At 41.4% G+C, this 233,482-nt stretch overlaps 3 protein-coding genes across 7 annotated transcripts; all 3 read right to left on the minus strand.

The window, feature by feature from the left end:
* Positions 1 to 1,986: 1,986 nt before the first annotated feature.
* pde4ba (phosphodiesterase 4B, cAMP-specific a) lies at positions 1,987 to 162,687 on the minus strand. 5 transcript variants are annotated; one of them, XM_046390532.1, is made up of 16 exons: positions 162,270 to 162,687; positions 144,726 to 144,820; positions 132,757 to 132,995; positions 58,007 to 58,201; positions 56,999 to 57,035; positions 56,812 to 56,882; positions 54,494 to 54,546; positions 22,574 to 22,686; positions 11,638 to 11,731; positions 8,108 to 8,391; positions 7,850 to 8,014; positions 7,083 to 7,182; positions 6,783 to 6,937; positions 6,560 to 6,682; positions 5,865 to 6,047; positions 1,987 to 5,754 (listed from the first exon to the last, which is right to left on the minus strand). In XM_046390532.1, the coding sequence occupies exons 2-16, from the start codon at positions 144,765 to 144,767 to the stop codon at positions 5,320 to 5,322; spliced, it is 2,289 nt and encodes a 762-aa protein (XP_046246488.1). In that variant the 5' UTR covers positions 144,768 to 144,820; positions 162,270 to 162,687; the 3' UTR covers positions 1,987 to 5,319. The 5 variants fall into 5 exon arrangements, with proteins under 5 accessions (XP_046246488.1, XP_046246489.1, XP_046246490.1 ...); XM_046390533.1 differs by lacking the exons at positions 132,757 to 132,995; positions 144,726 to 144,820; positions 162,270 to 162,687 and adding an exon at positions 121,866 to 122,882; XM_046390534.1 differs by lacking the exons at positions 132,757 to 132,995; positions 144,726 to 144,820; positions 162,270 to 162,687 and adding an exon at positions 73,094 to 73,816.
* A 17,312-nt stretch (positions 162,688 to 179,999) lies between these two features.
* On the minus strand, positions 180,000 to 188,569 carry LOC124060799 (sentrin-specific protease 5-like). Its single transcript, XM_046392116.1, has 10 exons — positions 188,415 to 188,569; positions 185,789 to 187,596; positions 185,141 to 185,246; positions 184,282 to 184,429; positions 184,071 to 184,118; positions 183,768 to 183,845; positions 183,149 to 183,286; positions 182,273 to 182,356; positions 181,771 to 181,821; positions 180,000 to 181,508 (listed from the first exon to the last, which is right to left on the minus strand). Exons 2-10 carry the CDS (start codon positions 187,302 to 187,304, stop codon positions 181,398 to 181,400), a joined length of 2,280 nt encoding a protein of 759 aa, XP_046248072.1. The 5' UTR covers positions 187,305 to 187,596; positions 188,415 to 188,569; the 3' UTR covers positions 180,000 to 181,397.
* A 102-nt stretch (positions 188,570 to 188,671) lies between these two features.
* Positions 188,672 to 229,025, minus strand: anos1b (anosmin 1b). Its single transcript, XM_046392117.1, has 15 exons — positions 228,648 to 229,025; positions 218,440 to 218,487; positions 206,488 to 206,550; positions 205,629 to 205,836; positions 204,653 to 204,837; positions 202,533 to 202,662; positions 199,741 to 199,834; positions 198,990 to 199,218; positions 195,758 to 195,896; positions 194,109 to 194,348; positions 192,821 to 192,915; positions 191,736 to 191,898; positions 190,705 to 190,937; positions 190,121 to 190,264; positions 188,672 to 189,971 (listed from the first exon to the last, which is right to left on the minus strand). The coding sequence occupies exons 1-14, from the start codon at positions 228,822 to 228,824 to the stop codon at positions 190,124 to 190,126; spliced, it is 2,145 nt and encodes a 714-aa protein (XP_046248073.1). The 5' UTR covers positions 228,825 to 229,025; the 3' UTR covers positions 188,672 to 189,971; positions 190,121 to 190,123.
* Positions 229,026 to 233,482: the final 4,457 nt, after the last annotated feature.

Below are 233,482 nucleotides of genomic sequence, written 5' to 3' on the forward strand. Positions count from 1 at the left end.
GGGTCACAATGAAATTAGTTATGAAGGGTCACGCATGGAAATTACACAAGCCTCTTACCCATGTCGTTAACTTTTTCAGCTCGGGTTTGAATAATTTCTTCCCAGTCAGAAGGTTAAAAATAGCCAGCAATGTTTTCAGAGAGGGTTCCTAATATGAAATATGTTTGTAATATTCTAAAATACAGATTTGTTCCTGTCTAAATACTTGCATCCAGATTTGAAAATAAAGCTCGGAACTCTAAGACTGTGACGGTTGTGATCACTTAGCCAAATTAGCCTCATTACATTTTTAAAGACGGAAGTTGTTCCAATAAAAACAATAAAAATGCAATTACTACTCGCACAATGTTGTGTTCCATGGGATGTTTCCTAAAGTATATTAGAGCCTATTAAACCTCCAGTCATTTGTGGAAAATGACTGGCTAACAGAACATTCCTGGAAACATTGCTTTGAGCATTTTTGCCTTATCATCCTGCCAGTGTGTAGGGTCCAACATGTTGAATAAACCATCTTAATAATGTAGCAGTAAAAAAAAAAATCTGCATCCTTTCCACAGCTTATGTTAGTGGGGACGTGTTATTAAAGAACAGGAGTTGTATTGATGGTTTAAACCAGAGAAAATGTTTGGAAATTCTTAATCAAGATTTGACGTAGCATCAAAATACACATAAGGACAATCAGACTGGCATGCAGATGGTTGGGGTTTTGGAGAACTCTTGAACAATTCACTGATTGTTATAGATTATTTTCCACTGATACATAATCGTTGACCAGATATGTCGGGAAGAGGTCTTGCTGGGAATATTTAGTGTTTCTGTGTGTGTACATGTCAACACATGCAGAAACGAGCACTGCGTTTATGTGCTTTTTCTGTGTGTGAGGACCGTCCTGTCAGGTTGTGTGTGGGCCGTGGTGCCGAGTCTGTGTCACACTGTGTTCCCGTCTCAGCACATTAGAGCTCAGCTTTTGTGATGATGCTGCAAAGGCAGAGACATCTAAAAGAATCAAGAGTAATATGACATATATATATATATTATTAAACACTATAATTTTAATTCTTCTTCTTCTCCTTCTCAGTTCACTTTACAGCACTATCTGGAGATTCAGGATTTAAGGTTGTTCTCACAGGACATGCCAGGGTCCGCTGACCCCTTTAGTGGCTTTGTTATATTTTTTAAAGAGATTGTGGTGCACTAACTGTGGGAAACAGAACCACAATGAACTAAAAATATATTTTCAGACTCTGAGTATTCCAGTAAAATCTCCTGTAAAGTATTCCTGTCAAACACAACACCACAAATGTATATCTCTATCTTCTGACAGCACTCTCCTGCTCATTAGAAAGCTGGGAGACACATCTTCATAGTCTTGAAATGTTAGTAAGCTATTTGATGAGACAACTGATGTTTGTGTATTATGTTATTGTAAATCAAATATGTTCAGATTTTGGGTTTTTGCTGGACACGGCTAGCAAGTGGAAGACGTCATCTTGGACCCTGGGAACTTGTGATGATTCAGTAATGCGAGTAGTCCAAGCCTTACGTCTGTGTATTTATTGTATACCTCTTGTTTCCTTTTTTTTGATAAAACTGATGTAAAAACCTTTTAAAGGGAGTCTTCCTCTTTTGCATCCCCAATGTTGCAGTCTGATATCTTCTTGATTTTGACATTTGCATGTTTATTTATAAATTGCTTTCACAGCTCTTTGGTAAGGTTAGGTGTTAGCAGCAGCGGCAACCTCAAGGGCCTCTGGCAGGGATTTTTAACCTACTGTTGATACCATTTTACGTATTAGAAGCTCTTTTTTTTCAGCACAAGACCCAGGTGCTTAGTACAGTTAGCATTGGGACACAGGCTAATGAAACATGACAAACATGTGGGAACCCACCAGAAGCGTGACCCAATTTGTTGTTCACACCCAGAGTCAAGAAAACTAGGCCATGGGGGGGGGGGGGGGGGGGGACAGCAGAAACCATCTGAAGAAATATATTCATGCTTTGCTTTTAATCACTTAATAGAAAAAGTATTTCAGATTCATCTTTGAACACAATATACAATATAGCCTAATACCATACATTGTGTGAAACATTTAATAACCCACCTTCAACAACTGGTGGACTTGAACATATTATTGACAATTAAAAAAAAAAAAAAAAAAATCATCTCTCATGCAGATAGTGCTAAATCTGGCTAACCATTTGGACACAACTAGGACCAAAAAAAGCTTGAACATAGATAAACAATGTTAATACTGACAAATTTGAATTTCAAAACTGCTAACAAGTTTGGTCAGACAGTTCACACATTAGCACAATCAGTTACATAAGATCATGTTTTGTTGTTAACTCAGAACGATTCACGTCAGTGCGGGGCGCATTGTAGCATGCTACCAACACTGTCCCCGTGTTATCTACTTTTACATGAAGTGCGTTAAGTGTAAAAGGAGACAATCGCTTTGTGTTTTTCAGTCGAACCAGTATCTGGCCTCATATATCAGCAATCTGCATTCAAATGCTGGGTGGAGAAGCTTAGGTTGTGACAAGCTGCTGAGAGAAAATAAACTATCTGTGTACTTTGATACCGAGCATTGACTAAGCTTCTGTGTTCCTTAGCTTGTTTTGTATCCTATATCCAAGCCAATGCAGTTTAACATGTCCTCTATGTCGCCTCTGGGTTACCAAATTGTTGCTGTCAAATGAAAATCTTGCAACTTCAAAATTGTTTTTCATCAAAAAAATCTAAAAAAACAAAAAAAGGAGGATATTTAAAGTCCTCTAAAATTTGGGCTATTATTTTAAGAAATGTAACCTAACTAAGCTGAAATTAAACAGACTTAACATTTCAATAATATCATGACCTTAATTAAGATTTAAAAGTGATTCCAAAGTGAGCACATTTTTGGTTTAATATTTATGCATAATAAGCTGAAAAGTTTTTCATTTTCTTGTCGGTGATTTTACATTAAGAGACAATTTTCTGTAAAAAGAACAACAGAATTACAAGGTTCTCATGTGACAACAACAATGTGTCTCTTTAGCTGCTTCTCTGCTGGGCACTCAAAACATTGTGCGAATATATACTTAGATATATTTATATATATATATAAAAACAATATATAATACATATATAAAAAGACTCTAATCCAGAGTCTTCTACACATTGGACACCACCACTTCCAGGTAATGCAAGTGCATATAAATTAAAATAGATTTTACACTGAACCAGTATTTCTTATTTACAAGCTAAAAGTATAGAATAAATACACACTGTTATAAACAGCAAAAAGGACCAACTTGAGCTCCTAGCAACAAACAGTAGAGACAAAGGTATGGAGTGATGGGGGTAAGGCCTGATGACAAAGTCACGTCATCCAAATGTACACACACACACACACACATACAAAACCTTTCATACGTATATACGGCACACAGACAATTGCCACTTAAGCCTACTGGAGTGGAAGTATATGAAGTACCTTTTGAGTGTATCAGTAAACCAATATAAAAGTGGAGATTTTTGATTACAGATACAACGAGAACATCCATTAAAATTAGTCGTGGAAGCCACAGGAGCAGAAATGTGAAGTCTGCAAACCATTTTCAAAGCGGGTTTTCTCAATGCATTAATGAAGGGAAAAAAGAGGTATTTTTTTATTTGTTTTAAACATACAGCATCTAATTATTCCTCTTTTTTCAAAAGGTTACAGTCTGCAGTGCTGAATGCCGCAGTTCCATCTGTGCCAAATCCTAATAACCCAACTGTCCTGGAAACCTGATACAGTGGAGGGAGAGGGGGTGGGGTGGGGGGGGTCAGTCTGACGTCAATGAGCAGACGCTGCACTTGAGGGATTTTTATCGTGAGGAAGAAATAGCCGGCCTGATTGTTTTGGGGTCGTGTCTGTGGAGCCCAGAGGGGTTTGTAAACCATCTGAATAGTGGCACTGATGAGGGTATGAGAGCGCCTTTCAGACAGGCAGCTGTAAGAGCACCTTTAATCATCTGGTCTGGGCCTGATTGCAGAGAGGAAGGGGTGCATTACATCAGACGGGTCTGGGGTCAGTACCCGTTCCAATTTACAGGATTATGAAGACTGCAGCATATCTGTGGGCTAAATAGCTTCACTGATCTTGTGCATTTTGTCATGGGCAGACTTAGTTTCTGATTTTATCACAGATCTAAACACTGTTTTTATGAGTGTTCTTGGACCTGCTTGCATTTCTGCTGACATTATCTGGTAATTATCACACCAACACAACAACAACTGGATGCGAAAATGAAGACAAAATCATATAAATAAAATATCCCAATACTTTTACTGGAGATTTTGCAGGAATACTTGGCCGTATGGTTGCATTTTGCATTAAAAAGTCAAGTTTTGGTGTGAAAATGTAGGAAGCCCTAAATGGTCTGCAGACCGTAACAAAGAAAAAGAGAAAGAGATGGAGAATGAAAAGAAGTGTTGTTTTTCAGTGTGACTGTGACATTCACTGACTGACCGAGAAAGCAACAAACACATCTAACATGTAACATTAACCATCAGTGAATAGAAACGTCTGAATTGCACGCGTAAAGAAAAACATTGTGCTCGGATTGAGAAAAACAGACATGACAAAGTGTGCATGAGAAGCGGGTGTTAATGTTTCCCTATGTAGATGAGTTTGTCCAAGAGTTGTTTGTTGACATTTGTTTGGATTTCTCTATTGCCCAATACATGGAAGACTGTTCTCTTTTTAACATACAAAAAAGATTTTGCTCTCAGATAAGAAAAAAAAAACATTTCACAGACATACTAGAGTGTTCAATAAATAAAAAACTATTATAAAGACAATAGTAAAAAAGGCACACAAAAGTCCTTTGACAAATGGTACAGGAAAAAAGTAAACACTTTCTCTTGCTATACAAATGTGTCTCCATCAGTAGATCTTACTCTATACTATGCTACTTCTAGATCATATCATATCTGTAAAAAAAAGTCTTAAGGTACAAAACTTCTCTCAGTAGTGTCAATGTCCATTTAATGCCAGTCCAGAAAAGAAAAGATAACATTTCCCAAACTGGCCGAAATCCTTCAAGATCCGCTCCGTCTCCCTCGACTGTCAAGACTAAAATGTTCGCAGTAATTATTTCCTGAGAACTCTGAAGCCGCTTCACTGAAACTGTCCGTCCGTGTCTGGCTTCAAACACCCAAGTGCAAGACCCTGTGCGGGACGAAACTAAGCCCTTGCTTCTGTGGGCTTATCAAAAAGCACAGCTGCAAGAGGATCTCCCCTCTTTTCCAAAAAAATTTCAAATCACCATGTGAGCCTGATGATGGAAGCCCTATGTGTCTGTGGGTGACGCCTCGTGTGTCACAATCTCTATTGCCGTCGTGGGCTCCATCATGCTGCCCTCTTCCTGCTCCTGAACGTCCAAATAGTCCAGGGGAGGAGAACGGGAATCGCCTAGACTATCCTCCTCTTCTTCTAATTCTTCCTCTTCTTCCTCCTCTTCACCATCTTTCTCTATTCCATCCAAGTCCTCTTCCTCCAAGGTCAGCTCAAACTGAAATTTCTCCCCGCCTCCCTGCCCCCCAGTGCCTCCACTGTGTCCATGTGTGCCCTGGTCATAGAAGGGCGGGGAGGGACTCTGGGGGATCATGCTCTGGTACCAGTTCCTGTTGTCCTCTAACGTGTCCAGAATGTCCTGGGCGTCAGGGTGGACCAGATCGGCCCAGGTCTCCCACAAAGGGTGCACAATGTAGTCAATAAAACCCACCTGGAAAGGAGCACGGAGACAAATTAGTTTTAGTTAGTTTTGTTGCACATATAGGAATTTATCCATCAGTGTTTGTACATAACACAGTTTGTATGTCCTTGTAAGCATACCTGGCTCTTTTCCACTGATGCTGTGTGTTTGTCACACATAGGGCTGATCTCCATCCCCCTCTCCCTCTCTCTGTCTCCCTGATGGAAGAACTCCTCCATTATCCGATCAGTCCACTGACGATACAGCTCCAGGGACTTAGTGGGGTTGCTCAGGTCAGCACAGTGCACCATGTTACGCAGCACCTATAAATCATACAGCAATTTAGTAAATGCCTGTATCCTGTGTATCCATATCATCGTTTCGAGTTTTTGTTAAATCTCTGCAAACTAATGTGTGTTTATTTTGAATTTACAGTAATTTTCAATTATACAAAACATACGGTCCAGTTCCCTTAAAACAATACAACCATGTGTAGTGGATTCCTATACAACAATTAGATTTAGGATAAATTAAATTTCAGGATCACTCTATAATGTGTTGTGTTATGAAAGGACAGTCACAGCAGTCTAATGAAGGAGCAAAGACCATTAGCGGGAAAGTGTGAGGAGCACTTAAAGATAAAAAGAAGATGGATGGAGTGAGAAAAGGAGTGACAGTAGGAGCAGGGGTCAGCTATGTAGGAGGCCGGTTAATGATCACTGGCTGAGCAACCTCTGGCAACACTGGCTATTGATTAGAGCTATTAAAAGCAGGTAAAAGAGGAGGAGGTCTTACAGTATGTCCAATCACAAATTCAGTCCAGTCTAGAACTTACTTGTATCCTGTCGGTGTAATTGTCCAGCAGCAGCACTCCAGAGCTTGTCACCTTCTTAGTCTCCACCATGGTCTTCAGATCAGCCAGCAGACTCATGTGTTTGGACATGTCAGTGGCCAAAACCTTAATAAAAGAAAAAAAGAACACCTTCATCAGCATCAGGATCAAGGCGACAGGATCTGATTTAAATCAAGATAACCTCAGAAGAAACAGGATCGTTTACCATGTCAATGACCATCTTTCGCAGGGACTGTCGCTGCTTCTTTGTGAGGTTCTGGAAGATGTCACAGTTGTCCTCCTGCAGTAGCTTGAATCCCACAGCCAAGTGATGGTTCTCTAGCACAGACTCATCATTGTACATCAGCGCCAGCTCAGAATCTGGGAAGGCATTCAAAAGAGATTTTAATGATTCGGTCTTCTATTTGGTTATTTAAAGCACCAATTTATATGTTTTTAAAGAAAGTAACACAATTATCTTAATACTATTTTTCTTAGTGCAGGGTTGAGTGCTGGTTTGACTTACTGGTATTGATTAGGAATTGGTTTGACACTCCAGGATGGTCTACATCATGGATAGCTGCCGCAAAGATGGCTGCTAGGATCTCGAGATCTGTGAAGACCGCCTGAAAGAAAGAGAGGGAGGCAAAAAAGGTCTTTAAACCATTTTCGAGGATAAAAATAGCATCAGCATAGCATCTGCCAGCTAACTATGGTTTCCAGAGCATACTGTGAGGGATAACAGACACAGGGTTGTACATGACAACTTCCCTGTCTGGACTTGCAGCTAACAACTGAAGAAGAAATGGGCAAGAAATGGGCTTGTTTCGATAACCAAAGAGTAAATAATGATCTAAAGACCAGGGTGTTCTGACCTGACTGCGCAGTGTTTCGCCAGCTACTCCAACTTATGGAGAGCTGTGAGAAAATGCATGCAGTAAAAAATCTAACAAATGACACATGCAGGGACTGGTGTTACAGGAAAGGAGGGAAGTTCTCAGAGTAAAATGGTGCAAGCAGAGAGGGGGGAAAAGATGATTAAATGGAAGGATGTTTAGCTCTTCAAAGCTGGTGTGGTGATCCAGGAAAGTGGCACATGCGGTGATGTCAGAGCTCATTTCTCTAATTTAGTTTTCCCTTGTTTCTGTAGCAGGACGCTGGTGCCCGAATGAGGGGAAATTTTTCAACCTCCAATGCTGATGCATGGCAATTACATAATTTAACAGGACCCTGTTCTGAGGTACTAAAAAATACACTAGAGACTCCAATATTTCACTTCAGATTATAACTTACATCCAGGGCTGGAGTGGATAGGAGGATATGTGTGGATTGGGCCACATCGGCGGCATGCAGGCTGTTATGGTACGCCACATCTGAATGGTAGTGATCTTCCAATGTCATCATGTAGGCTACAAACGTATCCGCAGGAATTTTAAATGTCTTTAACAGGTCTCGCTCCTAGAAAGACAAAATCACATTATAATCAGGAATATGTGTGGATGATCTTAGTAGTCATCAGACAGCAATAATGTAAGTGAAGATGGATCGTACCTGGAAGATGGCGTACATGATGCACGTAAGAGGCCGGTTGTGGGAGTACTCCGAAACAGAGAAAATGTTCAGGCCCCACTTGTTAAGGTCCTCCAGCTCCTTGGACAGCAGCTCCTCCTTATCGGTCTTGACGCCGAAACGCGAGATGCTGCTGCTGGAGAGCGAGGGCCCGTGGGAGACCTTCTTGACCCCGCTGATCTGTGTCATCAGCTGCTGCTTCTGCTGCTTCTTCTTCTCTCGAGTCTTGGACGTCGGCGATGGGATCTCCACCTCATTCTGTTTGTCTGAGGAAGGGGAAAACAAGAAAAGGTATTTAGAGATGTGTGGATATTGTGAGGAAGCGGGTGTCAAAATTTTTCATTTGCCCTCATATGGCACAACTTTTGGGTTTTAATCTACTTCTCAATAAACAGTTCAATGCATATGCTGCTCTTGGACACAGGTGCACTATAGAAACACCTGCGGCTGGTTAGTTCCTGAGGTATTTACCGTTTTGCTTATTCATTCATCATCTGCCCCCCATTCGTTTGTTCATTCATGCTCCCTGTCCTCCACCTGCAGTCTCTGAGCTCCTACTGTTCATTCGTCTCTGTCCCTGTGCCTCCCTCGCAGCATTATTTCTCAGCAGGTGGCTCACATCTCATCTCCCGTTCTTTTCACTCTCATAGGTCAGCCCATTGACTGAGTGCTGAGGCCTCTGCACAGTTAAGGCAGCTCCATGAATTCGGCCATTCAGCAAGCTGCCGCATCTTTCACAGCTTTATCAAATCCCTTAGTACAGGGTGGAACTTTTTACGTTTGGTTTATTTTAGAATTCAGTCTATTCAAGATTTGGTCTGTCCGCAAATGAAATGAGCACAATACACTGAAAAATTGCCAGGGTTTCTCATTTTATCCAAAAATAAAAACACAGAAAACCAGCCAGGTTTCTCGTAATAACCAAGCGGGCCGTCGTGTTTTCTGCAGTCACAGAAGAATTGAATGAAATCCTGCGGGGACTGGCTGTCGGCATGTATGTGCGCTGTGCACTCATCTATCAAGCCTCGACTCAGCTCATCGCTGGCCTATCAGCCTTCCCCTGTGGAGGGTTATTCAATTACCAGCTGTAATTCAAATAATCACTTTCACTCTCATGCTCTCCCTCTCTCTCTCTTGCACTGTTTCCTGTGCTTTTCTCTCCGTCTCTCGCTCTCTCTTCAGTCCTCCAGTGGTAATTGAGAATGGGCAATTAAGCTCTCTCAGACATGTGCTGTGTGAGAAACAAGGGGAAGAGCAATATACTGCCCTCTAATTTATTACCAGCCATCAATTTCACCACGGCTGTGTGGTGTTTGTGTGTGTCTGATCAGATTGCGAGACAGACAAGTTTGTAGAGTTATTCTTATCATCCGATTCTACATAAGTAATTGGCAATATACAATAAACTGCATTCATTCTGCTCCACGCTTGTCATGGTACAATAAACTGCCCATGAGGGCTTTTAGTACAGTTATCATGATCCTGGTTTCCATGTTCCAGCAGATTAAGTTTCTCTGTCGCAGTTTGAATTGTGTGAGCCCGTCAACTGCATGGTCTTTCCCATTTGTTTTTTCCTCCCTCTGTTTTCATTCTCCTCTCCTTTGCGTTTAGCTTGTCTTGTCTCTTCCTTTTTTTCATTTTAGACGCCCAGAAAATTTGAGCAGATGAAGCGAAAATCTCAAGCATCTCCCTTCCCACTCCTCTGTCACCTCCCACGTTTATTTCGATTTCTTTGGATCCTTTTTTATCCTCCTCCATAATCTCTCCTGTGAGAGACACAGATGCAGGCGGGAAGATGAGAGTGGCTTTTTTGGGGACATTTTTTCTCCCCTCAGTATATTCCCTAAGCTAGGTGTGTTCTGCTGTCAGCCTATCAAAGGGAATTATGGCAGAATTATGCTGCGAGGAGGACAGCTGTGGCAGGGGGAAGGCACACGTGAATAGACAGCATGCAGTCGGCCAACAATCCTTAATGGAGAGTCACATAACCTGGTCAGAATTTGCCTTTGATGATAAACTCTGTGATCTTTACTCATCTAGGGAATTACCCAGGCCCGTGAGCACTGTTTAACCAGTCAACAGCAGCAGAACCATTTAAAATCCAGATTTTTGAATTTGGATTTGCACTGCATCTAAGAAAACCTCTGCAGAACCAAGCATATGGCAGGAAAAGCCTGAATGGATGTTTTTACAAAAATAAAATAAAAAAGCAGAAATAAGTGGATTGCTGATGTGATACTAATCTTAATGGATGGAAGGATTAAACAGTCCTACTGGTCAGCTGAGGCTAAACCAGGGCAGCTGTGCTGCTTCAGCAATTCTTTTTCTCTCTCATCATTAATGTTTACCAGTTTGTTGTGTCTTTCTAACGGCAGCAGGGTAATCCTGATTTCTGTATCGCAGCGATAGTCATCTCTGTCTGGATTCTCGGGGAGCGACAGGGTGAAGAAGAGGTGGAGGGACAACAAGGTGTCCCTGCTGACAAAGATGCATGAAGATGGTGATTAGTCACTCAATCTGCCGAGCTCATCCCACTGCCAGCAAAGGGGGTTCCTCTGAACCTCTGCGTTCTCCTTCACTGCAGTAATCTCCCTCCCTCTCTCGTTTGTTTCCTCTCTGTCTCTCCTCATCCCTCCTCCCTCACTCTATGATCGGTTGGTACTCCGGATCAGGACGCCAATCAATCGGAAGCACGATGTCTATAAATAGTCTTAACAACCTCTGCGTGCATTCTGTCTGACTTCTGTTACCTTTTGTGTTTGTCAATCTATATTAACTTCAACTCATTCGCTGAGCTTGCGTGTCTGTCCTCTAGCTGTCGTCACGTTCATGTGGAAATTTCCTTTTTACAAAAAGCCAACTTTCATCCATTTTTGAAAAAAAGATTGTCTCTTGTTTCTTGTGCTGGTTGAGGTTATTTTTTGTGTGTGTGGTTTAGTCGTATGGTTTCATACTAAAGTCATGAAACATGTACATGTGGGTGAAAAGAAATAGCAGTAGTTCAATAAATCGTTATCCATTCTGAGATTTCCAATTCGCAACCCACACTGACAGAATCCAGTAACAATCGACTTACTCTGATTCTATATAACAAGCTCCCTTGTCAGTCAAAAACCTAAAAATCTTTTTTCCTCTTAATACTTGGAGGAATGTATATTTTTTGAATTCAGTTTTAATGGCCATTTTGATTACGATGCCATGAACGTCGAGGCAAAGCTTAATGGTGCAGTGTTTTATGGTACGCCCCCACAGAAAAGCCTGCCAGAGCAACTAGCACAGCTTAACATCATGTACAAGCCCAAACCTCCGCAAAAACACTGCATAAAACAGACAAGTGGCGATCGGTGCGAGGCACTAAATGTTTGTGGATATTTGTCTGGATTTTTGGTTACAATACAGGCAATAATTAAAGTCGTCGTTGTTGTGATTTAAGGTGGATGATAAAGAAAGAGTGAAATTGCTTAAATTTGTTAGGGTGATTTTCAGTGCATGTACACAAGACTTTCATTTACCGAGGAAGGTGTTGGAGATGAATTCGGAAACCTGATTCCCAGACCGACTCATCTCAGATAGGTGCGTCAACTCCCGATTCAACATTCTCTTGAACTGAAAGAGAGAGAGAGAGAGAGAGAGAAAATGTCGTCAGTTTCCACTGAAGGAAAACCTGAGAGAAATTACGGTACAAGATTCCATGGAAAACACAGCAGTACCCAGTTTTGTTTTACCAGCCCAGGAATATTATTCAATTACAGTGTAAAATCAGTGGGGGGACTCATCTTATTTTCCCCTCCATTTTCCCTGCAATTAATTAGGGCGCGGATCATTATTTTTATTACCAGTGGGGAGGCCATCACCTTTTAATGCCCGTCAATTCACCCCCTGCAAACAGTTCACAGTTTTATTACACTGAATAACATTTTTAGGGGCCTATTTAGTTGTTTTACTTGCATCAGTGTGCAAGAATTCCAATGATGTCAGTTGGGAGGTCTGCACGCTGCTCCCTACATTCGTCTCCGTTCCCACATTTTGGTGGTTTTTCATGTACTTTTCGTATTATCTACAGCTTTAATGAAATAGTTGATGAAGACAGACGCACTTGACTTGAGTGCACAGTACACGGAGACCCAGGCACTGCAGTAGCAGATGTTTATGACAGACTCATGCATGCGCATACACACACATACACACTAACACATATACAAACAGACACACAGCTCTGCAGAGGGCTCAAGATGGAGCCTCAGCCACAGAACACCATTCTGTCACCCCCCCCCCAACACACACATACACACAAACACACACACACACACACACACACACACACACACACACACCATGATACAAATATCTTTTGGTGCAATTAGGATAGCACAGTACCCTGAAAAACAGCCGCACAAAAATAATAGATAATATCAAAATGCTGAATTTTTTTAGAATTGTCCTCTGATGCAACAGTAGCACCGCACAGAGACATACAACAAAATGAGTGCCTTATTCCAACAAGCTACGTAGATAAACGCCACACACCTTAATGTAACCCCAAGACACAGACAGCAGGTAATTGGCTTCAGGCATTTTGGACCCCGTTTTTTCGTTCCTACACAAAGCCAGAACTGTAATCCAATCGAAAAAATATAGAGGCAGACAAACAGGATTCCTTCAGCGCCAAAAAGGACATAAAAATCCTCCCTTCTCTCCTCTAGTGTTTCTCTTCCCAGCAGCTAAGAGAGCAGCTTGATGATGGCTCACTCTCCCTCTCAGCAGCAGAAAAGTGCCAGCTCTGAGCCTCCATGCCTGGGGATGGGTGGATGGATGGATAGAGGAGAAAGTAGGTGCTGTAGCCAGGCTATCTGAGGAGGAGATCCAGCAGGCTCGGTGGATCGGCTGGAGCAGCAGCAGCTGGAGCCGTGTGCTGGGGACTCTGAGCGCACTGATGAATAATGGAGAAGAAGAGAGGAGGAGGAGGAGGAGGAGGAGGGGGAAAAACAGCGATGGAGATAGGCAGGAGGAGGAGAAGGAGGAGGAGGGAGGGCAGTGATGTTCATCTGACTAGAGGGGGGGTTCCTCCACTGGATTTGTCTTGCTTCACTGCTCTCACTGCTGTAGTGCTCACTCTCCCTCCTACCCTGCCTCTCTCTCTCCCTCTCTCTCTCTGTTTTCTCCCTCCCTCTTCTGTCTCTTTTCCCCCTTCTGTAGTCTGCCAGCCCCAGCAACACGCTCTATTCAGAACACATGATTTGACAGAAAGTGGGGAGAAGGGGGGGGCCCTAATTACAGCTTGGCATTGGTGTATACATGAGGTTCAGAAGTGATTGATTTATGATATCCAGACTTGAATTCCAGACTTTTCCTCTCTTCTTTTTATCCAACTGTGCAACTGCTGCAGATAAACCCTTTAATTCCCAGCCTTCTGTAACTCAGATAGTCTTTTTTTTTTTATAATGAAGTCAGCCATTGTGAAGGAATGTCATTGAGCCGTACAACGATGCCTCCCCTCTACAGTAAAACAATAAGGGTGGAATAAGGCGATGTGGTTCATTATGAGGAATGTGAATGTACAGCGACTGTAATTTTTATTGCCATTATCTCTATTATCATCCGCTCCTCTCCCTCTCCCCCTTTTGAGTCTCCTCTTGTCTCCTGACATCCCCGAGTGCGGCAGCCATTGTGGAGAACTCACAAGCCTGTTCATTATCCGCACCACAATTCCAATATTAGATGCTGTCAGCGTGTCTGTGAAAGGCTATTTTTAGCAACTGAGAGACAACATGAGAGTGGGGGAGATGGTCAGAGAGGCGAAAAAAAAAGGAGATATGGGAGATAATTGCATCCTTCCCCAATTTAGGTGACAACAGCCCACAGTTTTCTACATACAGTGTGTACGCCAATTACCAGAACACCCCAACGCCATGGCAACAGCATCAGTCGGCCAGTGCGAGGCCGTTTTGAAAGGAGGAAAGGAGAGGAGAGGAGAGGAGAGGAGGAGAGAAGAGGAGAGGCTTCCCCCTTTCCTTCCCAGGCAGACATGTGGCGTAGCTGCTGAGCTGTCACGAGGACACACCACACACATCGCCTGCGCTTGCATCCACCAATGCACAGACTGAAAATCGCTTGCCCTCCTTCCCCTCCGTCTCTCCCTCACTCTCCGCCACTTACATGTCAATTTCTCTCCAGACTGCCACTTGCCAACACAGTCATCAATCTCTCTGTCTGTCGGACTCGCTGGCAGAATCAATGGGCTGTCCTTGGAGAAGGTGTTGATAACGCTGCAGTGTACAAGGCGAGGGCCACCTGACTGGAATACACCGTTACATCAGTACCAGTGGCCAGTTTCAAGGGGCGCTTGTGATTTTGTCAGTATAGTCACAAATTGTATTTGTGGAACCCTGGAGGATGGACGCCTTCGCTAATGAGAAAATATCTCATAGTTCTTGTCACTTTAGAGTCAATCCATGGGAAACTGTACACAGACATTCCCAGAGAACCTCTCAGTCAGATCTGTGTGTGTGTGAGAGAGTTTGGAAGGATGAGGGGGAGATCAAAGCTTCCCCGAGAGGATTCCAGATTATTCTCTCACTGAGGGAAAGAACCAGAAGCTGGGAGGTGGGATGCAAAAGAGAAATAAATAAAAAAAGAGAGAGGAGGCAGCTCTTTATATAATAGCTTACTGCATAATATATAAAGAAACCAGAAATAACAGCGGGGGATGTCTCTCCGCAATGTGTTGAAGAGCTGTGCTTCCCCAGAGGCTGAAAGAAATGCCTCAGTGTGCACACACACACACACACACACACGCACAACTGCAGTTATCTGCAGTTAAGCACAGTTGATGCTGACATGTCACACGCATGTTTTATTACACACTCATCACCGTACGTTTCTGTATGAGTGTGCTATTGCGAGTGTATGTCGATTTCATTGTTCATTCTGGGGCAGAAGGGAAGCCTCTTTGCCTCCTACTGGCACCATGACACTATAGGGAGATTAGCGTCTCAGAGATCTGTGGGCATCTCGTTCTCACACACCCACATAACTGTACATCCTTATTCTCATCATTTTATCCATTCGCTTCATCGCATCCTCGAGCGTTTCTCCTATTTTCCCTTTCTCTGTGACACATTTTTAATCTCCTGTGGTAGATTATTTTTTCTTAGGTAAGGCGTGAAATTCTTTGCTTTAAATCATGAGCTATTTTCACCTGCGGTGGTTCATGAAGTTGTGCCTTTGGGCCACTAGTGGGTGCACTATGCTCAGTTTGCAGTCGGCTGAGTGCCTTGGAGGGCGCTGACCCATTAGACCTGCAGTGACTGAAACTTAGAGCTAACGCTGCTTAAATCTTTTTCTATCAAAACATAAAAACATGCAAACAAATATTAGTAAGTCTTTTAACCAGTCTCAATATACACTGATGATGGTGCTAAAGTTTTGAAAAACAAAGAAGTAAAGCTACACTTTTAAAAATCAAAAATTATTATTTTTCTATTTAACAACTCTTAACAGTTTCCATTAATATAATTCCTATAAAACCGTTTCTGATCTGTTGCATTCAGATCAGTTTATCATATTTACTGAATGCAACATCACTGATTGTGACTTATGCAAACATTTTTCTTCAGCAGCAAACCTAATGTTGGTGGGCTGAATGCCCCTGCAAAACGTGAAAAAAACCTCACTCATTCAACACCTAAATGCAGACTCCTCCAAGAAACACATCACACTTCATACACATCAGGCACAGACTGAGCAGCAAACCAGCACTGGTTGTAGTTTATTCCCTCCTCGCTTAAGCAAAAATATGACGCAGGTGGTATCATCGGCGTTATGGCAAAGACTCGCACTGACATAAATCTGTGAGGATCGGGGAACGCACCTACGTCTGAACTGTGCGTATGTGGGGTGAAGTTACAGACGACTCAACTGAGAGACGGTCTGACAACCTCTCACTTCCTCTGACTCACTCACTCATGCTAATGGGTGTTTGTATGAGAAGGAGAGTATTCATGTGTCTCTGAACCTCACAGCACGCTGTAAAATGTATTGAAAAATAACGGTCAGCTTTGAGAACAGGAGGCAAAAAAACGGAGGGAGAGATAAAAGTAAGTGAGCGGTTTCTCAGCTGAGTGATTCATTCTCATCACCCCTGGCTATTCAAGGCCTCAGCACACTCAGATATGGTGTGCAGCACCATTTTTGGCTGGAGGAGAACGGTTCACACAGTTAGCACAGTTGTGCAGACTGTTAACAGGCTCTGGTTGCTTCAGAAACAGAAAGCGGTCCCATGTGTTATACCACAGAGGCAGTATTACACCAAGACATGATGTTGAAAGCACAATAAGCAAGATGCGTTCAAAACACCAAAACCTGCTTTACAAACCCAACACACAAATTACTTCTCCAATGATACAGAAAGCAGAATTTACCATGTCAACAAAAGTAATGGCATGTATCCCCCTAACATTTGGGAAAAATTCCCAAAAAGATTTACTTCACTATGTGTATCTCAGTTGGACAAACTGAGCACTGAGCAGCATCTAACCACATTGCCACTACCTCTCTCTTTCTCCCCAGATGACCTGGGTGTTTATAAAAAGAAAAAAATATACACTTCAGGTTTCAGTACTATGCACAAAAACACCACTTATCACCTGCCTGGCTCTCAGATGACTTAAATGCACAGTCATTTTACTCATGAACTCAACTCCTTCCCCCTTTTAAACCACGTTAGACTTAACCAAAGAAACAAACATGTGCTCGTTTTGGTACTTTTTGCTCTATTTTTCAAGCAGTAGCTACACAGCTAAACTAAGTGCACACTACTATATATCTACATACGTCTATAGATCCACTCAGTAACTCAGGAGGAAATCATTTTAACACTGTTCCAAAGGGAACAAATCAGCACTGCTAACTTTCTTTTTCGTCACCATACAGCCACAATCCTGTGAATTTGTGTTTTCAACACATTTAAATTCAGCATCATATGAAAAAATGCCCAGCGGTTCTCAAAAGTGAAATGCATGCTCCACTGCATTGAAATATATATAGATATATAAGAAAATGAGCCAAATAAAGCAAATGTACATCTACGGTAGCTAAACATCACACGCTTTGAAAGAGAAGAAAGTCCCATAGGACACATTCAGCATCCACACCAGTGAAATATGTTTAAAGCCGAAGATAAAGAAGGACTAAAGAGATCAACTGAAACTTTGTTTGAGCAATATAACTACGGTATGCCGAAATCACACTATGTTAGGCAAGCCACAAAAGTTAAGCCCTCATGAGAGTCCTACAGTCCATGTAGAGCAAAGCTTTTTACAAACTCTTCATATCTAACTCCAAAAAAACTTACCTTTCTCCAACCATTTAGCTTCCCTAGTTTCTTCTCTTTCTTGTCAAAGCAGCAGGCTCCCATGTTGCTGTGTGTAATGTGCACAGCAGAGCGGGGCTGCCGTCCGTTAAAGTGTCTGTCTCAGTCTGACTACAGTAAAAGGAACAAGCCTTGGCTGTGTGACGCTGGAAAACACCACAGCTCTAGTGACTCACTTTGGGCTGCGAGGTCTGACTAGGCTTTACCTCACACCCTGTGCATGTGGAGCAATGACTGAGTGTGTGTACGCCACAGAGAGTCCTCTGCCTTGTACACACTCCCTCATGGGGGTAGTCCCGCCTCTAGCGTCTTGCCGTTCACTACTCCTGCAGCCGGCGGTCACAGCTCTGAGGTTTACACTGTCAATATTGGGCTGATCATTCTGATGACTAAAACGCTTCCTGTTTTCATGGACGCAGTGGATTTCCTTGAGCTTCAAATACAACGAAAGGCAGCCATGCGTAGTTGCTGGTTATTTTTTCCCCTCCTCTGGCAGATTCAGAGTCTTTGAGTTTACAAAGAAGAGGTTTCCACCACAGTGCCCTGGTAGAATAGTATTGTTGGCACAAGATTCACATAGCTGCTGTTTTGGTGAATGGAAGAACACAGCACTCTGGAATGCAGTTCAGTTTGACTTCTTCTACAGTGCAGGAGGGCAAACTGTATTTCCTGTAATGTCGCTGTAGCCTCACAGGTGCATAATCTCTAACACTGGTCCCTGCAAATCAACAAGTTTCAATTTCAACTAATACTTGTTTTCATCATAGATTCATGGATTCACAGATTCTACAGATTGACTGATTGATTAATCGCTTTGACCGTAAAATGATAAACAGAAAAATGTACATCAGGGTTCAAGCAAGGTGGGGGAAACAACTGAAATAAAATCAGTGCGTGTCTTTTTTCTCTTTTTTTTGATTATCAATTAATTGTGAGTCATTTTTCAAGCAAATATTTGATGGTTCCTGGTTCAACAACTTGTTCCACTACTGATTAATCTGTAAACTATTGAATTCTGAATCTAATTGATTATCTAGTGTATAAAGTCAAAACAGTGAACGTTTTGTCAATGAAAACACAAAGACATTCATTAAGAAATTTTATAAACCAGCAAAGCAAAAATTCTTCCCATACAAGAAACTAGCCTTATGCTGGTATCAGTTATGTTTGTCATTTTCACTTGATAAATGGCTTAAACAGTTAATAGATCACCAAAATGTTTCTGTCAACTGACAAAATCGACTTCTTGACTTTTCTGCCCCAGTTCTGAGTAACAGAAGCTCCACAGCCTGTGACACAGAAGCCTTTTCCAACTCATGACGGGCCCTGACTCGTCTACGTGAGCCACACACAACGGGGAGGACAGCCTCAGCAGCAGCAGCCCCCTGCACTTCACCTTGATACAACAGTAGCCTCTCACATTTCACATCCCACATACTCGTGTTTCATACTCACACACAGCTTGAATAACAGTTTTTCCATCCTAAATACAGCAGGCAGCCACGGGTCGCATTAGCTGACTGACATGTTCTTGATAATGAAACCAGGTTGAGTGTAATGACCCATATGACAAAGAGGCTGCAGTTGTGTAATCCTTTAGTTTACTGTAAAAAGGCTACAAGGTAAGACAGCCGGGATATGAGTGGGATTAAGCTTTTGTTAATATAGACACACAGCCACATCACACTCAAACACTCGTAGACACCATCAGCTCATGCACGCAAGATTCACTTGTCTGATGGAGGATTCATCATCTGCATCTTATCCACAGATGGTTTTGTGTCAGGACACGTTCATCCATCCGGCAAAGTCACTTCAATGAGACGTTGCGCCACCTGCCGTGCTCCAATGTAGATCAACCACATCCAGTACTCTTTAATTTCTCTTCCTCTTCTCTCTCCTTTTCTGTCTGTGATATTCTGCTAACTACAAGAAAAACATACAACCTCCTTCCAACAGTTATCTATCACGGGCAATTAAACATGAGACTGTGGCATTAAAATGTGCTCTATCTGTCACTCTGCTTAGTCAAACCCCAGCCAGCTTCTTATTTCACTGCGTTGTGTTACAGTCTGATTGTCTTGGCAGCTGAAGGTGTAAGTCTGATACAGTGTTTTCTGGAAAAAAGTAGGCCATAGCTGTCACTTCATTATTCCGTAGTTGGGATTTTTAGGAATTTCTCAAGTAAGGCAGGCTTTTGAAATCACTCATCACCTGCAGTTAACTTTTAGCTCAGTTGTATCGATTTTTCCATGATTGCAAAAGTGTTAAGATTATTGTGTGCAAGACAAGACTAATTCAGACAAGGGCTGATATAAAGCAGCAGCTTTACCACATTTATGAGAAAAGTAAAACGTTTTGTGAGTTTTTATTGCAAGGGAAAATCCTATTCTCTGTTGTAATGAAGACACTGCGTCTGCTCTCTGTCTCTCCTGTGTGATTCTGCCGACCTGTAGCCTTTATAACCATCATTAAATGTCCGTTTGTTTAAATGGTTGATAATATTTATTCTGTGATTCAGTCACTTTAATGTAACTTAACTGAAACCAGTCCAGCTGACTGTTCGCGTTGGATATGTGTCCAGATGACGACAGCAATTGGATAAATAAACATGACCATTAACAATCCAAATGGGCATGATGGGATGTCTATTGTCGTCTGGAGAGAGCGCGGGGGATCAGGAAGGAGACAGGAAGAGAGAGTCACTCTGCCCAGGGGTCTGTATGATCCCTCTCTCTCTCTCTCTCTCTCTCCCTCACACACACACACACACACACACACATAAATGTTCTCTCTCTTCCTCTTCAGTTTATTGTGTTTGACCCACTGCAGGATCCCTGGCATCCTGTTGTCCAGTTTTATGAGAAATAACAAGCTTATCCTCTTGGCTCACTTGACAAACTGCTTTCAGCCTCTCTTACGCACAGCTGCTTCTCAGCCTATGCAGATGGTTTTCTCCACCACATGTGCAAAACATGCAAACAAGTGTTAGTTTTGAGTCAACAAAACAGCTGAATTCTGTCACTTCCTATAAGCTGTCACCCACTACAGCTGTGTCAGGCGTAATTTCAGTTCTGTTAAGTCAGTAGGAAGGATGACATTCATTACTGCTACACTATTTACTGTCATTTGTTGCATCATAAGAACTGGGCACCAAAAATGGTGCCCAGTAATGTGAAATAAAATCGCTTGAATTCACTTTTTTGTGTGTTTGCTCAACTCACATGTTCCCCCTCAGCCTACTGACTCATTTACAGAGATGGGGAGCAAGACAGCATGCTGACACAGTGTCCCGCTCTGTTACTACTGTGTATCCTTAGCTACTGCCCATGGATGTAGCTACTCCAGTGGCATACTGTGGTACTGCAATAAAAATGTCGTCCTGTGTGCCAAAAAACATTTTCATCATAGGCTGCCATCATAAACAGAAATCCATCAAACTGCTGATAGAAAAAACTGCAAGCAATTTAAATCATTTCTCTTTGTATGACGACTTCTTAAACCAAATACTCCCAGAGCTGGGAAATGACACTTTAATCTGCATCTCAGTGTAACCAGAGCTGAGAGGATCCAAGCAGGTGGGCAATTGTGAGTCAATAACAGGAAGAGACAGAAGCTTTTGGTTCATGAGCTGGATGACCAACTTTCATAACACATCCGTAATTTAGCACTGGTCACTTCATTGTGTAACACTGCTAAAGACTCACCACTTAAACAACAGTCCCCACATCATCGCTTCCCTTTCTAAAGGCAGTAATAACAGCCATTCTGATGATAAAAGCTATGCTGTCTGTCGCAAGAAACAGACGAGGCACCTTCAGCTAAATTAATTCTTGGATATAAACTTTGGGAGTGAGAATCAAAAATGACGCTCAATAAATCAATGGATCTACAAAATATACATCAAGTATTGCTTGGTACCTCTTTGTGTCATGTTCTGACAAGTTCATGGTTCTTGTATAACGAAGCAGGAACTGAACCTCGATGCACACTACACACGATCAACAAGAAAATGACCTGTTAACGGTAAGAAGCAGTTCGACAGAACAGACAGAAAGAGGGCAACAAAAACCACAAGAGAAACCAAACCAATTCCTTTTGGTAGTTTCACAACATCCAAATCTGATTTGGTGACACCATTACAATACCACCATCAGGAAGTTTAGCCCCAAAATATACTCTAGTCTTGACAGAAACGGATGTATTTTTCTGTAACAAAAGGACAAACCTATCAAAAGCAATGACTGAAGTCATTTAAATAAGGCTGAATTAGATAGTAACATACTAAACATGAATCAAAGTCAGTGATTCTTAGATCGACATTAGGAGTCACACTGAAGACAGAACAACCAATCATCTGGTAAGTAATAAGCAGTAAACCTTAAGGTTAAATCTTGCTGTGTATCATTGCTCGGCCACTGAGTAATACAGTTATGAGTTTACTTAAATAAGAACCAGGAACTGAACCACATAGTCAATGACGCAGAAGAAACAGAGTAACCAGTGGATGGTGAAATGTTATTTGACAGGAAAGATGAAAAATGATACCAAAAGCAAAGCTTCCTGCAGTCAGACACGAGAGATTAGTCAGACAGAGAGAAAAGAAATTTAGCAGAAATTAAGACAGCTTTCAGCTGGCTTAGGTAGAAATCAGCGATGACAATCATCCAGTCATATTCACACAAGTGTGCAGGCGGCCTTCATAAGCTGACAGCACACATGTTAACACTGCTACCTCTACCAAACAACCTCCTCCTCACTGCACAGGTGCACACTTCTAATGCGCTGACTGAGCTACGGTCATGCTAGTTCACGTATGTTGACATCTCTCTACAGGGTCTCTGGGTTCTGTACATTGTCATCCATGTTGTATGATGAAAGATTATTGCTGCTGCAGAGCGAGAACTTTTTTTGTTTGAACTTGTGTGACAAATGGAATAATGGCCCAAAAAAGGTTAGTCTGACTGAAATAAAAGAAAGGCAATACGAGCCTCGTGTCGCTGACCTTTTTGTCAATTAATAAAGCAACAGCAGGAAAAAAACCAACAACTAGAAAACAAAGATGCAGCCTCTCCTACCTTGTTGGAGGCCATGTCGCTGACAGAGCGGTAGGTCTGGATGGTCTCCAGCTGGTCCAAACACCAGTCCAACTCCTCCATCGTCTCCATGGCCAGCTTCTGGTACGCCTCATCTGTCAACAAGCAGCCAGCACACAGAGACACACAGTCAGAGCAGACGGTGCACATGGAGCCCGATTGCTGCCCAGACACTCCCAGGCAACATCCACCCACAGGTCCTGCTTGGGGCGCCTGCTGGTGCTGGTCCTGCTGAGGATGGGGAATGGCTACAGCTGGCCCCGGGCTGCAGCGCTCCTTCATCATGGGGAGGTGTAGCTGTGGCGAGCTGGTGGGGCTCGTGGCTGTCAGTAGAGCGGCGGTAAGCTGACTGTAGGACACAAGCTTGCTCCGTCACATGCTCAGCCTTCCTCTTTGTGCAAATGTACGCGTGTAAAACACCACCACCACCAATTCGACCCCCCGATCCGCAGGCCTCGGCTCTTTTACATAAAGTCAACCCCCTAAAGCAGGAAACCAGATACCCCCACCCATCCCCTCACCATCGCCACACACACTCATTACCCAACCTCACAGGAAGCAAACAGGCACCACCAAATCTACACTTGAATAAAAGCATGAGATTTGTTATGGCAAACTTTTGTCTTAATTTTCTGCTTTCAATGACATGCATACATACACAAATACACACAGAAGTAATCGCATCATATTGACTATGAACAGACAACACCACTCGACAGACAGTGACTCTTGGTAATGGGCCAGTCTGTCCCTGGTCAGACAACATGTGATGAGGATCCAGGATGCTTTAATGAGTCCACATGGAGTCTGACCCTTTGTTATTTTGCTGCTGCTAACATGATAACAGCAACTGCAAAGACGTGTGGTTACTAAGCTGCAGTACGTATGCAGTACACAACCACAGACACACATGTAGCACAGAGACAAAATTACTGGAACTGTTGTGGTTAATTAATTTTACCAGAACTGAACAATATTTACGTGATATTTAGCAACAGCCGGTGTGTGTGTGTGTGTGTGTGTGTGTGTTATTGCGTGATTGGGCTTTAGACTGTTTTTTTTGTCCATTCTTTCTAAGACATTCAGAAACTTTAATTCATTGATGCTGCAGGTGCATAATCACACGCTTAGACTGCAAGTATTGCAGTTATTGAATTTGAGCTATAATTACTGATTATTATCAGTAGATGACAGCAATCTCAGTCATTTTCAATACTGAAAAAAAGTGATGTTTTTAGGTGCTGTCATTCCATCCAGCAGTCCAAAACCTAAGACGTTCAATTTACTATCACACACGACGGAGAAAAGCAGAAAATCTTATATTTCGCGCTGTCTGGCATCTTTGCTGGGGAAAAAAAAAAACTGATTATGAGTTGCCAATTAATCTTCTGTCAGTCAACTAATGGATTAATAGTTTCATCATTTCTATATTAAACACTAATTTAAAGCATTTCTAACAATAACAAACTTTATTTATAGAGCACTTATCAAAACAGCTTGCTTCACAGAAAGAAAACGAATGATAACAAACATTAAGGGCCGAAATAACAATTACATTATTGTTTAGTTAAAATCAGGATATGCTTTCTGATAAATTAATTACATAAATAAATAAAATGTGTGTTTAGAAGAGACTTAAAAGAAGACAGTGATTCAACTTCGGGCAGTTCGAGAGCCTGGGGGCCCTGATGGCAAGAGGCTCTGTCCACTGGTGCACTAAAAGTAAACAATGAAATGCAATTAAAAACAAATAACCTATAACGACTTCATGAAATTAAAGGACTGTGAGAAGGATGGGAAAAAATCAGAGTTGAGAAAAGCTGAAAATAAAAGAAAAAAGTAGGTAAATTTAAATGGAGACCAGAGTAAAGAAACATTCAGTCAGTCAGGATGATTAGCCACACTTTTAGCTTCCACACGTCCAAACCTCTCTTGTGCGATTATCAGTTTACACGAGGAAGTTTTCCTTTAAAATTCAAATTCTTATTTACACTAGTGAAGCGCCTGCGACGGGTTATGCAGAAAAAACAGTTGACTGTGTTACAACAGCTGCTGAACTAAGAGTTAATATTCCAGCCCTGTTCCTGTGGTTTAACTGCGTTTTTCAGACAACTACAACTGCACGTCAAAGGCTGGAGTGAGGCCTTGTTGGCAAGCAGAGAGGGGTGTGTGATGAGGTGGCTGCTGGGGCTGGACTGACACACACACACACACACACACGTCTGTTGCCCCTGAGTGTATACTCGGGGTCTCCTAGCTGCGGAGCACAACATGGCAGCAGGGTGTGCACTGCGGCGACCTTAGCGCGGCCACGTAGAATGCGCTCCCTGCTCTGATCTGCTCGCCATCAAAGACATGAGCCTGTTTGCTCTACCAAACATGAGAGGCACCTGGCGCTCTGCCCACAGCCTCCCCTCGGCCAGATGAGGGGAGTGTGTGTGTGTGTGTCTCTCTGTGTGTGTGCGTTTTTAGTTTAACTCCACAAGCGTCTGATGTCAAACCGGCTTTCACTCGTTCGACACACTTCTGAGGGGGTTTGTGTTTTTCAAGAGCACAGGAAGGTCCTTTTAAGTAACAGTTTTCTCATTTGAATTTTGAAACTCTGAGGAATCTTTGCATGTAAACCATTAAAATTCTTCAGAGAGTCGACGCGGTTTCACAAAACATAATACCGCAGCACTCAAACATATATAAGAACATTTAAAATCAATATATATCCCACCATGAAATGCGGTAAAGCGCCTCAAAAGGCAACATGGATGCAATCAATTCTGTCATGCATTTGATAAAAAAAACAGGAAATCCATTCAACATGTTTGTTACACATCAAGGATACACGTTATGCTTTTTACTGAGTGACAGTTAATGTAAATATAACTTTGTCTTGTTTACAAGAAAAGTCCTCAGGGTGCCTTCTCAAAAATTCAAATGCTATATTTTTATAAAACTGGACTGGGAGTTGTGCAAATTCTGATGTGTGATGTAGTGAGGCTGCATCAGGGTAAAAGTAAATTACAACATTGATTTCTTGAGCTTGACCACATTCATAACTTTGACTGAAAAAAATGGGTGAATGGGTAAAACATCTGGTTCAGCAAATCAGATCCTAAAATTCACCAAATTTCTTGTGAGTCCACACATACTAAATCCACATCCGGTCTGGACAGGGCCAGATGAGGTGCTTCCTCTGCAGCCAATCTCCTCCTGGCTCCAGCTCGATACGTAATGTTCAGCCGTGAGGGTGGTGTCAATCTTCTCATTTAACTTTTGGCAAGTAATTCTTAGCTTCAGAGTTTTACTCTGATCCCTGACCTGCTGACAAGCAAAACCAATACCAGTCTTTACACCAGTGCTGGGCCCAGTTTACCACCAGGCAAATAAAAAACAATGATTATGTGATTATCACAGAGGCCCTGGTTATTTCTTAACACTATTATGATAGTTTCAGCAATCATCATATCTGATGTCAATGCTTTAAATACTTCACTTCAAAGGAAAAGAGGATATAAATGACCATAGTTTAGAACAACCCTGTTCTTAATTCTCCAGCTAAAAAACACACACGGGTCAACTGAAATCAATGCAAGACATCAATTTCTTTTTAGTTTTGTTTTGAGGCATTTTCAATTGTAACTTGACACGGAAACCTTTGCTTGTCTATTTATTTATTTCACTGAGCAAAAGGTGGCAGGATAACGTGGTCAGTTTGATGCCAGAACATGTCGTAGAGATGCCTGTAAAGGGTGTTTTTAAAAAAGTGGACTTCTCTAAACCACAAGGAGGGATTTCTGCCTTCATTCTTCATGTTTTTAGTCTAACCTATGGTTAACTTTTTACAAAAACCAAGTAAATCATTATTTTTCAAAACTAACAGCTTTGTATTCCAGGGACACATTGCTTTCAGTTGTGTTTCTTTATGGCTTACAACACAATTTTTCTCAGTTATGAACTGATTATTTCCCACAAAGACACGCTTTTGTAGTCTCAGTTGCTCTAAGAGCAGAAGCATGCATGTTAGCTGCATAACAGAAATTACTTTAGTTACAGCAGTCTACACAGTGTACTCTCATGACCTCAGATGGACCAAGAGAAACAGCATTCAAAAGCCAAATGTCTGCTCTCTCTCACACAGACACACACTAACACCACGATGTAAGAGGGGATTTCCACCGCCTCCACCCCGACACAAGGACCTTTCTGATCAACGCTCAGACCCACAGTGTCTGTCCCACAGGGGAGGACAGGAAAACACACACATATGCATGTACAATCCAGCCAGACACTCATGCGCACACAGTGTACTACACATATACATCAACTGAAACGTCTCATTAAGGCACTCACACACAAGCATACAAACATGTACTTTCCAGCTAAGGGAGGCAGGGAGGGTTGGGACATGAGGTCAGCTCGCCCTGACTCTATCTACATTCAATATTCGGCTCAGTTCAGCTAAAGTTAAACAGATAAACACTTTGACGACACAAACTCATCACCTGAAACCCTTCAGTCATACGATATATAATACAACTAAATACAGGAGTGGCAGTGGACAGAAACACAGGATGTGTGAAAATGTATATGTGTAATTAAATCCAAAACAAGAACAGAAAATATGACCTTTAAAAGGATTTGAATGTGGTGCTTATTATGTGGAAAGGCTTCTTTGGTGTAGTTCCTTACAAATCCTACATTCTTCATACTGTCCCTATACTTGTTTTATTGCAAAGAATCATTTTTTCTGTTTTATTTAATATATTTTCCCCAATATCCTAAATGTTTTTAGATTCCCTGATTTTAACCATGTTTCTAAATGTCTCTCACTCTTTACTTTCCAGCTCTCTCAAAAAATCTGCTGCCTTTTTGACCCAGGAGTTTATGGGAGACGACTTCTTCTTCTTCTTCTTCTTCTTTGCAGCAGCAGGTGCACACACACCCAAAGTCTAGTACGTACACAACAAATGGCATATGTTGCTATCAGATTATTTGAGGACAAGTGTGCCCAGGGGACATCAGACCAGAGGGGTTGAGGCTGTGTGTGTGTGTGTGTGTGTGTGTGTGTGTGTGTGAGAGAGAGAGAGTGTGTGAGACAGCTGCATCTGTCATGATCTCGTGGGGACAGAGTCGGTTTCCTGCCTGCGATGCAATACAAGATGCAGCAGAGCTGGAGGGCCGCAGCTCGTTATCAACAGCTAAAATCTATATGGACGTTGTCAAGGTTAAATCATCAGCAGAGATTACCTACAGGCAGTGACACGCACAGACACACTCAAAAACACGCAGAATAAGACGGGTCAGCGGGGGACAGTCTCTGCTTTTAATTTACTGCCCCAGCAGTTATCATATAAACGTCTCGGTTTTGAAGGGTGAGGTGCCACATTTCCAGTGAACTGGCGTAAACAGACCACACACGAAGAAAAACCAAACTCTGACGTAGGCCGATTGGCAGCAGGTTCCTGAATGAGAGAGACACACATGGAGAAGTGTGTGTGTGTGTGTGTGTGTGTGGGTGGGGGGGGGAGCCCATTCTTAACAAAATGACATCCCTTGCTTTACAAGAAACAGAACGAGCTGATCTGAAGTCCTCAGCTCGGTTACACAACATTTCCTCTCAAAGGCTGGTGATAGTAAAGTGAATCAGTGCGCTGTTGCTGCGCTGCTCTTACATTTCTTCGAAGCTGAATTATGACTTCTTATATGCCACATTACAAAATCAATCACGGACAAGTATTGTGAAAAGAGGGGAGAAGGGTGGTGGTGGAGTTTGTGCTTATAGGAGCATGTTAGGCGGCACTGAAACATTTCTGTAAGCCCGGTTCTCAGAAGTGACAAAATTACATCATGGGTCTGCTTTTCGCAAAGACTTCATTTATCTGGTGTACCTGGAATACAAGGAATGATTCAGTAGATGGTATCATGAGTTTTGTTGCCGTGTGGTTGTGAATTATAAACAGAAGGGAGAGAAATAATGACTGGACATTCTGTTCTGCAATGGAGGATTTGTACATGCTTCACCACTTATGAATTTGCAGCTAACATTCAATGGAGCCTTTATGGGTGAATTTACTGCTCTGGGATGTAGTATCGGTAAAACGTACTGGTGCCTTTTCATGTGGTAACCCTCCAGAAGCAGCACTGTGGACGCATTTTGGGACGCTGACTCACACATCAGACTTCTGATGTGTTTTAATGTGGCAATAAAGGCTAAAGCAGAACCGATCCTGCTACACGTTCTCATACTTGTGTCTGTTGTGTACAAGTTTGTATATTTGCTGTCTGTCCCTAATGCAAATACAAAGATGGGAAACAAAGCTTTCATGTAGACTTGGAAAATTCTGCAGAGAGTAATTAAACTGAGTCGGCTTTTTTATTAGCCGAGTTTAAGATGTGAGTGTAGGTCTGACAAAAAAACTCATTTATTTACCCTCTTATCTCTCTAGCTGGACAACAATTTAACATCTTAGTTTAATGTTAAGTAAATGTAAAAAAAAACAAAACCTCAACACATTAAATCAGAAAATGCGTTGAATCAACTTTGTGATGAGAAAAATGGCTTCCTTACGGGCATTCAGCAGGAAATGTTTGCAAGGGTGTTTGCAGGTGAGCTTGTGGTCTTGATGTTGTTCAACTTGTTGCTTCTGGTGTCGCAACAGGGGGCACATAGAAAACTGCAACCCGACTTGGTAGAATAACAATCCAGCAGATTCACGTTTTTGCGAATTGCAGCCTGGCTTGCGGCTCTTCTGCTTGTATTTATACCGTAATAAAGTCAGTTCTGACCACAAAACTTCTAACAAAAAGTGCTTTGACTGGGTCACATGTAACAACCATGTGTGTTTATGTGTCTCTTAGACCCCCTCCAAGGTTATTGCTTTCTTCTTTTTCCCAACTCTCCTTGGACACAGTGTTCCCTGTCCTCCCCACAACATTCACATGTACACATTCCTGTCTGTTCCACTATAGAACTCAGTGGGAAAGCAACCGGAAAGCTATAAATCTGAGTAGCACGGAACAACTCCCAGAGGGTGGACAGTGATACCAGATCCCTTGCGGAATCCTTGGAATAACAGCTAAAAAGACTTCGCCACATTAATCAAACTTTCTAAATCCAGGTGGAGCGAGAAAACGGAAAACGTTCTCAGGTTGTGAGAGTTTTACTTGGATGTGACTCTCGAGTCCCACTCGAACAGGAAAGGTTAGGTGATGTATGGGTCTGTGTGCTCATCTGTGATTTTAATCTTGCCTGGAGTGTGAGATCCAGCACTAATTTCCGACTCAAATAGCTGTTGTGCTTAGGTGTACTTATTGGACTTAATTAAATTAAGTCCCATCAAGACAGACACTCAATATACTATCTTTGAGTTTTTGTGCACAAAGTAGGGTCGTTGGTTTTCTGCGTGGAGAATCCCTGTCACAGTTTGCTAAAGCCCAAGCACTGGAAATGCAGAACCAATGAATTACTGGCTTATTTGCCTGAAAAATCTGACTTCAATCATTATTTGATAAATAACTGCAGATTCATTCTGTGTTCATTGGCACAAAGATGCATTTCAGGCTACACAGACCAACTTCTGTGACAGCCATAAAAAACTTATTTAGTTAATATTTTAGCTATTAATTGACTCCCAAATGAGCTTCACTCTTAACTCAGAGCTGCAACTACGACTTGTTTATCATGTCTGAAATGCCCTAACCGGAGAAAAGCCATATCCTATGTTTCTCTACAAAGTGATGCCTTGCACATCACACTTGTGGGTACTCCTTTCACAGATACACATGTGCACTGCATTCGCACACACGCTGGGAGATACGTGGTGATTTACGAGCGTGGGAGGTGAATGTGAGGAACATAACGTGAGGAGTGAGCTGAGCTCAGAGACAGACTGACATCACAGGGCCTGAAAGTTCACGGAGACACGAGGCCTCAGTCTTGCATGCAGTTTGATTGTTGTGCTCTGGCGTAAAAATCTTAAATGTTTTGTTTCCATATCTCTCTCATGCTCTGATAAAACATACAGACGTCAGTGAGGCTGCTCGTCTGTCCTATCAGCAGCCCCGCTCGGAGGAGCTCTGAGCAAAGCACCGTTCTGTCCTTGAGCTGCACTCGCTCCCGTCCGTCTGTTTTGGCTCCTGCTCTCACAAACTCTCTCATATTCTTCCCCCCTCCTCTCACCACAGTGTCTCGCTCTTCTTATTCTCAGCTTCTATACCCTCAAACGTGTACACACACAAACACATACAGACAAACAAACACAAACACACAGCAACAGAGCAGGCTTTGTCTGCATTACCTGAGGTGAACTCCCACATTGGGAGCAGCAGCACTGACTGGGATGAATGGGCCTCATTGTCACACTGAATGGCATTTGCCCCTCAGGTTGATTAGCATGGATCAGAGGAGCTATGAACCCACTTAGCCAAACTTCTGTCGCTGTTGATGCCGCTTTTTTTTCTTTAGATTTCAAAGTATAGAGTTATGAATACAGAGGTTTACTTTTGACGTGGGGGTGGATCTGACGTCAGGAGTGAAGACAGATTTAGAAAAACTTTTAGACAGAATGGGCCAGCATGCAGCTGGAGGAGAGAGAGCTAAGGGGTAATTAGGGAGAATAAATGGGATATGATTCTGTGGTAAATATTGTAATGTGCACCTTGAGAAGGTTAACTTACCAAAAAAAGTATGCTGGGTTTAACAATGCATGAATTAGTGGATTATTAAATGGAATATTTGGGCTTTCCCATGAGACACAGTCCTTTACTGGCATGTCATACACACGTCACAAAATGGGTCAAAGCTTGGACACACACAAGACATCAAGTGTTAATGTGATAGAAATTTAAGTAGAGTATAAAACTGGTCTTTCTCAAACTTGATTTGTTGTTATAAAGGACACAAATCAGGCCACCTCAGTTTCTGCAGGTGTGATCAGTTGCTATATTTTGCAAGTTCAAAACATTCAAAGTGCAACAGCTTCTATGAACTTTCTAAACCAGATCAGATCACTTTTCTCAGTTTTATTTCCAATAACGAGGAAGTAAACAACCTCAGCGGGCTGCAACTAGACAGGCTCAGTTTATGTGTCACACTTCTCTCGTTTCTGGGCTTTGATATCTGAATAAGGCAAGAAATCATTTTGGTCTCAACACTTTTCCAGCTGTTGTTGAACTGTTGTCAAGAAAAACATGACGGTCTCATTAACATTATCTTGACCGTATTTAGTGTGCAGGCCTTGAAATGGAGCCAAGCCAGACTGGTCCAAGTCGGGACGGAGCAGATTTGATGAGTGGAGCGAGGAAGGCACCAGAAGGGTTCTATGACGAAGAGGTTTGCGTGCAACGAAGGATCAGTGTCTCCAGTAACATATGAAGACCAGCTGAGAGAAACCTCAAATGACCTCGCATGCCTCCTTATGATGGGTAAGCATGGTGTGTCAGTGCATCTGAGTGTGTGTGTGTGTGTGTATGCATCCCAGACCACATAACACAATCAAATTGAGCCAATAAAGACTATTGGCACTGGTGAGCATGCACAACAAGATTGATTGCGTTTGTCCATATTGGCTAAATGAAACTTCCTGATTGAATCAAGATTAAATACAAGTTCCCCCCAAGTAACAACTAAATAGGCATGTGGCATTCATGGTTCAACAGCAGTTTCAGAAAAAAGAAATAAAAATATCTGGATTCCACTGCTGCCAAAAAAAAAAAAATCAGCAACGTTACCACAGACTAATGATAACCAAACCATGCTTTGGCTGTTTCGCTTATTTGTTGATAATAATCAGGAGGATTTTTATTCAAGTGGGTGTATTTTAGTGCTGAAATGATTTTTAAAAGGTGGCTTTCTGTCCTGTTCCACAAAGAGGGCGGTGATGGTGGTGTTTTTTTGGCGGCGGGGCGATGGAGGGGGACCAAATGCTTCCCAAACACCCAAACAAAAGAGCCGGTCTGTGAAGCATAGAGCGCTTCACTCCATCTGCGCTGAGCTGAACAGGCCTGCTGGCAAGGGAATACTTCAGGGGAAGGGCAGCCGTCTACTTTATGACTGTGCTGACGTCAATGGCATAATTCAAATACTTGCAGAGTGCACGCTTCCAGCTTTCTAAACCTGCTCTCTCTCTCTGTGGCAGGCTGCAGCTAAAACCCGACGTGGAACTGGACTGCAGTAAAACTAAATAACAAAACAACAACTGGAGTGGAGTCAAGTCAGACTGAAAAAGCACAAAACCACATAGTGTTCATTTACTAAGAGAGTGACAGATTGACGAATCTTTGAAAATCCCTTGTATGCTCACTCACACAGTGACATATTAATATGGTGCTGACTTATGAAATGTTAACTAATTTGAGGAAAAAGAAGCCTCATTAGCAAGAAGTGTGTGCGTATTTATAGTTTTTATAAGTGAAAAAGGAAGAAGAAAACCAAACTGAAATCAATTAAAGCCCTTTCTATGAAGTGCTATTCTATTTTACTGAAAAAGGGAAGTGGCACAGATTCGCTGCTTCAGATAAACACACTCAAACACATATAATAACATCTAACACAAGTAAAGTATTTACAGCTGATCCACTGATTAATCTGTAAGTCAACTGGAAAGTAATTCAACACCAACGTCTATGACAACTGATTAACCTTCAGTTTCTTAAGCAAGCTTTCAAAGACAAATATTTGCTTTTTTTTTGCTCCTTCATGTCACAGTAAAATTAATACAAATAAGAGTTTTGGGCTGCTGGTTGGAAAAAAATGATCTGAAGTTGTGACCCTGGGCTTTAAGATTTTTTTTCTGAGCATTTCTCACTTTCCAACTCTTTGTAGGACCAAGTTTAAGCAGAGAAACTGAGCGAATTTCCTTTTGTGAGTGAAGGCAAATTTCTGAAACGATTTAACAAGCAAGCACAAAAGTGAAATAATACAAAATAAGAAAATAGCAGTAAGAACTTTATGGCTACTTTGACCTTTGGCCCTGCTAAGTGGGCCTCTTGAAGACTGTTGACTCAGACTGTTTGTTGTAGATGTGTAAGGATTGTTTCCCACAGTTTGAATGACATCATGACTTACATTGTGGGATAAGTGAGGATGACATAATTGGACGGAGCCCCGGATGACTGAAGACAGACCTGACAAACAGTCCAAACTTTGGTTTGCTCTCACAAGAGTGAGAAAACTTGAGCAGGACCGAAAAAAAGTTTAGAAGTCAAAACATTTTTTGTGCAAGGTAGCTATTGCATTTGTAAGAAACCAAAATCACAAACACACTAGTGAGATCCTAATACATCTACAGTTGGTGCAAAACCAAAGCAGTTTTTGCCTAACATGAAAGTCAACTTGATGGCTTGCAAAGCAGGTATGAACAAAGGCAGGAAGATGAATTTAATCAACAATGGCTCTATGATCTTTTTTTTTTTTTGCTTGTTTTTGATAAAAGTCATGACCTGACTTGACTTTTATAGTTGTAGAAAACCAATCTCACCGAGAGGATATGGAGATACTGTTTGTTATGGTTTTTGTACAAGCTGAAAAATGCAACAGACCTGCCATTTCAGGGCCAAGACAAATTGGAAAAAGGCCGATGACACATTATCTCATTTCAAGTGAGTTCTGTTGACATAACACAAGTCTTTATCAGATGTTGAAATGAGGATTCGTGTTTCACTAAATGCCTTAGGAGAGAGCTGACAAAGAACCAAATCAGCAAGCAGAATCAAATTTGATGTGAAATAACCCAAATCATTGCAGTGACTCAACCAACTCATGCATCGTGCCTCTACATGTACAAACATATATAAAAACTCACACACACACACACACACACACGCGAGGTCTTTTCCCGAAACTCAGCTCTGGATCTCCCTTGGCCGGGAGCTGCGGGAGTCTGAGCCAATAGGGTATGGAGAGCTTTGAGTAGGGTAAATACTTGGCACTGCAGCTTCTTTCTGACACTGGAGACTTGTGAAGCAGGGGCCAGACCTGTCACTTCTGTCCCAACACTAGGATTACATTTAATTAAACCGTGAACCACAACAGAAGCTTATGTCTGACTTAAAAAAAAAAATCTTTGGCGATCCAGGGACACAAATACGTTACTTGTGATGGTCACTTTCTGGCAGTGCGTTCCTTCTTGCTGTCAGTAAATCACATGCTTGTGCCAGCTATCCTGAAACCCTCAAAATGTCAGTCAGTCGGCGTGGAAACAGCCAACCCTCTTTAAAACTAGACAGTAGACAGTCACTGGAGAGTTTGAGAGCAGAGGGCCCTGGTGAAATGTGATCCACTGCTGGACAAGTCAATCAGCTGACATCTTTCTAGACCTTATTTGAGATGACACGGCCGTTGACACACACACATGAACGCACACATGCAGTGTGTGCATATGCAAGCTTCAAAGGGAAAATGCTGGGTTATTACAAGTTGGTTCCAACATGGTACCCACCAAAGTAATTTGTAAGACCTAAGGACTGGCTGGAACTGCAGGGGGCCATCGGACCGTCGCCTCTAGAGGTACAAACTGGTATTATGAAACAGGATGGGCCTAGCTAGTTAACGTGCTAACTTCAGAAGATATCCCCGTAGCAAAATATATAAATGCCTTTGAAATAATGTCAACACTTTTATTTGTTCTCACTTTGTTGATAATATTACTGCACTTTTTGAACTTTGTTAAAAATATCTCATATGTTGCACCTTTAAAGTCTTATTTTGGTTATTGCATTTACTTTCTCTGCAACCTTCTGTGATATAATACTAAATAAATGCTGCCAACTGAGGTTTCAGCGAACAACTTAAATAACTCACACATTCTCAAACTTTGATCACATGCGTTCAGCATTTGAGAGCAAAGTACCCTATTCAACTATCACAGTAAATGAAGCAACGCGAGTAAAGCCCAGCACTGCTAATAAGAGCACGACAGAGAGAGAGGTCCAAAGGACAAAGACAGTCCAGGAGTGGTGTTGACATACAAGCGTGTCTTTCCATCACAATGTGGTAATGAGCTAAGCTCTTATGCAACAAATTTCCAGTGTACCAATTGGCTTACACATCCCTCCATACCTTTCTCTCCCTCTCCTCCCCCACTCTCCCATTCTGAGGGTCGGAGCAGCCGCCAACTCATCAATCACCAACTACAAAGAAAAGACAAAGAACCAAATTCCTGGAAAGGAACCAATGATAGAAGAGTGCATCGTTTTTAAGGCCCTTGCGTAACCCTCTCAGGTGAATGCCAGGCCATGTCAGGTCAGAATGAAAGAAAACTCATGAAGGGAGAATCTACATTTAATGTGTGTAGACAGACACTTTTTTGTGAGGTGTCCACTTTCCACCAAACAAATAAACCTCTGTTAAGATACCAGACCCAATCATCTTCGGATTTGTCTCCCACTTTCCTTCTTTATCTCACTTCTCTGCCCCCAGTACGGACAATGACAAAGGTTTGATACACTATATAATGTAGTTATTATATTGCCATGGCAAGTACACTATGCAGATAAAAATATTGGGATGAGGCTGTTTTTCAGCGATTGGCCTTGGCCCCTTACTTCCAGTGAAGGGAAATCTTCAGCATACCAAGACATTTTGGACAACAGTTTGGTGAAGGACCTTTTCTATTCCAGCATGACTGTGTCCCAGTGCACAAAGCAAAGCTCCATAAAGACATGGTTTTATGAGTTTGGTGTGGAAGAATGTGACTGGCCCACACAGAGCCCCAACCTCAACCCCATCAAACACCTTTGGGATGAACTGGAACGGAGATTGTGAGCCAGGCCTTTTGGTCCAACATCAGTGTCTGACCTCAAAAATGCTCTGCTGCATGAATGGGCAAAAATTCCCAGAGAAACCCTCCAAGATCTTGTGGAAAGTCTTCTCAGATGAGTGGAAGCTGTTATAGCTGCGAAGCTGTCTGTGTGTTTAGAATGGGATGTCATTACAGTCCTTGTTGGTGTAATGGTCAGGTGTCCCAATATTTTTGACCATATAGTGCATACTGTCATGAACTGACATGTCAGGCAAATGGAAATTTTGTTCAGTTGTTGCTAAGTGACAGTGCTATAAGAAAAGTTAGTGGTTGACCGAAGTCATAAAGGTTTCATCTGTTTGGAACATCTGAGCTGACTTTGAAGGCATCCAATAATGTGGAGACAGTAAGATGACACCACACATTTTACTGTCTCTGTTACTCTGTGCCTAAAATCCATTAATGCAGGCTCTCGAACATCCTGGGAGTATCTTATTATCAATATCCTGGTTTTCAATCAGACCCAAAAACATCTTTAATTAATTTTGTTGTCAGCGCACCTCTAGTGGACATCACAGATATTCTGGTACAGCACAGACCACCTGATCAACTAGTAAATGGCTTCATCTTAGCCTCAATTAAAAAAGTTTGAAAGCACTTTTCTGTGTCTTCGTGCACATGGAGACAAAAAAGACACAGACAGGGGCATGAAATTAAGAGCACATGGGAACGAGTCAAACTGAGTCGGGAACTGTGACCACAACCCCGGTCAACTCACTTGTTCTTCACACGGAAAACAGAAAGCCGAATTTTCACTACAGCCTGGTCTCCACAACAAGCAAAAACAAACTTTTTTTAATCTCCACTGACAGACTGGTGATATGGCCAAGTTGTGAGTAAGGGGACTGATACTGCAGCCAGCTTACACCGCTGCGCATTCACAGGCAAACGTTTACTGTAATGTGTATGATACAGAAGCCGCGGATAGAAAATATTATTGCTGACGTCACCTTGTCTCCAAGAGTCGGATCACATAAACAACAGTTAGATCTGAGCAGAGCGGCGGAGCAGGCGGTTTGGAGGAGGGCCGTGATATTCCTCACCTCCGCTCTGAGAGCAAACACACAGCTACCCACATCTGTCACGACGTGTACACACACACACACACACACACACACACACTGATGGCAGGCTCTCACTTACATACAGTGTATACACAGAGAGACTCACAACTTCACCTGATGATTCAAGGTGACAACTGGTCAAACAAGGATTCAGTAAACACACACACACACACACACACACACACACACACACACAGGTGGACGTGATCACACTGTGCAACATGCACGTTGTCAGTGTCATATACAAATCACATTTCAAACAGTCATAGCAGAGAGAAAGAAAGAGGACAACGTGATGTTTTTGTGTCTAATACTGGTTTGTGGTTCCTGCTATTCTTCTGAACATTGGACATGTTTTTCTAGGGTATTTTTCTGTACGTGACACATAGTGGGGATGATGATGATGATGATGATAATGTCCAGACAGGCAGTGCAGTTGATGCTTTATGATGGATTGAAATCATGGGAAAGTACTCGAATCTCTTGCTATCTCTTCGTCTTTCTCAGGCACTTGTCACACACCACTGCATATACACATTACTGGTAAAGATATCAGTGGAAAACAAGTCGTTCAAAGCAAATGGCAAAACGGGTCAACGCACCACGAAATGACCCACGCGTTTCTCAAACCCTTAAAATGATTAATATAACTGTTTTCTGATCAGGGACTGCTGTAGTTAAGATCTGTTTAGGCTTAGGTACATAAAGTATTTGATTTAGGTCAGGGAAACATCATGTACTGGGTTAAAAGACTTCTTGGACAGGGACAGGAAATGACTGTGGTCACAGTAAAAAGAAACCAGCATTGATTATTGGTAAGAAACAGGACACCAACAGCAGTCCCTCGTGTCAAAGGACCCAGTCTTCTTTCTTTTCTGGCATTAAAACAACACCATGCTTGAGTAGTTATGCCTTTAATTCTAAAAAAATAAAACTGACTGCTACATAAAGTCCTTGTCAAGTAAACACAGTTTGATATAGGCACAAATGAGTATCGTTACAATCTGGTTTCTACCTGCTCATATAAGGACAGTAAGGAGAAAGTTGTCTGACTATCCTGACAAAAAGTTATTCCAGAGTTATCTACTGCAGATTTATGGAGGGAGTCATGACATTAAGCTTTCATTATAATTAATGTATATCTTGAGTTATTAAAAAATCTAACGATGCTCGTCAGTGGGCAGAACTGCCTGGGCGTGTACCACATCCCAGTTTTACCTGACACTGTCATGCATTTATCTCAAGGTCAAGTGCTGAGAGAAATTAAATGAGGTTCAGTTTTATTAACTCACATTTACAGTAATATAACCAATATAACCAGCCTTTAATAAGATCTGATCTCATCATGTTTGTGCTCTTTTCTTAGACTAAGTATGGCATAAAACCATAGACTTTTACACCAATTAATTCATAAATAAAACAACAGCAGCAGTATCTTATCTGAGCTACAGCATGGAAGATAGGCAACACAGATTATTGTCTGGGTTTCCTGAAATTGTTGGCTGTTCTGTGTTCAGTGGGAAAAATGTGCAGAAAAGTCTGGGAACCAGATTGATATATAAATGCATGTAGCCTATACTGGATTCTTTTGGAGCCAAGAGCGATCCATTTTTCAGTTCTGCAAGTGTGAAAGGAGACAGAAAATGTTCTGTTCACTGTGCACTACGCAAAGTGAAGCCCAAACTGGTCCAGTCCCATTAGTCCTGCTCTTTGTAGTCAGTGCACAGAGGAGTTAACCGAGGACACTGCTATGAGTGCATCATTCATTATCCTGAATCAAAAGTCTGTAAGGGGGACCTACAAAAGACAAAGTGTCCATCTGAGTATAAACACACATTACAGCATGAGTGTGAGAATGAGAGATGAGCACTCAATGGAGGGCTGAAGAGGATAATACATGACCCGGGGTCAAGCACCACTGAAACAGCGGGTTCCTCATAAAGAGATTGACACTGTCCCCTTCCTAAATGAGACACACTGTTGACCATGTTGAAACGGACAAAAAGTGACACTTAGATTTTAATGAAATGATAACAAACCAAACACTTGGATATAGTTTGGATGAGGAGCAACTAAATGTGAAGATGGAGCCTCATTTAGAAAACTGACTTTTTGATCTGAAGCAGGACTTCAGCAGAAAACCACGTATAAATAGTTATTTATAATATGTTGCTCTGAGGTGGAAATGATATCATCTCTAAGGAAAATCAGGACTTGATGTAAATGATTTTGTAATTGGAATTATCAGTTACAGGTGTGAGCAGACCCAGGCAGACCTACAGCCTTATTTCTGGACAAGCTACATCAATTAATCTTTTCATATTGAATTCCTAAGCAAGACGATTTCCTTTCTCGTTCTTAATATCAGTCACAGGTTTATCTCCCTGCTGCATCTCATTCACTGCAGCGATGACACACTCCCAAACTGTGTGTTCTGCTTTGTTCGTCAATCCAGTATTTAGTCCACAGAGTAATATGTGCTGCCTGGCTTTAATCTCCTCCGTCAACACAGTGATCTTGTCTTCCAAAAAGTTTGATTTTCTCTTTTTGGTCCACTCCTGACTAAACCTGACATTATATAAGGTTAAATCACAAGGCAGGTGCTTGAGATTTATAGTTCACAGGTTTCGCCACAACATTGAGAAGTGACACACCAAAAATATGTGATAACATCTCGCCCATAAATTAAAGGGTTGGTTCGCCCAAAATACAAAAAACCTTTCTACTCACTCTCTTGTACCGATATCAAACCATATAAATAGTTTTGGTTCAGTCTGTTCAGGTTTTTTTTGATAAATCCATCAAAGATCATGAGTATTTCATTTGTGATGCTTTAACAGCAACCTTTCTTGACAGAACCAGTACACAGAGGACACTGTCAACAATTTCCTGAGAAACTACTTCTTCAGAAGAAACAATTTCCAGTGAAAACTGGTTTTCCAGAAGAATACCAATTATTCTCAGAGACTGAGCTCAGATTCTAAATACATAGACATTAATATAGAGTTGCATATTATATACCCTTTGCAGCTAGAACATCCTCCACTCTTCTGGGAAGGCTTTCCACAAGAAGAGGTCAGACACTGATGTTGGACCAAAAGGTCTGTGTGGGCCAGTCAAGTTCTTCCACACCAAACTCATCCAAAGTCTTTATGGAGCTTTGCTTTGTGCACTGGGGCACAGTCATGCTGGAACAGAAAAGGGCCTTCAACAAACAGAGTTGGAAGCATAGCATTGTCCAAAATGTCTTCGTATGCTGAAGCATTAAGATTTCCCTTCACTGGAAGTAGATGGCTGAGATTAGAGTAGATGTCCAACCTCTGAAAAACAACCATGTACGAATACTGTTGTCTGTATAGTGTACCTGCATGGCTAGATATCTGGAAGAACTTTTTTGTCTTTGTGATTTGGGCGAACTGGCGTTTAGGGCGTGTATTGTTTTTCTTTTTACTTTTGCAGTAGTTTTGCTTGTATCCCTCCAATGAACACCCCCAATTTACATTCCCCGAGGTGAACAATATTAACATGAGCACAACAACATGGGTTGCCAATTGCAGAAAATGTTAAGGTCACACATAAACAATAAACACTCACGCTAACATAAACACTACCAATCAGGGAGGGAGAAACGAACAAACACAAAACTTTGTTACGTCAGGTCAGTCGCCTCATTATGTCACCATTTTACACCAAAACACGCACAGAGAAGACCATAAACAGGACAGAGACGGACAACAGAGCAGCTTTGAGGTGCTCTGTCAGATGAGAAAAGCATTAGATTGGATCTCCAGACAGCCACTGTGTGTGTGTGTGTGTATATATATATATATATATATATATATATATACACACACACACACAGCTTGACATTAAGAACTGGTTCATGGGTACAATATACACATTCCAGTGTAGAGCAAATACTGGACGTCTATCTTTTTCTCAGAAAGAGAGACTGAATGTAAACAGTCTTATCTGCAGTCGCCAAGAACAGACTCTTCTCTCGACACTGATTTGTCTGTCGATACACTGCACAAAGGCAGTTTCTACGTGACGAGCAGAACACCTTGCATAACCCCACCCATGACACACCACTTAGTGCTTCGGCTGTTTAAACTGGGACTCTCAAGTGTTTACACAGGTACGAAAAAAAGTCACTCGGTCAACATCATGCACATTTTGTACTGTACTGTATGTACTGATTTGTACTATGTCCATGACTGACACTGAGTCACGAGAGAAACCTCATTGCCCAAGTAAACAACTTTCCCCATTCCGTTGTTCTGCATAATTATGCCTCATCTGAGTGTTTATAATCTCATCTGTCGTGTCTATTGCAGTCTTAGTACTGATGTTATGTCTGAGTAAGCCGAATGCATTGGACCATCTACACCTTAAAAAATGTTTCTTTAACTCTTCTCCACTAAATTTGACTATATGAAAAGCCAACAGGTAGTTTTACTACCTCACCGAAACACTGGACAATAATTTCATTGCAAAAAGGAAGTAAAACCAATACTACATCACTGGATTTCCCCTTAAACCTAATATTAAGTTAAAAACAATCCACCAAGACAGCTGTTAAAGGGAGAGATCCCTGAACCAAAAAAAACCACCTTAATTTGATCAATTTAAGGAAGTAAGAATTTAATTTCAAGTAATTTCTTTGCAACAAACTGTCCACTGAAACCTTCAGTTAACAAGACTGAGAGTCTGCAGCCACGCCAGCCGCTCTGTGAGACTGTGTTTGGATCTTATTAAAGAACAGATTTATTTATATTTTTATTAGATTTTATTTCATTTTCTTTAATCTATTATTATTCAATCAGCATGAGAACATGAGAGACAGTTAAACAAAGACCACAAATGCTATAAAGAATCTATGGTGGCTGAGATAGCTCAATCTGGACCAGAGTGATGGACTCTTCCATTCCTTCAGTCATGTAAGCAGCTGCCAAAAATGGCTTACAAGCAAATCGGCGTTGGAGTCAACACAGGGGGCACGTGTTGACTCCATCATTACAGCCCTGGTATCAAGCTGCGTTCAAGTGAGGCAAGTCAGGCTGTTTGTGCTCGCTTGGGACATGCACATTATAACAGTTATTAAACACACACTCATCGTTATGTGGACAAACGATGATTAGGAGTATATTTTGATAATTAGCTCATCTTCTGTCAGGACAAAAGCCAAAAGGCCAAGAGCTGGGTGAGGTACAGTTGGTTGTATCGCACACTGACATCGTCAGTCAGAAAAGCAGATCTCTCTCAAGAATGGTTGTGTAGAACCAGGTTGAAGACTAATCTGTGAAAACAGTCAGCAAGCTCACAGATGAGTTGTGAATGGAGTAATGACAGTGTTTTCATCCTGGGGTTTGTGACGCAGGTCAGACCCCGTCTGCTCTTTGTCTCCCTGTCATGCCAAAGGAACTCATTTGTCCCCGGAGAAAGATGGATGAACTGTTGTAGCGAAAGAGCCAGTGGGGGATTGTCTAAACACCTGGGAGTGTGTGTGTGTGTGTGTGTGTGTGAGGAAGTTGTCCTTGTCCCAGTGGCCTGTTTCCTCATTAGTGTCACAATCCTGCACTGTGGACTTCCTTCCAATTCACAGAAAAGAGTGAGTGTGACTGACACACACACACACACACACAGACACTTCATCTGTACACATTCAGATAATGCTAACACCCTTGTTTTACCTCACAAGTTCTGTTATGTCACAGACACAAACGTGCATCCAGAATGCACCTGTTGAGCCAAGTTTGACGCATTTACGGACACAAATCTGTCCTCCGGTAGATGAAGTCCTCATCCTGCCTCTCAGTCAAAAGAGGGCGTGTAAGTGCTGGGGCTTATTGTTGAAGAGCATCTCATATAAACCTGCCATTGTCCTGCACTACTAATATGAATCACAATAATTTATTGTACTGTATTGTGTTAAACTCACAGGTGTTTCTATTACTTTGGCCACCCGATTGATATGAAGGATGGCAGGCTAAGCAACAGAAACACTTCTCTGTGCACAGTTCAGTTCAACAGCACCACTAACCACCAAGCCGCCACACAACTGAATCAGCTCCTGTTGTATTGTAACAGATCCTCTTCAAACAGAAACTTGAAATGAGAAAGAAAATACCATCTCATTTACCTGTTTCTCTATTTGATGGGGAGGGATTGTCTTAAAATGAGTGGGGAAGCACTGATCGTTTTTCATTTGGCTGAAGGGAGGGTATGCTCTTTTTGAAGATTTTATTTTAGTCCAATTGTAAGACTAATATTTCATTTCAATTTTGAGGTTTAAGTTAGTGAACACCGTCTTAAATTCTTTATGCTTTTTGCCTTTAAGTTATTGATAATGAAACAAGTTGTACCAACTCAACACTGTCATATTATTTTGACATATTGGAGGGGTGCTGCAGGTATTTCTAAGTGAGGGGCAGAGTTAAAAAAAAAAACATTAACTTAGAAGTGTTTGGCTTCTTCATTAATGCAGTAATTTTTGTACAATCCCTTAAACTGGTTAAAAGAAAATCATCCAAATGAGATTAATCTGGAGTATTAAAACATACCCAAAAATAACTTCATTATTTTGAGTATTTATTTCTCTATTGTTAGTGAAGGAATAGCAGCAGCTGTAAACAGAATACGACCCTTGTTTTACATAAGCCAGCCTGAACTTCACAGGCTGTTGCCATCAGTCATTCAGCTATTGTCAGTGAGCAGCTGCTACCTGCATAATGATACAGATGAGACTCCAGTGCCAGGAACACGTCTAAAAAGTGCAAATGTCCGGTCATCTTAGTTGTCAATAAACAGATACCAGCACCTGTAATCCATGTTGTACATGTGAAAGGCCCATCGGCTGTGCAGTTGCGCACACAAACACATGCAAACACACACAAGTGTTGATTCTAGGTTATGATAGGGGCCCTTTTGTCCCATGTATTTCCATCAGGAAGTGCAACAAAAAAACACCGAGCTGCCACATAAGAAAAACAGAACCACTATTGGATGTCTCTTTATCTCTTTCTATCCAATAACAACACACACACACACACAGAATCAAATACACATGCTGCCTGCATAGGCCTCTGCCATCAGGACCTTTCACACAGCCAGTCAGGCATGGACCAACAAAACATGCTGCCTGGCGTGCGTGCGCACACACACACACACACACATCCATCTGCACTCTGCTTGTTTACCTTGCAAAGAGCAGTTGCAGTAAATTGGGGAATGGGGGGGGGGATTATTCTACAGATATCATAGCCTTTCCTGTCAGCTGCCTAAACAGTTCCCGTCACAGAAACCCAAACCTTCTCAGCATCACATAAGTTCTTTCTCTAAGGTTTCACCCCCTTACCCTGCCCAGTGACAGGACACTCTGCCCTGATACCTAAAGCAGTTTGAGTAGGGTTTAGTGTTAAAAGCCTCCAGCGATTTTTGGATTTATTTAATAGAATTCAGTCCAATTTTGGCCTCAGACATTACTGCATGACGCAGGACGAGGTTGCAGGACTCCTGTATAACGTCACATGTAGGGGGTAACCAGAATGCTCTGGGAGCCCCACTGAGGTCGTTAAAGAAGCCAGGAGCGGGAAGTCGTTAGGAGGGCAGGTAACACAAGACACTCCGGGACAGAAATACTGAGACCTATTAGCTACCAACAAAAGTGGGGGGATATGTTTCTCAATACCTGGACACATGGAGAGAGCAGAAAAGAAAGGGAAAGTGGAGTGAAGGGGGTTACGGAGGTAACACTTTGCTTGAACAGGAACAGAGTCAGGGTTGGAGGGAGAAGGAGGGAGTCACTGCCATGGAAACTGCTCATGTTGGCATTTTGTGGACGTGCACGGCAGAGTGTGAGGCGAGAGACAGAATGATAGGTTGCCAGATACGGTATCTGTGACATTTAGACATGCTAGCCCTGCCATAATATCCCTCACTGAACGAATGCCATATCAAGGCCACAAGGCTGGCAATGGTCCAGCATTACCTCACCCACCAAAGATGGTTTGTTTCCCCAAAGGCAGCGCAGCTGTTGTCTCTGACGCGCAAGCACAGTTTAAATGAAAGCATTAGTTCATTTTTACAAACCCTGTCTGACCAAATTCATTTCCTTAACAGATTTTAAGATGGCAGCTCCAGTTTTCAAATGAAAAATTTTAGTTCCTGTGTGTGCACGCATACACCCTTGAGTTAGTAAGGTGAAGTGGTCACCCCCGCGGATATTCGACTCTATTTGGAGTCGATGGACTGCGTCAGTGAGAAGCTCCAGACAGGTGCACCGCTGTGGAGGAGCTATTGCTACTGAAGCGTTTGGCTTCAGCTGGGAGAGTCACATGACAACCTATTATGAGATCCTGGTAAATAAATGCCTGCGTGCGTGCGTGCGTGCATGCGTGCGTGTGTGTGTATGTGAGTGCAGTAGTGTTGCCCATAGCTACATAAAAAAGTGTTTGAGGAGGCGTGTAAATTTCCTTCAGCATACAGTCATGATCACCACATGATCCCTACAGGAGGAATCATGTATGTTTTTACAAATAACAGAATGCGCTGACTGATGACACGTAGGATCTTGAGGGAGACTGTCTGAACTTCTGGCTCAACATGGAGGTCAAAGCGCCTCTTTTCATCCACCATCCCTACTGCAAATCTATTATTTCAGTTGGAATTATTTTGTATATGTTATATCAGACCAATCAGTCAGGCAGACCAAAGGAAATTTGACTGTGTACAAGGTAACAGAAGTCTACTATGGTTTGTTTTACAATAAACTATTAGCAATTTCTCTAGGGCTAATTAGCCTACAAATATTAACAGTGTTTCCCCAAAAGCATGCAGATCAAAATTCACACTTTGTGACACCATTTTTATTCTTTTTCAGAAAGTAACTGGACTAAATTGCCTTCAAAATTCTTTAGATTTAATTGAGCCTTGCAACTGGCAAGTATGTACCTTTAGTAGGACAAAACATCCACCCATTCATTTTCTATACCACTTGATCTGTCAGGGTCGTGGGGGGGGGCTGGAGCCTATCCCAGCTGACTGCGGGCGAGAGGCAGGGTTCACCCTGGACTGGTCGCCAGTCACTCGCAACTGACACACAGACAGAAGCTGAGTAGCCATTTAACCTAATGTGCATGTTTTTGGTATTGTAGGAGGAAGCCGGAGTACCCAGACAAAACCCATGCAGGCACAGGGAGAACATGCAAACTTCACAGACCAGGATTCGAACCTGGAACCCTCCTGCTGTGCTAACCACTGCACCATCGCGCTGCCCAAGACAAAACATATGCACTATAAAATAGTCGGGTTTTTCTCGGGGCATTCTTCCTTTCAACCCGTTAGCTAAAAAAAAACCCTGCTTTTTTTAAAACAACATTCAGAATTTCACCTTCTGATCAGCATCAGTCTCATGCAATAAGGATGGGACTAAACACTAGAGTGGAGGTTTAAGAGAAATAGTGTGGATTTATGGCTAAGATTAGCAATAAATTCAACTGGATTATTTATGTGGTGTTTCATTTTGCAGGCTCCCCATATTAGTGATTATCTTTTGCAGCCCTATTTACCGTAATTTGCCCTCGTTTCAGTCTGGTTAGCTGGATATTTACATGAATGTCAGTTATATTATACTAAAATTGACACCTGAATGAGCCACATCATAAACACCAATGGCAGGTGTATGTGGTACTGTGAGAAACCCTTTTTTTTTCTTTTAGATCTTCCAGCTCCCCGTCCTGTTTCTCCTGCATCATATCTAAAGCTTGTCCTTCCTCTCTTCCCAAGAAAACCCTTATCTCTCCTGCCCTCTCACCTCATCACTCCTCCTCTCCTCCTTTTATCCCTCCCCCTGTTCTGTCTCACTTATTCTCCTCTCTGTGACCTCTTCAGTGCATTCCTGCCTTTAATGGGCCACTGGATGGTGCAGAGAGTGCAGGGTTGTCTACGGTCTGCATTAAATAACATTTGTAAAGAGACTGATCAGGTGCTCTTCATTCAGTGCCCTTTGCTCTGCACTCTGAAACCCTGTTTTCCTAACTGCAACCCAGAATAACTTGATGTTATGCAACTGAGAGTGAGCAATGGAGGACGACACATTCTTATACCTTAGAAGTTAAGTTAGCAGTTGTTAAAAGATTAATCAGATTATCATAAAAAAAAAATCAAGCCATTTGTGTTTTATTTTATGATCACCAAAGTCAGGGCTCACAAGATTATTTGAGGATCCTCTTGGATAAAAGATGCACAATCTGAATAACAACCAATGTAATCAACCCACCCCTGACTGACTCCAGAGAAAGTCTCATGAGGACAGATTTCAGTCCTGAGTATTTGAGCTAAATGCTAACATCACAATTCATCCTGGAGAACATGAATATCTCTACCAAATCTCATGGCAACCCATCAAAAGTTCACTCAAAAACCATACACACCTGGCGGTGCTGTAGGAAGAATCAGGGGGTCCCTAAAGACAGACCAAATTTAGCATCAGCACCGTCTTTATCCACTGTTCTACTAAGACTTAGCTAGTTCAGTAAGAATTTCCTGTCCCCTACTGTCCTACAAGCCTTGTGCCAATATGGGTACTGTACCTATACAGCAAATGTATGTGCAGTGTTTTTTTACCCTATTGCATAACAGTTTCACACTGTCAAAATACCTTTCACCTACACAGTTAACTCATTGTTCAGTGTTGACCAAACACCAGCTCCCACCTTTGAAATAATAGAGCTTCTTTTAAGGAAAATGTCAGGGGGGGCCTGCCCGCCCCACACGAAAACAACCTTCACAATGGAAAGGCACAGTGGGATTTAAAAAGCCGACACGTTGACACCTTTCCACACCACCAAGCAGCCAGACACAGACGTGCACACACATTGCGTATGGGAATAAGGTCGGGAGAGTTCAAGAGCCCTTTGCCTTGCACATATCCTGTATGACAGCATTTCATCACAGAGGCCGACTTGACCAGGAAGTCAGGTCATAGTTTTGTGAGGTTCTCACTGCTAAATGCTGCAGAAATGGGGCAGAATTTTTCCTGGCTCTGCTATGACACCACGACACACAACAGCTGTGGAAATTCTTTGGTAGATGTGCGAGCAGACCCCACTAACCTGTTTGTGACTGTGACGTGATAACAGCTCTGTGAAAACAATGAGCCTCCTTTACAGGTTTCATTATCGCGCTCAATAACGGGAGTGTTGAAAGGCACTGAAATCTGAGGACCAAATGGTAACAAAGTCTGGAACATGGACTCTGCCGCATGTCTGAAAACTGTGATTTGCAATTACAGGTGATATGATATAAGAAAATTCACTTTATTCAATTCCTTACTGTCTAATTATTTGATCCTTTTTACTCACTGACAGCATGCATCATGTTTGTAAATTTTATCTGATTGAAATTATCAGTACCATCTCCTCATTTTTGTCCCGTGAGAAAACAGTGGAATATTTCTCCCATGCAGTACGCAATAACTGCTGGGGCAGTCGTGGATCAGCGGTTAGGGTGTCGGACCCGTAACCGGTGGATCGCTGGTTCGATTCCCCGTCCCGGTGTCCATGGCTGAGGTACCCTTGAGCAAGGTACCTAACCCCCACTGCTCCCCGGGCGCTGCACGCGGTCGCCCACTGCCCCGGGTTTGCTGTGTGTGTGTGCACGTCACTTGGGTGGGTTAAATGCAGAGAACAAATTTCGTTGGAGTGAGTTCCCTCCAATGACAAGATATGTCACTTTCCTTTCCTTTCCTTTCCTTTGCAATAAAGTATTATGTGGTGAGAGAAACACTGGTCACAGATGAATACTAACAAGAATAAGTTTTGACATACAGTCTGGACAACATTACAGTATGTGCTTTGCGCTTTAATGTTGTGACAGTAAAATATTAGAACACAATGTGCTGGCAAACATATAATTAAGAGCACACACAGCTCTGTGGACATTTCCACTCACTGCTGAATGAGGTTATGGGTGGGGCCTGAAACACTGATAGACTTGGTCCAGGTCATACAAACAACACATACAAGACGGAAAAACAATGGTGCCCTGCAGGAATGAAGAACAAACACGTTTTAAGAAGGCACTCATTACGTTCAACTTCTGGCTTATCTTTAACATCACAGATGTTGGTTTAAATAGTACTTTTCCCCAGTATGTGAACTAAATATTATACAAACATCATATTCGCCTCACAGACGACCTTATTTCTTGGGGGGGATATGGGGTATCTAAAATCCTGTCGTACAAAAAGCCTGTTTGCAATTCCTGTTTCCACATGATACAAACGTTTCCTATTTGAGCTCTGGTTTGAAAATTAAAAGTGAATGTCACACAGTCACATACACTGGAGCTTGCTGTGCTTTGCCACATCTGCCAAACGGATCACTCAGCCTCAATCAACCAACTTTATTTGTCTCCAGCGGGCAATAGGCTGTGCAGCTGTGCAACACAAAAAAAAACACAAGATAAAAACTCAAAGCACATGAACACAGTGCACTTAATACACAATTACAGTGTGTGTGATTTAGGGACAATATTGGACTATATTGGACATCTGAAACTAAGAATCATGTTTGCATTACGTTAGAAGGAGTCTATCATATCTACAGAGGAAGTCTGCCATGTTGCATTGACACGTTTCTACTGTAGGCCAGAACGGACAAACCAAACACCAGTTGTGGAAAAGGACTTAACTGTTTTAGGCAGTCACCCAAGAAGAGGCTGAGACGAGGAGCGTTCAGTCGGTTGAGATCTGCAGCACAGGTCAAATGAATGTAATGTAATGTATTTAAAAGGTTAAAAGGTTTAGGTGCAGGTTTATGAAGCAAACTTTTTTAGGCATTTCTGCCTTTACTGGTTAGCGGGAGTTGAGGAGTTTGACATGCAACAGAGATCCCCAGCTAAATCAAACCAGGGACGCTGTGCTTCTGTGGTGTGCATGTTCACCAGCACGCTTCCAGGACGTCCCAATGGAGCCAACTTTGACCTCTGAGAGGTCAGAGGTCAAAGCCGACTGCTGAGAGATTTCTTTTCGCGCCTGTGGAGTTGTTGTCGTTCATTTCACTCAGAGGAGGTGCACCTGTCTTGTTTCTCATGACATAAACTTTAATTTTATTTGTTTCATGAATTTGTTTCATGAATGACATTCATGAAACAAATATGACATTGTCTTTAGATTACTCTTCTGTCTGTATACAGAACTAGAAGAAGTAAGTGTGTGCACTGAGGGGGAGTGAAACAGGTCCACCTGTGTGCATTGCTGAGCGACTGTGCAGCACTGAAGGTATTTACGTATCATATCATTGTGTCAGCATGTGCATGTTTGTGCAGTGTGTCGGCACAGACAATAGGCCTTTGTCTCTCTGCATCCTATTTTTCTCTCGAGGGCTGACGCTGACACACACACACACACACACACACACGCACAAACACACCTCATCGACACACAGTTCCTCCTGGCTTCCGTCAAGTTACAACAGTTTAGAGACAGCAAAACAGGAACAATCTGATCTTCTCTTCCTGCCTCAAGCTTCCTGCCCTCCCCCTCCTCCTCCTCCTCCTCCTCCTCCTCCTCCTCCTCCTCCTCCCCCTCCTCCGGTGACGATAAAGACATCAAGACAGAGAAAGACAAACAGATGAACAAAGAAGAAAAATAAGGACTAAAGGGAATGAATATGAAGAAGAAATGGGAAGGTGGCGGAGGAAGAGACAGAGGCAGATATTGCTGTGGATGAGTGTGTGTGTGTGTGTGTGTGTGTGTGCGCATTGCTGACGTGAATAGGAGGTGGTCTACAGTGAGGATGTGGCCTGAGGTTTATGGGAAAACAGTTCTGATTCTGTGGTGGGCAGGTGTAGACTACATACCCAAAGCAAAAGCATTTCATGAGAAGCATTTACCAGTAAAATCCTCCATCATCTTATTACTGAGAGTTCACCATGTAAGTTTAAATGTTTAAAGGAAGCTTTGATTATAACATTATAATCCACAAATTCAGAATTGAAGACCTATATATAATGTAATTTTATATGCTTTACATACATTTATAAATACATTTAAACTGGGGTTAGAACTAACAGTTACTTTTGTCATCAATTATTTTGGTGATTAATTTGTTTAATTTGTTTGCCCAACAAGATGTCTTCTAATTGTTTGATTTGTCCAATGAATACTGGAAAACCCAAAAAAAAGTCTTGATTTATTATCAATTTATTTATTAGAAATAATAAAATAGCTTATTTACTCAAGGTGTAACCAATTAATGAAAGGTTTTAATCAAAAATAACTGCTGATTAATTTCTCATCCGTTGACTAAACATTAGTTTAGTTTAGCATGTCCAGATTAGACAAATTGCCATCTGAAATTATAGACAAATGTAAGGCCTTTGGTTTAAAAAAGAAACATTATGGCAATAAAACTTTAGAATTCAACAGCAACAATGAAATAGAAAAGAAAAAGTTTAAATTGAAAACTACAGACAACAAACTAAAAAATTCTGAGGCTTTGTAAAAGAACATTAACACAGTGCAAACAACTTCTCAGCACTTGGTAACTCTTTTTGCTGCTTTTTGTAGTTATGTATACACTGTTGTGTTGTGTTTTAATAAAGGAAAATGTTATCCAAATGCAACGTCCCTTCATGTGTTTATAAATGTTTGTAGCTGTGGCAGACAGCTCTCTTTAGCCGTGTCCTGTCCTGCTCTGAAGGCCAATATGATGAATGTAGGCAACATATTTTTTGCACATAGTGAGGAGGAGTCTGTTTACTTGCAGAGCCCATGCAAGTGATGACGAATGGCAAAAAAAAAAAAAAAAAAAAAAAAAATTACATTGATCTAATGCACAATTTAGCGACAATCTTGTCTGTGTTACACAAAGGTCATAATGCGAATTATGGAGCTGCTTTACCAGAGACATACACTCACATTTTCCCAAACCCTGTAATACACACTCACACATACACACACTCACACACACACACACACACTCACACACAAACCCAGAGCACCTGATGAGCTGCGGTTCAGAAGAAGGAAGTGAAAACTCAGTCCATCTGCTTTGACAGGAAGTCAACAGAAGCCACATACAGGCATGCTGACGTCAATCAGAGCCACAGGAACACCTCCCCATGGCACACACACTCACACACTGTCACACACACACACTCATATTACTCACAATGATGCATATATGCCACGACAAACACTCATTCGAATCATACACCTTAACAATCAACGGCTGCAAAATTTCAAATACCATCACATGCTGCAAACTGCCTTACACACACGTCAGTGACTTAATAGATGTTTATACGCATCATACACACACTCACAGAGTATAAACATAGACTATCATGTTGTTGCTCCTTTTTCAAAAACATGAACTCATGCTTTTCAGTAATAACACCAACAAACCGAAAAATGTCTAAAACAAGAATTTGGCAGCAAAGATTGCGAGGGACACACGTAGTATTTTGGCTTGATAAAATGTGCTGGGAGCCGACTGAGGCTTCATTTTCACAAGCTCTACTTTAATGTCATACCTGACCCCAGTCGGTTTCATGTAAAACATGTTGGTTATTTGATGGTTAACAACACTCACTGTTCTCAGTTTCATTTTTGCTCATCTTGGTCTCTTCATACACAACAACACATGTCACTGCTTCCAGTGTTCTGCCTGGGAACATCTGCCTACAGATGTCAGCTAAAGGTCTGAAAATGTCTTGTTTTATCAAGAAAAAGAAACATAAAGAGGAAAAAAAAAAAAAAAAAACTTTCTCTCTAGGTGAAGCATCACTTTACTTTAACAGAAAACAATCCATCAGTTCCAATGCAACTTAATCATTCATCTGGAGTCTGATATACACTCTCTTTTAGCCCTGCTTTTGGTCTCCACCAGAGGGAAATATCAGGCTCTTTAGCTGCTAAATGCTCCACTGTGTGCACCACTTGGTTGTGAACTGTGTCGTGTTGCCACTTGGTATTGATCAGGTCCTGCAGTGAGACTGGACCACAACAGCAAAGTTCGAGCAGGACAGCTAAACAATGAGCTTAAATGTGCTGTAAAGATCTGTGAAGTCAAAGGGAACCCACAGACTCAGGTGTTCATTGCCAGTATACACATTCAGAACGATGTCTCTCACATTGTCACATTGTTTTCACTTTGTATTTTGATGCATTGTTTTGATGCACCTCCATGTCCCTCCTGCTAACATGGAAGGGGTTCTGGAGCAGTCAATGCGCCCCACCGGCACACACATCTGAAGACTCTTATTGTAATAATGCACTCGCAAGCACATTAGCATAACCTAACCTAAACCTAAACTAGAGTCTAACCTTACGAAACCTTCTGCAGTCCTTGGGCAGGTCCTCACAACACAGGAGCGCCCCTACAATCTTTTAAAATGGAACTGATTGTGTGTTTGTTGTAAGGTTGAGTGTGTGAGCAAACGGGGCTGAGCCGGTGAGCAGACACAGAATCCAGTATCACACCAAGAAATATCCACAACCAATACACATGTATAGTGCTCATGAAGTGCTCGTATACACATAGACACTGCCTCTTACCAGCATAGATGTGTACATGCACACACACACACACACACACACACACACACACACACACACACACACACACACGCACACACCAGCTGCTTAAAAGCAAACGTGATGAAAGAAGAAAAGGGAGGTTTGTTGTTATCTCTGAGTGAGCTGCTTAAATAGACCACACTGTGTGCGGGTCTGCATGCAGTATTTGTCTGAAATACCAGCCATATTGTGTTTGAACAACGCTAATGAGCTCGATGACAAAACAGTCTGGACTACAACGTTCGAGCTGGAGACGGATGGCGAAAAAAAAGTGAAAGCCGTCACGTACACAAGCTCATGACTGAAGGACGAGGCGAAGTGGAGAGGCTGGGAGGGAAGAAGGGAGGAGGAGAGAAGGTCCTGGCCAGATAGAAAGCAGATAAGCAAAAAAAATCTCATCTTCTTCATGCAGCTTTACACAAGTCAGACACATAGCAGGACATTCCTGTGAGCCTCTTACCTGGGAGACAAACTCTGGTGATGGGAGGCTGAGTTGTTGCTGCAGGAGACCTCCTGAAAGAACAAAAAAAACATCTCACATGTACACTGTGATGTACATAAGCTTTGTCTTTAAAGGGCTGATTCACCAAATAATGATATGAATAAATAATGAACATTTCCTCACGGCTAGCAGCTATTAGCATAGCCTAAAATTTGGAAACAGCAAGCGTGGCTAGCCGCTAAGCTACGCTAACCAGCTGCTGGCCAAAACAGACAGACCTGGAAAATCTTCTCATGTAATTCTATGCAAGAAAGTGAATAAGTTTAAATGAAAGAAAATAAATTTCTATTCATGAAGTATGGCTGATTTCCTTGTGTAAAATGGACCTTGAATGGGATTACTTCACTCAGAGAAAAGATGTGTCAGTACAGAGCCATCAGAGGCCTTTTATTAGTTTTGTTTTTAGGTTTCTATTTGTATGTGTTTTCAATTAAATGGAGTTTCATGAGCAGACGTTACATATCCAATCCTCCTGTCAGTCACTACTGCAGGTGGTGGGTTATAAATTCACTGATCCTCATTTGATCCTCATACTCACATTTAGTTACATGTGAATACTTTTCTTTAAATATACGTTCACTTTCATGTCACCTAATGTGTGTGTGTGTGTGTGTTTTAGTCTATGCTCATGTGTGGGTGTCAGAGCCCAATGTAGGCCAAACAGGCTTCAGGTATTCAATGCAGCAAACTGAGTGTTAACACAGCCTGTGGAAGAGCAGAGAGTTCCTAACATCTTTAGAAACTGATATACACACTCACACACACACAAACATGCACACACTCACACACAGCGCTCTAAATTTGTGTTTCCAGTTTATTTGCTTCCACAAGGAAGGTGTGATGCTGCTGCAGCTTTAAAGGCCGATGCTGCATTCATCAGCACGGAGATATAAAGATTAGTTGATTTACTGATCGATGGAAGATTAATCAGCAACTAATCTGACAATCAGATCTTCATTATTTTTCGTTTCCTGTTTTTCTGAAACCATTTGAAGATGTGACCTTTGGGCTTTAGGAAGCTGAAACAGACTTTTACTTTATGTAAACCTAACAATTAACAGCCTAACTGAGAAAATATTAAGCAGATTCACTGCCAGTAATCATCACAGTTGCAGCCTGCACTACTTCTTTGTACTGGAAACAGCACTGAAAATAGACTTTAAAAAATGTAAATGCAAGCGAGTAAGTAAAAGAAAACTTTCTCTAAAGCTAGCACATCAACCAGATTGTGTGCATCTTTGAGCTGAAAATGGTCTGAAGCCACATAATATACTGACCACTGAATACAAATACTTTGATCACACATGGACCTTTTCCTCCAGGCTGCTAATGCTGCACTCCAGGAGTAACATTTGGGTGTAGTAGTCTTTCCAGATACAGTATGTGAAGAGCAAAACCTGTACTAATATTAATTTTCTTCTGTAAGGTGTGTTTGTATCACAAAAAGCTGTTTCATTTATTTCCAGATAGGATACGCTGAAAAACACTGCAGAGTGAATGCTGTGGGGACAACGAATGCGAATGCCAACTAAGGAGTGTGTGTGAGTAGCTGTGAGTGTGTTTTCGTGTTTGTGCCTCCCCACAACAGAAAAATGAATTATGGAGCATTGTAACTGAGTGACACATAGAAACTATTTTTTAATTTCTAAAGAAATAAAAAAAAAAGCACCGGTGTTACAAACCCAGTTTTATTTCACTGTAATATTAAACTGAATGCATGTGTTGTGTGTGCTTCCTGGTCTACTTAAGCTGCTGAACTGTGAATGTTGGAAACAGCTGCGGTGTCGTGCGTCACACCTAAGCCTGTTTAAAGCTCAACACAGCCATCTTGTGGTAAGAGCACGGAACTGCAGACTGAGTGCGCAGGCTGATGGGATTCATTTTGCCTTTAGCCTTTTTTGTGTTTCAAAGCTGCAAAGGGGCTAAAACAACTGGGGAGTCTGATGTATTTTCGCTGCCACAAGATTTACTGCCTGATGTTTATGCTGTTTAAAAGTCATTCAAAAGTGCATTTTGCACTCTGCCTCAAGGGAATCTAAAAAGCGAATCCCAAGAGTGTATAAGCTGACTTCAACTAGATTTATAACATTCTCCTGAGGTTCCCTTCCCGGCTTATAATAACATATAAAGCTCATGTTTTATTATCAAGCACGTCCTTTGAAATGTAGTCTGCAAACAGTATTTTCCTAATGTTGTCAGAGTTAAATCGGGTCACTGAAGTAAGAAAGAAAAAAAGCCATGTAAAATTGCTCATCTTGATTGACACACACACTTACTTGCTAGAGGCACACTGGACATTGGTCAGGACAGTGAAATTATTCCTCACACTTCGAAGGCTTGCCAGAACCTAGAAAGGCACCATATTTAGATCAATAATCCAGTTTCTGCTTGGTGCAAATCTACGATTGTTAATGTCAATCTTTAAAGAATTAGATTTTGGGTTACAGAAAGTAACATATTTACCTGAGCAAAAGGCGTTACGATCAAGTCATCACCATGTCTGGAAACACAGAAGCAAAAAGAGAGGTTATCGAATGCCGTACGCACCAAATATCAAGTTCTGCTGTTGCATAAAGCTTATATGCTGAGTGCTTTATGTCAGATGTTAAGCAAGAACAATAAGCAATGACCCCCATGACCCAGCCAGTCTCATTACTATAATTAACTGAAAGAGACAGAGTCACAGAGGGAGGACGGGAGGATGGTCCTGAGTCCAAAACATAAGTCCTCTGTTCCAGGGTGTAACCTTGTAAGGCACTTAGCTCTAAATCCAACCTATTTTTGTAAGCTGAGACAGGGCAAAATTCTAAATTACTCTTCTGTGGGTTTCAAATCATTGTCATGTCATGTATCTCTGGAGTCGTGTAGTGGACTCCTTAAACCCGCCGCCCTGCAATAGATGACCCCAACGTCAGATGTTCCACTGAAGGGGCAGAGCAGCAGAGTCTCGACCGAGTCTGCTGTATATCCAGTGAGGTGGTTTAAGGGTAAAATAAAACAGCACGGGAACAGTAGCTGCAGTCAGCGAGTAATTAAAAGACAATCATCCACCATCATAAGTTTAAATCTTAGCACGGGGGTGATAATTCAGTATTAGTACAGTATAATAGTACAGTATATTGCAGGCAGATCAAACAGAAAACAAACAGACTTGAACATATTTGCTCGACTGATTTCAGTGTCTAGAGATACTGTATATAAACGATGTGAGTGTCTGTGAAGGTTCTCAGTTATTCAGGTCATGGTTACCCACGTCGAGTTGGGTGAAGGCAACTGTACTCGGTCATAGATCTTTGAAGAGATTTCATCCAACAGGCGTCTTCAGCTCTGCAGAAGTCCAGTTGCCTTTACTCAACTCTGTGTGGATTTTGTGTGAATGTGCACCTGGTCGTAGCCTTCTACTGTATATCTCTCTGTCTGACTCTGACATTGTGTGTGCGCTGTGCATATTTGCATGTGTTTTCTATTTACAGTTCAGAGGCGATGGAGGAGTTTCGTGACATGGACTTGGGAGACAGATCATAGTCGCTGTCAGAGCGGTAGAGGAAGGACTCTCGCCTCTGGTTGTGACCGGGGAAGTTAGTGTGGAGGACCAGACCAGAGCCTGGAGAGGCCTGGGGGTCCAGGGGGCTGCAGCTGGCAGACGGGCCATTCTCCACATCGAAACTGAGAACAGATAAACACACAGTTGTTAAGATGTTAGTTTTTCATTTCATCAGGAGGAGGAGTGCACGAGTATGAAGAAAAACATTTTCACCGAAGAACAGGAAAGAAGACTGGAGCTGGTTTTAACATTCAAGACATCCTTCTGTAGGTTTTCTGGTAGCATTGGACTTAAACGTAGTTTAACACATTGTGTGGACTCTCAGCTGCTGAACTAGAGGATATACCCTAATATGGAAATAAGTATTAAACTTGGACATTAAACAGTAAGAGCTTTTGGGTTTACTTCAATTTCATCAAAAGGTTTTTGCCATTAAACACTCACTTAAACAACAGATCATGAACACAACAACTGTTTCCAACTCTGTTTTTCTTTTTACTCAGTAGACTGCATGACTGAATTTTAATGACTGACTGACAAAACGTAGTCACACACACACACACACACACGATTGTGTACAGTAGCAGCACACATCTGTGAATGGACTTGACATGACCGGGGAAAAGAGGGCAGCGTGACATGCGAGGGTGCACAGTCTTCATTCATTGATGGAAATGAAGGAGACTCAGGCTCACGCATTCGTGAGGAGCAGAAAGCGAAGGAGTGGGGGAGGGAGGAGGAGGATCTCATTAGGGCATCATCAAAGAGGAGGAAAAGGAGGAGGAGGAGGAGGAGGAGCTGTGGTGCATCATGCCAGAGAGCCCATTTCAAACAAACATGGGACATGTATGTTTACATGCATTTTCCACTGTAGTTTGGATTTTTGCAAGTCACTCTCTTCTATTACTGTGTTGTGCTTCGTTGGCCATCACTTTCTCTTTGTGTACAGTACACACACACACCAGCAGGCAGGGTGCTAGTTACAGTACAAACTTAAAAGTCCGTCTCCGCTTAAAATTTGTTTTGCTTAACAGCTCTTCATTTTGATGTTTGACCTTCACTGTGCAGAATGACGCATGTGCAGAGTTTATCTTCAAATTCATCTGATTCTGAACAGGATTTAGTGGCATCACAAGTAGTTCAAAAGCCACTCGTAGGCATCTTACACAAGTGTGATGTGAAAACTTGAAACCTCCAGCACTCCATGCATGTCATACTCAAAAAAAAAAGATGAGATAATTTTGGATTTGGGGATGGATGTACTTCTGCATTAAAGGCTTTTCAAATAAACTGAAAGTATTATTTCACAGTATTTTTGTATAAACATGTCCGGAGAAGCTGTTCTTTAAACAAAGACAAACAATAATTACTGAAAACTATTTTTCCAGCTCAATATCCAGTGTCTCTGGAAAGGTCACAAATATTTTTTGAGCGTTTAGTTGTATTGTGTACTTTTCTTGGATCACTGCTTCTTCCCAGTTCCTGCTTTGTTCATCGTAATGAAATGTGAAACAGAAAACCCAATCAGTTGAACTATGCAAGGAAGTTTTCCAAAGGAAAGACCTATGAGACAATGTCTAGAAGTAAAATCTCTCATGACCCTCAAACTCTGAAATTCCATTGCGGTGAAGAGTACTGAAACAGGCTTTGACTGTGATGAAAATCTACTGAATTACTGCTTTACGTACTATACATAATATACTTCATTGCACATGGGTGGTATGCTTCAGTTCAGGCCTCTGCGTCAACTCATTAAGGTCAGCCACTGAAGCCTTTGAAGGACATATGAGGCTGGAGGGGTGGGGGTTTTTATGTTTTTTTACCCAAGAGAAAGTGAGAAAGTTGAGTAAAATAGTGTTGTCACATAAATGATGGGAATCTGGGTCTTAACAAAAACATGTATGACATCAGAAGCAAAGGCTCAATCTGCAACACAAACAAAAACAGACAGGATGATGCAGCGTAAGTAAACTTTAGACGTATGACATTTACACTCAAAGTTATTCGCTGAAAACCAGAGGCTTCTCCCCAAGAGAGTTGTTACCTCATGAGTAACATCTTCTGTGTCGAAAATTAAATGATCAGACTGATCAACCAGCTCAAACTGGTGTAACTGCGTAATAATCCACGACTTGCGTTCTACAGAGTGAAAAGCCTATAAAACGATGTGTCGAGTAAAACACAACTTCAACTCTAGTGGTATTTTTTGTGTTTTAGGCCCACATTTTAGGGTGTCATGTTAAATAGGATATGATAAGGAATCCACAGAAAACAGCGTACGGAGGCTTTCCTCATGGGTCAGCAATGAAACAAAGCAAAAAAAGGGGGGAGCTGTCAAAAACAGAAGTATGAGAATGTGTAACATGCTAAACTGCACAGATACAGGCAGTCAGAGGCATGAAGAACACACAAAAGGCTTAGATCTGCCGCTCTGGATTGTAATGCAGTCCAGGCTTGGTGCTCTTACTGCCTAATGAAGAGAGATTCAGTAGCTCCTCTCCTTTCGTCTGCGTTGTGACGCAGCACTACAATTAATATGAATCATTTTTTATGCTAAGCTTCCTGTTCAATTTTCCGTTTATAAACGTGTGGCAGTGATGGACTGAAATGCGCTCGTCAAAGGTATGCGCCTTAAACATGCTTACACATGCATGCCTGCACTATGAACCGTGCATTAAACGCTCGACTGCTCTGCCCTCGGGTCAATCTACTGCTTTGTGTGTCGCGATCACGTGTAGAGACGGCTAATTCTGGAGCCACGGCAGGCGAGTCCAGTCATCCACGAGGCACACATCTCACAACCGTCCGATCTTTTTCCTCCTGACCTCCATGAAACATAGAACGTTTTACATTAACTCTGAACACTGAAACACAGTTACAAGGAAATTCAAAAGGATAACATTGTCAGAGCCAGGAAATGCCTCCAAGACCCATTAAGACTGCAAAGACCCAACAGCCGAGACTCCCCTCAGGACTTCAGGTTATTTGTTTCTGTGAGCAGCCAAGAGACCGTTGACATGGATGAGATAAATGACATCGAATGACGTTCATAAGTCACATTCAAAATCACAAGCACATGGCCAGTAGTGGATGGTGGACTCAGAGCCTTTAAGATAAGATAAGATGAGATAAGGTGAGATAAGATGAGATAAGATAATCCTTTATTAGTCCCATAACGGGGAAATTGCAGTATTACATCAGCAAACAGGGTTTACTTAAGTAAAAGTAGTAATACTGCTTAAACCTGACTCAAGCAAAAGTCCAGAAGTATTATCAACAAAATGCGCTTAAAGTTTCAAAAGTTAAAGTACTCAGAAAAGAGAAAAAAATATATATTAATATGTATGAAATTAATAAAATATTGTTATTGATGCATTGGAAGTACATTTGAAGTACTTTACTTGCAGTTGGATGACTTAATCTACAAGTAAACCATTAAAATATTTGATAAACTCATCATAACATCTGTAAAGTAACCCCAGCTGTCAAACAGAAGAAGATGCAGCAGAAAGCTGGAACGCTGAAGTCAAAGCACCACGTGTTGTTCAACTACAAGACAAACTCATCAGCTCCGAGTGAGTGAGTCACATCCTCATGAGACGGTCTTTATGGTCACGTGAGGCGGTTGCAGGCTGGGTGCAGGTGTTGTTGATGGTGCTTCATGATGTGACGAGAAGCCGAATGAGATTAAAATAAAGAAAAAAAAAAAGAAGAAGTGAATTGTTCAGCCGCCCCCCCACTCCGAACACAGCGGGCTGATGACTCTCGTGTTATGTAAGCACACACACAACAGATTCAGGCCAAGACTGTATCGACATCTTTTCTATCACAGCAGCCCAAAAGTTGCAGTATTTTTTGTAGTTTGATGTACTTTGTGCGTTGATTTATTGGATAAAGGTGTTTAAAAGCTTGGTATGATGAAACTGATGATTTAAATCATGACCCAATGAACTAAAAATAACAGACAAAGGTGAATCAAATTTTCAAAACATTTTTTTTTTGCTGGATAAATGGCAAAAACATGAACAAAACTGACTCTGCTCTCACTAACAAATATTAACGTATGCTATAGCAGTCATATCTGGGTACCTCAAAGATAATGTAATAAAGCATCTTGATTAACAACACGTCAAATGCTTTTCACTGTTTATTCCTCATATAAGAACATGAAGTGATCAAAATTAGTTCTAATACTGCAAACTTCTAATGCAGACACTACACTAGTGACGGATCCATCAGTCGACACTCAGGCCACAGAGCAGCATCTCTACACTGCACTGATGTACACTTCAAACACCTACAGTTGAGGACTTCCATGCTAAAACGACATTTCACTGCACACAGTCTTATGACTCCCTTGTGACTGCCGCCTGTGTTTGTGTCTGCTTCGGTCCCCAGGTGGTCATTAGACCATGGAGAATAGCTAAACGTGTTTCGCTATTTGATCTTGGAAGTTCATTCATAAGCTTTGGAAACGGTTCATGGAACAAAATACGTCAAAAAACGTCAAAGGTCCAAGAGCTTTTCTGAACTCTCATCACTGTGTTACATATGTTAAGCTACGGCTGCAAGTTAAACCAAAAGAAAAGGAAAGAAAAGAAAAGAAAAACAGGCTTAAAGCGAAAAACAAGTGCATTTATCTTATGGCTGTGTTTTTACCCCTGTCTATTTGACAGGACAAAGAAGGGATATCCAAGAATTTAGCCTTCGAAAACCAGCACAAAGACAGACCTTGGGAACAAAGAGCCTTTTCTGTTAAGTGGGATGTCCTGGTGCTGTAGTGGAATTAGTGCATTTGTCTGGGAAATGATTCTCACTCATACCACACTCCCTCCCCTCTTTGAAGTTCATGTGCAGAACATCAGAACTCCATAATAATAACTATATATATAATAACTGTCAAAATGTAAAATTCATGCCAAAAACACATCTAGTGCTCAGAGACACAATGAGAAGGCAGGACGGTTTATTCGAACTGCTCAAAGACCGAAACAACCAGAGGTCAAATGCTTTTTCGCAATTATAAGCTACCTACGCAGAAGGAAAATAATAAGTCAAACTAGCGTGAGTTTAAGGAATCTGACAGGGGGTTGAAAAGGATCAAAGTGTCACCAGTTTTCATGACGCACAGTCGTGTTTATATTTGTCATCTGCAACCCTGTAAAGAACTGACGCCGATTCCTGGGAATTCCTAGGGCACATTTTCCAACTAATCATGATCATTATGATGTTTTATCGACCGAGACAGTTCTGACTGGGATGTTATGTTTCACTAAAGCAATCAGGAAGTGCTCCCTCTGACCCTAAAATGATTTGCTGTGATGACACGACATTCCTTTCCCATGATCCGCTGCCATCTGTCTGACTGATGAGCACACTGACTGAGTGACAGACTTGTCCAAAGGATGACAGACTGAGAAATTCTGTCAATGTTTACTTTATTGGATTAGCTCCCGCAGTAGCAGTTACTGGTCATGTGAAATGAGAAAAAAAAAAAACACCCACTGACAGACTGATGGCAGAGGCTGTTATCCCTCAGAAGGTTATGATCTAAACATTCACGCAGGTGCTCACACACTGATGCCGCAGCATTGGGAGCAACAGGTGTTTCAGTGTCCTGCTCAAGGACACTTTGAGATGCAGACCGGAGGAGACGGGTATCGAGCCTCCAACCTTCCGATAAGTGGACGACCTTCCCTACTTGCCGCCCTCGGCTGTGTATATTCAGTTACACTCTACCTGGGGAACATCTGCATTTGTTCTTTTTCAATAAGTGTTCGCACTTTTTGACTTTCCAGTAATGTTTGAGAAGTTCTTCTTATCTACAGAAGACATGTCCATCCATGTCTGTCCAGGCTGATGTAATAGACGTAGTGATTGGCTCAAGTCATACCAGCTCACATTTACATGTTTACAGTATGAAATTAGGACTCAGGTCCCGGGAGCAACAAGCAGAATATAAAAACATGAAATGAAGAGTTGAATAAAAAAAATATATATATATATATATATATATATATATATATAAGCTAGGTAAAAATAAAATATATAAGCTAAATGCAAATACAATATAAAAAATAAATAAATAAATAAAGAAGCCAGTTCTAGCATGTGCAGCATAAATACGCATGTGCAAATGTGTGCTAGTATGAGGTAGTCCAGGAAGTAGTCCGTAACCAGGAAGTAGTCCGTTGATGGAGCGCTTTGTCACATAGTGCACCAACAGTCACGGTCAGTATCACCAAAACCAATGAGCTTGTGTTGGACCACAGTGCTTCACAACTAGAGAGTCTAAAATGAGGAAACCGATCAGCACAGGAGATCTGTACAGCCAGCACAGTTTCAAGGTGGACACCCAAGATCAATGCCACCAAGTCAAGATCTGATCACATGTGAAATAGGGTCACAATCTGTCCTGAGGCTCCTGACTTGTGGTGCTGAATAATGAACAGAGATCCTCAAGCGGACGTTTGTGCTATCGGGTTCAAAAGAATCGGATGGACAACCTGTAAACTCAATCCCTCCGGCCGAGTTGTAGCGAGAGCAAGTCTAGCAGCCTGATTTTGGACTAATTGACTGAGGTCACACTGAGTACATGTGAGGTCATTTTAAAGCTTTATTGTTTTTCCCTGATAACACTTTAAGAATTTCCCAGGGAGGAGAAAAAAAATCTATTTTTGTGCTAATGATAGGGAAAACAGTAAAACATACAAGGCTGTTATCTGGTATGTTAAGAGGAAATTCCTCGGAATTCCTTTATCATTCAGCCATCGCTCTAAAATATTATTTTTATGCTTTTGAGTAAAAAAAAAAAATTGCACATTTTCAAACATTGTTTCCAGGAAACTTCCAAGGAAGTTAATAATAATCATAGTAACTGCTTTTTTGATCTATTAAACATTAGGGGGTTTGTTCTCTGACATAGACTAACTGCAGTCTTGCATCTTTTCTTTTCTTTTTTTTATAAAGAGTAACAAAAAGTAGAGACTAAGCTGGAAACATTCAGTAACAGAAAGTGAAGATTCCAAAGGAAGTTGGAAAGGTTTGTGAAAATACTGAGTTTTTTTTCCTGGGAAATGACTCCACTTCCCAGCTTTAAGACAATGGTGCTGTTTCAGGTTTACAGTAGTCAAGTGATCAAGACAGTGTCTGTCATTTACTGGTAGAGTGAGACAACTCCGTATCCTGCTTGCTGATTCATGTAGCTGTAGGTGTGTGACGACTGATTCACTTCACACCCCGTGGGGCAAAGTATTGCTGAGATTAAGGATCATTACAGCTGCAATTAATGATTCTTTTCAACAGTGATTCATCTGCAGATTATTTTCTGGATTAATTGTTCTATTGTGTGTTAAATTATCAGAAATACTGAAAATGTGCTCTATAAAATGCCACATCGTCCTCAGATACAACACCTTGACTGACAGCAGTCCAAGAAGCTTTCCACTTCACGATCAGGTATGATAAGAAAAAGCATCAAATTGTCACATTTAAGAAGCTGAAAGCAGAAAATTCTGGCCTTTTTTGCTTAAAAATGACATGAGGGTGTCTGTTGACCAGCACAAAATCAGCGTGTACAGGAATTTCATTCCTAATTCAACCGTACGCAACTCGCTGTCCCTCTGAGTAAGTTAAAACACACAAAAAAAGAGACAACTGCAGCACAAATTTGTCTTACAGCCTGTACAAGAAACACGTACATGCATATGTTTTGGAAAAGAGAGAGCAACAGACAGGGAGAGAGAGGGGCATTCTTATACTTTGAATTAATCTCTTCCTTCCTGTGTGTTATGGTGAGAGGGAAACCAGTGACCATTTGTCTGTCGGCTTGTGCAAACAGAGGTGCCATGGTAACACCTCCTGTTTGTCCTAGCGTTAGCCAAGTTTTAAATATCATTTCTTCAACACACACTTGAACCGCATTTTGTTCTCCTTGAAATGAGCAACACTACTCATGTTTACAATCATGTGGCTTGAAAAATCGTAGATTAAAAGCATCTGCTCCACTACATCATTAGCTGAACTGTTCTTCACAATACATTGGAGACAAAACTTTTCTGATAAACTTGGCAAACAGACTGCGACAGCAGAAGAAACTGAGAGACGCCTGAGACGAGCAGCGGATCCTAAGAAGACCTTTCAGTCTAACCAGCCGGTCCAGAGCTCTGAAATGCCCCAGAACGGCAATGAGCAGATTGAGTTGTCCCATCAGACTGAGCAAAAAATAGCAGCAAAGCTTTATGCTCCAAAAGATCCCAGGAAGATTTCCCTAAATGAATCTGCAGCAGTAAAGTGCCTAAATATAGGTTAATTACCCAAGCTAGTCCAAACATGCACAAAGTGAAGCAGAGACTTCCCAACGCATGAACTTATAAAGCTCTGCTGGAGCAAAGGGATCAACAGGCGAGAATCTAAGAAATCCATACGTTATCACTGTCACTGAACACAACACTGTCTCTCTCTGGCTGCCTTTACGCACAGTGGGAATGTTTAAAGCTGCTCAACTATTGATTCATTTCAAATGATGCAATATGAAGATACTGCGTCAGTACTGAAACTCAGTCTGTACAACATCTAAACACAGATAAGTGGGACAAATGATGATTAACACCAGATGATCATCACGGTGGTGTTGAAATGAACACCACCAGAAATGTGCTTTCCCTTGTTTAGCATCAGCGAAACAGCTGGGGGCAGCCGTGGCTTGAGAAGCGGCTTGTGACCGGAGGGGCGCTGGTTCAAAGGTACTGGGACACCTGACAACAGGATATGACATCAGATTATAAATACATAAGCAGCTTTGCGGCTCTGACAGCTTCCACTCACTAAGGCTTTCCACAAGATTTTGGAGTGTTTCTGTGGGAATTTTTGCCCATTCATGCAGCAGAACATTTGTGAGCTCAGACACTGATGTTGGACCAAAAGGCCTGGCTTTTGCGGTCAGGACTCTGTTCGGGCCAGTCAAGTTCTTCCACACCAAACTCATCCAACCATGTCTTTATGGAGCTTTGCTTTGTGCACTGGGCCACAGTCACCTCCAAACGAGGTTTGTCTGGATATTTTTGTCTATATGGTGTGTTTTATTCCAGTATAGAACAGGAATCACATCCAGGTAACCACTGCCACACAATCACTGTGTGAACAGAAGCTTACAGTAAAGGTGAGATGTGATACAAGTACAAAGTCAAGTCTCTTTTTATTAGATTGGTTTCCTTCCACCTGTTCTTATGTGCATTCTCAGTTCACACATTACGAGGACACTGCCCGCCTCACATACATGAAATAAACACGAATGCCATATTTCCTTTGTGTGCCAAACGTTTACCATCTAATAATCCCATAATGGCAGTGGTTGGAAAAGTGGAATAATTCACATATTCTTTTGCCGATTTTCTCAAAATTCAGTTAAGATTTGGAAACGCGGTTATTGTCCTCAATATCAGTCATGACTTCCAGGATCAAGAACTTGCAGGAGAACACAAAGGAAGCCCAAGCTGACCAATCATGGTTTTCGCTGTTCTCATGTGGTTTTATTTTTTCCTTTTTTTTTTGAAGCTTTGACGTGCAGTCACATTTTTGAGGAAGCTGCGATGCTCCGAAACCACACCATAACCCCCTCATCACACAACACGGCAACACACCAACATTAATACAACTTAACTACATTTTGTTTCCCACAGTCCCAAACTGGTAAGATTTATTGTCAAGTTCCACTAACCGGGACAATTTTATTGAAGCTTGTATTCTTAGATTCTCTGCCCTGAAAACCACACTAATGAATACACAAAAAGACAGGCAGGGACAGGGTTAGATCAAGTTAAAACCACTCTGAAAATCAAATTTGTCCTCCGGCCTTTTGTAATCTGCTCCCCCCACCAAAACACCACAATCGAGGAATCCAACTAGATACAGCGCTTATTAATGGAAATGAGGCCACTAACATAATCAGGGCTTGTGCCAAATCATTATACACGCATTTAGGAAAGTAGTCATCTAGCAGATGCTCCTGCTTAGAAATCATTTACAGTCCAAATACGCAGCTATGTGTCACATGATCACAGGAAACACAAAGCAGAACTGGCTGAAAGGTATGATGACCTCAGTGGCAACGGGCAGCCTAACGAAAGTCTGTGTGTGTGTGTGTGTGTGTGTGTGTGTGTGTGTGTGTGTGTGTGTGTGTGTGTGTGTGCACGCGTGTAAGTGAAGCGGGAGATTATGTAGAGCAGAGGACGACAGAGTGATGGACAATTATTAGAAGACAAAGAGAAGAACCCAAACACACTCTAAAGTGAGAAAAGGGCAAAGACAGAGTGAAAAACGTAAAATACAGAGAGAGAGAGAGAAAAACCTGATCTGAGCCAGGCTAATCGCGGTCACACTCGCTGGCTTCTCTTTATTAGCCTGATCAGACTACACCACACTCAGCATGTTCCTCTCTGTTCAATACAAGTCATTTAGCCAAGATCTGGACAGAATAACCACTAAGTGCAACTCAACCAAACTGTAGTTTTGAGGTGCTTGTACTTTACTTGAGTATTTCCGTTTTCTTCCACCCAATCATTCCACTCATCGGTTTACGTAGCTAAACTTTTTGACTGGTAGTCCCTCACAATAAATCTGTATGTTCGCGGGGCTCAGATGTGTTGAGTCGTGTCGAGTTTTTAGAAGTTCAAGCAAAGAGGGATTTTCCCTCTGAGCTTCGTCATGTTTTCATTTTAATAACGGCTAGTAATTGTTTCGAGCCTACAGAGGGAACATTGACCAACATTTCACAGAAATCATCACCAACCCTTCAGACTTATCGCGTGGGCGTTGGCCAGGGACCCGACCCTTAGATTTTGAAACTAATCGACTAAATTGTATAGAAAACCCTTAGTGCTCAGCTCCGCCTCAACAACACGCTCTTCACTCACTGATTCACCAGCATTAGCTGACAATTTCTGATACTGAAGTTAATTTTTCCTGCAGATTAAATCTTTTTTCCTTTGGCAGTTTAAGTAGATTATGTTGCTTCTGTTCAAGCAGAAGTTTCACTGTAGGACTTTTTACTTGTGAACCTTTTTACATTCATTTATTGGTATCTTTAATTAAAATTAGTATTTCCTTCTTAGCTATAGATAAATCCAATTTATTTAAAATCCAATCACCGGCCCCAGAGTCACTGTCTTCTTGATGCTTGTGATCCTCCCAGCCTTCATTATTATCACTTGCTATCATCCTTGTCATTATTTCAATTAAAATAATCACCATTATCATCATCAAACCCACTTCACAGCCATGGCAGCTAATTTAAACTTGGCCCAGTCACTCAAAAGTCCAGAGGCCCGGCCACAAAACCACGGCAGACTTTTTTCTGCGTATCCATTTCCATAACAACATGTTAGATTGAAGGTTAAAGTGCACTGCAAATAAAATACTGCTGAACCACAAACTCTACAACACAGCCCCACCCATGGACGAGCAAGCACAAAACAGTTATTCAACGTCCTGCGTAGGAAAGTAAAACTGGTCACCACAGTGAAAAGAAGCTAACAGCTATTTAACATTTATCAGAATATAAGATGAAGCTGAAGAACAGCTGCAGGATCGCTTTTCTTTAGTTTAAATACACTTTCAAAAACATACCGATGATGTTCTGAGGCATTTTGTGTGTCTTGTTGTGACTGATTACAATCATGCTTCAGACAGCACTGCCTGAGAAATCGTGGACTCACAGGGCAGCATCTGAAATCCCAAACAATGTCTGCATAATTGAACAGTTTTGATCTTAAACATTAAAAGAAAAGATGTCTTTAGAGTAGTATTACGAACAAGTCCCTGCACCTAATGTTCTCACTTGAGCACCGATTGCTGGTCCGAGGTGATCTGAGGTAACTTTTTCCTGACAAGAAGGGAAAAATAAAAAGGGACCCGGCAGCACACAGGAAAACCCTCCACACAGACAAAAGGAGCTGTGATCTTTGTTTGTCTGCCGCTGGAATCCGGGTCACTGTCCAAACACTTGGTTAAGCCCATCTCTCCAGGAGATTATCTGTCCAAGCTGGACATGTGAGAAACACTCCCTGGCACATATATATGGGCTAATACATACTATAAAAGGCGCAGGGCAGCTGCATATGTGCAAATTTGTTGCAGGGTATACACAAACAAAAGCACGTGTATTTATAATGCACACAGCAGTGTGAGGAAGTAGTCGTACCCCGCGGTACTCACACGGCCTCGTCTACCTGTCTAATGACTCAAACGTGCAGCACAGTACACCATCTGTGTACTTCTGCTTTCTTCAGTGTTGGCCAGTACTTTCCACAGGAAACCCTCAGTCACAGAGGTGGAAGCCACCCAGCCAGAAGTGGATGCCCGTCATCTCCACTCTTCCATGATCACAAATTTGCCATCAAGACTATTTTCTTTTAAAAGATTAAAGAAATAAACATTTAGCAGTGTGTGTGTGTGTGTGTGTGTGTTCATGATGGGGACACTGCAAGTGAAAAAGCTAAATTGCTCAGAAAACTTTATGTTGTTGTTTATGTTATGTTCATGTAGTTAAAGTGCCTTATTCCACCCTGTCTAAGACAACAACTCTTACTTTGTTAGGTTCATGTTTGTTAAGCTCAGATACATTGTCTGATGTCCCCAAAACCTTACAACAGTCCAAGCCAGCAGCCTGATGTGCCTCCAGCTGAGCCAAAATACCCACAGTCCTCCTGGGGGAAGACCCAGCCTAGTTGTGCACACTGGTTTATTTCTTCCCTGAGTCTGCAGTCAGCGTCAGCATCAGTATTGCTTGTTTCTCGTTTTCTATCTCAGCTAAGGTTAAAACTTAACTGAAATAAATTCTACGGTGGCTGAGGCAGCTCATCACACTGCAGCTTAAGAAAACATGGATAAAGACGAAAACACAAACAAATTCCGAAAACATCAGCCAACTCAGCCAACACAAACAAATACAAAACCCACAGAATGAGAACAAAGAAGTTCGCACGGCCGTGTTTTGCATGGACATGCTGGCTGCTGCTTCACTTTATGATTCACAAAGTTGCTGAAGTCGGTTCCATCTGTCATCTGTTTATGTGGTGGATTTCCGACTTATGCTGCACATGTGCTGCACGCACCTCGCACGAACAGGTGGGATTCTGTCAGTCATTCTGATGATTTCTGAGTTAGTGTTTAACAAATAATAACCTTTATTATCCTTCTACTGCTGCTGCCAGCCTGCCTGTAGCCTCTATGATAATCACATGAACATGATTCCACCAGAAACATCCTAAGGTGTCGGCCACAGAAGGAAAAACGATGTAAGTATGGCATTTTTTTACAGGGGAGGAGAGCTTTTACGGCACTTGACAGTTGTGCACCAAATATTTAACAGAAAAATACAGACAGACAATAAAGTGTCACATTAAGCAGGTGAGATAAGACAAGTAACTCTCTGCAGAATGTAATGATATTCCATGTACATATTGAAAACAATGTCAATAATGCATTAAAGGTCTTGTTGCTTTAGAAGCATGTATTTGTTATTCCTCCTGCTCTCCTGGTTTTCTAAAGAGAAGCCAGCGTAAACGGAGCAGGTCATGTGAACTTTTAAAACAAACTACTGCGCGACGTCCTGGATTTACTGCTGGCTCAGGTCCACTTCGGACTCTAAACGTTATTACTTTAAATCTCCGACACAACATCAGTGTCAGGTCATCTCATCCGTTCTGCCAAAACTCTCCCTCTTCTCCAGCATGTTCCCTCCTTTGATGCCTGCCCTCCACTGACAGTACTGCACACTGCTGCTTCAGGGTGGCAGCATGAAAAGATATTTTTAGAGCAGCACTGTGGCGCAGAAATACTAGAACAACAACAACAATTGCATTACATTCCTGAAGTGTGAAGTGTGAAGTTTATCCAAACTGCAAAGACGGTGCAGTAAGTTCTGGTTTGGGAATATTCTGATACTTTCAGGGTACGTAGTGAAAAATGTTTTTTTGTACTTGGGGCGAGCTGAACTGTTAATCAATATGAGACGCTGAAGTCACTGGTTCCTAAACTTTCTGACGTCATTTAGCAGACGCTTTTATTCAAAACGACTTCCAGAATCACAAGTTTCAGTACAGCAGAATTAGACTAACGCAATAAGAGCTAAAACGTAATTAAAAATGCTTCAGTAACTTGTGAGCCTTTACAGGGAAAGCCTGTCTACTCGAGACTCCTCGTCACAGGATGCGTACTGATGTTCCCTCACACTGTTTTGAGTTCATGTAAAAAAATTTCTGTACTTTAGCAAAGACGTTAAAAAAACCCAAAAAAATGAACATTAATTTCTTTATTTATTTTGTAGCGTGTTAACAATTTTGCAACTCCTCTGATTTATCTTGACCCCGAAGTTGGAAATCACTTTTAAGTAAAGGTGTGAGTCGCAGGCGTAAGAGTGACCGAGTGAGAGGTCAGAAGTGCTGTTACTGGGGGTTCAACACATAAACTGATGTGGTCAGACAAGAAAGCCTCTTTGGCAACAAAGTCAAATATACCAGAGTTGCTAAAGGCTGAGACGATTAAAGACCCTTCAATGTCATGTTTTGTTTTTAATGATATGTCCTTCGGGTCGTCTGGTTCTCTCACAGAGCAGACTGTGTTCACATTGTGGCTAAAAAAAAAAAAAGAAGAAGAAAACAAATCACTCTGATAATATACAAATTCTTCTCAACACTTCCAGACTTATTTGCATGGCAAAATACTTGACTCTCTTAACCGCAGAAACACAGCACACAAACTCTTCTGAAACACTACACTGCAAAAACTGCTGAAGGCCAAAACCATGAAATAAATCCGCTTAAGCCGAATTTTCTCATCAAAATGTGACAGCCGAGGTTTACTATGGAAACACGTGAGAGGATTGTTTAATGGGAAATAGGAAGTAAGAGCACACATTTACTGGATATCACACAGCGAGGGGAGGAGTTCAGACTTAAACAACTTCGTGAAAAGTTTGTGTGTGTGTGTGTGTGTGATTATCTGTGTATCCTAACCTGTGAGCATGGCCATGGTTGGTGGCGTGGAGTTTCCTGATGACTTCCTCACTGAAGTCAAAATGAACCCTTCCTCTGGCACAGGGTGAACGCCGGTACATCGCCCCGACACACACATGCACTCATGCACACACTACCTGACGCATACCGTCACATAGGCAACCACAAACACACAGATCAACTAGAGCACACGCAGAAGCAGCATTTCACAAATAGATGAAGCGTATCAATGTCATACACACACACACGGCATCAACATACACAAGTCAGCGCCACGGGTGACAACCGCATGGTGCAATGCATACACTCACACACACCCATAAATACCTCTCATACACTTAACTCACTGAGGTCACACACACACAAGCACAACAACAAGCTACTTCACGTGCAAACAAACTAATCTGTCAGTCACTACAAAACAAGCACCATCACACACATTCAGTTCATATGAATAGCATCACTTAATCTCTGGGCTCCACAGTCCTACATTTACAGTCCTGTTACCTTTATGGGTAACAACCTCTGTTTAAAAAAGTTACCCAGCAGATTATCCATCAGTCATCCCCTACTCGTCACAAATCAAAGCAGCAAACAGGTATCCAGACGCCTTCTCCACACACATCACACACAGCAGCGACAGAAGCAGCAGTCCGTACGTCACATCACGGACTCTTTAAGCGCTCGTTCACACTCTGACACTCTCTACACACACACTGTGCGCTCTCTCTGCAGGCTCCTCTCTTCGTCAGAGGCTGTACTTCCTCCCCATGGTGTGTGTGTGTGTGTGTGTAGTATGTGTGTGTATGGAGCTCTGTTTCCTTCAGCGTGGCCCAGCAGAGAAAGGAGGAACATCCAAGTTGTGGAGTGGAGTCACCGGAGTGGAGTCATAATTCATCCACACCTCACAGCCTTGATAGCCTTAATTCACACTGTGTCAATGGAAAACATGAACGCACACCAGCTACACACACACACACACACAAACACACACACACACAGATGCTCCAGAGACTCCACCTCACATGCATAACTGATGTAATCTTCACACTATGATGATTTAAGAGAGTTTATTCTCCATGAAGCGGCTCAGAAAACTTTGTCTCAAAGCCTGGTAAAGAAGGCAAAACTGAGTATTTAACTAAGCTTTACATTAATTTCTCGCTGTTATGTAGTCACTACAATACATACTTATATTGTCTCATATTTTTTATTTAAAATACTTCCACTTTCTGTTTACGTTTCTTGACTTTCGTGGTACTGATTTATCGATTTCAAAATTTTATGTTTATTGTTGCACCAAAATACCTGCTTAGAATAGAATAGAATAGAAAGCTTTTATTGTCATTGTACAGGTACAACGAGATTTCCGCTTTCCCATAAAGTGCACACAGCAATAAAGTAAACGATAAAGTACAGAAATGTAAACAATAAAGTACAAAAAAAATAATAAAGTATAAAAATAAATATATATGGCAGTATAATAATGGTAATAAACCTGATTCTGGCAATGAAAATGTCAGATTAAAACAACAACAACAACAACAACAACAAAAACCCCAGTAATTTAAGAATTTTGTTTTCTATTTCTAGATTTTATTTCTTTAAACTGTACCATTTGAAAACGTATCAGCATTGCTGACAATACATGACAACACTTAACACTTAAATGTGTCCTTTTAGCTGCTTACACAGTATAATGTGCTATAAACCATTTGTTAAATGTAAAGATGATTTTTGGATTCACCGGCTTCCTGGTCTACCTTAACTGTCAGTGTGTGTCTGTGTGGTGGCATCAGGCGTTCTGGCAGGAGGCCACAGAGTCCGGTGACACCGGACAGGATCCTCATGCCTAAGCCCTCGCATATTTTGATCAATATCAATTAAAAACATAAGAGAAGGTTAAAAAAAAGGGAGTAATTACAAACACAGGGCTTTTGAAACTACTGCAGGATGTCTTTATATGTGCGGTCAAAAATCTGGTTAAATTACCAATCATGCTGACCAGGTTTGTATATGATCTTCTCAAAAATTAGAATAAAATGCATAGCTGCAGGATGTAAACAAGACACATACTTGCATTTTTCACTGATACAGAAAGCCATTGGAGTCACACGTTTTCGATATACTTTTCCACCTTATTACAGCTTGACTTAGGAGTTTTCAGTGCATTTCATTTAATCCCCAACACATTTCAGACCATGTTGTTATTTCTGTGACTCTAAAATCTGTCCTATTTCTCATAACTTCCTTCAATAGGAAACTCCACAGGACAACCTTTTATTTTTTTTTAAAATACCGTCATGACAGGACAAGCGAGCCTCCTCATCTTTGTTTTTCTTTTGCAAATGATTCAGAAAGATGGTGCATTACACGATCCCTTCGAAACACACACAAGGGGAGGAGAAGAATCACAAAAGGCCAAAGCTGACTCACTACTACGTTCCCACAGTGCAGTTTGCCCAACTGCTTCACGATCCACACAAAGATGACAAATGGGAGAGGCGGAGGATGTGGTAGCCACAGGGCTGTATGTATCCTGTGCCACAGCGGCGATGCCATTCCTCCCTAACGACCTCCCGAGGGTTAAACATCAAAGATATAAGAAAGAGCTTCTCCTCGCACATCAATGGTCAGCATCTACGGCACACCAGCGGTGAATGGAGCCGAGAACGCTCGTAAGGGATCGCGGCTGTAAATGTTTAGCAAGCGTCGCTGAAATGTACAGAACATCTGCACACTTTTAAATGTCATACAGACAGCAAATGTGCATCCTTATAGCAAAGAACACAGACAGATGCAAAATGAGCTTAAAAATGTAATTTGAAGAAAAAAAGACTTACGGTACATAATTTAATGGCATCACACTGTATCACACAGTCAAATTACTTGAAAATTAGACAAACTTCTGATAATAAACAATAAAATACAAAATACCAAAAACTATAAAATCAGCTTAATCAGCTTAAATGCTTAAATAGAGTAAATGCAACCAACTGTTTTTATATTTCTGGCACTCTGTTGTCCAAAGCTTCTTACACTGGGCTACGGTTGAATAAATAGTGAATGACTGAAAAAGAGAGTAGACTGAATGTGTTTATAAGGCTTGGTGCTGCTGTGTGTCACTTGTTCATCCTTTCACATTAAACAAATGTTAAATAAACAGCATGTCAGGAGGAGTGGCATTAAAGAAACCCTTAGCAACACAACAAACACACTCTATTTAGCACCAGTGCTAATCATAACACATAAAGAGTTACGTGTTTCAGTTGAATCTGTTGATGATGCCAAACCACTGACACCCAGTGAAACTATTCAAAACTCCTGGGCAGGGCACTAAGTGCAGTCGCAGACCACATTAGAAGAGATCGTTCTGTATTCATTCCTCGTAAAGAACAAATCCAGGCAGTGTTGATAAACAAAACAGACTGCATAAACTGTTAAAAGCATAATATGCAGCAATCACCCAAAATGATGATACACTATATGGACAAAAGTATTGGGACAGATTACATTACACCAACAAGGACTGTAACGACATCCCATTCTAAATACACAGACAGCTTTGCAGCTATAACAGCTTCCACTCTTCTAGGAAGGCTTTCCACAAGATTTTGGAGGGTTTTTGCCCATTCATGCAGTAGAGCATTTGTGAGGTCAGGCACTGATGTTGGACCAAAAGGCCTGGCTCACAATCTCCTTTCCAGTTCATCCCAAAGGTGAGGTCAGGACTGTGTGGGCCAGTCAAGTTCTTCCACACCAAACTCATCCAATCATGTCTTTATGGAGTCATGTTGGATTAGAAAAGGTTCTTCCCCAAACTGTTGCCACAAAGTTGGAAGCACAGCATTGTCCAAAATGTCTTGGTATGCTGAAGCATTAAGATTTCCCTTCAGTGGAAGTGAGGGGCCGAGTCCAAATCCTGAAAACACGAGCCCCATACCACACCTAAATTCAATAACACAGAAGTGTGTCCCAGTACTTTTGTCTATATAGTGTATTTGACAACCCAGGAATAAGACTCAACAATCAGCCATCTTTCTTTAAAAGAGTTAACTGCTAGAAACATCCTGAACACAACAAAATAATAAAAAAAATGAGAAATTCTACAGAGAGGGCAGAGTGTCTGCAGATGCACACACCACCACACACTTCTGGTGGGTCATAAGAGGTAACTGGGAGTTTCTGCACATTACGTCTTCAAGTTAAAAAGAAGGATTCCACATGAACAGCAGAGGGCACCATTCATTCCACAGGAAAAAAAATAGATATGGTTTTTCCAGCCTGCATCCACTAGATGGCAGCACGTAACTGTATTTTCTGCCTCAACTTACAGCGACCGAGCCACAAAGCTCACATTTACAGGATGTGACATGCAAGATGTGCCACCAGATGAGCTATGCCTTATGGAACATAGTGCCTTCAAATGTTATTTCATGCTGGATCAGAATGACAGAGATAACAATGGGAGTGAAGAAAGCAGCCACAAAGTTACTGTGGCAAAGTGATGAGAGCCTGTGACCCCTGACATCCTACACCGACATCTGAGAATTAGGACAATAGGTTGACAAGATGTGAAGGAACTCAATATGTCTGTGTGAACCCTTAATTACACAACAGTAATTTTCAATTTACCAAAGGCTTGGTTGATGCACTTAACTTATTTATTGGTAAATGCCCCCTTGAATCTGACAATTTCTAGCATTTATTTCATTGTAAAACATTTACTTGGCAGATGTCGCATTAGTGTAAATACAAAAAGAAAGCATGTGCATGCAGAAAACAACTTTTAAAAGAAATCCATAGCTTTTCAGAGGGTTTCACGTAGGTGCAGAGAGCCATAATTAAACACTGATCAGGCATCTATGTGACAGCTTAAGAGCAGCCTGTCAAATTGTCACCAGCAGATCGCTCCTCCGGCTCGTCCTTGTGCTTTAAATCGATATCACTCTGCAGATGAGGCGAAAGAAAAAAAAAGAAAAAAAGACAAACTTTAGCAAAATGTCTTTTGTCTTGGGGTACCAAAAGAAAGACTGCAAATAGAATCTCAGATGTATCTGACAGAACCTGACAGGCACAACATCACCTTTGACATGAACGCTGCCTCTCTCCTACAAACACACACGCACTCACATTAAATCAGGATCAAACATCAGGCATGATCCCTGAAAGCTATTTAAATATAAATTTTGAAAAAGAGGGGAAGAGAGTAAGAAGCCAGAGACCGACAGAGAAAGCCAGACAGTCTGAAAGATAATTCAACAGAGAAGGTGCACAATAGGTGCAGTATGAGAAACCTGCCAACTCTGATGGCATGGAAAAACAATTTTCACCCGCTTGATCATCACTGTGAATCTTATTTTCTGAAGTTTTCCACGACATGCACGATCGGATTTTCTTCTTCTTCGCCAGTGTTGTTATCAATGTAGCAAAACCAGAAGGGTATTAGGAGAGAAAAGGTAAGGTAACCCTAATCATAAGAAGTCATATCAGACCTCAGTGACTATCACTAAATTAAGGTGTGAGTTTCCACTGTTGTGCAGAACTGATGAAACATCTTTGTCCACTGATACATCATGCATATGACAACGGTTCACCACTCTGTCCATATCTGTCCAAAATCAGTTGGTGGGGAACAAAAGTTGAATATACATGATATAGACAAAAGTATTGGGACACCTGATCAATACACCAACAGGGACTTTAATGACATTGCGTTCTAAATACACAGACAGCTTTGCAGATCTAAAAGCTTCCACTCTTCTGGGAAGGCCTTCCACAAGATTTTGGAGTGTTTCTGTGGGAATTTTTGCCTGTTCATACAGTAGAGCATTTGTGAGGTCAGACACTAATGTTGGACCAACAGGTCTGGCTCACAATCTCTGTTCCAGTTCATCCCAAAGGTGTTAGATGGGGTTGAGGTCAGGACTCTGTGTGGGCCAGTCAAGTTCTTCCACACCAAACTCATCCAGCCATGTCTTTATGGAGCTTTGCTTTGTGCACTGGGGCACAGTCATGCTGGAATAGAAAAGGGCCTTCAGCAAACTGTTGCCACAAAGTTGGAAGCACAGCAGCATTGTCCAAAATGTCTTGGTATGCCGAGCTCATCCCTTGTAAACCAACCTCCGTCCAAATACTTCTGTCTATATAGTGTACATAAAGGACACTGCAGGAAACAAATATAAATCACGCAAGATCCTGTTTGCTACTTTGTCTTGTTTGTCATTTTTCTTACACACACAGAAGCATGTGTGGGCACCCACACAACAGATTAGCAAAGCTCGACATCATGTCAGGTGACGACCGCCTTCTTCCTGCTTCAGGTCAAGAGTGGCAGGTCACCCTGTCAGTTTAAACATTTATTTATCCAACCTTCCACTTAGTAAAGAGTGTCCTCTGCAGATGTGAGCGTGACTTCATGTGGAGTGACACTTGGTGGTGGAGTGCAGTGGAGTAGAGGAGGAACCGTTTGGGAAAACTCTCCAGTCAAGAGTGTGATTGTTCCAGAAAATTTGTGATTGACAGCAGTGTACAGAGAATAGGGGGAGGGCAGGTATGAAAAGGAAAGAGGTGAGGTCAAAAAAAAAAAAAAAAAGATGACAAACCCTTATCTACCAGCTGTCACATTCGATTTTCAGATAGAGGGAGAATCTGAGTCTGTCTTGCAACAACACAGCCTCCCCCCATCCTCTCTCTGCCTGGAAAAATCTAATTCCCCTCTCTGAAAAAGAGGGCACTGCAGTCAGTCCCCCTGTGGTAAACCTAATCCCCTGATCGCAGAGCGGCGCTCCTCTCAGTGCCAGCACTGCACCGTGCTTGATGTAAGCAGCACTCGCTCTGTGACAACCAGGGGGGGGCAGTGCGACACGTAACACCACTGCTAACCATGTACGAGCAGTGAAAGCCATAAAAGCTAGAACTCGCAAAGAGGGACCTACAGTGCAACATGCAGTACTTTGATGACTATGAGTGAACCCTAAAACCTCAGTGTGACTTAAAGCTCGCTGTGATATGATCAGTGGAACATGGACTGTTGCTGTGGAGGAGCAGGAGCTGTTTAACGGTAGCTCTGACTCAGCTGGACTGTGTGACAAGAGCAATGATCAGTGATGGAAGAAGCATTCAGATCATTAACTTATGCAAAAGTATCAGTACCACACTGTGAAAATACTACACTACGAGTATTAAGTCCAGCATTCAAAACCTTACTGACTCAAACTTTTCAGCTTTTGTTTAACATGAAAAAAATTGTTGTTTCTGGATTAATATCAGTGCTGCATATATATCATGCAGTATGTTTGCACCACCTGTTCGCGAGAAAAACAGGCCAGTTTTCATCCTTTAGTTTATTAGAAAGATTTGAAATCAAAATGACCCAATTTGGAGGTACATGATTCTCACTCGACAGGAAGTGTATGAAAAATCGTAACGAGTAACTAAAGCGATCAGACAAAAGTAGCGAAGCAAAACAAAGTTGCATTAAATGAAAACACTCAAGTAAATTACAAATACTTTGAATATGTAATACGTAATTTGTAAAGTAAGTTAATTATTTCTATTAACTCAGTGAGTGAAGTCTTATCAGTAACTGATTAGATTTTCAAGTAAGTAAGTTCAGTCATCTTCATATGGATATGTTTTTGTTTTCTTTTTACGTAATGATCATGTTTGCTACCTCAGCAAAGGCTCAAGTTGATAACCTGCTGCCTCAGTGACGTTGTTGTCTGCACATGTGGCATCTGGTCCTGCTCTGTCAATAGAAAAACAACATTCACTCACACAAAAGAGGTTGCCTCACTTCCTCTTTGGTCCGTCTCAGTTATTTAGAGCAAACTACACATGCACTGCACAGGAAACTCAGCGCGCACGTCACTGCTGTATGTCAAAGACACAACACACGATATAAGTCTTTCATCAGTGAGTGTGTGCATGCAGGTGCGTGCAGTTTTTCTTTCCAGTATGTCTGATCATTGACCTGCATGCGTGTGTGTGTGTGTGTGTGTGTGTTTTGGTGAGGATATTTAAGAACATGGTGGATGCTGAGGGTTAGAAGGCCTGATCCTGACATGAGAACAGGGAATCAGGTAACAAGGCCAAGTTTTCTCTCACAGGCTCCTGCCTTCCTACCTTTAAACTTAACACCTTTTGCATCTGCTTCATCGCCAAGTGTCAGGCCACAGGATCCGTAGGAGTGTAATCGGCAAAGTGGCTCAAAACAATGATTCACTTCAGGTTCATGGATCAAGGAGAGTGAACGGGGGGGACGTCCACCAAATCACTAAACTAGCTGTGCACTCACTGCAGCTGCTCAGAACATCCATGAGAGGTTCAAAACTGAAGTAGTGCATAAACTTGGAATAGATTTTTGAACAGATGTACACAGTTTCAAATCAAACTGCTTTGCGATGTCAAAGTACCGCATGTGAAGCAGCGACTTGCTGCTGATCGGAGACTTTGCAGTTCCAACACTAATTATTCTGCTTTGGGGTAGGTTTCAGTTTAATTATCTAAAACAGGTTTATTCTGTTAGATGAGCTTTTACATTATTACATACAATTAAATTGGGCTCCACTGAAATCCCCGAGAGGAAATGCATTTGTTGTTGATGAAACCCTGCTATATCACATTTCACTTCCTGAGAAGCAGGAACCCACTTACTGTGGCGTTCAGGCCAGCCTACAGTATATCCAGACAAAGTTTAGTCATTCAGATCCCCATCTGGCACTGTGAACCCAAGTATTGAGAGAAAACCGATGTGAATAAAGTGCAGATGTACATTATTGACTTAAAAGGGGTGGAGAGAGACGAAGAGAACAGACAGACGGAAAAACGCCTCCTATGCACTGAGGTGTTCTCACATGTCAAAGTCTCATCAGCAACTTCCAGCAGCAATCTGCACAAAGCACAGCACCGAGCTTCTCCTACACAGAAGTGAAACTAATGAGAATGACACACTGCGTCCTCACACAGCAATTATGTTCACATGTGATGGCGCACACACACAGTCAACTGTCTCTTACAAATGACATTTATATACACAACTAATCTGCAACAGCAATAGTTTTTGAAAGAAATGCAATAGCATGTGGATTACTTTTTCAATCAGCATAACGAGGAAATGTTAATTAACGTATCTGACAAGTCACAGAAATGCTGAACGACTCAGCAAAATATTAAATGCCAACAAATCTACGTTGTACCAAAACATGCAATAGAATATATATTTATAGTGACTACTGCATTATTAAACCTTTTTAATGGTTATGTTTTGGTTATGTTTCAGCTCTTAGTTCAAGTCAGAGAAGGATGTTTGTTTAATGCAGAAGGAGTCTCCAGTGACTTGAAGTATGGGACACATCACATTTTAGTAACATTTAACCAAAAACTCCATCTTTCCCTAAACTTAAACAAGTCGCTTTAGTTCCCTCAACCACAGACAGAACCCCGGGTGCGTCAAAGTCCTGTGCTTTGTATGCCCGCCAACCGGACCACCTCCCTGCGACTCTGGTGTGGTACTGAAATCCTGGTCCGTATTCAGGAGGATAAATGCTGTCTCTGTACATAATCCACACAGCAACTTAACTGGGAAAACAATTTGCGACATGAAAACGTAATTTCTAGGAGACAACGTTGAGAACAGTTAACACAAACACACAAACTAACACACAACCAGACTGTGAAGGGCCACAGTATCAACGCTTGGTCCCCACTTTTCCTTAATCTTCACATACCAAACCCAGGAGTGACGACGGGAGCAGAAAGGGCTGATGGGAACTTCCAGACTGGATGACGTCGCTGTCATCATCTTGGTTGCCCTTGTGATCAAGAATCAATTTGTTTCTTGTTTGTTTATTGTTCTCTACAAGTCTCGACTCAATAACTTACTTGATTTGATTCATAGATGATGAAAACTTAAGACTGGCGGTATTATTGAACCAGTCTTCTTAAGAAGAGGCCGAAGCAGAGACGCTGCATCCCGGAATCCCACTGCGGATTGACAGTTTCACAAATTCGCCAGGATAATCTCAGCATCCGTCACTTGATAACTGCTCTTGGTTTCAATAAAGCAGCAGGAGATGGCTCAGACTGGACACAGAAAATGGCCCTCCATGTTCGTTTGGGTAGTCCAGGTTAGCAATTTTCAGTAAATGGGAAGGGACAGAAAGCGAGTTTCAGTCGGTTTAAAACAATTTGCGTTCTGTCTATCAGGATATTTACAAAACAGCCAAAAACTTTTCAAAGTCCTCACATTAAAAAAAAAAAGACCACACAAACTACAAAAATGAGGAAAAACAATCTAAAAGTAAAAATGTATTGATCACAGCATCTGTTTCATGCCAGTTTTCCTCGGAGCGTCCAGAGCCACGTTTCACGTCTCCACCTGTCCCTGTCCCGCTGAAATTGATGCTGTTCCTCTTTCTGGTCTCTGCCTCAGTTCAGGTCTGCTGGACCACGTACAGGTCACATTTCATGGATGATCTTTGATCCCCCTTGCTCCGATTAACCAAGGTATATATATATTTGGGTTAAGACGACAACTGCTAAACACTCTAACTTTCCTGGCAACGACGGCTGTCTATCAAATTACTCCGGTTGAACTTTTTTCATCTTTTCAACAGAAAAGTTCCAATTAAAGAAACTGTTTTCCTCAGAACCACAGACAGGAAATAGTGGTTGGCTGTCTCCATGGCCTTTCTTTCTTTACTCCAACTGGAGCAGTAAACACAGAAGAAGGTAGGGTTGATAGCACAATTAAGCCTTAATGATACAGCAAGATGCTTCTTAATACCATCAAGTTTTTAATGAACCTAACTGTAAAGGCCTTCACGGACAGCAGCTGTCTCACCTTAGTCTGCTATAAGCTGAACAGCCCTTCATCGCCTCTAATTTAAGATGCTTTTATCATCAATTGAGGTATTTTCACTCAAATAGCAGCCCAGTAGTACAGGCAACGACATGCAAGAAGAATCGCATTCTCATTGGTTCCCCTTCTCGTGTTACCTGAACATTTCCTTTAAAGCGCTCTCTGTGTCACAACAACCACGTCTATCTCGCCGTACATGCTGATTATACCTACACAGGGTCTGATTACACAGAGCAGCGGCACACCGGCGGTACGAGGCGATAAAGACGACAGCATCGACACCACAATGAGACACACGGTCTCTCTCACACACACACATCAAGAAGGGCTGCACATCAGAAAGTCAGCCCTGCTTCCGGGTGTGCAGCCCCACACTTTAGCATTTAGCCAACACATACGATATAAAACCTGAATATAAAATCTGTTGTTACACCAGTGCCCGCGTTACTAGTCTACTCAAAGTGCCTTCATAAAAAAGTATGTGAAACTGCCTAGCAACAAGTGGGTTCGAAAGCACTTGACTCATGGCTGTGTGGTCGGCGATTGTTTGCTTTCAAACCATTTCACAGCAGCATGCATGATGGGCACGGAAAAGGTTTTTTTAGAGAATTTCTATAAACAGAGCAGGAAAAGCTTTCTGTTAGATGAGCTGACTGGTGGATCAATTCAAATTCATATTGACATACACATTGTCTTAATCTCCCGTCCTCTGCATCAAAAGAGTCATTAATCATTTAATCAATTCAATTGTCGGACAAGCACTTGGACTGAGGCTTGTTGTTGTTTTATTTGAGAGTAAGCAGCATTTGCTCTTTGATTCCTAAACTCTGACAGTTAAAGTGCATGAGAAAAACATTCAGTCTGTTATTTGAACTGAGCTAAGTGTGTACATTTTGCTGCCTCACAAGTCTCCAACAAACACTTTGGATAGAGAGAAATGTGAAATGACTGGTTTCACGTTCCTTCACTGACTGGATTATTTTGAGAAAGATAAACAGAATTGGGAAAAACCACACAGTCTTGTAGAAAGCTTGTTAAAACCTGCCACCTCCGGAAAGTTTTTTTAAGCCTAATTTAAAGCTCCAAATAGCAAAACTTTTCAAATCAAAGTCAAATGAAGTGATGTAATGTGAACAGGTTGCTGGTGCTGCCAAATCCTCCGAGAATCAGAGCAGCTTTTAGCCTCTTTAGCTTAAGCTCAAGCTCAAGCAACTTCGGCTGTAATTAATACATCTGTCTACACGGGGTGCACGAGGGTGTACTACGTATGCAGCTAACAGTCTATTTTCTTCTGTTTTTAGTGTGTAATTACATTAATATTTTGCTGCTGGTATGCTGGTGACCTACACAGCAGAACTGCGCCTGAACGCATCACTCACAGAACAGCCTGTTTAAATATCGCTTTTTGTCAGGGGTTTTTGGCAACCAGACGACTCACATTCATCAGGTGGCAAGTTTGGGCAACATTTTCGCTTTCAACTGTGTTGACACTGTGAGTTATTTTATCTCCTAGTGGCCATTAATAAATTGCTGCAGCTTTGATAGGAATTCCCTAACTGAATATGATGACAAACTGCATTAAAATCTCCAAATGTCAGTTAGCATAACGTTTAATGACAAGTCAACAATAGCCGAACCTCTCCTTATAGGTCAGAGGTCTCATCTCATATTATAAACTGACCTGAAACCAGCCATAGACCCCCGTCATTATAAACCAAATGCTGGATATTTTTCTCCCTTTTTCTGTGACTGAGAACTGTGCCTCCTGTGTACTGGTGAAAAAGCTCACAGATGGAGTGTGATTCAAAGTTCAGCTAACTCACAAGCACAAGCATACACACACACACACACACACACACACACAACGACTCATCCTGAAAAAAAGACAGGCAAATATTACTCAGCCTGAATATTCTACACCCATACAGTATACTAACAAAGACACACACTGACTTAAAATACCCCTCAGCTGGTATACTCTTCAAGCACACTGAGAGAGGAAATAACACAAGCACTGAGGTGAGAGACAGAGACTGTAACCACCTTCGTAAGCCTGACTTCACCAATAAGCTTGAACCTTGCGGGTCTCCCACAAAGATTCATCATATATACTATATTGGAGTGTTTCTGTGGGATTTTTTGCCCGTTCATGCAGCAGAGCATTTGTGAGGTCAGACGCTGATGTTGGACTTAACTGTACATGCTGATGTACTGTGGCTGCAATATACATATTTAGCATTTCCTGTTCTATAAATCTAACGAGATGATCAGTATGAACTTCTCAACATTTTCATAGGCCTACTAAAACCACACATCAATGCTGAATTTTCTTGTTACTACGGGGGACGAAGTATCTCACATCCAGCTGATTACACAACAGCCAAAAGTCACAACGAATGCCTGAGGACTCCAAACAAAACGCTGGTTTGACAACAAAATTCAGACAAATTCAGGAAGTGATGATCCTGCATTTGCCCCACAACATGTCTGGGAAGTTGTAGAAATGTAAAAGTTGTAGAAATGAAATATACTATATATTATGTACAGTGCACTGTACATGCAGTATACCATGAAAAACAATATAAAAAAGTGTGCTAAAGGGCCACAGTGTGTTGCATATTCTCATACCAGAAAAGCAGTTTAAAAACATGCACATTAAAATTACTGTAAGCCATATTTTAAAGACTGTGTTGACTGGGCACCACAGAGTGAAAGAGGAGAGGGTTCAGTCAGGTAGAAGGCAAACCAGGCAGAGTGTTGTGACAGGGGATTAGATGGTAGAGAACCATGGAAATGATCAATGACTATTGGCGTGAATGACCATTTGGCTGCATGGTGCACAAAGCAGGCGACAGCAGGCACAAAGCATGACTCCTACCTCAAATGTGATCACCACATAATTTGGCTGTTGCATGAGCTGAGTTGCACTAATGTTCATGTTTTATTCTGTACTGAAGCCTGATGCAGTGAAAGCATTATTTCCAACCGGCTTACTATTAGTGGTGAAAAAAGCAGATGCTTTAGAGTATTTAATGGACCATTCAGGGCAGAAAAAAAAGGCTACACTTTTTTATTTTTAACTCTGTAAGTACTGTTCAAGCTCCTGAAGGAAATTTAGTTGAGGTCCTTCGTCGTATTTGCACAAATGTAAACACAGAGTATTTATTAATGTGGAAATTAGCTGCTTTCCCAGTTAAGGCATTATTGATGATGTGAGACTCCCTTCAGATGACTGCTGTCAGGTTGAATACTATTAAAAAAAGGGGGGGGATAAAAGATGCTGCTCAGCTTGCTGCCACCACCACCGCTGCTCCTGCCAATGCATGTCACGGCTTACCACCACCCAGACATCGACCTGTGGGCTCTGTTTCTTCACGGTTCCCCACAGGGTGCCGCATTGATCTCACTCTGCTCTCACTTTCACTGGCTTTAAATTATGCCTGGCAGGGAGCGACAAAAAACCTTTAGCCCGAACACCAAAATAAAATCCATACTCCCATTCCTTCCCAATTAAAATGCTCCATGTCAATGCGTGAGTGCAAAGCTTTAAATGTGAAGATATTATAATCTCATTGATTTTTTGCATCGGTACGAACAGAGGGGGAGATGCAGAGAAACTGTTCTGTTAGAGAGGAATTCATCTTAAACTACAAATCAATGTTATGAACATATATAATTATTTGAGTACAATTGTCTCCTATAGCTCTAAATCAAAATTACAATGAAGACCTAATGCATGAAGTCCTTGACACAAACCAGACAAAAAGCAGACACTCGTGCAACACAAATGCTGCACAGGTCACCACTGACATCACTGCAAATCACATAACACAGTACAACGTAATTACCACTGGGGCCCTGTATGTGTCTACGCCTGCATGTGTGTGCGCAGGGGTCTTTACACATATTAGATACAAAGTGTGTGTTCACATGTAGGCATGTGCGTTCTCACAAGGTGTGCACATATGTCGCTGTGTGACAGTGTGACGCACGTAGTTACTAGCAAACACTGCTGCCTGGTTGCCATGGCCGACAGTTTCAACAAAGCCGAGCTTCAAATAGCTTCCTGTATCTCCTTTCCATCTCTCTCCCCCCTCATTTTCTTCAAGTCATTTGTGTTTATTTTCCTTGCCTCGTTTTACACTTGCGTTCCCCCTGTTTGTTTTAGAAACAGCTTTTTTTGTTTTATATTAACTGGACTGATCTCCCCTCTTCCTCTGTTTTATTTGTCTTTCTTTTGTCAGATTTCCATTTGTGCACTTCAGACCAACATTGTTTATCCTGTTTCCCTCCTGTTTCATATTCTCAAAGATATCGTGCCAGGCTATGATCTCATTTTCTAACATTATATCTCTACTACTGATTTGTGCATTTGTTTTCGTGTGCCGCCCCGCTCCTTGTCTATCCACTGGAGATGAGCAGCGTATCATGTGATGGCTTCCAACCAGGGCTCTGAGCCTATTTTTGTCTTATCCGAGTTTGTCTCCCACAAATAACAACTAAATGGGCCTCTTGGGATTTTGCTTCATCTTTTTTTTACTTGAGGTGTTGTTTACTCTGTCTGAATTGAGGGGAGAGACGGCACTTAGGGCAACTATGATCTGAAACACTGCACGTACACTTCATTCTCCGCTCTCAGCTGTCTCTCTTTAATTTCCCTCTCATTTTCATGACTCTCTATCCATATCCATCCTTTTAATGCACCATCTTATCCTGTGTTAAGTGGGAAGGGGGAAAAAGAGGCAAGTTGCTGTCTTGTACCAGACTAATACACAAACACATTCACACCTGCAGGCAGGCTTGACAATCAGCTGGAGCCTCCTTTCCAGGACCCTGGTATGAGCTGTCCCAGGGAGGCTGAGCAGTGTGATACCCTGATAATTGGAGCACACCCTCCGGTCCTCTTTTAAAAGAAGCCGGAAACTACTGAGATAGCAGGAGCTGCATGGAGCTCCACCACCTCCTTGTGTCAACTGCTTTCAGTTTTGCACCAAACCAGCTGTCACAAAAACATAGGAAAGGGTCTGCACAGAAGTGGTCCAAAATCAACAACTTCGACTTTATTTTATTAGCAAAATGGTAAATAAAAACAGGTTCAGGTTTCCACCCTTTTCTGGTGTGTGTCTTAACCATAGCAGCCTGTATTGATACGCCATCTCAGGGCAAAACTCATCCACCACTGGTGCCTACTATGCTAGTGCAGAGTTTTTGGACTGCATCAGTGACTCCCATTAGAGGAAAAAGGGACTTCTCTGAGTCTTTCAGTTGCCTTCTCCTCATCCTCAGAGGAGGATGTGACAGATTCATAATTACTCCTTCCTCATAAATTGTTGTGCACAACATGGTTGCTTTGCTAAAGCTGCATCTGTACCTTCAAATGCTCAACTCGCCACGGACAAAACTGCCTATAAATTTGTTCAGCATAAAAAGCCGCACCCTGCAGCTGAGGAATTAATACCAAAACCATATTGATAGCAGAGTTCCTCTGCTATCAATATGGTTTCAACTATGACTGATAAAATGACACCCAGCAAGGGAAAGGCGATTCCCTTGAATGCTTGATTAACTGATGGATGCATTACAATCTTTAAAATAAATTCCTGTGGAGTTTGGAAGCAAAAGATGTGTGTGTGTGTGTGTGTGTGTGTGTCCGGGGCCATGCAGAAGAGTTTGGGATCCATTGCACTACAAGATGTAGTCCTTCAGTCCTCCCAAAATCCAGCCTGACATCTTCCTCCTTCGGTTCTCAGTTTGTCCCCACCATAGGCAAAAACAATCTACTGGCAACAACGCTGAATACCCACATCCTCAACAGAGGTTCTGAACATGTTCAAGTCAGATTTCATGTCCCAAACCTCCTCTGAGACACAGAAAAACATTCTCCTGAGCCGAGAGCTGAATTTCACAGAAGAGGTCTCTTCAGGCAGATATTTGTTGTACACCAAGCATGTTTGGCTTTAGCAGTCCCCTCCAGGATCATTCTCCACCCTTCATTACCTGGACCTCCTAACTGGGTGCATTTAAGATCTACCTAATGTTTCATCACTGTTTTCCTTGTGTACAGCCCGTGACATGCACAAAAGTCAAAGAACACTCTGGTTCTGGTTAAGCCGTTCATTTCTCCAATCCAAGCTGCCTTTCTGTGACAAGAACACAGTTAAAAAACAGATTCACAAAAAGTTAAGTAAATCCATATAACTCGACTGTAAAAGGTCTTAAAACCGCAAGCTTTTTCACAGTGTAATATTTTATGTTATGTTATGTTTGTTTAATCCAAATAAGAATCATGCAAACAAGACCAGCGCTCACATTAACCTACAAGACAAGCTGTGGGCTACGGCCAAGCTCCAGGGCAGGCTCCCCTGGAGGTGCCAGGTTATCCTGTGTCATGGACCAGTGACATCACTGGTGACACCAATGAAAAGGGACCTCTGTGTGTTTGTGTGCACTTCCTGTGTGCATGGGGCTCCTCTTTCTGTGTGTCCTTTGTGTAGCTTGGTCCCAGCAGAGAATTAAAAGTATGAAGGTAGACTTACATTCTCACCCCCTCGAGGTGCACGCACACACAAACGGTACTGTCTGCAACCCGAGTCTAGGAATCACATTGCAGCCTCTCTTTCACACACAAACACTCACTTACTGAGTCTCTCTATCAAACACGCTCATGCAGACACACACAGGGGCCTCTATTCCACAATAGGCCTGAGAAGCATTGACAGGGAGCCATATAATTTAGATGGCACCAGCACCACATGGGAGCAGACTTGAGGGAAACCTACGTCATGCTGGTTTACAAATGACAAGAGGAACAGTGTTTTAGCAGCATCCGCACACTGGAGAACAAGTCTCTTTCTCTTCTTTCACCCCTTCACTGCTCCGCTCACCGTCCACCTCTTCGTCCTGCACTCTCATCCACTCTTCTCATGGCTCCTCTCCGTCACTCAATCATCTACTGTGTCGTCTCACCTTACCCTCCAGGATTTCTCCTGCTGCATTATTTAATAGGGAAGAGTGTTTTTGTTAGTGCATCTTTTCAGTGACCGTACACTAAAGGAAGATAAAAGAAAAAATGTGCCGCTGAAGGTCAAAAGTTGAAAGTTTATACTTTTTTAGACTGCAGAAGCCTCCAACATGTGATCAAGGGAGGACTTCAACTTAACTCTAACCGTGTCGCCCTGTTTTTGAAAATCATTCGCATCACGCCAGAATCATTGGCTCTGATAACGGCTTGCTCACATCGCAGGGGTCCCAACCATACGGCAAGTCAGCTTTCACACCTAGTCATCATTAAGACAAGAAGAGGTTTGGAGAAAAGATGATCCCATTGAGCCAATTGGTGGAGAGGCTCTGTGTGAGCATTCGATGATTGTTTCAATCATTTTCACTTCCAAGTATGTATACTTTGCAGTAGTATACCCCTAGCCTTCTGACAAACCACAGTATGCATCAAATGCTTAATGACAGGGATTCTGTGGTTTGAAGAGATCAGGTCAAAAGAGGGAAAGAAAAAGGAGAATGGAATGACACAGAGAGAAACAAAAAGAATAAAAAGGCAAGAGGCAATGAATGTCGAGTGATGAAATGTGATAGTAAGCAGATAAGAAAGGAAGTGCAAAGTAGCCTGGCACAAGTGTGGTGGAAAGTGGTAGGTAGACAGAGTCAGCAGACATCTTAACGCTCCACAGGTGAAAATTTATTCATCATGCTCTGCATACCATGTTTAACTCAGGCAAAATATACATATACACAAAGAAAAATGACTCATAGAAATAAACTCATTAACAGAAAACAAAGGCAGGTCCACAGCTTATATAGGGTGTTCAATTCACACCTATATTGCCTCAGTCAATACCATAATCACTGCAAGTAAACCCACACATACATGTCCTCATAACCAGGAAAACTCAAAGCATTATAAGACTCATGTCAGCACTCATAATGCTACTCTATAATTTTAAACAAATGGGTAATCCACACACATTTTCAAACAAATTCTCAAATAAACCAAATTGAACATTGCCACCAAAGAGAAACCCCCTTCACTTGGTTTAACCCCATGATGTCAGCATCAAAAATCAGAAAATTTAAGGCAGGCCCTCTTTCCACCAGTTCTCCTGCATGGTGGGTCTGTACAAAAGAACAATGGTAAGTAAGAACAAAGAAACAAAACAATTAAACAATGTTGAAACCTGCAGCCTGTTACTAAAGGAAAGGCAAAGTAAACAAAATGAAAAATTTGGTGTAACGTGCAACATAACTGAGACAAGTGGTGAGTGGAAAAAGGTTCTCATCCACTTTGTCACAGGAAGAAAAGAAGTGCAAGGCAGGCTTGGGCAGTAAAGGATCCACAACAGACTTAGAGAAAGGCAAGAGATCACAAAAGAAGAGTAAAAAAAGCACCAAACATTGTATATTGTCTTCCTTAAAGCTCGTCCAGCTGAGTCACTCACTGCAGAGAACTGCAGAGCTGAGCCACCTCTGGTCTGCCCAGAATTCATTTCACAGCACAGGGCCCTGATAAATGATCAAACAAGCACAGTCACATTCACTATCACCGCTGTGAGGCTGGCACTCACACCGCTGCCTAACAAGCCAAAACTGATACAGTTGCAGGCACCTGCTAATGCGACACAATGCATCAGCATGTTGCAGAGCTGAGAGGGTGCAGATTTCTAAGCTTATACCCGAACTCCAAGGGGTTTTATTTTGATAAAGTTTTGTTTTACTGCATCAACTGTACTTGCTGTTCAAGTCCAAGCTCGTATAAAAGCATGTAGCAATGGTCAAAAGACACGGTCCTAGTGATGCTTTTTTTTGTAGCTCATATTAAAATCAAATGCTGGTTTGGTGGGTGTGATTGTTCGGAAATTATTTCAAAGCACATGGGCTGTAGTAGAGGTTTTGAAAATCCCTGTCACTTATAATCTACACACAATGTCCACATGCTAACAGATACAAAGCTTTCAGGCATAACGGACACAAATGACTTGTGACCTTCTCCCTTTGTTTTATCATGCCACAGGCTCTAATGATTTATCCGACACACACACAGCTACGCTCAATGACTGTGCAGTACCTGCAACAGTTTAGCACAATAGCAGCTGCATAACGAGGTTGAATTTATGCACTTGCTGTCCATTAAAATCCACTGTGCTGTGGGCTAGACAGCAGTAATTCTCAGACACGTTTTGTAGCGTAATGCAGCAGACTCCATCACACAAAAAGCAATTTAAATGGCTGAGACCATGCAAAGGTTCCTATCTCTGTAGCCTCTGAGCTTTAATGAGCCACAGAGATAAAGTAGCGCTAGATTAACAACCCAACCTCCCGCCATGGGACTCGCGGTGTGTAAGACAATCAGCACTCCTCATTAATAACCACATAACTCCAGCAGCACTACCCACTATGCCTAAACACTGCAAATCAAGTCCTCTTCATGCTTGGTTTGTTCCACTTAAGCAGAGGAAAGAGGCACAACCTGAAAAGAAAACTGAATGAGTGCTTTTAATTCAGATCACCAGGGACTGAGAACATGTTTTGTTACTCTAGAATATATCTCAGATCTCTAAAAACTCTTGCTATGTGTTCAAACTGTGTCCAGTCTGTAGCGGTAAAGGATATGTGGTAGAGGAAAGTGACAATTTGGATGCATTATGAAAAGATGTGACTGCTGTACCAAGTGTGATAAGCTGAAGTGGCACACTGCCTCACCATCAACCGTGTCCTTGACTTTAAAGAGAGTAAAGGAAATAAGGACGGTTGGGTGAAAATGGGTGCTTTGTCTGCTTCGGGGTTGCTTGATCTGATTATCTGAATGTGGACCTCTGAAAGAATGGCTTGTATAAAGCCAGGAAGGCAATGTCCAGCAGCACTCCATTGGATTAAACATCAACAAATGTACTAACAGCCATAACATCATGAACATGGCCTGTTACGGCAAAAAATTGGAGTAAATCAGTGCTATCAGTGCCTGCACAAAATGTTCTATCTTAAAGCAAAGAATGAAACTGACAATAAGAGAATATAGCAGATGTGGATGACAGTACAAGAAGGTTATATGAAAGTAAGAAAAACATCCTGCACGTAGGACACTTTTGGCCAACATTCTTGTCCTTAATAATGAGCAGAGCAAAGGCTTTTGTAAGCAGGAAGGTTCTCATCACTACATGCGATGCTCTTCTCCTTACTCACTAAGCGTGCTTTCAAACAGGGTCCCCCCACAAGCTTCTTTCTAGGAGTTTCTCTGTCATCTCTTGCTGTTATCAGAGCCAAAAGAAATGACAAGCAAACCTAAGAGAAGAAGGCCCACGATGCAGTAAGTTGGTTGTGCTAAAATGTGAAAGACTGTAAATGCTATCCATCATTTCGATCACGCATCTGATGTTGTGAGATCAATGTTCCAACAAGGCAGCACAGGCTCATTTAGAAGCATATTTATAAGCAGCCATGTCTTCATCGGGAATACATAAGATGAGTCACTGGTGCTGCAGGAGGTTGCCATGTTTCTAACATCTTAATCAGACAAGGCAGAAACTTGAGTCTTGAAAGTTCCACGCTGGTGAAGGAGCATAAGGAATTCGGGGCAGACGGCCTCTAGACTTGTCTGCCATCTTCACTGCTTACCAGATCCAGTTACATATTTGTCACTGGAACGTTCCTGCACTCGGCTGAAAAACACAAGCCTGAGGCAGAGCGGATATACTACTGCTGCTGCTGTCCCAAATGCGGCCTGTGGTTTGTGATGACAGATCAAGTAAGAGAAAGAGCCAGAGAGAGAGAAAGGCAGATAAACGCTCTGGGACATATTTCGGTGATAAAAATGACAACAGTAAACAAGTCTGTAATTAAAGGCTCATCTCATTTTGTCTCCCTTGTGGCAGGAAGTGGATTGCTTTCTCCACAAGTCAGGATGATTTACCCTAAGTGCTACAAAGCCACCAACATTTACAGCTATTCATAGCAGATAAGACGAATTCTTCATGTATTATTAGACCAGCCACGGTGCTAAATCTGTCTTTTCTGCCTGGAATCAATTCTACCAAGGTTGCTGATTAGTGTTTGTATTCTGGTATTGTGATGTGGGCCACATGGTGTCACAAGCTGAGTTTGAACTTCACGAGAAAGTGAGTATGACTTGAAGACTTTTTCCTGTGGCAGAGAAAAGCAATAAGGTGACTAATCCAATTCCTAACGTGGTTGGCATCATCGCCGCCATCACCCATGATCCTCCTCGGTGACCTCAAATAATTACAGCCATTGTCGTTATTAACCGTCATTAGGCCAATTAAGGCTGTTTAGAGTCACTGGCATTTATCATCTGCGTCCTCTCCCGTTTCATCACCCTCAACAGTTGCTGCATGTTGATGAGCAAGAGGTGTGAGAAGAGTCAGTGAGATGAATGTGTTCGTGGGAACCAGTGTGCCTGTTAACGTGTTCCAGAGGGGTCTGTTATTTTTGCTCGACACTCTCTGCCTGGACTCCTCACAAGGAGCACTGCAAGGACGTTGGCAGATGGCGAGTGTTGGCAGGGGCTCGGCCCCCGGTGGCCACACACCGGCTGCCAGCAGGCAGAGCAGCACACAGCCACAGAGAGGCTTTTTAGGCCACACACACTTGACACAATGTTCTGGCAGACAGGTCAACCTTAAACACACTGCGTGGGCAATTATAAACACACGTAGGCACACGCTGATTACTGCACACGTAGACAGATTGTGAGGTGGCTAAGACTTGCAGTGATATAATTCATTTTGGGCTTGGTGTGACTTTTCTAGGCCAGTGGTTGCAAAAGTGGAGTCTGGGATCTCCCAGGGGAAAAAAGAGAAACAGAGGTGCTCCAGCAAAATGATGAATACTTACCATGAGTTCATTTATTAGAAATCCTTATAGAAGAACTGTTTGTTATTGTGGGTCATTTCCTCAGCAGTAACCCACGAGCCAAAAACAAATCTCCCAAATCAGTTAAACATGTTACCAAGTGGGACACCCTGTTCTAAGACAAGATTGTTTAGAGTAATGCAACATGGCCATGTTTGTCTGTGGCTCAAGTGGAGCAGAACTGAAGGAAAAACAACTGACAGTGAATTTAACTTATTTTCCAGTGGTGGAAGAACTCTTTAACTTACACATTTGTTAAGAAGAAGGCCTATTATCAATAAAATATGTTAAGGATCAAAAGCGTAGAAAAAAATATGCTGAATGGCCCTTTTCATAAACTTTAATTATGATACATTATTACGTAGTAATACAGTATACTGTATATTGCTGAGTAGCTTACTCAAGAGGAATACTTCACATTTTATAAACTTGTCATATGTTTTGTATGTTTAACAAACACAACCTGTATTATAATGAAGCAGCATGAAAAGGAAAATAATGTTAATATATAATAAAACACAAAATTGTACTTAAGTGTTTTTAAATTAGAGTAAATGTAAATAATTTCCATTCCTGTCTTTTCTAATGTAATGGTTTTAAATCCAGGAGGAAGTAAATAATTCCCTGAAATGTGTGTAAGAATTGAATTAAAATGGCCCAGTACAATGTCCAGTCAATCATTTTGTTTCTTTGGAAACAGTAACTAAGGCCAGACTACCAAGAGCCAGTTCAATTTCCTCTGATGATCAAAGAGTCAGAGGACTGCTATTGAGGGGTAACAGGAAACTGTGTGTGTGTGTGTGTGTGTGTGTGTGTGTGTGTGTGTATGCACGCATGTGTACGCAGGAAGAAAATCAATTACTTAGCAGGACGTGAGTCTGGGTTTGGATTCCGTCCAATTAATTTTCACTTAGCTTCCTGTATCTGTATAAGCAAGTTTGTCAGGTCATTTTCTTCTTGCTTGGCTCTCCAGCCGGCCAGCATGTTTGTTATTAATGCGAAGGATTTTGCTCAGCAAAAATAGTAACACATACCGACAGAAGACTAAACCTGTCTTTACTATATTTCTAAAATGTCAAAACTCACTCCAGTGAGTATTAAACTTTAGCACTTTACACATTATTTTATATACTCATTTGAATCATGGTCAGTGGCATATATAAAGATGGACGACATGTCTCCACATCCTCTCACAGTACAAAAGTGAAGCCAAAATGTCACTGATTAAATAATAAAATATGAGCACTGCCATCTTGTGCTGGCAATGTCATGTTTCTAGTTTGGTTCATTTCCCATCTGCTAATATGAAGGGGGAGGTAGTTAGATCAACACAAAGATCGTTCAAATCACAGATGAGCAACTATGCTTAACTACCTTTGAGGCCATTTGAAACGATATATTAAAATCATGTGATTGGTCCTCACAGACCAATCAAATTACAGCTTCAAAGTTGTCAGTCAGAACCAAAAATTAATTTCTCCTCGAGAACACTAAGGTAGAGGACGCTGTCACTGCAGGAAAATAAAAGTCATTCAGATTTCTCCTTTATGTCAAGTACAATTGTGAAATATATACATCAAAACAAACATCAAAAGTGTGAATATCGGCTACTGATCTCTTGGCTTCACTTCGACTTTTGGACCCTTTTTCAGCGACAGTTGTTGGTTTGGCATCAAAACATCCAAACCCCACTGGTGCAAAGGGTACAAACTACAATTAGAAGCCAGGAGGCACTTCACCTGACTACCTACTGACCCACCCCCACCCCACCCTACACACACACACACACACACACACACACACACACACACTAACCACCACAGCTCCTGCTTCTTTTGTTACCATGGAGACCGAGCAGTAGCCATCTGCGTGGACAGAATACAAAAAAAGACAGTCCCATCCTCGGCATTACACGGTTGTATGGCAACACGCACACACACACACACATACACACTCCACACCCGTCACCAAAGAAACACAAAAACACTTGCAGAGTTAGTGACACACACTGATTGTTCAGTGATTATTCCCTCAGGAACCACAAGGTCACCACCAGGATGACCATGAACAGCATGAAAACCATCAGACCCCCACCTTCATCCCATCAGTGGCTCCTTGGTGATCACACATCACCGCCTGGCCACTTACTGTATGTGTCACCTGTCGCACTGTGAGACAGGGAGGGGTGATGGAGCGAGGGTATGTGTGTGTGTTTTGAGAAAAAGGTTCTGCACAAACAATTTGGTCATATATTCAGAAATATATGGTTCTGTTATAGAAAATGACCCCCTGACTCCATTTTATGTCACTATGCTTCACCTCAACCCCCGCAGGACACGCATTGACAGAGTGGTTAGTGTTTGAACAGTACAGGCCCTGTGCGTCACGACCAAACCTCCATACAAGACACCTCAGGACCAGCCGTGTCCAATTTTATGCCTCATTACCCCTTCACACACACATGCACACAGGCACACAGTATATGATATGTGTTCAAACATGCAGGCAAATGCATACAGATGAAGACGTAAACATGGTCAAGGCACATGACGACCAGCAGATCCTACAAACCTTCAACATTTCAGTTTTAAATCTGTCATTTTTCATCTCTTTCTCGCTAAATCACGTATCACTGATGAAAGGTAAACAATCATTGGAGAAGGAGTCACAGCGTTTGGATTATGAGCAGCAGATCTTTTGGGATGATCACTGCTTATGGTACCTTTCGACTGTTCAACCAGACCAGCTGAACAGCACGGAGAAAAAAAGAGATCAGCAATAGGAGCCATATTAGCCCCATCTGGACTTAAGGCTGCTCCTCCCTGCCCAGTCACAGGAAAATGAAATGGACAAAATGGCACCCAGGCAGTTCGATAAACAGAAAATCAGACACTGTTGCGTCCAAATCTTTACGGAGACCTGTCTCCACCACAAAATCTTCAATCAAGGTGCTGCACTCGATGGGTGGACCATTTCCAGGCCAACAGGGTATAACTTTGTATATCTTTCCTTAATGGTGTCAGACACTCAGAGTAACAAGTGCAGCCTATGAGTGCCAAAAGAAAAGAAACTTTTAGCGGACATAATTTTGACAATCAAAGCAGCCCCAAAGGATTACACTGCAGTCATGGTGGCCGTGTCACAGCTGCCGGCATATTTTGGTAAATATGAGTCATTTACACACCAAAACATTTTACACACCAAGTAAACACTCTGTAAAATATCACTTTATAATGTGAACAGAATGCTAAAACAGAATGCTGCTTTGGCAAACACAAAAACATGAATATATTATACACATACTGACACAAGTAATTACTGAACATCACAGACAATATGACAAAGTATTTGTGTATCTGACAAATACTTTGTCACATGATGAACACACACAAACCTTTAATCATATTAAAGTGTACCACAGCCTGGAGAAGGTGCACGTGTGTGTTAATATGCCGTAGCAGCAGACACACCCCTCCTGCTGGTAATGCTGCACCCCCCCAAGACTTTGCATCAACCAAATCTCTGCAACATCCTGCGTCACTGCTGACAGGGGATGCAAATTCACTCAACATTACACAAAAACACAAGCAGAGAGAGAGAGAGAGAGAGAAAGGACGAGACAGGGAGTGTCACTGTGGACTTTACATGCACAGTATAACTGAATCGAGCCCAAACAACCCAAAAAGAACTGGGACAGTCAGACGAGAAGAGGAGGGGATGGAGGTTGGTTGTCATAGATGAATAGCCCTGAATGTGTGTGTGTGTGTGTGTGTGTGTGAGCATTAATGTATTATCTGTAACATTGTACATCCATCCAATGCAAATGTATGCAGTTAATGTGATAACAGCATTCGACTGTCACATAACACACCCTAATCTGTGCTGTAGCACAGGTTTCCAGCAAAACAGTAAAGCATGTGATTTCCATTCATTATGTAAACAGGACGCTGGTCTTTTAGCAACAGCTGGCAGCTGTGTTCTTTGCATGTATTAAAGGCTTATACAATCAATCGTGCAAATAAGTTGTTTACATAAACAGATACTCACACTCGAAACTAATTTCAGTACTTGAGTTGAGTTCAATGACAAAACATCTCAACGACTTTGAATAAACATGATAACATCAACTCCAGACAGAATCGTTAACTGTAAAGAGAGTGATATGGTCATTTTACAGTTCAGAGAAAACAGCAAATTGTCACACAACATAATGTATTTATGGGCACTGCTGGGGATAGGAGACATTCTATATCTAAATTTGTTGACAGGTAGAAGATGGAGGCAAATGTGAATACATATAAAATGAGTTTGTCTTAGCAAGGATGACAATGTGGACAGTGTGGACTGTCTTACTGGATGCATCATGAAATTAAGACCAAAAGACTTTTTACCCCACCAGGGATATGACAGTTCAACTAGATGTTTTGTCAGGAGGATGTGGATGTTATTTTAATCTCAAATTTTCTACCCTTTTTAACACTTTTTTAAATCATGAAATATATTTTAAAGTTGTTTTTAACTATGAATACATATTTTTCACGTTTTTTTGTATTCTGCATTGGCTAAAAGGAATGCAAGCACTACAATTTCCATATCTTATGCCTAAATAAACTGAACATTGAGGCATGTCGAACATTACTCTAGACTGTTTTACATATCAATCACTTTTCAAATTTCAGTGACTTGGTGGGATGTCTTCATTAATAAAAAAATATGTCACATAAGTAGGCATTACAAATACTGAGAGTTTGAGTCTTGGGAGGTGAAGAGAGGTCTTTTTGCAGACTATAATTGTGCTATAAATCCTCCAAAAGGGTCCAGGTACAAAAAAAAAATGACAATTGTACTAAATTGTGCAAATGACTTTGAAAGGCCTCTATTGTCGTATGAACAAATACGTAAAAGGTGAGGTGCTGCTCAATTTAAACACTACATTAAAAAAAAAACAACAAATAAAAAGAAGCAAATTATATGATGTGGGATGAGTCAGGAGACCAGTAAATATGATGCTTTGCTCTGAAACTCTTCGACTGTATACTTGCCAGTAAACACAAGAAGGATTGATTTCAAAGGAAAATTATGTTCACAAGCTTCTCCATTTAGCCTGTTAGACCTGAGTTTCACAGAGCTGAGACTAGCTTATTTTTGTCATTTATTAAATGCTGTTCCAACCAACAGATTGAGGTGTCTAAGACCAGGTTGAAAATGCACGAAAAAGAAAATCCCATCAGCATCTCCGTCACACCTATCAGGGAGGGATTAAGTACTTCATTTCACACATGTCAGCGATCCAGATTAACACACAGACTTACATTCATTTCCTGGAGGCTTAACCACCACCTAACCATAACAACAAACCTGATCCTAACCCTTATCTTAACCTAACCACCCTGATATTGAGTGATTTACTTGTGAGGAATTACATTTTGTCCCCATAAGTAAGGCAGATTTTTGTACAGATTCTTGTCCCCACAAATACAGGAACAGGTATCCACACACACACAAACTCTGAATGCGAAGACACGCACCGGGTCCATTTTTCATTTTGTTTTCATTCTTTAGTTGCTTAGTTAGCCTTTCCAGCGTGTTATCACCGCTCAGCTTGCGTTGCTTCCAGCTTGCTGCCAGGGCACTGCCACCCTGCATAGTCATTAACACCTACTATAGAGAGGCAGACTCTAAATGACTCTGCAGTGTCCTCTACACAACCTTGCACGTCCTCTCTGTTTAACTTACAAGTTAGTGTCTACAAACAGGTTAGATTTGTTTGACCTGGAATCCATCTGATCTAAATACTCATGTATTTACAAGTAAATTTCCCACAAGCTGATATTGCATCATACTGCTCATGCAGAAAATGATTTATGGTACCGCAGCATTAGAGTCAATATGTCAATATATGTAGAGATGTGAAGATGTTTAGTCTAGGATTCTCCAAGAAAAAGTCAAGGAGAAAAGACTATTGAGAGACAAGGATGTGTAATGACGGAGAATATGATCAGAGTTCAAGTAGAGACTCCTCACTAGTGACATCAAAGGCAATTACTCATTTACAGGGCAAATTAAATGGAAGTAATTCCTGCCATTAGTCATCAGGACATCTTACACTTAGATTACACACCACCCCAGCTCCTCGGTGAGAGCTCTCATGCTTTTTGCAAGGAGAAAAATTGAACTTTTAGATTTTAAAGTGCTCAAGATGGTCTTCAAGTTGTGCAAGAATTCAGATTCAGGTTAAGAGCAAAACCAAACTACACACTAACGACACACACTAATCACACACATACAAACTGACCAAAGAATCTCTCTATCGAATGCAAGAAGTTCAATTTATTTGGAACGCACATGCATAATGTTTTTGCTTTTATCTTCCTTAATTTTTCAAATACAAACACTGTTAGCCAGTTCAAATGTGTTTCAGTGGAACAATTTGTTTTATTTTTCTATATTAACTGTATTTTACACTGTACATTATGTTTACACTGATTGAAAATGCAGTTCAGTGTTGTGGACACTCAATCCTACGGCGGCTGATGGTTTGGGGTTCATGTTTTAGAACTCATGAATCTGTGTAATATAAAAATGAATTCAGAAGTTTGCAATTATCTTTGATAAGTCAACCCCTCATGTAAACAGAGAGCAGCAGCAAAACAGCCTTAGTGAGAACAGTAGCTTGCAATGCAATGGCATTTGGAAGTTTTGTTGTAGTGTCTGACTAAAAGAGAGGGAAAGTCGCTGTGGCCATAAGAAACCAGACGCCACGACGCTGCATCCATCCTGCAGAATTATCTGAATAATTTCTCTTGGAGCTGGAGCAAGTGCTATAAACCGTGGGGTTTTGATGGTGTTGTGGCGGCTCAGATGACTCAAGATGCATACCGTGTACCCGCCAATCTGGCAAGCAACCTTTGTCACATGTCATCACGCCTCCCTTCCATCTTTCCTGTCTGTCTCTACTGACATCTACCAAAGACAGCAGAAGCACTGCGAGAAAAACAAGCGCAAAGAGGCTTTTAGCTAGAGACAAACTGCAGTTAAATCACAAACAAGTTTGTTCATCAATCAGCGTTTCAAATGTTGGTGTTCTTTTCTAGGCTGAATTTATCTGTCAGGCATGATGTTCACAGTGAGACAGACAAGCAGGCTGAAAGCAACCAGGGAGCAGGAAATACACAAGCCGCCACCAGCCAGTCCCTCTGGCTGCAGTTATTTCTATGTCCTTCTCTTGATTTCAATTACGATAACTGTTATTAGGCAGCATGCACGACACGAAGTCGATGATGAGATCGAGTAAGTAGTGAGGTAAAGAGAAGGGAGCCCATTGTTGCTGAGAGGGTCGGAGGCGTAAATGGAAGGGACAAGAGTGAGAGAGAGAAGGAGATTACATGAAATATCCTCCTAACTCCACCGAAAAGGAGCAGCACGTGATGCGTTTGAGAGCGGTTTGAGACTTCAGTGTCCTAAGGGAAGTGAAAAGAGCCAAGTGGAAAAAGGGACAAATTAAATATCTTAAATATCTTAAATCATCTCACTTAATTGGCTTTTTTTTTTTTTTAGATATTACCATGGTTTTGCATAAAATGGTTTAAGTTTCAAGGTATTTTTTCTTTGCAGGACATTTTTGTTTCTTTTAAACAGTTAAAAAATACATAACTGTCATACTAAAACCAAAGCTGATTTTCTTTATGATGACATTTTTATGAGAAGTAAAGTTTTCACCTTATAACAGCAATATATGGGTTTTCCTTTGCATCGACGATGTGTGAAATATCTTCAAGGCCGTGTGATTAATGGATGCATCATGCATCAGAGGGGAAAGTCAGGGCGCATGGTTGTTTTGAATTAATGATGACTACAATGCAGACTCCACACTGCTGCCTGTGACACACGAACAGCAGAGGAATAAGAAGGGAGTCGACTGCAAGAAAATAGCGGCGTGAGAAGAAAAGGCAGCAATGTGCATAACAAGAACAGACAGGAGCGGAGGAGGAGTGTCGTGAAGAATAAGGAGACAGGGGAGGAAGAGAAGAAAGAAAGGATTTAATTATCCCAGTCAAATATGGCAGAGTAAACACATGGGCGCACACCGAAACGGTCTGGATCGCTGTCTGAACAGACAAACACACGCGGCCATAATCACATAAGGATACACACCCGCAGAGAGTGACAGATTAATAGCAGTTAGTGAAAAAATCATTTTCGGCCTTGTTCAACAAACGATTAAACATCACTTTCAGTGCCAATATGATCAAAGATGAAGGATAACAGACAGGGGGGGAAAGTTGGTTTAAAGGAACAGAGAGCAACAGAAAACTGTCAGGAAAGAGAGAGAAAAAACATGGAAATGACATGCAACAAAGCTTCCTGGTTGGCAGCGATCTGTGGATGTTGCAGTTTATGGTCAGCACCTTAACACAGAGCCCACGCAGTGTCCCGTATTTTTTGCTTAATCTTATTAAAAAAAAAATATATATATAAAAACGGTAATTTGGGGTTTCACAGGGGCTTGTGTATAGGACTATTTTGTGACTTGGCCTTGACTTCCCGCAGTCTTATCATCACTATGAGGCCGCCACAAATTTTTTGTTTCACACTTTTCTGTTTTTGCAGGTAATAAAAAAGTGTAATCATGAGCTTTAAGATCCTAGGAGGGCCTGTATTACCTTTGCAGAAAGTATGGCTGGCTGTTTCCTGCATTGTTCTGTCTTTATACTAAGCTAACAGCCTGAAGCTGTCACTTCATATTAAATGTACAGACATGACAGTGATAACAGTCTTCTCATCTAACTCTCTCAAGAAAGTGAACTTCAAAAAAATGTGTTTCATTCCTAACCTAAAGTGTTTCATTCCTAACCTAAAGAAATGCAAAACTAAAGTCAAACAGTGACAATAGTAACCAAGTTTGGCCTTTGGGCGAGACAGAAAAGCAAGACTCAGTATGAGGATCTCCACGCAGGTCTCAAGGGGTTAACTTCTGTAGCTCAGAGGCAGATACAGCTCAACCAAAGAAGTAATCAGTAACAAGTAAAACCATGAAATAACAGTCAAAATGTGGTGTAATCCATTGCTGTACATATATTCATTCACAACTCTGTGCAATCTCAAGTCAGAGTTCATTTTGGTGGCAGCTGTAAGAGAAAGACTTAACAGGAGTCAAAGCAGATTCTTAAGAAAACTGACAGCTTTGGACACCATCATTAACTTTGAATCACAGCTACACACAGACACACACAAAGAGCAGGACATGCCACAACTGTCACTTTTTCATATTTCAGAGCAATTGGAGGTGCTGATGAAAAAATGAGGGGATGTTAGAGGAGAAAAAAGAGAAAGTGCCATTGCTGTACTTTGGGAGGCAAAAACATGGCATCCCACCTTCGACGCCTTTTGTCTCCCTCGTCTACTGTTCTGCTGGACTGATCTGTTGTTTCACGACTTCGTCGCTAACCTCGAGTCAACACCGAGTGACAGATTTGTGGATTTTGTGGGCTTTCCGTGGTGTCTGACGGCAGAACACTCAATATTCACAACACAGAGCCTGCAGATTTGCTTTGCATTGTAATAAAACAGGCTTCCATACGCAGGATTAAGTATGAAGAATTGGTTTTATTCTGCCAATATTTTGGTTGTTGAGAAATTGTAAATTGAGACAAAAACTGTTGTATTTTTGGGTTAAGGGCAGAACATTTCTGGAGCTTAGGCTGCTTTGTGCTTCATTTGAAAAGGATAAAAATGTGATCTTCTACTTCGTGTACACTAAGACATTTCAAAGGTTTAGTGAGGCCTTACAATGCAATACTGTTTGTATCCGGAACATCATTTCTTATTTCTAAACTTGATGATGCAGCTTATGATTGCAGTAAAACAAGTGTTTTCATGAACTTGTCTGGGGGCTGAAGATCACTACACCACCAAGGTTTAAAAAAAAAAAAAATTCTTAAAAAAGGAGTTGGAAAGGAGTGGAAAGTAAACAATATGTGTAGGGGGTTTCTTTGTTTTCATATTGTTATATTACATGCGTTACAGGGATGCACATGTTAATGCCTTCCCTATGTGCAAGTAATTTACATTAATTTATCTTATCCTCTCTGCCCTGTAGCCCGAACAATGATTCGTGTCTTGTTCTGTAAGAGTGACCTTCAAATGCCAGGCTTGTTGGCTCAGAACTCTGCACCTCCCGGAATAATCTGAAAGGTTACATATGAGAGAGGAAACGAAACAAAAAGATTGTGTGTGTGTGTGTTGGGGGGGGCGACTCCTGGAAGACTATCAGTCAGTGAGGTAAAGGGGACCTGAACAGGCAAGAAGACCGTGATCGAGAGAGAAATACATAAACCCGCTGCAAGACAGCTCACAAAAAAAACCCCAAAACAAAACGAAAAACAGAAAGTAGCGTTAAGACGTGACTTTACTAGGTAATGTATCAAAGTGTAAGAAGCATTCCACCGCTGAAACTGGTTGCAATGGAGCTAGTTTTAATGACTTTACATACATTCTGGTAGTTAAGTAATAGTTCTCAGGCTAGGGGTCGAGCCCTCCAATGGGTTTCAAGATAAATCTTGAGGAAAGAACAAAAAAACAAATGCTTGCTGCACACAAGTTTCTCTAATGTTTGCTTTTTGTAAGATAAGTGAAAGGCGTCACAAGGGGCCTCCCTTTGTCTGATAAGGGAGACCACTGATGTAATATTTAAGTATTGCATCTTATATGGCCACCCATCTTGAGCCGGGGATTGCTCCGAGGTTTCTGCCTTCTAAAAGGCAGTTTTTCCTCGCCACTGTCGCCAAGTGCTTGCTCAAGCGGGAATGTTGGGTTCTCTATATTACAATTTAATTAAAGAGTTTGGTCTAGACCTGCTCTAATTGGAAAGTGTCATGAGATAACTTTTGTTGTGAATTGGCACGATATAAATAAAATGAATCGAATTGAATATATGTTGAGCCAACATTTTGCATGTATAATATTACTCAGAAAAGTAACTGGCAACTATAGCTGTCAGATGTATGTAATAAAGTATATTAATGTTAGTAATATTTCTCTTTAAAGTTTAGTGGGGTTGAAGAATTAATTTAAAGTAAAGAATTAATAAAAGTACTAAGCAAAGAGCCTTTGAAATTCACAATCACAGACGCTTTCTAAAAACTGAACTGACAAAGGTCGGGCCTTCGGAGGGCTGCAGACTTGTGGGCTCCTATGAGTTCACCTTACCAAGACCAAAACCAATCTTAGGTAAATTTGGGCAGCCCTTATTAACTTCAAAGAGTTCAAACTTTCCAAATTTGCGATCATGATGTCGACCTCAGATGTTCAGTAGAGTGCCATGTCAGTGGTAACCAATGTACCATGACGCATGAAGTTTAAACTATGAGATTCACATCAACACAACTTGATGATAAATATAACCACGTAAAACCAGTGACTTTTTCGTCAGAGCACCACATATGAAGTATCAGTCAATAGCAAAGGTAAACTCTTGACATTTCACTGCTCCACTGGAATGTGTTCCACATCAACCTCTCTATGAAGCTGCCAATGTGTTTTCCAAATCTATATATCTTTCACCCTAACATCAATCTAAAGGCTTTTGGTGTGTATGTGTCTGTGTACAGTATAGCTCTATGCGAGCGTGTTTATCTGCATGTATGACTGCGTATCTCTGTGTCCGTTTCCACTGCCGCCCTGGAATGTTTTCCTATATGAAGTCTCTCCCACATGTTACTGAGTTATGATGTTTCCATCAAGTACTACAGTAGACAGGTAGGCCCCTTACAGGCTGTCTTGAGCTGGCCTCAGTAAATCCACTAAGTCCACAGACCTTTGACTGATAGCTTAAATCACTGGATGTGAATAAGGCAACTGTCCCGTTTGGAGCCCAGACATGTCACCTTACAGTTGTGTTCTTGTGGTTAATGTGTAAACAGCTGCCTAAAACCACATTCTTGAATTTCTCTCTGGATCAATAAAGTATCTATCTATCTATCTATCTATCTATCTATCTATCTATCCATCTATCTATCTATCACACAGCCAACATCATGATCCTGTTGGAGTCATGTTTCTGGCCATCTCATAAATGCCAGTCTAATTTTCACATTTACTTTAAGTTATGTTTCAGTCTTTGCAAAGAGCCTACCATCATACTAGTGACTCTGTGAGGCTGCACAAGGGCACAGCCTTGGTTTGAGCTAAAAGCTAACAGCAGCAGGCTAACACACTGTTCACACTGACAATTCGAGCATGCTCATGTTTAGCAGGTATAATGTTTACCTTGTACAACATCTTAGTTTTGCATTTTAGCATGCTAACGTTTGCTGATTGGCACTAAACACAAGTTACGGTTGAGTCTGATACAAGTGTTATTTGGTTTGCAGGTAGTCCTATTTTGTCATAAACCAAAGTACTGGAAAAAAAGTCATTTCAACATTGATGATGGTGCAATATGCAGAGTCCAGGGATCAGTTAGTTATTAAAATTTGTCCTGAGGGGGACATGAATGTTTGAACCAAATTTCATGGAAATCCATCCAATAATTGCTACTTTCTGCAAAGCCACAAATGTCAGCCTCATGGTGGCGCTACACATCATGGGATCACCAGAGTCATTAAAATTCCTCCACCGGTAACCAAGAATATCACATATCGAACAGCAATCCATCTCATACATATTTTAGTTTATTCAGTTGATTCAGTCTCGCCCAAAGTGGACCGAGTGAATTAAACACATAGAGCAATGCTACTAAAACACTGATTAATTTGGCTTTTAAGGGTAAATTGAAATGAATCGCTACACTGAACACCTGCTGTGCCTTTTTAAATCACTTTATGATCCAAGCAGTTCTAATAGTAGTAAAAAAAAGACTCAGTGAGAACATAGCTTCTATCTTTGTATCTCCTCTGGTTGTACTTCTGATGAACCAGACTTGTAAATGTGTGAATTAATGCCAAGCATCAAGCTGTCATTCTTACTAACTCAGATATTGTTTGTAGACCTGCCAGATATCTTTTTTTTTCTTAGTCTAGATATGTGGTAGCTGAATGATAAGTTTACACTGCATGAAGGCAACTTGAATGGGCTTATTATTGAAGTTAAGTCGTATACAAGCACTGTGTTTACTGCATGCTCAGCACACTACACGAGGGACAGTAAAAGGTGTAAGGTTAAGGAAGCTGATACAGAATGCAAAATGACAAATTACACAAGTGTATAGCTGCTCACTTTGCTGTCTCTTGCCTTGCTCTTTATCCTTTAAATGTCAATAGCAGCCATCTAAATGGTTCCTGCAGCACTGGTTCAAATATGAATCTGTTCTAGCCACTCAAGTTCTTGGTGTAAGGTACCAAGCTCATTATGGAAGTCGGACGAGTTTATGAAAAGGCCTCTCACAGTTTGTGTGTATAAATCAATGTGACACTAACTAAACAAGCACTGCTGGAGAGCCAGGATAATGAACATAAATGGACTGAAGGCAGACCTGAGTTTAATCATGGGACAGACATGATGGAGAGCGGGAGAGACGGGTAGAGGCAGGTGGAAAACTGCATCAAAGAAAGAAGGTGGTGCTGTTTATTCTCATATCATTTTAAACTTTTTGGGCCTCTATAAAGTTTAAGACACTATTGTGTTGTTAGAAATCTCACTAAAATTACTGGTCTTCTGTGGTAAACCCTTGTAAACTACTGGTTCTCAGTATATGGTCAATATCTAGGTCTTTGGCCTCTGGAGCCTGTGAGAAGACAAACAAGGCTCTTTATTAGATCCATATTTAGAGGTGTCAAAATTCATAGTGTTTATCCCTGACTGAAATGTGAATAACAGGACAAACAAACCAAGTTTCGGAGGATGCATCTGTGAAGTGGAAAACATTAAAATTTGAGAGATTGGACAATACCCAGAAGTCCCTTCGATACAGCCTCTTCAAGGCGGGAACGTTGCATCATTATTCCACCTCGCTGGTACGAAGACAGAAGGAAGGCACTGTTGTTCTGCCTCTGAGCTGGCAGGACAGACGGTGATGTGACCTGTTGATAATGTGTTATATGTGAGACCCACCACTGAGGGATTTAAAGAGCTAAGAAGCTCAGCAAAGAAGAAGAAAAGCAAGCGAAAATGTCTGGTAATTGAAGAGACAATGAGGTGTGGGAGCCTCTCACCCTCCAAGCTGAGGATGAGATCAATCATCATACAACAGGGAAGGTACATAATTGTTAGTGCAATGTAATACCATTATCATTGTTTAGAAAGTGCGTTCCCACTGCCGCCCTGGAATGCCCGACACCAAAGTTATACATCACATAAGACACAGATGCTGCTGTGTTAAACCTCACCTCTCATTTGCTTCCGGATCGCCGGTATGCAATCTGAAAATCACACTCTGATGAGGCATTATGCCATCTTTGTTTGGTTCAGTGTAAAAGAAAAAATATATAAATAAAAAAACAAAGCCAGCATAATGAAATTTCTTTATTTTCTGGGATTATTGGATGATCTCTGGATAAAAAAGGGGGTCGGGAGGGGGGACTTTTGGATGTGAATGTGGTGCCAATAGTGCACTGCCAACATCCCAGCATGGATAAACACTGGCCACATGGCACTCTGTGACTCTCAGGTCTCCATTATTTAACACACACACACACACACACACACACACACAAACACAAACACACCAGAAGCCTGCAGACGGAGCAAACACATTAACAGACAGAAAGCTGCTAAGCTATCCAAAATGCTCCACTATTTGCTGCGTGCTGTTTGTGGTTATCAGACAATACCGGATTGGCACAAACAGCACACAAATAGTGCTGGATAAAGAAAATTAAAAAATGAACAGAAAAAACATTTAGGCCTACTCTTAGAGTATATTCCAAAATTAAATTTTAAAACCCTTCTGGTGCTGAGAGTTTGTAGAGAACAGTACACACTGGAGGCTTAGGGGGGGATCTAGTGAAAAATGTTTTGGCTCACTGCTAAAGGTGTTTACAGACAGATTTCTGTTTTTTACATGTAGGCAAGGGGCACATCTAACACAGTTATGACTACACAGTGTGTGCACACTTCTACAGCAATCCGGTTGTAAACCAGGTTAACAAAAACAAAGTGAGTAAAAGGATGAGTCTTGTCCCACAGCTAGAGTACAAAGAATGACTTTAAAACTCGCATTGGAAAAACAATACTATCTGCTATCTAAGTATACCACGCTCCAGAGTGTATAAGGTGAGTCCAGTATTTTTCTTCTGCCCTCACCACTAAATCTGTTTGAGTTTTAAAACGTAGACTACATAAAGCATATTTAATATACCTGAATGTTTTTCTTTAGATTCTGTGGTGAAGGTGCACAGCTGTACCATCAGCTAAATACACTTTAAATGAAGGATTTTAGCTTTTGGCTTTTTTAGCTTAGTAGAGTTAGTCCGAATGTACTGTTAAAATGAAAGTCACACAGGAACTGAAAATAAATTAGTTACACTGTCCCTCATGCTGGGAGGAAACAAATATTGCCAGAGAAAGAATAAAAATAAATATTCATGGGTGCTGCAATTCATCCAATAAACATACAAAGTTAGCTCACTGTTGTATTAGCCACACATTAGCCTCAAACAACTAGTAATTGCTCATTCATTAAGCAATAAACTGATTCCAGGAAAAAAAAAAACAGATTGTACAAAACCACAGAATATCATTAATTTAAGCTAAATTAAAAAGCGTAGTATAGCGGTCATTTGGGGATCGGATAAAAGTTGCCAGCCAGCAGTCGCCTGGTAACAATGTCAGTTAAACTTCCAAGGAACTGTCAGTAGTGGTTGCTACTAGCAACGGACTCAAAGTGGGCAACACGTCTTTAAACATTTAAAATACAGCTCAATGCAACTACATCGTCCCAAAACTTTGGTGTCTAAAGTTTCTTCTACACTGACGCTTTTAAGAAAGAGTGAGGACGAGTGTAACAAAAATCAGGAGCATTTTAGCTCAAATGATCAAAATAATAATGTACAAACTCCAACACACCCATCTCCAATATCTCTGGCTTACTGTGTCTCTCTCTCCCTCTCTCACACACACACACACAGAAATCACTTTATCCCAGATAACCAGATAATAAACTAACACTAAACCATTCAGCCTCTCTACAAGCCCAAATTTTATTCACATCAGCATGCACACACACAAACACACACACACACCATCCCACACTGCATATCAGAGAGTGTGTGGGTGGTGGTTTCCCCATAGGCCTGTGGTGACAGTGAGTCAAGGAGACAGGAGACGTGCACACACACACACACACACACACACACACACACACACACACACACACACACAGAGACCATAGGCACAGATGCACATACTGTACATACACACACTCCGCTGCTCAAATGTACACACGCATTCCTACGCCACCTCTGCAGCCGTGAATGGCAATAACACACAGTAGCTGTATGGAATCAGCAGCGACGAGAACACCGACAACAAGGAGACAGATGAGGCGATGACAAAGACGATGATGATTAAAATGTGACAACGTCTAAATGTGTTGCCAGACTCTTGTTAAAGCTGCGGGCTGGTTAGGTTGGAAAAACAAGCAAAAGCAGCTAGACTTTCAAAGTATTAAAGCGAAAAAATGTTCAGTGCTCCATAGACTCCCAAGATCCATACTAGTGCCAGCTGAGAGATATATGTGTGAGCATTTCATTCAAACCAAATGAACTGATTGGATAAGCCTATTACAGGCCTGCAGCAGCCACATACAATGGATTTTTTCACTTACTGATTTGTTGACAAGATATTAAGGGATTTTTAACAAATATGACAAAAAAATGCTTTTAAAATTCATTACCAACCCTGCCGTTAATCAGAAAGCAGCACAGCAAATCCTCTTGTACAAGGTGATTGTGATTCAGACTGGGCAGCTTGGAGCCCAAAAGTCAACAAACTTTTTCCCTGTTGGTTTGGTGAACTTTGTGGAAATTTGAACAATTAATCTCACGTTCAAATCCCACTACTAACAGTGCAATCCTACGATCGTTGCTCTTTTTTCAGATAAGATTAGAGTTTAATAGTGTGAGGACATTACACGTCAGCTGTTATATCTTTATGCTATACTTTGCCTTGGCTAAAATATTTCACTATGAAATGTCTTTCACTGTCCCATCTTTCATCTTCAGGGCTTCAAAAACTATTGATGTTTCTAAGAGGAATTTTCACCCAAATCCATCTGCTGCTCATTCCTCAACTTATGTGCTTTTCAGCCCATCAGGTAAACACAGACCGTTTTTCACATGGCTGGAGCCCTGAGGCATCATTTAATAGCTTTTGTTTTAACAGGCAGTCCAGCTCACACAGTAACTGCTTGCTGAAGACACACGCGGTGCTGCTTTGGTGAGTAAAAGGTACAGACTGAAATAAAAACGAGGAAGAAGCCGCCTGATTCCTGATGCACCATATTTATTCTGAGATAAATAAGTAAATAAATAAATGAACACTAAGGGATCAAAAAGCGTTGGGTATCGTTTATAGAATAATGCTATCAGTACCATGGCAAGGAGTTATACCATCAAAGTACTGCGTACAGATACTCAGCCCTTTCATTGAAATGATGGCTTTCATAAAGAGTTGAGAGATGCAGTATAATTTAAAGTATCACACACATTACTGTACAGTCTCTCCTGGAATACATTCACAATGTCACGTTTTTTGCACCAAAGTGACAGACATATTTGTGTCAAGAATGAAAAAAAGACCAAGTTCAAACTCTGGCTCCTTCCTCACCCCCACATAGCAGTCTAATCACTGTGTGAATTGTGAGCGAATGTTGGGTTGTTGGTTTTGGGAAGTTAGGAAGGGAAGGGATAGCTGACTACCCTACAAGCTCTTCTGAAGAAGCTTTTTCCATTCTATTTTTTTAAATGTAATGTGTATATATATCTATATATATATATGATAATACATATGTATATATAGACTGTATATATATAGCTTTTCATCATGTTTTCATTATGCACATCTTCACCAGATGTACAACATGTTCATCTGCCTTGATGTTTGAAAGGTGTTAAACGAATGAAGTTGCCTTGCCTGTTTTTATTTCTCATTATTAATTTACATACGACACAAATAAATCAGGCACAGTTCAGTTCTCAGAGCTTGAAGACAAATGTACTGTGTGTGCTAGGATGAAAATAGAAGAGAACACAAAAATGTAAAAAATATTTGACGTTCTAGCTAAAAGCAGTTAGTATTCAATTCAGTTTTTGCTGATGGAGGATCATGTTAATCTGTTCATTTGAGGGTGACAACTAACCGTGCATCTGTTTTGTTAACATAACGATCGCTTTAATGGGTCATCAAGTCTTTGTGATGCTAAATGTTCTTTCTTTGTTAATAATTCATGCTCAGCTGAAACAACTTTTGAATAACTTCAGCTATGATGAGTTCGTTTTCTACTGCAGCCAGGCTGAGCCCATTTGATACGTTAGAGCACAATGCAGCTCTGCCTCGCTTCTGCATTGCTGCACATTGTTCCCGGCTGGAAAAAAAAAACTCAAAAAAATAGGACGCTGCCACAATTCTTTTGTGACAGAGGCAATCAAGTGGAGAATACGCAATACTTCTCTCTTGGAGCAAACAGGAGGGGAAAAGGCAGAGAGGAAATGTGCTGTTGCTTTCTGCTTACTTTAGCTCATCCAAATGTTAGAGCTCTTGTTATTAATGAAGGCTTGTGCTCTTCTGAATGGGCTGAAAAGAACATACAGCTGGTGCTTCACACACATACACACAGATGCACAAAGGCACAGACACACAACACCGCAATGAGTAATATGTTAAGGAAACAGCTGTATTCGCTCTGAGATGGATTAAGGTACGCAGACCATGAAGTATGTGCATGTTGCTAACACACACACATGCTTGCTCAATCATAGCATTTGTGGCTCAGTTTGTAGCTGCCCTAAGAAGCACAGCATGAAAAGAGGCATGGTCCTTCCACACAATACGCAATCCCATTCTCCAACGCCGAAATGAAATGGCAACTAATTGCTTTCATTCTTTGTGCCTCATTCCTCGTTGTGGGTAGAACAGAGAGAAGCAGTTCAGTTTTTCTCCCGACAACGAGGAATGTCATCTGTTTCTCTGAAAGAGAAATCAATTATTACAGCCTACATTGCTACTGCAAAAAGAAGTGTTGAAGAAAAAAACTGTCAAAAATCAAAGAGGTTAAATTTAATTTTAAATTTAAACACCCTCGTTTTAACATTTTCCACAGCGGCAGCATTGATTTGGGCTCGATAATAATACATACAAATGACTGAGAATGTCAGCACTAAGTTATAGAATCAAATAATGCCAAAAAGGAAGGGGGTGGGGGGGCTTTTACTGCATCCCAAATTTCACTACAAATGTCACATTATCATCAAGGTTAGATGGCAAGAGAGATGGAGGGGTGGGGGTTGTAGAAAGAAGGAGGAGGAGGAGAAAGAGGAGAAGCAAGAGGAGGAGGAAAGGGGATGAGTGTGGAATATAATGAAGACAAATGGATTTTCCAATGTTTCCTGGATGCTAGCAATAAAGGCCTTATGTCTTCCAGAGACCCAAGGATAAGCTGCTGCAAACTACAATGCTAATAAATGATGACTCATAGAGGCATGTGACTCCAACATGTATAAACCCGTCACTCTTCTACATCTGCCATGACTTGATAATATATAAAAACTGAAATAAGTATAAAAGAGTCTGATTCGGAGTTGAAAATGTATTGCAGCCATCAAACATCAAACATTTAACATGAAACAACAACAAACTGAAGCTAATCTGTGTACTTTACCATATAGGAACAAGGGCTGCAAAGGGTCAGAAAATTTCCAACAGAAGATAAGCTTGCAATACTAAAACATGTTTAGGTTAACAGAAAATAATAAATAGCACATCCTATACGTGCATTATTGTACAGATTTGGTAGATAGCCATTACCAGTCTTTCGTGTGTTGTGTAAATGTGACGAGAATAATCCGTTTTTTCCTTGTGTTCACTTGCACATTGCTGCATCATTATCACCACTTCTAAGCAGCAACCTTTTCGAAGAATTAAGACATCACTTTAACATGTACAAGTGCCATTAATGTCTCTGTGTCCACTCCTCCTCCAGTTTCTCTTTTTTTTCCCTTTCTCTCGTGGTTTAGATGGGCAACGGTTTTTCCACCATAACTGGTTGAAACATTTGTAATGTTTAAGGAAAATAAGAAAAAGGATTGAAAACATGCATGGGAAGGCATACATTAGAGCAAAGGCATCAATTTGGATACATGATGGTATACACACATTGTTGGTGTAGGTTTCCTCTGGGTGCACCAGTTTACCCGCTTACAGAAACATGCATGTTAGGTTAATTTTCCTGTTAGCTCCCTCAACCAAAGCACTAGCTTAGAACTGGACTTGTTCCCCAGGTGCTGCACAGTGGGACTTCCTAACACTCACAATGGTTTAATGCAGAGAACAAATTTCCCTATGGGGACCAATAAAAGAGAGGCTTGCATTGCTGCTGTAGTGGACCACATACAGCAAAGTACAAAAGGAGCATTGCTGGGGTGACAAGCAATACTCCTCATCCGTTAAATTGAAACTGACAGCAGTGTAAGTACATGGTACAGTATGTTCTTTACTGCAGCTTAAAACAACCACTGGGACATCCCAGGGGAACAAGCGCTTACCTTCCCATCGGCCCTTTACCAGCGTATGCATGAAAACGTAAAGACCACTTAAGCTATTTAAGCAGTGGAATTGCTAAATCAGTGTGTCATGATCATGGAGTTGCCTCTGGTAAATATCTTACTGGCTCCTAATGTGGAATTCATGAATCCCATATGTTGCTTTGTCACGACTGGATGTAGATGTAAAACCTAGAGCCAGGACGAATGATGTTAATGTGATTACTGAGCAGTCGTGAAATTAACATGAGCAATCTGAGAATATAATAAGCCATGTGTGTTGATGCACTGTCAACATGTGTGAAACATGTCACCCGTAACTTGCCACAAGTTTTCGTCTCTTGAATCCCAATCCAGGACAAGATAACCACATGCAGATATGTGCACAGGCACGCACGCGCGCGCGCGCACACACACACACACACACACACACACACACACACACACACACACACACACACACACACACACACACACACACACACACAACCCTTAAGCCATAATACTCCTGCACCCATTCGTAATAGCTAAGTTTCTGCTTGGCTGGCTCAGTAGAAGGAGACAAGAGAAGGCGGGGGGGGGTGAACTGATGCAGTGTGAGAGAACAAAGAGGATGAGGACGAGGAGGAGAGGAAAGGAGATAGCCTGTTTCCACACCTCTGAATCGTCGCCCACATCACCAAATTCATCAGTGACTCAAACTCAAACAGGACTCGCGTTGCTCTTGTGAGGCCAAGGCGAACGCGTAGAGCGGGACTACTGACGTCTTCAAACAGAGCTTGTTGAATATACATGCTACAAACCCCAAATGTGTCGGTAATGTGGTTTCAAAATGGTCACGGCTACAAAAACAGTTCATAGGGGCAATAGGTGACACAATTTCCAACATTCCCACAGAGTTGTGCAGCCCTTCTTTATTGGAATACATTTTTATGTTAGATGTTGTAGCCATTTGCTCTGTAATGCAATAAAAATCTCTTTTGTCTCTCTGTCTGCCTCCCTGTCTCTTCCTCAAGTGAGCAGTTGGCGTAAACAATAATCACATCAAGTCTTCCCTGACGTCCACAGAAAGACGATTTTGGGTGAGTCACAGAGGCGAGAGGAGAAAGACACAAATCAATAGCAGACGGAGTGCTGGGCAGAATAGTGTGGTGAGACAGATATTTAGGTTGACATTTAAGGTAAGGTAAATAATTCTCTGCGTAGAGAGACCCCTGTTTGTTTTTCCCAAGGCCGACTCCTCTGTGGCAAATGACGTCTGTGTTTTTGTTTATCTGTCTCCTTCTTTCAATATATACAACTTGTGCATTTCCTCCCTTCCACCTCTTTATCTGTCCCTCTAGCCTTCTCCGGTATTTGACGAATGTCCACACGCAGGAGGAGGCCAAGTTTAACATTATCTAAGTGAGCACTGTTTTCTATTGTAGCGGCAGATAAAAACAGCCCCAAGCATTTAATATTTCACAGATATGTAGGTGTGATGATCTTTAGTTAGGTGTTGGGTAATGGTTAGCTGTTACATGCAGTATATTCATTTACATCTACTCAACACCAACATTTTCAAAGAAGAAAGAGGGATATTTCCTTTTTTCTTTCCCATTTTCTCCTCCTTTCTCTTCTTCCTACCCCCAATGGCAGCTTCTCACTTGCCTCAGATCTCCCTCTTCCCTTCCTTAATGTGCTTTTTGTGTGAGTGGAAAACAGAGCGGTCATACGCCTCAGCTGGCCATCAAAGATTTACATCATGTGGTACCTTGGAGTGCAAGAGAGAGAGACAGAAAGAGATGCCCACAAAAGAAGCAAAGACAGACATGGAAAAACAGAGAAAAGTTAGGACACAAACAAACAGACAAAGAGGCTGTAAAAGACAGACAGACAGGGAAAGAGACAAGGGAGCAGATGAGCAGCTCAAACAGAAGACTCATTGTATGAGTGCCAGTAGGTCAGGAGTTCACCAGCCACTAGTCCACACCACAGTCAAAAATAATGCTAGCAGCGATGGAACTTATAAATGCATAATTGCAAAGCACGCTGTACTCAAAACATGTCGGATTCATGATTGGCAACAGATTTCCATTTAAATCTCCAGACAGTACTGCGAGAAGACAATGTCTGGCCCATGAAAACAAAAACAGAGAAGAAGAGGAAGAGAGGGAGCAGTGAATGGTGCACAAGTCTGTCTGGTTAGATAATGTTAATAAGCCTGAGTACTGCGTAGGTTTGAGAGCGCGTAATAAATCAGATAATACATTTGTATGTCTGTGATTAAACTCGATCTCAAAAGATTAATCTGACTAAGACGAATGCATGTTTGTGAGTATATATAATAAAAACTAATGCCTCTAAATGAGTTGCTGCCAACCTGCACACTGGGACACCGGTTCTTGCCTGACCTTGTCTGACCTTTATTACTTTTTCATGGGGAATACTGATAGTTTTACCTCTTTAAGCCTTTACACTCTATTTGAATGTGATCACGTGAAAGTAACTGCTGAAAGCGGTGAAATGACAAAATATGTTGTTTGTCCATTCCTCCTAAATAGCTAGAAAGTGCAATGTACTGTATTTTGAAAACCAACTAACATCTGGTACTGCAACTATAAATAAGGGTCTTCTAAAAAGAACTTCCTCTTGTCTCTGTTTGTTTAAAAATTCCCTTGATGATCATTAATGCAGTGCTAAATTTAGAGAATGTATAAAAACATAATTAAGTTTTTCTCATTTGTCCAACAGTGGAAAGGCCTGGCCAACACACATTAGTAATTCATCATCCTTTTTAATAACTTTTCCAAGGTCTGGCACAGTTGGGGAGACAATTAGGCCAGACAGAGTGTGTGGACAGTAATACCCTGAAGGATTCCCAGGAAAGGTGATTTTTTTTTTTTTTTCTTTTTTTAAAAGGCACAATGGATGATGATATTTTGGGGCAGAACACGGTGTATTTAATAACATGGGATAAATCATAGTATGCAATGACTAATCTTGTAATCCTACCCATTACTTTACAACAACCTAACATGCACTGTGTGCCTGATAAAAACAAGCCTGAAAAATAAGTTAAAAACACCTGGTACTGGTTAGTAAGTGCAGTTATCTCCTAAATTTTCCCCCTTTCTGTCCTGATTGCCATGTCTCTCTCTCTGGAGATGACTGATTTTCTCCCTTTAGGCTCTTTCTCGCTGTGTCTATTCTGCTCTCTCCTTTTCCTCTATTTCCATTTTTAGCTCTTCACCTGTCACTTAGGGAGAATTACAGTGAGTGAGCAGACAGACCTCAGTGTCTCAGTCAAGGACACTTTATCATGAACATGCCTGTTAATTGGCTGGCCTGGCAGTTAATGGCTGTAATGGGTGTTGTCATGTCCAAGCATTGAGCCCATATATTGCGGACTTATGAGAACAGATGAGGCAAAGGACACTACTGACATCTTAAATGATTTCTAAATGAAGCCATTTTCCTTGTTTTCATTTTTCTTGTACTCCCCACCTGTACCCACCCAACCCCACAAATCTCTCTCTCTCTCTCTCTCTCTCTCTCTCTCTCTCTCTGTGTGTGTGTGTGTGTGTGTGTGTGTGTGTCTTCAGAGATGGGCTGTGCAATGAGAAAGAGAGGAAATAAACAGACATTTAGACGTCCTGACTGCTGCTGTAGAAGGAGAGGAGAGACAATCATGCAAAGAGAGAAGAGAGAATAAACATTCATTACATTCAGATGCAATATGTGCATTCAAAAACAACACATATGGATATGGTGTCAACAAAATATGAACGTACTCTCCCACAGACACAATTTACGTCTGCACTAAAGTGACAAACCCACAGGCGTATTATCTGTTTTCCATCATACCAACAACACAGCATGTAGACACAACATACAGGGACAGATTCATATCTGGACTTATTTCCTTTCCCTCCCTGTCCCACAACAGAGGCTGTTTTTTTGTTGACCCACTGCATGAAAGCAGTGACATGACATTTATCATGTTTTTGTATGTATGTAAACCATTTCAGAGGTGTATACTGAGTGTTTATGTGTATATGCTAATTCTTTCTTTTGTAGATGGGGGTTTTCACCTTCACAAACCTCATGAAATAAAGAAAACCTCCCTCTGCCTAATTTGAACAAATTTACAGTAACTGCTGTTTTTTTATGAAGGACAAGAGTCACCTTGAGCCTTTGTAGTCAAATCAGAGCAGCTCTTTTCCTCGCCTCTAATCCATACATTGCATAACATAGGGAGCCCTCCCTTCACATTTACTATAGTGCCTAACTGCTGCAAAATGAAGAGGTACATACTGGGAGTGTGTTTGTGGGGGATGGGGTGCAAAATAATCCAAATAATAAAACAGGAGAGTGTGAGCTGTGAAAACACATCAGTTTCTAAACTCAGTTGACCAAGTCTGACTCACAGCTTCTGGGCTTCTTCTAGGAAATGCACCATGAGAAATAATATCAGCATCACAGAACGTGAATGGAACCAGATCCAGCACTGTGTGATGCTGCAGTGTCTTCGTCATTGTGTTGTGTTACGTTATGCTGAAATCCATTTGTTCACTGAGGTTTGAATCAAAAAGGTTAAGAACCACCAGGTTGCATAATGCACCTAACACTCACTCCACATCACTGCAGCCATCCGAAGAACTGATCCCCCACCCCCCCCACACACAGGGCAGGTACAGGCCAGAGATACACAAGATCAAAATGGAGGACAGGGGAGTCTGCTTAATGTGATTTTATTCCATTATGTAATACTCTAACCCAGTGACAAATTACCAGACAGCAATTCTATTGTGCATTTTCAACCCCAAAAATTGTGCCAAATTGTTTTGTTTTTAAGAGCAATCAAGATTTTATTTATGTATTTATTTTTTTTTTACCATCTACCTCATTTTCTGTACCTGTTCTGTATTTTCTCACTTTCCCTGAGACATTTATGTTCTCCCCATATCCTCTTTCTCTCCCCTGCTGGCTGTCTCTTTAACCCCCCTCTCTGTCTTCATACAAGAGTCATCTGTCCATCTTTCACTTCTCATCCCTTTTCCTTCCTCTCCATGCGTTATTTTACCATCCACCCCCTCTTAATTGCTATCTCTCTCAATCTCTCCCTCTCTCCCAATTCCCCACCAGATCAACCCCCACAAAGTCTCTTCGGTTTCCTCTTTCCGTCCACATCTTTTCCTTCCCCGTCTTATCTCTCTTCACTCTAATCCTCTGTCACATCCCTCAACCCCTACATGGTTTCTCGCGCCTCCCCCCACATCCATTTTCCACACGTTTCAACCCTGGACTTCTCTCTCTCCCTTTCTTTTCAATGACGCCCCCTGACCACAGATCTTACCAGGTATGGGCTACAGTGAAACGTCGCCTCTGTCGGATGCTCTTGTTGACCATCAGCTTACGGAAGAGGCGCGGGGAGCTTCTGGGGGACAGTTTGGGGGACGTGGCGCCCCTCTTCCCTCCAACCACACCTGGGATTTTGGGAGGCTCCAGCTCCAGGTGCATGTGCTCCTTGAATGTCCGGATGCAGGAGTCCATCTCAACGCTGAGCTCATTGGACGACATCACTGCAGAATGGGTCGAGTGCTGTATGGCAGACTTTCCTTCCTGTTCCAAAATCTGCCCCTTTCTGTCCAAATTCAGTCACATCAGCTGGTCATGTACAGCTGACTTTGTCCTCTTCTTGCCTTGTCCTGACCCAGAGAAGTTTAAACTGGGTTGAGCTGTTGCAGTGGAAAGATTAAGGCTATCTCACACACAAGCATTCAGCCAGAAAAAGGCCAGCTCAAACATACCGTTTTGTTGTTTGTGTTGCCTCTGTGCTCTCTATCCTTCCCCCTTTTCCCCCGTTCTTCACGGGTTTAGGGATTAGCTAGCCAGCAGTCGTGCCCTCTCCCTCTCGCTTTCCTTTAGCTCATGCACCGTGCTTTAGAAGAGCTTTACCCACAACAGGGTCTCATACAGCCCCTTCCAAGTGAGAAGAATTCCTCTTCTCAACGCTGCTTCCCACCCATGTCCCTCCTGGTCTTTGTGGCTGTCAAGTGTACACCACAGTGCTTTCTCACTCACCCTCCTTTCCTCGGTGTCCCTCTGTCTCTCTGTCACAGCTAAATGCCACCTCAGTACCAACTCTTTCTCTTAGTCCATCCAGGCAGCTTGATGTTGGAGGATCTCCCTTATGAAAGATTCAGAAGGGCTTAAAACTGCTCTCTGCCTCCTCCTGTCTTGCTCTCCCCTCCATCAACCACTGCTTGACTGACCTCCACTCTCTGCAAACAACCCCCACCTCTCCCAAAGGCACTCCCGGTGTGGCACAGAGTGACTCCCACGGTGCCGAGCCGCAAGTCAGATTCCCCTTCACTCGCGCAGTCAGAGCGATGAGCAAAGCAGAGCACAGCACGCAGGCAAATGCTTCACTTGCTGTTTCATTCAGAATATACACAAGAAGCCGAGAGCAGGCACGCAGCAAGTGCAAGCCACGCCTCCCCTGTCAGGGATTGGCTGGTGGTTGGTGTGACGACAAGCAGGCAGGCACAGTAACAGGTTGTCAGATTTATTATTTATTTTTCGATTTGCCAGGATTTGTGGTAGTGTTGCTGATGATGTTGTGACCTTTAGTGTGGCCGGCAACTAGTGAGCACAGGCCAAGAAAAAATGCATGGCAATTGGGAATGGCAAACAGATTAATGGGCATCAGTGAGGACAAACACACACACTACTGCTCAAAGGTCAACTGAGTCACATAAACACTCTAATGCATGTACATAAACGTCCCCCTGCAGTAAGAAGGCAAATTAACTTACTACACAAAGTATATTGCATCGCAATCCAACATTTTCATTCTCTCTCGTAAACACACTGACTTTCATCCATCCACAATTCTGTCTGAATGAAAGCAACCCAACCATGATAACCAACCAGATATATGTCCACACAAACAAAGGGCTATTCAGAGTGAAGACGACAGGGAAAAAGAGGGCCAATGCCCTAAAGGTAGAGAGACGAAGATGATGAGGGAGAAAAATCCAAAAGGAACATCAGAAGAGGCTGAATGGCACCGTGACGAGTATTAGAAATGTGAGCACTTTCTTGTCTGCTCTGTGGACTGATTTGTTTTGGTTGTGAGTCACTGAAGATTCTGAGCCATTGAAGCATGGAGTGCTTTCTCACTAAAGGCTTGCCAATACACCCTTTGAAAATAGTCTCTCCAAGCTTGTGTGTAAAGACGAAAACACTAGTAGTAATACGAGGCGTCACAGGAGCACAGCCGGCCAGAGTGTGTGCAGCTTTTGTTGTACACACTCAGGCAGTGATGCATGGCATTCCCTGGCATTTTCCTCTGCCATCCTCCTATTTAAAGCCCAATACAAATACTCAAAGTTTCCCAAGAAGACAGGTTAAAGGTTTACATAGACAGAGATGCATAACAAGAGCGATAACAACAGAGTACTGGAATGACAATGTAAAATGGAGGCAAGAAAATATCACTGACTCCAAAGTTTGCCTTGTGTGCACACAAGAAAGCACTTTCTTGCTGATGTGATGAAAGGTAAAGGAATGGATTAACGGGACAGCAGCAGTGGCAGTGTACAAAACCAGCTGTGCAAAAACATTAACAAGCACCGCGAGTGCATCCCTCATAAGAGACCAACTGAAATAGCAGGAATAAAAAGAAACGCTCCCAAACACGATAGTAGAAGTACTGGTATGATACAGTAAATGATCACCTCTTTTAGAACCACTCAAATGGTTGTAAAGGACAGGCTGGCTTACACAAAAATGAGTACCTCCATAAAACTTAATGAAGTGAATGGTGTGCCAGTCAGAACCACGCACATATCCCACCAGGCCTGTGCTGTGACCATAGCCAAATAAATGAAGGCAGCATTTGCATCCAATGTGGGAACACCTGCAGTTCCCATTCACATCACTTTAGCGGAAGGCACAGTACATGGGTGTGTTTCCATGCTCGCACATGTGAGGGTTACCACCAGTCTTCCAAATACAAGAGTTAAACTGCAGGACTGAATATGGAGATTCAGAAAACTGTGCTGGAAAACTTTCCTGTGTTAACTTTTCGGTGCCAAGTCAGGAAAGGATGATGCATCATCACTTGCAAAGGTGGACACAGCAAAGTAAAAGGTCTACTAAAACCTCTTGCTTCAACAGTGCTTACTTAAACTCTCCCTTAAGTTTGGGTAACAAGAAGACAAGAAACACGAAGGCAAAGTAAAGCAAGGTATCACCACAGTTAAAAGGCATTGGTCATATAACTGCTGAAGTATTTCCGACTGATATTGCTGGCATTGCTAAAAAGTATTTCACAGAATTATAAAAGAAAGAATTCTCACAGGGTCTCCATCCGCCTCCCATTTTTTCTCGAAAGCCGGCGCTGCTGCTGAATACTTACTATTAAAGATAAAACATCTACACACAAAATCTAAAAATATTAGTGAGATTACTGCACTGAAAAGGGAGATGACAAAAGATGAATGACTAAGCACAAACGAGGAGGGCAGAAAACCAATGCCAGCCAACAAATCATTTTAAAATAGATAAAGGACTGAAAGAGATTGAATTAGAGTGACTGGGCCATTTCATTTCCCATTAAATTCCAGTTTTTACATCCTTGAGGACACTGTGTCACCGCACAGGAAGAACTGAGATATACAACAGGCCCTGCAGCCAACAGCAAAGGACTTCTGCCAGCTGCTCACAGTGTTCCTCAGTACTGATACCTGTGCTGACTGATGCCAATGTTGCTTTCTTTTAGGCATCTAACAGACATGATTATTAAATTAGTCAGTTATTTGATTCACCGGAAAATAACTGACAATAATGGATTGGATTATTGATTCATCATTGAAGGAATTTATCGCAATTAGAGTCGAGAGCTATGCTAATGGCTCTGAGGCACAGCAGGGCTTTGAGACACATGCTTGGATCAGAAGACTAACATGCTCAATATGATAATGTTACCATGCTAATGTTTAGCAGGTACAGTAGTGGTCATGTTCACACCTTAGTTTAGCACATTAGCATTTGCTAATCGACTCTGAACACAAAGTACAACTGAGACTGATTGGAATTCAATTTTAAATTAATTAAATTCTGCAGGTCAATCAGAGTATTGAACTGACTGAAATTTTGACCAAATAGTTGCAGTACAAAAGTGATCATCAGTGTGATGAATATCCAACCACAGGAGGACATGAATGTTTGCACTAAATGTAATGGTAAGCATTTCAATAGTTGTCATGACTTAAAACCACAAATGTCAACCTCAAAGTGCCACTGCAAGAAACGCCAGGAGATTTGAAAAAGCCAGTCGGATTCATCCTCTGGGGACCGCGAGTGTTTATGCAAAATGTCACGGCAATTCATTCAGCAGTTGGTAGGATATTTCAGTCTGGACCAAAGCGGCGGACAGACCGTCAGACGCTGCCACCCCTACAGCGACGCCACTAGCAAAAGAGGATTTGCTCCTTCTCTGAATTTAACATCACTGTAAACTGAATAAAAGTGGAGGTTTTCAATATTGGTTGAAAACAAGGGAACAGGGGTTGGCAACAGGGATACAATGTGAAATACAATGTGAAATGTGAAACAGCTGGCAGAAAAAAGGGTGTTAAGATATGAAGGTGACCTTGACCTTGTTAATATTTCTTCTGGGTACAATTCGCGAGAACAGAGAACAAATGCTGACGCTCTGTCACTGGGATGTTTGAGTGCAGCATGATGACACTTATCCCATTTAAAAAAAAACAAACAAAAACTGTAAACTCACAGCCTAACAGATTAAACTAATCTGAGACTCAGGTTTAATTCACCCTCACACATGAGAGGATTGCCATGCAACACAAACTGACAACCAGGAGAGTAAAGAGGTAAATACGACAGATTATTTCAGAACTAAAGCTCTCTCAAAGCTGGTGATATTCAAAGGATTTGGCATAAACCTGGATCATATTTGGCCATCCAGTGTTCCACTAGCTGAGCTGTAAAGTCATGCAGAATGATGCTGAAATCTCCGGTGGGCAAAGTACTTCTCCTCCTCATAGACCGACAGCAACATTGCACTAAGAAAGCCACCTATTCAACAATAAAGATCATCACATATACCCACATAAATGTGCTAAAAAGCTAAAAATAAAATCCAGCCAATTGAAGCAGTATAAACAAATCAAATCTACCATATCAGCCTTTGATTACTTCCACATATTTGTTGAGATATTTCTTGTTAGCTGCTCATTTGTGTCCAGAATGTTCAGGCAATCCGCTGATAACAATAAATATGAAAAAGACCGAGGGAGGCGGCCGGTTTTCTGCGTTTTATAGGCATTTTATGGTACACTCTCCCACTGCCTCTGAGCAAGTGATCTATGTTTAATCATATTACATAACATCCTGGTGTACACTGTTTTAACCGATGGTATCATATAACTCTTACATATACACTTTGCTGACTGCGCGCTACTAATCATACTACTAATTCACTTTTCTGCAAAGGCTATTGCGCCATCAGGTTATGTGTATTTATACTGCCTAAATTCTAATGTAATTTTTCTTTTAATTGTATTACGCACTTATTATTCTATTATTTTTTAATTTCTCGTTGGTTCACTCCTCCCATCATCTGTGCTTTTTGCTGTCTCTGTGTAAATGTAACATCTGGTGGATCAATAAAGAATTTTCTTACAGTTTTAAATGAATAAGTGGACATGTTACACATTGAGACAAAGTTTTTATGCCTAATTTGTCTGCCTTAGTCTGTGTGTGTGTGTGCTAAAATTAAAAGTGTAAGTTTCAGTTTCTTCTCACTGACTGTGTGGATTATTCCCACCCACAAGAAAGGAGCCGCCAGGAGCACCAGCAGCGAGGCCAGAGCTCGACAGCACACTGCACAAAGAAAGTACACAGAGTGCAGACGAGCCACAATCTGACCATGTCATCCTGACCCAAAGGGAAAGAACACGTACGAGTATAGATCTGAATCAAGTTGGGAGAGAGATGCAAAATAAGAAATATCATTCATAGTGGGGAATATAATAAAATATTGTACATCACAGAGGAAACTGTTTGGACTTTAAAACAGATAAATGTTTACAGGCAGAAGCATTCATTCAAGGATTCATTCTGCGTGATATGACCCTGAAGTAGTTAAGTGGCCGCCACGATACCAGCTGGTCGAATTCTCTAAATGATAAGGAAAAGTACTTCAGTGCTTTCTTTCATATCTCCTTTAACATCAGATACAATGGAACATCGGTTACGGAAAAAAGGCCACAATGCTGTCGCACGACTCGTACCAACAGCAACAGGAAAAGCACATGTTTATGTAGCCTGTATGGGTGCATGGGCTGCTTTTTGATCTTTTTACAGATTGTGTCAAAGTTGTGTGATAATAACTTATGAACTCTATCAGTAGTCTTACAGAACACAGACTTGTCAGTGGTGACAGTAGTGTAAATACTGTCACTGGCCGTGAGTCAACTTCTTCTGGCGTTATTATGGCATTTGTGAATACTAGAAAAACAGAAACTAAAAATTAAATGCAAGTGTGAGGCGAAAGCTCCAAAACTTGTCTGCCAATATCGCCATACTTACTGTGGCCAAAAGCATAGGTAGCAGGAAACAGCATGGGTAGAGTTGTAAACATAAACTGGGAGCTAGCATGGTTCACAGGCTAACAACAGCAGTCCAAGAATTATTAATTAAACTGTACAGCTTCTTATCAAAAGCTTCAGTAAGTCTCTGCTGCTGCTTGGCTGCCGTTCAGTACAGCTATGCCCAACTCTGCTTCTCTGCTGCTTGGATTATTTCTCCTTGCAGTTATAAAGACTACCAACAAACAATATTTCCTGAATGAAATCAATCAGTCAGTCCCCCCATGCCCCCACCCCCAATCTCAAAGAGGCTTGACACCGGAGAGCCTGGCAATTTCATTTAATCAGTGCGAGCGTCGGGTCAGTTTGCAGCTGGACTGTAATGAGCCCCCCTGTTGCACATAGAAATGACGGGGAGGCACATTTTTGTCTGAGTGCACTTTAAGGTTTTTATTTGTTCCCTAGAGCCATTAATGGGCTGTTGTTCGGCTATTATGGGGCATCGTCAGCTAATCATCACCCATAGGTTTGCTGTAGTCTGCTCCTATCGAAGGAAAAGACCAGGTATGTCCCCTAGCAAATTTCACCAGCATATTATTGTGATAATTCAAAGAGATTCAAAGTGGCATGAACATGGCATCGGTCCCTAACCCTAACCCTACACTGAAGACTACTACGTGGGTTTTTCCTCTCATGCAGGCGGGTGGCATTTATGCAAATCTGCAATTAGCTGTCAGTAATAGTGAAAAGACATGCGGTGGGATGATAGAGCTCAGCCTCATTTTTCAACCACATGCCAAAAACGTTTAACAGACGTGTTTGTATTGCCCATCATTACCCTCTTCAGCTGATGAAGTGTTCATGGCAATTGCTAAAGCTACATCAGGCTGATGACTGATCACTGTTGTGGATGTGCTGTTGCATGTATCCACTGTCTTTCATTGTGTGCTTTGCACATTTAAACGTTTGAGTTTCTTTTGTTTGTTTGTTTTTTTGTTTTTTACTAGGGGTCAACTTTCATTTACAGTTTACATCTGCACCAACGCTGGCTTTGGCAGATTCACAAGCACACCCCAACCACACTCGGTTTCAGCAATCAATCCATGAGGCACTCTGAGCCCTCATACAACTGTGTACATCAGCAGGAAAAATAATTGAATCCCAAAATAACTTCCTGCTCCCTCGTCCTCCTTCCAAACACTGATGACAGCACTTAAGTACAAGCATAAAAAGAGAGGACTGAGACGGGATGATGGAAGCGTTGATGACTTGTGTTTAAACGATGTTACAGACAGATAGAGACCCACAAGTAACACACACACACTGGGACACGCACACACACATATACCAGCTGGAGGCTTCAATAGGGGAGGGGGGTAATCAGACTTGAGGACCTTCAGCAAGGTTCTGCTGACCCTAAAGTTTAGCAGCAGTGATGCCTGAAGGAGACATGGTGTGACAGCTTTTGAAAGGGGAGAGGAGGGCCAATAGGGAAAAGCACAAAGGGGGGAAACAAGTCTGCCTTAACCACAAGGGCTACCAACAGCTGACACACACCTCACCTGCTATCAAGTCTGAGGTTGCCAGAGCGGACTGTACAGCCACCAATAAGCTCGCTGTTAACAGAAAGAAATGAAAATCATGTTCATATTGTATGAAAATAATAAATAAAAATGTCCATAGGGGTTATAAATTAAAGGAAAAGTGTTTTTTAAAGGTCTTCGACCACCAAATGCTTCCACAAAAGCTTTGATGCTCCTTGGTATTGATCCTCTAAGTCTCTGGAACTGTAATGGAGTGATTTAAAGTCAAACAATATCCCTTCCCCCATTCAGGGTTATGATGACGGTGGCGCAGAGCAATATGTAACATCAGTTCAGTCGCATCACCCACTGGTGTTAAACTGGTGAGAACTGGTGACCACATGCCATGTTAATCACATCATTTTCATACTCAAATCATTCAGCGAGCCCACATGTGTGGAAGCATCTGCATTTATGTTTCTCTGCTCATTTATTTAACTTTTTTACATTAATGTGTCACCATACATCAAGTCAGAGTGAATGTGTGTGTGTGTGTGTGAACCATGGTCACACTGCTCTCTTCTGGTAGAAATATAAATTGCAGCTCTTCAAGCATTCACTCAAATGACTTCTCCATGAGCAGGACTTTCTGTTTAATTTCAGGATTTAAGTGTGACTGATAAAAAAAAGATGGCAGAAAATAATATTTTTTCCATTTCTTTTCTCAGTGTGTCAAGTGATATTGTGATGCCAGCTTCTCAAATGTGACAATTTGATGTTTTTCGTTCACATACATGACAGCAAATTAAACACCTTTGGGTTCTGGACTTGGCAAATAAAACAAGGAATACGACAACACCAGCCTGAGTTGTGGGGAATTAAAAGAAGAATTTCCTGACATTTTTCAGACAAAACAATTAATTGATTAATCAAGAAAGTAATAAATCATGAAAATAATTGTGAGAAGAATAAATCTTTTTGAAGATAAAGAGACATAAATTAATGATTTATTTTGTGATTTTACTATAACTTTCAAGCTGCTAAGTATTAATCACTTTCAAAACACCAGTTATAAAGGGTCAATTTATACTCGGTCAGTACCTGTAATGATAATCCTGGCATGTGCAGTTTTGTCAATAATTATTTCTGTCACTTGAAAATGTGGATGTGAAAACGAGTTCCATGTTATATATATTATTTCCCATTACTTGTCCTAAATGTTTTAGGTCGTTGCCATGGTATCCTTTCATATTTGTATGGAGACATTTAGGGATGTGTTGTATCGAAGTCATTATTTCGATACAATGACAACATTAATGCTGACCTACTGTACTGCTGGCAACAGGACAAAAGCGCACACACACACACACACACACACACACACACACACATACAGTACACATAAACATGCATGCATGTGAGCACAGCACCAGTCAGGACTGATTAGCACTGACCTCCCAAGAAGCCCTAACTCATCTAACTGAAAGGCATGAAACACTTGGCAATTCTTATTAAGGAGTTCCTCGACACACACACACACACACACACACCCATACACACACAACTTGAGCACAGAGCCAATTAGGACTGATTGACTCGTTAGGTAAGTGTGTCTGAATTTGACCAAAGTGAACAACTGGCCGCTTGCCGAGAGAGCAGGCCGACTTGCTGTTTGTGTGTGTGTATATGAAACTGCACATTGTACTCATACTGTTGCTGTGAGCATGTGTGTGTGTGTGTGTACAACTTTGTCTGCACATAAATAATGAAACACGGCAGTATCATCTTCAACAATGGCTTCAGTCCAACATGACAGCTTCATTCTAACAGGACCTCTGAAGCTCAGTCTGTGCTCAGTATGATGTGGGAACCTGAAGCTTGTTGTAACTTTGTCTGCAGTGATTAGCAGTTCAGACTGTTTTTAATTAGCGATTTACAACAAAACACAAGTTTACTTTAATGACACACACTCAGTCCTGACTGTCTGTATAGACATCACATCGCCAGTGTGACGCACTTAAGGTCACAAGTGGATAAAGCCAATAAAACTACATCATGAATAAAAATAACAAACTGGGAACACGAAAGCAGACTTGTCGGCCGTGGCAAGAGATTCTGACAATAAAAATCACAAACAGTGGCAGAGGCAAGGCAGAAAATTGGCTTCATCCAGTGCAAACCAAGAGTAAAGAAGGATACAGTACAGACACAGCACTCATTTCAAGTATACAAGAACCAGATGGCTCATACTCGTGGCCCCATCTATTGTTTGACAACCAAATCAACTGGAGCCTCTTTTACAGCACGCTGGAGAGGCCTGGCAGTGAGATAAACTGATATCTGGAGCCCAGCACACAGGTGCCGTCCACTACCAAGGCGTATCAAGCAAAACAATAAAATAATATAGAACGTCTTCAGCAATCCCACGGTGAAACTCATCCAACCCAGATGCCACAGTGAAGCATTTTGGCATCTTCAGTCTATCATCTTTTGACTCAGCCTTCTCCTCAAAGGATGAAATTCAAGAAACTCCTTTCACAACCCAACTCCATCCCCAATCAAAGTCAGCAGTTCTCCTCCCCAACTGGGACCAGCCTGGGCCAGACCATCCCTCCCCTTTCTGAGCTGTCTGACAGTTTGTCTGTTTGAGGCCAACTGTAAGATTTTCTCCACAGGCTCCCTAAAGTCTTCTCACAGCTGAATTTTTACTTCATCCTAGTTTTAAAAAACAGGCCCTTTCTGTTGTGGAGGTATTAGCCCGGGTGTAGATTTTGTAGCCTGTAACTTATTGCAGATACATTGGTATCATTACAGAGTTTGTCCACCAGAGAGCACTGATATGTTGATTGACTGAAAACGTATTCATTGGTTTTTTTTACATTAGACAAAGTGGTCTTTGATTTAGGCAAGGGGGACCACCTCCCATTACACAACACTGCATCTATTTGATGTACAAGAAAAAGACAATATCAACATCAGATAAAGCATATCTGAATCCAGTTACACCAATATTAGCCACATAGTGTAGGTAGTGTACGTCTGATTGTACTCAGCTGATAATGTGTCCCTGTTGTCAGGTCTTTTTCTTCTACTGTCCACTCACCAGTCGGGATCCACCGGTGTGATGTCTATCCGTGGAGGGGCTCCAAAAGGCAACGACGTCGGCCTGGCCATGATTTCATCGTCAGGTGTCCGCGACCTCTCTCCCTGGCGCCATGACAGTGGGGGCAGCTGCAGGTTGCCCGAGAAACGTCGTCGGCCACGGCGCAGGTCAACACCCAGTGTGCATGACGGGGATGTGAAAGACTCACTGAGGCAACAATCTGGAGGATCCTTGTTGTCCTGAGAAGATAAAGAAAAGAAGGGGGAAGAGCATGAAGAACACAGTTTTAATACTCATCCAGAGTGACGGAGAGTACAAAGTCATGTGTTTCATTACAGCTGTTTGTCCACTAAGAGGCATTACAGGCTTGGTTTTGACGAAAGATGGAGCTGCTTATAGTAAAGCACCTCATCACACTCTGGTGATCTACTACAACATTTTGATCAATAAGCCCTCTTCGACCCAAACCCAAATCTGCATCCTAAATTTGAGTTAATTAAAAATATTTTTTTAAAAAAAGACAAAGAAACTTGATTTAATGCTTTGCCACCCACAAAGCAGAGGTTCATTATTACAACGTCTTATATAAATGTTAAAATAAAATCCGCTAAAAATCATTGAGCTGTATACCGTGCAGTATAACATAATGATTTTTTTTCTTTCTCATCTCTTCACTCATTCCATCCCTCCGAAGGCTCGACTCTTTCCTTCCGACTCATTTACTGGCTTAATTTGTCTTGTTAGCGTGTGCTGTCTGTGGCAAACTGATTGCAGGGCATCAATAACCGTGTTTTTTCCTCAGCTGTGCAGTCTAATTTACATGTATGTAGCATAATAAATCTTGACTGTCTCTGTCTCATCAGCTCTCTACAGTTCTGAAAACCTGGACTGCACTGATGAAGCACCTCAGAGAGAGACACAGAAAAAATGTTCTGTTTGAAAAGGACTAACAACACCACCTCTATACACTCTCAACAAGGAGTGTAAGACCTCTTCTCACTTTCTATCCCAATAATTCGTTAGAAAATCAGTGCATTCCCCCCCCCCTTAAGCAACCAGGCAAAATCCTTCCCAATCTAACCATTCAACTAACCACCTCATCACGTGCTCAGCGTATACACAACGCATCTGCACCTGTAACACCTACAGCAGATTTTAGCCAGTGCCATGGTAATCCTAAACTATGCTTTAACATAAACTAAAAAATGTGTTACTTCTTACTTTTCTCTCTGGTTGAACTGATATAAACCAAACTGAGTAGCCAGATGTTTCTGATAACAGGTTAAGTCATGTTCAAGTGAAAACACCAAAGATCAGTTTTCTTTTGTGAGGATATATTGTCTATATATATATATTGTCTTATAAAACTGAAATTGAATGTTTGAGTTCTGGACTAATTTGAGAACTTTTGGAAATTGTAAGAGTCAATTTCACTTATTTTCTGGTATTTTTTTAAATTTAGAAATGATCACTTGATCCATGCATCCATTAGCCCTGCTAACTTATCACTGAGGGTCACTAAATAGGTCACGAGTCCATCACAGGGCTGACACATTGAGACAGACGACTCACTACGCTCAGATTCCCACCTATAAGTTATTTTGTGTCAGTAGTTAACCTAACTTGCGTGTCTTTGACCTGTGAGAGGAATCTGGAGCAAATGAAGGAAACCCCACTCAGAAAGGCCATAAGCTTTGAACCCACACTTTCAAGGGGACAAAGCTAACCACTGTAGCATGGTGTTGTTTCTGGTTTTATTTGAACCTCCACTCCTTGTAGATTGCATAGAATGTTTCATACAGTAAGTAACTCTCATGTCCAACTCTTAGGAAGTGTTTTTACTCTGGTCCTGTACTGTGTAAGTCTCCTTAGAGTTGGCAATAGTACCAAGAAAAAAATTAAATAAAATCAACAATCAAATGATATGAACAGATTCCACTGTTGAGTTCAATATCTACTGGGTCTCCAGTGGTAAGTCATTTTCCCAGTAAACACAGCCTCCCACTCTTAGTCCCACAACAGCTCATTGGCTATTTACCAACTCCCGCCGACTCAAGGCTCCTGTGCATTTTTCAAGCACAAGCACACAATGCCAGTGATCGTGATGGAAGCATTACAAACATTATTCATTTTTACTTTAGACAGTATGAGTTACAGCCTGTTTTTAGTGGTGTAGGTGGTGACTTATTTTCCCCTGGAGCCTCCAGGAATCCAACAGATTCCCACCGCTCAATCAGTGCTAATGGCCAACAAGGATATACTGAATATGTGAACATGTGAAGATGAATTTGGGAACTTGCTGTTTAGCTGAACATCTCAGTATTCACTGCAGATTATGATTTATGCTTGAAGAATGTTAATGGTTTTGTTTTCCAGTTGTAGACTTTATGTACTGTATTTCACAGGGAGGGACAACTCTTGTCTTTGTTTGCTTTTTTTTGTTGTTGTTGTTTTTAGTGGATGCTGCTGTTCAGCAAATCAGTTATGTATCAGAAACCATTATACTCACTGCTTGTCTCATCACTTGAGTTTCTTTTTGTACTCGTATAGGATCTGTAGATTAGTGCTGTGTAGCACTGTGCACTGTTTATTGCTGTTAAAGCCATGTGCTTTAATGCTGCCACATGTCTTTGACTGTTTTTATTAAATGTGTGTACGTTTAATTTTGACCACACTGCAAACCAGTTCCCCTCGCGAGTGATAAAGTCACTATCAGCACTGATAATGAGTCACGCAAGGTTTGGCAAGGCAGCTTTTCGTATATTTGGTGTTTATTAGGTGGCTCGTTTTGCATATTTCAATAACACATTTCAATGTTTTCTTCTTTACTTTGTCAAAACTTTAACTTTAAATCCTGATTAAAATATACAAGTGGAAAGACTTTAAACATAAATTTTATGCATAACTATTCAGAACTTACCACCTATTGTACTACACGTAATGATAGGAAATGACTATTAATCTTAAATTAAATTTCAACACATCCCAAGTATATCGTCAGCACCTGCCTGCACAAATTATTACACCCTGCCCTCTAGTGGCTCAAATCTGGGCACTTAAGATAGATAGATAGATAGATGACTTTATCCATCCCCGAGGGGAAATTAGCTAATTAGAGACAATTAATTAATTAATTAGAAACAAGACCCAACAAACGGTAAAACTCTAAAGTCTGACTCATTTGGGTGCTGACTCTACACACACCACACAAAGATTTGCATAGATTTAAATTTCTAAGCCTGACTTCACAGTTTACACCTTTACTTTCTTCACATTCAAACTTGGTTTCAAGGAATGAGTCCGATGTTTAAAGAAGCATCTACATTTAATTCAAAAAAATTAAGACTAAGATTAAAGCATGTCTATCATTCAGATTCATTCCTTGCCTTGAAGGTTAAGAAAACTTTATTTTGAGAGCACAGCTGAGAGACAAATCGGTGCACGGGACCCTCAATGCACAGGACCCAATGGATCCAACAGTCAGATGCCGGCAACCACAAAATACCCTTGGAGGTCCTGTGTCCCTTCTCCTGACTGGTCAGAGCTGTTCTGGCAACACAAAAGGGACCTAGAAAATATTATGCCTTAAGGTGGTTTTAATGTTGTGGCTGATCAGTGTACAAGTTATCAATACGAAAACTATGAAATTACTGGTTATTTTATGGGTTTCAGCTGTAGCAAGTAGGTTATATTATCAGTTATCAATATTGGCTGGAGAAAAAGTCATATGGTGCATCCCGTGTGCTTTCTGATGCTGTTGGTGATATTTGTTGTTAAGAGATATTTGCCTTGAGAGGAATAAGGAGAAAGAGACATATAAAATAAATAATTTTCTATGACAGCTCAGAGATAGCTTGGTGGGAAGACATGGACAAAGTGAGATGGGAGAGTGATAAGAAGTGGCTTTGAGGTGAGTGTCATGGAGTCCTGTTGCTTTTCTCATGGTTTTAATCAAATCAGTTCCAATTCTGGGTAGGTGCACCAACATGTTGTAGTTTATCTGTGGCCGCCGTAGAAGCCACCACACTTCACGGCTATACAACACATGGATCATGACCTCATACGGGAAGAAAGAACACAGTGACCGCTTTTCACTTCCCTTTTTCGCTACAGTCATGTGATTGACTGAGTGAATAGAGACGTTGAGCATTGCGTGTCTAATCTGTGTCAGACACAAAACTGTGGCTGATCACTTAATATTTATGGGGGGTGACACAGTCTGGGCTCTTCTGTGTGGAGTTAATGTGTTCCGGCTTCCTCCCACAGTCCCAAAAAGGTTAATTAGCGACTCTGCATCACCCCTAGGTGTGAGTGAGTGAGTGTGTGTGTGTGTCAGCCCTGTCCAGGGTGAACCCAGACTCTCATCTGTAGTCAGCTGGGACAGGCTCCAGACCCCCTGCGACCCTGACGGATAAGCGTTATGTAAAATGCATGGATGGATGGATGGATTTTCAAAGATGAAAAAAGCCCAGAAAGTCATGGACGAGTTGATAAATGCAGAGATGTGAGCACAACTTGAGTCATTTGTCTGTTTACGTTACTCTTAACCTTTTTTTCTCTTACACCAGATTGGGTTCCATTAGCTTTTTGTAAAAGTTTGTGTGTGAGTTATTAGCGCCCGCTGGCTATTTTCAAACTAGTGAGCTACTAAACTAAGCTGCACCATTAAAAGTTATGGAATGTCTTAAAGATTTAATTTGATTGCTAGGAAACCTTCATCCAATCAAAAACACACAAACACAATACATCATTTCACTGTATTAACTCTTAAAAATAAAAGTGTGTTCAGACCTGTTAAATGTTCAACTTATTCCCAAGCCCAAAGCTTTCAATATTCAGTGTTGGTTGATACTGTCAGATGGCTGCCCACTCTATACAATTGGCAATAAAGCTTTCTGATCTGATCATCTGGTCAGATAACAATATTGTCTTTCCAATATTTTGTCCAGCAGTATACAAATACTTCAGGCTCTCCTCACCTTTCGTCCTTTAAACTAAATGACACACAGCAGACACAGGAACAGTGAAACCATTTGGCACAGTAAAAACCGAGGCAGGTCTGCTAACTGCTGAGCCTTCACTCATTCCTCCCACGTATTCTACTTTTTATCCTTAGATGACCTTCAAAGGCTGTGATGCATGTGTGTGTATGTGTGTGTGTGTGTGTGTGTGTGTGTGTGTGTGTGTGTGTGCAGGGCAGAAGCAGGATGGGTCAGGTACAGACGGTAATTAGCCCATTAGCAGCACTGTCCCCATGGCCTCTTTGTCTTCCTGGGGCCACTAAGTACTCTGATTGTGACACAGCGATTAGTCTTATACACATACTCATGAAAAATGTCTACTCGCCTCTCCAGGTACTTCATGCACACACGCCGAAACTCATAGCGGACAGGAGTGCTTTGTCAACAGCGAATTTATACCCAGACCGTACAACACATGTCTGTCCTCACCAGAAAAACAACAGTACGAGGCATTTGCTCATTACCTTGAGCAACCTTTTGCTGTGGTGATTTATGAGAGTCCTCTTCCAGAAAAACAAACAACGCAGGTTAAAGTCACGTATGTTTACAAGAAGAAACAAAGAAGGAAGGAACATAGTGTCTTAATCCCAGAGCACAAACAGTTTACCAGGTTGTGTGTTTCCAGTCTCCTAAAAACAATTCTGTTTTCCTTTAAAGAAAAAGATCACTTCCCTCCATATGAATTTGAAAAAATCTCTTCAAAAGGGACAGCACATGCTCACTTCAGAGCACACAAACGAACATCTTCAAACCTTTAGACAAAGTGAAAGCTTCCCCAAAGGTGTACAGGAAAAGATAGGAAAAGACAGGAATAAGTTTTTAAGAGTTTTTTTTTAAAAAAAAGCTCTGACAACAACATATCTTTTTTTCTGCACACAAATACAGAAAATAAATAGGAATCTTGATATGAATCCCTTAGCTGTGGGTTCGGGTGGTTTCAGGGGCGTTAAAACATAAGCAAAAGTCAGTTTAATAACAGTTCATTACTAAACTGAAACCGAAATGAAAACAACCTTTGTCTGAACTTTTTATGTCAGTTGATACAGACAATATTTGGACACTTTTCACACATCGATACTCAAGGCATAAGATAAATTGAATTTTGCTTGTGATACACGTTCTGTCAAAAAGGTTCGCAACACAACGCAGTCTATCCAAGTTTATTAATTAAATTATTTTGGAGTTTTGGGAGGAGATGCTTCTTCAAAAGCCAATTTGGAGCAGAACCTACACTTAAATTAACTTGATTAGCTAAGCTTTCAACTTGGAGATGCAACTCAATTTTCCATTCCTCACTCCCTCTGAGCTGAAACAGACTGTAAACCATCAAATAACTGCTTTCGTATTTAACACCTATTTGTATTATCTGTATATTTTTTTTCCCACTCTGCATGATGGGCATCTCAGGGCATCCCGAGATCCATTCTTTCCATTTCTCACCCGCCCCCACCAACACCCTAATCCCCATTTCAACACCAAGGCAACAAAACAACAGGGAGGAAACGAAAAGATGAGCTGAGAAAACAACACCTGCCTCCCATTCAGTGGTGGAGGGGAGAGGAGGCATGGAGAGTGGGAGGGGGGAGATGGAGATGGATGCTGAGAAGGAACGGTAGATGGAAAAAGGTCTGAGAGAGAGAGAGAGAGGGAAGAAAGTGAGAGAATAACAGCGAGGATGGAGAGAGCAGCCAGACCAGGGCCGTGAGAGGGAGGACTTGAAGAGAAGGGGGAGTAAAGCAGCGAGAAACACTGAGGAAGGGAGTCGGGCTGGTGGCTGAGTGAAAGCGAGAGAAAGGATGAGGGAGGGGAGCACTGGGAGAGCAAGTGAAAGAGACTGATTGGTATTGTATGAGAGAAGACACATTCATCTACAGCTCAGCATAGCTTCCAGCTGTATGCACATGCATCATCGCAGTACATACTGCACATTTTACACACACACATAAATACAAACGCCCACCTACACATTCACAGCCAGCACACATCCATACCAGAGCATGATGGCCATGATGCATTCATGAAGAGCTTTCTTCGTCTTAAATTTTCAGACCGGTGACTGTCCCGTTTTGTAATAGATTTACTTAACGGCTTCAAACAAGTTTTTAAAATGAATCAGCAGATTTACAATAAATAATATGGTAAAATGTTGGATTCCAGAAATGCTTTGTAAGGTTTTCATGCAACAACAGAGATAAGGTTGTCGCCTTTGAATAAAAGGCCATTTCAGGACTAATAACTCCATTTGGTGCGATTTATAGGCTGCTAAAACTGATGAAACATTCCCCTGAGGTCGACAGAGAACAGGATATTAATAAAACTGTTTGGTGAATTATTATCTCTCCTTTCTTTTATCGTCATCTTTTCTTTATTGCCTGATCCCTGCATCACAGACAAGAGATAAAACAAATTGCCTATTTTCTCTCTCTCTTCACAGAAATGTGTGACGTATAATAAATTTAGCTTGACGGAGGGTTGAGCACAAAAACACGCTCAGTGTAATTGGCAGGCGGTTGTTTTCAACAGATTTCGGCTTCATTTATTTGGTACACTTGCACAGAGGGTTTACTGGGGAAAGCAGAGCAGACATTCGAGATGTGACAAAGGATGAGATCGTTGCACTTCTTCTGTTCATGTCTCTTTAACAGTGGTCTCTGCTTAAAAGAAGCACTTTTTTATTCCATAAATGTTTCCATGTGAGGCTTTATTGTCAATAAAGTTCATATAATCAGCTCAAATAATCAGTTGTTTTGTGGCTCATCGGAATGTTAATAAGAATTTTTAGTTGCAGCTTCTCAAATGTGAATATTTACTGATTTTCCTTGTCCTCTGCTGTAAATTAAATTGTCTCTTTATGTTAGATTGTCAGGCAGTCAGACAAAAGTCTCTATTTTCTGACATTTCATAGAACAAAGATTAATTTATTAATGAAGAAAATAACTGCGACTGGTAGATAATGAAAGTCATCAGTAGTTGCAGGCCTGAAGTCTATTTATAAACAATGCAATGGAAAACATTTTACAAATAGTAAACTAACTTAATATCAATTTCCCCAAAATTACTCATAGCATAGTATCACATAGTAATGGATTGAGTATTTTAATTAATGAGCAAAACAGGGTTGAACTTTGGATATTACGAGATGTTTTCCTGCCGCAGAAGGAACTTCTGAAGACCACATGATCCACTGACAGGCAAAGTGCAAGAGGTCACAGTTCATATAATCCCAAAGTGGCACAGGAGAGAAGAGCTGCTGTGGTAATCAGCATCAGTCCCTGTGACCAGACTCTAAAGGTTTGATCGACACACTGGAGGAAAATTACCGTGTTTGTCAATACCAAAATAGAAACAGTGGAGGGAGGCGAGCCAGACGTCATAAAAGAGAGAACTAAAGAGAGAGAACAGGACAGAGCAGAGAGGATGGGAAGAAGGAAGAAACTGTTGCTTCTGCTAGCTCAGCCTCCAAGCTCTCTAATTGGAGAATGAACAGCTGCTCAGTTTGACCCGCGATCCCAGTAAATACAAGCTCAACTGCCAGAGTGGGTGAAATGACAGAGAGGAGAGGAGGGCTGAGAGAAAACCCGCCAGGGAGAGGCAGCAAACCGGATCAGATGGGAGGAAAGAATACATAAAAGAACGAAAGGAGACAAACAAGTCCTCCAAAGTCCACCGAGCAAACATCAAATGTCTTTTTTATTGCATTTTCAAAATGTCTCACATGAGTGTTTTCTGATCAGGTGCCCTTATGATCGGGACAACGCTGTTCGTCCAAAACTGTAGCGGATGGTCATTACAAACGTCGAGTCGCCATTTTCTCATCTGCCAATTCTGTGATTAAGGTTTGGTTAAAAAAAAACAACAACTGCTAGCTTTAAAGAAGGGAGAGACTGGAACTCACAACAACCTCACAACAACAACAGGTGTTTTAACTTCACAAGTCTTGTCTTCACGACGGTGTATATTCAAACCAGGCCCTTGCTTTCAGTCGGTTAGAAAAGGTTAGAAAAATCTACATATTTATTTATTTGTATAAAAATATAGGTTATGGTTAGGGAAAGATTGTAGTCGAAGTCAACTATTTCAGATTACTTACCAACATTCAGGTTTTTCACTATCATAAGAGTCAGTTTAAGTTGTGGTCGTTTTACTAAAAAAAATAAGACAGCATGAAAAAACATGAACAAGAATTATAAACTACTAATAGTATAATTGCATACTTTGCTCCGTAATAAAAGCTGAATCTGTTTGAGTCTGTCTTGCTAAATTAATTATGAGAAAGTGAGGATTTGTTTGGCATAATTCAAAAGACGCCCTCGAGTAACATTAGTATTACAAAATATTTTCATGAAGCTCATAAAGCTCATCACAATTACATAATCCAGAACTTTAAACAACATATATTCCCTTTTAGGATCCTCGCTTTTGAATTGCAATGTAAAAATATTTACTGAGGAGACAAAGACCGTCAGTTGAAGTTGTAACCTCAGATTTTACAGGATGTGGAGCAACCTGATGGGAGTAATGTGTGCACAGACACACCTTCCTGCCAACCCTACGAAACTGATTTTAATTCAAGACAGAAAGGTTGGACAAATGCTCGAGGTACCTCTAGTCGTGTGCACACCTGTGGAGATGAGCGTGCAAACACACTTATGCAGAGTCACATACCAGTGGTGGCATGCATCCAAAAGCACACTCACATGGACGAGCACTGAAGCGCATCTACTCAAATACTGAGATGGAGAGTCAGAGCTGGTCAGATCGGAGCTGTGATCTGCATGGGAATGAGGTCATTAGGTCTGTGGGGCACGGAGAGACGTTATCTAATCTGTCCACCCCTCAGCACACCACAGTCCCATAACACACACACACTCACACACACCACAAGACAGACTGCGATCGGTCACACTCCTACGAAGGTACAGAGATCCAACCCTTCGGCATATAATCACCTTCACAACCACCGTCACCTTACAACCCGCAACACACCAAACTAATCCGATGCAAGCGGCAGCTCCGTGATGGCACAAATCATTAACGCAAACACTCGCTGACGTATCCACACACACTTAAACCACTCAAATCTAATCCCAGCAAAGCATCACCCACCAAACCAAATCCTTTCTGTTACAGCTGAAATCCAATAATAATGTCTTACCTCAGCACACTAAACTTAATTGATTCAGGAAACACCTAACGCTTTCACCGAAACATATACTGTAAATACACAGTCTTTATTGTGTATGGCTAAAGGCATAAGCCCAAAACAAAGAAAGCGCAGATTCTTGGTTTGCTCTTCTGCCTTATCTATTCAGATAAACAACATATTTTAGTAACACAAAACAAGCAACACAACACACCACGTCTGAACCAGACTGCCTTTGAGCCCCACAATATGTACCTGCCTTTAACATTGCTGTCACGATTAATGTATCATTACGATGACGATTATTGTCAACATCAGCGTGTCTAGACACACAAAGAAACTAATCTCCTTTCTCCAACCCTCCTCCTCTCCTCTGTGTTGCTCACGACAACACTGATGAGGTCGACTGGCTCAGGTGTGGTCAGCACCTTAGACACCGAAGCTGTGGCAACATGTGCTGATTCGAGGAGTGTGGATATCGAGCGCAATCACAGACCCTTGACTCCTTTCGAGTCTGGGAGCTGATCAGAACAGCCTGGCCTTCATTTTTAGTGTCTGATCCAGTGGTTGAAAAACACACTACTGGATGTATTTCCTCTGAAAGTGTAACAGCAACAGCACGTCTTCAAGGCAACAGCTAAGAGTCAAGGTTAGAGGTAAAAGGAATCAGAAGTAAGTGGAAAAAAGACAGAGTGGAAACTGGGTTAAGGCAATTAATTAATTTAAAAAAAAATGTTCAAATTCCGATGAAGAAAGAAAAAGAGACTGAATAATGCACACCCACACCTTCAGCTGTGGACTGAGCAATGAAACCAAACACCCACAGCCACTGTGAAGTGCACCTGCATGTCTCTGTTCATGCAGTGTGAGCGCACTGCACAACTGTACAGGTGCCATAGCTGTCCCAGCATTGTCTCTGACAAATGACTGAAACAGATTTGCATTCATTTGTCACGGACATGAACATGGACATTCAGTTTCCATGCAGATGTAGTGTTGTGGAGTTCAGGAGGCAGGCGCTTCTTAAAAGCACTCGACTTTGACACAGCAGCCTTGAATGTTTGTGTAAACTCATACACCAAGTCATGAATTGCTTTTATCAATCTGCCTCTTGCCTTTAACAAGTGATTCAGTGGTCTTAACATAACTTTACTGTGGCTGCTGTAACCCACATATTCTCCTAACCTAAATCAAGTGCTTTTTAGTCATGTAAACTTAACATAAATGCCTTTTTAATGCACTTAATAGACAGTTGATGCAGTAGAACCAGGGATATAGTCTTTTTTAATTCCACACACTCCACTTTCTGGTCAATCCTGGCACCTACATTACCCACAATGCAACTTGACCAAGCCCTGTGCAGTGAAATCCACTTCCTCCCAAAGCACCAGATTTCTTTCATTTTCAACCTTTCAACCTCTTCAGCCTCTACTGATGTTCCCTCAAGTGACATTAATTAAGGAATTTTATCAGATGTGTACAGTATTTTAGCAATAACATTGTTGTGATATAAGAAAAAGTTACATTTTCACCAAAACATATTCTGCAACAGCTACAAACAAACAGTCAGCTGTGTGAATGTGAACATCCAAACGCAAGAAGGGAGTCGTAGTAGATAAAATAAAGTCACAGGTTTTGTGCTGATGTGACCTGTGACTCAAAATGAAGAGTGAAGACAGAAAGGAAAGGGACAAGACACAAGAGGAGAGAGCCAAACAAAGGCCACAAAAGGACACATACTGTATCTCTGGTGTCTACAGCTTCTTATGTAAGTGAGGAGATAAATTGGAGACATGATGACTTACATTGTTGGGAGACACCGTGAGAACGCTCCTGCTCTTCCTCATGATTCCTCGAGTATCTCCCTCGCTGTCCAACCACGGCAGCTTCACATGCACTCCTGGAAAATACAATTTTACAAATACTTATTTTGTGTGTGTGTGTGTGTGTATGTTCTGTGATTCTCTTAGAACAAGTTACAGTCAAAGCCCTTGACAGTGAAGTCATTGGATTATCTCTAATAACTTTCATTTTGAGGTATTCCTGCGATCTTTCCCACCATTTTTTATCAATACAAAGTTATATAAAAACACACATACACAAATGTACACGCAACCCCCCATGTATTAATACTGAATTTATGAAAGTGGCATTTTAAGTCATTTTGGTTTGCATCCCTGTGAGGAGGAGTGACGCAAAGCAGACAAAACAAAACAAAAACAGCCTGGCTTTCAATATTGCTCCACTGAGGGGCGTTCGCTAAGTGACAGATGGAGGTGATAACACTGGTGTGCGGCGCACATCGCACTGCTGTGCGATAATGTGCAAGATATTCTTAAAGGCCCCATAAACATAACAGCCTGACAGAGAGGCTATCTGGGCAACACGATCGCTCCCTTGCTGAAGCCAATTTTTGTTTTATTTCCCTTTCCCACAAGTCAGCTGGTATCAATAAAAGATCCTTCATGTAGAAAAAAAACACAGATCCTTCAGTTAGCAGGATTTGACTGGAGCTGCTGTGCCTGTAGTTTGAAGGTAATTCGGTTTTACACTAACAGTGTGTAAGAAATCTATATTAACAAGAATATAACTCACACAAGACAAACAGCAGCTCACGAAGAAAATCATTTCAATGAAAACACTCAAACATTTAGTTAAAAGAAGTCACAGCTTTATTTCCAAGTTCTCTCAGATCCTCAAGGCCACCACTATAAAGACTCTGTTCCCTCATAGTGTTACGATACTGTGGAGCACACAAAGACATTTCTCAGTGAATGAACTGTTTTGTCTATTGTCCATCATTTCAGGAAAAGTATTCAATATTGAGTATGTTCTGTCAACTGACTAATAAATAAAGTGAACAATCACTGGAGGCTGTTGTGAATGTGTGCAGTAAATAAGCATCAGAGGAGCAAAAACAGCAGCTTGAGGGGATCATGTAGAACCGATGAACACGTTTGTGTCAGCCTCTGATGTTTAAAGGTTCTGTACGGCTTTGTGCACATTAAATGCTTTCCGATATTTCTCAGCCTTTGTTGTTCATCACAGCCGAGTTGAATCGCTGTTCAGGACAGCAAAAGGAAAACAAATATTAGGACATTAAAATTCTGAACAGCTGTCGGGATGTCAGAATGCTTTCACAGATTACACTGTTAAATGGTTGACAAGTGATGGGACAACAGGAGATGTGCTGTAGGGTCCTCCAACCCCCACTGTCTCCAGCTAACTGAAAGCAGACTTCAGCTAATGAACATAGCTGAAAAAAATACATCTCTGAAAGCTATGAAACAGGGGGAATGGTGGACAGAAAACTAAAAACAAGAAAAGCAAGAGGAGACCATGCCAGAAGTGACACTTTGTAATTACTAGTAATTACTCAATCCAGTCGCTAATGTTATACAGCCTCCGCATGGCTGATTGACTTTAAATAATGAGTAAATTAGACCCCTGCAGAGCTGAAACACTTTCTTGATCCACAGAAAATTAATTAGATAAATGATTTATTGCTTAAGTCATTTCAAGCGAAAAGGGCAGAAAAATGCATTTTGTGACAAGTAATTTCAATAGCTGAGTTAATATTAACACTGACATAAAAGCATAGAGGGTGAACACTGAAATCTACCATAAATAACATATTATACATTTTGCAGTGATAAGTAGGCCAGCAATTTGCAGTGAAAGATACAGGATTTCTGGAAAAATTCTGCAGACTTCAGGAAATCATTGCACATCACAGTAAATCCTACAAAAGTCAACTTTACAGTTCAAAGGACTCCCCACCCCACCCCACCCACCCACACTCCACCCGGGTGCAGCACCAGCAGCTGTAGGCAGAGCTGAGGAAACAGCCAGCATATGTGAATGTTACAAAACTACTCAAGTTGTCTGCCTGAACTGGGTCACGCAAATGAAAAATTATTACAAACAACAGTGCGGACGTTTATCTGATTCTGTGGCTAATAGCCCCAAAATAGAGTAACAGTCACTGCTCTTAACTCACAGTGAGAATATCATTTTGAATACGTTGTGTAATAAGATTACACAAGCTTTTTGTCTGACTCCTTTTTAAGAAACATTGGGTACACGCATGGAAACAGGCACTCTCAGAAAAACAGAAACGAACAACGTAAAAATAATCCAAGTATTTAATCCAAACATAACCTGCATGTGTGTGCATATGTATTTAATGCAAGGTTGGACAAACAAACATAAACCAATACGAACACATACATTTCACCATCTCCCTCATGACACTCACTGATTAGCAGCCATCAAGTGTTCCTCAGCTCTTCATCTTCCATTTTCAAATAACCTTTCAAACCTCGCTAATCTTTATGAGTTTTCTCTCTTGAAACAGAAAATTAGACGTTTTCGTATTTGCAATTTTTCCTCTCAATAGCATGTGCAAATGAAACCTGAAGCAGCTGTAATGGCTCAGCACACTTTAATTCCCCTCCATAATCATTAAAAAGCAGCAGACAAAACTGAGTCCACAGTCACTGAGCCTCTCTCTAATGAGCCAATTTAGGCGGTTGTTAAAAGGCCCAGAGAACTCATATGTTCCTCCTGTGACCCAAAATGTTCTCTGTCTGAGTTTTTTTCCTTCAATAGTAGGAGAGATGGGGAGGAAAGAATCAGTAGTGGGAGGAATTTGAAAAAGACTGCTTTGGGGTAGAAACTAGAGGGAGAGGGATTCAGATAATGGTTAGAGAGCTACAAGCAAACAGGTCAAATACAATTTGAAGAAATAAAGACAAAAGGGCGAGAAACAGCTAGGAAGATGAGGATGAGGTCTTTGGTTAGCTTAGTTTAGCCTCAAGTCTATCAACCATGGACTGTTGTGCGAGGCTAAGCTAACCAATTGTATCTAACTTTCTGCATGAAAGTAATTTAAAAATATATACATATTACTGTTCCTAAAAGCTGTGTGCAAAGGAGGCCTTTTCAAGATTTCATGTGCATCCCTTACATGACAAGAAATCAAAGGGCAGTTCATGCCCTTGAAGCAGATGGACATCTTTCAGCTTGGACAGGCAGGACAAGCTTGAAGGCAAGAGTAGACACCACTATTACATCAAACCATCACCACCACTTCACCTTTAGGCAGGGAGAGCAAGAGAAACCCGTGAGAGAACATACAGTATTCCTCCTAACTCAACTCAAACACAAACAGAGATGTTGTGGTAGAGGGGCTTTTCATAGTACTTTGTTTGACAATTGCTGAGCTCATTAAGCTGAATGACCCAAATTATGTGATTCATGAAGAAAATGCTCTGAATATACGGCCTACTGTATTTCACAGAGCCCGTTATTGGTGGCAGGGCTTCTCTGAAGGGAAGCTGATCGGTTATCACCATTAGCAAATAATTAGTGGGTACAATAATTTTGCGTTTCACAGCAGATCTGAAAATTGTCCCGGGCAGCACTGACGTAGAAACCAGTTTATGAACCTATGAACACAGATTAGCACTGCTACCTCAGGGGATGACACACAACGGCACTAACAAGGAGTGTGCTGTATCTGTGAGTGAGCGTGTTGTGGGGAATCCTAATTAGTGTTATTTCTGCCTAATTAACAGCATTAAGGCAGACAGGTGTGGGGGAAAAACGGACAAAAACACACAGACACATGCATGTCCTTTGTGATGTCTTCCTATTATTCCTACCTCATAATTTTATGAATTTTATCTATCTGCCAAGGAGTCATCATAAGACATAAAAACAGATACAGTCAATGTTAAATTTATCGTTATGGATTAATTTTACAAAGTCTGGCATATATACTTAATGGCTTGGCAATGACTTGTAATCATAGTTAGGTGTGCCAAATATTACTGCCGCTGAGCACAGTACTTTTTACTATTTGCTGTGCAAACCAGAGAGCTGTTTTATTAATTTCTACCTAAGTGGTGCTTGACTATAAAGCAGACATTTCCTCTCCGAGCCATCAGTCAGTCAATGGATCATGTACAATAATACCTGAAAAACTCACCCAGCACCCAGACTGCATTTCACGGGTATTTCATTTCAAATGTCACGTAGGGCGACAATTTCAGGCAGGCATCATTGCTAAGTGTGACAAGTTGTCCTGTCACATCTCATCTTGTACCTCTCACACGAACGCTCGGGTTCACATGCAACAGCGTCACTGGAAGGTGGCTTCGTGTTTCAGCCTAATAGAGCAGAGATAACAAGCGCACTGCCTGCCCGTCCTGTTGACTGAGTGGCGCAGTGGGACACTTGACAGAGGAAACAGGATCTGAGCAGCTGGCTGTCTACTTCTCAGTCTACCCATCTTCTGGTTCACGTTTGTGTTACTCAAAACTCGAGCCTGAATGTGTCTGCTTGCCCGCCATTTGGGTCTGTTCTACCTTTTGCGCTTTATTATTTTAACTTAAAACACTGAGATCCACGAGAAAGATTAGTGTGTGTGTGTGTGTGTGTGTGTGTGTGTGTGACAACTAGTCTGGATGGCTGAAAGACTCCACTGCACTTAAGAAAAAACAATTAATGTCCAAGAAAAAACTGTGAAACAGCATAAATGAGGGGAAATCAAAATCTGTAAGAAGACAGCAGTAACACCCAGCCTGTCTGCATTCATTCATTGATTCACTCTGATCTGTCATACTATTGCATCATGTCAGCAGATGAAAGGCAAACGCCAACAAAGATAAAATCTTGTGTGGACATATCCAACAAAAATAAAGACTGTAAGACGTGTTCAGATTAATTAATTCATTAATTAAGGCAAGTGACATTGTCATTTATCCTATCTGCCATGTTTCATATTGAATGTCAGTGGACAACGGTGAATGGTTTGACACACAGTATACTGGAGCAAAAGAGTGAAAATAGTGACTTCTTATCTGTTCACTCAATCGATAATCTCACTGACATCTAAGTGTCGTGTGCATGTGTGTGTGTGTGTGTGTGCATGTGATAATACAAAGCAGCTCAACCACATTCTGAGAACTGTGTCAGTTTTCTGAATAGTCGGTCTTGTACTTATGAATAAGTTGATATTAATGAATACTCACCCAAAATACACAATTTAATCCTCTCCATATTCTGAATCCAGTCAAATCCTGTGGAAATATTCAGCAGTGCAAACTCACCCTTGTCATGAAAGCTTTCACTTCATAAAACGTGATCCTTAAATACCAAGACAAAAGTTTTAGCACGAAAATCAAATGCAGCATACATTTTAAAGATTATCTTAAGGGCCTCTTTTTATTATTAAATACCATCAAAGAGGAAAGAGGAAGAGCAAATGTGGAACAATGAACATGCAGGACACAACCAGCCAGTCATTCCACATTAGCAAAAACTTCATGTGCAGAGTCAGCCAAAATAATGTATACACACACACATCAGGAAAAGATGGTAATGCCATCTGTTGGGAAAACATTGTACAACAGTACGCAGTGTTATATGTTATTTGTTATATGTTAAATGTGTATAGAAGTACTTATACAAATTAAATATTTATGCATGTTTTTCTTTTCCTGATGTGTGTATACTTTATTTTGGCAGACTCTGTATATTTAATACTTTCTGAATGTCGTACATTCATTGTAAAACTAAGAACATATCTCATTAAGGGCGACACACACACACCCTCTGTGTCTTCCACTGCTCGTTAGCTTACAGCTAATGTACAGTAAGTCATTCTGGCTGTTTGGGATGAATAAACTCAATGATTCCACGCAAATCCAAAGCTCGCATTGCTTTCTGTGTGGACACAAGCACAGCCTGAATAGTGTTAAAGGAGAAAGATGATTATTGAATCTCATTCCCAGGTCATCAAATGCCGACACTTTGGGTTGGTGACGCATCACGGTTCTCTGTGAATTGATTTTAAACCCACATATTTATCCCATTTGTCCAGGTCACTGAAATGTTTCAGAACATGTGGAGGAGAAACTCTGATGTATACACATTTTGTCTTTTCTGTGCTGTCATATTGTTTTGAAAGGACCACGGTTAAAAAGGTCATGGGACCACTTAGGCTCAGCAGGGTCCGAAGGCAGCACTGACTGAGGGGAGCCTCTAAGGGCTTTTAAAAAAATGACAAATGATGTGCTGCCTAACTTTGAATTATACAGATGAAAAGACCAGAATCATCTTAGGCAATGCACAGAGAGACAGAAACAACCTCTCAAGTTTAAAATCCTTCAGTTTGAGCAAAAGATTTGTTATATAACTCATCTTCATCAATGTGCAGAAACAGGAGCAAACTGGAAAGATTATTAACAGAGTTACTTGTCTCTTTTTTTTTTTTTTTTACTGTGTATGCAGTTGTTTCTATAATAGTCTCAGAAAAACAGGACACTGATATTGTAACAGTACATGGGAGTCCCTAGTGCAATATTGTGATTGGCGCCTAAGTGGACGTCACTACAGTGAGTAATGACAGTCCAACTGCGTAAATTTGCCACCTTGTTTTCCTCATGCAGAAAACAACAAAAAACTGGCTGCAATCGCTGGCATTAAATGGCACAAAATCGACTCCAAAAACAAATCACAAACTTGCCCACATACTGGAGCAATACATCTAAATGTACCCGAATAAAAATTATTTTTAGTTTGCATATTAATGTCCGTAAATGATAAGTCAGAGGCCCCAGGCTGCTGCTGTTGCAGTAGAACTATTGATCATGTCCACATGAGAAACTTGCTTTTATTCTGGATCCCTTTATGAAAAAGGAAAATTCTGCTAATCGAACTACTGTGCTGAGGAGCAGTAAAACCATTTTTACGTTCAAGTGACAAAGCCCCCTAGTTATTATAATGGAATGAATATATAATATATAGTTTCTCAAATATATTATATATTTGAGAAACTATATTATGGCATCATTCTGCAGCCTACATCCCCTGAAAGCTTCCCACATGAGAGTAGAGGAGATAAATCACTGAGCAAGAGGTCACAGCAGTGGAAATAGAATCACTGCTCGATATGTTTTTTCACAACTCTGGTTTACTAAGTCACTGTAACACACAGGACTAAGTATAAAAAATAAGACTACTGGGACCTTATCACAAAAGCTTCTTCTCATTTCAGGATGGATTCTGGTATTGCAGACACGTTTCCCAACTGATAGGAATTTATCTAACTGTAGGATTTCAATAGTTAATAATTAATAACTATAAAATAATTATCCTGCCCTAAATTCAAAATAACCTCCACAATAACTGAAGATTGGGAACAACATAAACACCAACAGGTTAATCAAACTGTCAGTCCAGTTGTTGGATGAACTAATACTGATGTCAGCCTTTTGCTAGCATCCCTGTTGACCTGTTGGAGATGCTAACACCAACATTAGCCTGTTGGAAAAGCTAACATTGACATTAGTCCGTCAGCTTTAAATTCCCTAGGCCGTATATTGAGGGTAATATCTTTTCCACCGCTGACAAAATTCATTTCTCTTGACTCATCAATGCTAGCCAGTGACAAGTGAAGTGAGACACTGTTGTCATGGAAACAGGTAGTCTCTTAAGTGAAGAATTGAGTTTACAGTTCTGGCTATAATTTCTTTAGGGTAAGAAGACAGGACACAGCCATGACCTTAGGGATTGCTTCTGTCAGGACACAATACATACACACATAATATTTCTTTCAGTTTCTTTTGCAAAAGTTGTGAGTGCTCCAGCAACATTAACAGGTGACATTAAATCATATTCCTGAACTCACTTAAACTCCCCTCATGCTAATTCCAGATCTTGAACTAGCAGCTCTTGGGAAGCTTCACATCTAGACCGATGATCACTAGTTTATCTACTGCTTCCAGTCCACTCTGTCTGGAGATTTTTCTCCTCACAGAGATCATCAGCGTGAGACAGAAAACTCAGGCTCGGGGAAGATCCACAATGAGATTTGTTTATTAATGTAAAATGCTTCGTCAACCCGTCTTGGAGGCATTCAGATTTGTACTTGTCCACTTGTGATTCGACCACCTAGGACAGATGTTAATGCCATGTCTGAACACGCTTCTTTCTATGCCCTCAGTGTTTCTCTCCCGGTCCCGATGTGAATGTTGTCATCTCATACACACTCATACAGCCTTGTTCACAGGCCTGCTTGGCAACCCCTACTTGACTAAGACTAGGGGAAATCGGCTAATGAAAAAGTAAGTGCTTTCTCAGAAGTTCTTACTGAGACAATTAAAAACCCTGATGAGCGTCCCTGTTTTATTCACTCCCACAAGCGGCTTCATCCTAATGAAGGGGAGCAAACAGAGTGAGGGCTGCACTCCTGTTGAGCATGTACTTGAGAGCATAAACACTCTGAGTACAGACTTTACACCAGTGGTTCCCAACCAGGGGTACTTGCACCCCAGGGGGTACTTCTGCATTTGCCAGTGGATACTTGGAAAGACTGTAGAGCAGCTCAACTAGTTTGAAAAGATAAAAATAATCAAAACATTATTTCCTCATGATTAATAGTAAAATAAGATCCATTACTGATGACTGGTAGTGTCAATGAAGTTAGACAGGACTGATCAATGTTTGTTAATATTAAATGCATTGCATATCCAAATTGCACCAAATTCGAAACTGTGTGTCCCTGAGGGCCCCACAATACATTGAGAAGTAGAGGGTACGAGCAGTTCAGATACTCAAAGGACATACAGAAAGACATTGCTTGATAGATAATTTCAAGATTCGATTTAGATTTGTGGTTATGAATTTTAACTGGATATTAAAGAAACAAAATTAAAAAGTATAGTTTTTACCTGGCTAGGATTTGATTTGCATAGACCATTATTTTTTTTATTTTTTTTTATTATTTTTTTTACTTTTTACTTTTTGTGTGCAGTAATCACCCCTTTTTAATTAATTTGTCATTCACATTGAATGGTTCTATAAACACAGTTTGCTTGATTTAAATGACAAAACAAATGAAACACACATAACTGTTGGTATATTCAACATGACTGGTATATTCAACCATTTTCACACACAATCCGTTTGACATGAGATTATGTCCAAGGGATCAGACCGTGTTTGACATAATGATAACCGGACTGGTGTCATGGATTAATCTTTTCGCTATTCACAGTAGTCTACAGCTGTACCCAGAATTACAACAGTGCAAACAGACAGACAGAAGATACTTTGCTAAAAAAAAAAAAAACTCTTTTATTGTTTGAAATGTTGCTGTATTTGTATCGCTGTAAGTAAAATTTACTTTATTCCACAACACAGGTCCACATAAAAGATGCAACAACCCGCCGGTTAGAGTCCTGTCCAAATAACTGAGCAAAATAACAGTTAGGAAGAAAATAGAAAGGGAAAATTCAACAATGTCAGATGGCCACATTGACCCATCCAGATCAACGGCAAACCTGAGTTTCTACCACATCACTGTGTCAGTCTGGAAGGGTTATAAACTGCAGTTCACCAGAAAACTGATTACCAAGGTATTAGATCTAGTAAGAAGAAAATATTGAGTGGCAGGTCAATTAGTCTTCTCCTGCACCAAGGGCCTTCTGGACACAAAAAACATACAATTTGATTTTTATGAAGAAAACCACAGGAGTAATTAATAACATTAATGTTATATTAGTGTGGTAGCGAGCCATTCCAGAGAACCAGTCCTATAAGGCAAAATTGATCCTTTGGACGGTCATCTAACACATCGCTCCAGTCTGTAATATCTTATTGTGCAGACAACCATGATTCCCAGAGGAAGAGGAAGCTTAGAGACGTCTGTGATCCTCTGACTGGTGCAATTACCAAGTCAACGTTTTAAAGATTAAAGATTAAAGTGACATATTTTGTCATTGGAGGGAACTCACTCCAACGAAATTTGTTCTCTGCATTTAACCCACCCAAGTGACGTGCACACACACACAGCAAACCCGGGGCAGTGGGCGACCGCGTGCAGCGCCCGGGGAGCAGTGGGGGTTAGGTACCTTGCTCAAGGGTACCTCAGCCATGGACACCGGGACGGGGAATCGAACCAGCGATCCACCGGTTACGGGTCCGACACCCTAACCGCTGATCCAGCAACACAACACACTAACATGATTAACATAGTTAACTTTAAACTTGCTAAATGTCGTTTATCGGGGCTGTAGACTTGCTATCAAATACACCAGTGACAAGCAGCAACTTTTGGACCCAACATACAACTAAAAATGTTACTAATTAGCAATTTTCCTCCCAATATTTAAAAAGTAAAAAAATTTACAAAAATGAACAAAACATGATGAAGCAAAAGGCCCCTTTAGCACCTTAGATTCTATTTACTCTGTTTCAGATTATACTTTGGAAAGATTAAACTCAGAGTGCAGGTACATGTTTTACACATAGAAAATGAACCCAAACTACCTACAGAGATGTTAGTGGGGCAGATAAAAATAGGGGTCATACAGAAAACAAAATTGGGAGAGGTTTCAGAGAAGATAACTTTGGGCCTCGTTTAAAAAACAGTGTTTTTGTTCTGTTGTTCTTGTTATTTCTTTTTCTCCTATATCTTGTCTAAAACAATTTATAGCAAAATTACATCTTTAAATTTACAGCAGGCCTTAATATTTGATGTGAGCAATCTGTATTCAGCCCAACTGTATTGTTTCTGTATTATGTCACTCACAAGAGAGTCTTGCACAGAAAACCGAAACAAATCCTATCCCTCAATCTCATCAGTCTTAGCTGCCGCTTCTCTCGAACATGAAGACGAGCTGACTGCTTGGCATGTTAATTAGTCTCAATTATCTAGCTCGTCTCTTCTTGCTATTCATATCTGTCAGCTCAAGCTTAGCGAGTGCAACACTCTTTTATAGTCAATGAATGAGAGGAGGGAGAGGGCGTCTTTTGTTTGTTCACTGATTAAATCAATAACCAGGATTATTCACATTGGTTTGCGTGATTCATATGAACACTGTCCAGAGTCAGGGAGAGACAGATGAGCAAAGAAAATGACAGAGAAAGTGGGACAAAAAAAAAAGACAGAAAACTGAACAGAATTCAGTTAACACAAGACTGAATGGGAGTCTGCATTGGATGCTAAAAATGGACCATCGACAGTTTGTGACCCACAATAAAATAACAGTATAGGGATGGTAAGCAGTGTTTGGATAGTACAATAAAGGCAGTCTCTGACAGCTGCTGCCTTTAAAATGGGTCAAAGTAAAAAAATTTAAAAAAAAGCACTTTCCACAACACTCATGTCTGTTATTAGTTTTTTGGTTTTTGTGTGAATCAGGGTTTTGGGTTTAGCATGACCTTCTTCGGAGGAGGCCAAATCAAATTCCTTCCAAAAAATTCAAACAACATGAACTATATCCAGCACATCCCTGATTAATTCTGCTCTAGACAGTCATAGCATACAATGCAACAGGACAATTTTCATCTGTTGATGATGAACATATGATTTCAACAACAGCTGTACACCAGCCAACAAATGGACAGTGACATTGTTTTCCCAACTATTATTTCAAAGTTTTCAAATTGAAAACCTTGGCTTTTAAGGCCTTAAAGTACTCCAGAAAAGAAAATTTGAACATCTGTGACTACATAATAACTGAGCAAATAGTCTCTGCTGATTATGTGATATGATTGAAAGCTTCAAGAGGTGTTACTGAACCTTATGGTGAAATTGTTTTCATAGGTGCACTTGGTGAGGCGAGGTTAAGACCAATTCAAATGCAGAATTCATGGATACTAAGACCATACTTTCAAAAATCTTCACTTTAAAAGGTGCCGCTTTTTTCATCTGGAAAAAAAAATCCTGTATGGGAATATATATATATATATATATATAATATATATATTATAGATATATATATATATATTATATATATATATTGTATATACATGTTGACAAGGCCTTAGTAACCTTAACTGCACCATTGCACTGCAATTTCTCACTGCAAACTCTAGCACATAAGGAAGCAAGAAGTGCATTTCATGGATTGTCATAAATATATCTTCCCATATATAATTATTAAATTAAAAGTTCCAATCAAACATTAGAACACGTACAGCATTAAAGTGGAAACAGACAACTTCCCCCATCTAGTATTTCCAAGAGGTATTACTATTGGCACATCTGTTGCAAAGAGAACAAATCCCTTTTGGTTTTCCTCAGAGTAGCAATTATGCACAACACATGAGTTTATACAGTCACTTAGTCTATAACATTTTCTTGGGTTTATTTTGGTCTTTTGAAAAACAGTTTTTAAAAGGAGGTAGAAAAGGTGCCAGACTGCCAGCCCGACTGGATTGCCACTCGGCCTTCATTTTCTCGGGAGATTTTCGGGGGCAGTCAGACCTGTGAAAGCAAGGTTCATGGGGAACCAAGGCTGATGGTGTTGTTATTTTATAGCCATTAAATTGTCAGTTGGTCCTCACAGAATAAAAGTGTGCAGATCTTAAGGTATTGACAAGTTAATGATAAATTGGAATACTCAGTGCGCTCTTTACTTGACAACTAAAACCCAATTATCGTGAAATGTGCTCTGACTGTCACTGTCGTAATTATAATTGCCTGACTACCTCATACTCTCCATTTCTTTCTCAAACATTCTCTCAGACTAATGCATGTACACACACAGCCGTCTCTGTTCTTCCTGCTTGAGTACCATTACATATCAATTCCATTTTGGACTATAGAGCTGTGGGCATTATCCTGTCATGTTTCTATCGACTGGGCAAGGAAAGCCCTCTTAAAAATACCCAGAGAAGATGATTTAGTGATGGCTGGATGGATCTGGAGATTTCTAAATGGATCTTCCAGGAATGCAGAGTGTCAGGGTTAAAGGACGTTAAATATCGCACGCTACGCTACGATTCTCCTGAAAAGTCAATTGTGGATGCCTTAAAGATCAAGCTCGCCGAATCTAAAATGATTAGATCAGTTTTATCAACATTTACTTTTCATTGTACATCTACTGCTTTTTATTGACGTCTGTACATAGACCTAGTAATATTAAATCAAGTAAAAAAAATTAACTTGAAAGAGAGGAAAGGCTTAAAGATATAATATGTAACATTTTCACATTAAAATGTCTAAAAATAACTATAACTATAACCTATAACATCCAGGAGAGAGTCAGAGAGTGAGAAAAGCCATGAAACGTGAGTGACACTTTGACACACTACCTCATCTGCGAACATTGCGCCTTAAGTCACTTCAGACAGATTTTCATTGTCAAAGATGTTTGTTTCATATTGAAGACATCCATTCCCGTGATCCACTACTTCACAACGTATTCGGTGTGTCGTTTGTTTCCACTGCTTTGATTGAGAGACCCTGAGAGACTTACATACCTCACAGAAAGCTGAAGCTCTGGCAGTCCTGTGACATAGCTTTCAAATGGCCAGCTATGAGCTATCAAGCAAGCAAGCCTCCACTGTTTTCTATTTATATTTGGCTGATTACTGCACATTTCTTAAAGTACACTATGACATTAGCAACCCACTGCAGCATCGACCCTCTGGAAAATTCACTCACTGACCTGCTGCTAGTGAGTCCATCTGGCTACCTTGTGGATACTTCATGAGAATGTATCAACAGCTCACACATTAGACACAATGTGTGCAGAGGATATTTACATGCAGAACATACAAGAGGAAAAACTCTCTCCTGGGCTCTTGTGTATGCACAGCTTTGACACTGCACACTCATGAAAAGCAACACTGATAGTAGGTACTAGTAGTGGTCTTAATCTTCTTACAAAATACAAGCACGCACAGATTTGTGTGTACACTAGTCTAATATCTTCTTCTACCCTGTAAACACCCAAAAAGAGGAATATTTTGCTGTTGGCTCCACGTTTGCCTGTTTTCATTTGATTTTTTAACCAGCTCTCTGAGTGAGGGATATTTAACAGATGCACCTTCTGTCTGGGGGATCCGCCAAGAGTATTTAACCAATCACCAAAAAAAGCTGGGACAAATATAGTGATGGAGTCACTCAAGAAAAAAAAACAGCATATGTAGCTTTTAAATAACACATAAAAAGGTTTCAGTTACTCCTCAATTACCAGCAAAAAACACCATCGTCACCCAGTGCCTCAAAAACCGACCTGACCTTTAATTATATCCCCTACGAGAGCAGAATTGAGATCGCACCATTGAGTTGCAAATTCAGATAATCCATATTGCAATTAAAATGACGGGATGATGGGATTGGCTGAGTGGCAGGGAGGAACCAGGGGTAGGGGCTGCACAATAAGGAAAAATGTGGTGAAACATGGTGTTTAATAAGAGAAATGCTGGTAGCCTACTGAGCAGTGGGCTGTGCGAACATGGGCCTGACTCAAAATATGTGTTAACTAAGAGAAAAACACATTTCTCCAGTAAATCATCAACAAAGGATGAGGTACAGTAACTGTTCCTGGAGACTGGAGCTTCTCCATGGCCAATAGCATGAATACACACCTTTGAGGTGTGAAAATAAGCAGATGTGAAGCAAAGTGTTGCTGATGAAGACCAGCAAATCATCATTGGGTACAAAGTCACAACACCGTGCAGCTAACAGGCGAGAAAGTATACAGCTGAAAGAGTGTGAAATAAGGTGTTGTCAAAATGGACATGCAGTATCTTCCCTGAGTTAGAAGTCGCCATTCAAAATATGTAAATTTCTAACCTTGCAAAGGTAGCCCACAATTTCACGTCTTCCACTGTTGTCTGATTTTAACATTTCCTTTTCTTTCAAGCTAAATATTTTGAGTAGGATGTGTGATCAATGATTGACAGCCTTCTCCTTTCTTCTACCTGAATGGACAAAAAGAATAAACTTTAAAGACTTGCTCACAAAGTCTGACTTGTTGCATGACAATCCTCATCTCACTCTTTTCTCATTTCCTGTCATCTCTTTTAAAGCTATTAGAAAGTTAGTGGAAACGGAAATCACAACGGATTTCACAAGAGTCAACAGTTGCAACCATTGCTCAGGCATGGATGAGTCATGCAAAAGGCTTCTCAGTAAATGTTCCTCTGACTTGAATGTCATGACAAGAAGGGAGCCCAAAAGGTGTAGTCTGATTTTGTTAGGCTATTTACTGACGGTCGTTGCTGTCCATCCACTAAACAGGAGGTGAATCGTGACACTAGTAATGGGTCGGCTAGTTCCACTTGGAATGCGACTGTCGTGCTCAGACCTAATCAAACAGTTGCCCCTGGAGTTACACTGTATGAGTGCACTGGGGGATGAATCCTGCAGGAGCCATTTCTCCCATGTCGGCCCCGCAGTATGTGGCCTCTCTCGCCGTCTGGACCCGCTCTCTTTAAAATATTCAATAAATAAATAAAAGATCTCGGAACGGCGGCTGGAAGAAGCCGCCACCAGATTTTCTATCAAGTCCAGTTATGAGAGAGTGGCAACACGCCCACTTACTATGTGTAGTACATGGTTCTAAGCAGGCTAATTGGCTGGCATGCATGCAGAGTGTTAAATTACTGAATGAAAATTACTGTGATGAATCTTCAAATGGTTTAATGTGTATGCATAGCACCCCGTGTAAACCACATCAGCAACGCATGCATTTTAATGCAGTCAAACTGCCCACATTGTAGAGTGCACGATTACGACCTCGAAATGGGTCGGCGCAACCAATTTCAGCCCCGTAATAATACCAATTAAATATTAGCAAATAGAGCCAGTCCATCTTGACAGTCACTAAGATGCAATTGTTCTTGTGCTGCAGAACTGAATATAGTGGTACCTCTGCACTAAGAGCTCTGCACTAAGAGCTCTGCTCACAGATCAATGGGTTTCCACATTTACACATGGAGTGTAAGCCAACAGATCAATAGACCATGAGTTTTGGATGGAGCAACTGTTATGGAGGAATAATGTCACTCATAGTTCTCCCATCCAGTGCTGGAATGACTGCGAGGCAAAGATTGAAGATATGGAACGTGAGCAGAGCTGGAGGACTGAAAGGCAGAGGAGAAGAAGGCGTGACCTGGAGGCGAGCAGGGAAGCATGGAGAGAGTATCAGGGCAACAGTAAGATGCAGAATCAAAGGTTATGTGAGAGGAGAGCTGCAGGAGGAAGAAAGAAAAAATATGCCTGTCAACTAGTCCAGCAGCAGCAGCAGCAGCAGCTGAATCACGCGTTTGTTCACAGTTTCCTTCACAACACAGGACACCCTGCTGGTTTGGATATGCCGCTACTGGGAGTCCCCACGCTGCCTCGCCGAACCTGCGAGGAAATCCTATTGTATCAAGTCTCCTTTTCAGTTCATGAGCGGACTCAATTCTTAGCCCACCAAGCTCTTATTTGAAGATTTCAAAAACACAAAATCACCTCAGCAGACACAGACCAAAACAGATCTGTCTGCAAAGCCTGACAAAAGATCTGAAATGTCAGTACACTTGAAGCCACTGTCAGTCAGGACCAAAAGCAGCATAACTGGAAAGCTGCTGCTCTTTGCACTAAGGAAATCAAGTTGCCAAGCTCAGTGACAGGCAGACGTGTTGGCAGCTCTCCACATTTGTGAAAAGGGGAACAGAATTTAATCCTGAGGTAAAAAAAGAAAAAAAAAAGGAAAATTGAATTCAGTCATTACACAGTTCATGAGTTAATAGTGAGCAAGAAACAGCAACCACAGGCTTGTGATACTGTAGATTCACCTATTTTGAATCACATAATCGACTTGTTTAAAGCAGGTCAGGTCACCACAATCAGGCAGCATCCACACGGCCAGCGAGTCTCCCGCTGGGGATAATGAGCAGGTAGGCACTGAGGAGGTACTGAGGCAGCTGTGGATGACACTTACAGTATAATACTGCTGCTGTAAATCTGAACCCAGCATGTCTCAAGTCAATCAGTGATGTGCTGATGTGCGGGCAGGTGTAGCTGCTGTTGTTTCATAGAAGCCAGGAAAGAAGTACAAAACGGCATCCCATTAAAAATTTAAGGCACATGCTATATAACCCACCAGCATTAAAGATGTAAGGCAAATTAATGACGTTAAATGGTAAAATACCTGAACGTCAATATGTGGGTGTAATATATATATATATATGTATATACATCAACTCATTGCATTGCATCGCCTTGTTTGAATATTACAGGAATGCTGCGATTTACGTGTTTTCAGTTTAATCATTTGATAGGATGCAGTCTGCCTGTGTTAGTAAGAAAGAAAGGAGGAAACAACAGAGGTTAAAGGTTAAGCTTAGGCTGAACTTGTCGATGTATTTAACGGTGACTGTGGGAAAACAAAGCCAAACAAAACCTTGCGCACATCTCCAAAACCCCGTTTTTCATTCAGCCCCTTTTTCTGCACTGTTGCGTTTAAGATCAAAACACGTTTCGTCTAAGCAAGTAAGATTAAATTAAAAGTACATCTAATTCGACAGTGTGAAATCAGAAGCTTCTTGATTACCTTGTTTTGTCCACAGCTCATCAACACGTGGGGACAAAGGGGATCCCGACGCCTTCTGCGCGTTGTTTTCGGACCGGAGAGAGCAGCTCTCACCACATCAACAAATGTCTTTTATTCCGTATCAGCGAGTATTTTCGCCATCCCCTGTTTGGGATGTGTCTACTCCTCAGCTGTGCCCCCGACAAACAGCCGGCAGACCAGACTCCTCGGTCGCTTTTGGGTCTTCACATGACCTGAGGTTTCTTGTTTGTCCACTTTTCCCCGATATTAAAACATAACTGAGACAAAACTGGCGCGTTAATTAAACTGATCTTTCTTTGTCCCAGTTGCATTCCGTTGTTGCCATTCGCAGGCTTCCTTCCCCGGGATCGAGGTGCTTGTGTTTGGCGGGGGAGGGTGTGTGTCTGTGTGTGTGTGTGTGTGTGTGTGGGGGGCGGGTATGGAGGGGGTCGAAGGCTTTACGCGTATCAAACGCGTCTGAAAGTCGGTGATCCCCGCCGACCATCTCTCTTCCCTCCCTCCCTCCCTCTCAGCAGACGATCGGTGTGGACCAATTGAGAGGCAGAAAAGCGAGAGAGAGAGAGAGAGAGAGAAAAGAGAGAGAGAGAGAGAAGAGAGAGAGAGAGAGAGAGAAGAGAGAGAGAGAGAGAAAAGAGAGAGAGAGAGAGAGAAGAGAGAGAGAGAGAGAAGAGAGAGAGAGAGAGAAGAGAGAGAGAGAAGAGAGAGAGAGAGAAGAGAGAGAGAGAAGAGAGAGAGAGGACCTCAGTCCGGTGTGGGACCGGAGATGTGTCGGTTACAGATTCAAAACCTCTCAGCTTAAGTCTCAACGAGACTACGAATAAACATTTAATCTTACACTAATTATTCTGACCATCAGCTAAGTGCTCTGGATAAACTGTCAACTGTAAATGTTTGGTAGGCTGTACTGACCTCAGTAACCTTGATGTTTTTAATAACAACAAGATATCATTTTGGGTTATTATTTCCGAAGAGCAGGATGGTATTAATATTAATTAAAACATTTTTTTAGGAAAATAAACGACAAATAAATAAAGTCTCGTCATAATCTGAAAGAGGTGGCAGAATGTAAACTCGTGTAATGTACTTGAGTACAATTTAAAGTACTTTGCTTCTATTTTCTCTCACTTTCTTAGTCGACTATAATCAACAAATCATTTATGATGGATTATTACAGATTAAAATAAGGCTTTACTGACACCTGATTGGACATTCACAAAGCACCAGGCAAAGTCACTATAATTGGCTCCAGCTTTCCCAGCTGCAATATTTAAGTGATGTAGGCCTACATGTTAATGTCTCCATAATCGTAATCCAGTATAAAATAAGATTATTCTCAAACAGGCCATTCTGCATAACGCGCACTGAGGATATGCTGATGGTTTTACTTTTGTACTTTTACAGCAAGCACCTTTAATGGCTGAACCATGTCTACCACCTGAGCTACAGACCTCCCCACTCACCACTCACCTTGTACACACACACACACACACACACACACTGTGGTCATGAATGATGCTCACAGACTTACAGACATAAAAATCTGTGCTTTTCCTACATAAAATATTTTTATTTTATTCTAAAGCCTTTATGTGTAGGATTTTGGACTTGGTGGAATCAATAATGAGAGTGAAATGTGTGCAGCTGAGTGCAGTGACTGTGCTAAAGTTTGTCCTTTTCTCTGGCAAACAGATGAAAGATTTACTGCAGCATTAAGCATTAAGCTTCTGTGGGAATGTGGACGATCTTTGTGAAGTCAATGCCATAGTGGAAAACAGAGCTAATATTAAGTGCAGGCGACTTTGCCTTACATGCTGGTTGAGTGATTTGGATCTATTGTGAACACACCTGACCTTGATGTGACACCTGTGCGCTTCAGCTGAATCCCATGATGGTGAGCACAAAATGTGGTTTGATTTTTATTGATTATTGATTTCCCTGATGTTTTACTGTGTGATTAGTACCACCAGAGTTATTAACTTTTCAGCAACATGAGCTCAGTGAATTCCCATAACCTCCCATCTTTAACATCTGCCTCCTTTCACAACAACAGATGACTTCTGAAGACATCCCCATGTTGCAGTAAATAATCTGTGTTTTAAGACTGTGCAGCTCCAGTCAACAAGAGGAAGAATAATGTGGAAAACAGGGACAATAAAACTCTCTTGTGAGTCCATTTATTATGCTTTGTCAACGTCTGATCTCATGTTCTGTAGGTTCTCTATAATAAATCTGTAACTGGGTTTTGTGTTTGCATAATGTGTGTGTGTGTGTGTGTGTGTGTGTGTGTGTGTGTGTCACTGGTGGCCATGTTGTATGTGATTACTGTCTCTAGTCTGTCCCTGATCATTAAGCCCTGTGAGACTGTGAGACGCTGTTCTGCACTGATTTCTGAGGGACAGAATTAGTGAAACACAGACCCTAATTTTTATATGGCTTGAAGATGACTCTTACTGTGAAATACATAGTTTGTGACATTTCTCTCTTATAATCCACTGGAGCTCATATTTACTGACCTACATTAACCGAAGAGTTTGCAGCAAAGCTTTTGCATGAAAGCAGTTAAACGCGTCATCGGCATATTGTCCAAAAATGGCTGGCTGCAATGGGACAACATCGTTTGTCTGTGCCTTCATAAAGCTTTACAAATCACTGTTGACAAAGTAAATCTGTTTTTTTACGAGAAAACAGTGTTTCGTTAGGTTTAGAAACAAAAAGACTTTGTTAAGATCATGTAAAGCTAATGATTTGGGTAAACGGTACAACTTTGTTAATTTGTTAAGGTTAGGGGATTTTCATCATAACCTGACATTATCTAACTATTTCACCTTAAAAAATAAAACTTTAAATTTGTTTTGATGTTAGGCTGACTTAATAAAGAGATTGGCACCTCTGTCATTTCCACTTTGCACGATGTAGCTTGGTTTGGCAGGCTAATGCATTAGGTCACACACCACCAATTATACACTATATAGACAAAAGTAATGGGACATCTGACCATTACAACAACAGGCACTTTAATGACATCACATTTTAAATACATAGTCAGCCTTGCACCAGTAGAGTGTCCACTCTGGGAAGACTTTCATGCCGTAAAGCATTTGTGAGGTCAGACACTGATGTTGGACCAAGAGGCCTGGCTCATAAGCTCCGTTCCTGTTCTTCCCAATAGGGGGATTTGATTTGGTTGAGGTCAGGACTCTGTGTGGGCCAGTCAAGTTCTTCCACACCAAACTCATCCAGCCATGTCTTTATGGAGCTTTGCTTTGTGCACTGGGACACAGTCATGCTGGAATAGAAAAGGGCCTTCAACAAACTGTTGCCACAAAGTTGGAAGCATAGCATTGTCCAAAATGTCTTGGTATGCTGAAGCATTAAGATTTCCCTTCACTGGAAGTCAGGGGCTGAGCCCAACCAATGAAAAACAGCTGCATCCCAATATTTTTGTCTATATAGTGTATCATGGAAACTGGATATTTAATGGAAAATCCCTCTGATGTCCTCTGGTTTCCCTGCCTCAGCTCTCCAGTAAAGAAAAGAAATAAACAGCAGACTCCCATCTTTATGTATGACATTTTGTGACTATGAGGCACTTCCTCCTTTGCTCCGGATGAATGAGCAATTTTTGTCACTTGAGGGGAAAATGTAAAAATAAGTAGTTTCAGGGATTTGCTGAAATGACTGGAGCTGTCATTTCTCTTAGGAGGACAGTCTTCATTATTCTTGAATCTATTTTTGACTAAAGAGCTTTAGTCATGTAATAAATTTCTACTTTAATCCAAGCACAGGAGTTATGTGCCATCTCAATCCAACAGAAAGGAAAGATTTCAGGAGCACATGGATGTATACATATTATTGCTTAATTTGTACACTTTCCGTTCAGTCTCAAGTTGAATTTAGGAATAATATATTAGGGTTCACTTCATTTCTCCCCCGCAGAAAGAATCAGAATCAGAACAAAAAGGGGAAAGGGTTTTTCCATTTTTATTCTAAATCCCTTGTCTCTCTGCCACCACAAAGCATGTCTAATCTCCTCAAGCGACCGCAGGAGCAGGTTTCTGTTGAAATAGGGATTTGGAAACAATTCAGCAGCCTATTAACTGCAAATGTTATTTACTCATTTCCGGCAACCACATTGTTGACCCTTTCAACCTCTTAAAGTGAAGCATCACGTTTGTTTGTATGTGGGACAATGTTAGCTTTGTTAGCACTGAGACTGGGTTATGGAAATAAAGTATTTAAGGCTTAGCATTGTGAACATTGAGATCGTAAGATGTTGCATGCAGAGGAAGACCATTTTTTAATCGTGCTGCCAATTACATTAATATTTTCTGTATGCATGTGTGTGTATAATGGTGCATCCTCTTTCCAGGGCTCATAAACATGTTGTGATCTAAAGACACATGGAGTCAGCCATCACATCCATAATGCACTTTAAAGTCTGATCGGTCAGCAGTAATATTTACAGGAAGACCCACGCAGCTGTGAGTATACTGTCACTGCCTCAAACTGTCTGATGCTTGCTACTCTGAATGAGCAGTCAAAGGCCTCAGGTTAAAATATCTCATTCAGTCATAGTGGAACAATGTCAGAAACTCATATTAATGAATCTAAATGAGTTTTGACTGAAGTGATATTTGACATTACCAGAATATTTTGACATGTATCCATAGTAGGTATTGTATCACTGATAACATAAACACTTCTGTGTGAAACGAAATGCAATCAGGTCCATTTTTCAGCTTACAATATTGGCTTTTAATTGAATAAAGGAGTAGTTTGACATTTTGGAGGAAATCTGTCTACAACTCTGATGACTTTGCGTGAGAGATGAAGCTACAGCTAGCAGGCAAATAGCTTAGCTTTGTATAAAGTCTAGTTAGTAGATGGGTGAAACAGCTAGCCTGGTTGTGTCCAAAGACAAAAAAAGAAAGAAAAAACAAAACAAAAAAAAAAACATTTCTGCACTCTGTAAAGATTCACATCACACTTCTGTTGTGCATGGATCAAACAATGTATTAACACCAGACAGAGTCAAGCTAGCTGCCTGTTTCTTCCTGCTTCTACTCTTTAAGCTAAGCTAACCACCTTCTGGCTCCAGTGTTGCATCTAATGAACAAACATAAGAGTGGCATTTAAACATCTCATCCAATTCTCAAGAGCCAATACAGAGTGGTGTGTTCACTCTCTTTCTAGTGAGCAGAAAGAACAAAAAGAAAAAGTAAATCTGAGCCACCGTAATCTCCCCTCTTTTCTATCTGAGCCTGTGGGCACTCTTGTGAGAAAACACAACACGTATACAACACGTCTGCACACACAGCTGCACACACAAAGCCATTTAAACCGCCTGCTTCCTGCTGCCTCGGTTTCTACAGACATTGTATAGCCGGGTTGAGTCTGTCCCATCAAATTCACGGTAATAGAGCCGAGGAACAGGGAGAGGCCCTCCTATCTGAGTGTGAATAGATGATTACCCTTCCCATTGTGGAGGCAACACACACACACACACACACACACACACACACACACTGATGAGATATGCAGCACTATACATCCACTGTGAAGATACTCATCAAACTCCTATGAATAAAGTCATAGGCTATAGAGATATGTTTACAGGAGATAAACATTTATCTGCTGGGATGTAAACATCACCAATAGACTGAGATGAAATGAATCCATTGAAGTCTATTCATATTCCAAAGCTCAGCTACATTCTATTCACAACCAAAGAGGAAAGAAAAGGATTACGTTGAACTGAAAAGGGAACAAAACTGAAATGATGCTTCTGAATGCAAATCAGTTCAATCCCTTCCCCTGCATCTCTGTGGATTGACTCAATCTCACATTTAGACACCCCCCCTGTAATTGAGTTAAACTAAAGTATCTCTAAATCACAATATGCAAAGTAGATCTCGAGGCTGAGCAGACTCTGCTGAAGAGATTAAAATACTGCCGCTGCAATAACACGAGTATTTTTTCAAGATGCTTCCACATCGATGTCTTATCAATGACATAATACCTCCCCTCGCTGTGTGCTGTCACTGAGCACCGGGACAGTTGCGCATCAGACTCCTCCATATTAATGAGACGTGATACCACTGTGAGTGACCAGCTCTATGTGTTTAAGCTATGACACTGTGCATTTTGTACTTTTAATTAGACGCAGAGACTCGCTGCTGTTTGCTGATTCCAGCTTGACCCGCTTCCTGCAACCCACAAATCCCAAGAGGTCTACTTGTTCTGTGTGTAATTAATGATGCGTGTGAAACGTGTTTGTATGTGCACGTACTTGTGTGGAAGGTGAGCAAATGGGGTGTGTGTGTGTGTGCACGTTTAGCAGTGTATTCGTGCTCCTGTTTCCGGTACGGAGATTTAATACTTAAGAAACATGGCTGTGATTAGGATGCATTGCCATCTGGTAGTTTGATGGGGGTGCTGAGACACATGCACACGAGCCTGTGCACACACACATACACACAAAGATACACACATGCAAACAGGTAAACAGGTGCACAGACACACACACACACACACACAAATATCAGCATGTAATAAATAATTCAAATACACAGAAAAATGTCCTTTCCAGCAATGTCAGGCAATCTCACACACAAACACACACACACACACACACACACACACACACACACAGATATAGATATACATCAACAACACAACCAACTTATGCTACATGTTTCTGCCCTGCTGTGATTTGTGTCAGCCTGCTGCTGATTGCGAAGAAACTTGGGTCAAATTCTCTGAAGGATATCATACAGTGGTCTCTCTTATTCACACCACACACTGCAGTTGCTCTCACTTTGGTGAGGATCACACAGGTGAGGATAAAAACACCAAGACTGTGAGGATAAATCAAATGTTTCTTGGCAACACGTTTACCCCTTACTCTATTGAATTACACAAGTGTTTTAAAGTCAGACAAATCTTCAGTTTTCTCGTCGTCATCTTTCACAGATGCACAAAAACACAACTTGATCCCATTGTTTATGTGCACAGCAGTCAAGATTAGTTTCACCTTGAAGGCCACTGAGCCAAGCTGGTGCGTCACAGCACACTTGCGAGCTCCTGTGGTAGGTGAGTGTTATGTTCGTGGCAGGATCATAACCATAATTCCCTCTGTGGGACACATTTTGACTGAGATAAAGCTCAACAGTTTTCAGTTTCGGGTACATGAATGCATATGAACAAACTCATTCTACTCCCATCTGGCTGACTCTCTGTCACACACACACACACACACACACACGGGGCAAATCACTCTTTTAGAAAGCCTCTGCTGCTCACTTTGCTCATCTTATAGTGAGCGAGGCGTGCCGAGTGCTATTGCCTACACACTGTGGTATCTCACTCTCCTCTTTGCCAGTTTAACCTGTCAGTCCTCCCAGCATGATCTCCAGACATGACTCACCAACATAACTGTGTGTCTGTACATATAAACACACACACACACACTTACACGAGCTGCAGCTGCAACCATCAGCACGCACACACGGGTTATGCGGAGGCACAGCTGATTCATTTTCATTTAGGTTTGATATTCCATTTAGGACCCGATGACTCTACATGCACAGTCAGAATCAAATACTGAACACATGACTTTCACCCACATGTTGTAGATCAGCTCTTCTCAACCTTGTGTGATGTACTCTGCATGAGCTCAAGCACGACGACTCATCAACACCCCCTGACACGTTCCAAATGTGCTCAGGTTCATTATGGTTATAAACTTGCTTCCTGTTACAATGTCAGCATTCAGGTATGCAATATTCAGGATTTGCTGGGTCAAGTTTGCATTCATACCACTGCCAGAAATTGAATGTGTCAATCATTTATCAGTTACTTTTAGCAGAAAAACCACATGATTGAATGCTGACTGTGAAATTGTGTCCAAAATCCTGCCAATTTGTGACATTTATACCAAAGTGCTGTCATAGCGGGTCGCCTTAAACTGCAGTCCCAGTGCCTAGTGTGACATAAAGTACATATCTCACTACAACACAGTAGAATCTTGTGTAGCTTCTGAGACTGTGACTGCTCACCAGGAAAGCTCTTTAAGATAACATGCAATACGAAGGCAGTTGACATTCATCACATGAATCATGCATTCACTTATCAGAAGAAAAGGCTACAAAAGTGTGCATGAGCTCACAGAAACATGTATAACTTCTGTTTCAGGGTCAGTCTTTGCTTCTGGTGGTTTTCGCTCCACGTCTCTTTGTCTCCTGGCACTCAGTCTAAATATAGGAAATCCACCGTTTGCATACACTAGTTCTGCAGGCCAAAGCACACACAACGATATACACATACTGTACATATGTAGACACACATGTAAATGCTAATACGTGTAAGTGTATGTATGCGTACAGTGAGAGAGATTCATTTGAACCCACAACCAAAGTGTGTATTCATATAAACTATGTGCACAGACACACAATCGAGATCTGACCTGCAGCGCTTTGTTTTGTGTCATTCTGGTTCACAGACGTGCAATCAGAAAGAGAGAGAGAGAGAGACAGACAGGCAGAGAGAGCGACAGAGAGAGAGAGAGAAAGCATCCTGGAGGCAGACTGCCTTATTATTTCAATCAGCAGGCAATTGGTTGACAGGTCGCATCAGGTGCACATAATGACACACAAACGGTTAAGTGAAACAGGCAAACAAGCAGACCCCATGCCTCAAATGATTTCTCCCCGACCACAAGTAGCAAATCCTTTCTTTCTTTTAAGCAAAAAATCTGACTTTGAAACACATTAAAGACTAAAACACACACACACACACACACTTACAGACACATTAGGTTTCTCTACAGTAGAAGCAACATTTATAAACACACTCTTGCCTCAGGTTTTTGTTTGCTCTCACGCCAACATGCTTCTACTGAAATCAAGTGCACACACACACACAAACACACACATACAAGTACAATGCTATAGGGAACCCATGTTTCAGACCTCGTGTTGGTTTATCAGGAGACTAACCCAGAGAAATAAACTGGTGAAAGATTTACAGCAGAACGTCTCTGTATTTATGTCCATATATGTTTATCTCCCTGCATGTCTCTGTCCCACAGAGTATCCTCTGTGGGATATCTTTTAATGGCAGACACTGTGGGGACACAGGGACTCAGGGACTCAGCCTTATGTGTGCTGAAACACTGATGGAGTTCACTGCTGTCTTTGTTTTTAGCTGCAGGAAAAAGCTCACATAGTTTGAGGTCATTGCAACTGCTTTCATTGATTTGAAAAGTTTAGAAGGTTTAGAAAACCTGTCGAGGTATTCAATTTTTTCTTTCTTTGGGACAGTTTCACCAAGTCTTTCTGCTGTTGGTGTCATTTTATCTTCATCCATCTGGCAATTCGTGGACTAAATCTGTTCATTACCGTGAACAGTGTTGCAGAATGCAGTTTATTCTGGTCAGGTCTGAGGTGTGGGGCTTCGCAGCATCACACAGCATGCTTAGGTTGCTTGTTAACTCCACTTTGATAGTTTGACACATGATTTGTATAAATGATGCTGGTCACATTTACTGTAATGATCATATATGCTACGCTATGCTATATATGCTACCAAAATACGCTATATGACAAATTTTTTGGAAGACAAGGTCTGCTGTGGCACAGAGGCATGTGTCAGGCAGCTGGATGAGCAACGCCATATCTGTGTCTTTGCCTTTCCACTGAGCCATGAAACAGGGACTCATGAAGGACAAAAGCATCACCGCCCCCCCCCCCCCCCCCCCCCCCTACCCGCTTGGCACAAAATCTCAGACAAAGCCAACACAACAGCTCTTTTCCTGTCTTGAAACACTGCCTGATCATTGTGTGGGTGTTCATAGGACTTCTTCTGTCCTTCACACGGACACGTAATACTAAAATTACTCCGTGGAAACACTAAGACAGAAGAAGAAGAAGAAAAATCTGCTTTATTGACAGTATATATATTTTTACATACACACACTGAATTCGTCTTCTGCATTTATCCCATCCTTAGTTGAACACACATGCAACACCCAGCAAATTACATGCAGTGAAACACACACAGGAGCAGTGGGCTGCATCAAGCACCCGGGGAGAATACTGAGGGTTAAGTGCCTTGCTCAAGGGCACATCAGCCGGCTAATGGAGGAGGGGAGCAATTTTTCGCATTAATCACTCCACCACACCCAAATTTTTCCTGCCCGTCCGGTGGGGGAATCAAACCGGTGACCCTCCGATCTCAAGCTCCTTCTCCAACCTCTAGGCCACGGCTGCCCCCAGCCTCTGACAGCATTCTCAGGCTGGGAAAAAGCACTGTGAAAATATGCTTTCAATGCATATAAATCTTGGGAGATAAAAGATTCAAAATCTCTTCTGCAAATCAGTCAGGGGTTTGTATGTTACGCTTTCCAAAAAAAAAAACAGGCACAGGGATGTTAACAGCAGTACTGTTGGTACTGCGATGGAGAACTTTGACAACAGAAGGGGAACAAACGTTTGTTGTTTTGTATGTGTCCATAAAAGGAGGCTGCAAATGTGTGTGCCCTCTTGTAACCACCAATTTGAGTTCTTAAGACTTTTTTACAAAGTGAGGACAATGTTCATGTCTTCACAGAGCTGTCTGAGGGTTGATTTATAGGAATAGTTTGAAATCTTGGGAAAAATGCTTGTTTACTTGCTTGCCCAGAGCGAGATGACAAAATTGATATGACTCTCATGTTTGTTCAGTAAGTTTGGAGCTACAGGTAAGCAGGAACCAGAGTTTGGACTTGAACTGTGGATTCTGGTGTCAGAGGCCTGTTTTTGAACACCTGTGCCATCAGCCCAACCTGAAAGTCCTGTGCTATACTGCACATAAATGTAGTGTTTCATTCAGTCAAATAAATGTTATCTCAGAACATAATCCAGGCAAGTATGGTTAACTGGTAAAGGTATTTTCAATTTTAATTTTTTTACATAAAAGAAAGTTTTTGTGATTCTGCTTGGAATGTTGTAGCTTAAACAAAATGATGTGTTAACTAATGAGCCGCCAAGTTGCTCACAGGATTTTGTAGGTTTTGGACAGAACCAGGCAAGTCTTCTGGCTGGTTTAAGTCTTTGTATACCTTTTGTGTATTACCCCCCCCTCCACACACACACACACACACACACACACACACACACACACACACACACACACACTATGTGAACTCTGTATGGTTTAATCAGCAAGTTAGTGCCTGAGTCCAAGTTCAGTTGAGTGAGAGGCAGCAGAAGAATGAAAAAGAAGCAGAGAAATCCATTCAGTGTGGTAATAATGGAAGTGGAAATAACAGAGTCAATTTTTTTAGTTTGTCATGTCTGCCTGTTTCAGCGAAGACAAAAGAGCTTCCTGCAGAGTGAACCCTAAATGACTAAGATGACTGAGACATTTGGCTTTGTTTTGATTTACCTAAAGGGCATCATCATGGCGACGAGGAAGGAAGTAGAAGGTTATATTGAGCTCTCTGGGGACAGGATGAAGGGGTTTACAGTAAGGTGTGTGTGTGTGTGTGTGTGCCTGCTCACCCTGTTGCCATATGGGAAGAGATACAGAAGTAGTAAAACTTATTTCATGCATTACTGGTAAAAATCAAATATGCTTTTTTTTCTTTTTTATCTGTAGCACACACTGTCAAGCTGTTCAATAAATCTGCTGCAAAATTAGCTCATTTGCAGTGTTTATGTTGTTCTCAGAAACGCACGTCAGCATCAATCTGCCGTCTCTGGTAAACAGCACAGGCACCATAACACCATGATACAAGTGTTGTTGGAGGAGGGGATGATGAGGAAGATTAAGATGTCCATCTGTTGCAGAGCAGTCAGCTCAGATCAGCGTGTGGAGCTCCTGACTGGTACGATGCTTATGCTGAAATTATTCTAAAATGAGAGATATGGGTCCCTTTAAATGTAGGAAAAGACAACTGATTAGATTAACCTTTGTATAAATACCAACACACAGTGTGATAGATGTGAATTAAAGCCAGTGGAGTTTGGCAGCATTCAGCAGGGAAAGGAGAGTAAACACTCCTGGGTCAGTGTGTTGTTTACAGATGGGGTAACACTGAATGACTAACTGAATGACAGAAGTAGCTGAGTGAATAAATCAATGAATAAGTAAATTAACCTTTGGACCCCCGAGGTGTAATGCATCTGAAAAAGACCTCTAGAAAAGCAATGATTTCCTTGATTACAGTTAAAAACATCCAAAACAAAGCCTGCTTCACAGTTTTTAAAAAGAAAGAATAGCAGATAGAGGTGGTTTATATTGTCATTACATAAATATGTATTTCATATTATGTGTGCAATTGAATCCAACAAGGATGTATACCATAGGATACCTCCTGTTTGTGGCCAATTGATTGCTTGTTCAACATCTATCCTATAAGAACAGTACAAATTCTTAGTGTAATTAGGATGTCCTGGCATGTATTAAAGAATAGGTTCAGGTCTGGTTCAGTCAGGCGCCCACATGGACAATATCCACAGTCTTTGTTCTGTCCAAAAATATATTCCAAAGTTTATCTGACAGATAGTTTGAGACTTCAGCAGACTGTCAAATGGATATTTTCCAAAGTTGGAGCCTTTTTGGTATGTAAATCCCCGTCTGTGTTTCCACCAACAGTCTTTTCTTAATGATGTGGAGTAGAAGGAAAGTAACACAAAGAGGGAATTCAGTACTAAAAAGACTAACTTTACGAGATATCCACTCGGTCCGGCTATGGCAGACTTCTGCAGCCTCATACCAGTATCAGATATACTTAGCTGTTATACTTTGCTTACTTGTAACGTATTTTTACACAAAATGACTGTGGATTTTTTCCCTGATCACTTACACTAAAATTGCTTTGGGACTGGACCTCGTCAGGGCCAGGATGAACAGGAGGAATGAGCGAGCAAAACCTGTTGGCAGTGGTAGACTTTTGTTGTGGGACATAAGGGACAAATTGTGATTGTATCCTTCCACACAGGGATTATGATGCCATTATGTCACTCATGTCCTTTCTGTAATGCATGTGTTGGGCCAATCCAGTCATTGCTTATAAAAGCATAATGAACTTCTGTTTCCGCTGGATGGGTGCTTCACTATTGTACTGAAAACCTCCGCCTACAAGTCACAAACAGATAAAATATAGTGCGTGGTTGTTACTGAAGTGGTGACACAACATGAGAAGAAGAGATGTTCAGGACTGTTTTATCCAACATGTATGTTGCTGTTGGAACCAGACTTGGACATTAGCTTGTCAGATACTTGGTCTTTCAAGACTTACAGGTTTCTGGCAATTTAGATTTTTTTTGTGTATAATTATGTCCAGTAACAAACAGGATACGTAAAGAAAGTAGCATGTAAGAAAAACAAAATCATACATTTCGTGCGCATTGATGATAGTTTGACTTATATGATCAGTGCATACCAGTCACAGTTTCCATCACTGACTACTGAGAAGAAATTGTGCTTTAAAGCCTCGTCTATTTTTTACATAACTACCAAAGTCTCTTATTTATACTAGGCTTTCTGACTAATATCTGTGATTAGGACATACTCCCTGCAGCACTGACTGCCTCACAGCTTCTAAACCATCCATCTCCCTCTCTCATCCCTTAATCTCTTAATGTCCTTTTAAGATCCAAACTCTTTTTCTTTCCCCTACACTGAGCTTCATCCTCAATTTCTCACCTTCCTCCCAATATCACCAAAATAAATCCCTCTTTTCATACCTACTGCACTCCGTCTCACTGTTTTGGCCAATCCCCTTTCCCTGAAAAGCTTCACTGAAAACTCATGAACTGAGAAACCGATCATCAATCCCAGTAATCAATAAAATAATCAAGGATTGTGAGCACGATAGGAGTTCATCTCTGTATGAGTAATTGTCCTGCAGCTCCTAGAACAAATCTGCTCTGTTTCCTTTATAATAGAGCTGTTTTAGAGAAAAGAAAAATGTAGAGACCTCAAGTCAAAATGTCCTCTGGGGCTGCTTTGACTGTACAGGCTGGTCCATTTTTGAAGACTCATCCAGTGAACTGAATTGAACCGAGATGAAACATATGGTTACATCAATGACTATGTGACAGCCACTAGGCAGGTAGTCCTCAGGTGTCCAAACAAATGAAAAGTAACTGTGCACCAACTGTTTTTGGTACAGAGAACAAAGTTGCTGTCACCGAAAAAGACAAGTGAGGCAATCCTTCAGGTACAGGGCCAGGATTCAGTGGAAATTCAGCCATAGTAATCTGAAGTAGAATGAAATGCTTGACAGGAACTCATGATAGGGGTAATAACATAATCTGACTGGATGGTTTTACTTCAAAGCAGCTGCCAAGTGACCTGAATAGTTTTTATCTGAGAGTTAATGCTTTCATTATACTCATTTTTTTTTCCTCTTTGAAATTGTAATTTGGGTGACCTTTCCAGGTCTGCTAATACAGTTTCTGTACAGTTTGAAGGTTTCTGCAACACTTTACAGACAGTGGAAAGTTCAGGATCAGACAGTATCAGTGACAAGATGCTGGAGGATGTCTTTAATCCTGACACAAACGGCACACAAAGAGTTTTGAGAGTTTGAAGTAAATTCTGTATTTTCCTGCACAGCTGTTGATTCAGCTTTCCAGCCTTAATCTAAGACTTTCTGTTGGATTTGAACCTTATTGTTCGCTGTACACAGTTGACCTCTTTGTAAGGTTGTAATGTTGTAGTGACGATCCCCTTTCAAATGTCTTTCTCTATACAGTCTCCAAGCAAAAGCAAAGCAGTCTGTACACTCAAAGTGGCCCTGGAGGACTTGACGTGGTTACATTTAAAAGGGATACAGGCCAGAATTGTCATTAAAATCTTTAGAAATTCTTTTTTTAAAGACCATGAAAACCGCTGAAACTGTTCACAGATTTGTGGTGCCCAAAACAAGAGACTTTTTAAACAGACTGTGATTTAATGTAATGAGAGCTGGCTCCAAGCAGCTGGCACTTAACTCTGTAGCACTTTACTTGGACGGCATCTTACTGTTGTGCTTTTAAAACTTCAATGAGGCAGGAGAAATTCTCAGTATGAGTAGAGGTTTCATTTACCGATGGTGATTTTATTTTGCCTTTGATCTGTTATTTATTTGAGTTATATTTTCAGTGTACCACTTTGTTTTTTTTAATACTTATTTTTTTAAAATACATTGTGTTTTATGTGTTTTTGTGAGTATTTTTAGTCCTGGCAGCACACCAAATTTCCCTCGGGACCGTAAAAGCTGAAGTTGAAGCTGGGGGCTGCAGACAGATAGGCATCAGAGAGACCAAAAAAACCAACGGATGCAAGTGGAGTGAATCCCAGCCAACATTTACCCAACTCTCACACACAGGAAGAGCACGTCTCCCCTGCCTCTTATCAGCTCATCCTATTATAGTTTCCCCACATTAGAGAGATAAAGCAGGGCTCAGCAGCACTTAACCTGCCTGTGTAGAGCTGAATTAGATTTAGTGGGAGAGGAAGATGAAACGCCACGTTACTGTACATCCACACTGCCTTCACACCATTACAGCCAACCTCTGCAATGTTGGTTTAACCGAAGAAATCTTTATCTTTTAACATGCGTCAGCAGTGCGGCTCTGTGGATTGAGACTTGTCAGTCTGTGTGTCAGTTAGTCAGTTGATAGGTCTACCGTTTTGGTCCAGATTGACATGTCTGAAGACCTGTTGGGATTGGGTTGTCTGTCTAATGACTGTGGTGAGCGCCTGACTCCTCTAGCATCACCACAGGGTGAACGTTTGTAGTTTAAGGTGAAATCAAAAATTGCTTGATGGATTGCTGTGAAACTGCAATTGTCCAATAGATTCCTGGCCCCGACATTCATGTCCCCCTCTGGATAAATTGCCACAACTGTGATGATCCTTTGACTTTAATTCTAGCGCCATCATGAGGTCAGAATATTCATTTATTGTTTATGACCAAATAATGCAAATCTAATGACACACCCATCAACTTCAGCGGTGTTCGTGCTGAATTTTTTAATGCCATGATGGTGGTCATGGTGAACATGATACCTGCCGAAACATCAGCACGTCAGCATTAGCATAGCATGCTAGTGTGCTGTGATTAGCATTTAGCTCGAAGCACCACTGTGCCTGAGTCTCTTTATACATCCAGCCTCACAGAGCTGCTAGCATTGCTGCAGATGAATCGTAGTCCCAGCCGGTCAACTTGAAGCTCCCCAGCATATTTATATAATGTGATACATCTGTTTAAATGTGTTATCTCCTATGTTATTTTTTATGAAATCAACATTCTTTGAGGAATACAATTTATGGTGCTGTTATTGCTGCTAGACTTAGCAATTGGTTGAACCATGACTACAAATTTCTGCCATTGCTGCTGGGTTGTTACTCAGGCCTTCTTGCTGCAGTAGTAAACTACTTTATGACATGTAAGAGTCTATTGATGTGACTGATTGTTTTCCAGTTATTAGTCATACCCACGTACTTTAAGGGAAAGGGAGATAACACCAGTAAAATGTTCTTATTTTGAGAACAATATGAAATCCATTCTTTTATTTTGTTGGTAATTGTTGTGTAGTCGTAATGTTGCACTCGAGGGTTGAGTTTTATGCAATATAATCAGTGCAAGTCCCTCGGCCCTGACTGCATCACTGTCGTGCCATTAGTGACAGTAAGCACACACCCTCTAATGTAATTTTGCTTAATTGTCACATCCACCATTGATAAGGGAAAAGGTTGACTGTGTGAATGTCTTCTGAGCTCTTCAGCGACTCCCTTCTCAACAGCACAATATTGTTAAAGTGCAGGACCCAGTCAGTAGAGCAGAGTGCAGAAGAAGCAGCAGGACGGCTATACTTCAGCATGTATGCTGAAAACAGTCTCCACAGGCTGAGAGAATGAAGCCCTGTGAGCTGATTTTGTACGATGCACATAATAGGTCAAACAACTTACGGGCGTGCATTGCGTTAATTATGATACTAAAGTAGAAGAGCATCACGGAGTCACGATTGAAGTCTAGAGCCCACGTCTGCAGGTGTCCCTGCTGAAGTGTCTTTGAGCAACACGTTGAACCTCAGTTGAGCTTCAGGACCACAAACATGTGTCTGACCTTGGAGGATGAAGGATGGCCATGACTAGATTATAACCACTGATGAATGGCCCCCTCTTCTGGAAATTATGTAGTAACGCAACAATGCACTGGGTACCGACTACAGTACACTCATCTTTTCACAAATTGTTCTCATCAAATGAGATACTTTATTCTTTTCATCATCAACTGATGCAGAAATCAGATCAGATAAACTGATGATTTTGATCAGCAGGGCTCTGATATGAAGATAAGATTGATAAGAAGATTATCTCTATAGTCACTCTTACAGTTTCAGGGGTGGAAGGACAGATTTAACATGAAGGTCCCTGCTGCCATCCACTCACTGAAAACTGGGATATCATACAAGAAATATTCCCCTGAATTTTATTGATAACAGTGCAGAGTCAATACCTCTCCTTACTTTAGACCTGGACATTTCTGGACATTTGTTTTTAATTCATCAGCGCTGTATGTCAAGGATATCTGATGAAGGAAAAACTTTCAAAAGAGGCATTGCTGGATAAATGTGGTCTTCTGTGCCTGGTCTGGAATTTATTAGAAGGGACTTTTGTGATTTGATTAATTACAAATCAGCGCACTGCTCATTCAAGAGAAAAGCAACACAATTCCCAGCAGTATCGGCTTTTTAATAACAACAATAAAAACAGTTCAGAACCAATTGTGGTTTTTAGCCAAAGCAAGCATGTACAGTAGTAGGCCAGTAAAAGTACAATCTGTAAATACACAAAAGTGAATATAACAACAAAATCCAAGTTGGACAGAAGATAACAGCTGAGGTCCACTTGTTTCTCTGTTAGGAGACCACTCTGTAACCATAACTGTGTTAATGCATCCATGTGAAGCAGGAAGCCATCATGATATATAATGTCAACAATGGAGAAACTGCTTGGCTGAAATCAAAAACGGTGGTCCTCACATCAGCAGCTAGTTGTACAGCTTAACATGAACTTTACTATCCAGCATGAGAAGCTGTTTTCAACTCAACTCAACTCAAATGAAAAGTAATATTGGACAATGGCTTTCAGCTGAAATGGCTGGAAAAATGCTTGTGCAAAACCTACTACAAGGATGTGATCACAGCAAACAAAACCAAATTAAAATAAAAAAAAAAAGCAAGAAATAATGTGATGGAAAAACTGGAATTATAGTAGGAAATGATTTGGAGTAAGGTGTCAAGAACAGAATCAATTAAACAAAAACTACCTTGAAAAATGATATCCCTGTTTCAGGCCAGAGCCAAAACGTGCCAAAAGCCTGTCCGGTGCTCAGCCTCCAGCCTGCGAGGCAGTCAGGAAGAATACGAGATCAGTACATTCAGTTGACTCTTCAATGGGTAGGCCTCTAACCGTGCAAATATCTGAAGTCCAAGACATAATAACTAACTCAAACCTTCAAGTTTTAAGTGAACGGTTGGTCCACTGAATCTCACATCCTAGCTTCATTAACATGTTAGAAAACACGCATATAACTGTAAGAACGATATTGCTGCAAAGTCCAGCAAAAAATTAACAGTTAAAAAGTGTCATTCAGGTTAAAATGGCCGTGCAGGAGGTAAGGCCACTCCACTTGGGATGGAACGTCCAACCCGTTGGTCCAGGCTGGTCCATTGCCTGCGTGGGAAGTCCATGTAAGAGCCCCCTCGTGTCCTTAAAGGCGGCTGTTTGGCCATTTGGTTGAAATCCGCTGGGGATGGTAAACGCAGGACGCAAAAACGACGACATGGTTACGGGTCCAGCATTTTGTGTGGGTCAGTAGGGGGCCACGTCAGTAGTTCTTTGCAAGTTTGCAAGTAAAAATCTGCTTAGCTACAGGCCGGTTATTGAGCTCCAAAGGTCACCAGAATTCCAAGCGATCAGCAACTCCGCTGTCGGTCAGACAGGCAGTTGGGCTCACTGGAATATGTTATGTTAGCTTATGTAACAGTCTGTCTGACAGACTTGGACAGACCATCTCATGTAACCTGGCAAGCAGCCAGTGTGCAAGGGCGACCATCATTCAGCCATTCAATCGTTGAGGCGGCAGTCACACAGCTCCTTGTAGATTCTCTTGCGGATGCGAGGCATGTCCTCCTGGCTGAACCGCAGAGGCTGCTTCACAGACAGACAACGGCAGTACTGACAGACAAAGACACAGAGACAAGCAGTGAGGAAAACAATCCACAACCACAGTTAGGTTGCCACATTAAATGCGGGAAGCTTCTCTCCAGTGTCTTTCATGCTCTTAAAGACCTGAACTAAGATCAAATTTGTTTGGAAACATGAGACAGGAAAAGACACTGGAGGCACTGTCTTTATTGCTTTTTGTGCCAGGGAAAGACAGGGGAAAAAAATAACACATTACACTGTCCTGTAAAAGTGGGAAAGAATAATGTCTCACCTCGAGGACAAAAACTCCACAGTCGCTGTCATTTTTCTGCTGAGGAATACCCTGAGGAGTCAACAAAACACAGTCAAGCAAGGAGCCTGACAAACAATGTCACTGTTCCAGCATCTGGACTGAGCAAAGTATGCCTCTATATGTATGGGTTTACTGCACATGAACACAACTCTATTACAGCTTTGATGCTGATGTATTGTCCAGGGCTCAGGTGCTTGTCAACAGGAAGTCCAGCAACAGCATTAAGGCCATTTGCATTAATGAACATTAATGAACAGTAATGAAATTTTAAGTGTCCTGCAGATACTTTACTGAATTATTTGGCACCTGTACTTAATAATTCACTCTGTATTATTGCGCCCTGTTTATCATAATAAGCTCAGAAATACGACCAAGGCTTCCACTTTTTCCATTTGACTAAATGTCCACTGTGCAAAGCAATACAACAGCCCAGAGGACACACAAGGTAAACGTAGCATTACAGCGTTACAGTCAGGAATACCTTAATGATCGTAATTTTCCAGCCTTTCTGGAAAGCGGTCTGTTTCTTCTCTCTGGCTTCAGACAAAAGGTACTTCATAATGTTCTGGCAGGGAAACACACACACACACACAGTTATGCTACTGTGAAAATGGTGCAAATGGCTCGTTTTGTCTCAGCAGAAAAACATCAGAAAGTAAACTCATCATTTGATTTTAGAAATCTTTCAGTACCTCCATCACACATTTTCAACAATCTTAGAGTTTGGTGTCCAACAGTCCACCATATCATGCAATCTGCCTACACTGACTTATGGGCTGAAATATCAAACCACTTGGGTTTACTAAAGGTAACACAACAGGACCTTAAGGCCACCATCATTCTCTACAAATTTGTTGGGCTGAAGGATCAGGTATCCAAATCGCTGCTGTGACAAAAAACTACTGACTGTCAGTTTCATGCTTTCCTGTCACGAAAACTTGTGAATATGAACCTGCTTCATTTTGTGCAGCTGTAAAGAGGGCAACAAAGCTAGTAGCCAATTATTCCGGCGGAGTGGAACTTTAACTCAGGACTCTGCACACAGCTTTAATACAACAGCTGTTGTGGGCGTAGTGACAGCTGTGATGTGTGACAATGACACACAACAAACTGGCAAGAAATTTGTCCTTCAAGCATCAACGTAATTTACTATCAAAGCATCATCTTGTTCATGACAGCCTTATGATGAAAAGGCTGAATTTTGACAGAAATCACTGGGGCATCCTGGCTATCTGCCATTACTGACTATGTGGTTTACTGACCATCTCATCAGCGCTTGTTTGTTCCTCAGAGATTCGAAATGATCCAAAACAATGAACTACAACTCAGAGACATCAACATGCGCAGAAGCACTCACATCTGTGGTGTGTCTGAAGACAATGCCTTGGCTGTCATAGTAACTGATGGTTTTGGTCGCCATGGTGACCGTGACAAGAGACCAGTGGATTTCTAAATGGATGGGAATTAGCAACAGCCACTTGGAGAACAGGTCAACCTGAAATAAATCCCACAAATTAATTTACAGACAAATAAGATATCCAAAATAGAAGATGTTGCAGGCGTCGACCCGTCAGTTAGGGTGTGCAAAATAGAAAACAAAATAAGCATTTTATGTGTGACCTTCTAAAAGTCACAAACTACAGGACAAACAGAACTCTATCAGCATTTTTTGTTTGACAGCTTTCTGACTTCCTCTTCTTACACAGCTGAGTGGAAACAGTGGTTTTGACACATTTCACATGAAATACTTTCTCATTATGTACTTAGCAAATTGAATTACCAACGGTGGCAACCAGACTACAAAAAAAAAGGTCTGGCGGTGAAATCTAGTTTCTTGCAGCCACTGAGTAACTGCTGCTGTGGAGCCCCGAGAGGCAAATTAAAAGCCGGAAATCAAAGTGTAACTGTGACACAAAGGCTCAGCTCTTAGCAAAACTGAAAAACTGAACTGAAAAATGGCAAAACTTTCTCCTTACTTTTTTAGTCCATCTCTTCACACCGTCATAACCCTTGGCAACCAGCTGCTTGTGGAAAAAGCTGTTGAAAAAATGAACCTGAGAGAAGGAAATAATAAAGACATTGAACAGTTGAAAATTCATTCATTTATTTATTAAAACTTGTCTGAGAATCCCAATATGATGGCAAGACTCTTAAAACAATATAATACAATTTTTAGACTCCGAAAATAAGACCGTGTATTTTTTATGAATTCTATTCTACATCCTTTTGGGCAGCATGTAAAATCTGCACTTTAATCTGATAAACACACCCTCACTTACCTTGTGTTGTGTCGCCTCCATGATGAGTTCTCCATACATGTTGATAATCTGACAGACAAAGAGAGGCGATTTAATATCAGACTACAAAACTTCACTGAAGGAAGAAACATGGTGTTTCTTTTCATTACTTTTCTCATTAGAGGGCTGGACAGAGTGAGAAGAAGTGTCATGGTAGGTTTCTACAGCTGCATATCCCTTCACCCTTCTTTACCTGGTCATTAAGCCAGTTCTGTTCCTCCAGCGTGCCAAGGTCCTCCAGGCCCAGGGTGTGTTTGTTATACGTAACCATGAAGCCTGCAATTGGAGCAGAGGCCAGCCCCGCCCGATACCGAGTCATCTCCCTTTTGATGTCCAGTCCCCTTAAACAAAAAAGAAGTGGTTTCATTGCATCAAAGACATTTAAAACGATACGAGGGGCAGTGCGCGTTGATGTGTTTTGGAGGAGTGGCTTTGGAGGGAGTCCTGAACGGAGGGGAGGGGACTTATTTTGGTTGGTTCTTAAAAAAATCCAGTTCTTGCTATTTTATTCAATGTTACCAACTCCAGCTTTAAAAATAACATCCGAAAAAAGGAAGGATTCAAGCCTTTGAGAGGAACCGCTGGGATGTGTGCTGAATACTGTTGCAACATTATGTGACAAACCAGCCTGATTTGATATATGATTTAATATGTCATCTAGTGATAATACATGTTTCTACTTTCTACTGATGAATGAGGTCACACAATACTGGTGTAACATAAACCGTGATAGTGAAAGCTTTATATTTACTGTAAAAAAAATCCTTCACACACAGTAAATGATGATGATTTTATGGTTCATCGTCCATGCTTGAGTGTGTAGGAAAACACTGTATGTCAGAGATGCACCGATTGCAATTTTCTTGGCCGATTCTGATTTCCAATTTCTTTTTTTGGATGTGTGACCCGTTGATGGCAATTTTTGCAGATTCTAATTATCTTTCTAAGAACTATAATTGACAGCATATACAAACAAAAATCTGTTTATGTTGACTTTATTGCGGCACATAGTGTTCCGAGTGCATCACTGCTTTAACTGTGTGTGTACTGACCTGTTGCTGGTTTCAGAATTGCCTTTCTTCTTCAGGTATTCCAGGACATCAGTCTCACTGATAGGAATGAAACTGCCATACTTCATGTAGAAGCTCTCCATAAACTCTGAAAGCAAGGAAGTCAACATCACTGAAGCGAAATGAAACTCTGAGGTGAATTACAGAAACGAGCTGCCGTTCAGAAGATGAGCGGTTATGTTTCCTCTGGTGTTAAGACCCAAATTCACAACACTGAACACTGAATTCACAGAATTGTAATTTTATCAGTTTCGGGTCTTTGTGCTCATAAATTCAAGCAGTGTTACCTTTTTGTGGATTCGTCTTGAGTAATATATACAATGTTGATATCTGCATTTACTTGATATTAGCTCTTAACGTACTGAAATGTATGGAAACGTATAGAAATAAGACAATATCCCATAAGAGTGAAAGCATACACACAAGTTTAGATGAAGTCTGTGTGTCTAAACATTTCACCGATGAGGCCTTGGCCTTTATGAATGTCATATGAAACAAACACAATCTCAGCACTCACTTGTGTCAGTTTTGTGTGCAATAACATTGATGACTAAACATGCTTCGAGGTGATGATGACTATGTTAATGAAGGGGGAAACAACCGTACTGTGCGCTCAGGAACTCATCTTACCGTGGATCAGATCAGTAAGCTGCTCCTGGCTTTCTTCCTCATCCTGTATCTTTCCATCAGTTTTGTCCAACTCTTCTTCCATCTCCTCCTTCTCCCAGGTGCCAGGCTGACAGTACAGCCTGTGGTCTCTTAATGCCCAGCGGTGCTGCATACTGCATACTGCAACAGGCCCCTCGCATTGAGGAGCAACTGTAGCTGGAAGAGAAGTTTCCACCTCCATCAGTGTGGAGCAGTGGTCCTCATTTGTTGGTGTGTTGATGTTTCCGTTGGACAGAGTTACTGGTGCAGACATGGAGTCTGTTTTGTCAGGACAAAGGTCCACCTGCATCTCAGAGTCGAGGTCCTGGGGTGATACTGACCCTGAAGCAGGACCTGACTGCCATGAGACAGAGGACAGTCCATTTTCCATTTCCGTCATGTTATCCTCCTTCACCTCCTCCTCAGGTTCGGTGTCAGATAGGTTTACAGTATCTCCATTTCCAACAGGAGATTTAACTGCGCTGAGGTCAGGGTGCTCTCCATGGTCCAAATGTGCATCTTTGTTTGGCCACTGCCTCTGCATAAACCCTAATCGAGGTAGGGCATATGTTTTAGGGCTGTTGACAACACCACCTAAACCTCCCCTCTTTATTCCACCTTCTACTCCCATTTTTGATGCAAACGTAGCTCCCACCTCTCCTCTACCTCCCCTCCCTCGTCCTTTAACTACTGATGCTCCCCTACTTGCCATTCCCAAAAACCTCTTTTCCCAATCCATGTCATCTAAATCCCCTTTCCCTCCTGCACCAGCAACACCTGACTCCTCCATCAACATGTCCTCCGTTTCCGGCACAGTATGGTTCCTTATTGGTCCATCCTGCAGGTGGCCAGTGACAGGGAGGGAAACAGACGTTTGTAGCTGACTGTCAGCCACTACTGCAGTTGTTTGGACCTTCTCGTCTCTCATATCTCCATCTTCTGCTTCCTCCGCCTCCTCCTTGGTCAAATCAAAACTCTTAATATGCATCAGCTGGCCACCCACTTTGCTTTTTGGGGTGTCCCAGAGGTGACTACTGGCCCCCGTTCCTCTCCCCCTCCCTCTCCCCCTTCCCCTCCCTCTGTTAGAGGTTCTGACATTGTGTCCTGTACTGTTGGGGCCACAGCAGTCACAGGCCCTGGGTGTCCTCTTCCTGCCTGATGTACGGCCATTGACTGGGCCCTGAGCAGGTGTTGGTGCTGGTGCAGAGGACCAGGATGATGTTGGGCATGAGTTAGAAGGAAGTGCTTTTGTCTTGGTTACAACAGGAGGCTCAGCATCAGCAGGAGTCGGAGTCGAGGGCTGGATCAAGTCTGAGTTGGAGGTAAGGTCTGTGGTGTGGAATTTGGCAGGGGTCTGGGTTAGGTCTTGATCTGTAGTATCAACTGGAGGAATTACTATAGGAAGTGCTTGCAGAGGAGGTGCTGTAGCAGGAACAGTTAAATGAGGTGATACTGACGATGTTGTTTTCATTGGGGATGCAGAGCCGCTGTGAACCATGACGTCCTCCTTTGGCTCTTCAACCCCATCCCCAACACCCTCTCTCCGCACTCCTGTCCTTTCCTCCCCTTTGGTCCTCTGAATTTTAGGTGTTGTGGTTTGCTCTCTCTTTGGTTTTTATTCCCTCTAGGTATTCTTCTCTACAGTACTTTCGTTGTGTTCAAAGTAAATTGTTCTTAAGCCTTAACCACCATGGAGGTTAATGATATGACAGCAGACTAGAACATGGCAGGTACTGAGCGTTCCTCAGAGATGGGTAGACTGTATTGAACAGTAACATCACTGTGGTCTCCTAAATAGAGCAAATGGGAAATATGGCAAAGAGAGGGAGGAAGAAGTGGGGAGAGAGAGATTAAGAAAGGCATGACTATGGCCTCGTCCAGGAGTTCACAAAACTTTCAAGGATGCAAAACAAATGAATAAAAATCCGAGAACAAGGCGGCCCTATAAGAAAGAGAATCTTTCGCATCTTTTTTAGGTCGGAAATGCATAAGCATAGTATCTTTACTGCATGTGAGAGTTCAACTACCTGTCATTCAACACCAGAAATGGGTAATCTTCCTACATTAATGTTAAAGTCACCTTTTCAACGACGTTTAGAAACGAAACGCGCAGTTAGCTGGCGTTAGCAACATAGCAGCGCCATTTGACAATTCTTGAGCTGCATATATTCACTGTATGTAAATAAAGGTGTCACTGGCAGCTCTGCTACTCATTAGCATCTTGTCTGCTAGAATTCCTTCAATCATTTAAGAGATAAAGTTAATTAAACGCTGCGCTTAGCTACGGTAATTAACAATGCGTACGCGGGCCACTAATGCAAGACGACACATCATTTCGAAATGCGTTGCATCACATAATTTAACTTGGTCAATCTTCCCATTTAACAGAGTTTTGCATGAGTTAGTTATAATGCCAGAGCTTGCTAAGTTAGCTAGCTTCAACCAAAACACAGGCGAAAACACAAAGAAGCGTCTACACACTTCTCCTCCATTTTCAGTAGGAAGTCGGAGGTGCTTACGGGAAAAAAATCAAATCATTATTTGAAGTGTTATGTAGTACAAGCCAAAACCGTGACGACAAGTGAAAAGAAACTTCATTACACACTACCTTGGCTCCGAAATATCGACTAACCACGATATAGAGAATCAACAACCGAAGTTGTCGTCGCACATTGATTGCGTCAAGACGTCGGGTTCAGCCTCGGTTGCGTCCTGATATTCTCCCGAAGTAACCTCCAAACTCCTCTTCCCATCTCTCCATTTAAACTGTCCTGCTTGGACCATCATTGGCTTTTTCTAAAATTCTGATTTTACAAGGGACATAAAAAAATCTACAACTATACACTTCCTGTTTCAGTTTTTCAATTTCAGTTAGCTTTTATTGGCGTCACATGTAAATCGATGTGTTGCCATAGCAAACAAAGGAACGTAGACTATACAAAAAGCGAAGGCAATTCTGATTTAAAATATAATACAAACTAGTATTATGATATTATCCCTGTTATTATCAATTAATAATTTACTAATTACCATTTCTAAAACGACACACACACTGTATCTTGATAATTTTTAATTACAAAAAAACCACTAAGACTGGAAAACAATAAATAAACCTAACAGTCAAAAAGTAAAGAAATTAAGTACAAAATTATCAACAGTAAAATGTCAAAGAAGGTTACACAGAGAGAATATTAACATATAATTACTGGCTGTTTGACACCAGTAGTTTCCAATCTTGTCGAAGTAATGCCATGACTTTTGTAAAACAAAGAAATCTACCACAGATAATAAATGTACTACCTGTGTCACACACCATGGCTTAGTGAAATGAGTGTACCAAAATGCAAATTAACTCTGCACAGAGCCCAAGATGTACCAAACAAGTAACTTCAGACAGATTAAAAAATAACAAAACATATAAATGTGAACAAAATATCAAAATATATTTGAGCTTACTTCAGCGCTTCAGCACACCAAATCAGACCCCGAAGATAATGCAACAGATGGTGCATTGAAATAAACACAGACATTCTATTGCTATACATTTCTATTTGTACATAAGGTCAGTGCTATATTTTTCTCTACTTGCATCCTGGAAAACAACATAAAATCAGTCTCTTTACAGGTGTCATTTGGCTCCTGTGATGTCAGATGGTAAAAAATGACCAAACATGTACAGATGCAGCCATGCAAGATGTCCCACTTTTCACATACATGTCCTGCAAAGCTGCGGCACTAATGTCAAGAGGAATCAATTGGAAAATCCTGAAATTTTATGGAAAAAACCCCCCCAAAAAAACGGTTTAAGGATAGACTAAGCTGAAATGGTACACAGCGTTGTTTACTTTTTTTTGCAATTATTACAAAACAATATAGACATAGGCCACAACCTTCAGATCAGCTGACAGATTAACGACTGATCAGATTAATAATGTTTATTTTTCGCTCACTAGACTGAGCTCACAACCTTCCTGATGTTTCAATAGTGACTAAATTGAAAGAGAAGTCACATAACTTTATTTATTTTGCAGCTTTGGACATGTTTTTTGCACATGAATTGCAATGAAACCGTGTTGCTGTTGGAAGACATGCAAGGAAGTGGATGTTGGTGAAGATGATCCTGGTGCAGCAGACAGTGACAGCTGTGGAGTTTGGGTCCGGAAGACTGGAATGAAAGAAATAGACAAAAGATGAAAAGTATTACCGTTTCGGCAAATTTATGCTAATTTATCAGCTAAAAGGATAAAAGTGTAATTATTATTTCTTAATAAAGCTGCACAAAAATGCAGTGTGTTACTGAGAAAGCACAACTACCAATCAAAGTGTTGCACTGATAGCTGGAGTATGGATGGTCTTGGAGACTGTGGCGCCGTTGCTGCCCCCTGCTGTTAGCACCTGGAGCTGCAGCTGGTAAACACTGTCAGCCTGAAGCCCGAGAACTGACACCGACCGCTGAGACTGTGGAGGGTGAATCAGGGTAAGTTCATAGACACACATATACACACAAATATTTTTATTGAGTAAGAGTAGAAATAACTTTATGAAATGTCAACGGCTAAGGCTGAAATTCTATTTTTTATTGTCCTTTCTTATTGTCCACAAATCTTACATTACCTGACTTTCTAAGGCTGTCTATGCCCGGAAAATTAGCCCTGATTATATACTGTTGTTTTCAAAATAGGCCAAACAATCTTCTAAAAAAAATAGCTCTAAGCAAACATTTACTCAAACAGAAGCTAACTGCATTTGTTAGGGACTACTTTCACTCATAGATTTACAGTTTTAGAAAGTATTTCCAGGACGGTGCAGATGGGACTGACGCTGACTCAAAATGAACTAAAGGGGTATTCTGTGGCACACTACGATGCGGTTGCTGCAGACCTCTTCTGGTTTCTCACCGGTGCGATTGTCTGTGTCTGGGAGATAAGTGTGTCTTCTAGCCCTTCTGTTGCCGCTGTGACCCCTGACTGCAGCGTCCAGGTGAACTGGTATCCCTCCACAGCTGCTGGGTCCAGTGCATGCTGGGACATTCGCCAGCGAAGCGTCATGAGCAGGGTGCTGTTGACTTGCTGAAAGTCTGTTGTCAGTCGCTCTGGACGCAGTACCACCTTCCGGCCTGACAGGAGGCGCTCTGACACAAACAAAGAACACAAAACATTTCCCTCATTCATGCCTCACCTCAGTAGGTTCGAATATGATGACTTTTTAATGCTAAAATGTTGTCAACAATTAGACAGAGTTTGATTATAATGACAATAATCTGAAATGCATTTTGCTTACTCTCTGCACAGGAAGGATGTTTGGCTGGAATGCTGTGATGTTTTGGTCTATCTTTTGGGGTCTTACTGTTCCCAAAAGAAGACGAAAACCACTATCCAGAACTAAGTCCTCCTCCAGTCAAAAATATGTTTCTTCTTCATCTTCCAACAAATGAATGTTTGAGCTTCAGTGTGTAGGATGATGTATGTGCAGAGTTTCACTATAAGTCTGTTTTTACGTTCATTGCTGAAATTCTAATGATTCCCTGTGCTCATTTTAAGAGGTGGGCCTACGAGGATGATTTGTGATATCACAAATAGTTTGGAAGTCTGTCCTGGTCCAATATTCAGTATACACAAGTGGGATGTGGAAACTTGAAGCCTGCAGTGCACATACGCAGAGATTGGACTTTACTGTGAAGTCAGGGACTTCTCTTTCGAAGCAGTGAAAGTTTTTAAATAACACATATTTGCATATTCATAGATTCATAGATTTTTTAATGAGGGAGAAGAAGTACATGTAATATTAAGGATTTTGACAAGACAATAAAAAATCTCTGTGAAAAAAGCTATAGTAGAGTATTTTCTTTCTATCATAAGACACGTCTGGAGGTATGCAGGATTAATGAAGAGCAGTGTGTAGGAGTGTGTGTGCTTTTAGTTACTCTTACCCTCAGTGTTGCAGGGTAACGCTTTGCCTCCTCTGACCCTGATGGAGGAGCATGCTGGGGTCGTAACCCAGGCAACAGCCTCTGACCCCGGGTCAGCCGTCATTGCCACGGTGACCCGGTACTTACAGGCAAACAGCAGGCCCGTGATGGTGTGATGGGTGCCCTGGAGAGAGAAAATGAAGCTAAGTTAGAGATAAAAAGAGAATAAACCGTACACAGCTGGTTGTTAAAACTGACGTATTACAGGGTTCCTTAAAATAAACGTATTACCACTGTTTTTGTTTGGGAACCTGTCTCACATAAGCAGCTTGTTAGCTCCATGTTAAAATAAACACCACAGTTTGGAGCAGCACTTGGCAGCTTAGCAGGTTGGCAGCTTCAAATGGCGAGAAATGGCATAACTGTTTAAAAAGTGCTGAACTTCAGCGAACAGAAATCACACTCCGTGACCTCAGCAAATTGCACACAGCACTTTGATATTTATCAAACCACTCGGTCTGTGATCATTTTAGACCAGAGGTTACCACTGGGACAGCAGTGGGTGAAGATATAACATTAGTGAGCCCAGTGTTTTCTTGGTGAAGTGGAAAGTATAAACTCAATATGAGTTAATCTTTTAAAATTCTCCTCTCTTTTGCAGTTCCAATTCATCATTTGGGTTTAAACTGCCTGCATTGTCAGAAATAATGTGTTATAAGCCTGCATTAAAGATAGATTTTGTTTTGCCATTTTGATAACACATTTAATGAGTAGTACTCTTTGCTGAGATGATTCTGCAAATCCCTTTCTCACATATCAAACTCTTTCACATGTCTGACCTTGTGACACGCACAGAGGTACAGAAATTTACGGTTTTTCAGGGATCTGAGTTATGGTAAAAGTGACGTCAGACAGCCCAAGATGGAGGCTACGCACAGAGGATGAGAGCAGCCCAGGCTGATCTGAGTTATAGTGATGAAATCTGATCTGTGGTACACATACATAGACACAAAAAGACACAACAGCGCTGCTCACATAGAAACAAGACATCTATACACAATTTCACAAACACAGAGACACGTAAAACCCAGCTGGAGGAGTCATACCTGCACGGTTGTTGTTCTCTCTGCGCCTGTAACATTAGTACTGCACGTATGTGGACGCCACCGCAAAATGTAAGGACCGGGGTGTCTCTGTCTGCCTGCAAAGAAAAGAAAGAGAGAGACAGACACACACTACATGATTAGATGTGTTTATCTGTGTCATCATGGATTAAACAGTTTAAAACCTGAGAAAAATATGTCAGATACACATACAGACATGTATTTTCTCTGTTTTGTCTCCTTTTGTCCTTTTTTAGTTAACCTGCACGTTGTTCCTTGTTAGCAGACCGTTGACACGGTGTCTTCTCTCAGGTGAGAATCGGTGAGAATCGTCATCATCATCGGTCACCTTCTCTGTGTCCATGTGTCTCAGCGTCAGTGTGTCAGCCTACCGTCTTACGTCAGTTCAAGTTTGTTCATACGGTCCAGTTTGATGAAAAAGATCATTTCTCAGTTCTCATTGTGTTTTACAGGTCAACCACTCAGACTCAGACTGAAACAAACAAATGCCCCACATTTCATTTCTGTGGTTTAACTGTGTAAAATAATAAAAATACATAATGTCCATCTGCAGTTCAAACTTAATGTGTGGGGTCAAAGGGTTGGGGTCACAAAATCGAAATCGGTTTAAAAGCTGGAATCTTCTCGTAAAAACCTCTTTGTTCTTTATTGATGATCAATAATTGTATTTGTTGAAATCAAGGGCCTGTTCATTTATTCCCCCTCCATTCAAAAATGTGTTTTTGATCTTGTTCCTATGGTCGAATGCTTCGCTTTTGCAGCCTGCTGCTGTGCAGAGTTCGACACCATAAGGCTGTTTTCACATTCATCTGCTGAAAAGTGTAAATTTTAGCTGTGCTCACCGAAAATCTCATTTTAAGGGGTCGGCCTACAAGCGTGATTTGTGACATTACAAATATTGTTGAAGCCAAACCTGGCCCAGGATTCAACTTTCGAAAGTTTGACATGGAAACTTGAAGCCCCCAGCACACATATACTGAGAACTGACTTTACAGTGAAGCAGGAAACACCTGTTGTCCAGCAGGAAAACTGTGCATATTCATAGATTCTGGAGTAACTAATAAAGAAGAAGGAGTAGATGTCTGATTTTAATGTGGAAATAATTCATACATACACAAATATATATATTTATTTTTTTTCTTTGCTGAAAAAACATCTCAAACACTCATTATTTTTGTATATGTCTTAATACACGTCTGGAAGCGATATATACAGGATTTGGCCATTTAATGCCACGGCCACTGAAAGTTCTGTGTCAAAACCAACTCACCGTGATTGGGCCACTTCCAGAACACCTTGACCTGCAGCTGGTCCTCGTGGTAATGAGGGGCGGCGACCTCCAGGCGCAGGTGGCCAGGGGTGACAGGGTTGAGGGGTGACTCAGGGTGAGGCAGAGACGCAGAGTGGGGGAGGTCAGAGGAGGAAGAAGGGGAGGAGGACGAGAGGGAAGGGGATGACGGGAGAGATGATGAAGACGAGGAAGAGGGGAGCTCATTGGAGAAGACGTCGCCTTCGGTGGAGAGGAGAGGAGAAAAATTCTTAGAATTTCAAAGCTTGGATGAACTGAAGGTCTTTCTCAGGACTGAAAGGGTACAAAAGGTCAGAAATGAGTCTTGTCACTTGCACATTTTCATAAAAAATTCTTAAAACCTAAAACACTGGATGGAGGAGTGATATTCCTGAGTGATATTTTAAGTGTTGTAAAGAATCAGCAGAACTTTTCTGTACTCTGGTAAGCATTATTTACTGTTCTTTTGTTCGGAATACCTGACAAGCAACATCACAAAAACACGTTACAAATGACCAAATGTATGAAACCTTTTATAGCACACATGGAATTCATAAATGTATTATACTGTGCCAGGAATATCATAAAGTGGGGATAAGAGTGCAGCTGGTAGCTAGTTTACCCGTTAATTCATTCACTCAGAAACACTAATTGCCTTTATCTGGCCTGACTGACCCTCATTAGCATTGAGAGAAGCCAGCCAACTGACGGTCTGTGTCAAATTTGGATACTGCTAAATTACGAATAGCAATATGTTTCATATAAAATGATTAGTACGTGGTTTCATAATTGAGCTGCAGCTGGCTATAATCCTCTGCTGGGATGACCAACAGGTCACCTATAAATACCTCTGTTGCCCAGACAACCATTAACATCGCCACTTTCTGCTGTATGTGTGTGTTCAAACGGCGCAGCTGTAGGGAGACAAAATATGCTGATGGTCAGCAAACGCAGCAGCTCTGATCTACCTAATAATGTATGGTCCTGTCAACAAATAGGAGCTGCAGACTGTACATTATTCACGACTGGCATGACAAGTTAATGAAATGTTGAAACATGCGGACTCCAGTGAGGTTAGGTAGGTGTATTGTTGAAGCACAGGAACACAAAGACTGCAGCTGCACTTTACTCGACTTGTGCAATAAACCTCGCTCTACTGAGCAACTCTTCGCTTTATTTATAGCCACTTACTGTTTATTCTTACAAATTGGTGCTTTCCTAAAGGTTACATATTTCGAAGTGACTTTACACCAGGCTCTATTTATGCCTCTATGTGAAGACATCGGGCTCATCCAAACTGAGAGGCAGTGAAGAAAACACTGGACTCATGGCATGTAATAATAAGCTGCACATTTTTAGCCAAAAGTATCCAAAAAAGTCCTTTGTGTGAATTGTAATTTCGTGTGAGTGGATCACTTTAAAAACCCTGTAAAGCATATTATCAGTCAGAGAGAAAAATAATGACGACCCAGAAGTTTTAAATTCCTTTTCGGTTGCATTCTACTGAAAGTATGAAGAGAAAATCGGACGTAGTGATGATCAGGATTGCTGTCTAATGTATGCATCATATCAGGATAGACCAATAAACTTTACTGAAACTTTATTATTTAGAGAGAAAGATGTTTGCTTACCTGTATGAGTAATTGTGGTGAAAACAGTTTGGGTTCTTGGACTTTTCAGTCTCTTCTGACCCCAGTAAGCCACCGCCTGGACAGACAGGAAGTAGGAAGTAGCAGGCAGCAAACCCTGCAGCCACAGCTCACACTGCGTCTACAACATAGGAATATGGAAAGACAGGGTTTGGTTTTTTTTTTTGGTGTTTTTGAACATGAGTTCTTGGCTCATTCTCGGTCTGTCCTAACTCACTTTCTAAAATTTGACTGACTTATAGTGAAGATATCAAATGAAAACCAAATAACTCTTGTGAACCTGTACATAAAAGTCCTTAAATTCAATCACCAGCTAAGAATCACCACTATATAGCCAGCACAGTTACTACCACTATTCTTATCATCCTTACTGTCGGCATCATCGTCCCGAGTGTTGTGTATGCCCCGCTTTTTGACTGACAGTCCAGACCTGTTCTGCATTAGCCCACAGTTTGACTGACAGCTCATTAACAGGCTCTTAGTCAATCAGGTCTGTCTGTCTGTGTGGATTTGAGCTAGTCACAACAAAGAGATGCCTGGTTGATAACAAGCCTCTATGTGTGCGTGTGTGTGGTTCTGAATGTGCACACACTTAAGACAGAATGAGACAAAAGCAAGTTAAAAGCAGTTTCTTGGTGACCTGCAGACAAAATGGGGTTGAAGTATTTCCATTACGCCCAAGATAGACAAAACATATGGCCTTTACAGTGGTACGTGTGTGTGCGTGTGTCTTTGCGAAACACAGACACTGAAAGCAGCCTGGATTTCTATTTTGGTGCATAATGTCAGAGGACATTATATGTAAGAAGTTGATGTATATTTAAAAGCACTGATTCAGCAGTGGTTTTTCCGTGTTTGAATACTTCCTCCAATATCCCCTTTTACTTCAGGTCTAATGCTAAATGCCTCCAGTCCTGCATGCGTTCCCGATGGGCAGGATATGAACTTTATATACATCTAGGGAATGTATTATAGAGTGTTAATGAAGAGCAATAAAATATCAATAATCTCGGTGATTTGAAAATTTTTTACACAGGTTATAAATGTTATTCTGGCTCCTGCCTACCTGTTGTGATGCTGCTGTGTCTGTGTGTGTGTCTTCATGCAGCTGCAAGTAGGAAACACTAGTTAGGGGGGGCCTCATTTAAATTCCAGGCCTCCCAACCAAGCAGAACAGAGGACCAGACTACAGATAAATGGCTCCACCAGGCACAGTCTGGGATCGGCATCACTATTTAAGATAGCTAGGTCCATATGAGTGCGCTTGCATTAAAACCTTAAAGACGCTGATGTTTATGTTTTTAATTTCTTTGGTCTCTTTTCTGTAAGTGAACGTTAACCTTAGAGCTGAACGTTTAAAGTGGATCTAAAGCTGACCGATCCTGTGCAAAGAGTACGGATTCCCAGCTCGGAGAAAAAAATGTTCGCTCGCCACACAGGCAATCATAACGTGTTGTGTCGAAGCTGTAATATATGCGTTGTTTACTGTGATTATGGGTATTTTGGTGCTGCTGACTGGACTTAGTTGCAGCGTGAACGTATTACATCATCATCACACCTATAATCATAATAGTGAAATCAACCCTCTTGACTGTTTTTGCTGCATTAAATGTAATACAGCGAGAAACCTGCCGTATTTCTAAAGAAGTTCCTCAGTGGTTCATTTCGTCACCCATCATTCTCTCGGTCTAATTCTTGTTATCGTATTAACATGTTCTGCTGGCAGCTAAACATCCGTCTATTAACTCTCTTTGCTTTGCTTTTATGATAGCTGAAACGCTCTGTCTCTCTAATGCCCTCATGCTGTACTGCTGTATCTCGTGCTGGCATGTTGTCAGTAAATTCCCAGATGCTTGGACCTGAGTTAAGCACGTTATCCAAATGCAGCAAAGCCGCTTCTCTCTGCTGTCAGTCAATCTACATGGCTAAGTTGTCATGTTATTTCACTGTTGCATGTTGTCATAGCACTCTAACAAAGTTATGTCCCATGAAGATAATGGCATGTCTGCCTGAGGAACACAGGCACAAAATGTCTGCAAAAGTCGCGCGAGAGCGTGCCAGACAGGGATTTCAGGGTGAATATGTCGAAACCAGATCGAAGGTAGAGCACATGTAAAAATGATTCTGGTAGATATGTCAGCATGTAACAAGATAAAACCACATCTAGAAAACATGAACTATCTTTAAAAAGTTTCATCATCTGCGGTTGCATGTAAGTTTGAAGTTTTAAGTCTAATATCAAGACTGACTATAACTTAGCGTTACACGTGACAACCATCCATTCCTGTGGTGCATGCTGTTTCCTCTTCATTTGTACAATGCTGCTGCCATGATGCCAGTCTGCACCACCACTTACATACAGCAGCTGTTTACATAATCTGTTTGTTATGTTTGGGCACTGCAGAGGCCTGTAAAGTCACTGCAGTAATCACAACCAGGACATAGTACGCACGTGTGTGTGTGTGTGTGTTTACTGTGGGTGGGTGGGGGTGCATGGGCTTATAGAGCTAATAAAATCCCTCAGGTGTGTGCAGCATACGATTTTGTGTTACAACACAAGATCTTTTGCTGCACAGTCTTTATAATTTTAATTTAAAATACGAAATGGAGGTGACTGTTTTAAAAGTGGGGACATTTTTCCTGCTCACTTCAAAAGAGCCTGTTTGAGAGTTAAAAATGGGTTTCAGGGGTTAAATAAAGAGCTCAACATTAGCTTATTAGCTTTCTTGCCAAGGATTAGATGAGAAGATCTCTCGGCCCAAAGTCACAGTGAGGCTGCCAGGAAATCAGTGAGGACTCCACAGAGTCACTGCTCACGGCCCTGCACATAAGCACATAAGCACACTTCCCAGAATGTTGAATTGTTCCTTTAACTCTTGGCTTACAGGTGGGGTGTGTGAGCGTGTATCTGAGCGAAGATTACAAAACAGTTCAGATACAAATGAGATCTTTTATATAACGCATATGTGTTCATATGTGTGTGTTTCTGATGTACAAACGCTGCACAGAAAAGGGAAAATCATGAAATTGGCATTGTGATAAAATTTTGCAATTTTAGTGATTCATAAAGAAAATACCCGTTACTTCTCAGAATCCCTCTTGTAAATTAACCCATCAATTTACACAGTGTATGTTGGATGATTGTGTGCATCAAAATACAGTTAATGACTGCAGTATTTAATTTAGTGCAATTAAACCTAAAATGTTTCCTTACCCCTTGAGTCACTCTGCTGTTGCTCTCCTTTTTAACCTGTTCTGGCATGCGTGAGTGTGTAGGACGTGTATGCATGTTACTGTGTGCATGCAAGGTGTGTGTGTGTTTGTGCGCTGTGTGTGCATGTCGGGACATCCAGGTGACTCTGTAGTTGTGGACCGGAAGGTCTCCCTCTCTGGGGGGCTCCCAGCTTATTAAGACTGCCACTGTGACCCCACTTCCCCTCGACCTGAGGAGGGACAGCAACAAGTCAAACAACGTCACGATGTGATTGTAAACAAAGTCACGGCAATAAGGTAGAAAGAAAGTTACTTCCTTTTTTAAAATTAGTTTCTGAACAAGTTGCACTGAGTGGCAGCGAAACAGACACAATACTTGTTTTTCAGCTGCTTTCAGTTTCGAGTTTCATATCTTTCATTTATTCTATTTATGTGTATGTATTCCCTCAGACATTTTATCATGTTGAGCAGAAGCTACAATTTAAGTCATCACCTCTGTTATTAAATGCTCTATTGGAATATTGCTGCCGATCGAAGACACGGTCTGAACTTTATACGACCTTGTTTAGAATCAGAGCACACAAACAGAAAACTGTCAAATATGATAAAGCATGATTTGCATCAGACAGGTAATGACTATCCACTTAACCACATTCTGTGACAGACTGCATACACTGGCAGCCATAGCAACTAAACGAACAAGAAAAACAGCAAAGTAATTCACTTGCTTGGTCTTTCAGCTGCTCAGATACCTTTCTGTGAATTGGGTGCCTGGTTGTGAACCCATCCAGTCTAGAGTCTGGTTCCTCACTTTGACATTTACTGGAGATTCTGGAGGTGAGGGGTCTGCAGAGGGAGAGATGGTTGCAGAAAAATACCATCAAGAGAGAAATGGCAGAAATGATCATCAAAATAATAGATGCAGGTACGTTTTCAGCCTCGAGTAGCGCTTGCATGTCTTCATCTCAGAGAACGACCTCCACCATGAAGGTGTGTCTGCCTGTATGTGACCTTAAAGGCAAAACCAAGGGCAAAGAAAGTCTTAAGATCATATTATTGGTCATCTCTTGTCTCAGGGGTGAGGAAGCATTAAAACTATATGAAGACTTAGTGAAGACTAATTGGGGTTAAGATCACGACTCCCACAAAGTTGAGAACGCTCACCAGCCTGACCGAGTTCTCTAATAATTCGATTTTGATGTGTTGCTGCAGAGAAAATATAGAAGCCACTCGGGGGGGAAAAAGGCTAATTTCCTCTTGGTCTCATTCAACTCTGCAAGCCAATTAGATTTACAGCATCAAAGGTGAGCGACACTGGAGAAGCTTGAAGCCTCTGTTTTCAGTAGCTGCCACAACACAGACCAAAGGCAGACCACCGCTAAGTTGCTGTTTACCTCCAAGACTAAATCCTAAGGTCCCTTCTCTTTCAACGCTGGCTCTGCGTCTCATTAGAACCTCAAACCCCAATCCTGTATTTGATTAAAACTACAAAATGCATCTGATTAGAACTACATTCCCCATGGCAGGCCTCCCACAGGCCCCGGGCAGTGCTTGGCTGACCCAGATGCAGAGATCAAAGTTAGGGCAACATATTAGGGTTGTAAACCTGGCCTGTTTGTGTGTGCATGTGTGTGTGTGTTGGAAAGGGCAGAGTGTGTTTGTCTGTGCCAGCAGTTAATGTCAGATCGGAACACAAACACACGTTCTTCTCTGAGGCCCTTTTTCACTCTGTGTGTCTCCCTCAATCAGCTGATTTCAGTCCATCATTTCATGAGATGAAGACACCAAGATGATCCAGACATTCCCTTGTAATTACCATTGGCGGGTCCTGTACAGCCCTAATTTTAAAATTCGGATTCTCTCTCTCTGGTTAGCATCAGGTCACAGTGGAGGAACTTCAACCATCCTGACATCTGCCAGCTTCCTGATTTGTGACCCCTGACCTCCAGCCCTTGACTAATCAGACCATTGAACTGGAAACACGAGACCCTGAATCTGATCAGATGGTATTTAGAATGCTGAAGTGTGTCTTTAACCTTTAACCCTGCCCTCAAAATACATACAGGCGCACACACACACACACACACACACACACACACACACACACACATGCACACACACAAATGAGTAATTCAACATTTGAGACTATAAGCTCCTTTCTTGTAGAGAGTTAGATGAGACGATTGATGGAATTATGCTTCTGTGGAGATACTGTACATGTAGACATCTTTGCAAACCCGCACAGAGGAGGGTGTTATGGATCACCTTAAGTTACTGACGTGCACACCTTGCAAATCTCACGGAAAGCAAACCACCATCCACCATCTTGTCAGGGAATCCTCTCTCTCTTTTTGGGCGTACATGTCAGAATAATGTTACTTCCACAAGTGATCTTCTGGTAGAACACAGAACAATAAATTCCTCTTTCAGGGATTTTCAGTGTCATTGCCTGTCTTGTAATTATTCCATCTGTTAGGCTGATAAATCCAGTTCTTTGATGACGCTGTGGTTTGTTAACGCTGTCACACGGCTGAAATTGATTTCCGTTGCCTGATTTGTTCAGTGTTTTCTTTACATTGTGGCTTGTTTAACATGAAACTGCTTCCAAATGACCACATACTGTACCGTATATCCTCACTCCTCGGTCTGCACAAGCACAAAGAAACAACACCTGTTTCCATTCACTTACATGGGAGAAGCATATTGCTTCAGCTTGAGAGTGGTATCAAACTTCTCATCTAACTGTCAGCAAGAAGGCAAATAAAAATATTTATCCAAATATTCCTTTAACAGGTTGGATATTCTCTAAGCTCTACCGGAGGCATGAGGAATTCTACTATTTGGTGTTTTGCTGAAGGCGGTGGAAAATGCTATCTCAGACACCTCTTCATAATCTCCCATAAGTGCTCAATTGATAAAGAACCGTTTTCCAAAGCTCTGTCCAACGTGAAGTCATTAATCACATGCAAACATGCACTAGCCAATCCTGGCAGGGGATTCATATCACTAGCCAATCCTGGCGCAACACCAATATGATCTAAGTCTGCTAAGCATTAGAGTGAGGACCTCCTACAGTGAGTGTGTGTGTGTGTGTGTGTGTTACCCTGCCTCACTGACCCACTCCAGGGGTTTGACTCTGGCACTAAACCAGCAGAGTGAGTATGCGTACAGTATACGTATGTGTGGCTCTGTACAGTATGTGTGAATATGTGCACGTGCACTTGTGCGCTTCCTGTCTGTGTTTTATGGACTGCCCGATGTGCTGTGTGTACCTTATCCGTCAACTCTGAGTGAAGGAGAGAGAAAGAACAGGCAAGGACAAGAAGGGAAAGTTCCTGAGTTTCTGACTTTTCCACTGAAAGGTGTAATCCCTCTCATGAAATGACACAAATGGAACGCAAGGATCTGCGTTTTGCTCAGTGTCTCACGACAGAATATCAAAATTCACAGATAGGTTACATAAACATGCGGGACGAGTCATCAGTCAGTCATAACAGCTCTCTGAAGAAAATGAGAATATGTGTTCAGACTGCGTTTGCATTACCTTTACTGGAGATGTAGTGTTTGCTCGGTGTGGTGAAGCCTCTGCTGCCGTGGCTGTTGATGGCTGCTACCCTGAACTGGTACCAGCGCTGAGGTCTCAAATCCGACAGAAGAACATCTTCAGAAAGGGTCTGAAAATACACACAAGTCACATACAGCAGTGATGAGGTGCATCAGAGGAAAAAACTTGCATTGTTGATAGCAGAACAGTTAACACAGATGCATCAATCTGCGTCCCCCTAAAAAGCGTCTATCAGAGTAGGATTAACAACTTGTAGAAAGCTACTAGAGTTTTCTTCCACTGTTACACTGGTAGAAGTGGAGGTCTCAAAAGCCCCTTTCTGACTATTTGGTTTCAAGATAGCAAAAAATAAAAACCTTGTAGGGTAACCTATATATTAATGGGGGTGTATATAAATATGTAAGTCTCCTCATTAGTCCACAACCATAAAACCCTACTATCATCCCCTTTTGATAATGAAGATAATTAAAATTGTTGAATTCTGCATTTTGCAGTGATTGAAACTAGAATTTTCATTTCAGACTGAAATAAAATCAGCATTTAAGAGGCACAAGTTCTGTTTTGGACAGAACAGAACAAAATGGAAAATGACTCTATTTCCATTTTTAAAATACAAATAGTTTCAAATATTTTGGAATAACTGGAGACGCAGGTACACAAATTGTTTTTCTGCTCTCTGTCAGATGCTGGCTCCCTAATTTGGCACTCAGCCATGAGAACTTTGAGAAGCCCTGCTCGAACAGTTAAAAATATATATGATTTATAGCAAATTTAAAAATTAGAAATTTTTTTTTCCTCTGACTAACAGTGGTTTAACTTCACACAGTACTACAACGATGCACAGCTGTACTTTGGGATAGTGTGACATCACAACCACCCCGACTCTGTCCTTCTGTAAACATACCAAACAGCACCTCTAAAACTAGCTAATTAGCAAGTCAGATCTTGGACGGGACTATTTCTTGGAAGTGACCTCAACCTCAAAAGCTTCCATCCATTTCCAGTATTTGTGCTAAGCTAAGCTAATCAGCTGCTGGTGCTGTTTTCAATCTTCTCATCCAACTTCCAGCAAGAAAGAAAATATGCATGTTTCTCAAAACATTGAGCTTTTCATTTAACCCGATTTCAAGTTTTTAATACTGACATCACTGCTGATTTGAAGATTTTCTTCGTTGTAGAAACAATTCAATCAATCCAAGCCAACTTTTGGTACAAACATTCTTTCATCGTTCACAAATTCAAACTATATCTTCTTTCAAAAACTTGACACGAAGCCATGTGTACTTTTACACATATAAGTTTCACAAGTTAACAAGCTGGAAAGTAAGATGAACACGGATGGACTGGAATTCCATCTGATAATAGTGAAATTAAACGATTTGCCAAAATGATGGTTAAAATTGCTAAAGATTCATATGTTTTGTCTTCCTGACAGAAGAAATGTAATCACTGCTTAAAATCTACTCATCCACAGTCACACACACACACACACACACACACACACAGACACGAGCTGCCATCTATTTAAGTCTATAATGAGCATTCAGTCATTCAGAGTCAGCCGATGGAACGACTGTGGCTGCCTGTGGTTCCTTTTTAAGCTCTGCTTATTTACCTAACCTCACACAGGCACACACACATGGATGTACAGTGCACACACATACACACACACACATACACAGACATACGGTTTACACTGGCAAAATGGGAGACTGAGTGGGGTGGAGAGGTTTAGACAGCAAGGCAGCAGACGGATGAGGTGGAAACAGAGTCTAACATCCATCTCCATAGCTGAGAAGTTTCATCATTTGGGGCAAATTGAGAGTTATGAGGTAAAGATATGTTTCAAACCCCGTGGCGTTGTTCTGCTGTTAAAGGCACAGGGAACCATTTTGATAGCCTTATTGACTCATGGGACACGGGTTTCCTCCAGCAATCAGCTTCCCGACATCAACATCCCCACAGCTAATATCCCTCAGTAATACAGAGAGGATGGTAGTGACAGGATGGTGCTGCATCTCATGGGAAAACAATCAAGAAAAAAAAAATTATCACAGAGGTGGAGTGAAAGTTGAGGACTTGCAGGTCACTGTAGTTACCATGGCAACAGTAGTCCATGGAGAGGCATGGTCTTCACTGGGGTGAATCCCGACGTTCCAGCGGGACTGGAGCATGTAAACGATGGGCTCCACGCTGACATTGAACTTTGACAGCCAAGCCACCTTCACATGACCCTCTGAATCCTCCACGAAGCTCATCTCTCTGCGAGGCTTCAGAGGAACACCTGAAGAGGAAAGAAAAGATTACTGAAAATATTGTCATATTTTTATTTAAGGTAAAACACAGAGGTGATGTTACGTGAAAAGTTACTTAAAATACAGTTGATTAACATTGATCAGGCAGCACTTGTTATTGACCTTAATTTACTAAAAGCCACTTGATTTAAAGTTTAAAGTTTTGCAGATTGAAAGACAAAAAAGTCACAAAACTGGTACAGCAAAAATTCATTGTAATATCACTCAGAGAATATTTTCTTTGCATTCAACTGTTATGGCAACTCAGTCTTCACCACACAGGCGTCTGAGGAAGTTTGCACTCCTAACAAGCTCCACACAAACATGAGCTGGAGCTTTTAACCACAGCTGGGCTGTCTGAGACCTCAGATGCAGTGAAGCGGGTAGTATTTAAGGATCTTTATTGCATTAAATTAGATTTAATTTATTTGGCGTACACTTCGAACCGACATAACTCAAAATAAGTACATCTAAACACTACAGGAACAAGAGCTAAATGTCATCAAATATTGGAAGTGCATCCCTCCCAAAGAAACAACTTAAATGATGTTCATTGTTATGAGTAACAAGCATGGGTGGCCAATGATAGCATATGAGCTAACAGAGATCCTTTTAATCAAAATCAGCGCCATTACTTCTAATCAGCACCGTGTCATGCTTATTGAAACAATCAAAATCACTTATTGTTTAAACCACTTCCATCAGGGCAGCAGGTTCACAGAAAAGACGCCACAAGATGCTACAAACAAGTCCCAGCCCTCTGCCAGGGACTTGCCTTTACCTTTATATAGATTGGCTGGGGCTTGGCAAGTGTGTCCACAGCCATTGGAGCAACATTTCCTGGGGGAGGGACAATGCTGGTCTGAAGAGCAGCTCTCCACGCAGGCTGCAGCGAACCCAGTGGCTCGCTGAGGCGGAGGGCAGTCGCCCTGTCGTGACGACCTCAGAGAGGTCAGAAACTCCCTGCTTGTCACACACTCTGTCTGCTTCTGAGAGACAAAACAAGGAGGGAAATGTTATTAGTACAAATGACACACAACGGAAACAGTACGTCATGTGTAAATACACATATGGGGGCAGAAAAGCACAGAAGAGAGGTGGAAGTGTTTCCTTTGGTAAACTCCTATTGACTCTGAAGGCAGCCTTTGAGATCTGGTCTGAAAGGGTGTGTGTATAGCTCTGTGTGTGTGGGTGTGAGTGTGCTACATGGCTACAGATCAGCAAAATGTAAACACCAGCTTTCGCTAATAGCTCTGAATTACCCTGTGTTCCTAACCAGCCAGCCAGTCAGCCATCCAGCCAGTAACATGCTTCAGCTATTGTGATGAAAAACTAATCTGACGAGCACAGCCACTGGCTTTACAAATAATCATGTAGGGCCACACACACAAAATACACACATAATTGGAAGACATTGTCACGTGTATACATTCAAAAGCTCACAAACATGTTATTCATAACACACATAAGCTTGCATACATAAACGCACACAGGAATGCTCATACATGGACAAAATAACTGTTTCACGGTGCCAACAAAAGCAAGTCTCTGGTGCATGAAGAATGACATCGCCACCAGGTGTGTTGTCATACACACAAACACCCACACACACATTCACACACAGTCTCTTTCACTCTTACCTCACAGGACTTTGGAGATAGCACTCTTCTGGTTTCCCACAGATCCTTGCATGGCTGAAGGCACTACACATAAACAAACAAACAGACAAAATGTAATGGTTCAGGCACAATAAAGTAAGGGTTTTACAATTTAAACATTTGTACATCAACACCTTCTTAAAGTGGGAGCTCAACATTTTTGGGAGACTTGCTTTATGGTGGGGGGTTAGCTAGATGAGAGAATCAATACTGCTGTCTGTTCATAATGAAGCTACAGCCGGCAGCCTGCTAGCTTAGCACAAAGACTGGATACAGGGAACAACAGCTGATCTGACACCATGGAAAAAGCAACAAAATCCACCTACTAGGACCTCTGAAGCTTACTTATTATCACTTTATATTTGTTTTATTCATGCAAAAGGTAATTTTTTTTTCTTCTTTTTTTGTTATGAATTCCTGGAGTCTCTTCTTCAGTGACTGCCTAGCAAAATATGACCCCCAAGGGCGGAAACCGGCCCATCAACTATCTCAATCTAGCCCATAACATCCTCAAAGGAAAATAAAACAATCCCAGAATGATCAATAAAAGGTAATTTATCCAAGAATCCAAGAATCGACAACAAAAGTTAGCTACATGCTGTCAAACAAGCTTGAAAAACCGAGAAAGCCTTCCTCTGTAGCATTGGCTGGCACGCTGTGCTCAGACACCACAGATCAGTTCACGTACCCAGTGTCCGAAGGTAACAAACAATTCACTGTGGTCCTATGGAAAAAGCATGTCGCCCATCCCTGGCCTAGCATCTGATTCCAGCTAACAAATCACCCCTTAACACAAGGACGTGTGACTTTTAGGCTTTCTTTTTTGTTCAGATTAAACAAACAAGATATGAAATGTTTATTAGTGAGGTTTAGAGGTGCTGGTAGATGGATTTTGTTACGTCTGAATTTCCTTTCACTTTCTCCCTGCCTGCAGTCCCTGGGCAAAGTTAAGCTGTTACTGACTATAGCCTTGCATTTACTGGACACTTCTGAGAGTGGTATCGAGCTCCTTCACTAACTCGACACTGGAAAGCGAACATAAGCATACAACATTTCCCAGCAGGTCTGACTAGTCCTCTAAATAGCTGAATAACAGTTTAAATAAAAAGAAAAAGTGAAAGAACAAGGCCAGCAGGTACTGAACACAAAAGAAACACACACTCCTACTGCACACATGCACACACTCATCTGGTTTGCCACCTCAGTGAACTGCTGAATGATGGCTCTTACCAAATTAAAACCAGGCAACATATAAAAACTGTGGTTTCACCCCCTCAACCCTCTCCTCCCCCCCTCCTCTCTCACTCCCTCTGTCTGTCTGTCTCCCTCTCAGTGTGCCTGGCTTCAATCATTTCACCAATTTATTCCATCTCAATGATTCTAGGGGAACAAACAGAATCAACAAAAAGCCATAAAAATGTTGCCTTCACACAAATAAAGGACTACTGTTGGATGAAAATGTCTTCAGCCAAAGCTGTTTAAAATGGGCCTACTTGCAGGAATGTTTCAACAAGTGTGTGGGCTTTTATGGTTATCATCACACAGCACATAAGATCACATAAATGTTCATTTCATGTACGAAACAAAGGGCAAACACCACATGGTAACTTGTCACTGGGATTCATACAGCAGCAACAAACCAAAAGCCAGTGAAGCCACATGTGCTGGCTTCTTAACCTCTGGGACATAAAATGGAGTCTCAGCAAGAAGCATGATAGCTGTTTAATGTTGTACAGTTGGTTCATTTAATTTAAGTCATGGAAGAAAAAGTTTTGGTTAGCTTAAAGTGCTTCTCCGCCCGAAAATCTCTCTTTGGAGTATTAAACACTGTTGCTCTGTAGACTTCAAGTGCAGCAGTAAAAAGGTTTAGTTTGCTTCTCCAGAGGGAACAAAGGCTGCAGTCGGCTTAGACTTATTGCAATGGATTCCAATAGTGACTCCATGAAAATCAGAATATCTACAGAAACAATGCAGTCCATCCATATGTTCACAATCTAAAAATGCATTTTCACAGACATCAGTGCACATCACAATCAAATCAAATTTGTTTTCTATGGCTTTTTCTTGATTTTACAATTTTGTCACCTTCTTTTATATATTATCTGATAAAACTGTAAGCAAAAAAATATACAACTTAAGCTTGTTTGCTTGCTATGACACAACTTACTGCCCTCAGCTGGGTTTGTGACTCATTATGGTATATTATTTTGTGTCAGGACTTACAAATGTCCTGATAACTTTACTGAAATTCATAGAGTTTCAACAGTTTTATGTACAGTATATATTGATTAGTGAAGTATAGGTTGACCATGCAGAAAAAATCAGATTATATTTAGGAGTCAAAGCTAAAATGGAACAAATTAATTGATTCATGCGTTAGTAAAACCTTAACCAATTCCAGCTGCAAAAACGTGAGTAAGTCCTCAGTCTAAGTTGACTTGGGCTCTGGGTCATTGGGATGGGTGTTTTTCACAATTTTATGACATTTTATAGACAAACGATGCATTGACAAAGTAACTGACAATGAAAATAGTCAGCAGCTGCAGCCCACGCACATCATATCATTTGGGATGAGCAGCACACCTGATGTGTCACAAAGACAGAAGCAGCCGTCAGGGTATTGTGTCGGTCCAGGGAGTAAATGTGATAAGACTGTTGCTTTGGTTCATGCACATCCATTTGTCAGGTTTGCCAGAGCGTCTCATAGGAAAGGTGTGTTGCAGGTATGCTGACAACCAGCCTGGGTGGCCTTTACATTTAGAATCCAAAACTGTCACCATGACCGCAACCTTTGTTCTCCACGAAGAAGTAAATCACACCTTTGAAGCTTTCGCGCACAGAAATTACAATTTGTGCACAGAAAAGTAGCACTTTAAGTCATTTTCCCCTTTTTCTCCTACGTATGTTAATTAGGCATTCCTCTAAGAGTCTGGGTATGAGACACGTCTGTGAGAACACACAGTCGTGTTTCCATCACTTCTGGGGACATTACATAGACTTACATTCACTTCCTGGAGGCTAAACCACCACCTAACCATAACAATAAACATTACATGCCTAATCCTAATCTAACCTCAGTCTAAAGCAAGTCTTCACCCTAATATTTAATGACTGATTTGCACTTAATGAGGACTTGCATTTTGTAAGGCAGGTCCTCATAAAGTGACTGTGTAAACAGATTTTTGTCCCCACAGCTACAGGAATACGCATGTGTACACACACACACACACACACACACACACATGCACGCACACACACAGTGTTGTAACCAGATCCTGAACTGTGATGGAGCTCTCATGGGTCTCTTCACTTGACCACATGCTGCACAGGTTGTCAAAATCAAACAAAAAACACCTCACACACACACACACACACACACACACACACACACACACACACACTCACACTCCATCTTGCATCCAAACCAGTCTTCTTTGTACTCCTCCCTCCTCCGTTGCTGCCGCTTTGATCAGTTACAGACATGTTTAATTTTTCATTCCTCTCCTCTCGTCCTTTACCCTTCCTATTCCTCTCTCCTCCTCCCATCACATTTGATCATCCTCTGCTCTTTTTGTCTCCTGTCTTCACATTATCACTCCTCTTCCTCTCCTCCACGGCCTCTCATGCCTGTGCTGCCATCCCTCACCTCCTTCCTGCCTGACTTATCCTCTTGGTATGTAAATTTTATTTGTAACCATAGAAGCAGCATAACTCGAGTGGTGGTTGTTCTCCATCAGCTGAGATGTATTTTCATAGACAGCATGTGGGGAATTCCTGTGAAAAAGAAGTTCAGGATGCTAATCATGTAACCACAATGTCACAGGTTTGAGTCCTCTTCCTGTCATTGTCTCTGCTGCACGGCAAAAAAATGTCCCCTAAGCTACATAACTAAACACATCCATCCATCATTTTACACAACAATGAATACAAACATAAACACTAACAATCATTATTGTATCGCTTTTTATAGTGCTATTTGCACAACTTATATTCCCCCAACGCAAATGGAACATTAAACTTGAAACTATACTTTATGTTTAGTCTACACCCTGCACTCAGTGTAGATGTACACAGACTTTAATGTGTACATCACAGACCTGGCCACTCTTTAATCTTCAGCTTGATTCCTTGTTCTTATTCTAGTAACAGTCAAATACTCTAACAATTTCTATTTTTACTTACAAAACATTCGCTGAAAATATTTTGCATGAAACAGAGTTTTGTTTGGTTTTGTTTTTTTTTACTAGTTTCACCGGAGTAATTAAAGTGAGTATTTATTATTCTACACAGCCAATAGAACAGCAGGGAGAGAGAGGCGAGAGAGGGGAGTCGAGACTAATGGATTGAAGCTGAGAACACTTGTGGTATGTGCATGGTACACACCTTATGCTCTCAGATATCACTTCAATGTTATAAATCACTGAAAAGTACATGCACTGTGTTTGTGTAAGAGGAGCTGAGAGACGAGCGGACACTTTTGGCCTTGAAGGTGTCATGATGAGTTATGTGTGTGTGTGTGTGCGTGTGTGTGAGAGAGAGAGAGAGAGAGAGAGAGAAGAGAGAGCGGTAGACACAGCGGAGGTCAGAGGTCAGAGATGTTACTGTTTAACACACAGTAACAACAGAACCGAGATTAATGACCACGTACATGCCCGTATGTGTGCACAGTCTGCAGAGGAGCTCCTCAGATATCTGTATAATAATTAATCATACACACACACACACACACACACACACACATATACACACATACACCTTGTCTCCTGGCTCTCCTCTGGCCTCTCCTGCTGTTTTATGGCCTCACCTGCCACGATAGAGGGATGACAGCCACACTCAGCGAGAGGGAGGTGGAGGAAATGGGAGAGGGAGAGGGAGGAGAGATGCGGTTTCAGAGTGGAGAGGTGGAAGTGGAGGTGGAGGTGGAGGTGGAGGTGGGGGGGTGAGTGTCAGCTGAAAAGGAGAGAAGAGATGAAAGACAAATAGTGAAACAGGTCCAGAGAAAAGGTGGAGGGAGAAGGAGATAAAGAAAGACAAGAACCGACCAGATGTGCTCACTCTCAGCACACCCGTCACCAGTTCAGTGGGAGCAACGAGGGAAAAGTATTTACGTCCAGTTATGTGTTTATCTTGCAGTCAGCTGTTCAGGGTTTCGTTTATGTTTTAAAGCCTACGTTACATGTGTAACATTTTGGATTGGGTATTGTTTGTACCATTCCTTTAGTTTTGCAAACATCAACACCAGCGCCAGTGCCAATACCAAAACAAGACATTTTAAAATAAATTTAACAATATTGTTTGCAGTATCTTAAATGTTCCCCCAGACTCTTCATTTATTCAACAAAGGAAGCAACAGTTCTAAAAGGTTGTTGGCTGCCACAATAAGGTTGTGTGCAAGAACCAAGAAGTACCAAACATGCGAGACCAGCTCTCTTTACAGTTGAGACCAAATTTCAAATGCACCTTGTTGCTTCTTCTTGTGTAAAAGATTCTCTTCTTCATCTACTTGAACACAAAAAATAACGTGAAAACGATTTTCCAGCAGCGTTTCTCATCTTCCACCTTCAGCTATTTTGAGAACCTGAAACTTGAAGAACAGCATCCTCTTCATGTTTTCTCCTGCAAAGTAATCCAGCAGATTTCCTGCGAAATCTGACCTGGTGACCCACATTTCAACAAACATGTTCAGCGGCTGTTGTCGTATACTGTCTTGAGACTAAAGGTGTTTTATAAGCGATGATTTATTGATGTGATGTGTGCCACATTTGATAATTTAAAAAGCTATCTGTAAATATGGGAGCACAAACACACAACCTGTTCTATTTACAGTAAGTACATTTCTTTTAGTCTAGAGACTATATGCAGCTGCACTCAAACCCAAAATAAGATTCTGCAGAACATTCTGGAGGGCACAAATAAGCTTGTTTTAGATTCTGAATATGCAGACACACGCATATACCATATGTATACACACTCAGGCAGATACACATACACACACGTCAGGCTTTGCGGTATTTGAGTGAAAAGTAGCGGAACAAATTCCAAAAATCCCTTAGAAAAGCACGTTAGACTTTTGCCAGACCTTTGGAAAAACATGTACAACAACCAGAGCTAACTTAAGTCGGCAGCTTGTGGGAAAAAAGGAAAGAAAACAGACGAAAAGAAAAAGAGATCAGGAGGACGGTCAGAAAGACAAATGCTTGGAGATAGTTCAGTGGTTAACTTCCTCACCTCTAAAACCACATGTGCCCAAAATGGCCTCAGACAAAATCCTACCAGAGATTTCCCCCTCTCTCTGTTTCTGCTGATCGTTTCCTTTCTGTGCTCTCCCTCCAAAATAAAATCACTGAAAGGTGGTAGGCTGCCTATTTTGGAGGGAGAAGATAAGGAAGGATGGACAATAAAGAAGTGTATGTGCTGGTGGTAGGTGGCAGCCGAACTGCTTCGGCTTAATGAGATTTATTGTCAGAAACATGCAAAGTTTTTGTATGATTGTTTGCTTTCTTATCTTTTCAGAAGGCGCAAATCAAGAAAACTGAATCAGTCAGGTACATACTTAAAAACCTGTTCCTTCCTCCTATTCTTTCTAACTGCAAGCATGAGCTGGCGTTATGGCAAAGTAAATGTAACATATCTCAACCAGACATCATATGAAACTACTTAAGTTTAAACATCAGAGGGAGTGGAAATGACTGGCAAAAGAAGAAAGAAAAGGAATTAAAATTGATATGTATGGCTAACAAGCACTTCTCCACAGATGTTGCACTGTGTTGTCCAAATGGAGTGATAATGACTGAAATACTTTAAAATGAAGGAGGAGGAGGAGAGCGAGAAAAGGCTTCAGGATAACTGGCTGATTGTCAAAGCTCTTTCCTTTATATTCTTCTTCAATCATTTCCTTTCATATCACTTTTATAATAATTTTATATTGTATCATATTATATATTATAACACCTTTACATCAGGTCAGTTTTATTTATATAGCCCTTACAAATCTCAGTGCCTCAGGGGGCTACACTATGTGTATGACAGTCTGTCTTTAGGTCCTGAATGTGAGTAAGATAACTAACCACCTCCCCCCAAAAAACAACATTTTAAGAGAGAAAAATGGAGCAAACCTCAGGATTTATGATTGTCGATTTCATTTTGTAACCAACACTTGATTTGCATCTGAGGCAAAAGAGGCGGGAGTCAGCACCTTCTAGCCTGACTCCATGACAAACTGCTGGGGAATGATGGAGTGTGTGTTCAAAGGTGAACTGGTGCAAACTCCAGTAGTGTAGATGTAGCTCAGAGACTGAAAGAATGAGACTGCGGATACAATTAGCAGCTGAATTAAGTTTACTTTACGGCTTGTCTGGCCTCACGATTACCTTGGAGCGGAGCAGAACGAGAATTATTCCTGTGCTCTTGTGTAACACGGTAGCTCATCAGGAGCAACTTGGGCTTTGGTGTCTTGCTCAACCAGCAACCCTGAAATAAGTGGTTGTGGCTCTACCTGCTGAGCCACAGCCAAAGCATACAGAGATATACAGCGAGGCATGAGGACTGAGGAAGAGAGGACGACAAGAGGAAGGATAACAGGGCCTCGATAGCTCGGTTCCTTTGTTCTGCATCAGACCTGTTTGTTAGTGGACATCCTGCTGATGCACACACACCTGGTACACATTATTAAGCCTACCTTGCATGTGTGTGTGCATGTGTGTGTGTGTGAGACAGAGAGAGAGAAAAGGAAACAGATAAAAGAAGGAGGAGATGGACAGATGGAGGAATTGAGTGAGGGCTGTAGTTCAGTTTTAGTGAACTCCCATGTGTGTTTCCATGTGAGGGAGTCACACTGAAGAGGTGACAGGAACCATATGTGTCAGGGCAACATCTGCCTGTGAAAGGCCCTGCACTCACTCGAGGAGTCATCTTAGAGATATTCTGTTTCATCACTTTAAAATAAAAAAAAAGGTCATTTAAGATTTCTTCATGTATAAATAATTGTCTCCTATACGAATGTCCTCCAATCACAGATTTCATATATGAGGCTGATAATATATCATTGCAGTATTTGCACCTTGTGTCCCCCCAGGCCTCTGGGACTGGAAAAAGAAAAAGAAATTTCTGAGAAAGTAAATTCAGATACCTGTTGTTTTTGTTTCTTTTTTTAATACTTGTGTTTTGTGTAATTTCCTGGTGAAATAATGGATCAGTGCGAGCTTTCAGCTTCTTAAGTGAAACGGATGATATGGGAAATTAAATTAATCCCTTAGTTTCACAGGGCACCGTTTTGTGTGTGTGTGTGGGTTGGGTGCGTGACTGTGATTGACTATGTGTTGCCCATGTTAAAACGCAGCGAGAACAACCTAGTTCAGCACTACTCCAAGTCTGGGTTAAGGAGTTGAGGAGAAAAGTAATACCAGTTCCCAAATTATTCTGTAAATATCTCTGTCAAACCTTATTGAGTGTGTTACACTGCCAAAAGGCTTTATGAGATCCTGCAGTGGAATGTAGTTTGAGACCAAGTCACATTTTGTTAGATTTGCCTTAATAATACCCTTAAAATACTGAAAATCAAACTGTGCTGGGGAGCGTTTTTCCTCCAACAGATCAACAGTTAAGGACCAGCAAACTCACCACTTTCTGCCCTCTGACTCTTTGCCTTTCTTTCAAGCAATGGTGACTGAAACTGCTGAACTGTTACTGAAAGCTGGCACTGAATGCATGGTGATTACTCTTTAATCAGATATATTCATGAAATTTAAATCAGGCAGTCTTAGCTGTATTTTGGTTGCTTGGCTGTTGGTTTAGATGAAGAGCCACAATTCAATTACTGCTAGTTTGGCTTTCCTGGTTGTACACGCAGCTGTTCGGAAAGTTGTCGGTGCAGCAGCGTGATTGGCTGCCTTTAAGTGAGCACAATTTAAATTTTTAAGCTTTTCAAGCTAATCACACTGCCAGCTCGCCAGGTATCCCACCACGCTTTGTGCAGCGAATTTGTGCAGTCATTGTGCTAACATGCTCCCAGTGATGGTGCCATGTTGACACTTGGTAATATTTACAATGTTCACCACCCTACATTAGCATGTTAGCATAGCATCTTAACATCTGTTAATTAGCACTAAACACAGAGGACAATGGAGAATGATTATCAACCAATATTTTGACCTCATGATGGCGCTAGATGAAAAGTCAGGGGTCATTAAACTCATTACAACGCGTCGTAAAGAGAGCACGAACATGAGTGGAAAATTTCATGGCAATCCATGCAACAAGTGTTGAGCTTTTTCTCACAAAACCACAAATGTCAACCTCCTGGTGGTGCTAGAGGAAAGGTAAGGGATTTCCCAAAGTTGTTAGGATACATCTTCTGGCAATCATGAATGTCTATACAAATGGCAGTATGAGATATTTGAACTTGGACCAACTGACTGACACTCAAAAATTCAAAATAAAAATCCTCATCTGTCTCTGTAATTCACTAGAACCTGGTGATGGGATCTGCTTCTGATATCAAATATGTTACTGGAAGAAATGCAGTTGGAAAAGAGAAGAACAGTAACCTATTTGTTAGCCCAATGAAACAGTAATAAAGTGGACTGTGCTCATTGTATTGTGAGTAATCAATTAAAAAAAAAAACTGCAAGCCCTAAACATCTCCCGCATACCCTGTTAACAAATATACACACCTTGGGAACATTAAACAGTGCAGGACTTCCATCACTGTATGATTCATTATTTTGACTAATCTCGCTCAATTATTGCTCAGGACCGGGATATGTGCTTTTCCGTTCTAATTTATTTTTGTTGGCCTGCCATGGTGACTTTTACAAATTGGGCTTTGGCCATTTTCAACAGACTATAAACCCGGGAAGAATTAATAACTTTGCAATTCAAACAAGTAAGAAGAGACACTGTGCATGTCTGTGCAGTATCAGGCTGTCTGAGAGGAAAATTGTGGTTTACACAGCGTCAGCCCCCACTGGCCAGTTTCAGAGACTGTTGTTGGATGTCGGTTACAGCAAAGTGCCACACTGCATTCACACATGTACAACAGCGAGACACAAAGTCAGGGGCAGTAAAGCTTAGACACGGTATTAAACTCAAAATATTTTCCATTCTCATTCCCTCTGTTTCTCTGTTGAACTCTAAACATCAGGAATAGAAACAATGGAAGGGAGAGGAGGAAGGAAACAAATGATACAGATAAGTTTGACTAAGGTCAAAGGAGCTGTGTGTGTTTGTGTGTTTTGTTCAAGGTGGCGAGCGGGGTTAGGTAAAGCCGCTATCTGATGCTTTGCTCAGTGCGGTATCCCCCTTCAGCAGTGTGTTGGTGGGAGTTTGAGGGCTGGGGCATGCCCTCGGCTGCTGTTGACATTAACCCTGGCTGACCTCAACATGCATACAACTACTGCTATACAAACTATACAAGGAAAAAAAAAAAAACGTCTCTCACGCCTGTTTCTTGCTTTTCCATTATCTGACTGTCATGTGAATTTGCGGCAAAGCCTGGAAAAGCCGCAAAAAGTAAAATACGATTCAGGTGTGCTTTCAGCTGGGATGAAGGCTTTAATAGGTCTGAACCTGAACAGAGAGTTCAGAAAACACATCAATAAGAATCCAGACAGAATCTTTCAAGAAGTCATTAATATTGAGTGGGCTCAGGTCACTGACTAAGAGGCCACGGTAGACAGATACTTTGCAGACATTTTTTTTAAAGCTGCAGTTCACGCAGAATCACTTTGCTTAGCGATCAAAATGTCCTTCTTCTCTTTTTTCTCCCCATACTGCTGATGGAGTACGTCTCCATCTTTTCTGATTTAAAACATGATCATTTGTGTCAAATGACTGAGACCCAGTTTCTGTCGAATCCACCCACTGTCTGCGCGTCTGAGATGGGACCAGCCGCAGTAATGTCCAGAAAAGCTGTAACAAGCTCGAACTGCTGCGGAGTGGACAGAGTGGCAGCTAAAAATACACCACATGGAAACTCCTCTTCAATCAAACAATGAATTAGTGCACACACACACACACACACAGCGAAACCTCCTGGCAGCGAGTGTTAAGTGAATAAACAGGGGATAATTTTTGCTCCAGGGTGGATGGATAATGGGGATACAGGGGAGGACGTTATTTTAACTAAAAACACAAACTTAGCTATTACAGGAGCCGAGCAGCGGGAATAAAGATTCCATACACGAGTGAAGCCAAAGACCTCTTTGTCTCTTTGTTTCTCAATTCAAAGATGAAGAGTGATGCTTTGCTTTGTATCTGTTGTGCTGCTGTTGATTTGGGTTCATTATATTCAGGGATAGAACACCTCATTGCCATTATACACTTATACTGTGTATGTGTGTGTATGCGTGTGTGTGTGCATGTGTGTGTGTGTGACAGCCCCAGAATTCAATCCACTTGGTAAAGAGTCAGTTTGGTTTTCCCACAAACCCAAACCAGTTCAGTTCCAGTCCAGTTCATGACCACATGAAGAGCCTCTGCCTGCACCAGGTTTGACCGCAGACTTTGCCACAGACCACGGACTTTACAGCGCAGTCTGAAGCCGAACGCTGCCAGCCCTGAGACACACGCAGAGCCTGCACGTCACTCACGAGCAACAAACTCAATTAGCCTGACTATCGCATATCCTGCAATGTGACGATTGCATGTACGCACATTACAATGTTGATGCTGAAAAGATATCATGCAGCCCACGTAGGAAGGTGCAACATGTGGAGGTTCACAAGTCAGTGTTACAAGGAGCTGAACCCCTGGTCTTTGCTGCAGATTTGGTTTTCAGTTTAACATTTGGGTTATGACTGGCTTAAGCACAAGGTTGGCCTGGGTGGGCGAGGCTCAAAGTGATTAATGTTTGTGTAAGCCTTCAGGGAACTGAATGCAAGTCACTGACGTGTCTGGCAGAACTGCAGTACAATTTGTGTGTATGTGTGTGTTTACCTGTGCGCAGCGTCTGTGGTTTTCACACCAAACCAGAACTTGGTCACTCTGGAGGAGACAGAGAGGAAACGGATTAACACAAATACGGAGACAGAAATAAATCTTTCACAGACAAATCCTGCGTTTGACGCATTCTGCCCACATTTGCCCCATTCATGTGAGACTGATGGACAAGGACAAGGAGACAGAAAGCAAAATATTGTTAATAAAAGGTCACTGACCAAATTGCTTAAATCGGGGTAAACCTGACCTGCAGACAGACAAACACCCAACCTCTCTCTTATTTAGATAATTACCCTCAGGATGCAAAATGATTTAACACAACGTGGTCGCTGAACCAGACACAGGCCACGTCACTTAGTGAGATATATGCTTCTGTGTGTGTACAGTTACTGCTAAGTGAGTCAAGACCACCAATAAACATGGCTGCTATAACCACTGTGACAGACGTCATCTTATGACCACAGAGACAGAAATAGAAATTAAGCCAACCAGTTCCAGTCCTACGTAAATCTCCTCAGATTTTCAAATCTCTTCAAATTCTGTCCTTGACCAAAACAAAACACCTTAAAAGAAACGTGCACACTAGAATGCACAGGGCACAAAAAGATCTTTACACTGCAGTCAAGAAAACTGGTAACTTCTTCTTCTTCACACCTGATTTTGGATGGAAGTGGATTGTTGTTAAAAATGAGGCTATTGATTATATTTGATCAATCTAAAACTGTTTCTTCCATAAAATGTCAGTGAATAGTATACAATTTGCTTGTTTGGTTGGATTCCAAAACCTAAACATGTTTGACTTCCACTGATACAAATCAGAATAAAATAAAACATTTGATTATCAAAATGCATTCAAAATTTAGTGACTAACTTATTGACTTGTCACTTAGCACTGCTTCCTGTCAACCCTGTTAGTTCCACAGTGTGGATGTCACTGCCGTTTCTTGAATCTCTACTATACCTTGGAGTAATCATATATATAGTTTTTTTTAATTTTTACGGTTTAAACGGTTAAAATGCAGACTGAAAATGCTGTCAGCTGATTTAAAACTTGCGCTGGGAAGGTGGAGAGTCAGTCAGTGTGGTAAAACTGCTGCTCTTCCCTCTGAAATGCCTTGTCATCATCGGCACAATCATGATGCCATCCTGCAACATCAAAACAACTATTAGAATACTGGTGTGTGTGTGTGTGTGTGTGTGTGTGTGTGTGTGTGTGTGTGTGGGATAAGCTCTCTTAACGACTCCTAAACCCTGTTCTGAGCGTGCTGTATTTAGATTGAAGCAACCTCATCGCTCTCTCTCTCTCTCTCTCTCTCTCACACACACACACACACACACACACACACACACACACACACACACACACACACACACACTGTTCTTAAGGCTTCTCTTTTAGGTAGCCTTTGTGCTTCTGGTATAATGAGGGTTAAGGGGTTAGAGTTGGGTTAACAGTGCACAGGTTAAAGGTTAGAGATTAGGGCTTAAGGGCTTTCACGGTACAGAAGATGCTGAATTGACTTGTTCGCTCTTCACATTCAAAGCAGATGTATATTGACAACTTTGGTGAAATAGCTGCTAAAGAAGCCGAACTGGACTTTGAAGTATGAAAATGACGACTTATTTCCCTTCTAGGCCCTGTGGAGCTCCAGCGTATAGCAGCTGAACGAATGTCACAAGAACAGTCGATAGTTTTGAGGGCAAGATTAAAGCCGTGACAAATTTTTAAAGAAATGCTGGTCAGACAGTTCGGTTAAAAGCTTCTTTGAGACTCTAAGATGGGCCAGGCTGCCTCTCACAATTTTTGTACATTTAAATAAACTGACAGGCCATCAGTCACGCCTGCCTTCAGCACCGGCCATTCGGCATACGTGTGAAAGTGGTCAGCACTCCAAGTTCTCCACAAATTTTATCTGCCTGATTCCTCTCATGCTCTCACCTCCGTCCACGTCCACTGCTACAGCTGCTTACCATTGCCTCGGCTGTACAGCTGTTGGCAGCAACAGGGAGGCGATTAGTTTTCAGAGCGGAGGCATGAGGAGCGCAAGCAAAGTCAGGATGGAGTTGTGAACAAAGGCCACAACAACTTCACTCAACAGAAATTCTGTTTGTGAAATGACTGTTGGACGTAATCTTGGAAGAAGTACATAGAAATAATGGGGTGGACATTGTTGGCTTAACAGTAATTTATACAACGCATAAAAAAGGATAACGCTGAATCGACCTCTTAAACAGCTTATAACAGATGAGAGAGAGAAGAGAGCAGTCGAGCATTAAAGCAATGGTTATATCTCTGATGAATATGTTAGTCACAAGTCTGTGGGGAAGGATGGATGAAAGGAAGAATAGAAGAGAGGATGAACAGAGGAATGGGTGTCATGGTATCGCTCCACCTTCCTCCTCTGCACACCTTTTCTCTCGCTCCTCCTGTCTTCAAGGCAATTTCTTAGCACCCAAAACTGACACCGCCCAGGTGCTACTGATTGCATCATAAATTACCAAATCTCCATGGACGCAGGTCTTAAAATAGCAGTGCAGCTAACACAAATGGAGGAGGGTTCTTAACTGTCTCAAACATTCAAACATAAGCACCCACACAGTTCAGAGGCAGCTCAAAGTTAAACAGATACCAGGTCCATTTCTCTATTCTGAATCACCTGGTTAATCCAATGACAAGCTTCTTTAGACATTCGAAAACATAAAAACGTGCATTTTTTGTGATCTGGGTTGTATATCCAGGACAGAATCATGATATCATGCAATTAAAGAGGCCTTGGGTGGGTTTCTTGTGTTTCCTTTGGGGACAAAAAAAGGCTGACGGCACTTCCTTCCTCATAAAAACGTTTGAAAAGCGAGGCCCTGGGTGATAAAGCTATAGCAATATGTATCAGTGATCGACACTTCAACAACAGCAGCAAGAAAATTGTTCAGAAGAAACGACAACAGAAGCAGCACGAAGAGAGACGAGTTAATGAGTGCAGACGCTGAGGACAGGTGAGCTCAGAGCTAAAGCTAAATCAAAGTGTGGAGGTCTGGTCTAACTCACCTGTACGGCAGATTGTTTTTAAGTTTGGGGCAAATATGTTAAAAGCTGCGTCACTTAACAACTGGACTCAGCCACAGTGTTTCAGCCAGCGCTTGCATTCAGCTAATGGTGGCCAATTTGGACTAATCAGACACATTTTTATAAATGTACCTGGACTCACTGTCAGTGTCAAATGACAAAATAATAACCATAATATTTTTAAAAAGCACAGTGGGAGTGGGAGCTTTGAAGTTATATATTGTTGTGTAATTAAAAAGTGCCTCCGACAGGATTAAGAAAAATGTTATCATTGTGTTTGGTTATTTAAATTCCAATATAGCTTAAATATCGTCTTCTCCTGGTTTTAAAGGACACATTACAGTTAAGTGAAGTCATTTTCCAAACTCATTATCCTGCTCCAGTTCAGTGATGTGACACCAGACAGGTTTGAATTTTAATCATATCCACATTAATCACAATCAAGTTCACATTGCAGCTCTAACTATTTCTCAGACTTCCCATAATATCATTATGCTTTCCAACTCCCAGTATCCAAGTTATCCAGTCAAAAATATTATGATTTTTGATTTTGACAATATCATCCTGCTCTGTCCTGCTCACAGGTTCGTCCTCCAGCAGAAGGACGGTTAATGACACCAGCTACGCTTCTGCTTTTCTTCTGGAGGAGAAAAAACAGATGCAGAGGAGCAAGAAGAGGATCTAAGTACAATACGCAGACACACACAGACCACTTTACATTTCCTCTTCCTCCTCCTGCTGCTACTCATCCAGATTAGCCTCCATTGGCCCACTTTGTCCTTCTTTCTGTATTTCATTTGTACTATCCAGCTCGTCCTCTCGTTCTCCCCACATTGCTGCCAACTCTTGTAAAAATGACCAGAGAGGACTTGAAAATGATGGTGATATACTGTAGATGCTCCACTCAGAGAAGCGCAGAGGCCAGTTAAACATCTCCAGATTTTCAACCAGAAGATATAAAGCTGCCATCCCCCCTGTTGGCCTCTCATCTTCATCTTCATCCTCTCTCTTCATCTTTTTCACGCTCTCTTTCTTTTTCTGTCTTCCCCGCCATGTCACTACTGCTCAGCCCCCTCAGCAACACACACATTAACACAGGCGCGCACACACACACACACATACACATGGACGCACGCATACATACACGCATCCCAAGCCAATTTCATGGGACATATTTGCTGTCAGAGCTAATCAAGGCGGTTTAGATGGGCCTGTGTGCCGTATGGCTATTAAATGGTGGTCAAAGTGGGGTTTTGTAGGGTCCCGGTGTGTGCGTGTCGGCGTGAGTGTGTGTGCGCAGCAAAACAGCTGCACATGTTGAAAATGTGAGGGAAAGAAAGCGAGGATTGGGAGAAGGTGGCTGGAAGAAGAGAAAAGGAGTGGGATGTGGGAGACTGAGAGGAAATGGGAGGAATGGAGGAAGTTGAAAAGAGCAGGAGACAGACAAAAGGAGTTGAAATATGGAAATAAATATTAGTTAATAGTAGCAGGGAGGAGACTGGCAAGGAGTTGTGGATACTAGTTGTGAAGCAGAACACTGTAAATTTTGGTGATTGCTGGAATTTAGCTATTTTAATGATGAGAAGTCAAATTTTAATAGTGTATGTTCATCCACGGATGAAATTTAATTAAAAAGAAATAAAAAATGTACAAATTACTTTTCTGTGGTCATAAGGTTGTACTGCTATTTATCTTAAAACCTGTGTAAAGAAAACTATTTGTAGCATTTTGTGTTTCATGCACACAAAAAAACAAAACAAACCCTCCCCCAAAAAAACACATAGTTTCCCACAAAATACCGTGTATGAAGAATATCATGAGAATTTTCACTTTCACTCAGCTTATAGCATATGAGTTCGGACAAAAATGTGTACAAATCCCATTTCATTTTAATGATGGATTTCGACAGGGCTGGATTTCATACCAACAGTAAAAACACAGGGTCTTAAACTTTGTTCCTATCCTGGGATCCACAAGAGAAATTTGTCTGAGCCGAGAGACACGAGAGACCCGTCAGAAACAGAACTGACCCACGGAGTGAGAAACACTTGCACTAAAGGACTTCCACATGGCTCTAATGACTGCTGAGTCCACAGTAATCACTGGTGAAGAATAACAATCTGATATGACTGGATACAGCAGCAGGAATGAAGAAGAAGCAGAAGAAGAAGAAGTAGGGACACAAACACACACGTACAGGAACGTGCGCGTGGCCGACGTGCACGCGCACAGCTGCACACACCCTTCAGTGTTTGAACGAGAGTGAGATATAAATCACACTTCTGCCAGATGCAGCGATAAAAAGTGAGTGTGTGTGAGAGAGACAGAGGGAGCTTGAGTGTGTGTATGTGTGTGTGTGCACATATCATGTGCGTGTGTGTCCATGCGTGTGTGTGTGTTGTGGTCAGTGTTTGTGGTGTGGCACAGTAAAGAGTCTATTTAACACGAGGCATTAACTTTGCTAATCATCCCCAGATGACCAGAAGTCAACGCAGCTCTGGTGTGTGTGTGTGTGTGTGTGTGTGTTGTGTGTGAGCGTTGTTTGTGTGAGTGTGTGCAGCGAATGTTTCATGACTAACTTCCACCTAAACAAGAATATAAAGCTCTTCCGAAAAAGCCCAGGTTGAGGTCTGAACATTCCCAACAGAAGCTCCTAATTAGTCTAGTCGTGCGTGTGCGCCCGCGTGTTCCCGTGCACGTGTGTCAAAGCCGAGTGTTTGTGGTGTACATCCTGTAAACAACAAGCGTCACAACATAGCGGTTGTTATATGGCCCTGAACCTTGCCTCATCCGACCATTACGTCGGCATCTGTCCTTCTGTTTTGGTTCAGTTCCCACTGCAGCAATAATGAAGCTGCAGCTGAAAAGAAAATACGGATTCTAAATGGTCGACAAATTAAAGGAAAAGTTCAACATTTTGGCAAATAAACTCACTACTTTTTGCCTTATTATCGAGAGTTGGATGAAAAGATTGATACCGCTCACGTGTCTGTGCTGAATATGAGGCAACAGCCAGCAGCAGGTCAGCTTAGCTTAGCTTAGCACAAAGACTGCAAACAGGGAGAAATATAAGCAGGTACCGAACAACAAATAGTTCAACACATACAAACTGTGATTAGTCAGTTTTAATCTTTGTTTTTTGTACGAAAACCTGTCACCATTGGACAGCAGCAGGCCAGTTTTCCATTGTTTCCAGTGTTAGTGCTAATCTAAGTCAGCCAGCTGATGATTATAGCTTTGCATCCAGAGAGCAGAAAAGAAGATTTAATTGCATAAGTATCAGACACAATATGCCATCACGGTTTTGATGTGGTAAAAGAGTCTTTGTATGTGCCTCTCTCTCTCTCTCTGTAGCTGAAAGAACAAAGCCCTGCCGCTCAACGCTTCGTCGTTCCAGCTGTGATTTACTGTCTTGGAATTTCTTGTCCTGGTTTTCAGGTGAGAGTCACTCCTACGCCGCCACAGTTTTATCACCATATCCCCGGTTCTCCCGATCAAATGACAGGGCAGTCACCAAGCCCCAGAAACAAGCCTTTGTCTCTCTGCCTGTCTCTCTTGCTTATCTGTCTTCCTGCATGTCAGTCCACTCTTACTCCTGCATATCAGTTGTTCAGGTTGTCTGTCTTCGTCCATGCTCGTCACACCCGTCTGTGTGTTTGTCTACCTGCCCACTCACCCATCTTTCCATCTCCCCTGCGTGTTTTTGTGCCTGACCGAGTCCGTCTACCTGTCTTTATCTCTCCGTCTGTCTGTGTGCAACCTGACCTGCCCGTTGTCTCTGGTCTTTTTCAGAGCGTGACTGGTTGGCTGACCGACCTTTGGGCTGATTAGAGTTACCTACCGCAGAGCAGCTGGGACACACATGCGCGCGCCCACACACACACACACACACACATCCAAAAAAATGAATGCACAGGCAGCTCATTCAGCCTCGCACTGGCCCTCAGCCCTGGCTCGAACCGCTAACATCCACTCATCAGCACCACAGACCTGTGAGTGTTTCAGACACGCAGTCTAACCTGATCTACGTATCTGCAAAAAGAGCCAGCTCTGCAGGCGAGGCTGCAGTTGTTTCCTTATTTTTAAGAGTTTACATCAAGGAAGAATCTGGGAATATGACATACCAGAATATATATGCTCATATGTGTGTGCGCACACACACACAAAGAGCTATAATTACACTATTACACCATACAAGGGAAAGTAGTGGAAAACCCAGAGAAGCAGCAGAAAGCGAGGTGTAAATAGAAAACTGGTGACTCACATTTTAGTGGCTACACACTGGCCACACACACACACACACACACACTCTGAGAGAGAAAGAGCCAAAAACACAGGGTTCACCCACATGAAGCCAGAGGAAGCAATGTGTGTGTTTGTGTCTGAGTGTGGTGACAGTGTAGGATGAGTAAAGCTCTACTTGTCCTCACTGATGTTATAGTTACTGGAGATGTTATCAAAAGGGTTTTTTTTTTGTTTTAAACGTTATGTTCTTAAAATGAATGAATGCTCTAACACACAGTCTCTCCCACCCATTAATCACTCTGCTGCACTGTCCTATAATAGGTTCAGGGAGTGATGCTGTTCCCCAGGATGTGGCTCAGAGGAAACTTGTTTCCTTGTTTGTTCAAAGTTTAGAGGCTCTTTTTAATTTGGTTTAGCACACAAAGTTTTTAGTGCCCCCTTGTACCCCAGAAGAGACCTTTTCAGTGTCACACGTCAACGTTGTCCTTTCTTGTTTGTCACTGTCCTGTCAATACGTTTTTTCCCTTCCACATACTTCAATTAGGGCTGACAATAACCACTATTTCCATTATTGATTAATTTCTTGATTCATCGTTGATTCATGATAAAATGTCGGAAAGTGACGAGAAATTCCGCTCACAGTTTTCACTTCTGTTCTGTCCAATCGATAACGCAGTGATATGAAACAGAGTACAGGACGAAATCCTCACAGTGGAGAAGAAGGAAAACCTATTGGTTAATTACAATAATCAATTAATACAAAAATCAATTAATCAAATGATTAATAGATTATCAAGAGAGTTGCTGATTAATTTTCTGTCAATCAATTCATGGATGAGACAATGCTGGTTTTAATATGGCGAAAAGAAGAGAAGAAGACCTGTTCAGCATCTGAAAGTGAGTGGCGATGAATATTGATCACCAAACCTAAAGAGGTTCCGACTGGTCACAACCAAAATACTGCTTAGCTGGACAAACAGTTCTGCTATTTTCTGCTATTTTGTTAAGTTTTTGTTAAGTCAACACATCATAGCTGGCATGTTTGGTATGTTGATTCTCAGGACTGCGTGCAGGTGTGCTGTAACCTGTTATAATTTGTGGAATTGAAGCAGTGTCGCATCTCACTGTGGTTCGTGTCTGCGTCCGACAGACAGCAACCGACATCACAGTAATTACTGACGCAAGCTCAGTAAAAGTGATTTTGTGACAACCCTCACCCTGGTGCTACATACACTGGCACCTCTTCCTTTCTGGATTATGGGATATCAGGAAAATCGCGGTAGTCTAAATACACCATGGATGTCAACTAATTCCATGCCTCTGATGGAAAACAAACCCGTCTAAGAGAAGAAAAAAGTTTCATCCCAGAGGAGCATAACATTATGTTCAATGGATGTTCGGCCTGTTTGCTACCGAGCAGTCAGCAGCTCTCAGTTCCACCGCTGCTGTTTGATGCTCAACATCTGACTACTGCACTCCACTCCATAAAGTTTAAACCTAACGTTCCCTTTCTCACACCTCCATTCCAGAAACCCCACCACACACACACACACACACACACACACACTGCTAGAGAGTCATCCAGGGGCCACACTCATTATCCAATGCACAGGTGCCGGGAGTCTATTCTAGATGGACGGGGACCAGACCAAACCTTTCGTTTTATACATGAACATATGCAAACACACACACACACACACATATATATCCACACACTTTCTTCTACACACCTCAGAGCCACTGGGGCTAAACTCTGTGGTTAATGACTTTCCCACCCACTACACAGCATGCACATGTTGAAGCCGTTAACGATAAGTGGCTTTTCGAACTTGGTAACGTCCTAATGTCCCCGTTAATCTCACATTCCTCACTACAAAGGCCACATAACATGGGCCAGCGATTTCACTCAGATGAGTAATTTTGTCAACTATTATAAACCAGAAACCAAATTTCTTCCAGCGTACCTTTGGCCCAGGGAGTACTGACACGAGGCACCATCAGTCTGAAAACTTCTTGATGAAACCCATGTAGGAAACAACTCAGGGTTTGAGGTGAGATCACTCAGTTTCCTTTGATTAATTATTTAGACAGTAAGTCCACTGCACTGTGCATAACAACACCTCTCGGCTGATCACAAATCCCTGCACGACACGGTGGCCATTGTTACCCCGCTGAGTTTCCTTTATGATGTGGCTCTTTCACCAATTAGACCAAAGAAGAAGAATTTTGATTTTTTTTTTTTTTTTTTTAATGTTTTGGTGTTTGGTTAATAATGATGCAATTTGAAGTAGGTTAAAATTCTAAATCTGAAAATCCATTAAGATCCGTATGACATGTAAAATTAATTTCCAAACATCAATCTTTCTGTTTTATTTACAGATTTGGACATGACTGCCCCTGACCGATTTTAAATGCCAATCCTGTTCATTTTAAACTTCATTATCCTCCAGTGAAACATTTTATAGGGAGAGGCCACCTTACATTAAAGCAAATATATTAGTTAAAATAATAAAAAATTGGATTACGGAAAGTCAGGCAGCTGCAAAGCAACTATTGGGCAAACAAAATCTTGAGTGGTCCCACTCAGCTGTATGACTCAAAACAGAGCTGCAGCATAAGTTACAGTTACAGAAAATACCTCCTTTTAACGCAAGAGTTGAGGGTAAAACTGTGAAAATTTGTCCTTACAATTAGTTCACACAGTTCACTCACGATTAAGGGTCATATGAATGTTTCTAGCGCCAAAGTCCTCGATCATGGCTGTCTGTCTTTTTATTTTATGATGTCTAAATTATTCTGTACACACCGGTGGTCATGTCGACCGCTGACTGGAGGTCACAGTTGACCTCAGGGTCCGCAAACACTCTCAAATATGAGACAAAGTGACCGTAGGTACCTGGAGGTGCCTGAAGGCAGCGGTTAGTTGAGTCATGTGCAGAGTGAGGCACCTGGACGTGCATCTGGCGCTGTTGATTTTCTCCTGAACATCCTCCTGCTCCGGTGAGCTCCTGCGGGCGCGACTCACCGTCAACACCGCGCACAGGAGCAGCAGAGCGGCTCGACAAGCTGACATCTCACCGAGAGGAGATCACAGGAAACGAGATAAACGCGCACGCAAATTTAACGGCAGGCTTTTCTTCCTCGCGTCAGGCTCGTCAACGTCCTTTTTCAGTTTCGGGATGAAAACATCTGAGTGCTGCTCCTGTCTGCGCGCGAGCACTGAGCGGAGCGGAGCGGCTCTGCCCTCCTCGCGGACCCTCCCACCACCGGCACAAGTGCGTCCACGCGGAGGGGTAATGCTCGTCTATCGTACTGGTCTCATCATCATCATCATCATCATCATCATCATCCTCACCACCACCGCGTTGTCCATCACCTCTTCATCCAAGTTAGTCTACCAAACATCATCATCATCATTAGCACTCAAACCGTCACTCCCATTACCTGTGCACGTGAAGCTATCATCATCATCGTCATCACCACCACCACCTCTTCATTGTACACTCACAACACTGTCATCTGTACCTTCTTCACCTTCACACTGCTTGTTTTGTGCGGACAGTACAGGAAATTATTATTAAATTATATTAGTAAATATAATTTCTATTATTAAAAATCTTAATTTGTAAAGAAACTAGTAACTAAAGATCAGAGGTCAGAGAACACGTGTACTAAAGTGCAGTTCAGCAACACAACACGGTTCACATCCTCAATTCCAATTTCAATTTATTCATATAGCACCTTATACAATTAAAAATTGTCTCTTGATGCTTTCCAGAGAGCCAGAGCCTGAACCAAGCAGAGCAGCAAGCAAACAGTGGCAAGGAGAAACTCCCTGCAGCAGACTGTTGGTGTGTTTCTTCTGTTTGTGTGTCTCCACACTCTCCCTCACAGGTTTCGTAGACTTTGCTGCTGGATCACCGTGATCTGCCTTGCAGCAGATGTGGTGGAAAACTACTGACTTCAAAGTGCAGGTGCAGGTTCTCAGAATGTATTTGTGCAAAGAAAGGCATCTTATTTCTGTTTGTTTTCTATTGAACTTTCTATTGAACAACAACATCCAACTCATGCTGACAGTATCCTGCACGCCAGCATCATCTTGAGCTTCACTGTCTCCCTCATCATCATCATCATCGTCGTCGTCATTGTCGTCACCGGGGCTCATGCAACAGGCCCATTTCTACAAGCAAAACCTCATTGTTTCTCAAAATTCCCCAAATATTAAGACAAAATTATGCTGGTAAGAATAATATGATTTTGTCAGCATCGCTCTGCTCTGATTGGTCAGCTAAAGATCAGCACTCTGGAGCGAGGAAACACAGATCCATATATTGTCACAGTAAGATGGCTGCCAGTTGAACGGAACAGAGACCTTTTCAATGTTATCAGTAACACCCGGGCTTTTGCTGAGTGAAATCTGAAAACACACACACACACACACACACACGCCCTCCTTTCTTGTCTCTTTTAACCCGTATTATTCAACATAGGCCATGGAAATCTGCCCTGGATCAAACATTGGGAGGTACAGAGCAGTGAAGCAAGTATTGTTTTGGGCCTATTAACACTTTACTATTACTACTTTGAAAAACAAACTCCGCTTTATAGTCTGGGAATTCGCTCCAAGGGTAATTATCAGAGCAGACTAATAAAAGAGAATTTATTAATGGGAAAGAGGCCCGAAGAATGTGTTGAGGTAGGTGTCTGTCGCAGAGCCAGCCTGTGCGTTAGTCACCACAGCTCACCGGCGAACGGCAGGGCCGAGCTCCAACGCCGTGTCAAGTCGTTTAGGACAAATGGATGAAAGGCCAGTTTGTTTATGTGAAACAGTAACCCAGCAGAGGAGTCATCTCTGTTGGCAATGAGATGTAGAAAGAATCACCTGCATTTTGATACACAGGAAACGGAGACATATAAATATTTAGTAAGTACTGGCAGGACTGTTCTCGGCCCTGTAGTGGAAACCAGAGTTTTCATTCTGCCCTCGTATTAAAAAAAGGACTGCAGACTGCATACGAGGCCTGTGGCTCATGATTATTTCATTATCATTTAATTTCTCACAGCTCTGTGTGATGAATTTAGATGTCGTGTTTTATTTGACCAACAGTCCAAAACTCAAAGATATTTAATTTACTATCATATGTGACAAAAAAAAAATGTGTAACCATGACATTTAAGAAAGCTGAATCAGCAAATATCTGGCAGTTTTGTTTGAAAAATGACAACAGCAATTAACTGATTATCAAAAAAAGGTAGTGATTAATTTTTCTGTTGATTTAAAGTTTTCAAATACCTCTAATCATGGACATATGCCCCCTATGAAAACACACAAAGTCAACTTTCTTATGCCCTTAATTATCCTGTGAACCCTGTCAGGTCCTCAGGGGGGGTTTCCCAGACCGGGAGCAATCGATCGAGACAACATTCACGCCACAGCTTCGAAGCGACACATCACCACGAGAGAGACAAATACACAAAGAGCGAGTGAGAGACAAAATGAGGTGATAAGTAATGTGCCGCGGTGCCACATCATGTGCATCAGTCAGTGTGTTCAAAGGTGTGTTTGCATGCGTGTCACACACCTGACCTCAGAGGACCTCTGCAGTCCTTACATCAGAAAGCATAAAATCAATTCTTACACACACATCCACACTCTCACTGCCTCTCTCTCTCTCTCTCTCTCTCTCTGTCACACACTCACACAGATGGACACACAGTAGTTGGCCAGTATCTAAATGACTGAGAGAATATTTTCATATTTTCATAAAACACCCTACTCAGGTTTCTGAGTAAACCATTAGTGTAGCAAAGAACCTCCCAAACACATACTCAAACATCACACACTATCACACACACACACACACACACACACACATAACAGAAGCATTCACCGTCTGTCCAAATCTGTTAGTTAATTAAAGCCAAATGTCTTTGAATTTCATGGAAAGACAAAGAGAGAGAGAGAGAGAGAGAGAGAGGTGAAGAGGGATATACAGACAGAGAAATGGAGTAACGGGTAGAAGAAAGAAAGAGAGAAAGAAAGAGAGAAAGAAAGAGAGAGAGGGAGAGAGAGAGGGAGAGGTGAAGAGGGATATACAGACAGAGAAATGGAGTAACGGGTAGAAGAAAGAAAGAGAGAAAGAAAGAGAGAGAGGGAGAGAGAGAGAGGGAGAGGAACACAGATGTCTGAGGCTGAAAATGTGCACCAGTGTCTCAGCTCATAACCAGTCAGTAGAAATCACTCAGATCTCCCTTCTGCTCTCCTGTTGAACACTTCAGGCTTACATCAAATCTGCTACAACAAACCTCAAGAACTAACTCAATTTTCACCCCGATCTTAAACATTTACTTTGGACTCTTAACTTAAGTATTTCTAATATCCTGGCTCCAGCCCTGTGAGGACACTTGATCTGCCGAGTACGTGTGAACAAGTTTTGTGAGGGAAGTGATAGAGATGAACTGTCTAGTCTTGGTCTCTTGGACTGACAAAAGGACTGATTTCCATTTGTGTAAGGGTTTTGGTTCTTTCACGTTGACAGAAAAGATTGAGTTTCGTGATTCACGCTCGTTAGGGATGCTGTGCTGCTTCATGGAGCCTTCTGAGGATGAAATCCCGTGAACCGCTCTGTTTGACATCTGACTTCATCAAAGCATACCACACCAACACATTTTATCACGACTAAAGCCAGCAGAATTAACCGTCTCTATGAACTACAAAACAGAGAGGCTGTTTCCAATCTTCAGAAATTATCTCTACGTATTCAACATGTCACCGGTCTAATCCGAACTGTGTCATCTACTGAATCCCAGTCCATTTAACTGTCCTTGTCTCAATCTGTTCATGTTGTTGTCGTTCCTGCCTGAGATTATTGAAGTGGTCAGAGATTATTCCCTGCAGCTGTTACTGCTGACGACTCATCTGCTAGTCTTTCACCTTCAAAGTCTTCCACACAACCTTTTCTGAAGCCACGGTCACCCAAAGATGGCTCATTGTGGATGCTCAGTACATTCAGTGTGTGTTAAAGAGCAAAAGGAGGCTGGTTGTTCCTGAATGGGACAACACTGTCACTATGTGGCATGTAATGGCAATTGCAGTTTCAGTCCTGGTTCCATTAAGAATTCTACTGTATAGATTTAATCCCAACACACCTGGAAAAGGCCCTATAATATAAAGACTCTTTAAATGATATATTTTATCATTATAGTATTATTGCTAAAGCATCAATCAGCCAGAGTTTACTGTTGCAGCTGATTGAGATGGAGCTAATCTGTAACTATTCTGTATAAGACTGCATGATGATGATGATTATTTTCATGATGAATTAATCTGCTGATTATTTTCTCCATCAATCAACCGATTGTTTGAAATGCTGCCACAATTACACAGACTCTAAAGTGACACCTTGAGACTGCACATGAAATTATTTCTAAAAATAAAAGCAGCAAATCCTCACATCCGAGAAGGTGGAACTATGAAATTGCTTCACCTGAAACTTTGAGGGTTATCAGCATTGTTTTGTGTGCAAAGATCCTAATTTATTAAGTTACTAGTAACTAAAGATGTGAAATAGTTTCTGTTTCAGTCACAGTGCACAGCAGGCCAACTGAACATGTGAGAATGTACCATGTATACCATGTATGTACCATAAATGTACCATAAATACCATGTATTTTGGTCATGTATTTTTTGCGGACCAAAATACACTTAAACAGCGCAATATCATTTAAATC

Source organism: Scatophagus argus, chromosome 6 (genome assembly GCF_020382885.2).
Source record: "Scatophagus argus isolate fScaArg1 chromosome 6, fScaArg1.pri, whole genome shotgun sequence".
Taxonomy (NCBI): domain Eukaryota; kingdom Metazoa; phylum Chordata; class Actinopteri; family Scatophagidae; genus Scatophagus; species Scatophagus argus.

Excerpts from the sequence above, each read along its gene's own strand:
- anos1b (XM_046392117.1), bottom strand. The coding sequence starts at position 228,824 with ATGTCAGCTTGTCGAGCCGCTCTGCTGCTCCTGTGCGCGGTGTTGACG. Across the intron at positions 206,551-218,439 it reads ACCACAGACGCTGCGCACAG|TGCCTTCAGCCATGCAAGGA; the intron begins GTAAACACACAC and ends GTTTATGTGTAG. Across the intron at positions 205,837-206,487 it reads TATCTCCAAAGTCCTGTGAG|AAGCAGACAGAGTGTGTGAC; the intron begins GTAAGAGTGAAA and ends TTTGTCTCTCAG.
- pde4ba (XM_046390532.1), bottom strand. The coding sequence starts at position 144,767 with ATGAGGAAGAGCAGGAGCGTTCTCACGGTGTCTCCCAACAAT. Across the intron at positions 132,996-144,725 it reads TCACGGTGTCTCCCAACAAT|GACAACAAGGATCCTCCAGA; the intron begins GTAAGTCATCAT and ends TTATCTTCTCAG. Across the intron at positions 8,015-8,107 it reads TCATGTACGCCATCTTCCAG|GAGCGAGACCTGTTAAAGAC; the intron begins GTACGATCCATC and ends TTGTCTTTCTAG.
- LOC124060799 (XM_046392116.1), bottom strand. The coding sequence starts at position 187,304 with ATGGTTCACAGCGGCTCTGCATCCCCAATGAAAACAACATCGTCAGTA. Across the intron at positions 185,247-185,788 it reads GCTTACTGATCTGATCCACG|AGTTTATGGAGAGCTTCTAC; the intron begins GTAAGATGAGTT and ends CCTTGCTTTCAG. Across the intron at positions 182,357-183,148 it reads TCTTCAGACACACCACAGAT|AACATTATGAAGTACCTTTT; the intron begins GTGAGTGCTTCT and ends TTTCCCTGCCAG.